This window comes from Zophobas morio, unplaced genomic scaffold (assembly GCF_036711695.1).
Source record: "Zophobas morio isolate AGI-343-1 ecotype UQ-CSIRO unplaced genomic scaffold, CSIRO_AGI_Zmor_V1 ptg000026l, whole genome shotgun sequence".
Taxonomy (NCBI): domain Eukaryota; kingdom Metazoa; phylum Arthropoda; class Insecta; order Coleoptera; family Tenebrionidae; genus Zophobas; species Zophobas morio.
In genome coordinates, this window is record NW_026972131.1 from 12,172,255 (window position 1) to 12,416,047 (window position 243,793).

The 243,793-nt window shown below is 34.7% G+C and overlaps 19 protein-coding genes across 34 annotated transcripts in view; 11 read left to right on the top strand and 8 right to left on the bottom strand.

The window, feature by feature from the left end:
• The window catches only part of LOC135136348 (dynein axonemal intermediate chain 4-like), a 10,346-nt gene extending 5,770 nt beyond the window's left edge, over window positions 1-4,576 (bottom strand). The window contains exon 1 of the mRNA XM_064065585.1: window positions 3,045-4,576. Coding sequence (XP_063921655.1) covers window positions 3,045-4,528 — 1,484 coding nt within the window. The 5' untranslated portion in view covers window positions 4,529-4,576. The remainder of the gene's footprint in view (window positions 1-3,044) is intronic.
• Window positions 4,577-12,509: 7,933 nt separating this feature from the next.
• Window positions 12,510-14,255, bottom strand: LOC135136071 (dynein axonemal intermediate chain 4-like). Its single transcript, XM_064065198.1, has one exon. The coding sequence runs from the start codon at window positions 14,253-14,255 to the stop codon at window positions 12,510-12,512; it is 1,746 nt and encodes a 581-aa protein (XP_063921268.1).
• A 15,502-nt stretch (window positions 14,256-29,757) lies between these two features.
• LOC135136203 (GATOR complex protein Iml1) lies at window positions 29,758-47,918 on the top strand. 10 transcript variants are annotated; one of them, XM_064065378.1, is made up of 22 exons: window positions 29,758-30,063; window positions 30,115-30,312; window positions 30,367-31,134; window positions 31,182-31,378; window positions 31,439-31,719; window positions 31,772-31,971; window positions 32,025-32,177; window positions 38,762-38,917; window positions 38,964-39,095; window positions 39,522-39,542; window positions 40,306-40,729; window positions 40,774-41,152; window positions 41,258-41,329; window positions 45,687-45,757; window positions 46,036-46,134; window positions 46,183-46,381; window positions 46,436-46,538; window positions 46,585-46,788; window positions 46,837-46,997; window positions 47,045-47,210; window positions 47,261-47,592; window positions 47,640-47,918. In XM_064065378.1, exons 1-22 carry the CDS (start codon window positions 30,021-30,023, stop codon window positions 47,844-47,846), a joined length of 4,566 nt encoding a protein of 1,521 aa, XP_063921448.1. In that variant the 5' UTR covers window positions 29,758-30,020; the 3' UTR covers window positions 47,847-47,918. The 10 variants fall into 10 exon arrangements, with proteins under 10 accessions (XP_063921448.1, XP_063921453.1, XP_063921450.1 ...); XM_064065383.1 differs by lacking the exon at window positions 45,687-45,757 and adding an exon at window positions 45,896-45,942; XM_064065380.1 differs by having other exon boundaries at window positions 40,318-40,729.
• Window positions 47,919-47,928: 10 nt separating this feature from the next.
• LOC135136206 (NADH dehydrogenase [ubiquinone] 1 alpha subcomplex subunit 5) lies at window positions 47,929-48,429 on the top strand. Its single transcript, XM_064065389.1, has one exon. The coding sequence runs from the start codon at window positions 48,008-48,010 to the stop codon at window positions 48,377-48,379; it is 372 nt and encodes a 123-aa protein (XP_063921459.1). The 5' UTR covers window positions 47,929-48,007; the 3' UTR covers window positions 48,380-48,429.
• Window positions 48,430-48,535: 106 nt separating this feature from the next.
• LOC135136202 (uncharacterized) lies at window positions 48,536-90,589 on the top strand. 2 transcript variants are annotated; one of them, XM_064065376.1, is made up of 20 exons: window positions 48,536-48,788; window positions 50,761-50,901; window positions 50,954-51,504; window positions 58,470-59,215; window positions 59,364-59,563; window positions 59,620-59,854; window positions 59,903-60,189; window positions 60,239-60,399; window positions 66,686-67,383; window positions 72,927-73,336; window positions 73,381-73,588; window positions 80,620-80,795; window positions 80,847-81,058; window positions 81,112-81,379; window positions 81,431-81,552; window positions 81,606-81,953; window positions 82,003-82,201; window positions 88,968-89,081; window positions 89,129-89,518; window positions 89,572-90,589. In XM_064065376.1, exons 2-20 carry the CDS (start codon window positions 50,886-50,888, stop codon window positions 89,658-89,660), a joined length of 5,430 nt encoding a protein of 1,809 aa, XP_063921446.1. In that variant the 5' UTR covers window positions 48,536-48,788; window positions 50,761-50,885; the 3' UTR covers window positions 89,661-90,589. The 2 variants fall into 2 exon arrangements, with proteins under 2 accessions (XP_063921446.1, XP_063921447.1); XM_064065377.1 differs by having other exon boundaries at window positions 59,364-59,557.
• A 406-nt stretch (window positions 90,590-90,995) lies between these two features.
• Window positions 90,996-91,841, bottom strand: LOC135136204 (mitochondrial import receptor subunit TOM22 homolog). The gene is made up of 3 exons (XM_064065388.1): window positions 91,562-91,841; window positions 91,223-91,459; window positions 90,996-91,169 (listed from the first exon to the last, which is right to left on the bottom strand). Exons 1-3 carry the CDS (start codon window positions 91,691-91,693, stop codon window positions 91,101-91,103), a joined length of 438 nt encoding a protein of 145 aa, XP_063921458.1. The 5' UTR covers window positions 91,694-91,841; the 3' UTR covers window positions 90,996-91,100.
• Window positions 91,842-100,729: 8,888 nt separating this feature from the next.
• LOC135136159 (protein phosphatase 1 regulatory subunit 14B) lies at window positions 100,730-162,042 on the bottom strand. Of its 2 annotated transcripts, none has more exons than XM_064065305.1 (5): window positions 161,922-162,042; window positions 122,241-122,507; window positions 102,318-102,413; window positions 101,532-101,573; window positions 100,730-101,476 (listed from the first exon to the last, which is right to left on the bottom strand). In XM_064065305.1, the coding sequence occupies exons 1-5, from the start codon at window positions 162,000-162,002 to the stop codon at window positions 101,435-101,437; spliced, it is 528 nt and encodes a 175-aa protein (XP_063921375.1). In that variant the 5' UTR covers window positions 162,003-162,042; the 3' UTR covers window positions 100,730-101,434. The 2 variants fall into 2 exon arrangements, with proteins under 2 accessions (XP_063921375.1, XP_063921376.1); XM_064065306.1 differs by lacking the exon at window positions 161,922-162,042 and adding an exon at window positions 145,473-145,647.
• On the top strand, window positions 145,738-170,572 carry LOC135136156 (uncharacterized). Of its 2 annotated transcripts, none has more exons than XM_064065300.1 (8): window positions 145,738-146,397; window positions 146,446-146,615; window positions 154,340-154,470; window positions 162,949-163,154; window positions 164,675-164,954; window positions 169,282-169,411; window positions 169,793-169,953; window positions 170,000-170,572. In XM_064065300.1, the coding sequence occupies exons 1-8, from the start codon at window positions 146,071-146,073 to the stop codon at window positions 170,392-170,394; spliced, it is 1,800 nt and encodes a 599-aa protein (XP_063921370.1). In that variant the 5' UTR covers window positions 145,738-146,070; the 3' UTR covers window positions 170,395-170,572. The 2 variants fall into 2 exon arrangements, with proteins under 2 accessions (XP_063921370.1, XP_063921371.1); XM_064065301.1 differs by having other exon boundaries at window positions 169,282-169,348.
• LOC135136157 (neuroglian-like) lies at window positions 163,165-164,605 on the bottom strand. 2 transcript variants are annotated; one of them, XM_064065304.1, is made up of 4 exons: window positions 164,507-164,605; window positions 164,159-164,455; window positions 163,801-164,074; window positions 163,165-163,750 (listed from the first exon to the last, which is right to left on the bottom strand). In XM_064065304.1, exons 1-4 carry the CDS (start codon window positions 164,571-164,573, stop codon window positions 163,240-163,242), a joined length of 1,149 nt encoding a protein of 382 aa, XP_063921374.1. In that variant the 5' UTR covers window positions 164,574-164,605; the 3' UTR covers window positions 163,165-163,239. The 2 variants fall into 2 exon arrangements, with proteins under 2 accessions (XP_063921374.1, XP_063921372.1); XM_064065302.1 differs by having other exon boundaries at window positions 164,159-164,461; window positions 164,507-164,588.
• Window positions 170,573-180,252: 9,680 nt separating the features above from the next.
• LOC135136548 (ninein-like protein) lies at window positions 180,253-204,976 on the bottom strand. Its single transcript, XM_064065887.1, has 5 exons — window positions 204,691-204,976; window positions 195,143-197,029; window positions 188,243-188,481; window positions 180,951-182,115; window positions 180,253-180,881 (listed from the first exon to the last, which is right to left on the bottom strand). The coding sequence occupies exons 2-5, from the start codon at window positions 197,007-197,009 to the stop codon at window positions 180,643-180,645; spliced, it is 3,510 nt and encodes a 1,169-aa protein (XP_063921957.1). The 5' UTR covers window positions 197,010-197,029; window positions 204,691-204,976; the 3' UTR covers window positions 180,253-180,642.
• An 85-nt stretch (window positions 204,977-205,061) lies between these two features.
• Window positions 205,062-212,552, top strand: LOC135136550 (TGF-beta-activated kinase 1 and MAP3K7-binding protein 1-like). The gene is made up of 2 exons (XM_064065889.1): window positions 205,062-205,210; window positions 211,057-212,552. The coding sequence occupies exon 2, from the start codon at window positions 211,082-211,084 to the stop codon at window positions 212,456-212,458; it is 1,377 nt and encodes a 458-aa protein (XP_063921959.1). The 5' UTR covers window positions 205,062-205,210; window positions 211,057-211,081; the 3' UTR covers window positions 212,459-212,552.
• LOC135136549 (4-hydroxybutyrate coenzyme A transferase) lies at window positions 212,476-216,193 on the bottom strand. The gene is made up of 6 exons (XM_064065888.1): window positions 215,843-216,193; window positions 213,787-214,088; window positions 213,629-213,719; window positions 213,142-213,579; window positions 212,862-213,095; window positions 212,476-212,814 (listed from the first exon to the last, which is right to left on the bottom strand). The coding sequence occupies exons 1-6, from the start codon at window positions 216,009-216,011 to the stop codon at window positions 212,630-212,632; spliced, it is 1,419 nt and encodes a 472-aa protein (XP_063921958.1). The 5' UTR covers window positions 216,012-216,193; the 3' UTR covers window positions 212,476-212,629.
• Window positions 216,194-216,632: 439 nt separating this feature from the next.
• LOC135136528 (uncharacterized) lies at window positions 216,633-218,310 on the bottom strand. Of its 2 annotated transcripts, XM_064065867.1 has the most exons (5): window positions 218,086-218,155; window positions 217,881-218,030; window positions 217,549-217,657; window positions 217,241-217,500; window positions 216,633-217,193 (listed from the first exon to the last, which is right to left on the bottom strand). In XM_064065867.1, the coding sequence occupies exons 2-5, from the start codon at window positions 217,900-217,902 to the stop codon at window positions 216,655-216,657; spliced, it is 930 nt and encodes a 309-aa protein (XP_063921937.1). In that variant the 5' UTR covers window positions 217,903-218,030; window positions 218,086-218,155; the 3' UTR covers window positions 216,633-216,654. The 2 variants fall into 2 exon arrangements, with proteins under 2 accessions (XP_063921937.1, XP_063921938.1); XM_064065868.1 differs by lacking the exons at window positions 217,881-218,030; window positions 218,086-218,155 and adding an exon at window positions 218,211-218,310.
• A 708-nt stretch (window positions 218,311-219,018) lies between these two features.
• Window positions 219,019-220,167, top strand: LOC135136527 (uncharacterized). The gene is made up of 3 exons (XM_064065865.1): window positions 219,019-219,550; window positions 219,601-219,732; window positions 219,782-220,167. The coding sequence occupies exons 1-3, from the start codon at window positions 219,106-219,108 to the stop codon at window positions 220,165-220,167; spliced, it is 963 nt and encodes a 320-aa protein (XP_063921935.1). The 5' UTR covers window positions 219,019-219,105.
• A 53-nt stretch (window positions 220,168-220,220) lies between these two features.
• On the top strand, window positions 220,221-221,561 carry LOC135136526 (uncharacterized). The gene is made up of 2 exons (XM_064065864.1): window positions 220,221-221,235; window positions 221,294-221,561. Exons 1-2 carry the CDS (start codon window positions 220,221-220,223, stop codon window positions 221,518-221,520), a joined length of 1,242 nt encoding a protein of 413 aa, XP_063921934.1. The 3' UTR covers window positions 221,521-221,561.
• Window positions 221,562-227,537: 5,976 nt separating this feature from the next.
• LOC135136268 (uncharacterized) lies at window positions 227,538-230,692 on the top strand. The gene is made up of 2 exons (XM_064065476.1): window positions 227,538-227,630; window positions 227,682-230,692. Exons 1-2 carry the CDS (start codon window positions 227,609-227,611, stop codon window positions 230,318-230,320), a joined length of 2,661 nt encoding a protein of 886 aa, XP_063921546.1. The 5' UTR covers window positions 227,538-227,608; the 3' UTR covers window positions 230,321-230,692.
• Window positions 230,693-230,749: 57 nt separating this feature from the next.
• LOC135136388 (DNA-directed RNA polymerase II subunit RPB1-like) lies at window positions 230,750-232,985 on the top strand. Of its 2 annotated transcripts, XM_064065639.1 has the most exons (3): window positions 230,750-230,934; window positions 230,984-231,106; window positions 231,176-232,985. In XM_064065639.1, exons 1-3 carry the CDS (start codon window positions 230,931-230,933, stop codon window positions 232,876-232,878), a joined length of 1,830 nt encoding a protein of 609 aa, XP_063921709.1. In that variant the 5' UTR covers window positions 230,750-230,930; the 3' UTR covers window positions 232,879-232,985. The 2 variants fall into 2 exon arrangements, with proteins under 2 accessions (XP_063921709.1, XP_063921708.1); XM_064065638.1 differs by having other exon boundaries at window positions 230,751-230,934; window positions 230,984-232,985.
• Window positions 232,986-233,061: 76 nt separating this feature from the next.
• LOC135136371 (uncharacterized) lies at window positions 233,062-234,200 on the top strand. The gene is made up of 2 exons (XM_064065606.1): window positions 233,062-233,153; window positions 233,206-234,200. The coding sequence occupies exons 1-2, from the start codon at window positions 233,150-233,152 to the stop codon at window positions 234,198-234,200; spliced, it is 999 nt and encodes a 332-aa protein (XP_063921676.1). The 5' UTR covers window positions 233,062-233,149.
• Window positions 234,201-234,260: 60 nt separating this feature from the next.
• LOC135136372 (uncharacterized) lies at window positions 234,261-243,318 on the top strand. Its single transcript, XM_064065607.1, has 12 exons — window positions 234,261-234,455; window positions 234,505-234,549; window positions 234,603-234,653; window positions 234,740-234,787; window positions 234,835-234,897; window positions 234,959-235,021; window positions 235,079-235,138; window positions 235,201-235,254; window positions 235,322-235,378; window positions 242,889-242,966; window positions 243,027-243,062; window positions 243,111-243,318. The coding sequence occupies exons 1-12, from the start codon at window positions 234,261-234,263 to the stop codon at window positions 243,270-243,272; spliced, it is 912 nt and encodes a 303-aa protein (XP_063921677.1). The 3' UTR covers window positions 243,273-243,318.
• The last annotated feature ends 475 nt before the right edge of the window (window positions 243,319-243,793 follow it).

The following is a 243,793-nucleotide window of genomic DNA, read 5'->3' on the forward strand; positions in this document are numbered from 1 at the left end:
AAAATCCGAGAAATTGAGAGAGAATTGGACAAATCAAAAAATTTGAGAATTCGAAGGAATGAATTTCGAAAAATCGAGAAGTTGAAAAATTGAGGAATCTAGAAATTGAGAAATCAAAAAATCAAAAAATTTGAAAATTCAAAATATTAAATTTCGAAAAATCGAAATTCGAAAAATCGAAATTCGAAAAATGAGAACATTTCAAATTGGAAAAATCGGAAATTGAGATTTAAAAAATCGAGAATTCGAAAAATCGGAACACCGAAAGAGCGAGAACTAAGAAAATATATTGGGAAATCGAGAAATTGAAAAATCGAAACATTTTTCCATGAAAACACAAATCGAAAATTGAGAATTGGAAAATCGAGAATTCGAAAAATTGGAACGAAAAAGCAAACACTGAGAATTCGAAAAATAGAAAAAACGAAAACTTGAAAATTCGAAAAATTGAAAAATGGACAAACTGGGAAATTGGAAAATCAAGATATCGTAGAACTGAGAAATCGAAACATTAAAAAAGAAAAAATTTTAAAATTCGCGAAATTGTGAAATCAAAAAAACTGAAAAATCGAAAAATTAAAAAAAGAAAAAAGTTCGAAAAATTGAAAATAAAACAATCGAAAAAAATGAGAAATAAAGAATCGAACAATCGAAAAAACGAAAAAGTGGGAATTCGAAAAAATAAATTGAGAATTCGAAGGAATAAATTTCGAAAAATCGAGAAGTTGAAAAATTGAGGAATCTAGAAATTGGGAAATTGAGAAATTGGAAAGTGAGAAATCAAAAAATCAGAAAGGGAAAAATAAAAAATGGAAAAATCGAGAAATCTAAAAATCAAGGACCAAAAAAATGGGTAAACTCAAAAATTGGGAAATTGCAAAATAAAAATTCTAAAAATCAAAATATTTCTAATTCGAAAAACTGAAAATTGAGAATCGAATTGAAAATCGAGAATTCAAAAAATCAGAACACCGAAAAAACTAAGAAATCGAAAAATTGAAATTTTAAAAATTGGAAAATGGAAGAATTCAAGAATTGAAAAATCGTTAAAAAATTAAGAAAAATTTTAAAATGAAAATATTAAAAATTCGAAAAATCGAGAAATTTAAGAACAGATAATTGAAAAAAATCGTAAACCCAAAAAACTAAAAAATCGAAAATTCGACAAATCAATTAATTCATTGAAAATTTGAAAAATCCGAGAAATTGAGAATTCGAAAAAAAATTGAGAATTCGAAGGAATAAATTTCGAAAAATCGAGAAGTTGAAAAATTGAGGAATCTAGAAATTGGGAAATTGAGAAGTTGGAAATTGAGAAATAAAAAATCAGAAAGGCAAAAATAAAAAATGAAAATATCGAGAAATCTAAAAATCATGGGCCAAAAAAATGGGGAAACTGAAAAATTGGGAAATCGAGACATTGATAATTCGAAAAATCGAAAAATTGTAAAATCAAAACGTTCAAAAATCGAAGAATGAAGATTTCATATTTGAGAAATCGAAAATTGGGAATTGGAAAATCAAGAATTCGAAAAATCGGAACCTGGAAAAAGCGTGACCTGAGAATTCGAAAAATCGAAAAAACGAAGACTTGAGAATTCGAAAAATCTAAAGAAGAATCAAATAGAAATTCGGAAAATTGAGAAATTGAAAATCTAATAATCAAAAATTGAAAAATTTAATCCAGAATTCGAAAAATCAAAAAATTTGAGAATTCGAAATATCGATCGAGATACAAAAAATTGAGAAGTTGAAAAATAGAGGAATCTAGAAATTGGGAAATAGAGAAATTGGAAATTGAAAAATCAAAAAATCAAGAGCCAAAAAAAGTTTTTAAATCAAAACATTAAAAAATCGAAAAATGAAAACATTTCAAATTGGAAAAATCGGAAATTGAGAATTAGAAAATCGAGAATTCGAAAAATCGGAACACAATGAAAGAGCGAAAACTGAAAATTCGAAAAATTGAAGAATTGAGAATTCGTGAAATCTAAGAATTGAAAAATTCATAAATTTAATCGAGAATTTGACAAATCAAACAATCAATGAATTGAAAATTCGGGAAGTCGAAAATTCGGAACATTGCATTTCGAAAAATCGGAACATCAAGAATTGAGAATTCGAAAAATCGAAATACAAAAAAAAAGATGAAAAATTGGGAAATCTAGAAATTGGGAAATCGAGACATTGGAAATTGAGAAATCCAAAAATCGAGAAACAAAAAATTAAAAAATTGAAAACTTGAAAATCCAGAAATCTAAAAATTGACAGCCAAAAACTGGGGAAATTGAGAAATCGAGACATTGAAAATTCGAAAAATTGAAAATTGAGAAATGGAAAATCGAGAATTCGACAAATCGAACAATCAATGAATTGAAATTTCGGGAAGTCGAGAATTCAAAACATTAAAAAATTTGACAATTCGGAACATTGCATTTCGAAAAATCGGAACATCGAGAATTGAGAATTCGAAAAATCGAAATACAAAAAAAAGATGAAAAATTGGCAAATCGAGATATTGGAAATTGAGAAATCCAAAAATCGAGAAAGAAAAAATTAAAAAATTGAAAACTTGAAAATCCAGAAATCTAAAAATTGAGAGCCAAAAAATGGAGAAATTAAGAAATCGAGACATTAAAAATTCGAAAAATCGAAAATTGAGAATTGGAAAATCGAGAATTTGAAAAATCGGAACAACGAAAAAGCAGGAACTGAGAATTCGAAAAAACGAAAATTTGAGAATTCGAAAAATTTAAAAGACAAAATATTGAAAATTCGAGAAATTGGGAAATTGAAAATCGAAAAACTGAAACATCGAAAAAATTAAAAATCGAAAAATGGAAAAATTAAAAAAAGAAAAATTCGAAAAATTGAAAATACGAACAATCGAAAAAATAAGAAACAAAGAATCGACCAATCGAAAAAACGAAAAATTCAAAATTCAAAAAACGAAAAAGTGAAAATTCTAAACGCAAAAAATTGAAAATTTGAAAAATGACACACCGAAAAACTGAAAATTCTAAAACAAAATAAAAAGCATATACCTACACACCCGCCCATCGCCGAAACTGGCCATCAGATCTTCCTCGTCGCCCTGTTTGAACCACAGAATATTCCATACGGGTTCAAAAAAAGTAGTATCTTCGCGAATAACGTTAATCTCCGGGCTGGAAATATCGAGGATTTTGAGATGCCCATTATAAAACCCAATCGCCAGCAAATTCGGATTGACATTCGAGAACGCAATCGACGTCACCGGGACCACAAAATCGTACTGTCGCTCCGGCTGACGCGGATTCTTGATATTCCAAATCATCACCATCCCCACACACTGCCGATCATTATAAAAATACTTCCCGTACGCCACTGCCACTATATCCTCGTTGAAAGAGTTCAAAGCCACCGCAGTCACGCATTTACCCTCCGTGTTGTCATTGGCGTACGTCCACAAAAGGCGCAACTTGTACTTGTACTCTATGTCTTCGCGAAACACATCTGGGTCGGACAAACCTTTGAACCTTTTCTGTTCTTCGTTGTAACAATTGTTGCCCAGGATTCTCTCGATGACTATTAAGGCGTCCCGAAACGCCCGACTCTTCACGATTTTGTTCAACTGCTTGTCCTCCGTCGACATCCTGTAGCTCTCCATCGACGATTCTTCGTTTAGCTTGTGGTCCTGCATGCCGAAATCCAGTTTTTCCTCTTCACTGAAGGACACGTCGCTTCTTTCTTCGTCCGAACTAGGCACCTCCACGGTCTGGAACGTGTCGTACATCTCCCATCCAGAAACATACGTCCCTGTGTTCCTGGACCTCTTCTTCGTGGTTTCGGTATCTCGCGCTTTCCTCAACACCTCCACCGTCTGCACCCCCACAGTCAAGACCTTCCGGTTGCGCCCTTTCCCCTTCGTCAAGTACTCGTAGTCCCTGTTGTCCTCCTCCACCGCCTCCGCCTGCTCGCTGTCCTTGGACACGCTACAACTCGGCAAATCCAGCAGAAAAAACGTGTCCGTCTCCTTCAGGACCAAGCTGATGTGGTCCGGAATCGCCGGTTCGTGGAAGGCTTCGGCCTCCTCCACGTCGACGCTCGTGTCGTCCGAGTACGACACGACGCTGCCGAAGGCCGGGATGACGATGTCGTCGCCGAAGTACGCCGAGGTGACGATGCTGCGGTGGGTGAAGGCGGCGGATTCCACTTCCTGTTTTTGGAGAAGGAGGTTGGTCTGGAATTTCTGGGAGTCCACGCGCCCGAGGGAGGAGTGGTGGGGTTGGAGCATGAAGCTTTGGTCTTTGGTGAGGTTGTCGAGGATGCTGATTTGGCGCTCGCGGCCGCCTTCGAACAGGTAGGGGTTGAGCGGCATGGGGGTGACGTCTTTTCCGTCGACGGTTATGATGACTTGTCTGGGGGGCGGGACGGATTTTTGTTTGGGGGCGTCTCTGGGGCGGAGGGACTTGCGGATGATTGGGGGGCCTTCGTAGGAAACGACGGATTTGGTCGCGGAGCGCTTGGAATGCTCGAGACTGGACATTTTGGGGCGGGGAAAAGGTTTTTGACAGGGAGTGTCGGGTTTGACAGGGTTGGTTGATCGGCAATTTTTTATTCAAAACCAACAAATAAGCGGCTAAAAAAATTCAGTAAAATAGTGGAAAAAAGAAAAAAAAAGGTGGAAAAAATCAAACCAAAAAATAAAATCCAAAAACTTTAAAATCAAAAATCGATAAATTCAGAAATCGAAACTCAAAAAATCGAGAAATAGACAAAACTGAAAAATCAAGATACACATTATAAATTCGAAAAAACGAAATCGAAAATTGATAATGGAAAAACCGAAAAATCGAAACATTAAAAATTCGAAAAATTGATAATAAAAAAAAGTGGGAAATCGAGAAATATAAAAATCAAAACATTGGAAATGCTAAAACTCGAAAATTGAGAATCGAATTGAACACCGAAAATCGAAAAATGGAGAACCAAGATATCGAAAAATTGAAAATTCGAAAAACCGAAAAACTAAAAAATTTTAGAATTCGAAAAATCAAAATTAAGAAAATCGAGAAGTTGAAAAATTGAGAAAGAAAAAATAAAAAAATTGAAAAATCGAAAAGTCGAAATTCAGAATTAGAAAAAACGACAATTGAGAAATCCAAAAAGCAAGAGCCAAAAGGGGCGAAATTGAGAAATTAGGAAAAATTTTAAAATCAAATCGTTAAAAATCGAAAATTGGGAATTGGAACATCAAGAATTCAAAAATCGGAACACCGAAAAAGCGAGAACTGAGAATTTGACAAATCTAAAAACGAATCGAAACATTTTTTAATCAAAACATTAAAAAAATTGAAAAATGAAAACGTTTTTCCATCCTCCACTCTGTCAATAATAAAAAATTTCAAATTGAAAAAAAAGGGGAAAATTCAAAAATTAAGAATTATAATTATAAAAATGACTATTAAAAATTGGAAAAATCGAAAAACCAAAAAATTTGATAATTCGAAAAATAGAACAATAAATAAATTGAAAATTCGAAAAATCAAAAAATTTGAGAATTCGAAACATTGAATTTCGAAAAATTGGAGCATCGAGAACTGAGAATTCGAAAAATCGAGAAGTTGAAAAATTGAGAAATCGAGAAAGAAAAACTAAATAAATTGAAAAATCGAAAAGTCGAAATTCAGAATTTGAAAAAAACAAAAATTTCGAAATCGAAAAATCAAGAGCCAAAACGGGGGAAATTGAGAAATCGAGACACTGAGAATTCGAAAAATCGAAACATTTTTAAATCAAAATATTAAAGTCGAAAAATGAAAACATTTTTCCATCCTCCACTCTGTGACTTTCATTTAAAAAATAAATAAAAAATTTCAAATTGGAAAAATCGAGAAACAGAAAAATTGAAAAATCGAGAAATCGGAAAATTCAAAAATTAAGAATTCGGACAATATAAATATGACAATATGTATTAAAAGTTGGAAAAATCGAAAAAGCAAAAAATTTGATAATTCAAAAAATAGAACAATAAATCAATTGAAAACGCAAAAAATCAAAAAATTTGAGAATTCGAAAATTTGAATTTCGAAAAATCGGAACATGGGGAACTAAAAATTCGAAAAATCGAGAATTTGAAAAATTGAGAAATCGAGAAAGAAAAACTAAACAAATTGAAAAACCGAAAAGTCGAAATTCAGAATTTGAAAAAAACAAAAATTCGGAAATCGAAAAATCAAGAGCCAAAACGGGAGAAATTGAGACAATGAGAATTCAAAAAATCTAAACATTTTTAAATCAAAATATTAAAAAAATCGAAATATGAAAACATTTTTCCATCCTCCACTCTGTGACTTTCATTTAAAAAATAAATAAAAAATTTCAAATTGGAAAAATCGAGAAATAGAAAAATTGAAAAATCGAGAAATCGGAAAATTCAAAAATTAAGAATTCGGACAATATAAATATGACAATATGTATGTATTAAAAGTTGGAAAAATCGAAAAACCAAACAATTTGATAATTCGAAAAATAGAACAATAAATAAATTGAAAATTCGAAAAATCAAAAAATTTGAGAATTCGAAACATTGAATTTAGAAAAATCGGAAAATCGAGAATTGAGAATTCGAAAAATCGAGAAGTTGAAAAATTGAGAAATCGATAAAGAAAAACTAAACAAACTGAAAATTCGAAAAGTCGAAATTCAGACTTCGGAAAAACCAAAAATTGGGAAATCGAAAAATCAAGAAACAAAAAGGGGGACATTGAGAAATCGAGACACTGAGAATTCGAAATATCGAAATATTTTTAAATCAAAACATTAAAAAAATCGAAATATGAAAACATTTTTCCATCCTCCACTCTGTGAATTTCATTTAAAAAATAAATAAAAAATTTCAAATTGGAAAAATCGAGAAATAGAAAAATTGAAAAATCGAGAAATCGGAAAATTCAAAAATTAAGAATTCGGACAATATGAATATGACAATATGTATTAAAAGTTGGAAAAATCGAAAAACCAAAAAATTTGATAATTCAAAAAATAGAACAATAAATAAATTGAAAATGCAAAAAATCAAAATATTTGAGAATTCGAAAATTTGAATTTCGAAAAATCGGATCATCGAGAACTGAAAATTCGAAAAATCTAGAATTTGAAAAATTGAGAAATCGAGAAAGAAAAACTAAACAAATTGAAAAACCAAAAATTCGAAATTCAGAATTTGAAAAAAACAAAAATTCAGAAATCGAAAAATCAAGAGCCAAAACGGGAGAAATTGAGACAATGAGAATTCAAAAAATCTAAACATTTTTAAATCAAAATATTAAAAAAATCGAAATATGAAAACATTTTTCCATCCTCCACTCTGTGACTTTCATTTAAAAAATAAATAAAAAATTTCAAATTGGAAAAATCGAGAAATAGAAAAATTGAAAAATCGAGAAATCGGAAAATTCAAAAATTAAGAATTCGGACAATATAAATATGACAATATGTATGTATTAAAAGTTGGAAAAATCGAAAAACCAAACAATTTGATAATTCGAAAAATAGAACAATAAATAAATTGAAAATTCGAAAAATCAAAAAATTTGAGAATTCGAAACATTGAATTTAGAAAAATCGGAAAATCGAGAATTGAGAATTCGAAAAATCGAGAAGTTGAAAAATTGAGAAATCGATAAAGAAAAACTAAACAAACTGAAAATTCGAAAAGTCGAAATTCAGACTTCGGAAAAACCAAAAATTGGGAAATCGAAAAATCAAGAAACAAAAAGGGGGACATTGAGAAATCGAGACACTGAGAATTCGAAATATCGAAATATTTTTAAATCAAAACATTAAAAAAATCGAAATATGAAAACATTTTTCCATCCTCCACTCTGTGAATTTCATTTAAAAAATAAATAAAAAATTTCAAATTGGAAAAATCGAGAAATAGAAAAATTGAAAAATCGAGAAATCGGAAAATTCAAAAATTAAGAATTCGGACAATATGAATATGACAATATGTATTAAAAGTTGGAAAAATCGAAAAACCAAAAAATTTGATAATTCAAAAAATAGAACAATAAATAAATTGAAAATGCAAAAAATCAAAATATTTGAGAATTCGAAAATTTGAATTTCGAAAAATCGGATCATCGAGAACTGAAAATTCGAAAAATCTAGAATTTGAAAAATTGAGAAATCGAGAAAGAAAAACTAAACAAATTGAAAAACCAAAAATTCGAAATTCAGAATTTGAAAAAAACAAAAATTCAGAAATCGAAAAATCAAGAGCCAAAACGGGAGAAATTGAGACAATGAGAATTCAAAAAATCTAAACATTTTTAAATCAAAATATTAAAAAAATCGAAATATGAAAACATTTTTCCATCCTCCACTCTGTGACTTTCATTTAAAAAATAAATAAAAAATTTCAAATTGGAAAAATCGAGAAATAGAAAAATTGAAAAATCGAGAAATCGGAAAATTCAAAAATTAAGAATTCGGACAATATAAATATGACAATATGTATGTATTAAAAGTTGGAAAAATCGAAAAACCAAACAATTTGATAATTCGAAAAATAGAACAATAAATAAATTGAAAATTCGAAAAATCAAAAAATTTGAGAATTCGAAACATTGAATTTAGAAAAATCGGAAAATCGAGAATTGAGAATTCGAAAAATCAAGAAGTTGAAAAATTGAGAAATCGATAAAGAAAAACTAAACAAACTGAAAATTCGAAAAGTCGAAATTCAGACTTCGGAAAAACCAAAAATTGGGAAATCGAAAAATCAAGAAACAAAAAGGGGGACATTGAGAAATCGAGACACTGAGAATTCGAAATATCGAAATATTTTTAAATCAAAACATTAAAAAAATCGAAATATGAAAACATTTTTCCATCCTCCACTCTGTAACTTTCATTTAAAAAAATAAATAAATAAAAAATTTCAAATTGGAAAAATCAAAAATTGAGAATTGGAAAATCGATAATACGAAAAAACGGAAAATTGAAAAATCGAAAACTTGAGAAATTGAAAAGTCGAAAAACCGACAAATTGAAAATTCGAATTTAAAAATATAAAAACTAAAAATTCGACAAGTCACTTAATTCAGGAACTGAAACTTGAAACAACGAAAAATCGAAACTCGAAAAACTGAAAAATTGAAAAATTGAAAAATCGAGAAATAGAAAAATAATATTTCAAATTTGAAAATCCGCCATCGACAAACCAAAAAATCGAGAAATCGAGAAATCAAAAAATTGAAAAATCGAGGAAGCGAAAAATTCAAAAGTCAAAAAATCGAGAAATCGTAGAATTGAAAGGTCGAGAAATTCAGAGATCGGAAAATCGAGAAATCAAAATTAAAAATGTCGGGAAATTGAAAAAACACAAAACTGAAATTTTGAAAACTTTGGGAAATCTAAAATCAAAAAAACGAGAAATCAAGAAATTGAAAAATTGAAAATCGAGTAATTCGAAAATCTAAAAATTGAAAAATTGAGAAATTTTCAAAAATTGGAAAACTGTTCAATCTAGAAGCAGAAAAATCAGGAAAATCAGAAATTCAAAAATAAGAATATTTCAAATTCTAAAAACGACCATCGAGAAATAAAAAAATCGAGAAATCGAAAAATCAAAAATTCGAGAAATCAAAAATAAAAAAATACATAGGGAAATTGAGAAATCGAGAAATCGAAAATTCGAAAAATCGGAAAGTGGAAAAATTAAAGAATTGAAAATTGAAAAATCGAGAATTCGAAAATTCGGAAATCCGAGAAATCGAAAACCAAAAAATGCAGAAATGAGATATTGGGAAATCGAGAAATTAAGAAAACGAGAATTCGAAAAATCCAAATTCGATAACTCGAACAATCAAAAAACGAAAAATCGAGAAGTTGAAAAATTGAGAAATCAAGAAATCTAGAAATTGGAGAAGTCGAAAAATTCAGAATTCGAAAAATCGAAAAAGTGAGAATTTTTATGGGTCGAAAATCAAAAAGTCGAAAAATAGAGAATCAAAAGATAGAGAAATTTAGAAATTGGAAAATCAAGAAATCGGAAATATAAAAATCAAAATCAGAAAAATCGAAAAATACAAAACTTGAAAAATCGAAAATCGAGGTATCCAAAAATCGAGAACCAAAAAATGGGGAAACTGGGAAATTGAGAAATAGAAAATTGAGAATTCGAAAAACTGAAAATCGAGAATCAAAATATGAGAAATCGGGAATATAATAGAATAGTTTATTTTTCATCCATATTGAAAAAGAAATGTGAAATCGAAAATTCTAAAAAAACAAAAATCTAGAAGCTGAAAATTCGAAGTCGTCAAATTCAGAAATCGAAACTCGAAACATCGAGAAATAGAAAATTTGAAAAGTCGAGGAATCGACAACTGAAAAATCTAAAAACTGGAAAATCGAAAAGTGAAATTTACAAACAGAAAAATCGGGAAAACCAAAAATCAAAAAATAAGAATATTTCAAATTCGAAAAACGACTATCGACAAATCAAAAAATCGAAAACCGAAAAACTGAAAAATCGGAAAAACTTAAAACCGGAAATTCGAAGTCACTAAATTCAGAAATTGAAACTCGAAATATTGAAAAATCTAGAAATAGAAAAATTGAAAAATCGAAAATATGAAATATTTTAAATTCGAAAATCGACCATCGACAAATCAAAAATCAAGAATTCGAAAGATCGAAAATCGAAAAATTGAAAAACTAAGAAACCGAAAAATTCAAAAGTCAAAAAATCGGGAAATCGAAAATAAAAAGATATGGGGAAGTTGAGAAACCGAGAAACTGAGAATTCGAAAAATCGGAAAATGGAAAACTCCAAGAATTGAAAAATCGATAAAAAACGAAAAATTGAGAATTCGAAAAATATAAAAATTAAAACATCAAAAATTCTGAAAACTGAAAATTCGAAAATCGGGAATCACAAAATGGAGAAATAATCGAAAATACAAAAATCAAAAACAGAAAAATCGAAACACTGAAAATACAAAATTAAGACCTTGAAAAATCGAAAATCGAGGTATCGAAAAATCGAAAATCAAAAAATGGGGAAACTGAGAATTCGACAAATCAAAGAATTGAGAAATCGACGAAAAAACCAAACATTGAGAATTCGAAAAATATAATAATCAAAACATCGAAAATTCCAAAGACCAAAAATCGAGTACCGAAAAATTGAGAAATGGAAAATCGAAAAATCGAAACACCGAAAAAATGAAAAATCAAGAATCCAAAAAATGAAAAATCAAGAATACGAAAAATCGAAAGACTGCAAAAACGAAATTCGAAAAATTCAAAAGTCAAAAAGTCGAGAAATCGAAGAAACGAAAGCTCGAGAAATTCAGAAATCAGGAAATCAAAAATGCAGAAATCGGAAAATCGAGAAATCAGAAATGAAAATGTAGAGAAATTGAAAAAACAGAAAACTGAAATTTCTAAAAATTTAGAGAAATTGAAAATCCGAAAGACGAGAAACCAAGAAATCGATAAATTCGAAAATCTAAAAATTGACAAATCGAGAATTCGTAAAACTGAAATTTCCAAAAATCGAGAAATCAAAAATTCGAAAAATTGAAAAATCGGATAATTGAAGAAAGCGAAAAATTTTAGAATTGAGAAATTTAAAAAACGAAAAATTATAAAATCGAAAAATTGACGAATCGATAAATTCAAAAATTGAAAATAAAAAGAGACAATCGAGAAAACGAAGAAAAAAGAATATTTCAAAATCGAGAAATCGAAAAATTGAAAAATCGAAAAGTCCAAAAATCAAAACAAGGAAAAATCGAAAAATTCAAAGCTCAAAAAATCGAAAAATTGAAAAATCGCAAGTTCGAGAAATTGAGAAATCGGAAAATCGACAAATTTAAAAATCGAAAACTCGAGAAAATGAAAAGTCAAAAGTCAAACAACCGACAAATCGAAAATTCGAATTCAAAAATCTAAAAACTGAAAATTCGAAAAGGTCGCTAAATTCAGAAAAATTGAAAAATTCCAAAATCTTAGAATCGAAAGCTCCAAAAATTCAGAATTCAGAAAATCTAAAAATTAAAAAATCGAGAAATTGAGAAATCACAAACCGAAAAGTCGAGAAACCGACAAATCGTGGGAGAAAATGGAAAAATCGAGGAATTCAGAAATCGAAAAGCCGAAAAATTAAAAAATCGAAAAATCCAATAATAATTGAAGGAACGAACAATTTTAAAATCGAAAAATTGAAAAAACAAAAATTGTAAAATTGAAAAAATTAAAATCGAGTAAAATATGAAAAAATTTTCAATGGACAAAACTGTAAAATTAAAAAATTGCAAAAATTGCGAATTGAAACACTGAAAAATTGAACCGAAAAAATGATAAAACATGACAAAAAGAAGACGAAAGAAAAAAGTCACCCAAAATACAAAAATACAATGTCCAAAAACAAAACACAAAGAATCGACAAAAAAAATGAAATAAGACACAAAAAACATCTAGGGTTCTATACAAAAAATCCCGCCCCTCCCTCAAATCCACTTCTGCGCCTCCAACTTCCCCAGCTTAACCATCATCTCCGTATTCGTCGCCAGAATACTCTTAACCGACTGCAGAAACAAATTCTTCTGAAAAAACGCCGCCATCGGCAACCCGCTAACCGCAAAAACGTGCACATTCCCATCGACATCCCCAATCAACAAACACCGCCCGCCCGCCGTAAACCTGCAAACCGTATTCCTCGAATTCGTGGGCGACTTCGTCTGACTCTGCGGCGAGTAAACCTTCCTCTGAAAATCCCACAAAAAAACATCCATCCCGCGAAGACTCACCAAAATCGTCGAGTGCGACGGACTCCACTCCACGTCCAGCACCGGCTCCATGCAGTACCGCGACGTAATCAGCGGCTCGTCGATGCCCTCGATCCACACGCATTCTTGGAAGTCGTCGCCGCAAGTAGCGAACAATTTGTCTATGAAAGGGGAGAACTTGATGGCGTGGATGGCACCCTCGTGGGCTTTGAACATCCCCTTGTGTTGCGTGCAGTAGTTGGGGGTGCATTTGTGGATGACTCCTTCGGTGGTGGCGACGAAGTAAAGCAAGGGGTCGCCGGCGTGGAGGCACAGTCGGACGACGGAAGCGTGTCTGGAGGAGGACACCTGGTTGCCTTCGAACAACCTCAACGCTTTCAACCCCTTTAGTTTGCCTTCGACTTTTTCGACTCTCATGATTTGCACGAACTCCATCTGCATGTCGTAGAAGTGGTATTTGCAAATGCGGCCGTCGCCGAAGCACGCTAGGAAGTACTCGTGGCCGTCTTGCTCGAACCATAACACGTCCCAAACGGGTTCGAATGACGTCACGCAGTCGTCTCCAAGGAGCACCAGGTCGCGCTTACTAACGTCAATAACTCGTAAGTTTCCGTTGTAGAAACCAACCGCTAGATAATTCGGGTTTTTGAGGGAGAACGCCAACGAGGTGACTGAGTGTTTAAAATAGTACTCGCGTTCAGGCTGTTTTGGATTTTTGATATTCCAAATCATGACAATGCCGGTGCTTTTGCGGTCAATGAAATAATATTTACCGTAACCCACGGCGATGATGTCCTCACTCAGACTGTTGAACGAAATTCCAGTGACGCATCTGCTTCTCGTGTCGTCGTTACAAAAAGTCCACAGGAGTTCTAGCTTGTAGTTATACTTAATAACCGGGTCCGAATCCCGCTCCAAAATTCCTTTAAAATGTTTCTGCTCTTCGTTGTAGCAATTATTGGCCAAAAGTCGCTCTATGACGAGGGCCGCGTTAAAAAAATTTTCGTTAACTGTGAGCGCTTCTAGCTCTTTTTCTTGCTGCGTTTTTCGTAGTTGTTCCAGCGAGACTTCCTCTTTTAACTGGTGGTCGTTTTCAACCACTTCTTCGTCTAGTGTTACGTCGGACTCATACGCGTATTCGTCTTGCGTTTCTTCAAATTCTTTTTGTTTGTAGGTGTCGTACATTTCCCAGTTTGAGGCGAACGTTGAATTGTCGCTGAATTCATAATGAATGGGTTGAGTGTGTCTGGTTTTTAGTAAAACGGGGATTGTTTGGACCCCGATGCTGCTTACTTTACGGTTGCGCCCTTTACCTGTGGTTAAGTAATCGTAGAGTTGGTTGTCCACCTGGGAGGCTTCGCCCTCCGGGGTGTCCCTCGGGACGATACAACTGGGTAAATCAAGCAGGAAAATTGTGTCGGTTTCATTTAGGATGAGGGTGATGTGCTTGGGGACTTTTCTAATCATTTTCGAACAACAATACAAAGTTTGATCAATATTAGTAGCTTACCTAGTGGGTTTTGACACCAACTGTACACGTTTTAAAGTACAACACTTACCAAATCGCGTTCATTTTCACTTTTTTATTCGAAATTCGGCAAATTTTGAATGTGTTTAGGTTATGTTTTTGGTATTTTTTGTGGCAATGTTGGTGTTATTGACGCATCGAGTGCTGACATAACCTTAAATTGCTTTGAAATAACAGTAAAATATGAAATTGGAAACGTACAAGGCTTACAAAATCACATTTTATAGCACTAGTTTGCATTTTTTGTTAAAAATTCGCTGAATTTCGAATCGCGTTTAGGTTATGTTTTTATAATTTTTTGTGGTAACGTTGGTGTTACTGAGAAATCGAAAAATTGAGAATTCGAAAAATATAAATGTCAAAACATCGAAAATTTGGACAATTGAAAATCGAAAGTCGCACATTTGAGAAATTGAAAATCGAATAATTGAAATACCGAAAAAATAAAAAATCGAAAAGCTGAAAAAATGAGAACTTAAAAAATGGATAAAAATCTAAAAATTGAGAATTCAAAAACTATAAAAATCAAAACTCGAAAATTCGGAAAATTGAAAATCAGGAATCGAAAAATTGAGAAATTGAAAAGCCAAAAATTGAAACACCGAAAAAATGAAAAATCGAGAATTCGAAAATTCGAAAATCATGAAATCAAGAATCAAAAGACGGATATATGAGAAATTGGGAAATCGAGAAATTAAGAAAACGAGAATTCGAAAAAGTGAACAATCAAAAAAAGGAAAATTGGGAATTCGAAAAATTGAGAAATCGAAACACCGAAAAATACAAAATTGAGAACTTGAAAAGTCGAAAATCAAAAAATGAAAAAATTGAGAAATCGAGAAATTGAGAGTTTAAAAACTCGAAGAATTGAAAAATCGATTGAAAACGAAAAAGTGAGAATTCGAAAAATATAAAAATCAAAACACCGAAAATTCGAAAAACCGAAAATCCAGAATTGAAAAAATGAGAAATTGACAATAGAAAAATTGAAAAACTGAAAATTCGAAAAATCGAGAAATCAAAAATTAAAAAAATGTGGGGAAATTGCGAAATTGAGAAATGGAAAATTCGAAAATCGAGAAATTGAGAATCAAAAAATGGAGAAATGAGAAAATTGGAAATCGAGAAATTGAGAAAACGAGAATTAGAAAAATCGAAGAATCAAAAAACGAAAAATTGAGAATTCGAAAAATCAAAAAAATTCAGAATTCGAAACATTGAATTTCGAAAAAATGGGAACATCGAGAACTGAGAATTCGAAAAATCGAAATTCAAAAAGTCGAGAAGTTAAGAATTTGAGAAATTGAGAACTTGGGAGATCTAGAAATTGGAAATTGAAAAGTCGAAAAATTCCGAATTCGAAAAATCGAAAAACTGAGAAGTCTAAAAGTCGAAAATCGAGAATCAAAAGATGGAGAAATTAGGAAGTTGGAAAATCGAGAAATCGAAAATACAGAATTCGAAAAATCGAAAAATTGAGAAATCGAAAATACAAAAATCAAAAACCGACAAATCGAAACACCGAAAAATACAAAATTGAGAACTTGAAAAATCGGAAATCGAGAAATCGAAAAGACGAAAATCGAGAATTCGAGAAATCGAACAATAAAAAAATTGAAAAATTGAAAACACAAAAATTAAAAACAGACAGATCGAAATACGGAAAAATACAAAAATGAGAACTTGAAAAATCGAAAATCAAAAATCAAAAAATGAGGAAATTGAGAAATCGAGAATTCGAAAAATCGAAGAATTGAAAAATCGACAAAAAAACAAAAATTGAGAAATCTAAAAAGCGAGAATCAAAAGATGGAGAAATTAAAAAGTTGGAAAAACAAAAAATCGAGAAATCGAAAATCGAGACATTCAGAAAACAAGAATACGAAAAATCGAACAATCAAAAAAGCGAAAAATTGAGAAATTGAAAATAATGAAATTGAAACACCGGAAAAGTGAAAAACCGAGAATTCAAAATTCGAAAACTGAAAATACAAAAATCGGGAAATCGAGAAACAGAAAATGGAGAATTGTCAAATTGGGAAATCGAGAAATTGAGAATTCGGAAAATCTAAATTCTAAAAGTCGAAATTCGAAACATCGGAAAATCAAAAAATGGAGAAAAATGAAAAAACGGGAATCTGAGAAAATGAGAAAACGGGAATTCGAAAAATTGAACAATCAAAAAGGCCAAAAATTAAGAATTCGAAAGATCGAGAAATTGAGAAGTTCAGAATTCGAAAAATCGAGAAATCGAAAATCCTAGAAATTCAAAAATCTAAAAACTCCAAACACTGGAAAATCGAGAAATCGAAAAATATTAACATTTCAAATTCGAAAATCGACCATCAACAAATCAAAAAATCGAAAAGTCGAGAAATCGAAAATTAAAAAATTGAAAAACGAAATTGAGAATTCGAAAAATCGGAAAATGAAGAATCTAGAAAGAGAAAAATTGGGAAAATCAGAAATCGAAAAACCGTAAACCTGAAATTTCGCAAATCGAAATATTGAAAAATCGAGTACCTGAAAACACGAAAAATTAAAAAATCGAAAAATTAACGAATCGATAAATTCAAAACTGGTGAACGAAATTCCAGTGACTCATCTGCTTCTCGTGTCGTCGTTACAAAAAGTCCACAGGAGTTCCAGCTTGTAGTTATACTTAATAACCGGGTCGGAATCCCGCTCCAAAATTCCTTTAAAATGTTTCTGCTCTTCGTTGTAGCAATTATTGGCCAAAAGTCTCTCTATGACGAGGGCCGCGTTAAAAAAATTTTCGTTAACTGTGAGCGCTTCTAGCTCTTTTTTTTGCTGCGTTTTTCGTAGTTGTTCCAGCGAGACTTCGTCTTTTAACTGGTGGTCGTTTTCAACCACTTCTTCGTCTAGTGTTACGTCCGACTCGTACGCGTATTCGTCTTGCGTTTCTTCCAGTTCTTTTTGTTTGTAGGTGTCGTACATTTCCCAGTTTGAGGCGAACGTCGAATTGTCGCTGAATTCATAGTGGATGGGTTGGGTGTGTCTGGTTTTTAGTAAAACGGGGATTGTTTGGACTCCAATGCTGCTTACTTTACGGTTGCGCCCCTTACCTGTGGTCAAGTAATCGTACAATTGGTTGTCTGCTTGGGAGGCTTCGCCCTCAGGGGTGTCCCTCGGGACAATGCAACTGGGTAAATCAAGCAGGAAAATTGTGTCGGTTTCATTTAGGATGAGGGTGATGTGCTTGGGGACTTTTCTAATCATTTTCGAACAACGATACAAAGTTTGATCAATATTAGTAACAAGTGCTTACCTGGTGGGTTTTGACACTAATTGTAAACATTTAAAAGTATAACACTCACGAAATTACGTTCATTTGCACTTTTTTGTTCGAAATTCGGCAAATTTTGAATGTGTTTAGGTTATGTTTTTGGTATTTTTTGTGGCAATGTTGGTGTTATTGACGGATCGAGTGGTGACATAACCTTAAATTGCAGTGAAATAGTAGAGGTCCGTGAATAATAGTGAAATATGAAATTGGAAACGCACAAGGCTTACAAAATCACATTTTATAACACTAGTTTGCATTTTTTGTTAAAAATTCGCTGAATTTCGAATCGCGTTTAGGTTATGTTTTTGTAATTTTTTGTACCAACGTTGGTATTACCGAGAAATCTCATATTAAAAAATCCAGAATTCGAAAATTGAGAATCACAAACGGAGAGATCGAAGAATCGAAAGCTCGAGAAACCAAGAAATCGACAAATTGAAAATCGGGAAATGCGATAATCTAAAAACTGAAAATTTCAAAAGTCGCTAAATATAGAAATTGAAACTCGAAACATTGAAAAATCGAGAAATAAGAATATTTCAAATTCGAAAATCGACCATTGACAAACCAAAAAAAGTTTTGAAATCCAAAAATCACCGAAACACCGAAAAATACAAAATTGAGAACTTGAAAAATCGAAAGTCGAAAAATGGGGAAATTGAGAAATCGAGAAATTGAGACTTCGAAAAATCGTTTGAAAACGAAAAAGTGAGAATTCGAAAAATATCACAATTAAAACAATGAAAATTCGGGAAACCAAAAATCGAGAATCAAAAAATCGAGAAATTGACAAATGAAAAATCGAAACAAGGAAAAAATGAAAAATCGAGAATACGAAAAATCGAAAAAGTGAAAATTTGAAAAATCTAGAAACAAAAATTCGAAAAATCGAAAAAGTGAAAATTTGAAAAATCGAGAAACAAAAATTCGAGAAATCGAAAATAAAAAATATGGGGAAATTGAGAAATTGATAATTCGAAAAATCGGAAAACGGAAAATTCGATAAAAAATGAAAAATTGAGAATTCGAAAAATATTAAAATAAAAAAATCAAAAATTCGGAATTTTGAAAATCGATAATCGAAAAATTGAGAAATTGAAAATCGAAAAATTAAAATCGAGAATTCGAAAATTCAGAAGTCGAGAAACAAAAAAATGGAGAAATGAGAAAATGGGAAATCGCGAAATTGAGAAAAGGAGAATTAGAAAAATCAAAGTTCGAAAAATCGAAAACCAAAAAACGAACAATAGAGAATTCGAAAAATCAAAAAATTTCAGGATTTGAAATATTGAATTTCTAAAAATCGGAACATCGAGAATTGAGAATTCGAAAAATCGAAATTCAAAAAATCGAGAAGTTAAAAATTTGAGAAAATGAGAACTTCGGAAATCTAGAAATTGGAAATTGAAAAGTCGAAAAATCGAAAAACTGAATTCTAAACGTCGAAAATTGAGAAATCGAAAATCGAGAATTTGAGAAATCGAAAATCGAGAATTGGGGAAATCGAAAATTTAGAATTCGAAAAATCGAACAATCGAGAAATTGAGAAATCGAAAATACAAAAATCGAAAATCGAGATATCGAAAAATCGAGAATTAAAAAATGGGGAAATTGAGAATTCGAAAAATCGAAGAATTGAAAAATCGATAAACCAAAAATTGAGAAATCGAAAAATCGAGAATCAAAAGATGGAGAAATTAAGAAGTTGGAAAATCAAAAAATCGAAAAAGTGAAAACTTGAAAAATCGAGAAACAAAAAATCGACAAATCGAAAATAAAAAATATGGGGAAATTGAGAAATTGATAATCGAAAAATCGGATAACGAAAAAATCGATAAAAAATGAAAAATTGACAATTCAAAAATATTAAAATAAAAAAATCGAAAATTCGGAAAATTGAAAATCGATAATCAAAAAATTGAGAAATTGAAAATCGAAAAAATAAAAAATCGAGAATTCGAAAATTCAGAAGTCGAGAATCAAAAAAATGGAGAAATGAGAAAATGGGAAATCGCGAAATTGAGAAAAGGAGAATTAGAAAAATGAAAGTTCGAAAAATCGAACAACCAAAAAACGAACAATAGAGAATTCGAAAAATCAAAATGTTTCAGGATTTGAAACATTGAATTTCGAAAAATCAGAACATCGAGAAGTGAGAATTCGAAAAATCGAAATTCAAAAAATCGAGAAGTTAAAAATTTGAGAAAATGAGAACTTTGGAAATCTAGAAATTGGAAATTGAAAAGTCGAAAAATCGAAAAACTGTGAATTCTAAAAGTCGAAAATTGAGATATCGAAAAATCGAGAATCAAAAGATGGAGAAATTAAAACGTTGGAAAATCGAGAAATCGAAAATTGAGAATTTGAGAAAGCGAAAATCGAGAATTCGGGAAATCGAAAATTTAGAATTCGAAAAATCGAACAATCGAAAATACAAAAATCGAAAATCGAGATATCGAAAAATCGAGAATCAAAAAATGGGGAAATTGAGAATTCGAAAAATCGAAGAATTGAAAAATCGATAGAAAACCAAAAATTGAGAAATCGAAAAATCGAGAATCAAAAGATGGAGAAATTAAGAAATTGGAAAATCAAAAAATCGAAAATCGGGAATTCGAAAAATGGAACAATCGAAAAATGGAGAAATCGAAAATACAAAAATTAAAAACAGACAGATCGAAACACCGAAAAATACAAAATTGGGAACTTGAAAAATCGAAAATCGAGATACCAAAAAATCGACAATCAAAAAATGGGAAATTGAAAAATCGAAAAATTGAGAATTCAAAATATGATAAATAATCAAAACATCGAAAATTCGAAAAATCAAAAATCGAGTATCGAAAAATTAAGAAATAGAAAATCGAAAAACCGAAAAAATGAAAAATCGACAACACGAAAATTCGAAAAATCGAGAATCAAAAAATGAATAAATTCGAAAAACAGATAAATCGAAAATTCTACAAATTCAAAAATCTGAAAACTGAAAATTCGAAAAGTCGCTAAATTCAGAAACCGAAACTCAAAACACTGAAAAATCGAGAAATAGAAAAATTGAAAAATCGAGAAATCGAAACACTGAAAAACCGAGAAATCGAAAAATTCAAAAGTCAAAAAATCGAGAAGTCGAAGCGTTGAAAGCTCAACAAATTCAAAAATCGGAAAATCCAAAAGTTGCAAAATTCAGAAATCTGAAAATCGAGAAATCAGCAATAAAAATGTTGAGAAATTGAAAAAACACAAAACTAAAATTTCGAAAATTTGAGAAATCGAAAAATTGAAAGTCGAGAAATTCCAAAATCTAAAAATTAAAAAATAGTGAAATCGCAAATAGGAAAAAAGGGGAAATTGAAAAATCGAGAAATTGAGAATTCGAAAAATCGGACAATGGAAAAATCGAAGAACTGAAAAACTGATAAAAAAACAAAAAATTGAGAAGTCGAAAAATATAAAAATCAAAAAATCGAAAATTTGGGAAATTGAAAATCAAAAAAGTTTTGAAATTCTCAATTTTTGAATTTTCGATTTTTGATTTTTATAGTTCTATAAAAATCAAAAATCTAAAATTCAAAAATCGAGAATCAAAAAATGGAGATATGTATAATAATAATAATAATAATAATAAAATCATAAATTTATTACCCGACAGAAATTTAGAACAGATATGAGAAATTGGGAAATCTAGAAATTGAGAAACCGGGAATTCGAAAAAGCGAACAACCAAAAAAAGGAAAATTGAGAAATCGAAACACCGAAAAATACAAAATTAAGAACTTGAAAAATCGAAAGTCAAAAAATGGGGAAATTGAGAAATCGAGAAATTGGGACTTCGAAAAATCGATTGAAAACGAAAAAGTGAGAATTCGAAAAATATAACAATTAAAACAATGAAAATTCGGGAAACCAAAAATCGAGAAATTGACAAATGAAAAATCGAAACAAGGAAAAAATGAAAAATCGAGAATACGAAAAATCGAAAATGTGAACATTCGAAAAATCGAGAAACAAAAAATCGAGAAATCGAAAATAAAAAATATGGGGAAATTGAGAATTCGAAAAATCGGAAAACGGAAAAATCGATAAAAAATGAAAAATTGAGAATTCGAAAAATATAAAAATAAAAAAATCAAAGATTCGGAAAATTGAAAATCGATAATCGAAAAATTGAGAAATTGAAAAAATTTCAAAGCCTAGAAATTGGAAACTGAAAAGTCGGAAAATTCAGAATTCGAAAAATCGAAAAACTAAGAATTCTAAAAGTCGAAAATCGACAAATCCAAAAAGCGGGAATCAAAAATGGAAAAATTAAGAAGTTGGAAAATCGAGAATTTGAGAAATCGTAAATCGAGAATTCGAGAAAATCCAGATTTCGTAAAATCGAACAATAGAAAAATTGGGAAATGGAAAATACAAAAATCAAAAACAGATAAATCACTTGAAAAATCGAAAATCGAGAATCAAAAAATGGAGAAATTGAGAAATCGGGAAATTGAAAATTCAAAAAATCTAAGAATTGAAAAATCCATGGAAAACCAAAAATCGAGAAATCAAAAATAAAAAAAATATAGGGAAATTGAGAAATCGAGAATTCGAAGATCGGAAAATGGAAAAATCAAAGAATTGAAAAATCGATACGAAACGAAAAAATAAAACATCTAAAATTCGGAAAATTGAAAATCGAAAAATCGAGAATCAAAAAATGAATGAATTCGAAAAACAGATAAATCGAAAATTCTACAAATTCAAAAATCTAAAAACTGAAAATTCGAAGAATCTCGAAACTCAAAAAACACTGAAAAGTCGAAAAATAGAAAAACTGAAAAATCAAGAAATCAAAAAATTGAAAAACCGAGAAATGGAAAAATTAAAGTCAAAAAATCGAGAAATCGAAGCATAGAAAGCTCAACAAATTCAAAAATCGGAAAATCGAAAGGTTGAAAAATTCAGAAATCGGAAAATCGAGAAATTAGAAATGAAAATGTTGAGAAATTGAAGAAACACAAAACTGAAATTTCAAACAATTGAAAATCGAGAAATTACAAAATCTAAAAATTGAAAAATCGAGAAATCGTAAATAAAAAAAATGGGATAATTGACAAATCGAGAAATTGAGAATTCGAAAAATATAAAAATTAAAACATCGAAAATTCGAAAAATTGAAAATCGAGAATTGAAAAATTGAAAACCGAGAATCGAAAAATTGATAAACTGAAAATCGAAAATCAGAAAATGGAGAAATTAGAAGTTGGGAAATCGACATTCAGAAAATAAGAATTCGAAAAATCGAAATTCGAAGACTCGGACAATTAAAAATGTGAAATTTGAGAATTTAAAAAATCGAGAAATTGAGAAATCTAAAATTCAAAAAATCGAGAAATCGAAGCACCGAAAAATCGAAAATACAAAAATCAAAAACAGAAAAATCGAAACACCGAAAAATACATAACTGAGAACTTAAAAATTAAGGATCAAAAAATGGGGAAATTCAGAAATCGAGAAATTCAAAATTTGAAAAATCGATAAAAAACGAAAAATTGAGAAATTGAAAATAAAAAATACCGACAAAATGAAAAACCGAGAATTAATTCGAAAAATCCAAAATTGAAAATACAAAAATCGGGAAATCGAGAAACAGAAAATGGAGAATTGTCAAATTGGGAAATCGAGAAATTGAGAATTCGGAAAATCTAAATTCTAAAAGTCGAAATTCGAAACATCGGAAAATCAAAAAATGGAGAAAAATGAAAAAATGGGAATCTGAGAAAATGAGAAAACGGGAATTCGAAAAATCGAACAATCAAAAAAGCCAAAAATTAAGAATTCGAAAGATCGAGAAATTGAGAAGTCCAGAATTCGAAAAATCGAGAAATCGAAAATTCTAGAAATTCAAAAATCTTAAAAACTCCAAACACTGTAAAATCGAGAAATCCAAAAATAAGGACATTTCAAATTCGAAAATCGACCATCAACAAATCAAAAAATCGAAAAGTCGAGAAATCGAAAATTAAAAAATTGAAAAACGAAATTGAGAATTCGAAAAATCGGAAAATGAAGAATCTACAAAGAGAAAAATTGGGAAAATCAGAAATCGAAAAACCGTAAACCTGAAATTTCGCAAATCGAAATATTGAAAAATCGAGTACTACCTGAAAACACGAAAAATTAAAAAATCGAAAAATTAACGAATCGATAAATTCAAAACTGGTGAACGAAATTCCAGTGACGCATCTGCTTCTCGTGTCGTCGTTACAAAAAGTCCACAGGAGTTCTAGTTTGTAGTTATACTTAATAACCGGGTCGGAATCCCGCTCCAAAATACCTTTAAAATGTTTCTGCTCTTCGTTGTAGCAATTATTAGCCAAAAGTCGCTCTATGACGAGGGCCGCGTTAAAAAAATTTTCGTTAACTGTGAGCGCTTCTAGCTCTTTTTCTTGACGCGTTTTTCGTAGTTGTTCCAGCGTGACTTCCTCTTTTAACTGGTGGTCGTTTTCAACCACTTCTTCGTCTAGTGTTACGTCGGACTCGTATGCGTATTCGTCTTGCGTTTCTTCCAGTTCTTTTTGTTTGTACGTGTCGTACATTTCCCAGTTTGAGGCGAAGGTTGAATTGTCGCTGAATTCATAATGGATGGGTTGGGTGTGTCTGGTTTTTAGTAAAACGGGGATTGTTTGGACCCCGATGCTGCTTACTTTACGGTTGCGCCCTTTACCTGTGGTCAAGTAATCGTACAATTGGTTGTCTACCTGGGAGGCTTCGCCCTCAGGGGTGTCCCTCGGTACGATACAACTGGGTAAATCAAGCAGGAAAATTGTGTCGGTTTCATTTAGGATGAGGGTGATGTGCTTGGGGACTTTTCTAATCATTTTCGAACAACGATACAAAGTTTGATCAATATTAGTAACAAGTGCTTACCTGGTGGGTTTTGACACTAATTGTAAACATTTAAAAGTACAACACTCACGAAATTACGTTCATTTGCACTTTTTTGTTCGAAATTCGGCAAATTTTGAATGTGTTTATATAGGTTATGTTTTTGGTATTTTTTGTGGCAATGTTGGTGTTATTGACGCATCGAGCCGTGACATAACCTTAAATTGCAGTGAAATAATAGTGAAATTTGAAATTGGAAACGTACAAGGCATGGAGGAAGGAATATATTCCTTCCTCCATGGTACAAGGCTTACAAAATCACATTTTATAGCACTAGTTTGCATTTTTTGTTAAAAATTCGCTGAATTTCGAATCTCGTTTAGGTTATGTTTTTGTAATTTTTTGTGCTAACGTTGGTGTCACTGAGAAATCGAAAATCGAAAAAATGGAAAATCCAGAATTCGAAAATTGAGAATCAAAAAATGGAGACATCCAAGAATCGAAAGCTCGAGAAACCAAGAAATCGACAAATTGAAAATCGGGAAATTCGAAAATCTAAAAACTGAAAATTTGAAAAGTCGCTAAATATAGAAATTGAAAATCGATAAATTGAAAAACCGAGAAATCGAAAAATTGAGAGTTCGAAAAAATCGAAAAATGGAAAAATCGAATAATGGAAAAATTGAAGAATTAAGAAGTCGATAAAAATCGAAAAACTGAGAATTTAAAAACTATAAAAATCAAAAATTGAAAATTCAGAAAATTGAAAACCGGGAATCGGAAAACTGAGAAATTGAAAAGCGAATAATTGAAACACCGGAAAAACGAAAAATCGAGAACCATAAAATGTAGATATGAGAAGTTGGGAAATCGAGAATTTGGGAAAACCAGAATTCGGAAAAGCGAACAAAAAAAGGAAAATTGAGAATTGGAAAAATTGGGAAATCGAAACAAAAACGAAAAATGCAAAATTTAGAACTTGAAAAATCGAAAATCAAAAAATGGTGATACATATTTAAAAATCGAGAAATTGAAAATTCGAAAAACCAAAAATCGAGAATGGAAAAATTGAGAAGTTGGAAAATCGAGAATTTGGAAAAGCGAACAATCAAAAAAAGGAAAATTGAGAATTCGAAAATTAGGAAATCGAAACACCGAAAAATACAAAATTTAGAACTTGAAAAATCGAAAATCAAATAATGGGGACATTCAAAAATCGAGAAATTGAGAAAAGGAGAATTAGAAAAATGAAAGTTCGAAAAATCGAAACACCGAAAAAAAAAGAAAAATTGAGAATTCGAAAAATCAAAAAATTTCAGGATTCGAAACATTAAATTTCGAAAAATCGGAACATCGAGAACTGAGAATTCGAAAAATCGAAATTCAAAAATCTAGAAGTTAAAAATTTGAGAAATTGAGAACTTCGGAAATCTAGAAATTGGAAATTGAAAAGTCGAAAAATTCCAAATTCGAAAAATCGAAAAATAGAGAATTCTAAAAGTCGAAAATTGAGAAATCGAAAAATTGAGAATTCCAGAAATCGAAAATCCAGAATTCGAAAAATCGAAAAATTGAGAAATCGAAAATACAAAAATCGAAAATAGGAAAATTGAAAAATCGAGAAATCGAAGCATCGAAAGCTCAACAAATTCGAAAATCGGAAAATCGAAAGGTTGTAAAATTCAGAAATCAGAAAATCGAGAAATCAGAAATTAAAATGTTGAGAAATTGAAAAAACACAAAACTGAAATTAAGAAAAATTGAAAATAGAGAAAACGAAAATCAAAAAATGGGGAAATGTCAAAAATTCGGAAAATTGAAAATCGAGAATCGAAAAACTGACAAATTGAAAAGCGAAAAATTAAAACATCGAAAAAATGAAAAATCGAGAACCATAAAATGTAGATATGAGAAGTTGGGAAGTCGAGAATTTGGGAAAACCAGAATTCGAAAAAGCGAAGAATCAAAAAAAGGAAAATTGAGAATTCGAAAATTGGGAAATCGAAACACCGAAAAATACAAAATTTAGTACTTGAAAAATCGAAAATCAAAAAATGGGGATATTCAAAAATCGAGAAATTGGAAATTCGAAAAACCCAAAATCGAGAATGGAAAAATTGAGAAATTGACAATCGAAAAATCGAAACACCGAAAAAAAGAAAAATTGAGAATTCGAAAAATCAAAATATTTCAAGATTCGAAACATTGAATTTCGAAAAATCGGAACATCGAAAACTGAGAATTCGAAAAATCGAAGTTCAAAAAATCGATAAGTTAAAAATTTGAGAAATTGAGAACTGAGAAATCTAGAAATTGGAAATTGGAAAGTCGAAAAATTCCAAATTCGAAAAATCGAAAATCTGAGAAGTCTAAAAGTCGAAAATCGCTAAATCGGAAAATCGAAAATCAAAAGATGGAGAAATTAAGAACTTGGAAAATCGAGAAATTGAAAATTGAGAATTTGAGAAGTCGAAAATACAGAATTCTAAAAATCGAACAATAGAAAAATTGAGAAATCGAAAATATAAAAATCAAAAACAGACAAATCGAAACACCGAAAAATATAAAATTGAGAACTTGAAAAATCGAAAATCGAGATATCGAAAAATCGAGAATCAAAAAATGAGGAAATTGAAAAATCGAGAAATTGAGAATTCGAAAAATCGTAGAATTCAAAAATAGAAAACCAAAAATTGAGAAATCGAAAAATTGAGAATCAAAAGATGGAGAAATTAAGAAGTTGGAAATTCGAGAAACCGAAAATCGAGAATTCGAAAAATCGAACAATAAAAAAATTGAAAAATCGAAAACACAAAAATTAAAAACAGACTGATCGAAATACGGAAAAATACAAAAGTGAGAACTTGAAAAATCGAAAATCGAGATATCGAAAAATCAAGAATCAAAAAATGAGGAAATTGAGAATTCGAAAAATCGAAGAATTGAAAAATCGATAGAAAACTAAAAATTGAGAAATCTAAAAATCGAGAATCAAAAGATGGAGAAATTAAGAAGTTCGAAAAACAAGAAAACTGGAAATCGAAAATCGGGAATTCGAAAAATCGAACAATCGAAAAATTGAGAATCAAAAAATGAATGAATTCGAAAAACAGATAAATCGAAAATTCTACAAATTCAAAAATCTGAAAACTGAAAATTCGAAAAGTCGCTAAATTCAGAAATCGAAACTCAAAACACTGAAAAATCGAGAAATAGAAAAATTGAAAAATCGAGAAATAGACAAATTGAAAAATTAAAATACATATTTTAAATTCGAAAAAACGAAATCGAAAATTGAACAATTGAAAATCAGAAAACTCCGAAAAAGGAAAAAAATCTAAAAATCTAAAAATTGATAACGGAAAAACCGAAAATTGAGAATCAAAAAAAGGCGAAATCGAGAAATTGAGAAATATAAAACTCAAAAGATTAAAAAATCGAAAATTTGAGAAATCGAAAAGTCGAAAAACCGACAAATTGAAAGTTCGAATTTAAAAATGTAAAAACTGAAAATTCGAAAAATCGCTTAATTCACAAATCGAAACTCAAAACATTGAAAAATTTAGAGTTAAAATCGAAAATTCGAAAAACCGAGAAATCGAAAATTCATTCATTGCGAATTGGAAAAACCGAAAAAAAAATTGAGAATTCAATAAATGGAACAATAATAAATCAACTAAAAATTCGAAAAATCAAAAAATTTGAGAATTCGAAACATTGAATTTCGAAAAATCGGAATATCGAGAACTGAGAAATTCAAAAAATCGAGAAGTTGAAAAAACACAAAATCGAAATTTAGTAAAATTGAAAATCGAGAAATTACAAAATCTAAAAATTGAAAAATCGAGAAATCGCAAATGAAAAAAACATGGGAAAATTGAGAAATCCGGAAATTCAGAATTCGAAAAATCGGAAAATGAAAAAATGAAAAATTGAGAATTCGAAAAATATAAAGATCACAACATGGAAAATTCGGAAAATTGAAAGTCGAGAATTGAAAAATTGAAAATCAAGAATCGAAAAATTGAGAAATTGAAAATCGAAAATCAAAAAAATGGAGAAATTAGAAGTTGGGAAATCTAGACATTCAGAAAACAAGAATTCGAAAAATCAAAATTCTAAAACTCGAACAATTGAAAAATCGAAAATTTGAGAATTAAAAAAAATCGAGAAATTGAGAAATCTAGGATTCGAAAAATCGAAACACCGACAAATACATAATTGAGAACTTGAAAAACCAAAAATCGAGGTATCGAAAAATCGAGAATCACAAAATGTGGAAATTGAGAAATCGAGAAATTCAGAATTTGAAAAACCGGAGAATTGAAAATATAAAAAATCGAGGAATCGAGAATCAAAAAATGGAACACTGTCAAATTGGGAAATCGAGAAATTGAGAATTTGGAAAATCTGAATTCCAAAAATCGAAATTCGAAACATCGAGAAGTCAAAAAATGGAGAAAAATGAATAATTGAGAAAACAAAAATTCGAAAGATCGAGAAATTGAGAAATCCAAAATTCGAAAATTCGAAAAACCGAGAAATCGAAAGTTCTAGAAATTCAAAAATCCAAAAACTCGAAACACTGAAAAATCCAGAAATCGAAAAATAAGAATATTTTAAATTCGAAAATCCACCATCAACAAATCAAAAAATCGAAAGTCGAGAAATCGAAATTCCACAAAAATCAAAATATCGAAAATTCGGAAAATTGAAAATCGAGAATCGAAAAATGAATGAAATCGAAGAGGCGAAAAACCTATAAATCGAAAATTCGAAAAACCAACAAATCAAGAAATCGAAAAACTGAAAAACCGAGAAATTGAAAAATTCAAAAGTCAAAAAATCGAGAAATCGAAAAAACAGAAAATTGAAATTTCAAAAAATTTGGAAAATATCGAAAATCGAAAAGACGAGAAATTAAAAAAGCGAAAAATTGACGAATCAATAAATTCAAAAATCGAAAGTAAAAAGGCAAAATCCAAAACACGAAAGAACATTTCAAATCGAAAAACTGAAAAATCGCAAAGTCCAAGAATGGAAACGACGGAATGTCGAAAATCGAAAAATTACAAAGTTTGATCAATATTAGTAACAAGTGCTTACCTAGTGGCTTTTGACACCAATTCTAAACATTTAAAAGTACAACACTCACAAAATCTCGTTCATTTTCACTTTTTGTTCGAAATTCGCCAAATTTTAAACGTATTGAGGTTATATTTTTTGGTAATTTTTTGTGTCAACGTTGGTATTCCTGACGCATCAAGTGTAACATAACCTCAAATCGCAGTGAAATGTGAAATCCCGAACAAAAGATTTATTAATTCTGTTTTTTTATTGCGTTATTTATTGTTGCTATCACCAGAATGTTATCTCAACCTTCATAATTTCCACTCGTCTCATTAATGGAAGCTACAACAGTGTTATTCTTGTTGACAACATAATTGTTTACGTACACAGCCGTAATGCGAAGTCCAAACAAATAGATGCTTGTTTTTAAAAACAAAGTGCTTTAGAGGACGTAACCATGAAGTCCTTCCGGCTAATCGTCCACCAGAAGAATTTCAGTGGTATGTCTTAACACCTTTTTGGCTCCAGTGGCTCTTGAGTTTCACTTTCAGCTGAAGACTTGATTATAAACTCGAAGGATTATCCGGGGGCTAGCTTGGGGGACGTGGTCGAAATATACCACCCCCCGCCTGAAGATGATAATCCGCGCTCGAAGAAAAAAAGCGAGCCGGAGGAAGAATATCCGCGATTGTTGTTACAAGTGAAAGCATTTCCTGATGATTCAACGCAACAAATTGCGCTTCAAAAAGGTAAACCTAGTGCAGTTTAATGTACAATTAAAACTAAATTGTTGAAATTGTCAGATACAATCAGTGTAGAGCAAAGCATCGCACAAACCTTTGGCTTGCAGCCCTACAAGAACGTGATAATCCGCATCGTGGACCCCCCTGACGTGGCTCTCGACTCAATCGAGCTTACCTTTAAAGACCAGTACATGGGGAGGTCTGAGATGTGGCGGCTCAAAAATAGTCTCATCAATACTTGTGTGTACATAAAAAAGAACATCGAGTTTTGTGGGGGCGCCGTTCGGTGTCAAGTGTACGAAATGTGGTCGCTAGGTGATAGAGTGGCTTGCGGGGTCATCACGGAAGACACTAAAGTAGTTTTTCGCTCGTCAACATCCATGGTCTATTTATTCCTGCAAATGTCGTCAGAAATGTGGGATTTCGACATCTACGGGGATCTTTATTTCGAAAAGGCTGTCAATGGGTTCTTAGCGGACTTATTCATGAAGTGGAAAAAAAATGGGAGTAATCATGAAGTAACAATTGTGTTGTTTTCGCGCACGTTCTATGAAGCGAGTAGTTTAGAGGTGTTTCCATTGCACATGCGCGAGTGTCTCCAGAAGGACTACAGAGGGCGCTATTACGAAGATTTTTACAGGGTGGCGGTGCAAAACGAGCGCTATGACGACTGGAGCGGGATTTTGGTACAGTTAAGACGGATTTTCTCCGAATATTTGAAAATCGTGTTGGAGTATCACAAAAGGCCTGGGATTGATATCCCGGCGGCTACTAATAGTACGGCAGCACAGGGGAATTTTTTGGAAGTTTTAAACATGTCGCTGAACGGTACACGACTAAGTACAAAATTTCATTCATAATTCGCGTTTTTGTAGTTTTCGAAAAACACTATTTGGACCGGAGTTTCGACCGAACGGGACAACTTAGCGTGGTTGTGACTCCAGGGGTGGGGGTTTTCGAGGTCGATAGAGAGTTGACGAATATAACGAAACAACGAATTATCGACAATGGGGTCGGTAGCGATTTGGTTTGTGTGGGGGAGCAACCACTTCACGCAGTTCCACTATTAAAAGTATGTTTTTTTTTAATGGTCGTGGTGGTGTGGTTTTTACAACACACGGTATTGTTTTAGTTTCATAATAAAGACACCCACTTGAACGTGCCCGACGACTACTCCATGCCCCATTGGATTAATTTGTCGTTTTATTCAACCAATAAAAAAATCGCTTATTCGAACTTTATTCCACGCATCAAACTCCCACCGCATTTGCCTTCAGACGACGAAAAAAAGGAGTCGCCGAAGAACAAACTGGTGCCACAAGACGACTACATCCATAATTCTTTTTTCGATTACGACGCCTACGACGCGCAGATTTTTCAGCTACCGCATGCACACACAGTGCACGAAAATAGGTACTCTTTAACGTAATTTTAACTGGGTTAAATGTTGGTTTTAAATTTTTAGTTCCGTAAATCACCACCGCGTTCTTCCACGATACAAACGCACCTCTGGGAGTTTGCTCGATTCGCACGAGCTCATCAAGGGGCAGAGACGGAAAATGTCGGATCCGGATGTTCCCCACAGGATTGACTCCAACGCGCGGTCTGAACCCATCGCGATCCCGCCGGCTGCCGTCAGCCCCATTATTTCGCCCCACGCAGACGGTTTGTATCACGTGATAAAATATATACAATAAGTATTAAATTTGTTGATGCAGAAAAAGAATTATCGCCTCCGGTTCGCATGGTCGTAGGTTCTGAGGGCTCGCCGCCGCTGGAGTCCCGGGCTCTGATCAACCCGTTTGACCCTTCGCACGTCACGATCAAGCTGACGTCCAATAGGAGGAGGTGGACACATATTTTTCCTAAAGGTACGCCGCTGACCATGTGTGGTTGGTAGAGAAGTATGTTTACTAACTATATGCCGAGTTAATTTTAGGTTTTCTCGACGTTTTATAATCCTTAGAATATGAAAAAGTAGGTATTTTTTTCTGGACTGGTTGTTGTGGTATCGGATCTGACGACGTTATCTGTTTAAATTTTGTGTCTTTATTGTTGTTTTGTTGTTTTTTATTTTTGATTTTTGTCCTCTTCTTTATTTTTTCATTGAATTTTTGTCACTCGCATTAGTTAATCGCCCTTTATTTCACAGGATTTTTTCTTTTTGGTCGCATTTTTGGTCCTTTCTTTATCGCTTTTTTGGGTATTTTGATCACTTTTTTTTGTCATTATTCATTGCCTTTTTGGTGGTCATTTTTTCGTTACTCAACTATGTGATATAAATAAGCAGCAAAAAATTTTTAAATTTGATAGTGATAAATGGACGCAATTTTACATTTACTTGGAAAAAAATCTGAAGATTTCTAGTAAAAATCTGAATATGTAATTCCTGTAAATACTGAATCTATTGACAAAATAAATCTCAAAATTTTTCCTCGAAAAATGGACGAAATCTTTTTCAGTTAACATAAAGAATTAAAAGTTAAACGAAATAGTTTAACAGGATTCTGAAGAAAAATCTTCAGTACAATGGAAAAGAATCTAGTTCTTGAAAACATAATTTAAAAGTTCATCAAATTTTTTTAATATACATTTTGTTCTCAAGTAAAATAATTTCTGAATTTTTTTAAATTCCAGGAAATCACAGATTTCTTGAAAACTTTCGTATCTTCTGTATATTTTGCAACCATTGGCCTTCTGGATTTCCTTGAATTTTGACATTTTTGGAATTTTTGAGATTCTTGGAACTGTTGGATTTTTTGAATTCTCGACATTTTTGGATTTCACGGATTTTTTGTAATTCTTAAATTTCTTGAGTTTCTTGAATTTTTGGATGTTCTGGATTTCTTTGAACCTTGGAATTTTGGAATTCTTTGATTTTTTGATTTTCTTGGGTTTCTTGGAATTTATTTTTGGGATTCTTGGATTTCTTGGATATTTGGTTGTTTGAAATTCTTAAATTTCTGAAGTGTTGCGATTTTTGAATTTCTTGAGTTTTTTGAATTTATCGTTTTTTTTAATCTTAGGATTTTTGGGATTTTTAGAATTCTTGGGATTCTTAGAATTCTTGACATTCTTGAATTTCTTGGATATCTTGGTTGTTAAGTATTTTTAAATGTCTTTGGTGTTTGATTTTTTAATTTCTTGGAATTCTTGGAATTTCTGGTTTTCTTGGTTTTTTGAATTTCTCGGATTTTTTTTTAATTTTGGGAATCTTGGAATTTTTATGGTTCTTAGAATTTTGTTGGGTTTCTTGGCGTTTTTGGAACTATTGACATTCTTGAATTTCTTGGAATTTTTGGAATTCTTTGATTTTAGGAATTCTTGGAATTCTGGACATTTTTTATTCTCTTCGGATTTCTAGGATTTTTTGGATTTTTTGGAATTCTTAAATTTCTTGGGATTTTTGAATTTCTTGGATTTCTTTGAATCGCAGGATTTTTAGAATACTTGGAGTTGTTGGGTTTTCTGGGATTATTGGAATTCTAGGCATTCTTGAGTTTCTTGAATTTCTTGGAATTCATTTTTGGGATTCTTAGATTTCTTGGATTCTTGGTTTTCTTGGCTATTTGGTTGTTTGAAATTCTTAAATTTCTGAAGTGTTGCGATTCTTGAATTTCTTGGATTTGTTGAATTTATCGTATTTTTTGAATCTTAGGATTTTTGGAATTTTTAGAATTCTTGGGATTCTTAGAATTCTTGACATTCTTGAATTTCTTGGATATCTTGGTTGTTAAGTATTTTTAAATGTCTTAGGTGTTTGATTTTTTAATTTTTTGGAATTCTTTAAATTTCTGGTTTTCTTGGTTTTTTTAACGTCTCGGATTTTTTTTAATTTTGGGAATCTTGGAATTTTTATGGTTCTTAGAATTTTGTTGGGTTTCTTGGCGTTTTTGGAACTCTTTGACATTCTTGAATTTCTTGGAATTTTTGGAATTCTTTGATTTTAGGATTTCTTGCTGTCTGGGAATTCTTGGAATTCTGGACATTTTTTATTGTCTTCGGATTTCTAGGATTTCTTCGATTTTTTGGAATTCTTAAATTTCTTGGGATTTTTGAATTTCTTGGATTTCTTTGAATCCTAGGATTTTTGGAATACTTGGAGTTGTCAGGTTTTCTGGGATTATTGGAATTCGAGACATTCTTGAGTTTCTTGAATTTCTTGGAATTCATTTTTGGGATTCTTAGATTTCTTGGATTCTTGGATTTCTTGGATATGTGGTTGTTTGAAATTCTTAAATTTCTGAAGTGTTGCGATTTTTGAATTTCTTGCATTTTTTAAATTTATCGTATTTTTTGAATCTTAGGATTTTTGGAATTTTTTGGATTTTTAGAATTCTTGGGATTCTTAGAATTCTTGACATTCTTGAATTTCTTGGATATCTTAGTTGTTAAGTATTTTTAAATTTCTTAGGTGTTTGATTTTTTAATTTCTTGAAATTCTTGGAATTTCTGGTTTTCTTGGTTTTTTGAATTTCTCGGATTTTTTTGAATTTTGGGAATGTTGGAATTTTTATGGTTCTTAGGATTTTGTTGGGTTTTTTGGAGTTTTTGGAACTCTTGACATTCTTGAATTTCTTAGAATTTTTGGAATTCTTTGATTTTAGGATTTCTTGGCTGTCTGGGAATTCTTGGAATTCTCCACATTTTTTATTGTCATTGGATTTCTAGGATTTCTTGGATTTTTTGGAATTCTTAAATTTCTTGGGGTCTTTGAATTTCTTGGATTTCTTTGAATCATAGGATTTTTAGGATTCTTGGAGTTGTTGGGTTTCCTGGGATTATTGGAATTCTAGACATTCTTTAGTTTCTTGGATTTCTTGGAATTGATTTTTGGGATTCCTAGATTTCTTGAATTTTAGGATTTCTTGCTTTTTTCGATTTTTCCCATTTTTTTTTTCATTTTATTCCCTTTTTTCGTCACGTTTTAATTATTTATTTATGCCCTTTTATCGCTTTTTTACTGTCTTTTTGTTGTATTTTCCGGGGTTTCTTCTTATTTTTCATCGTTGTATTTTTCCCCTTTTTTGTTTTTTTTTTAAATTGCATTTTTTGTCACTCATTTTGGCCCTTTTTTTTATCCCCTTGTTTTGGAAATTTTTTCTCTTGTCAGGTTTTTAAAATTTATTTTTGACCTTTTATCTCTTTTTTTCACACTTTTTGTTGCATTTTTTGGGGGTATTTTAACCCATTTTTTTTCATCGTTGTTGTTGTATTTTTCTCCTTTTTTGTTTTTTTTTTGTTATTGCATTTTTAGTCACCCTTTTTGCTCCCTTTTAAATCCCTTTGTTTTGAAGATTTTCTTGTCTTTTTATCGTATTATTTAATTGCTCTTTTTTCATAGCATTTTTTAGACCTTTTTTTCTCGTTGCCCTTTTTTTTTGGTGGCGTTTTTGGTCCCTTTTTATTTCAGATTTTTGGTCCTTTTTTTGTTTTTTTTTCGTGTTTTTTTATGCATTTTTTTCTTTGTTTTTTTTTTGTGTTTTTCGTTTTTTTTTTGCTGCCTTTTTTTTATCATGTTTATGGTCTTTTCTTATCACTTTTTGTCCCCCCCCCCACTTTGTCGTTGTTTTGTGGCACAATTTTTTAATCGCCCGTTTTCGTTGTCCATTTTTGTAACCTTTTTGTCGTCCTTTTATCGTTTTTTGTCTTCTTTGTTTTTCTTTAATTGTATTTTTTTTGGTCGCATTTTTGGTCCCTTTTTTGGCTTTTTTGCGGTATTTTTTTTGGCTCTTTCTTCTTAGCTTTGGTCCTTTTTTATCTCGAATTTTTCGCCCTTTTTTTTGTTTTTTTTTGTCGTGTTTTTTATCCATTTTTTTTCATTGATTTTTTTGCGTTTTTCGTGTTTTTGCTGCCTTTTTTATCACGTTTATGGCCTTTTTTTTGTTTCCCTTTTTTTCCGTTACCTTTTTTTGCTCCTTTTTATAGCATTTTTTATCGATTTTTTTTTCCGCCTTTTTTTTGTTTTTTTTTTCGCGAGATTTTGATTCCTTTTTTCATAATTTTTTTTTTCTAAAAGTGTTTTTGATCACTTTTTTTGCGCTGCTTTTGATCTTTTTTTGTTGTTTTGTTTTCGTAATTTTTTTCCTTGTTTTGGTTGCATTGTTTGTTATTTTTTTCGACACATTTTTGCTCTCCTTTTTGTGTTCTTAACCCTTTTTTTTATCTCCTTTTGCCCATTTTGTTGCCTATTGCCTTTTTTAAGCCTTTTTATCGTCATTTTATCGCATTTTCCCTCTTTATTGTTTTTTTTTAATCGTATTTTTTGCCCTCTCCTTTGTTTTTTCATTGTATTTTTTGTCCCTTTGTTATTGCGTAATTTTGAAGATTTTTTTGTTCCCTCTACTCGCATTATTTAATCGCCGTTTATTTCGTAGCATTTTTTTAAACCTTTCTTCTCATCGCCCTTTTTTTGTCTTTATTCGTTGCTTTTTTGGTCGTCATTTTTTCATTTTTTGCTGCCTTTTTACTACGTTTTTGGTTTCTTTTTTATCGCTTTTTTGTTTCGCTTTTTTTCCGTTACCTTTTTTTGCTTTTTTTCGTTACATTTTTGCTCTCCTTATCGTATTTGTACTTTTGCCCGTTTTTAGGGCCTTTTCTAAGCCTTTTTGTCGTCCTTTTATCGGTTTTTCTCCTCTTATTGTTTTGTTGTTTTTTAATCTGGCTTTTTGTCCTCTTCTTTGTTTTTTCATTGCATTTTTGTCACTTTTTTGGTCCCGTTTTTATTGCCTTATTTTGAAGATTTTTTCTTTCCTCATCTCGCATTATTTAATCGCCCTGTATTTCATATTTTTTAAACCTTTTTTCTCATCGCCTTTTTTGTTCGTCATTATTTCGTTTTTTGCTGCCTTTTTATTACGCTTTTGGTTACTTTTCATGGCTTTTTTGGCTTTTTCCTTCCCCTTGTAGCCTTTTTTTTGTCTCTCCCTCCCTTTTCTTTATCGCCGTCATTTTTATTCGCCTTTTTTTCGTTATCTTTTCCCCCTTTTTTCCTCGTTTTTTGCTATTTTTGAATCTTTTTAAATCGTTTTTTTATCGCCTTTTTTTGCTGTTTTTCGAGGGATTTCCGTTTTTTGCCTTTTTTTGTTACGTTTTTTTATTTATTTCTTTTTGTCCTTTTATAGCTTTTTTTTGTTTTATTTTTTGGGGGTATGTTAACCCATTTTTGTTTTTTTTTAATTGCATTTTTTGTCACTCTTTTCGTTGCATTATTTGTTTATTTGCGGCTATGTTTCCCACATTTTTGCTTTCCTTATCGTGTTTTTAACCTTTTTTTATCTCGTTTTGTCCCTTTTTATTGTCCTTTTATCGCTTTTTTCCCTTATTATTGTTTTGTTGTTTTTTAATAGTGCTTTTTGTTCTCTTTGTTTTTTCATTGCATTTTCTGTCACTTTTTTATCCGTTTTTTATCCCCTTGTTTTGAAGATTTTTTCATTTTTTATCGTATTATTTAATTGGTCTCTTTCGTAGCATTTTTTATACATTTTTTTTTCTCGTTGCCCTTTTTTTGGTCACGTTTTTGATCCCTTTTTTATCGCGGATTTTTTGCCAAAAAGGCCCCTTTTTTCTTTTTTTTGTAGTGTTTTTTTCTTTGTTTTTTTGTCTTTTTCGTTTTTTTCTTTGCTGCTTTTTTTTATCACGTCTATGATCTCTTTTTATTGCTTTTTTGTTCCTCACCCCGTGCCTTTGTGGTCTTCTTTACCCTTACCCTTGCTTTATGGCCGTTTTTTAGTCACAATTTTTTAATCGCCCTTTTTCGTCGTCTTTCTCCTCTTCTTTGTCCCTTTTTATTGCCATTTTTGTAACCTTTTTTATCCCCTTTTTGTTGCCTTTTTTTGGCGAGATTTTGATCGCCATTTTATACATTTTTTTAAATTGGTTTTCAATCGTGTTTTTTAGGCCCCCCCCCCCCCCGTTTTTTTGTTTTTTTTGGGTCCCTTTTTTATCGCTTTGCTCTGAAGATTTTTTTCGTCGCCTTTTTGTCGTTTTTTTACTCCCTTTTGTTGTCACAGATTTTTGTCCATTTTTTGTCGCAAGTTTTTAATCCTCTTTTCCATTGTGTTTGGAACAAATTTTTGTTCCGTTTTTCTGTTTTTTTTTATGTTGTTGCTTTTTTGTCTTTTCTTTTTCATTCTTTGGTGCCTTTTTTGTCACGTTTTTTTGGTCCCTTTTTGATGCCTTTTTTCCTCTTTTAGTAGTCGGACTTTTTTATTATTTTTTGTCGCAACCAATGGGCCTTTTTTTGGGTTTTTTTCCATTTTATTTTTTTAACAGTTTTTTTTTGTCTTTTAGGTACCTTTTTTGTCTTTTTTGTTATGCTTGTACAAAATTTCATTATGAAAAACTCACTTAAAACATACGCGTTACCTGCAGTTTAATGTATACGTTATCGTAAAAAATAAAATTAGCAAACTCAAATCTAAACAACTGTAAACCAATTTTTTTTCTTGCCTAGGACCTACCGGGGTTTTGATCCAGCAGCACCACTACCAGGCAATTCCCGCCCAATCCGACCTGCCCGCCACCGAAGACGGCAGCAATCCGAAGCTAGACCGCATGATCTCCTCCGGTAGTAACCACTCCTTCAGCGCCACGTCAGCTTTGCACGACTGTAAGTGAAACCCCTAACCTGCGTCCAACTCACTCTGATCTTCCAGATTGCAAAAAGCGTCCAAACTCTCAAACAAATAACCACAGCGTCCCCACCGCTCCCAAAAACCCCTCAAAGAGCCTGACTTTCCTGTGGGGCGCTACCGGCGAGCAGGAGTGGACCCCCGCCTTGACCACAGGTATTCAGAGCCCCGTCGTCCCTACTAATGAAGATGTCAGAAAATTAATGTTTGGTTGTTTTTCGTAATATTTTAACGATAACAAGTAATTGGCAGTCATGAGTCGTGCTTTGCGAAAATTTTCCATTTGGTTTGACCTAATCACTAAATTTTGAGCCCGAATTAACAGTTCATTTCGTTTACCTCAGCCATCTTTGCATTGTCGGTAGCTGGTAGTGAACGAAATTAATTGAATCGTAAGAAATTTAAACTCATGTCCATTAGGCTTCAAGTGTCACGATCATAATGCGTTGATTTTTTTGTGTCGGGAGCCTTCCAGCTTCCCAATCCTTGTTCCCGTAGCCCTTTAGTCTAGGATTTGGCCGCCGATTCGTGAATTTACTCCGTTTCTGTTCCATGGTCGTCCCTGGGATGCGCCGGAATAAGCAGTCAATGATGTCCTCATAGGTTTGAATAATATATTATATAAGTAACTTATCAACTAGATTTGTTTTCGGAGAATTTTTAATTCAGTTCTTTGGTAGGCTGTTCATTGAATTTGCTTTTTGGGTATTTTTCGCCGTGTCTATGTGTAGTTTGTGTTTACACTTTCGATTTTCAGTCGACGCGACTTCACAGAATCAAAACCAAAGCTATTAAACGCAATGAATTTTTATAGCGTGCATCTTACCAAAGAAAACTTAATTCAGCAAAATCGTAGATGTTTAATTGATTAACAGAATAATTTTTTTGTTCATCGACTATAAAAATCCATTGTTTGACCCTTTTCATCAGCACATTCATTCTAATTATTGATTTTGTAGAGTAGAAGGTTTGGAGTGTGATTAGTGAAACTTTACACGTTTGCCAACGTAGTCGCTTGTTACTAACACGCGAATGTTTGCTTTTGCACTTGTCGTTTAACATGGGGTTTATACGTGTGACGTCAGAGGCGTCGCGAGTGTCTACAAGTGATGGTTTGCCGCCTCGTCGAAATTATAATCACCGTGACGTAACGCTAACCAATCACCGCGCTTCGTTGTAATCGACATTTGACAACTGTCAGACTGACGTTTCACGCTAACCAATCAAATCGCTTGAGTGTAGTAAGCGTCGGGTGAGCGGCAAATTCATTTCGGCACTAAAAGTAGAAACAATCAAATTAGTTTTGTGTCAGCCATCACGTATAAAGCTTATGTTTTCGTAACTACTGCGGTGGTAATTGTAACAGTTGCTTTGATAGGAGTGGACTGGAAGTCCCTGACGATCCCGGCTTGTCTACCAATCACGACGGACTATTTCCCGGAGAAGAGAGCTCTGCAGATAGACTACGTGGTGTCTTTGTATAGTCTTCTCCCTGATAGTGTGAACGCGGATTTTGCGCAGCTGCGCTCCACGTCTAAACGACCCCTAACTACGGTCGAAGTTTTCAAAGAACTGATTTCTCAGCGTTTAGCTCAAGGTTTCCAGTTGATTCTCATGGCGAACAACGCCGATAAAATCGGGATTAATGTCTTAAACCCGAAAATGAGAGCATCGGTGGTGCGCACGAGCGTAACTGAAAGCGACGAATCCTACTATTTGTCGATTGGGAGACTCTTCCATAAAATCTCGCTCTCCGGGAACACGATTTCCGTTACTAGATACCGACCGAGGTAACTTTTTGTCCGAGTCGTTCCAATCTCATGATGTTTTCCAGGCACCCGTACCCCGGTTTCAACTATCAATACAGATACAGGTTCCACGCCCCCCACCACGACACCTACGAAGAGTCCTACGCTTCGTTCACCACCGAAAAACTCGAACACTTCAACTGGAATTACCTGGATCACTACGTCTGCACCGGCGGTGATACAGAGTTTGTTTTAGTTGATGCGTTGAAGTACTGGCGGTTTCGGGTCTATTTGCTTCCGTTGAACAACACGGCTAATAAAAAAATCATCGACGGGGCGGAGCACTGCGATATTTATACCGCGGCGACCCCGACTGACCACCAGCAGATGGTCGATGGGTTGTTGAAGTTCATCGAAACCGCCGTTAATAAAATAAAGAGGACGCTGCCGTCGAAAAAAACAAGGGTTTGTGTTACTGTCGTGTTCGTCCTTGCTTTCTACACACTAATTTTTTTATTTATTTTAGTTACTTACTTGCATGTTAAAGCTTGTTTTATTTGCATGTTGTAGAAGTCACTGAGTGTTATAAACAACGCGCCTTTGGTTCAACCCAGACGTAACAGTATGAGCAATTTTTCACAGGTATAATTGTAAGGAAGTGTTGGCACAACATTTTTATTTAAATAATGTTGGGTTAACTTAATTGATTATGCGAATTGTGAATTGAAGGTGTGATTTTTGAGTATTTCGTACCAGTAGATATGGAGTCGCAGCAGTGTCGGATTGTCGCCCGTTTCCGTCTGTCTGTCTGTCCACCGTCTGTCCGGATTTTTATTAAACAGATAATCTCGGAAACTACTCAACCAGTTGTTAAATTTTACACTAGTAAATATTATTTAAATTTTATAAAATAAGCTTATCTTTCGCCTTTTTTTTCTTAATATATATAGCCATCTTTTCGCAAGAAACTTAAAACATGTTTGCAATAGTAAATTTGTATAGGAAAATATTGATTTTCCAGTTACTCTCCGCCCCTCGGGTCTGACAACGAATGAAAAATTCGTCACGATTGAGACCGGGCGGGTGGGCGGGGCTTATATTTTACCTTTTTTTTCTTAACATAGATAGCCATCTTTTCACAACAAGAAACTTAAAACATGCCAGTGGTACAAGGAAATGTGGATTTTGCAATTATAGGGCGGAGCCTAATTGCAAAATTGATATTTCCTTATAGAAATTTTCCATTTTAAACAGATTTTTAAGTTTCATGTTGTGAAAATAAGTCTACAAATGTTGTTAAAACAAAAAGACAAGATGTATGCCCGCCCACCCGCCCGCTCTCGATTGTGATGATTTTTTTTATTCGCCGTGAACCAAGAGGGCGGAGCTTAACTGCAAAATACTTATTACGTTACACAAGAAATTAAAACCTGTTTTTGAGTATCGTATTGTTCAAAGAATACAATGTATATTAAGAAAAAAAGGCTAAATGTCAACCCCGCCCAAAGTATCGATTTTGCAATTAGGCTCCGCCCCTCGGTGTGACAACGAATGAAAAATTCATCACGATTGAGACCGGGTGGGTGGGCGGGGCTTATATTTTACCTTTTTTTTTCTTTACATAGATAGCCATATTTTCACAACAAGAAACTTAAAACATTGCCAGTGGTACATTTTTGCAAGTAAATGTGGATTGTGCAATTATGGGGCGGAGTCTAATACAAAGTCGATATTTCCGTATACAAATTTTCCATTTTAAACATATTTGAAGTTTCATGTTGTAAAAATAAGTCTACAAATGTTGTTAAAACAAAAAGACAAAATGTATGCCCGCCCACCCGCCCGCTCTCGATTGTGATGATTTTTTTTATTCGCCGTGAACCAAGAGGGCGGAGCTTAACTGCAAAATACTTATTTCGTTACACAAGGAATTAAAACCTGTTTTTGAGTATCGTATTGTTCAAAGAATACAATGTATATTAAGAAAAAAAGGCTAAATATCAACCCCGCCCAAAGTATCGATTTTGCAATTAGGCTCCGCCCCTCGGTGTGACAACGAATGAATAATTCATCACGATTGAGACCGGGCGGGTGGGCGGGGCTTATATTTTACCATTTTTTTTTTAACATAGCCATCCCTTCACAACAAGAAACTTAAAACATGTTTGAAATAGTAAATTTGTATAGGAAAATATTGATTTTGCAATTAGTTTACGCCCCTCGGTCTGACAACGAATGAAAAATTCATCACGATTGAGACCGGGTGGGTGGGTGGGTGGGGCTTAAATTTTGCCATTTTTTTTAAATATAGGTAGCCATCTTTTCACAACAAGAAACTTAAAACATGGCCAATGGTACTTTTTTGCAAGGAAATGTGGATTTTGCAATTATGGGGGGGAGTCTAATGCAAAATCGATATTTCCTTATAGAAATTTTCCCTTTTAAACAGATTTTTAAGTTTCATGTTGTGAAAATAAGTCTACAAATGTTGTTAAAACAAAAAGACAAAATGTATGCCCGCCCACCCGCCCGCTCTCGATTGTGATGATTTTTTTTTATTCGCCGTGAACCAAGAGGGCGGAGCTTAACTGCAAAATACTTATTACGTTACACAAGGAATTAAAACCTGTTTTGAGTATCGTATTGTTCAAAGAATATAATGTATATTAAGAAAAAAAGGCTAAATGTCAACCCCGCCCACCCACCCCGTTTCAATTGTGATTTTTTTTTTTTATTCTTAGAACTTAAAATACGTTTCAAACGGTAAATTTTTGTAAGGAAATGTGGATTATGACGATTAAAAACATCATCACAATTGAGATAGGGCGGGTGGGCGGGGCTACATTTTTCCGTTTTTTTTTATATGTGTAGAGTTATTTCGAGAAAAAGAAACTTAGAACATGTTTAATTGCGACTAATTTTTCATTCGTAATCAAAACAAGGGGAGGACCATAATTGTAAAATAGATGTTTCCCGACAAAAATTTACATCATTAAACATGTTGTCGTGAAAAGAAGATTACGTATAGTCAGAAAAAAGGTAAAATTTAAGCCCCGTCTATTAATAATTTAAAACTCTGAAAAAAAAAGATTTAATTAACTTAAATTTTCTAGGTAACTAATCAAAATTTAAATCTAATCCGCTGAATATTTAAAACAAAATAAGTAATAAGATTTTCGAGTCATGAAGTTGAAATTTTTAATTTCTAAATCCAAATTCCATGTTAATTAATTAATAATCGTAATTTTGCAATGATTAAATTGAAACTATTACGTAATCAACTTTAAGCTTCAAGAAAACTAGCTAGTTTTAAATGAATACGATAAAATTTTGGGAGAATTTAATTATTAATTAATTTCAAATTGTCAAATTGTAGTCATTTGACTTAAATTAACTTAAAATTTCAAGATATCTAATCGATTTGACGTTAATATAGAAAATTTAAACCAGAATAAGTGATGGGATTTTTGAAATTTTAAATTCCTAAATCAAAAGTACTAATTAATTAAGTCGATTTTGGAATTCAAACTATGACTTAATTAACTTTAAATTGCAAGAAAATTAGATTGTTTTAAATGCATAAAATAAAATGTTGATAGAAAAAATTCTAATTTTCGATTAGTAATTTGGCTTAATTAACTCAACTTCAGGATTTTCAAGTAACTAATTTGAAATTTAAACTGACTTAATTAATCTTAAACTTCGTGAAAATTAGCCAAGTTTAACATGAATACGATAAAATTTTGAAAGAAATCATCCTAGTTTCGGATTAGTTAGTATTAATTAACTTAAAATTGTAAGATAAGTAAACAAAATTTCAATTAATGCTTTCAAAATTTAAACCAATAAGGCGAAATTTCCAGATAACCTGTTGAAATTTAGACGTTCAAACTCAAAATTTCAAGATAATTTATTCCCAATTTTCCAAGGAGGAGTTAAATTTTCAAACAAATTTTCTTTAAAATATCTTTAAATTTCAAAATTATTTTATCTATATTCTAGTTAATTGGTTGAAATTTTTAATGATCTACTCAAAATAGATAAATAAAATAAGTAGAAATTCATAAGGGAAAGTGTACCATTTTAACCATGTCTTAACTTTCATGTGAAAAAATAGCCACGTATGTTAAGAAAAAAAGGCAAAATATAAGCCCCGCCCACCCACCCGGTCTCAATTCTGATGATTTTTTTATTCGTCTTAAGCCGAAGGGCGGAGCTTGACTGCAAAATCCTTATTTTTCTACGAGAAATTACCATGTGAAATATGTTTTAACTAATCGTGTTATACAAAGAAAACTAAATATATTAATTAAAAAAGAAAACCAAAAGAGAAGTCCCACCCATCCGTCTCGATCTCAGTCGTGACGAATTTTTCATTCGTTGCTAGACCGAGGGGCGGAGTTATCACAAAACGAAAATCGCAAAATCTATTTTTATAATTTTTTAAATAAGCGAAATTCATCGGACCATTGTCGAAAGCGAGGAAAGTTCTGTCTAAATAAGCACGATTTTTTTTCTAGTTTTGTTCTTGGTAGCGTCATCAAAATTCCAAAAACAACATAATTTTTCCTAATGTCGTTGGCGAAACTGAAAATAATAATAGTAATAATAACACCCACGTCCTCAATCCGACACTGATTCGTAGTTTAGAAAAATCATAACGTCGGCTTTTTATTTTTATTTAGAGTGTGTTATGATCGTTTTTGTTTTTTTGCTCTGTACACACCATTCAGACCAAGTATTAGTAGTAGTTCGACTTAATTTTTCGTAGTAGCTGTCGATTTAAGCTTACTTAACTTTCTTACATTAACAACGCGTGAGTAAGGATACTTTGCATTATCGCCAATAACAGGATTCTTATAAGAGTAAAGTCTGTCCAGTTTCGTCTTTTCTACATTGTGGTTGATTATTGTACTTGACTAAATTGACATTCAGGGGCAATAATCAAGTTATCGATACCATTGCCAAGCACTGTTATATTTCTCCCGACTGTTCGCAGAACGTCAACTGCAGCTCCCCGTTCCGAGAGCGCCTTGGAAGCAACCGCCTCTCCGACCGCCCTCGGCCTAGGTTCGCTAACACTCATTTTACAGCTTGGTTTGCGGAAATGGAGCATGTGTAGTTCTCAGTTCCCATTTTATAACTCACGTCCCTCCTTTTGTATGTTCTGTTGTTTTGTAGGAGGTTATAGGTTTGCTTGCTTTTCAGAACACTACCGCACGCTCGAACGAGCGATATAATGCACCCACATTTAGGTTTGTAATTTTAAAACAATTTTAATTGCTTTGACTTTCAAATAACACCGACGCGAGTGTCGGGCCAAATTCTGACCACTAGTTTCGGAACAGGTCCGGCTCCAAGGTCATGGAAAGGAACAGGACGTCGCAGAGCTCCGAGTCGCAGTCGAGTTCGGAATCGCAGTCCCACGATTCCTACCCAGACGAAAAGTAGGTCAAAACGCACTGTTAAGCGAGTAAATGATTGTTTTTTTAAAGCACGATCCAATCGGGGCCGTGCTTGAAAAACGCAGCCACGAATCCTGAGATCGTGGAAGCGATGAAGAACCCGTTGAGCGGTCTCATGTTTATCTGCGCACAGCAGAATCTTCCATGTTCGACGTTTATAGCTGCGGATGCGATTAATTGGTTGATGTTGAGGATGGAAGGGGTAACGACTGTGGAGAAAGCAGTCCAGGTATACTTAAGTCAGTGGGGTGTGGTAGGTTGTTTCTAATATATTGTTCTATAGATTATGCAAAGTTTGCACTCGGAAAATTTAATCCGACACGCTTCAGGTGACCCCAATAAACCGTTTCTGTTTGGATTTTTTTTGTTCTACATTATTGATAAAGGTTGAGTTGTTTTTGAAATAAATAAACACTAATGAGTGTGTTTTAGATGATAAAGACAGTTTTCAGCCTTGTGGCGATTTTCAAATTTTTGAAAACGAGTGGCTTGAGGTTGAGGTGAAGTCGGCCCTCAATTGGGGGTTGTCGGTCGTTTCAACGGGGTTAGATGTACCTAATACTTACTGTGATAGGAAGTACGGAGTTCCGCACTTTTTGTGTGAAGATATTAACGTGGAGTATGCAGAGATAGACAGTGCGTTGTAAAATTTGGAGAAATTTTAGGCTACAAATAATTTTCTAGGTGTTATTTATAAACGGATGCGTCTGGAGACTGATGTAGCTAGTAAAAGCGACAGGGTGGAATGGGGGCACGTGCGCTACCAAACCACTTTCATGCCAGACCAAGCCTATGAACTAATCGTGGAATGGCTAACATCCTCTGGCTCTATTGTAGCAGAACTTGTAAAAACTTAACTCTGTGTGACTTAAAGTAACTTGTGACTTTTTAGCTGTCAAGTTGGCACCGTAAAGCACAAACGTGCGGCCTACAAATGATCCCCATCCCGCACGACCCTCTAGCCCTCCCCTACTCCAACAAAAGCGACCCCTTAAGAGGCCCCATTTTCGTCCCGCTTAACATCAAGTGTCTCGAGGAAAGAGACAGAATTTTTAAAGGCAATTTTGCCAACAGTAGCACGACAATAGTAACCAAAAATGTCTTGTAGAATTCAAAGACAACACCTATTTGGAACGACTGTTCCTGCTACAAGAAGCCATAGTTCAGCGCTTTGGTTTCATCAATTGCATGCTGGAGCCCCCTAATAACCCCGACGCGACGTCCCGCGAACACCAGTATGTTCATTGCACAGGGACTGTCTTTGTGTTGATTTCTCGCCCGGCTGTCAAACCCAGAAGTCGCGTCCCGTCAGTCGGGAGCAAAAATCGCTCCACGGGGAGGTTTTCCGTGCACGCGGACGTCGTCCCCAGCCCCCACGAAGCGTACATAACGCGACACGTAAGCGGCAAAAACAAGGACGACTATGACAATTCTAGAAAAGTAAAACTGGCTTGAGTGGTTTCAGTTTGTTAACTGTGTGTTTGTAGATGGGTTTCTTGTGGTCGTGGAACCACATGGTTAGTAGACGCTGGCGTACCAACCAAGGGGTCGATAACAACTTCCAGACGAAGCTTTTGAAAGATTTTAGAGAGTTCTGTGGGAATGTTAATGATAGGTTGAGAGTGTTCTGGGAGGAGAGTTGGGTTACCAAAGAGAATGCTTCCACGAGCACGGATAACTACTTGAGGAAGTAATTTTATTATTTTTATTGTCGAGCGTTGTATATTTTGTACAATTAAAAATAAAAATGTTTTTATTTGTTCAAATTTGAAGGGAGTTTTCGTGTGGTGGTAGCACTGTGGCGACATAACCTCAATTTTGTTAGCAGAATTCAGAATTACGTAAAAACAATACCATGGCGGGTGCTATTAAGAAAACAACTGGGTTGACGGGGCTTGCGGTAGCGAAGCACCCGCACCACACCCTGGGTGTTTTGTATGGTAAAATTCTCAGGACGTTGCAAAAAATGCCTGAAGAGGCAGCCTATCGAAAATACACTGAAGAGATAATTTGTGAGAGAGCTGAAGTCCTGAAACGTAATTCCAGCGTTGAAGGGGTCGAGAAACAGATTAAGTGTGGTCAAGTTGAGGAGTTGATAGTGCAAGCTGAAAACGAGTTGATTTTGGCTAGAAAGATGTTGACTTGGAAGCCGTGGGAGCCCCTACTTAAAGAAGCGCCGGCGAACCAGTGGGTCTGGCCTCCCGCTAAGCCCCCAAAGACCGGCTAAAGTTAAATCTGTGAAAATAGAGTGATTAGAAATAAATCCAGTTGTTTATTTGAATGTGTGTTATTGGGGATTTCGTGTTTGGCGCCGCGTCAGTTGGCAGCGCGCGCGCCGGAAAGCGGATGTGGGTCCGAGATTATCGAGTAGGTTTCGTAGCTATATTTCCTTTGTTTTGCATTGAATATGGCTGCCATATTTAGTTTAGATGTCTGTTTTCAAAAGCGTATCAGAATTTGTGATAAATTCTACATAAAATTATAGCAAATTAAGGTTGTGTTCGTCTAATAAGACAGCGGGATGTGTTAAAATTCCAATGGACGTTTTAAAAATTGCTGCCGTGTTGTTTTTAAGTTAAAATGCTTGTGTTTACATCGACTATCTTGGAGTTGTGTGCAATTTCTAACAGTTTAAGGTAATTTTAGACGATTTTTGCTGCTGCTTCTGGTAGATTAGTGTCCCGGGGAGGCTGTGTTTCGTTTCGATGCAAAACCGTGCTTTTTTTCGCCGCTTTCGATTCATTATGTCGCGGAAACGTCGCCTTACGTTTCTGGCATCTTCGTCGGAGTTCCGTGGTGGCTGCGTTGACGGGCTTTAATCCGGGAAAGCGTCGAATTTTCGGAAAACGTGCGTCGAGGAGCACGTTTGGATATTTTTCCCCAATTCCGTGTGCCATATATGTCATTCGTAACTAAAAATACGACATAATCCGTCGACGGCAGTTTCGTGCGTTAAATAAAAAAAAGAATCAGGTGCGAGACACTCTGATGTGATTGTTTTCTGACCGCTATTTTGCCGAACATTACCGTCATTTGAATTGATTATTGCAGTAATTGCGATTTGCCCGACATATTCAGGACGGCTCGTAGCGGCTTCCTATTTATCTGATTAAATAAATAAACGTTTTATTACGTGAATTTTTATTCTAGTCGGATTGCGGCGTCCCATTTTCGAGTTTGTGGGGCTCACGTAGGCCGATTCACGTATTTGGGTCGCAGGAAATGCACTTTTCGGGAAAATGCGTTCGTTACGTAATATGCGACGCAGTCGTCGATGTCAATCAAATACTTCCCGGATCGCCGAAAATCCTCGCCTAAGAAATCCTCTTCGAAATAATCGTTGCGAAGAAGCTCACGCCCACATGGAATCGATTACGACTTTTAGACTACGAAAGGATTTCCGAGATGCGTTGCAATGCGGTTCTTTTGCTCCTTTCAGGGGCCCCTCGACTCAACGCTCATGCGCGACCTCGTCATATTCACGCCGCCGTCGAAGAACAAATGTTTTTAGTGCTATTTGAACGTTTTGAAACGTATTCGATGCATTCATATTCAAACAAGTAACGTCGAGGATTCGTCTTCTTTCAGACGCTCCCGTTTTTTTCTACTATTTATTAGTCGATGCAAAATGGTTGACACGATTTAGGGACTTTTGCTCCGCTCGGAAAAAATCGACACTTGTAAACATAACCTACTTTGGTTTTTTGTTGTTGTGGTTGTGTTTTTAGCAGTTTTTACACGGATTTAGAGCTATTTTTGGGTAAATTAAACAAATACGGAACTGGGGAGTGGCGGCGAAGTTAAGATGCGGATAAATGCGACGAGTGAAGATACGAATCGTTTTTTTGTGGTTAGTTTGTTTTATTTGTAAACAAAGTTGTTTATGGACGAGTTTAGCTTGCCGCCAAAAGATACACAGTGATTCAAAAAGTTTGACCACCAGCTGTACGAAAGCTAAAATTTTTGTCAGTCCGAAATTCATGGCAGTCTTTCAGTATCAGGAATTTTGTTATTTCGTCAGAGAATTTATAACTTTCGTAATTTTTCATGCACTTATGAGTTATGTTTCTTCCATAAAAAGCAGCTTAATTGTGATAACAAAAAAATGTGTTTATATATAAAATAAAAATAAAAAAATGCACATCAGAATCTTAATCCCTGATAAAACCTTTTTCTAGTAGATATCTTAGGATCTGTGATAATTATTGAATTGATACAGTTATGATTTAAGTCGTACAATGTTTCTCCGATTTTCAAAAATATATTCGTGGAGATTCGACTTAAATGATTTGTACTTTCATAACAATAAATTTAAATTTTTCAGTTGTATATAGAAACTTAAATAAATTAATTTAAAAATTAATATTGCTTCAATATTAATATTCGATATTTTCAAGTAGGTAGAACTTTCACAGAAAATAAAATTGTACTATGAAGCGTCTACAACGTGATATTTTTAAAAACGTAGCTAGAAAGTAATTAACTTAACCTGAATTTTCTTACCTTCATCTGACGTAAACAGTTTATTTATCGTCCGTCGTCACTAAAGTAGAAGATAAATAAATGAGCATAAACAACTCTAGAAAATAATTTTTGTGTTTTTCGCAGTGGATTTCTTGCCTCGTTCTGCTGATCTGGAGGCGGAGGTAGTTTTAGAGGGTGGTGGCGGGGACATCACCGTTGTACCAGTGCCCACCCACGATGGACTTACTCGTGATTCCCAGGAAGAAACCATGAGTGTATGTTTAGGTACGTTGAATTCCCTTCCACTTGGTCGTTTTCTCAACTCGCCCCTTTCCAGAAACCAGCTCCGTGCTCGCCAACCAGGTGAGCACATCGACGGCCACTCCGATCAGCGATGACGCCTCCATCGCCCCGACTTCCACCGACCAACCAGAAGCTCCGCAGCCCGCGCCCTCAGTGAGAACCATAGCGAAGCTTCCTTCCAGCGCGAACGCCGCCCTGTCGAAAGCCTCCTTAATTACCGTGTTGAACACCCCCTTGGGGAACGTGAAGACATTATGCGTGACGCCGGCGGTCTCCTCGAACGCCACCGGCCAGTTTACCGTCGTGAATTCGGCGACTCCTCTCAACGTGGCCAACTCCACGGTCAAACCGCAAACCATCACGCTGATCAATACCCCAGTGACGGTGGTCAAGACCATCTCGCCGAGCGTCGAGAAGAGCGCCGCCGACGTCGTGCCGAACAGCGCGGCGGCGGCGGTGCCGGCGCTCATCGAGAACAGGGGACACAACGTGTTCGTTAAAAATACGGCGTGCTCGGAGGGCGCGAGCCAGGACGTGCCCCAGGGGCACAAGCTGCTCACGGCCAACAATTTTCCCACGAATAACGTAAGTTGGGGCGGCAGGAACGAGATTTTCACTTTTGGATATATATTTTTTTTCAAACATGATATGTTAAAATTGTTGATTGGTTACAAAGAGAAAATTAATTCTGGTGTCACTGGTGTGATTTGGAAAAATTGAGTGAGAATTTTTACCATTTTTGCGAACATTAAAAACATCAGATTTTTTTTTGACAATAAAATGAAATTATATCACGAAATGAAAGATTTTGTTAATATTTACTCCCCTATAATTTATACTTGAAGCTGTTACGTGTACTATATTAAAATCCATGTATTAAATTAAATCTTGAGTGTATTTATAAAATAATTTAAAATCTTTTCTACCATGTTCTATGAAAAATAGAAATTAATAAAGTTAAGTGACAAAATTTAAGATAAAGTTAAGTGACACAAATTAAGACTATACCGAGTGTCTGGAAAATGACGGATTAGCTTTTTTCGTAATATTTAGCTATTCAGCACTAAACTTTGACAAGCTCTGGCTTTTCCTACTTTTTCGAATAAATCATGAATTATTTCTTTTATTTAAATAAAATCGACACTCATGTTACAGAAAATAATTTAAAAATTGTAAATAACAAAAAACTGTGCTAAAGGCAATAAATTATTGCCTGATGCTTTGAAAGCAAAATACCTAACCCAAAAAAGAAAGGGTGATTTAATTAGTTTTTTAAGCAAAAGAAGAGAACTTGATTAAATTAATATTTAAAATAATTGTAGAATATTCTTATTTTACAGAGTTTAATGTCTATTTTGTTATTTTTTTAAATACATTTTTAATAATTAAAATTGCACGAAAAGTCCTAGCTTTTCTTTACCTTTTTAGCGCAAATAAATAGCTATTTTGGCTACTTTTGATATTCACAACTGCTCTGAATCTTGTAGTAACGATTTTTTGTGCATTATTATTAATAAAACAATTTTTGATTAATAAATAAACCAAAAAAACATTTAATAAGGCATTTATAAATTATAAATAAAAACAACCAACAAAAGCATATAAGTAAGCTCGTAAAATTTTAAGATTTTCTAAAATTTTTTTTTAATTTTTGTTTCTTTTTTTAATTTGCGCAATTTTCAAAATTTCCAGATTAGCCCGAATTTTAAGGTTTTCAAGAATACATAACATGCCCAGAACTTCCAGATTTTACAAAATTTCTAAAATTATAAGGCTTCAATTGTGCCAGAATTTTGAAATTTAACCTTTTCCAAATTTTTCAAGATTTCTAAACATACCACATTTTTCCCGCTTTAAGATTTATAAGATAATAATTAGCGTTTTCAAGACCTCTAGTACTTTGAGGATCTATAGAAATTAAAGAAAACATTCTTCAGATCTTTACTACATATTTTCAGAATTAGGATTTAGGATTTATGCTTTTTTATATACAGTTTTTAGAATATTTGAAATCTTTGGCATTTTCAGAGTTAATATTTAAGTTCTCAGTCTTAATTTTCATTTTCCCGATTTTTTTAAATTACATTTTGTGGATTTTATATCACAATTTTTCGTTTTTCTTATTTTATTTATTTTCCAAAGTGTCTTTCAATTTTATCATTTGTGGTTTATTCGATTGTTCAAATTTTAAATCTTTGTTTTTCAATTCCTCGATTTTCCAGTTTTTAATTTTCCAATTTGCAATTTTCGTTTTCGCAGTTTAGATTTTTCAATCTTACAATTCTGCAATTTTTCCATATTTTTTTCATTCGAACATTTGAAAAACCGAAAAATTAAAAAATTGGAAAAAATTCAAAAATCGAAAATTGCACAATCGAAAAAGAGGAAAATAAAAAAATACAAATTGAAGAACTGAAAAAACGAAAAATCGAGACTGAAAAACCAAAAATCTCAATAATTGTAAAATTGAAAATCTATAGAATGGTCGCAAACTTGTAACACTGAAAGATCGAAAACTGAAAAATTATTAAATATAGAAAAATTGAAAAATCCAAAAATTGAAAATTTCCACATGAAAAAGAGGACAATTAGAAAATTGGAACATCAAAAAAAAAATGAAAAAATAAAAAAATGAAGATAAAAAAGCGAAACGAAAAATTGCAAATCGAAACATTGAAGAAATAACAAATTGGACAATTTAAAAATCGAACATCCAAAAGTTGGAAAATCGGAAAACTGAAAAATTTAATAATGAAAAATCGAAAAGATGCTCATCGTAAACGTAAAATTAACGAAATAAAAAAATATGAAAAATTGCAAATAAAATATTGATGAAACGAAAAATGGAAAAATCGAGGAACTAAAAAATCTCAAACTGAAAAAACCAAAAATTAAAATTCAAAAGTTGAAAAATGTCACTTTAAAAAAAGGAAAAATAGAAAATCAGAACATTGGAAAAAAGAAATAACTAAAAACCCTAAAGAAGGAAATGAAAAACTAAAAAATTTTTAATCAAAACTGAAAATCCTGCAAAAATGTTGCATTTTCAGAGTTTTTACAAGTTTTAGAATTCTTAGATTTTTGGAGTTTCTCTGAAATCTTTAGAATTTTTGAAACATTTAAAACAGTTTTAAATTATCTTTTAATATTTGACTTCAGAATTTTTAAAATTTTTAGACTGTTCAGAGGGTTTAAAATTTTTAGAATGTTAGAGTCTAGGGTATTTAGAGTTTTTCGTCTTTATACTCTTTAGAATCCAGAGTCTTTAGAGTCTTTCCATTTTTTGGGAATCTTGGACACTCAGAATTACTATAGGATTTTTATAAAGTTTAGAATTTTTACAATTTCATTAGTAAAAAAATTTCTGTTGTATGGAATTTTTAACTTCTTTAGAAAGTCTCGAATCTTTACGATGTTTGAAAGCTTTTAAACCTTTTGAATCTTTCAAAAGCATTGGAAATTTTGGTAACTTGCTAAGATAAAACTGATTTTGGCAAATGACATATCCTCTAAAAGACAGATTTGAAAGCTTTAAAATGACATTAAAGTTTCGAAATTTTAAGCTTCAACACGAATAATTACACAGCTTTAAGAATCAAGGTTTAGTACTCTAAAAAATGAAAGCTTCGAATTTTTATAATCCAACTTTGAAATTTATGTTGAAAATTCGAGAATTAGAAAGACGTAATTGAGTACTCGAGCTTCAGGCCTGAAATTGGAGCTTTGAAATTATTATAAAAATTTCAAAATTTGAGGCGTTCGAGATTAGTTCTGAAGATTTAGAAAGTAGATAAAAACTTTTAAGAAATAAATCGTATTAGAGCTCATTTTTGAAACCAATTACGAGATTGAAAAGCTCTACAATGGCATTAATATTTCGAAATTTTAAACTTCGAGACGAATAATCACGCAGCTTTTAGTATCAAGGCTTCCAAGTTCTAGGAAAGCTTCGAAAATTACAATAGGAGTTTGATAAAGTTTAGAGTTTATAATTTCTTTAGTATTTACAATTAGAAATTTCTGTTGTATGGAATTTTTAACTTCTTTAGAAAGTCTCGAATCTTTACGATGTTTGAAAGCTTTTAAACCTTTTGAATCTTTGAAAACCACTGGAAATTTTGGAATCTTTAGAATCTCTAGAATCTTAAGAATCACTAGAATTTCTATTATCTTTAGAACTTTCAGGTTTTCGTCATTTCATTTTTTGTAGAAGTTAATCATTAGTTTAGTACTTACTAAGATAAAACTGATTTTGGCAGATGACATATCTTCTAAGAAAAGAGAGGGTGGGTGGGTGGGGCTAGTGCCTGCTAAGATAAAACTGATTTTGGCAAATGACATATCCTCTAAAAGAGAGTTTCGAAAGCTTTTAAAATTACATTAAAGTTTTGAAATTTTAAGCTTGAGACGAATAATTACACAGCTTTAAGAACCAAGGTTTATTACTTTAAAAAATGAAAGCTTCGAATTTTTATAATCCAACTTTGAAATTAATGTTGAAAATTCGAGAATTAGAAAGACGTAATTGAGTACTCGAGCTTCAGGCCTGAAATTGGAGCTTTGAAATTATTATAAAAATTTCAAAATTTGAGGCGTTCGAGATTAGTTCTGAAGATTTAGAAAGTAGATAAAAACTTTTAATTAATAAATCGTATTAGAGCTCATTTTTGAAACCAATTACGAGATTTAAAAGCTCTACAATGGCATTAATATTTCGAAATTTTAAACTTCGAGACGAATAATTACGCAGCTTTTAGTATCAAGGCTTCCAAGTTCTAGAAAAGCTTCGAAAATTACAATAGGAGTTTTATGAAGTCTAGAGTTTATAATTTCTTTAGTATTTACAATTAGAAATTTCTGTTGTATGGAATTTTTAACTTCTTTAGAAAGTCTCGAATCTTTACGATGTTTGAAAGCTGTTAAACCTTTTGAATCTGAAAACCACTGGAAATTTTGGAATCTTTAGAATCTCTAGAATCTTAAGAATCACTAGAATTTCTATTATCTTTAGAACTTTCAGATTTTCGTCATTTCATTTTTTGTAGAAGTTAATCATCAGTTTAGTACTTACTAAGATAAAACTGTTTTTGGCAGATGACATATCTTCTAAGAAAAGAGAGGGTGGGTGGGTGGGGCTAGTACCTGCCAAGATAAAACTGATTTTGGCAAATGACATATCCTCTAAAAGAGAGATTCGAAAGCTTTTAAAATGACATTAAAGTTTCGAAATTTTAAGCTAATTAAGTGTTTTATTACTTTAAAAATTGAAAGCTTCGGATTTTTATAATCCAACTTTGAAATTAATGTTGAAAATTCGAGAATTAGAAAGACGCAATTGAGTACTCGAGCTTCAGGCCTGAAATTGGAGCTTTGAAATTATTACAAAAATTTCAAAATTTGAGGCGTTCGAGATTAGTTCTGAAGATTTAGAAAGTAGATAAAAACTTTTAATTAATAAATCGTATTAGAGCTCATTTTTGAAACCAATTACGAGATTTAAAAGCTCTACAATGGCATTAATATTTCGAAATTTTAAACTTCGAGACGAATAATTACGCAGCTTTTAGTATCAAGGCTTCCAAGTTCTAGGAAAGCTTCGAAAATTACAATAGGAGTTTTATAAAGTTTAGAGTTTATAATTTCTTTAGTATTTACAATTAGAAATTTCTGTTGTATGGAATTTTTAATTTCTATTATCTTTAGAACTTTCAGATTTTCGTCATTTCATTTTTTGTAGAAGTTAATCATCAGTTTAGTACTTACCAAGATAAAACTGATTTTGGCAAATGACATATCCTCTAAAAGAGAGATTTGAAAGCTTTTAAAATGACATTAAAGTTTCGAAATTTTAAGCTTGAGACGAATAATTACACAGCTTTAAGAACCAAGGTTGATTACTCTAAAAAATGAAAGCTTCGGATTTTTAAAACCCAACCAACTTTGAAATTATTATAAAAATTTGCAAATTTAAGGCGTTCGAGATTAGTTCTGAAGATTTAGGAAGTAGATAAAAACTTCCAATTAATAAATCGTATTAGAGCTCATTTTTGAAACTAATTACGAGATATAAAAGCCCTAAGTGGCATTAATGTTTCGACATTTTAAACTTCGAGACGAATAATTACGCAGCTTTTAGAATCAAGGCTTCGAAGAAAGCTTCGAATATTTAAAATCTAGCTTTGAAATTAATGTTGAAAGTTCGGTAGTTACAAAGACGTAGATTACTATTGAAATTAATACTGAAATTTCAAGATTCAGGGAACAGAAACAAAATTTTCGGTTTATAAATCTTATAAAACTACCACACATTAAAGCTCATTTTTCTAGACGAATAATTACTTTGATTTCAAAAGCAAGCTTTCTAACTTGAAAAATCGAAGCTTCGAATTTTTAAAGCGCAACTTTGAAATTAATATTGAAAATTCAAGACTGAGAAAGACGTAAATTAGTACTTCAAATTTGGAGCTTTGATATTAATACTGAAGTTCCAAAATTTAAGCGATTCGAGATTAATTTTGAAGATTCAGGACAAAAAGCAAAATTTGCGATTTATAAATCGTGGTTCCGACGTATTAAAATCGAGCTTTGAAGTAAATTGAAGATTCGATGATTAAAAATCAAAGCTATAAAATATCGAAAAATTGAAAAAACCAAAACTTGAAAATCGAGAACTACAAAAATCGAAAGTTTTTAAAAATCAAAAAACCGAAATTTCAAAAAAGGTTTCATCGCGTGAAATTGAAAAATCAGTAAACTGAAATTAAATACAAAATTTTAAAAATCGAAAAATTGAAATATAGAATTGTCGAGGAGTTGAAAAATCAAATAATCGCAAAATTGACAAATAAAAAAATCTAAAAATTGCAAAATTGAAGAAAAATTGAGAAATCCCAAAACTGAAACATCGAAAATTTTGAAAATAGAGAAATTGAAAAGTCGAAAAATCGAAACCAAGAAGCTGAGGAATCGAATAATCGAAAATTTAGAAAGGTCAAAAATGAAAAAATCGAAGTCAAAAAACCAAAAACTAAAAAAATCGAAAAATTGAAAAATCAATAACCCGAAAAATTGAATAATTGAAAAACTGAACACCCATTAAAGCTCATTTTGGAAGTAAATTTATAATGACATTAAAGTTTAAACTTGAGACGAATTCTTTCCAAGCAGGAATACCTAGAACCTGAAGATTGTTTTAAATTTAAAAAACAAAAAAAAAAAAAAAACGGGGTGCCAAAATTGACTCAAAAACAGATCAGGTCAGAATTTTCCAAAAATAAAACACCAAAGTCTCCCAAAATAATACACCATTAATTAATTAATTGCGAACATTTTAAAATTGTCAAATGGAATTTTATCAAGAACCAATTTTAAAATTAAAAAAAAAATACAATTTTTCCCAGACACACCAGTTGATTGTTAAGAGCTTGCCACCTGGTATACCACCGTATGGTAAAAGTGAAAACACTTTTTTTTTGCGATTTCGCGTTTTCTGTTGCAATCGAATCAAAAATTGTGCATTCGTCGCGTTTGACTTGGCGTTTTTTCTCCAGGTACTGACGACAGCAATTAACGTGAACGACGTGAGTGCGCAAAAAACAGTCAACGGCCAGCGAAACAAAGTAAAGATTTTGAACAACGTTTTAATGCCGGGTACTTCGGCCGGGGGCGGCAATATTTTGTTGAATAAACCTTCCAACGTCCCCCAGCGTTACGTATCCCGGCAAAAAATCCTCGGAGCAAATAATGGCGCTACAACAAAATATTTAAACAAACCCCCTAATAATGTAGTGAATAAGCAGCCGGTTAACATGATAAACAAACAGCAGCCCTCACAAAGAGTCCTCTATCCGACTCACAAAAGTCAAATAAAGACCCTTCCGCCTGTTAATAATTATTTGCACGGGAAAGCACCAGGCATTAAAACTTTACCTCCACATCCGAAGGGGATACCGGGTCAAGTTCAAAGAACTGGCTCCGGGTTGCGGACGATTCCTCCACAGAGGCCGCAGAAAATTCCAAACAAGCCGAATTACATAGGGAAGCATGCCGTACAAGCCCAGAAGTTGAAACAGCCCCATAAGTTGAAGAGCATGAAACCGAATCAGATGTACAACAGCTACCACAGCGCTCCCGTTCAGGAGAAGCAGATGACTTTCAACCAAGCTCTGACCGCTGAAATTATAGAAACTCTGAGCAACAAAAGCAACATGACCAGCTCGTTTTCGAGCAAGAGCTTCGAAAGCTTACCCCCGAGATACGAAAACGCGTACTATCCGCCTGAAATGAAACCCACTTTGTAAGTAATTCACTTGATTACATTACATACATAAGTAATTGTTATTGATTGCTCCTTGTTTATATTAATTATTGACCAGTCGCTATGACATACCGTAGTTATTAAAATAAGTCGTCCGGTAAAAATATTGTCATCGATTTTTGATTAGTTCCAGCGAGCAAGCAAAGCCGATGGAAGAACGCAACAAATCCGGCCTCGATCTCATCTACCAAGCGGTCCTCCTCGATCACAACTACAATGCCACTCTTCCGCCTGAATCTCCGACTCGATCAATCCCGACGCCGAACACTCCGTCTCAGCTAAATGGCGTCTCGGGCAGCTCCATGTACTCCCCCGGTAGTGGTAAAAGTGCGTCCCGCCGCCTCCGGACGGTATTTCACCACTGTCGTTCGTACGTTTTTCAGGGCGATCGCTTTCAACTTCCAATCCGATTTCTTCGTCGACGAGTTTATCGACGCTGTCGGCGGTGGCGAGCAACAGCAACTCGATCGGGCTGCAAGACGACGACGCCGCCTCCGACATCAGCGACGGCTCCGACCGCAAACAGGACACCGAGGGCGAGGAGACGGACACGGCGCCGGAGGCGGAGGCCGTCAATAACGAAGACCAGTTCGGCGATTACGTCACACGGTGCATTTGGTACGTAGCGAGCAACCACACAAAATCGTTCTAACCCTCGATTTTCAGCGGTTTTATTCACGACGACGGTTATATGATAGAGTGCGATCGCTGCAAGGTATGGCAGCATGTACAGTGTGTTGTTAAGAATAAGCAAGTTCCTGAAGAATACTTGTGCGAGGTTTGTGATCCACATAAACATATTGACCGGCAAAAGGCTAGGCATATGCAACAGCAATGGCTAAGAGAAAGACAGTTTGCAGATCCCAAGTTGAGGAAAGACACGAAGTTGAAGGAGGTGTTTAAGCATAAGGAGACCTTGAGCGATACCGATACGTCGGACGGGGAGCATCAAGGTTTGTTCGTCGCCGGTCGAAAGATACACCACTCAAGCTAATTTTCTAGGTCATAATAACAATATCGTGAGTAAGAGGCCGAATATCGTCAACAGGAGGAAAAGCGACAATCATCCAAAGGGCAGTGCGCGACAGCGACGGGATTCGGCTAAGGAGGTGGCGCAGAGGAGGCAAATTAAAAAGAGGGAAAGGAAGGTCGTCAAAAGAAAAGTAAGTATTTTAGCGGATTTTTTTCGTTTATTGAGGTGACCTTCAAAAATGACAATACGTAATGTTATGCGATTTCTTTGTTGCTTACAAAGTGGTTTAGGTAATTAGGTGATGAATTTGCATTTAATGGAGTCGTGAAAATTTAATGAACTGGTTATAAATAGACGGAATCTAATTATAATCTCGTAGGAGTGTAGTTTCTTATCAGTTACGTTGGCATCACGAACGATGAAATTGTTTAGATTAATGGCGTGATAAAAACGTCGTGGCTTCTTGAAGTCGGTCCAAGACTCGGTACATGTGGTGGAGATATTTTTGTGCTACTTTTTTTCGTAATAAAAAGTTTCTTTAATTAGAATTTGTTAAAAAATTTGATTCGTCTGTTGCGGCAATTTTTTAGGCATGTTTTCTGTTTTTAGTAAATATTTTTGTATCCTTTTTTCCTGGACCCATTTTTTGTGAAAAATATTTATTGTTCTATTTATTTATTGATTGATTGATTTTTTTTTCGGGGAATTTTTTACGTTCTGAGCGTAAGCTGAAGACGTATTGTAATCGAGTCCGTTGGACGACTGGCTACTTTTATGTTTTGTCGACGTTTCATAACCCCCATAAAAAATAGATCTTCCGTTTATCTCCTAATTTCGATTTAATACATTAAAATTTCCATTTTAATTAATTAACTTGAAATTCGACTTAACAATTTGTCTCGAAATCTCTAGTGAATTAGTTGAAAACTCAATTTGTTAGTGACTAAAAAGTCTGCTTTTACGGACTTATTATTGCGTATTTTCTACTTATTTTGTTTGAGAAATTTACAGATATTTTAAAGAAAAAAGATTACGGAATTTGACCTAATTATGTACGACAAAACCTCGATTCAATTATCTCCAAATATCCATTTAATAGATTACGATTTCGAAACTTTCTCTTAAAATTTCGATCTACTTGATCGAAATTTTAAGTTAATTAGTTTGAAAATTTGGAATTGTCATGAAATTTTGAATTTTCGTGTCTAAATTTCAATAACTCATATGGAAATTCGCCTTACTGGTTTAAATTTTCAACGTATTAACTTCACATTTTCATTAGTTGGCTAAAAAATTTTGACTTAATTAAGAGAAATTATTAATCCAAAATTAGGATTTTTTCACAAATTATATCTTATTCGTTTAAAACTGACCAATTTTGCTGAAGTCTGAAGTTAATTAAGAGTTTCAATTTAATTATTCTAAAATTTTAACTCTTGATTGTTTAATTAACTTTGAATTATATTTTAGGAATCGAAAATTTCAATTTTGTTAATTGAAAATCCCATTACTTATTCTGGTTTAAATTTTGAAAGGATTAGCTTCAAATTTTGATTAGTTATCTAGAAATTATAAGTTAATTAAATCAAATTATTATTATTAATCCGAAATTAGAATTTTTTTATCTCAAAATTTTATCTTGTTCATTTAATAGAACTCTGTCTAATTTTGCTGAAGTTTAAAGTTAATTAAGTCATAGTTTCAATTTATTCATACCAAAAGCGACTATTAATTAATTAATTTATTAACTTGGAATTTTGTTTTAAGAATTATAAAATTTTAACTTAGTAACTCGAAAATCCTATTACTTATTCTGGTTTAAAATTTTTATTAGTTAACTGAAAATTTTAAGCTAATTAAATCAAATTGTTAATCCGAAATTAGAATTTTTTTCTCTCAAAATTTTATCTTATTCATTTAAAACTGGCTAATTTTCTTGGAGTTTGAAGTTATCATAGTTTAAAATTAATTGTACTAAAATTTTGACTCATAATTATTTAATTAATTAATTAACTTGGAATTTTGTTTTAGGATTGAAAATATCGACTTAGTTACTCGTAAATGCCACTACTTATTCTGGTTTAAATTTCGAAAGTATTAGCTTCAAATTTTGATTAGTTATCTAGAAATTATAAGCTAATTAAATCAAATTATTATTATTAATCCGAAATTAGAATTTTTTTTATCTCAAAATTTTATCTTATTCATTTAATAAAACTCTGTCTAATTTTCCTGAAGTTTAAAGTTAATTAATTCATAGTTTCAATTTATTCATACCAAAAACGACTATTAATTCATTAATTTATTTTAACTTGGAATTTTGTTTTAAAAATTGTAAAATTTTAACTTAGTAACTCGAAAATCCTATTACTTATTCTGGTTTAAAATTTTTTAGTTAACTAAAAATTTTAAGCTAATTAAGTCAAATTAATAATCCGAATTGAGAATTTTTTTTCTCTCAAAATTTTATCTTATTCGTTTAAAACTGGCAAATTTTCTTGAAATTTGAAATTATCATAGTTTAAATTTAATTGTGCCAAAATTTTGACTCGTAATTATTTCATTAATTAATTAACTCGGAATTCTTTTTTAGGAATTGAAAATTTCAACTTGGTTACTCGAAATTCGCACAACTTATTCTGGTTTAAATTTTGAAATATTAGCTTCAAATTTTGATTAGTTATCTAGAAATTATAAGTTAATTAAATCAAATTATTATTATTAATGGGAAATTAGAATTTTTTATCTCAAAATTTTATCTTATTCAGTTAATGAAACTCTGTCAAATTTTCCTGAAGTTTAGAGTTAATTAAGTCATATTTTCAATTTATTCATACCAAAAGCGATTATTAATTAATTTATTTATTAACTTGGAATTTTGTTTTAAGAATTATAAAATTTTAACTTAATAACTCGAAAATCCTATTCTGGTTTAAAAATTTTATTAGTTAACTTAAAATTTTAAGCTAATTAAGTCAAATTAATAATCCGAAAATGGTTTTTTTTTCTCAAATTTTTATCATATTCATTTAAAATCGGCCAATTTTCTTGAAGTTTGATGTTAATGAAATCATAATCTAAAGGAATTTTATTTTAGGAATTGAAAATTTCAGTTTCGTTACTCGTAAATCCTGTTACTTATTCCCGCTTAAATTTTCAAGATATTAATTTCAAAAATTGTATTAATTAAGTGAGATTACTAATCCGAAATCGGGATTTTTTTTCTCTCAAAATTTTATCTTATTCATTTAGAACTGGTTCATTTTCCTTAAGTTTGAAGTTAATGAAATAATAGTTTAAATTTAATTGTACCAAAATTTTGAGTCGTAATTAATTAATTAACTTGGAATTTTGTTATAGGAATTGAAAATTTCAACTTTGTTACTCGAAAATCCCATTACTTATTCCCGCTTAAATTTTCAACATATTAACTTCAAAAATTGAATTAATGAAGTCAAATAATTACTAATCCGAAATTGGGATTTTTTTTTCTCAAAATTTTATCTTATTCATTTAAAATTGGCCAATTTTCTTGAAGTTTGATGTTAATGAAATCATAATCTAAAGGAATTTTGTTTTAGGAATTGAAAATTTCAGTTTCGTTACTCGTAAATCCTGTCACTTATTCCCGCTTAAATTTTCAAGATATTAATTTAAAAAATTGTATTAATTAAGTGAGATTACTAATCCGAAATCGGGATTTTTTTTCTCTCAAAATTTGATTTTATTCATTTAGAACTGGTTCATTTTCCAGAAGTTTGAAGTTAATGAAATCATAGTTTAAATTTAATTGTACCAAAATTTTGAGTCGTAATTAATTAATTAACTTGGAATTTTGTTACAGCAATTGAAAATTTCAACTTTGTTACTCGAAAATCCCATTACTTATTCCCGCTTAAATTTTCAACATATTAACTTCAAAAATTGAATTAATGAAGTCAAATAATTACTAATCCGAAATTGGGATTTTTTTTCTCAAAATTTTATCTTATTAATTTAAAATTGGCCAATTTTCTTGAAGTTTGATGTTAATGAAATCATAATCTGAAGGAATTTTGTTTTAGGAATTGAAAATTTCAGTTTCGTTACTCGTAAATCCTGTTACTTATTCCCGCTTAAATTTTCAAGATATTAATTTCAAAAATTGTATTAATTAAGTGAGATTACTAATCCGAAATCGGGATTTTTTTCTCTCAAAATTTTATCTTATTTATTTAGAACTGGTTAATTTTCCAGATGTTTGAAGTTAATGAAATCATAGTTTAAATTTAATTGTACCAAAATTTTGAGTCGTAATTAATTAATTAACTTGGAATTTTGTTTTAGGAATTGAAAATTTCAATTTCGTTCCTCGAAAATCGTGTTACTTATTCCCGCTTAAATTTTGAACATTCAATTGAGTTAATTAAGTCAAATTTGTTATAGGAATTGAAAATTTCATCTTGGTTACTCGAAAATCCCATTACTTATTCCCGCTTAAATTTTCAACATATTAACTTCAAAAATTGAATTAATTAAGTCAAGTTACTCATCCAAAATTGTTTTTTTTTTTTCTCTCTCAAAATTTTGTCTTATTTATTTAAAACTGGCTAATTTTCTTGAAGTTTGAAGTTAATGAAATCAGAGTTTAAATTTAATTGTATAATTAATTAATTAACTGGGAATTTTGTTTTAGGAATTGAAAACTTCAATTTCGTTCCTCGAAAATCGTGTTACTTATTCCCGCTTAAATTTTGAGCATTCAATTGAGTTAATTAAGTCAAATTATTAATCTGAAATTGGGATTTTTTTTCTCTCAAATTTTATTTTATTAAAGTTTAAATCATAGTTACAATTTATTCATTCCAAAATCGAATATTAAATAATTAATTAATTAATTGACTTATAATATTGATTTGATTTATTTTAGGAATTGAAACTGTCAACATAGTGTTTCGAAAATCCTATTGCTTACTCTGTTTTAAATTTTCATCGCATATTAACTTCAAATCTAGAAACTTTACATTAATTAAGGCATAATTTCAATTTAATGTTATTTTAATTTATGAGTGTTTACACTAAAAACATCAATTTTTTGTGACAAAACTGCTTAGTTAATTAATAACACAGGTCAACAAAATTCAATTTTTTCTCTCTAACTTTGACATAATTGTAATGTTTTCGTTTAATTTGTCTCGGTGTTTGTAACAAAGGGCATAAACCTTACAACTTAGCTCAATTAAAAATAAAAATGCATATTTAATGTTAAAAACAAAAAAGCAGGTAAAACAATTTAATTTTTGTATCTTTAACGGCAAAAAGTGATGTATTAACAAAAGAACAGCCATAATTAAGAAAAAAACAACGATTGTAGTTTAAAAAACGAAAAAAACAAAAGAAACAGCTAAGACCGACGTTTTTTCGGTTGCCTCCTATGGATTTCATTGGAGATCTCTCGCTTGATGGTCCCGCAGTATTCTGCGAGCATTTAGGTGTTCCATCGATCTTGGTAACGTTTTTGTATCCACAAAATGCCCAGATGGAAGCGTTCTGTATGTCCGTCACTCACGTCGTCATAATTTTTGGGGAAAAAATCAAGATGCGAATACATAAAATGCACTTTTAAGAATATGTTAATTTTAAATTTTTTATATGATGATAACATGTTTTCTACTTACTAAACGTAGTTTTCTTATTGTTTCCCAAGAAGTTTGTAACAATTTGATAACAAAAAAATACACCATATAGAAAGTTTCCTATTACTCAATAGTACGATTTTTGCATTTTTCAAAGGATAATATTGAAGATTACTTTTAAATGAGAGCTAAGTTTGGGTTTAGCCGTTTATAATATCATTTAAAATTGTTAATTAAATAATAATTGGCTGCTATAATAAAAGTTAGAGCTTAGCTGTTGACCAGTGTAATCAGTCCTGTCCTCTGCGTTGGGTAGCCAAAATCAATCAAATCTTCTTTTCTTTTAACCGCCAATATTTGTAATCTGAACGTGCTAATAGTTGAATTCGAATTATAAACATAAACCATCGGGGTTAAGCATGTACTGAGAAACTGAGAATATCTATTTTTAAGCGGGATTTTTGCTCATTAAAACTGTTGAAACATTTTTACCTCTAGAATGTGTTGGTAAATTCTCGGTACTCCATCATGGTACACCCTGCGTATTGGCGAATTGAGAATAATTCTTATAGTGGTATAGAATTTCAAAAAGCAAAAACAATGAGAATATCTAGGACACCAACATATGGCAACCATATGGTTAGCTATTATTAACTTGATGTAGCAATCACATTAATGGCAACAAAGTCCTTAACTAAAATTATTTCTTATTTAATATTCACTTATGACAGCTTGGAAGCATTTTTTTTTTTTGCACTGCACGTGATTATGTGAAGATTTTTTTTAATGCGACCTCCCACCGAATCGTTCGAAACTGCAGCCGAAACATCTTTTAATAGTTACATTCTCGCTTCGTTCCAGACAAAAGCCCAGCTAAAGAACCACAGCGACGACGAGTCCCACGACCCCCCGTCCTCCACCCACCTGCCCCAGCTCCGGCAGTGGATCGAGAACTACGAGGAGGCCGTCACCAACCACTACTCCCCGGAGCTGCGCGCTCGAATAAGCAACATCCGCGTGAACGGCGCCCACACCGACTTCTCGGTCCAGTTCGAGCCGTCGGTGCACAAGTGCCGCGTCCACACGCAGCCCCTCACCGAACTCAAGTACCTCGTGAGCACCGTTCACCTGCCGCCGAACTCGCCGGTGATCGAATTGCGCGGCAAGTACATGCTGTCTGCGCAGCACCGCAACTCGGGCAGCGCGTTCAACACGCGGCAGCACGCGCAGCGGCCCGGGCCGTTCCTCTTCTTCTACAGGTTGCACAAGGACAACACGGAGGTGTGCGTCGACACGCGGACCTACGGCAACAGCGCGCGGTTTATTCGGCGCTCGTGCAAGCCGAACGCCGAACTGAGACACTCGATCGTCAAGGGGGTGCTGCATCTGTACATCGTCACGATCACGAACGTCGAGAAGAACGTGGAGCTGACGATCAAGCACGAGTCGCACGATCTGGCCGCGATAGGGACGACGCACATCGCGTGCGCGTGCGGGAACGTGGACGAGTGCACGGTGAATAGGACGACGGTGAAGAAGAATGGAGATACGACGGAGATGTGAGTAGGGGGTGTAAGATAAGGAAGTGTTGTAAGCGAAGTCATGGGACGATTGGCTGCTTTTATGTTTTCTCGATGTTTCATGACTCCTACAAGTAGAGTACGAAAAAATAGGTTCCCCGTTTTTGTCTGACTGTCTGCTGTATGTCCGAATTTTTATTAGACAGATATTCTTCCAAAATTTACATTATTACAAAGATGATCGTCTACATGTGGCTTATGAATCCGTGTTTAGTTAAATAATTAATGCAAAAACTCAATTGAAACAAATCGTAGCATGCTTCTTTACATTTTAAAATAAAATTCGCAGAAATAATTAATTTTCGATTTTTCAATTTTTCGTTTCTTCAGTCTTTCAAGTTATTGATTTTTATTTTTCATTTTCCCGGTTTTTTGATTTTCATTTTCCCGATTTTATATAAAATTTTCGTTTTTTCGGTTTTTTTACAAAAATCTCGATCATTTTTTTTTATTTCACACTTTTTCTTTTTCTTTATTTTTCCAATTTTTGCATGTTCATAATTTTTCATTTCAACTTTAATTGTTTCAATTTCTCGACTTCCAAATTTTTTAATTTTTTGATTCTTCAATTTTTCAATTTGCAATTTTTTCATATTACAATTTTTAATTTTCGATTTTTCAATTTTTCGTTTCTTCAGTTTTTCATGTTATTGATTTTTATTTTGATTTTCCCGGTTTTTTGGTTTTCATCTTCTCGATTTTATATAAAATTTTTCTTTTTTTTGATTTCACAATTTTTAACTTTCGATTTTTCAATTTTTCGTTTCTTCGGTCTTTCAAGTTATTGATTTTTATTTTTCATTTTCCCGGTTTTTTGATTTTCATTTTCCCGATTTTATAAAAAATTTTCGTTTTTTCGGTTTTTTTCCAAAAATCTTGATCATTTTTTTTATTTCACAATTTTTCTTTTTCTTTATTTTTCGAATTTTTGCATGTTCATAATTTTTCATTTCAACTTTAATTGTTTCAATTTCTCGACTTCCAAATTTTTTAATTTTTTTGATTCTTCAATTTTTCAATTTGCAATTTTTTCATATTACAATTTTTAATTTTCGATTTTTCAATTTTTCGTTTCTTCAGTTTTTCAAGTTATTGATTTTTGTTTTTTCCCGGTTTTTTGGTTTTCATTTTCTTGATTTTATATAAAATTATTCGTTTTTTGGTTTCACAATTTTTAATTTTCGATTTTTCAATTTTTCCATTTTTCAATGTTTTGGTTTTCATAATTTTTCATTCTTTCAATTTTAATTTTCTCAGTTTCTCGACCTCCAAATTTTTCAATTTTTAGTTTATTTCGATTTTTCAATTTCCAATTTTTTCATTCACATGATTTTCAAGTTTCTCAATTTTTAGTTTTCGTTTTTTTAGTTTTCGCTTTTTTCAAATTCCGATTTTTCGTTTCTTCAGTTTTTCAAGATATTAATTTTTATTTTTCATTTTTTTTTTTTTTTTGGATTTTCATATTTCCGATTTTATATAAAATTTTTCCTTTTTTCAGTTTTTCAAGTTACTGATTTTTATTTTTCATTTTCCCGGTTTTTTGGTTTTCATTTTCCCGATTTTATATAAAATTTTTCGTTTCTCAGTTTCCTTAATTTTTTGATAATTGTTTTTTTTTTTCCGAAAAATCTGGATTTATTTATCTTCGACCAATTTTTTGATTTCACAATTTTTCTTTTTTCTTGGATTGTACAATTTTTTGTTTAATTTTTTTTTTTTCAATTTTTCAATGTTTCGGTTTTTATAATTTTTCATTCGACCTCCAAAGTCTCCAATTTTCAGTTTCTCCAATTTCTCAATTTGCTTTTTTTTTTTGTATTACAATTTTTCATTTTTTTATTTTTCAGTTCCCAATTTTTAATTTTCGATTTCATTGAATTTTTTTTCATTTTCCCGATTTTATATAAAATTTTTCATTTTTTCATTTCCCTTGTTTTTTGATTTTACAATTTTTCGTTTTTCTTTATTTTTGGATTGTTTAATTTTTTGATATCACAATTTTTCTATTTTTCAATGTTTCGGTTTCATAATATTCTTTCAACTTTAATTTTTTCAATTTCTCGACTTCCAAATTTTTTAATTGTTGTTTCTTCAAATTTTCAAATTGCAATTTTTTAGTTATACCTTTTTTTTTTTTTCGAAAAATGGGTTTTATTTATCTTCAACCTTCAACCAATGTTTTGATTGCACAATTTTTCGTTTTCTTTATTTTTTTCAACTTTTCCATATTTTTAATTTTTCGGTTTCATAATTTTCCATTCTTTGTACTTTAATTTTTTCAATTTCTCGACTTCCAAATTTTTCGATTTTTGAAATTTTAGTTTCTTCCGTTTTTCATGTTATTGATTTTTATTTGTCAATTTCCCGGTTTTATATAAAAATTGATAATAACATTTTTCGTTTTTTCCTTTTCTTTGATACTTTTTTTCCGAAAAATGTGGGTTTATTTATCTTAGACCAATTTTTTGTTTTCACAATTTTTCGTTTTTCTTTTTTCTTGTATTGTACAATTTTTTGATATCACAATTTTTAAATTTTTTTGTTTTTTCATTTCCTTTATTTTTTGATATTACAATTTTTTCCGAAAAATCTGGATTTATTTATTTTTGACCAATTTTTTGATTTCACAATTTTTTTTTTTCTTTAGTTTTCCAATTTTTCCATTTTTCGATTTTTCAATTCTTCGTTTCTTCAGTTTTTCAAGTTTTTTTACATTTTCCCGATTTTTTGATTTTCATTTTCCCGCTTTTATATAAAATTTTTCGTTTTCTTTATTTTTTTCTATTTTTCTGTTTCAATGTTTCGGTTTCATAATTTTTCGTTCTTTCAATTTTAATTTTTTCAATTTCTCGACTTACAAATTTTTATATTTTTTGTTTCTTCAATTTTTCAAATTGCGATTTTTTGGTATTACTTTTTTTTTCGAAAAATCTGGGTTTTATTTATCTTCGACTAATTTTTTGATTTCACAATTTTTCTTTTTTTTTCCTTGGTTTCTTCAATTTTTTGATATCACAATTTTTAGTTTTCTTTATTTTTCAGTTTTTTCATTTTTTTAATGTTTCGGTTTCATAATTTTTCATTCTTTGATCTTTAATTTTTTCAATTTCTCGAGTTCCAAATTTTTCAATTTTTTTGATTTTCCAATTTCCCAATTTTTAATTTTCCATTTTTCGTTTCTTCAGTTTTTCATATTATTGATTTTTATTTTGATTTTCCCGGTTTTTTGATTTTCATTTTCCTGATTTTATATAAAATTTTTCGTTTTCATTTTCTTAATTTTTTAATACATTTTTTTTTTTTTTTTCGAAAAATCTGGATTTATTTATCGATCAATTTTTGATTTCACAATATTTCGTTTTCCTTGTTTTTTCATTTTTTTGATTTCTAAATGTTTCGTTTTCATAATTTTTCGTTTTTCAACTTTTCATTTTTTCATTTTCCCGACTTGTAAATTTTTAAATTTTTAGTTTCTTGAATTTTTCAATTTGCAATTTTTTTATATTACAATTTTTAATTTTTTGATTTTTCACTTTCTCAATTTTTAAATTTCGATTTTTCAATTCTACTTTTCTTCAGTTTTTAAAGTTATTGATTTTTTTTATTCTTCATTTTCCTGATTTTATATAAAAATTTTCGTTTCTTATTTCCTTTATTTTTGGATATTACATCTTAATTATCCGATTGTCTGATTTCTTTAATTTCCTATCTTTAGACTTCACAATATTTCGTTTTTTCGAATTTGCACCTTTTGGATTTTTTATTTTTCGTTTTTCAATTTTCAAGTTCTTGATTCTGATTTTTATATTTTTCAAAGTTCTCATTTTTTTAATTCGAAAAGTTGAAAAATCGAAAAATTGCAAATCCAAGAAGCGAAAAATCGAACCTTGAACAACTAAAAATCGAAAAGCTTTTAAAATTAAAAAAAAAATTGAATCGAAAAATTGGAAACCCAAAAATTGTACAATCGAAAAATTAAAAAATAGAATAAACGAAAAAATTTGAAATTCCAATAATTGAAAAATGGAAAAATGAAAACTAGGAATATAGCAAATCAAAAATTCAAAAATCGAAAAACTGAAAAATCCAAAATTGAAAAAACGAAAAATTGGAAAATTTCACGTTGTGAAAATAAAAAAAAATCAGGACATTGAAAAACTGAAAAATTTTAAAATGAAAATGAACAAATGAACATTCGAGGAAATTGAAGAAACACAAAATTATAAATCGAAAAATTGGAAAAATAAAGAAAATAAAAAGCCGAGACGAAAACTTGCAAATCGAAAATTTAGAGAAATGAAAAATTAAATAATCGAAAAACTGAAAAATTTTAAATTGAAAACTCGACAAATTATAAATCGTAAATCATAAAAAACAAAAAGAAAAAGAAAAATTGGAAAAATCGATGCTGGTTTTAACTTTTTAGAGGTTTTCAATTTCTCGAATTTTCCAATTTGATGTTTTCTTTAATTTTCAAAATTTCGATTTTACAATATTTCGTTTTGATTTTGGACCTTATCGATTTTTAAGTTTCTCAATTTTTAATTCTTCGATTTTTGAATTTTTCGTTTTTTAATTTTCAGATTGTTGATTCTAATTTTTTTCAAAGTTTAAATTTTTCTGATTACAAAAGTTGAAAAATCGAAAAATTGCAAAATCAAAAAAGTAAAACATGGAAAAATTACAAATCGAAGAACCGAAGAAGCGAAAAATTGAAACATTGAAAAACTATAAATCGAGAAGCTTAAAAATAAAAAAAAAAATTAATCGAAAAACTAGAAAGAAGAAAAAACGAATTGAAACCCAAAAATTGTAAAATTGAAAAATTATAGAATCATCAAAATTGAAAAATAGAATAAACGAAAAAATTAGAAACTGCAATAATTGAAAAACCGAAAAATTAAAAAAAAAACAAAAATTGAAAACCGGAAAATTGCAAATAGAAAAATTTAAAAATTGGGAAATCGAAAAACTGAAAATTTTAAAAATAAACACTAGTTACTTATCGTAAAATTGAAGAAAAAAATTAAAAAACTGCAAATCGAAAAATTGAAACAACTGAAATAGTTTTTTTCAAAAACACGGGATTTGTTGGGTTGGACCTCAGGGGCAAGGGAAGTTCTGTGGAAAAAACCTCATTTCTCACTAGTTCGATTATTTTGAATGTTGCCGCCGCGACCAAAACAACGCAATTTTAGTAAATAACAACCAAACATCGAATCCCTTATCCATTTCCAACACCGATAAGCCCGATAAAGCCGATAAAACATCCTAATAAAAATAGCAGATTTATCATCAAGTAGTAGTTTTCCTAATTTCAATAAATACGTAAACATTCTTATCGTCGGCGCTCGTTTTTTTAAAGCAGCCAATCACGCTCCGATTGGATACGCCATTACATAAAATATAATGACACTTCTCAAGTTTTACGAACAGATTATAACCGAAATATAATTTACTTATCGGTGTTGAAGTAATATCACTCGTACGCTAATTTTGATTGGGTATCGTTGACATTGAAGGCACAAGAAGAGGCGTGGTCGGAGAACAACATCCTTATCGCTATCATCTGAGCCGGAACTTCCGCCAAGTAAGCCGCCGAAGAAAGAGCCCGTGGTTCAACCTCCGGCGTCTCCGTCGACGCCCGTCAAGCAGGAGGTGGAACTCGAAGAAGACGAAATCAAAACGGAGCCCGAGGAAATCGTCAAACCGGAGCCGGAGGAGATCAAGCCCGAGGTGAAGGAGGAGGTCGTCGAGCCCGTCGTCGAAGAGGCGCCTCCGCCGGAGGTGAAGGACGTGAAAGTGAAAGAGGAGGATGTGAAGCCGGCGCCGCAAACGCCACCAACGCCGCCGATCGCGACGCGGCGATCGTCGTCGCACCATAAAGTAGAGAAGGAGGAGGGCAAGGAGTCGCCACAGGAGGCGAAAGAAGGTAGGTTTGGGTGATGGAGCCACTGCATCCCAATTTTAATTTAGAATCGTCACCTCCAGTAGAGAAGAACAAGAACAAGAAGCTGAGTAGGGAGGAGAGGAAGCTGGAGGCGATCCTGAGGGCGATCGCGCAGATGGAAAAGGCGGATCAGAGGAAGCAGGAGCACCAGGCGAAGCAAGCGCACAGGAGGGAGTCAGAGCCGGGGCCGGGGAAGGAGGAGGATAAGCTGGAGCCGAAGTTGAAACGCAAAAGGTACGATATGGTCCTATACGTGTAGTTTATGAATCCGCTAGATTAAAATTTCCTTTTTAACAACTTTTAACTTGTTTATTGCGTAATTTCTACTTATTTTATTTATCTATTTTGAGTAGATCATTAAAAATTTCAACCAATTAACTAGAATATCGATAAAATAATTTTGAAATTTAAAGATATTTTAAAGAAAATTTTAATTGACTGATTGCAAAATTGGACCTACTTACGACAAAATCTTGATTAAATTATCTCTAAATTCCCATTTAATACATTACAATTTCGAAATTTTTTCTTAAAATTTCGATCTATTATATCGAAATTTTCAGTTAATTTGTTTGAAAATTTAACTCCTCTTTGGAAAATTGGGAATAAATTATCTTGAAATTTTGAGTTTGAACGTCCAAATTTCAACAGGTTATCTGTAAATTTCGCCGTGCTTGTTTAACTTCTGAAAGTATTAATTGAAATTTTGTTACTTATCTTCAAATTTTAAGTTAATTAATTACTAATCCGAAACTAAGATGTTTTCTTTCAAAATTTTATCGTATTCATGTTAAACTTGCTAATTTTCACGAAGTTTAAGGTTAATTAAGTCAGTTTAAATTTCAACTTAGTTACTTGAAAATTCTGAAGTTGAGTTAATTAAGCCAAATTACTAATCCAAAATTAGAATTTTTTCTATCAACATTTTATTTTATGCATTTAAAACAATCTAATTTTCTTGCAATTTAAAGTTAATTGAGTTATAGTTTGAATTCCAAAATCGACTTAATTAATTAGTACTTTTGATTTAGGAATTTAAAATTTCAAAAATCCCATTGCTTATTCTGGTTTAAATTTTCAACTATATTAACGTCAAATCGATTAGATATCTAGAATTTTTAAGTGAATTTAAGTCAAATGACTACAATTTGAACAATTTGAAATTAATTAATAATTAAATTCTCTCAAAATTTCAACGTATTCATTTAAAACTAGCTAGTTTTCTTGAAGTTTAAAGTTGATTAAGCGATAGTTTCAATTTAATCATTCCAAAATTACGATTATTAATTAATTAACATGGAATTTTGATTTAGAAATTGAAAATTTCAACTTCATGACTCGAAAATCTTATTACTTATTTTGTTTTAAATATTCAGCGGATTAGATTTAAATTTTGATTAGTTACCTAGAAAATTTAAGTTAATTAAATCAAATTATTAATAATTTAAAACTCTGGCTCCCTCCCCCGCCTTTTTTTAATACGTACCATACTTAAAAACGCGGTTCGGATGCTAATTTCTGATAGAGGAGGGAGGATTTTGAAAATAAACTCCACCCCCCGGCTCAGGACGAATTAAAAAAATTGAAATGGCGGCAAGTGGGCGGGGCTTAAATTTTACCTTTTTCTGACTATACGTAATCTTCTTTTCGCGACAAGATATTTAAAACATGTTTCATGATGTAAATCTTTGTCGGGAAACATCTATTTTACAATTTTGCTCTTCCCCTTGTTTTGATAACGAATGAAAAATTCGTCGCAATTTTAGACATGTTTTAAGTTTCTTGTTCTCGAAATAACTCTACACATATTAAGAAAAAAAAGGAAAAATGGAGCCCCGCCCTATCTCAATTGTGATGATTTTTTTAATCGTTGAGAGCCAGAGGAGCGGAATTTAATAGCAAATTCATTCGTTGGCAGACCTAGGGGCGGAGCCTAATTTCAAAATCCATATTTCCTTACAAAAATTTACCGTTTGAAACGTATTTTAAGTTTCTAAGAAAAAAAAAAATCACAATTGAGACGGGGTGGGTGGGCGGGGTTGATATTTATTCTGTTTTTCTTAATATACATTGTATATTGCTCAAAATACGATACTCAAAAACATGTTTTTAATTTCGTGTAAAGAAATAAGTATTTTGCAGTTAAGCTTCGGCCCCTTGGTTCACGGTGAATAAAAAAAATCATCACAATTGAGACCGGGTGGGTGGGCGGGGCTTATATTTTGTCTTTTGTTTTTCTTAATACACATAGCCATCTTTTCGCAACAAGAAACTTAAAACAGTGCCAGTGGTACATTTAATAGATTAAAATTTCTTTTTTAACAACTTGAACTTTTAACTTGTTTACCTGCTTCTGTCTTAATAATGTCTGCTTTCACGTACTTATTATTGCGTAATTTCTACTTATTTTATACATATATCTATTTTAAGTAGATCATTAAAAATTTCAACCAATTAACTAGAACATCGATAAAATAATTTTGAAATTTAAAGATATTTTAAAGAAAATTTGTTTGAAAATTTAACTCCTCCTTGGAAAATTGGGAAAAAATTATCTTGAAATTTTGAGTTTGAACGTCTAAATTTTAACAGGTTATCTGTAAATTTCGCCGTACTTGTTTAACTTTTGAAAGCATTAATTGAAATTTTGTTTACTTGTCTTCAAATTTTAAGTTAATTAATTACTGATCCGAAACTAGGATATTTTCTTTAAAAATTTTATCGTATTCATGTTAAACTTGCTAATTTTCACGAAGTTTAAGGTTAATTAAGTCAGTTTAAATTTCAACTTAGTTACTTGAAAATCCTGAAGTTGAGTTAATTAAGCCAAATTACTAGTCCAAAATTTGAATTTTTTCTATCAACATTTTATTTTATGCATTTAAAACAATCGAATTTTCTTGCAATGTAATGTTAATTAAGTCATAGCTTGAATTCCAAAATCGACTTAATTAATTAGTACTTTTGATTTAGGAATTTAAAATTTCAAAAATCCCATCACTTATTCTGGTTTAAATTTTCTATGTTAACGTCAAGTCAATTAGATGTCTAGAAATTTTAAGTTATTTAAGTCAAATGACTACAATTTGACAATTTGAAATTCATAATTAAATTCTCCCAAAATTTTATCGTATTCATTTAAAACTAGCTAGTTTTCTTGAAGTTTAAAGTTGATTAAGTAATAGTTTCAATTTAATCATTCCAAAATTACGATTATTAATGAATTAACATGGAATTTTGATTTAGAAATTGAAAATTTCAACTTCATGACTCGAAAATCTTATTACTTATTTTGTTTTAAATATTCAGCGGATTAGATTTAAATTTTGATTAGTTACCTAGAAAATTTAAGTTAATTAAATCAAATTATTAATAATTTAAAACTCTGGCTCCCTCCCCCGCCTTTTTTTAATACGTACCATACTTAAAAACACGGTTCGGATGCTAATTTCTAATAGAAAATGGAGGATTTTGAAAATAAACTCCGCCCCCCGGCTCACGACGAATAAAAAAAATTGAAATGGCGGCGAGTGGGCGGGGCTTAAATTTTACCTTTTTCTGACTATACGTAATCTTCTTTTCGCGACAAGATATTTAAAACATGTTTCATGATGTAAACTTTTGTCGGGAAACATCTATTTTACAGTTATGCTCCTCCCCTTGTTTTGATAACGAATGAAAAATTCGTCGCAATTTTAGACATGTTTTAAGTTTCTTGTTCTCGAAATAACTCTACACATATTAAGAAAAAAAAGGAAAAATGGAGCTCCGCCCTATCTCAATTGTGATGATTTTTTTAATCGTTGAGAGCCAGAGGAGCGGAATTTAATAGCCAATTCAGCAGACCTAGGGGCGGAGCTTAATTTCAAAATCCATATTTCCTTACAAAATTTACCGTTTGAAACGTATTTTAACTTTCTAAGAAAAAAAATCACAATTGAGACATGGTGGGTGGGCGGGGTTGATATTTATCCTTTTTTTCTTAATATACATTGTATATTGCTTAAAATACGATACTCAAAAACATGTTTTTAATTTCGTGCAAAGAAATAAGTATTTTGCAGTTAAGCTTCGGCCCCTTGGTTCACGGTGAATAAAAAAAATCATCACAATTGAGACCGGGTGGGTGGGCGGGGCTTATATTTTGTCTTTTGTTTTTATTAATATACATAGCCATCTTTTCGCAACAAGAAACTTAAAACAGTGCCAGTGGTACATTTAATAGATTAAAATTTCCTTTTTAACAACTTGAAGTTTTAACTTGTTTACTTGCTTCTGTCTTAATAATGTCTGCTTTCACGTACTTATTATTGCGTAATTTCTACTTATTTTATACATATATCTATTTTAAGTAATCATTAAAAATTTCAACCAATTAACTAGAACATCGATAAAATAATTTTGATATTTAAAGATATTTTAAAGAAAATTTGTTTGAAAATTTAACTCCTCCTTGGAAAATTGTGAATACATTATCTAGAAATTTTGAGTTTGAACGTCTAAATTTCAGCAGGTTATCTGGAAATTTCGCCTGCCTTGCTGGTTTAAATTTTGAAAACATTAATTGAAATTTTGTTTACTTATCTTCCAATTTTAAGTTAATTAGTTACTAATTAATCCGAAACTAGGATGTTTTCTTTCAAAATTTTATCGTATTCATGTTAAACTTTCTAATTTTACGAAGTTTAAGGTTAATTAAGTCAGTTTAAATTTCAACTTAGTTACTTGAAAATCCTGAAGTTGAGTTAATTAAGCCAAGTTACTAGTCCAAAATTAGAATTATTTCTATCAACATTTTATTTTATGCATTTAAAACAATCGAATTTTCTTGCAATTCAAAGTTAATTAAGTCATAGCTTGAATTCCAAAATCGACTTAATTAATTAGTACTTTTGATTTAGTAATTTAAAATTTCAAAAATTCCATCACTTATTCTGGTTTAAATTTTCTATATTAACGTCAAATCGATTAGATATCTAGAAATTTTAAGTTAATTTAAGTCAAATGACTACAATTTGAACATTTGAAATTAATTAATAATTAAATTCTCTCAAAATTTTATCGTATTCATTTAAATTAGCTAGTTTTCTTGAAGTTTAAAGTTCATTAAGCAATGGTTTCAATTTAATCATTCCAAAATTACGATTATTAATTAATTAACATGGAATTTTGATTTAGAAATTGAGAATTTCAACTTCATGACTCGAAAATCTTATTACTTTTAAATATTCAGCGGATTCTATTTAAATTTTGATTAGTTACCTAGAAAATTTAAGTTAATTAAATCAAATTATTAATAATTTAAAACTCTGGCTCCCTCCCCCGCTTTTTTCATATATCTACCATGCTTAAAAACACGGTTCGGATGCTAATTTCTAATAGAGAAGGGAGGATTTTGAAAATAAACTCCGCTCCCCGACTCAGGACGAATAAAAAAAATCATTACAACTGAAATGGGGCGGGTGGGCGGGGCCTAAATTTTACCTTTTTTCTGACTATACGTAATCTTCTTTTCACGACAAGATATTTAAAACATGTTTAAAGATGTAAATTTTTGTCGGGAAACATCTATTTTACAATTATGCTCCTCCCCTTGTTTTGATAACGAATGAAAAATTCGTCGCAATTTTAGACATGTTTTAAGTTTCTTGTTCTCGAAATAACTCTACACATATTAAGAAAAAAAAAGGAAAATGTAGCCCCGCCCACCCGCCCTATCTCAATTGTGATGATTTTTTTAATCGTCGAGAGCCAGAGGAGCGGAATTTAATAGCAAATTCATTCGTTGGCAGACCTAGGGGCGGAACCTAATTTCAAAATCCATATTTACTTACAAAAAATTATCATTTGAAACGTATTTTAAGTTTCTCAGACGGGGTGGGTGGGCGGGGTTGATATTTAGCCTTTTTTTCTTAATATACATTGTATTCTTTGAACAATACGATACTCAAAAACAGGTTTTTAATTCCTTGTGTAACGTAATAAGTATTTTGCAGTTAAGCTCCGCCCTCTTGGTTTACGGCCAATAAAAAAAATTATCACAATCGAGAGCGGGCGGGTGGGCGGGCATACATTTTGTCTTTTTGTTTTAACATTTGTAGACTTATTTTCACAACATAAAACTTAAAATATGTTTAAAATGAAAAAATTGTATAAGGAAATATCAATTTTGGAATTAGGCTCCGCCTCATAATTGCAAAATCCACATTTCCTTGCAAAAATGTGCCATTGGCCATGTTTTAAGTTTCTTGTTGTGAAAAGATGGCTACATATATTTAAAAAAATGGCAAAATTTAAGCCCCGCCCACCCGCCCGGTCTCAATCGTGATGAATTTTTCATTCGTTGTCACACCGAGGGGCGGAGCCTAATTGCAAAATCGATACTTTCCTACACAAATTTACCATTTTAAATATGTTTTACCTTCCTTCTTTTGAAAAGATTACACTACACAGATTAAGGGCAAAATGTAAGCCCTTATCGATTTAAACGTTAAGAACAGGTGTTTAAATGGCTTAATATTAGTGGACCTCGTTATCGCTATAAAAATTTGATTTTCGTGGAATTAGTGCTATCTTCCAGAAAAATGTCCCTCCTACTTCAGGGGATATTGCAATTAGACTCCGCCCCTCGGCTCACAACGAATAAAAAAGTCAACACAATTGAGATGCGGGCAGGTGGGCGGGGTTTGTATTTTGCCATTTTTCATTAATTGTAGTTTTTTTCATGACAAGAAACTGAAAACATGTTTAAAATGAAAAATTTGTAGACAAATGTGGGAATGACGTCATCTTAAAATTTTTCCAAATGTGCAAAATATGATGGGTCTGCAAATGTGATTTATGTTTGCATTCATATTTTCTAAAATTGCTTATACAGGGTGACTAAAAAAAAATGAATGAGTGAGTTTAACTTGTAGACCTCATAAAAAAATACATAAAATAAATTTTTTATTTGTGTTTTTACTTCGCGAACGTAAACTTGACGTTTCTGTTTCCTAGAGAATCAAAAAGTGGGTCTTCCGTTTTCGTTTATCTGACGTCAGTTTGCTACTTTATTAGACGCGTAATTTTTAAAATTACTACAAAATGAAATGATAAAATTGTCCTGTTTTTTTAATGTTTAAACAAAATGATCAAAAAGAAATTAATCGAGCAATTCTTTTATTTCATTAAATTTTATTGATTAAATCAAAAACGAGTTATCCATATAATTTTTATATTATTTCAAAGACGACTTGTTTAATTTTGCTGAAATGTGTTTATAGGAGAAAAGGTAGAGCCCGAACTGCAAGTACAAACACACCAGCCAATAGGAGAAATCGTCTCAATTCAACCGATTCATATCTAACGTCAGGGGATGAAACGCTTCTTTCTCCGCATGATAACCCTCCGGTAACTCGTCCTTCCATGAAGGACACCGATTGCAAGGAAAATACTCAAGGTGCGTTTCATTATATTTTCGAAAAACCAAAAACCCCATCGTCGTCTTTAGGTAACCAACAAAACTGCTCCGAAAAGGACGTCGGTCTCCTTTTGGCTCTTTCGAATGGAGAAAAAGCGAATAAATCACCGCCCCGCGAAACCGACTCAAACTCAAATTCAGCTCAGTCATCGCCCGAAACCCATCTATCATCCGCCTGCCTGCTAGTCCAGGCGGCCGTCGAACCCATGGAACAAGGTTTCAAGTTCCCAAAAACCAAAAAGGTAGCCGAAATCGTCGCCCGTCTCTGGACTTTTTGATAACCGTGCCATTCCAGGTTTTAATGAACGAGTGGTTGAACAAAGTGCCAGAACCTGTCCACTCCGCCAGTTCAATATCGCCGTCTTCACTCACACCACATATCAACACCGGCTCTGAATATGACTCGAATGTGGGCTTTTACAACCCGGGTAAAAGCCTCGCTGCGCTCGCTCAAGTAGCTAGTTTTTGTGATACGAACGTGCAACCGCGAGGGAACGCTAAGAAAAGGTGGCTGCGGCAAGCCATCAGCGAAGACCAATGTGATAGTCCTTCCGGGCGTCCTGGTAAAAAAAAAGTGTGAAAGTAGAGTTCGTTTTTTAATTTGTTCGTTGTAGAATCTCCTCCAATCAGCGACACGATAGCACCTCCAAAAAAGCGCCGCTTGCCCCGGGAGTCGCTGTCGAACGACATCACTCCGCCGTCGACACCAACGAGCGTGGCTCCTCCAACCCCCATCGTAAGAACTAACTCGTTGAAATGACGTCAGATATTATATTGTTTTGTTTGTAGAGCGAACGGCCGCCAGTGCAGGAAGGCTGCGTGGAGATCGTCTACAGCGGCGCGGACGAAGACAGCCCCACTCAAGCCATCGAGTCGGACGCCGTTCTCGAGGAGCGCGTCGCCGAGATGAAGGAAGAGTTCAGTAACTGCGTAATCCCTCCACTCCAGGAGGCGCCTCCGCCGAGCTCCCGGCCGGAGATGCCTCCGGTCGGTTGCCTTATGGACCCGCGCTTGTCCAGAGACCACCATCACATGTTCTCGAATAGCGATCACCTGGTGGGCACCGTCGAGAAGACGCTGAGTATTTTCGGGTTCGAGGAGAGAAAACCGGAGCCCATCACTCCTGCAAAGAGAAAGGTAAACTATTTGAGTTTTTTCGTACAATTGTGGTGATTTCTGGGGGTAGCTTTCGATTACAGAGTACAGGCAGAGGAAGAAGCTTAACAATAACGATAAGACGTCGATGGAGGAGCCGGTCAGCACGGAGGAGAATAATTCGTCGGAGAGTTTCAAGCCGCTGCGTCCGAGGTCGGATAGCACGAGTAGCTGCACGTCGATCACGTCGTCGGACGACGAAGCGCCGCCGCTCGAGTTGACGGGAAAAGGTAAGTGGGGGGGTTGTGGTTTGTACGTTTATGACAGTAAAGATGTGTTAAGAGTGGTTTTTGTTTTTTCTTCCGTTTTAGCGACGAGCGAAAGTTGATTAAGTGCCATTGCGGCGAATGGAGGTGGCAAAAGTTCGATTTTGATTTTTTTTGTCGAAAGTTTGTCAAAAATTTGCTCTCCATTTACCTTCCCACCTTCCTATTTATAAGCGGCGTTTAAAAAAGATTGAAGGAAGATCGATTTTATAAATTGAAGATTCGCTTCGTTCGAAAATAGTAAAAATAAGTTTGAAAAAGGTAGGCTCATCACCAGTCCAATTTCTGTTATTGCATGTTAGTCATAAAAGTAGGTCCCTCGGCACTGGTGTACTCAAATATACTGAATGCTTCTCTTAAAAGACAAATGGATTTTTTTTTAAATCTGGCTTTTGTACATTGGAGAATTGTTAGTTATTTGTGGAAATATTTTTGTTTCGTTTCTTTATTAGACTGAAAAGATTTTCTAGAAAATGACAATCGTTTGCCAGTTTAATAAAGAAAATGAAAAATATTTCTATAGCCTACCCTACTTTGAAAATTTTTGTTCACCCGTTATTTAGCACCAAAATAAATAACTTTTCTTGTATTTTTAGTGTCTTTCGTGTTGTTTTTGTCTGTGTGAGGTCAAAGTCAAAACTTCATAAATACCAATGACGTGACCTGACGTTGCAATAGTGCAACAAAAAAATTACATAAGTAAGTTTTAAGGAAAAGTTTACTACTGAGAACTTTACCCTGTTTCGTCTGTTTTCGGTTGAAAATGAAAGTTGTTACATTTCCGTCATTTTTTTATCCTACACCAGAAAATTAAAAATTTGAACAAAAAACGGAAGAGTTGTAGGTTTATTTAAAACAGTTATAAACCCCGCCCACCCGCCCCCATTTCAAATGTGGGGATTTATTCTTATTCGTCGTGAGCCGGGGGCGGAGCTTAATAGCAAAATCTTTACTTGTGATTTTTTTTACAAAAAATTACCAACATGTTCTTAAGTAAATCGTGTTGAATCGTGTTGTTCAAAGAAAACTATGCATTAAGTATAAACGAGAGCCAAAGATTAAGCCCCGCCCACCCACCCTGATTTCAGTTGTGATAAATTTTTCATTCGTTGTTAGACTGAGGGGCGGAGCATAATTGCAAAATTCATACTTGCGTAAAAAAATAAATGTGGAACAGTTTCTTTTTGAGAAAAGAAAACTACGTATATTGAGACAAAAAGAAAGATATAAGACCCGCCCACCCGCCCCCATCTCAATTGTGATGACTTTTTATTCGCCGTGAGCCGAGGGGCCGGACTTAATGCAGATTCCAAGTACCATGTTGTCGTAAGTGGGGGAAGTTACATAAGTCTCTTTTTTCTTGAAATGATATGATAATATGCATTTAAAACATGTTTTGATAATTTCTTGTACAGAAATACGAACTTCGCATTTAAGCTCCGCCCCTCGGCTTGACAACGAATGAAAAATTCGTTACAACCGAGATTAGGGCGGGTGGGTGGGGCTTATTTTTGTTCCTTCGTTTTTTTTCAAAGATGTGCCAAGGGGTATTTTTTTATAGAGGGATAAAGATTTTGCCATTAAGCTCGCCCTCCAGGAAAAAATGTCATCACAGTTGAGGTGACGACGGGTGGGCGGGGCTAAATTTTTGTAAAGAAACATTGATTTTACAATTAAGCTCCACCCCTTGGTCTGACAACAAATTAAACATTATAACTCATTATCTGCCTCCGCCTTTTCCGCCTAGGTTTGGGCAAGCTCCAAAGCACCGCCGGAGAGGTATCTGATGGAAAATTTCATTTTTGAAAAAGTTGTTTAAAAAATTCAAGGATATTATTTCAATGCTTAGCTTCACCGCTAAGTGAAAATTATAGACCAAAAAAAAAAACGCAAGATAACCATTTGAAAAAACTATACAGCAAAGTGCAATTAAAAGTAAACATAAAAACCATAATTACAAGTAGTAACACAACTATTTACCGTTATAATTGAGATATTAAGTTAGAAGTTCTTTTTGCATGAAAACTTTAGTTTTCAAGGTTATGACGTCATCGCTACTCGTGCTGGACTCATTTATACCGAGAGAATAAAAAACGCCATCAAACGCAGCCATGAATCTTTGGGAGTTTGTCTTTGATCGTTGCATTTTCAACTCAGACAAGACATAAATTCTATAAAAGACAAATCTTTAAGAATGACGCAGTAATTGAATTAAAACAATTACTAACTAAAATTTGATCAATCATCTCTGCCAACAATTTGCTGACGTCATCTCAAAAGTTTCTCTATTAAAATTATTTAAACGTTGTACAGTAATAATATGAATTCGCGAAGTTTTGGATGTCTAGGGAAAATTTCTTGTTTTTGTTCTACAAAGACATGTACGTATATTAAGAAAAAAGGCAAAAAATAAGCCCCGCCCACCCACCCTATCTCAATTGTAATGATCTTTTTTAATCGTCGAGACCCAAAGGAGCGGAATTTAATTGCAAAATCGTCATTCAAAGAATACTAAAGATTAAGCCCCATCCATAGCTGCCCTGATCTAAATAGCAATGAAGTTTTCATTCGTTGACAGACCGAGGGGCGGAGCCTAACTGCAAAATCCATATTTCCTAACAAAAATTTACCATTTTAAACATGTTTTAAAGTTTCTAAGAATAAAAAAATCATCACAATTGAGACGGGGTGGGTGGGCGGGGTTTATATTTACGATTTTTTTTCTTAATATACATAGAATTCTTTTAACAACACGATACTCAAAAACATGTTTTTAATTTCTTATGAAGAAGTATTTTGCAGTTAAGCTCCGCCCCCTTGGTTCAAGGCGAATGAAAAAATCATCACAATTGGGATAGGGCGGGTGGGCGGGCTTACATTTTTCCTTTTTGTTTTATTAATATGTGTAGACTTTTTTTCACAACATGAAACTTAAAACATATTTAAAATGGGCAATTTGATTAATCATCCCATCATCACCGCCAACAAGTTGATGAGGTCATCTCGAAAGTTTTTCTATTCAAATTATTTAAACGTTATACAGTAATAATCTCCTACACTTGTGTATGACTCCGCTGGGAGTTTTGGATGTCTTGGGAAAATTTTTGACAAAAAATCCGGATTTTATGATCACCCAGGAGATTTTTCCCGAATCATAAACACGAAATATGGCAATTTTTGGAACTTTAAAAAATGTTGCTTTTCGAATTGAATTTTTCAAAAATCTTTCTCCGAGACCGGCTACATTTTTCGTTTTAGAACGCCTAATCTATAACCCAGAATTTTTTGCCGATTTTGAGACAACTTTCCAAAAATCAATTTTTGCGTTCTGAAATTTTCAATCTTTTTTCGACGATTTTCGAAAATTAGAGGAAGAGATTTTTTTTCACTCCGTTGCTAAGTTGCCGTTGATAGTAATTTTGATCTTCAACTTTTGCCGTATTTAAAGGGGTTGTACATAGAAGAAAAGTGGAGAATTTAAATTGATTATTACAAAAATTTACCATTTTAAACATGTTTTAAGCTTCTTGTTGTCGAAATAAGTCTACACATATTAAGAACAAAAGGAAAAACGTAGCCCCACCCACCCGCCCTATCTCAATTGTGATGATTTTTTTATTCGTCCTGAGCCAAGAGGGCGGAGCTTATCTGCAAAATCCTTATTTCTTCACGAGAAATTCAAAACATGTTTTTGAGTATCGTGTTATTCAAAGAATAGTATTTATATTAAGAAAAAATTAAAGCCAAAGATTAAGCCCCACTCATACCTGCCCTGATCTAAATAGTAATGAAGTTTTCATTCGTTGGCAGACCTAGGGGCGGAGCCTAATTGCAAAATCCATATTTCCTTACAAAAATTTACCATTTTAAACGTGTTGTAAAGTTTCTAAGAATAAAAAAAAATCATCACAATTGAGGTGGGGTGGGTAGGCGGGTTTAAATATTTTGATTTTTTTTTTTCTTAATATAAAATATATGGTATTGTTTGAACAACACGATACTCAAAAACATGTTTTTGATTTCTTGTAAAGAAATAAATATTTTGCAGTTAAGCTTCGTCCCCTTGGTTCACGACGAATAAAAAAATATCACAATTGAGATGGGGTGGGTGGGCGGGGTTAATATTTTGCCGTTGTTTCTTAATATATATATAGTATTCTTTGTACAACACGATACTCAAAAACATGTTTTTAATTTCTTGTAAGGAAATATTTTGCAGGTAAACTCCATCCACTTGATTCACGACGAATAAAAAAAATCATCCCAATTGAGATAGGGCGGGTGGGCGGGCTTACATTTTGCCTTTTTATTTTAATATGTGTAGACTGCTTTTTACAACATGAAACTTAAAACATGTTTAAAATGGAAATCCAGTTTCAATGATCACCGAGAAGATTTTTTTCGACTACTTTTTCAAAATTTGTTACCATTTTTGCAGAATCATAAACACGAAATATGGCAATTTTTGGAACTTTAAAAAATGTTGCTTTTCGAATTGAATTTTTCAAAAATCTTTCTCCAAGACCGGCTACATTTTTCGTTTTAGAACGCCTAATCTATATCACAGAATTTTTTGCCGATTTTGAGGCAACTTTCCAAAAGTCAATTTTTGCGTTCTGAAATTTTCGATCTGTTTTCGACGATTTTCGAAAATTAGAGATTTTTTTTTTCACTCCGTTGCCAAGTTGCCGTTGATAGTAATTTTGATGTTCAACTTTTGCCGTATTTAAAGTGGTTGTACATAGAAGAAAAGTGGAGGATTTAAGTTGATTACTACAAAAATTTACCATTTTAGACATGTTTTAAGCTTCTTGTTGTCGAAATAAGTCTACACATATTAAGAACAAAAGGAAAAACGTAGCCCCACCCACCCGCCCTATCTCAATTGTGATGATTTTTTTATTCGTCGTGAGCCAAGAGGGCGGAGCTTACCTGCAAAATCCTTATTTCTTCACGAGAAATTCAAAACATGTTTTTGAGTATCGTGTTATTCAAAGAATACTATTTATATTAAGAAAAAATTAAAGCCAAAGATTAAGCCCCACCCATACCTGCCCTGATCTAAATACTAATGAAGTTTTCATTCGTTGGCAGACCGAGGGGCGGAGCCTAACTGCAAAATCCATATTTCCTTACAAAAATACATACATTTTGCCTTTTTATTTTAATATGTGTAGACTGCTTTTTACAACATGAAACTTAAAACATGTTTAAAATGGAAATCCAGATTCAATGATCACCGAGAAGATTTTTTTCGAGTACTTGTTCAAAATTTGTTACCATTTTTGCAGAATCATAAACACGAAATATGGCAATTTTTGGAACTTTAAAAAATGTTGCTTTTCAAATTGGTTTTTTCAAAAATCTTTCTCTGAGCCCGGCTACATTTTTCGTTTTAGAACGCCTAATCTGTATCCCAGAATTTTTTCGTGGATTATGAGGGATTTCATTTAGTCATTCATTATCTAAAATTTTGATTAGAATGCCTTATTTTTTTCAAAATTTGAGAAAAGTGAAATGTTGCGTTTGCTTATATTAATAATAATTATTGATATCGTAGCTTAATAATTTTAATAGTAAAATCATTCAAATCTCTTTGTCATAACAACTGCAAGGGAAGTTGTGTCCGGATAACTTTTGATTTGACCAATGTTTTCTAAAGGTTGTTAGATTCCATTCATTTTCGATGCACTGTATATAAGAAAATGCGGGAAAAATTTAAAACAAATAGATAGTCAATAAACGTAACTAAAAAACCCATGTGCGTGAGAGAGATAGAACTATACACTGATTCTTAAATATAAAAAAAAAACAAATATAAGATATCGTTCTAAACAATGACCTCACCTGAATTACTCACAAAATGATTATTATCATTGATATTGACTTAAACACTAGCGACTTCTGGATTTCGTAAGAAAAGACAAAAATTACTCGTGTACCAAAAGCACTAAGTTTTGCTTCCATGATGTACAACATGTGTTAATTCAAGCCAAGTACACACCTTATTAAAAACAATGAACATGCAAAAAAATATGGCGGGGATGGTGTGTGATAACTGATAAAACAGTAAAATTTCGTTTTAAATATCAAAAACGATTAAATAAAAAAATATTTAACAACGAACTAATAGTCATTTTCAACAATTGAACGTTACCTGCACTATAAAGGTTATGTATTGTTCGGCGAAATGATTAGATAGAGTAAAAAATTGGTTAATAAAATTAGCCCATTCGTGTTGCGCAATTATCAAGTGTAATTATATGTAATTATAAAAATAAATAAATTAATAAAACAATATCTCGCTTACCCTTTCGGTGTCCACGCATATAGTTTTTGTTTACCACATCGTAACAACCACAACGCGACGAGGTGAATCACAGCAAACCCAAACAAGAACTGAGCTATTGCTATGCGTAGTCGGCGTGTCATTTTAAGATAGGCAGAAATTTAAGCCCCGGATTAACCTAATGGCTTTTTAAATAACAAGAGATTGATTTCAAATATTCTGTTTTCATTGTTCGCCGCAGTTATTTCCAGAAACTTCTTTATTCACCGGATTAACTTTAACAAAAATCTACCCTTAACCGTCAGAGTACGAAACTTTCTAAAGCAGGTAGACGTTACAAAATCCTTTCGCTCGATGACTCATCCACACTTAGTACCACTATCGTGTTTATTAGTTATGTTTACCATGCGAGCGATCTTCACTTTCGTGCTTTGTTGACAGCTCCATCGGCCTTCAACTCGGAACCGACCGAGCTCGAGCGCCAGCGAGAAATGACCACGTTAAGGCTAAAGAAAGTTCTAGGCATAGCCGTGGACGAAGAGGCCAGAAAACCAGGTAAGTTCCCGACCTTGTTAGTTTACAAAAAGTAAGTTCTAGTTTAGCTTTAGACGTTGACGCAATTTTGAATTGCGAACTTCCCCCGGTGATCAAGACAATCCCTCCGAGTCCGAATTTTCCCATTCCGGGTAGCTGCGACGTGAACATCGCGTCGAAGTCGCCCGTGGTGGAAGCCGCACCTTCTAATCCAGCGCGGAGTCCTGTCAACTACCCCCCGGCCTTAGAGCAGGAACAAGCGGAGGTGGAGGAGGAGAACGAGGAAAAGGGGAAGGATGGTGGCGTTAAGTCCACCATGTTTTACACGCCGGACGAGGAGGAGCGAGGAGCAGCTGCGAATCCACAAAGTGGGTTTGAGGAGATTGAAACAGTCGACTATGTGCCACCTTTTAACAATCCCGTTTATCCCAACGACACGTCGTATGCGTCGGTTTTGGGTGGGTTGAGGTTGGTGGGTGAAGTACTAGGGAGTAATTCGGGTTTTTTGTAGATGAGGAGGGTAGATACGAGGGCCGCAACCCTTCGCCGCCGCCCGATTTGGGAACGGGCGAGTCGCAGTACCCTGGCCAGCAGACGTGAACTGAAGGAGCTTTAATTAGTTTAAGAGGGTGTGCAATTTCAATTCATAAATATTTATTTAATTCAAGTATTAATATTAAGCACAGTGTGTAAATAGTTGTTTTTATTTTTGGAGATTTATTTTTTAAAAAAATAATATATGTTAATAGCGATCTGTAGGACCAGTGATTAAGAGAGTTTTTTTAAGAGGTTCATTCTTATTTGCGCTTTGAGTTAGCTGTTTGGTTCACTTTGTCGTTTTTCATTGCTAATATAGTTTTTTATATATTTTTGTAGATGATGATGATGGAAGTATGTACACTTTGTAAATAATATATATAATTGAATTTCTATCGCTAAGCTGGAATTAGAAAATTGTTATTTCTTTTTTTTGCGTTCGCGTGCAGCGTCAATCACTCTAATCAACACTCTCGAAAATCTCATTTGTAAATATTATAAATTAATTTGTAATACTCGCGAGTTTGTGACCAGTGATTGGACGTTGGCACCGTTGTACATGTAATAAAAGTACAAAATTATTTAAGAGGTGATCTCGTGTTTTTAAAAAGTAGAACTTCTCTTTTTTAATTAAAACTAGTTTTCCTAGTGTAAAAACCATTGTTACTACATACATGTTGGGTTACATAGGTGAATTTGCAAATAACCATAGATGACAGTTTAGATTTTCATCTGCTTCGATGACAACTTTTGTAATAAGTTTCTCATGTTGATTCGGTTGCGGGCGGCTTCTACGAAATGACTCGAGTTACAAACTTCACTGATCAAAGGCCAACATGGTTGTTACGGAAGCCGCCCTGTACATATTACATTTATCATAATCTATGTGTAAATAAGTATATTTATATATGAATTTGTAAATTTCGTACTACAATCCCAGTGTAAGTTTCTGTTATCATGCATTAAAGTTTTGTTCCGTTTGTTTAACTGTATTTCAGCCATTTCTTGCAATTGATTGTGATCGATTGCAACAAAGACTGTCGAACGTTTGTGGTGTCCTTTGCGGCTGCTATTTATTTCAGCTACTGGAAATTGTACAAAATTTCGTAATAAAATTCGTTAAAAAGATAAAAAATAAATTTCTTACAATCAGTATTAATTCTATAAGCGTACTGAAGTAAATACCAGCGCAAAGCTTCAAAATTGTCAATGAGATGTCAACGACTTTATTATTACATAAATTAACTATTTTAATATATAAATTAAATAACATGGCTGTATATATAACTCGATGTTGGTACGAAAATCGTACAATTATTAAATAAATTCATTAAAATTTACGACTGGTGACTCCACCAACCACCACCCTCTACTCCAAGCATTAAAAATGCAACAACGCGCAACTGACTGTAATTATATTAAACAGGAATTTTACAATCATTGCTTGTATACATAACACGTTACAAAAAAACCCTAAAACTCTCCAATTTAAATTACACCGCATTATCGCTGCATCGGAGGCATCAGCGGCATCCCGCCACCGGAAACTGCCGAATTCGGCCCCAACAGCATCTGCAACGTTACAAATTAATCATAGCCAACTCAAACCCCAAACGTTTTCCAACTTGTTTCTGTTGGTTCCGCTGCATCTCCTCCATCTGCGCCCTCTCCACCTCGAATATCACGGGGGCGAACAAAATAATCGACGTACTAAAAACTATCCACAGAGCGCTCCGTGAAAACTGGTAGAAACTTTTGACGCCGGAGTGCGTGCTCACGGCGGCCGTGTGTGAGGCGTTGCGCACCGACTCCGGGAACATCTCCGTCAGCCCCCACAGTCGCTCCGCTAGCGTCTCGTCGGGCTAAAAACAAAACCTGCGTGTTTAGAAGTGAGGTTATGTACAGCTATGTGGGGTTTCGTAACACGAATGCCTCTGGCTCGTGGCGATGTTAGGCGGGTTTACCTCTTCGTCGTAGTCCATTTCGAGTTCGAGCTGCTTCTTTTCGGGGGAGTAGTCCTTGCTGGTGGGACCGTCCTGAGCTTGTGACCCTTCCTGTGATTCCATGCCGCTGTCGTTATCTTCAACTGGTGCCATAAGGCAGAGATGTGATTAATGGAATTGTGGGTTTATTCGGGCGATTGGCGGGTTGTGGGGTGAGATTTCGGGGGGATTTTTATATTCGCGTTGAGAGAATGACAGGGTGATGGGGTGCACGATTGTGACTGTGCGCATGCGCGAGGAGTGAAGTGAGGAAAGGCGCGAGGTTTGAATTTGGGGGTACTTACAAGACTACGATGAAAGTGAAATTCGATTTATCTATTGTTATTAACCGTATTTGATGAAATTTGAATTGTCATGCTGAACTTCAAAATGAGATGTGTTGCGATAATTTCAAAGGAGGTGTCAAGGTGATTTTGCGACGTAAATTATTTAAAATGGTATGGATTTCTTACTAATTAAAACAAAAATAGGTGAGCGAGTCTTTTACAAACGACTACACTTTCTTTGTTCTTCGTATTTGCACTAATTTCTTTTTAGTTTATTTTTTAAGATCCCATTTTAAGAGTGATGGTTAGATAACCCGCATTACACATGCGTAGCACGTGTTGCCTACCCACATTTTTACATTTAAACGTCAAATAAGAGATATTATTTTAGATTCTGATAATTTTATATTTACAAGAATTAAAGCCAGGAAATTGAATAGTAAAAGAGAATTTTGGTTTGTTTACACTTTGATTTTATTTATTGCTTGGAAATATGTATAACGTTTTAATTTCCCTCCAAAAACTGATGACGTCACCTCAAAATTTTGCTTGATCTATCTCTTGGACAGTTGCACCATAATGTTGCAGACGTTGTTTAACATTCTACCCATTTTCAACTATCAGTACGGGATATCTTAAGAAAATAAAGTGTTTCATATTTTATACTAAGAACTCAAATACTGCGGATCCTAATATTGGTTTAGTGATTGCAAAGCATTAAACAAATTTTATTTGTTTATGTCCCCCAGGAAATCGATGATGTTATCTCAGAAAATTATTAAATAAATGTTTATTAAAGGCACGTCTTATAATGAGACCTTTCCGGCGATTTTGTGATGTTTTTTCACCATTTGCACAGGATGTTTTAAAAAATGAATAATGATTCCATTTGTTATTGATAGTTTTCTCAGAAATCGTTTAGTGAAAACAAAAACAAGATAAGGAACCCTCGAGATTCACACCGAAACTCATTCAAACTACTTCAAAAATAAAAAAACACAATGGATTCCCGAGATTCTTTCAACCTACTTTTAAAAAACATATAAAAGGGGTCCCCAAGATTCTTTTAAATTATTTCAAGAACAAAACAAGGCGTACCCGAGATTTTTCAAACTTCTTCAAAAACCAAACACAAGGGATCCCTGAGATTCTTTCAAACCTCTTCAAAAACCAAACACTAGGAGTCCCCGAGATTGTTTAAAACCTCTTCGCAAACTAAACACAAGTGCTGCCCGAGATTCTTTCAGATCTCTTCAAAAACCAAACACTAGGGGTCCCCGCGATTCTTTCAAAACCTCTTTAAAAACCAAACACTAGGGGTCCCCGAGATTCTTTTAAAACTTCTTCAAAAACCAAACAAGGAATCCCGAGATTCTTTCCAACCTCTTCAAAAATCAAACACTAAGAGTCTCCGAGATTCTTTCAAAGCCTCTTCAAAAATCAAACACTAGGAGTCCCCGACATTCTTTCAAAACCTCTTCAAAAACTAAACACTAGGAGTCCCCGAGATTCTTTCAAACTTCTTCAAAAGCACAAGGGATTCCCGAGATTCTTTCGAAACTTCTTAAAATACCAAACACTAGGAGTCCTCAAGATTCTTTCAAAACCTCTTCAAAAACCAAACACTAGGGGTTCCCGAGAATCTTTCAAAACTTCTTCAAAAACCAAACAAAGGATCCCGAGATTCTTTCCAACCTCTTCAAAAATCAAACACTAAGAGTCCCCGAGATTCTTTCAAAAGCCTCTTCAAAAACCAAACACTAAGAATCCCCGAGATTCTTTCAAAACCTCTTCAAAAACCAAACACTAGGGGTCCCCGAGATTCTTTCAAACTTCTTCTAAAACACAAGGGCTCCCCGAGATTCTTTCAAAACCTCTTCAAAAACCAAACACTTGGGATCTCCGAGATTCTTTTAAACCTCTTCACAAACCAAACACTAGGGCTCCTCGAGATTCTTACAAAACTTCTTCAAAAACCGAACACAAGGGATCTCTGAGATTCTTTAAAAACCTCTTCAAAAACCAAACAACAGGAGTCCCCGAGATTCTTTCAAAACCTCTTCAAAAACCAAACACTAGGAGTACCCGAGATTCTTTCAAACTTCTTCAAAAACACAAGGGATTCCCGAGATTCTTTCAAAGCCTCTTCAAAAACCAAACACTAAGAATCCCCGAGATTCTTTCAAAATCTCTTCAAAAACCAAACACTAGGAATCCCCGATATTCTTTCAAAGTTCTTCTAAAACACAAGGGATCCCCGAGATTCTTTCAAAACCTCTTCAAAAACCAAACACAAGGGATCCCTGAGATTCTTTCAAAACTTCTTCAAAAACCGAACACAAGGGATCCCTGAGATTCTTTAAAAACATCTTCAAAAACCAAACAACAAGAGTCCCCGAGATTCTTTCAAAACCTTTTCAAAAACCAAACACTAGGAGTCCTCGAGATTCTTTCAAACTTCTTCAAAAGCACAAGGGGTTCCCGAGATTCTTTCGAAACCTCTTAAAATACCAAACACTAGGAGTCCTCAAGATTCTTTCAAAACCTCTTCAAAAACCAAACACTAGGGGTTCCCGAGAATCTTTCAAAACTTCTTCAAAAACCAAACAAGGGATCCCGAGATTCTTTCCAACCTCTTCAAAAATCAAACACTTGGAGTCTCCGAGATTCTTTGAAACTTCTTCAAAAACACAAGGGATTCTCGAGATTCTTTCAAAACCTCTTCAAAAACCAAACAATAGGAGTCCCCGAGATTCTGTCAAACTTCTTCAAAAACAAAAGACAGAGGTCCCTGAGATTCTTTCAAAACTTCCTCTGCAAAAACCAAACACAAGAGATCCCCGAGATTCTGTCAAACTTCTTCAAAAACAAAAGACAGAGGTCCCCGATATTCTTTCAAAACTTCTTCAAAATCCAAACACTAGGGGTCCCCCAGATTCTTTCAAAACTTGTTCAAAAACCAATTTCTTCCACTTTTTGTAGATTCGTCTAGATTCCCTGAGATTCTTTCCTATTCTTTTTGATTCTTAGTTTCATATTCCCTCAGATTTTCTTGGATTCCTTCAGATTCTTCCAGATTCTTTCAGGTGTTTTCAAGTTCTTTCCTTTTTTGAAAGATTCTTCCTTGGATTCTTTCGGATGCTTTTGGATGTTTCACGTTGTTTCGAATTTTTTCCACTTGTATTCAAATCGTTTTAGAACCTAACCGTTCTTCCAGATTTTTCTAGATTCCCTCACATTTCCACAGGTGAACTCAGATTCCTTGAAATACTTTCCGAATCTCCCAAATTCTTCCCGATCTCGGAATTTCTCTAGGATTCCCACAAATTCCCCCGGATTCCTTCAAATGCTTTCAGATTTATTCATTTTCTTTTTGATTCTCTTTTTCAGATTTTTTCGATTTTTTTTATTCGTTTCAAACCCCTTCAGATCCCTGCAGATTCTTCTAGTTTTTTTTAGATTCTTCTAGATTTTTCGAGATTCCCTCAGATTCGTTCAGAGAATGTGAGAAAATCTGGAAGAGTCTGCAGAAATCTGAAAGGATTTGTAACTATCTAAAAAAATCTGAACAGAACTCAAAAATTTCTGGATGGAGGATTGCTGATAGTGTCTTTGAAAGAATCTGAAAAGCTCAAAAATCCGAAAGAGAAAATCAGAAAGAATCCAAAGAATTTGACAAAATCTTAAATTCTCTCAAATTCTTTGACATTTTTTTGATACTCTCAGATCCTGTCAGAATTTTTCACCTTTCATATCGTTTCAGATTCTTTTTGTTTTTTCTAGATTCTTCTGAATTTTTCGAAACAGCTAATATCCATGTACCAAGATAAGAATAACAATAATTTTGCACGGTTATTTTTAAACTATTAGAAAAAAAAAAGTTGCCGAAAAAAGTATCGGTTCGAAATAATAAAAATAATAATTTGACCCCTGTTTCAAACCTCTTCATAAACCGTACAGTAGAAGTCCCCGAGATTCTTTCAAACCTTTTCACAAACCAAACACTAGGACTCTCGGAGATTCTTTCAAACTTCTTCAAAAACAAAAGCCAGGGGTCCCTGAGATTCTTTCAAAACTTCTTCAAAAACCAAACAAGGGATTCCGAGATTCTTTCAAACCTCTTCAGAAACCAAACACTAGGAATCCCCAAGATTCTTTCAAAACTTCTTCAAAAACCAAACAGAGGATCCCGAGATTCTTTCAAACCTCTTCACAATGGATCCCCGAGATTCTTTCAAAACCTCTACAAAAACCAAACACTAGGAATCCCCGAGATTCTTTCAACTTCTTCAAAAACCAAAGACTAGGGCTCCCCGAGATTTTTTAAAACTTCTTCAAAAACAAAAGCCAGGGGTCCCTGAGATTCTTTCAAAACTTCTTCAAAAACCAAACAAGGGATTCCGAGATTCTTTCAAACCTCTTCAAAAACCAAACACTAGGAATCCCCAAGATTCTTTCAAAACTTCTTCAAAAACCAAACAAGGGGTCCCGAGATTCTTTCAAACCTCTTCAAAAATTTAACACTAGGAGTCCCCGAGATTCTTTCAAACCTTTTCACAAACCAAACACAAGGGATCCCCGGGATTCTTTCAAAACTTCTTCAAAAACCAAACAGAAGGCATCCCCGAGATTCTTTCAAACCTCTTCAAAAACCAAACACTAGGAATCCCCGAGATTCTTTCAAACTTCTTCAAAAACAAAAGACAGGGGTGCCCGTGATTCTTTCAAAACTTCTTCAAAAACCAAACAGGAGAGATCCCCGAGATTCTTTCAAACTTCTTCAAAAACTAAACACTTGGAATCCCCAAGATTCTTTCAAAACTTCTTCAAAAACCAAACAAGGGGTCCCGAGATTCTTTCAAACCTCTTCACAATGGATCCCCGAGATTCTTTCAGAACCTCTTCAAAAACCAAACACTAGGAGTCCCCGAGATTCTTTCAACTTCTTCAAAAACCAAACACTAGGACTCTCAGAGATTCTTTCAAACTTCTTCAAAAACAAAAGCCAGGGGTCTCTGAGATTGTTTCAAAATTTCTTCAAAAACCAAACAAGGGATCCCCGAGATTCCTTTAAACTTCTTCAAAAACAAAAGACAGGCGTGTCCGTGATTCTTTCAAAACTTCTTCAAAAACCAAACAGGAGAGATCCCCGAGATTCTTTTAAACTTCTTCAAAAACCAAACAAGGGGTCCCGAGATTCTTTCAAACCTCTTCACAATGGATCCCCGAGATTCTTTCAAAACCTCTTCAAAAACCAAACACTAGGAGTTCCCGAGATTCTTTCAACTTCTTCAAAAACCAAACACTAGGACTCTCAGAGATTCTTTCAAACTTCTTCAAAAACAAAAGCTAGGGGTCTCTAAGATTCTTTCAAAATTTCTTCAAAAACCAAACAAGGGATCCCCGAGATTCTTTCAAAACCTCTTCAAATACCAACCACTCGGGGTCCCCGAGATTCCTTCAAAACTTTTTCAAAAACAAAAGACAGGGGTGCCCGTGATTCTTTCAAAACTTCTTCAAAAACCAAACAGGAGAGATCCCCGAGATTCTTTCAAACTTCTTCAAAAACCAAACACTTGGAATCCCCAAAATGATTTCAAAACTTCTTCAAAAACCAAACAAGGGGTCCCGAGATTCTTTCAAACCTCTTCACAATGGATCCCCGAGATTCTTTCAGAAACTCTTCAAAAACCAAACACTAGGAGTCCCCGAGATTCTTTCAACTTCTTCAAAAACCAAACACTAGGACTCTCAGAGATTCTTTCAAACTTCTTCAAAAACAAAAGCCAGGGGTCTCTGAGATTCTTTCAAAATTTCTTCAAAAACCAAACAAGGGATCCCCGAGATTCCTTTAAACTTCTTCAAAAACAAAAGACAGGGGTGTCCGTGATTCTTTCAAAACTTCTTCAAAAACCAAACAGGAGAGATCCCCGAGATTCTTTTAAACTTCTTCAAAAACCAAACAAGGGGTCCCGAGATTCTTTCAAACCTCTTCACAATGGATCCCCGAGATTCTTTCAGAACCTCTTCAAAAACCAAACACTAGGAGTTCCCGAGATTCTTTCAACTTCTTCAAAAACCAAACACTAGGACTCTCAGAGATTCTTTCAAACTTCTTCAAAAACAAAAGCCAGGGGTCTCTGAGATTCTTTCAAAACTTCTTCAAAAACCAAACAAGGGATCCCCGAGATTCTTTCAAAACCTCTTCAAATACCAACCACTCGGGATCCCCGAGATTCTTTCAAACTTCTTCAAAAACAAAAGACAGGGGTGCCCGTGATTCTTTCAAAACTTCTTTAAAAACCAAACAGGAGAGATTCCCGAGATTCTTTCAAACTTCTTCAAAAACCAAACACTTGGAATCCCCAAAATGATTTCAAAACTTCTTCAAAAACCAAACAAGGGGTCCCGAGATTCTTTCAAACCTCTTCACAATGGATCCCCGAGATTCTTTCAGAAACTCTTCAAAAACCAAACACTAGGAGTCCCCGAGATTCTTTCAACTTCTTCAAAAACCAAACACTAGGACTCTCAGAGATTCTTTCAAACTTCTTCAAAAACAAAAGCCAGGGGTCTCTGAGATTCTTTCAAAACTTCTTCAAAAACCAAACAAGGGATCCCCGAGATTCTTTCAAAACCTCTTCAAATACCAACCACTCGGGATCCCCGAGATTCTTTCAAACTTCTTCAAAAACAAAAGACAGGGGTGCCCGTGATTCTTTCAAAACTTCTTCAAAAACCAAACAGGAGAGATCCCCGAGATTCTTTCAAACTTCTTCAAAAACCAAACACTTGGAATCCCCAAGATTCTTTCAAAACTTCTTCAAAAACCAAACAAGGGGTCCCGAGATTCTTTCAAACCTCTTCACAATGGATCCCCGAGATTCTTTCAGAACCTCTTCAAAAACCAAACACTAGGAGTCCCCGAGATTCTTTCAACTTCTTCAAAAACCAAACACTAGGACTCTCAGAGATTCTTTCAAACTTCTTCAGAAACAAAAGCCAGGGGTCTCTGAGATTCTTTCAAAACTTCTTCAAAAACCAAACAAGGGATCCCCGAGATTCTTTCAAAACCTCTTCAAATACCAACCACTCGGGGTCCCCGAGATTCTTTCAAAACTTCTTCAAAAAACAAACAAGGGATCCCGAGATTCTTTCAAACCTCTTCATAAAAACCAAAGAATAGGGGTCCCCCAGATTCTTTCAAAACTTGTTCGAAAACCAATTTCTTCCACTTTTTGTAGATTTTACTAGATTCTCTCTAATTCTTCCAGGTTTACCTAGATTCGTCTAGATTCCCTGAGATTCTTTCCTATTCCCTCTGATTCTTTCTAATTCTTTCTGATTCTTAGTTTCATATTCCCTCAGATTTTCTTGGATTCCTTCAGATTCTTCCAGATTCTTTCAGGTGTGTGTTTTCACGTTCTTTCCTTTTTTGAAAAATTTTTTCTTTTGGATCTCTCACATTCTTTCGAATTTTTTCCACTTGTATTCAAATGGTTCTCTCTTCAAAAATCAAACGCTAGGGGTCCCCGAGATGCTTTCAAAACTTCTTCAAAAACCAAACACTAGAGGTCCCCGAGATTCTTTCCAACCTCTTCAAAAATCAAACACAAGGTGTTCGAGATTTTTTCAAACATCTTCAAAAACCAAACACCAGGGATCCCCGAGATTCTTTGAAAATGATTCAAAAACATTACGCAGAAAGATCCCTGAAATTCTTTCAAATTACTTTAATGGCGAGACATCACGTACACTGGCTGATTCGGCCATCTTTAAATAGGGAATTTTATATATTTTTAAATGAAGTAGAATATATTTAAAAATTAATGGGGGTGTTTAAAAAAATGATACGAAAAAACTTGAACTGTTTATTCTGTTTTACTTTTTATTCTGTTCTTGCGTTTAATATTTCCTATCAACATAAAAAAAATGGATCTCCTGGTCAACTGTATATTCCTCCAAGAAATTGACGACGTCATGCGTTCTCTACGTATAGAAATAAAAAAAAAATGGTCGAAAGTTGTGTCGACAGAACTTCCCTCGCTCCAGAAGTACAATTTGGACGCCTCAAACTTTCTTTCACAATTGAGATGGGGCGGGTGGGTGGGGGCTTATCTTTTGATTTTCTGAGTGCATATATACATAGACTTCTTTCAACAATAAAAAAATACTTAAAATATTAAATGGTGAATTTGAGGCTAGAATTATGTTTTAAATATTGTGTTGTTGAAAATAGGTATACATTAAGAAAAAAAAGCCCCACCCACCCGCCCCTGACTCAATTGTGATGAATATTTTATTCGTTGTCAGATAGAGAGGCGGAGTTTAACTGCAAAATCCATATAGGTAACTGATAGAAATCAGGCTGTAAAAAAAGTGCCAATCGTAACTTTGTTGTTGTACTATTTGTTATAAGATTTATTTCTTATATCGGAAGAAAAACAATGAGAAAACGGGTGGGAGGGCGGGGCTAAGTTTAACTTATTCTTAGAGAGTCTTTTATAGGTAACCAGTAGGACCGCCCACCCACCGCCTTTTCATTCTGGTGACTACTGTTAACACTGTTAATTGTTGACAGTATTATTGTCACATATACAAGTCTTCTTTCAATTGATTAGACAAATTTTTTGATAACAATCGGCTCAGTACCTTCGGAGATTATCTGTCTAATAAAAATCCGTTATTTTTACCAAACCTTCCTTGTCTCTGAAGCACACTAAATGCAGATTTTTCGTTTTGTTTGCTGTCTTACTTACCTGATTCAGCTTCTGTTGTACTTTTGTTCAATTTCTATCATTATTTAAGGACAATTAGCTATTAAGCACAATTGTATTAAGGGTATAAAATAAATATAAAGATGTCGAATCGAAACTATTTATTTCATAAAATGTCTTACAACTACTAAACTTCCTACATACATCCTATGATACACATGTCAGATTTGAGAGGGCTGAGATCACAAAGATCAACTGCAGTTTACAGATAAATATCCTATAAGTACACCAAACGATCATTATTCTAAATAATTCCAACGAAACGAAGTGAGGCCAATAAGACGATAGGTTGAATAATTTCGAGGAAGCTCACATTCATCATCACATGTTACAAAAATTTTGAGCACTGTCGATATGAAACCCAACGATAAGGAGCTAGAAAAGCCACGATATTAATAATCCCATAACGGAGGCAGTCTGATATGATCTAAACAACACGTCGTACTCTACGTCAGGACTAGCTACACGCGCTTTACACAGTGTTTCATTACAATAAAATTAGCGCTAAAAATATAAAAAATTAGAAAAAGATTTAGAGTTTTTCTCAATATTATTTTTCAATTAACAACTGGCAAAACTGGCCACGGCTAACGACAAGACTGTGTGTCTATTACAACGTAACGAAATCGGTCCAAACTGTCTCGAAACGCCGACCTTCCTGATAGATAGGATGGAATACAGTTTCGAACGATCAACATCGATGATGCAATAATTATAATCACTAAAACTTGTGCAAACAGGGCGCCATAGGGCCGAAGTCTTCACTGAACCTACTTGGCACTTCACTTTATTTAAAGAGTCTTTGCTTTATCTAACAGATCATTGATGAATTTCTGCAACAATTAGTAAATTTTAGTTAGACGTAAAAACGCACTGGGAGATACTCACTTTTACATCACTTTGGGACCCTTTGGCATTTATCAGGAGATTCTGGAACAGAAGGATATATCTGGATTACAAAACGCAAAAAGACAATGTGTTTTTAAGCCGCCATTACGGTCCCAGGATTAGGTCGTGAAGGTTGAAATAAACAAATATTAGTTTTGCTAACAATGTTGACATTTACAACAATCAAAACGCGATAGTCCTCTTTATCGCGTCTACTGATTAATTTTTCGTACCGGGAATGTCTATGACTCTATTTCGTTGCGGCAATTAATGTTCCCGATAAGTTTGTTTTTGTTTTTATTTATTTGTTGTTGTTGCAGTGTATGAAACACCGACTTCGTGGAAAATGATTATTTTTATCTTATTTGTGGCTCTTTTGGTGTTAAAAAAACCCGACAAACTTTTCCACTCATTGGAGTCTCGTAGCACACCTAAACCCCTTAACTAAAACCCCCAAAGAAAAAAGAAAGCGAAAATAGTATTTTCTTTACGACGCGTCCCAGCGTACAATAATAACGAGAGAAGCAATAAGAGGTCGACGCCCAGCGGGAACCAAGTGTACATTCTAGCTTCTGGCAGGATATTTAATACCTCCTCCGACTCGGACCCCATGAGGACTCCACAATAAATAATGCAGTGTGGCCATGCGGGATTTGTTTATGAGTGGAACCCGATCAATTGTAAATTGATTGATTAAACGTACGAAACACGCATCCTTGACATTTCCAATATCGAAATAGCTTATAATAGTAGAGGTGGCGAACTGAAAAAATGGTATCGTCTTACCTGTAAATGCCTCCTTCTCTCGTCATCGTTGTCCATATCTAGAAGTTCGTCTATGTCCACTTCTACCTCGTCGTTATTTACATCGTCTACTTGTTTCTGAAACAAAGAGTGGCTTTTAGCGCCCGTGCTTATGAATTAATCATTAGGTGCGAAATGTTGGGAGTGGATTTTTTTGGTGGGTACACACCCACGGACGGGCGGTGGGCGGAATGGAGTGCGCTTTGGTGCATTGGGTGCTACGACAAACCGATTGTTTAACAAAAATAATAACAAATTGGCTTCATTCTCCGCAATTGTTATTTTGACAAGTTTTAATAAGTATTTATAGAAGAATCTTAGTTACAGGAGAGATCTGGTAGCGATTTCTGGATTCATTTAAAAAAAAAAATATCTGATTTTCCCAGACATTTGATTGTATCGAGTGTCCACTAATGTTTGCGAAGTTTTTGTCAGGTTGGCAACATCTTCAAAATTTATGATGGCATCCTGATTATCAAAGTGACAAGTCAGTAGCTGCCACCGTTTCGATCAACAAGTTTACTAGGAGTGCAATGTGAAAATTGACAACTGTGGACTGACATATTAGCATGGCTGGCAATAATTCAGATCTACCAACACAAAAATTTGCTTCAATTATAATAGTTACCCGGTATAAATCTTTCACTTTCACTTAAAAGAAGTCCTTTGGGTTCTAGTATTTTTATTGTACTTGCGATACAAACACGGAATGTAAACTAACTAATTTTTAATATGATGATTTAAAAAATAAATATATATACCGGGTGTCTGGAAAATGACGGATTAACTCTTCGGGATAGAGCTGTTATTTTTCATTAATAAATAAACCAAAAAAAAAAAAACATTTAATAAGACATTTACAAATCATAAACAAAAACAAAACCAACAAAAGAAAAGATGTTCAGATAAAACTGATTTTGGCATATAACATATCCTCTAAGAAAAGAGAGGGTGGGTGGGCGGGGCTAATACCTGATAAAATAAGACTGATTTTGACAATTAGTTGTTAAACTTAGCAAAAAAAAACAATTTTAAAATTATTGTAACTCCACCAAAATGTGAGAAGGAATTTTTTTACTATTTTTCCCAGACTCACCAGTTGATTGTTAAAAGCGTAGCGGAGATTTAATCCGCCATTTTCTTGACATCCGGTATAGTGTATATACATATACAATTTTGAATATTTAGCATTGGAATTAGAACTATGAAACTGACCTACGACATCTTAGATATTAACTTAAAATCTACTGAATTTAACCAAATTTCCAGTTCTATAGGTAGAGGAAGAATTAAAATAATCTTGAGAGGGCCCTAATGTTTTATATTTGAAAGTATTTTAAAGAATCTTGGAGGGGCCTAGTGTTTGATTTTTAGAAATCTTTTCAAAAATCTCTTGAACTCAGTGTTTCATTTTTGAAAATAAAAAAAAACAATTATGGTTTTGATGTAGTTTTAAAGAATCCTGAGGCCTCCTGGTGTTTGTTTTTTTTTTTTTTTTGGAGAAGTGTTAAAGAATCTCGGGGGCCCTGGTGTTATGGTTTTCAAAAGGTTTTCAAGAAACTAGACGGTTCCAAATGTTTCATTTTTGAATCTTGAGGACTTCTGGAGTTTTCTGGAGAAGTTTCAAAAAATTTTGGGGGCACCTGGTGTTATGGTTTCGAAATGGTTTTCAAGAATCTTGGGGGTTCCTAGTGGTTTGATTTTGGAGAAGTTAAAAAATCTTGAGGACACCTGGTGTTACGTTTTTGATGTAGTTTAAAAAAGTCTGGAGGCTTCCTAGTGTTTAATTTTTGGAGAAGTTTTAAAGAATCCTGAGGGCTCTTGGTGTTTTTTTTTGGAGAAGTTTTAAATAATCTCGGGGGCCCTGGTGTTATGGTTTTGAAATGGTTTACACGAATCTTGAGGGTTCCTAATGTTTCATTTTTGGAGAAGTTTTGAAGAATCTCGGGGGTTCCGGTGTTATGGTCTTGAAATAGTTTTCATGAATCTTGAGGACTTCTGTTTTTTTTTGGAGAAGTTTCAAAGAATTTCAGGGGCTCTGGTGTTATGGTTTTGAAATGGTTTTCAAGAAACTTGGGGGTTCCTAGTGTTTAATTTTTGGAGAAGTTTTAAAGAATCCTTAGGCTCTTGGTGTTTTTTTGGAGAAGTTTTAAGGAATCTCGGGGGCTCTGCTGTTATGGTTTTGAAATGGTTTACACGAATCTTGAGGATTCCTAATGTTTCATTTTTGGAGAAGTTTTGAAGAATCTTGAGGGCTCCTGGTGTTTTTTTCTTTTGGAGAAATTTTGAAGAATCTCGGGGGTTCTGGTGTTATGGTCTTGAAATGGTTTTCATGAATCTTGAGGACTTCTTTTTTTTTGGAGAAGTTTCAAAGAATTTCAGGGGCTCTGGTGTTATGGTTTTGAAATGGTTTTCAAGAAACTTGGGGGTTCCTAGTGTTTCATTTTTGGAGAAGTTTTAAAGAATCCTTAGGCTCTTGGTGTTTTTTTGGAGAAGTTTTAAGGAATCTCGGGAGGCTTAGTGTTATGGTTTTGAAATGGTTTACACGAATCTTGAGGGTTCCTAATGTTTCATTTTTGGAGAAGTTTTGAAGAATCTTTAGGGCTCCTGGTGTTTTTTTCTTTTGGAGAAGTTTTGAAGAATCTCGGGGGTTCTGGTGTTATGGTCTTGAAATGGTTTTCATGAATCTTGGGGACTTTTTTTGGAGAAGTTTCAAAGAATTTCGGGGGCTCTGGTGTTATGGTCTTGAAATGGTTTTCATGAATCTTGAGGACTTCTGTTTTTTTTTTGAGAAGTTTCAAAGAATTTCAGGGGCTCTGGTATTATGGTTTTGAAATGGTTTTCAAGAATCTTGGGGGTTCCTAGTGTTTCATTTTTGGAGAAGTTTTAAAGAATCCTTAGGCTCTTGGTGTTTTTTTGGAGAAGTTTTAAGGAATCTCGGGCGACCTGGTGTTATGGTTTTGAAATGGTTTACACGAATCTTGAGGATTCCTAATGTTTCATTTTTGGAGAAGTTTTGAAGAATCTGAGGGCTCCTGGTGTTTTTTTCTTTTGGAGAAGTTTTGAAGAATCTCGGGGGTTCTGGTGTTATGGTCTTGAAATGGTTTTCATGAATCTTGAGGACTTTTGTTTTTTTTTTGGAGAAGTTTGAAGAATCTCGGGGCTCTGGTGTTATGGTTTTGAAATGGTTTTCAAGAATTTTGAAGGTTCCTAATGTTTCATTTTTGGAGAAGTTTTGAAGAATCTTGAGGGCTCCTTGTGTGTTTTTTTGGAGAAGTTTGAAGAATCTCGGGGGCTCTGGTGTTATGGTCTTGAAATGGTTTTCAAGAATTTTGAAGGTTCCTAATGTTTCATTTTTGGAGAAGTTTTGAAGAATCTTGAGGGCTCCTTGTGTGTTTTTTTTTGGAGAAGTTTTGAAGAATCTCGGGGGCTCTGGTGTTAAAGTCTTGAAATGGTTTCCCTGAATCTTGAAGACTTCTGGTATTTTTTTTTGGAGAACTTCCAAAGAATTTCAGGGACTCTGGTGTTATGGTTTTGAAATGGTTTTCAAGAATCTTTGGGGATTCCTAGTGTTTTGCTTTTGCAGAAGCATTAAAAAATCTTGAGGACCCCTGGTGTTACGTTTTTGATATAGGTACTTTTAGAGAATCTTGAGGGCTCCTTACGTTTTGTTTATGAATAAGGTTTAAAGAGTTGTGTTATGTTTTTGATATAGTTTTAAAGAATCTTGGGGGTCTCTGGTGTTTTATTTTTGGAGAAGTTTTAAAGAATCTTGGGGGCACCTGGTGTTATGTTTTTGATATAGTTTTGCAGAATCTTGAAGGCTCCTGGTGTTGTGTTTTTGAAGAAGTTCTAAAGAATCTCGGGGGCACCTGGTGTTATGTTTTTGATATAGTTTTGCAGAATCTTGAAGGCTCCTGGTGTTGTGTATTTGAAGAAGTTTTAAAGAATCTCGGGGGCACCTGGTGTTATGTTTTTGAAGAAGTTTTAAAAAAGCTGGGCAGCAACTGGTGTTACGTTTTAGATATATAGTTTTAAAGAATCTTGGGGGCTCCTGGTGTTTTATTTTTGAAGAAATTTCAAAGAATCTTAAGAGTTCCTGGTGTTTTCTTTTTGAAGAAGTTTTAAAGAATCTTGGGAGTACCTGGTGTTTTGTATTTGAAGTTTTGAAGAATCTCGGAGGCTCTGGTGTTAAAGTCTTGAAATGGTTTCCATGAATCTTGAAGACTTCTGGTATTTTTTTTTTGGAGAAGTTTCAAAGAATTTCAGGGACTCTGGTGTTATGGTTTTGAAATGGTTTTCAAGAATCTTTGGGGATTCCTAGTGTTTTGCTTTTGCAGAAGCATTAAAAAATCTTGAGGACCCCTGGTGTTACGTTTTTGATATAGGTACTTTTAGAGAATCTTGAGGGCTCCTTACGTTTCGTTTATGAATAAGGTTTAAAGAGTTGTGTTATGTTTTTGATATAGTTTTAAAGAATCTTGGGGGTCTCTGGTGTTTTATTTTTGGAGAAGTTTTAAAGAATCTTGGGGGCACCTGGTGTTATGTTTTTGATATAGTTTTGCAGAATCTTGAAGGCTCCTGGTGTTGTGTTTTTGAAGAAGTTCTAAAGAATCTCGGGGGCACCTGGTGTTATGTTTTTGATATAGTTTTGCAGAATCTTGAAGGCTCCTGGTGTTGTGTATTTGAAGAAGTTTTAAAGAATCTCGGGGGCACCTAGTGTTATACTTTTGAAGAAGTTTTAAAGAAACTCGGGATTACCTGGTGTTTTATTTTTGGAGATATTTTAAACAATCTCGGGGGCACCTAGTGTTATATTTTTGAAGAACTTTTAAAAAATCTCTGGGGCACCTGATGTTATGTTTTTGAAGAAGTTTTAAAGAATCTCGGGGGCACCTAGTGTTATATTTTTGAAGAAGTTTTGAAGAATCTCTGAGGCACATGGTGTGATGTTTCTGATATAGTTTTAAAGAATCTTGGGGGCCCCTGGTGTGTTATTTTTGGGGAAGTTTTAAAGAATCTTGAGGGCTGCTATGCTTTTGATATAGTTTGTAGAATCTTGAAGGCTCCTGGTGTTTTGTATTTGAAGAAGTTTTAAAGAATCTCGGGGGCACCTGGTGTTTTATTTTTGGAGATATTTTAAACAATCTCGGGGGCACCTAGTGTTATATTTTTGAAGAAGTTTTAAAGAAACTCTGGGGCACCTGATGTTATGTTTTTGAAGAAGTTTTAAAGAATGTCGGGGACACCTAGTGTTATACTTTTGAAGAAGTTTTTAAAGAATCTCGGGAGTAGCTAGTGTTTTATTTTTGAAGAAATTTTAAAGAATCCTGGGGGGCACCTAGTGTTATATTTTTGAAGAAGTTTTGAAGAATCTCTGGGGCACTTGGTGTGATGTTTCTGATATAGTTTTAAAGAATCTTGGGGGCCCCTGGGGTGTTATTTTTAGGGAAGTTTCAAAGAATCTCGAGGGCAGTTATGTTTTTGATATAGTTTGTAGAATCTTGAAGGATCCTGGTGTTTTGTATTTGAAGAAGTTTTAAAGAATCTCGGGGGCACCTGGTGTTATATTTTTGAAGAAGTTTTAAAGAATCTCGGGGGCACCTAGTGTTATACTTTTGAAGAAGTTTTAAAGAAACTCGGGAGTACCTGGTGTTTTATTTTTGGAGATATTTTAAACAATCTCGGGGGCACCTAGTGTTATATTTTTGAAGAAGTTTTAAAGAAACTCTGGGGCACCTGATGTTATGTTTTTGAAGAAGTTTTAAAGAATGTCGAGGGCACCTAGTGTTATACTTTTGAAGAAGTTTTTAAAGAATCTCGGGAGTACCTAGTGTTTTATTTTTGAAGAAATTTTAAAGAGTCTCGGGGGCACTTAGTGTTATATTTTTGAAGAAGTTTTGAAGAATCTCTGGGGCACCTAGTGTGATGTTTCTGATATAATTTTAAAGAATCTTGGGGGCCCATGGTGTGTTATTTTTGGGGAAGTTTTAACGAATCTCGAGGGCTGTTATGTTTTTGACATAGTTTGTAGAATCTTGAAGGCTCCTAGTGTTTTGTATTTAAAGAAGTTTTAAAGAATCTCGGGGGCACCTGGTGTTATGCTTTTGAAGAAGTTTTAAAGAATCTCGGGGGCACCTAGTGTTATACTTTTGAAGAAGTTTGAAAGAATCTTGGGAGTACCTGGTGTTTTATATTTGGAGAAATTTTAAACAATCTAGGGGGCACCTAATGTTATATTTTTGAAGAAGTTTTAAAGAATCTCGGGAGTACCTGGTGTTTTATTTTTGGAGAAATTTTAAACAATCTCGGGGGCACCTAGTGTTATATTTTTGAAGAAGTTTTAAGGGATCTCTGGGGCACCTGGTGTTATGTTTCTGATATAGTTTTAAAGAATCTCGGGGGCACCTCGTGTTATAATTTTGACACAGTTTAAAGAATCTTGAGGGCACCTGGTGTTTTGCTTTTGGAGAAATTTTAAAGAATTTCAGGGGCACCTGGCGTTATGTTTTTAAAGAAGTTTTAAAAAATCTTGGGGATACCTGGTGTTATGATTTTGATGTAGTGTTTTATTTTCAAAAAAAAAAAAAAAAAATTAAAAAATCTCGTAGGTGTCTGAATCTTTTGCTTTTGTTACATTTTTAAAACTTTAGTGTGTTTTATTTTTTGAAGACTCTTAAAGATCCTCTGGACCAGACAACAGAGCATAGAATTTTTGTAGATAAAAATGAGTTGTCTTTGTAGTACGAAAACAAGGTCCCGAGACTATGTCTGGTTGCTTACCGGATCTACAGAATTATTGCAATTAAAGTGCATGGCATGTTTATCAATTTTTTTAATACTTCACTGATAACAATATATTGATTTTGATAATCCCGCAAGAATTTCGATTTGTTTACTAAGACCGGTTTCGTTGTGCAACTGCTAACCTTTTAGGCTACGATTTTCTGTATTTTTTGATGATTTATCTCCATAATACATCCGGTTCTTATCTGGTTGCTGGTTCTAAATCGTAAATTTTTCATATCGGCCGTCAGACCACTCCGATAATCTTCTGTCAAGGTTCTGACTAGTAAATGCACTTACTTCACCTTTGTTTCATTTTTATAACAACAGTCCAAAAACGAAAAAGGAAGTAGCGAACTAATAAATAAGCGACTGCTAAACAGAAATATTATTTAAAGCTTATTGTGTACGTACTCGAGTTAAATTTGAGTGAATCATGGTTTTCTAAAGTGTTTATTGCGGTCAAATATTTAGACTCTAATTTAAGCCAAAGGTATAAACTATATATACATGATGAGCTGCGCAAAGACGTAGCAGATGCAAGCACAGTTCACGTAAATAAAGCTTTTGAAGTGAAAGCTCACAATAAACGCGTACCTGGAGAATTCCGGGGGTCGAAATAACAAAAAAAAAAAACCAGCTGCGGAACCAAAACTCCACCCATCTGCAAGCTCGAAAATGTCATCGCAAACCTTAATCTGCAGTGACCTTCAGCCGGAACTAACTATGACAATAAAACCTCAAACATTCAGAAGATAATAAATCCATTATGCGGAAACGCACATTAAATTAGCGTGCTCCTTTCCGTCCATTGTTCCAAAGGTCTGTAAACTGTTTCTAAGGTCACACTTGCCGCCCATCGAAAGTACCTAACGGTACCACCTGACGAATTTGGTAAATCTGGAAAGAAAGCTGTGACTCAGCCTCCAGTGAAAACAAAGGGAATTCTGTCCAACAGGTGTTTGCAACCGCGACGGCATAATGAGCCGAAGGTCATGGTGAGTTGTTGGTGGTTGATGGTTGTTGACCCTCTTGTTCATACTATTACACATGGTTGTTAGTCATCGTAATTGGTCGTTCTCAGACATTTCTAAACGATGATAAGACCAATATTATGCATCGCTTCTTTGTTGCACGCCCGGAGGCTCGCGGTACCACGTAGGTACTCACCCATCGAACAAAAGAAGGAAAAGATAGCGAGTCCGGAGTGAGTAAGCGGAGTGACTTCATCGTTGGGAATGGTAGCGAAGACGATTTGCGTCACGCGGATATCGGATATGTCAAGGTACTTCCAGTACTCGGTTTTCGGGGGTATTTGTTTGAAAACGTACGAGTTTATTACCTTTATTTACGAGCGACTAAAAATAAGAGTGCAGGCAGCTTGCCAAAGCAACAAAGTCCTAATAATGACATCGTTAAAAGCTAAGGAATGGTAAATAGGGAAAAGCAAACAAATAGTACGAAAACACAATACGTGTGTTCATGATCGGCGGTGCAACATATGGTGCAAACAATTTATTATGTTTGTGTTTTAGTAAAGTACAGGTGTAAATAATAGATAAATGGGATGACGTAGGATGTGCGTATTAGTATTCCTAATACGGTTTTTTGGAGTTATCAAAATATTACGTGTGTGCGATAACGAATTCATATCCTAATTACTTATAAATCGTCGGATTAATTGTCGAGTAGTTAATTCGATTTGTTTAAGCTTTTAATTGGAGGTGTTGTTTGCGGGATTATTAACCGGATTTGGGTTAATTAAGTTAATTAGGTTACGAAAAAATTGGGTCGAAATGATATGATATACGTGATAGTTAATTGTATGAATTGTTTGGGTTTTTTGTCAATTTTTCGAGTTTTCAGATTTAAATTTTTCAGTTTTTCACTAACTTTTGAATTTTTCTAAATTTAGATTTTGCAAATGTTTCCATTTGCAATTTCCGCTTTGGTTTTTAATTCCCGTTATTTTTTTCGATTTTTCATTGTTTTGATCATATAATTTCTTGTTTTTTCAGTTTTAAAAATTAAAATTTCTTGATCTTTCATTTTTGTCAATTATTTCATTATTTTGTTCTTCATTTCTTCAAATTTTCGTTTCGGTTTTTTATTCTTTATTTTGACAAGTTTCGATTTTTCAATGTGAAATTTTTAAATTTTTTGGCTTTCGATTTTCCAGCTTTTGGATGTTTTAATGTTTAGATTTTGCAATTTTGTGATCTGCAATTTCACGAATTTTTAATTTTTCTTTTGTTTTTTTTATTTTCTAAGTTATGGATTTATAACTTCCCCTTTTTTCAATGTGAAATTTTCCAATTTTCTAATTTTTCAATTTTTCGATTTACCATTTTTCAATTTTCATTTTAATGTGCAATAATAATCATAATTTTTAAAATTTGTCACTTTTTCACTTTTACGGTTGTATAATTTTTCCACTTTTCAATTATTGGATTGTAAAACTTTCTTATTTTTTCATTTTGAATTTTTGGATTTTATGAATTGAAATTTTTAGTTTCTTCAATTTTACAACAACTTTTGCAACTCTTCCAGTTTTCATTTTAAAATTTTTTGGCTTTTCGCTTTTGGATGTTTCAATTTTTAGATTTTGCAATTTTTTGACCTGCAATTTCACGAGTTTTTAATTTTTATTGTTTTTTATTTTTTTTATTTTTTTAATTTTCGGCTTTTCAATGTTCTGAAGTTATAATCTTCCGTTTTTTCAATGTGAATTTTTTCAGTTTTTCGATTTGCGAGTTTTCAATTTTCATTTAAATATGGAACAATAATCACAATTTTTAAAATTTGTGACTTTTCAGTTTTATGGTTTTATAACTTTTCCACTTTTTAATTATGTATTGCATGTTAGCAGTTTTTATTTTTAAAATTTTTAATTTTTGGATTTTATAACTTTTGAAATTTTTAGTTTCTTCAATTTTTCGATTTGCAATTTTTCAATTTTTCATTTTTTTCTGTTTCTTCAATTTTACGACATGCAACTCTTCCAGTTTCCATTTTTAAATTTTTTGGTTTTTCGATTTTCCAGCTATTGGATGTTTCAATTTTTAGATTTTGCAATTTTTTGACTTGCAATTTCAGGAGTTTTTAGTTATTAATTTATTTTTTGTTTTTTATTTTCTTCATTTTTTGAAATGCTTTTCAAAGTTCTGAATTTATAACTTTCCTTTTTCTTAATGTGAAATTTTTCCGTTTTCGAATTTTTCAATTTTTCGATTGGCAATTTTTCAATTTTCAGTTTTAATATGGAATAATAATCATAATATTTAAAATTTGTCGTTTCTTCAGTTTTACGGTTTTATAACTTTTCCACTTTTCAGTTATTGGATGTTAAGACTTTTTGTCATTTTTTCAACTTGTAATTTTTGGATTTTATAATTTTTTGAATTTTTAGTTTTCCCAATTTTTCGATTTGCAGTTTTTCAATTTTTCATTTTTTTTTTGTTTCTTGAATTTTACGACATGCAATTCTTCCAGTTTTCATTTTTAAATTTTTTGACTTCTCGATTTTATAGCTTTTGGGTGTTTCAAATTTTACATTTTGGAATTTTTTGGAAATTTCACGAGTTTTTGATTTTTAATTTTTCTTTTATTTTCTTTATTTTTCAAAATTTCGGATTTTCACCATTCTGATTTACAATTTTCTGTTTTTCAATTTCTGAATTTTTCAATTTTTCGATTTGCAATTTTTCAATTTTCATTTTAAATAAGGAATTATGATTCTATGCAGTTTTCAAAATTTTTCCACTTTTCAATTGTTGGGTTGTAAAACTTCATTTTTCAATTTTTAATTTTTGAACTCCATAATTAAAAAAAAAAATTTTTCTTCAATTTTACGACATGCAACTCTTCGAGTTTTCATTTTTAAATTTTGCAATTTCACGAATTTTTATTTTTTCAGTTATTCGATTTTTCAATTGTTCGTTTCTTCGGTTTTACGATTGGCGTTTTTTCAATTTTTCATTTTTTTTTGTTTCTTTGATCCATATTTAGATTTTGCAATTTTTCAATTTAAATTTTCTCGAGTTTTAATTTTTTAATTTTCAATTTTCCGATCTTTTATTCTTTTATTTCTTCGAATTTTTGGTTTCCAATTTTTCGTTTCAGTTTTTTTATATACAATTTTTCGATTTTTTAATAATCCGGTTTTATAATTTTTGCAATTTTTCGTTTCTTCTATTTAATGACATGCAACTTTTCGAGTTTTCATTTTTAAATATTTCACTTTTCTATTTCCCAACTTTTGGATGTTTCAATTTTTAAATTTTGCAGTTTCACGAATTTTCAATTTTTCGATTTGCAGTTTTTCGTTTCGGTTTTTTATTCCCTTTATTTTTTCAATTATTTCAATTTTAATTGACGATTTTTTAATTGTTCATTTTTTGTTTCTTCGACATTTAGATTTTGCAATTTTTCGATTTTCAGTTTTTCGTTTCAGTTTTCTTTTATATAGGATTTTTAGATTTTTCAATGTTCCAATTTTATAATTTTTGCAATTTTTCGTTTCTTCAATTTTATGACATCCAAATTTTCCAATGTTAGAGTTTTTCAACTTTACAATTTGGCGATTCTATAAATTTTCGATTTTCCATTTTTTGCATTTTCCAACTTTTTCAAACATACATAAAACAAACAGAAAAACGGAAAATTGTGATAAAAAATCGTGAAAATTAAAATTATAAAATCGGGAAAAATGAAAAAAACAAGAACTTGAGGAAACGAAGAAACGAAAAATTGAAAAATCGAAAGATTAAAACAGAAACTTCCTAAAAATCGAAAAAATGCAAACTCGAAAAAAGGAAACATTATAAAATCCAAATATTGAAAATTGAAGAAATCGGAAAAATCGGATATCTGAGAAATCCACAAACTCCAAAACTGAAACATTGAATAAACGAAAAAATGTGATATAAAATCCAGAAAATGAAGATTAAAAAACCGGGAAAATAAAAATAAAAATCAAGAACCTAAAAAATTGATTGCACACCGAAGAACTGAAGAAATGAAAAATCGAAACATCTGGAAGTCGAAAAATTGAAAAAATTAAAGATGAAAAAACGAGGAATTATGAAACCGAAACATTGGGAAACGGAAAAATTAAAGAAAATACGAAAATTGTGATATCAAAAAATTGGGCGAAAGTAAATAAAAAATTGTAAAAACGAAAAAAATATTGAAAAAATAAAACAAACGGAAAAACGGAAAATTGTGATAAAAAATCGTGAAAATGAAAATTATAAAATCGGGAAAAATGAAAAAAACAAGAACTTGAGGAATCGAAGAAACGAAAAATTGAAAAAATCGAAAGATTGAAACAGAAACTTCCTAAAAATCGAAAAAAAGGAAACATTATAAAATCGAAATATTGAAAATTGAAGAAATCGGAAAAATCGGATATCTGAGAAATCCACAAATTCCAAAACTGAAACATTGAATAAACGAAAAAATGTGATATAAAATCCAGAAAATGAAGATTAAAATACCGGGAAAATAAAAATAAAAATCAAGAACCTAAAAAATTGATTGCAAACCGAAGAACTGAAGAAATGAAAAATCGAAACATCTGGAAGTCGAAAAATTGAAAAGATTAAAGATGAAAAAAACGAGGAATTATGAAACCGAAACACTGGAAAACGGAAAAATTATAGAAAATACGAAAATTGTAATATCAAAAAATTGGGCGAAAGTAAATAAAAAATTGTAAAAACGAAAAAAATATTGATAAAATAAAACAAACGAAAAAACGGAAAATTGGGATAAAAAATCGTGAAAATGAAAATTATAAAATCGGGAAAAATGAAAAAAACAATCGAGAACTTGAAAAACTGAAGACAACGAAAACTGAAAAATTTGGAAGTCGAGAAATTAAAAACTGAAAAAATCAAAGTTGGAAAAACGAAAAATTGTGATGTCAAAAAATTAATCGAAGCTAAATAAATCCAGAATTTTCGAAAAATTAGAAAATTTGAATGTAAGAGTTTTATTGTTTTTTTATGTATTAATTTTTTTAACCACGATTACAGTCATAATATTCTCCATATTTCAGAGGGGATTTATTCGGCAAAATTTCAGAGCATTCATTACAAAATGCTATACAGTTTACAGTTGTAAAAACTGAACACCGATTCATAGACCACATGTAACAATGTAAGTTTTAGAGATGACGTCATCTTGTTGTTGGTGGGGACGTTTATCCAAATTTCAGTGAGCTTTTTGAAGTTTCGTTTTTAAAACTTGGCTACCGGAGACAGATCGTAAATTACAACATTACAATTACTGACACATACAACATTCAAACCAATTACGACGCCTCAGCCAAAAATTGCCGACCCAACCCTATATTTAGCTAATTTTTCGTCAACAACTGCGTAGTTACTCCTCGCCACACCTTCCTCGCTCTAAAACCGTCCACGAACCAGCCCGTTATCCGGATTCGACATCCGATCTTCCCAGATGAGTCAACCATCGATAATTACCATCCATACCATGTAGGACGACATCTAGTTCCAGCCAAAATCCTCCTTCACACTCTTTTATCGAGTCGTTCACCTCGGCGATGTTTTCGTGTACGTAATTACCTATCCCAATTAATTGTTTTTCTCCTATCGTTTAATTTCATCGAAATATTTATGCAAAGCGCGGCCTTGAACCGTTAAAATTTCTTGTTTTTGGTTCAATCCGTAACACCTGGATCACAACGCGACCGTGAAAGGAACCATAAACGATTATTGGAGCAATCGGTGCTTAATGAAAAGTGGAGCGACTCGACTCAAGTCGGGTTTCAGGGTGACAATCGATACTTCTAATCGTATTTTAAAATAGCCATCGCTACAAAATACTCGGTCGTGGAAAAGAAATTTTCGAAACACGCAACGTGAGTGGCGCAATGCGTCATTGTTTTTTTCACTTTTCGGTTTTATTCGAGTACTGTCTATAGTAGAGTTCATTCAAGTATTACTTATGCAAATACTCACGGCGAATAATAAAGCACCGGATCTGACCTCTTTAAAGGGGTAAATATTTGAGCCGGGTTAGATTTTCGTCGGGCTGATTTATATTAAGACTGTCGTAGCAACGATACTCATAAAGCGATAATTGCTTCCTTGTTAGTTAGCTTCCATTCTTCTGTCTTTTAGTGTCAAGTTCATCGGGCTTGTTAGCGTAATTTACACACATATCTGTAATTTCATGCGATGACGTCGACAAGATAAACAACGCTTATCTAACTTCTAGTTTTTCGGAAAAATTGAAGGTTAAAATGTGACTGGATCCCGCTTGATAGGAAAATGAAGCAATAGAGACAATAATTGTTTTAATAATTTTTCCCATCGACTGAAAGTTGGTGGAGTGAAATTATCCGAAGTGGTTTCACTGTGATACACTTCCCACACCGTGTATCATGAATAATCCGAATTTTCCCATTGCTAATACTTAATTATAATTAGAGTGCACTCTCTCTTTTGCGGAGACGAATTTACGAGCCACTTTATGGTTTTATTCATTTGCTCTAAAAGCATAACTAACGAACCATCTCTGGCAATTTTTGTTTGTTAGTATTATTATTATAAAGACAAAACAGTGATTTTCTTGAAAGCTTCCGCATAGTTGAAATTTCAATTTGGAAGATTTGTTTTCAAACCGAATATTAAAAAAAAAAAAATTGCTCCTGAACAAGCCATGTTTTTTTAATAAACACGTCGATATTTATAGCCCGGAATTCTTCTGTGGATTTGGCCAACTTTTTCAAAGCTCAGTTGTTCGATATTCGACCCTCATGTAAATTTCGACTTTTTAAATTGGATTTCGAATTAAATATTTTTTAACTTTTGCACCTGGAGCATAATCATGTTTTATTTTTCCAATGAGCACGTCGATATTTATTTCTGCGAATTTTTGGATTTTTGGACACTTTTTTTGAAAAGCTCGAATTTTCGATGCGAAATTTTGACTTTTTTCGACCACCTTCGAAAATGACATAAAATATTTCCTTACAAATTTCGAACTCCAAAAGTTATTTTCGGCTTCATTTCCTCGATTATTTCTACAATTTTTCCAGATTGGACAACATAAAATATGGCATTTTTTCATTACGAAAATTTCGACCTCTGGTCCACTACTTTCGAAAATTACCTAAATATTTTTGTAGATTTAGCCCCCAGAGAATTTTTGGCTTCATTTTTTCGGAAACCTTTACCATTTTTTCAGAAGGGCATAATAAAAACAATCAATTTTGAGGATTTAAAAAAAAAATTGTTAGAAATTTTGAACTCCAGAAGTTATTTTCGGCTTCATTTCCTGGAAAATTTCTACCGTTTTTCCAGAATCACCAACATAAAGTATGGTGGGTTTTTTCGATTGTATAAATAAATTCTTTTCAAACTGAATGTTTTTCGAATAAAAATAAATAATAACTTTATGGATTTTTAGGCAACTTTTTCAAAAGTTGAGTTTTCGTAATGAAAATTTCGACCTCTTTTCCAGTACTATCGAAAATTACCTAAATTCTCTTGTAGATTTAGCCCCCAGAGGATTTTTGGCCTCATTTCTTCGAAAACTCCTACCATCTTTTCAATTTTGAGGATTTTTAAAAAAAGAGTTTCAAATCGAATATTTTTAAAATCTTGTCCCGGGAAAAAGAACATGCTTAATTTCTCGAATTAGCACGTCGACATTTATATCTTAGAATTTTTTGTGGATTTTTGGACAACTTTTCAAAAAATCGATTTTTCGATAGGAAATTTCGATTTTTCCAACTACCTTTCGAAAATTACTAAAAAAGATTTTGTTACAAATTTCTCATTTTTCCAGAATCGCCAACATAAAATATGTCAGTTTTTACGATTTTAAAAATAAATATTTTCAAACTGAATATTTGTCGAATTGCCGAATAAATAACAATTTTGTGGATTTTTAGGCAACTTTTTCAACAGCTGAGTATTCATTATGAAAATTTCGACCTATTTTTCACTATGTACCTTAAAAAAGTACCTAAATTTTCTTGTCGATTTAGCCCCCAGAGGATTTTTGGCCTGATTACTCCGGAAACTCCTACCATATTTTCAGACGGCCCAATGACATAAATCAATTTTGAGGATTTTTAAAAAAGGGTTTCAAATCAAATGTTCCTAAAATCTTGCCACAGGAAAAACAACAATTTTTGGATAACATTTTGGAAAGCTCGATTTTTCGATGCGAAATTTCGACCTTTTTTCGACCACCTCCAAAAATTACTAAAAAAGATCTCGTTACAAATGTCGACCTCCGGAAGTTCATTTCCCCGAAAATTCTAACTATTTTTCCAGAAACGCCCGTTTGGAACATGTTAGTTTTTGGAATTAATAAAAAAATCTTCAAAACTAACATTTAAAAAATCTTATTTCGATACCATAAACACGCTATGTTTTTCGAATAAATACGTCGAGATTTGAATTTGAATTTTTTTTTAATTTTCGGCAAATTTTCCAAAAGGCCCATTTTTCAATACTGTCCCCTCATGAAATTTGAGAGAATCTCGGAGGCTCCATGTCTTTTGTTTTTCAAGTAGTTTGTAACAATCTCAAGGACTTCTTGGTTTTTTCGAAGTAAATTAAAAAAATCTCGGGAACCATTTGTGGTTTATTTTTGAGGTAGTTTGAAATAATCTCGGGAACCCCCTGTGGGTCTTGGTTTTGAAGAAGTTTGATAGAATCTCGGGGGCCACTTTTGTTTGATTTTTGAAGAAGTTGAAAAGAATTTCGGGGACTGCTTTTCTTGGATTTTTGAAGAAGTTTGAAAGAATCTCGGGGACCGCTTTTCTTGGATTTTTGAAGATGTTTGAAAGAATCTCGGGAACTATTTTTGCTTGATTTTTGAAGATGTTTGAAAGAGTCTCGGGGATCGTTTTTGTTCGATTTTTGAAGAAGTTTAAAAGAATCTCGGGTCCGCTTTTGTTTGATTTTTGAAGAAGTTTAAAAGAATCTCGGGGTTCGCTTTTGTTTGATTTTTGAAGAAGTTTGAAAGAATCTCGGGGACCGCTTTTCTAGGATTTTTGAAGATGTTTAAAAGAATCTCGGGGACCGCTTTTGCTTGATTTTTGAAGAAGTTTAAAAGAATCTCGGGGACTGCTTTTGTTTGATTTTTGAAGAAGATTGAAAGAATCTCGGGGACCGCTTTTCTTGGATTTTTGAAGATAAATAAATAAATAATAAATAAATAAATTTTCATTGACTAACAGAACAATGTTTGAAAGAATCTCGGGGACTGCTTTTGTTTGATTTTTGAAGATGTTTGAAAGAGTCTCGGGAATCGTTTTTGTTTGATTTTTGAAGAAGTTTAAAAGAATCTCGGGGACCGCTTTTGTTTGATTTTTGAAGAAGTTTAAAAAAATCTCGGGGTCCGCTTTTGTTTGATTTTTGAAGAGGATTGAAAGAATCTCGGGGATCGCTTTTCTTGGATTTTTGAAGATGTTTGAAAGAATCTCGGGGACTGCTTTTGCTTGATTTTTGAAGATGTTTGAAGATGTTTGAAAGAGTATCGGGGATCGTTTTTGTTCGATTTTTGAAGTCTGAAAGAATCTCAGGGACCGCTTTTGTTTGCTTTTGAAGAAGTTTGAAAGAATCTCGGGGACCGTTTTTCTAGGATTTTTGACGATGTTTCAAAGAATCTCGGGGACTGCTTTTGCTTGATTTTTGAAGATGTTTGAAAGTCTCGGGTATCGTTTTTGTTTGATTTTTGAAGAAGTTTAAAAGAATCTCAGGGACCGCTTTTGTTTGCTTTTGAAGAAGTTTGAAAGAATCTCGGGGACCGTTTTTCTAGGATTTTTGACGATGTTTCAAAGAATCTCGACGAGTGCTTTTGCTTGATTTTTGAAGATGTTTGAAAGAGTCTCGGGGATCGTTTTTGTTTGATTTTTGAAGAAGTTTAAAAGAATCTCGGGGACCGCTTTTCTAGGATTTTTGAAGATGTTTAAAAGAATCTCGGGGACCGCTTTTGCTTGATTTTTGAAGAAGTTTGAAAGAATCTCGGGGACCGCTTTTGTTTGATTTTTGAAGAAGTTTAAAAAAATCTCGGGGTCCGATAAAAGAATCTAGGGGTCCGCTTTTGTTTGATTTTTGAAGAAGTTTAAAAGAATCTCGGGGAGTGCTTTCCTTGGATTTTTGAAGAAGTTTAAAAGAATCTTGGGGTCCCCTGTCTTTCGTTTTTGAAGAAGTTTGAAAGAATCTCGGGGACCGCTTTTGTTTGATTTTTGAAGAAGTTTGAAAGAATCTCGGGGACCGCTTTTCTTGGATTTTTGAAGATGTTTGAAAGAATCTCGGGGATTGCTTTTGCTTGATTTTTGAAGCAGTTTAAAAGAATCTCAGGCCCCTCCGTCTTTTGTTTTTGAATAAGTTTGAAAGAATCTCGGGGACCCCTTGTGTTGGTTTTTGAAGAAGTTTAAAAGAATTTCGGGGTCCCCTGTCTTTTGTTTTTGAAGAAGTTTGAAAAAATCTCGGGGACCGCTTTTGTTTGATTTTTGAAGAAATTTAAAAGAATCTCGGGGACCTCTTGTGCTCGGTTTTTGAGGAGGTTTGAAAGAATCTCGCCTCTGAAAAATTCCTAATTTTATAAATAAATAAATAAATAATAAATAAATAGATAAATAAAAAATAATTAAATAAATAAATAAATAAATAAAATTTTATATAATATAACTGCCAAAGAAACTCCAGTTTCCACTGCTGCCACTTTTGCCGCCTCGTCAAACCAGCGCACAATCCACCTGTCAAACTGCCGTGACGTCGCAACCAATCCGCGCGCTCCACTAAACGTCACCATCCAGCTAAGCGCCAACAAACTTCCCCAAATTGTTACAAATTTCTCACCCAAAATAACCCAAATGCGCCAACCACAAACACGTGTCCCTCATAAGCCCAAAAATTAATCAGCGCTCTCCCAGAATAACCCGACAAATTATGATCCATCCTCTCGGTGTCAAAATTTCGGCTCGGACTAATTTAGACATCATTGTTTCCGCCTAAACCTAAGCTCTGACGCACTTAGCGTATCGACTTTCTCATTTTCCCGGATTGCGTTTATTGTTGACCTCGGTGACCCGCCTAGACGTGTGATTTTTAACCCCACACGCGTCAAGTGACGGGGGCTCGACAGATTTCCCCGAGGAGCACTCCGCTGCCAACATCCATTAAAATTATAAAGTCATCGACCTCAGAAGCTCGAAAGATGCGACGAGGAAATTAATTAAAGCCCGTTTTTTTTTTAATTTCATTAAAGTGAGCAGATCTCGCTGATTTTACAAGGGTTGAGAGTGAGTATATTTAGATAGCGAGGTGGGTAAATTTCGCGTTGGAAGAATGCGGCTGACATCAGTTACAGAACGAAGCAACACATGGTGGCTTTTTTAATTCAACATTAACTGCACAGATTGGAAGACGCTAACACATGGGAAAATTCTTTAGGAGGTCATTTTTGTCGCATTAAAAACAGATCAAATTATGTCATTAGTGTTGGGTAATTTTAGCAAGTGGGGCGGTTGTGGGATTATTCATCTCTGCTGTGGTCGCACTTTCAGCGACGACGCTAAACGAGCATTTAATAATGGAAAGAAGCGACACTTTTTACGGTTGTACAGGTTAAGTGCACCTGAGAACACATCGCGCTATTTTATTTCACACTGTACTCGTACTTATATAATTAAAGCAGGAATATTACCGATGTCTGCGGGCACGATAAACAAATATTTACACCCGTTCGTTCCTAAAACGCACACGTTAAATCCTTGATAACTTGATAAGAGAAGGTCATGTGCTGCGAACCGCATCACAATTTCCAAAGAATAAACGGCTCACAACACCAATTTCTCCCATTTATGCAGCAGTTCCGACTGTTATGCTCTTTCATGAAAAATTCATAACTCGAAAGCCGCTCACACAGCCATTGTTCCCCAAATTTAAATCTAATTAAACGAAAGAAATCACGAGTGAACTTTTAATAACACACCTCGAGCGTCTGCGGGTCGATCGATGCCTAAAACGCGCGTTTCAAATCATTCCGAATTTATGAAGTCTAGACAAAAGATTGACTACACGCACCGGGAGTTTATAATAACTTTCCATTATCAGCACTCACCGAAGTTTCGTAGAGCTTTTTGAGCTCTTCGTAAAGCCACATTTCCACAGCCAGTCGTTTTCGAATCAGACTCATTTGATGATGTCCGTATTTGGCAGTGAGGAACTTCTCCCTGCGCTCCTTAATCTCGCCCTTGTCCTTGAAATTGACGTGCAGCCCGGTTTTGGAAGGCGAGCGCTGCGAGCGGACGTCGGCCAGGATTCCCGCAGGAGTGGTCCCGTTCGTGTAACCCCCCGTTACTCCACACTCCATCTTTAAAGGGGGTTTCTGAAAAAAAAAAACTAAGTAAAGTACCATGTAGCCCAACACCCATGCATTATTTTGGAATTCTGTCCCGCAACTGATTGCAGTAACCCACTTTTGTTCGTCGAGTTTTATCAAACATAAAATTGATTCGATTTAAACTTCCCGTAGGTGAAATCAGAGTGAAATATTCGAGTTGGTGAAATGTATTTTGCTGAACTAGCCAGACATTCTGTCTGCATCCTGCACACTCTATCGATTTTATGTTCATAGGTCCACTTCAGTTTTCAGCAGGTAATTTAGTGAAACCACTTCGCCGGATTTGAACGCAAATATGCAGGAACGTGTAGTTATTTTAATTTGAGATTAAATTTTCGCACGATTTCGGCCGGCTTAACGCACTACGTTTCGCTTAATTAAAAGTTATAAGATAAGTCTTGGAGAATCATTATGGCGTCGCAGGAATTTCATTAGTCTGGGAGATTTTTTTTAGCGAGCGAAGCGAGCTATATTACTCTTAGAATTGTCTCCGCATTCTTTAATCGATGGGTGTGCGATGTTATTTTTAAAATGAGCCAACACGCAATCTAGGGATGATTCGCGAGCTATATTTACAAATATATTAGTAACAACAACCACGCCTGACTCGTTGCTGAATTCGAACTAAAACAATCTTTAACATTATTTCAAAACTATAAAACAAGGGGAACTCAAGATTCCCTAAAACCAGTTCAAAAACATAACATTAGGTGCCTCCGAGATTCTTTAAAACTTCTCCAAAATCGCGACACTATGAGCCCTCATGATTATTTAAAATAATTTCAAAAACCTAACACAGGTGCCCCCGAGATTCTTAAAAACGTCTCCAAGATCCCAACATTATGAGCCCTCAAGCTTTTTTAAAATAATTTCAAAAACTTAAGACCAGGTGCCCCCAAGATTCTTTAAAACCTCTCCAAAATCTCAATGTTAGGAGCCCTCAAGATTATTTAAAACAGTTTCAAAAACCTAACACTAGGTGCCCCCGAGATTCTTAAAAACTTCTTCAAAATCCCAACACTATGAGCCCTCAAGATTATTTAAAATAAATTCAAAAACCTAACACAGGTGCCCCCGAGATTCTTAAAAACTTCTCCAAGATCCTAACACTATGACCTCTCAAGCTTTTTTAAAATAATTTCAAAAACTTAAGACCAGGTGCCTCCGAGATTCTTTAAAACCTCTCCAAAATCTCAATGTTACGAGCCCTCAAGATTATTTAAAACAATTTCAAAAACCTAACACAGGTACCCCCGAGATTCTTAAAAACTTCTCCAAGATCCCAACACTATTGAGCCCTCAAGCTTTTTTAAAATAATTTCAAAACTTAAGACCAGCTGCCTCCGAGATTCTTTAAAACCTCTCCAAAATCTCAATGTTATGAGCCCTCAAGCTTTTTTAAAATAATTTCAAAAACTTAAGACCAGGTGCCCCCGAGATTCTTTAAAACCTCTCCAAAATCTCAATGTTAGGAGCCCTCAAGATTTTTTAAAATAACCTAAGACCAGGTGCCCCCGAGATTCTTTAAAACCTCTCAAAAATCCCAACAATATGAGCCCTCAAGATTATTTAAAATAATTTCAAAAACCTAACACAGGTGCCCCCGAGATTCTTAAAAACTTCTCCAAGATCCCAACACTATTGACCCCTCAAGCTTTTTTAAAATAATTTCAAAAACTTAAGACCAGGTGCCTCCGAGATTCTTTAAAACCTCTCCAAAATCTCAGTGTTACGAGCCCTCAAGATTATTTAAAACAATTTCAAAAACCTAACACAGGTGCCCCTGAGATTCTTAAAAACTTCTTCAAAATCCCAACACTTTGAGCCCTCAAGATTTTTTAAAATAACCCAAGACCAGGTGCCCCCGAGATTCTTTAAAACCTCTCAAAAATCCCAACAATATGAGCCCTCAAGATTATTTAAAATAATTTCAAAAACCTAACACAGGTGCCCCCGAGATTCTTAAAAACTTCTCCAAGACCCCAACACTATTGAGCCCTCAAGATTATTTAAAACAATTTCAAAAACGTAACACTAGGTGCCCCCGAGATTCTTAAAAACTTCTTCAAAATCCCAAAACTTTGAGCCCTCAAGATTATTTAAAACAATTTCAAAAACCTAGCACTAGGTGCCCCCGAGATTCTTAAAAACTTCTTCAAAATCCCAAAACTTTGAGCCCTCAAGATTTTTTAAAATAACCTAAGACCAGGTGCCCCCGAGATTCTTTAAAACCTCTCAAAAATCCCAACACTATGAGCCCTCAAGATTATTTAAAATAATTTCAAAAACCTAACACAGGTGCCCCCGAGATTCTTAAAAACTTCTCCAAGATCCTAACACTATGACCCCTCAAGATTTTTTTAAAATAATTTCAAAAACCTAAGACTAGGTGCCCCCGAGATTCTTTAAAAACTCTCCAAAATCTCAATGTTATGACCCCTCAAGACTGTTTAAAACAATTTCAAAAACCTAACACCTGGTGCCCCCGAGATTCTTAAAAACTTCTCCAAGATCCTAACACTATGACCCCTCAAGCTTTTTTAAAATAATTTCAAAAACTTAAGACCAGGTGCCTCCGAGATTCTTTAAAACCTCTCCAAAATCTCAATGTTACGAGCCCTCAAGATTATTTAAAACAATTTCAAAAACCTAACACAGGTGCCCCCGAGATTCTTAAAAACTTCTCCAAGATCCCAACACTATTGACCCCTCAAGATTATTTAAAACAATTTCAAAAACCTAACACTAGGTGCCCCCGAGATTCTTAAAAACTTCTTCAAAATCCCAAAACTTTGAGCCCTCAAGATTATTTAAAACAATTTCAAAAACCTAACACTAGGTGCCCCCGAGATTCTTAAAAACTTCTTCAAAATCCCAAAACTTTGAGCCCTCCAGATTTTTTAAAATAACCTAAGACCAGGTGCCCCCGAGATTCTTTAAAACCTCTCAAAAATCCCAACACTATGAGCCCTCAAGATTATTTAAAATAATTTCAAAAACCTAACACAGGTGCCCCCGAGATTCTTAAAAACTTCTCCAAGATCCTAACACTATGACCCCTCAAGATTTTTTTAAAATAATTTCAAAAACCTAAGACTAGGTGCCCCCGAGATTCTTTAAAAAGTCTCCAAAGTCTCAATGTTATGAGCCCTCAAGACTGTTTAAAACAATTTCAAAAACCTAACACCTGGTGCCCCCGAGATTCTTAAAAACTTCTTCAAAATCACTATGAGCCCTCAAGATTATTTAAAACAATTTCAAAAACCTAACCCCAGCTGCCCCCGGGCTTCTTCAAAACCTCTCCAAAATCCTAACACTAAGAGCCCTCAAGACTGTTTAAAACAAGATTGTTTCAAATTCTTTTATATAAAGAACACCATGATCTCATGACTTTCTTTAAAACTCTTTTTCAAAAGCAAAGTACTGAGTTCCCCTGAGATTCTTAAAATAAAAATGTGTACACAAGAGTAAAATGCGAGATTATTTAAATTTTTTCATAAAAAACGTCAAGACCGTCTGGGGTTCTTTACAACTTTTTAAAAGTAAAAACAGAGATTCTTCTCTAAAAATCCTCCATCAAAAACATCAAAGTTAACGTTTTTTAAAACTCTTTCAAAGTAAAATATCAGGTGCCCCTGTGAATTTTAAAAAATTTCAAAAGGATTCGGTGTTTTTTTTTTTTGAAGAAAAAGAAAAAATTCAGGGATGTAGATGTCGACACGCTGATTCCAAAAATATAGCTTGTTGATGGTCACTAAGCAACATTTTCGAAAAAAATCGCTAAGAAATGCGAATTTTTAAAAATTTCAAAAATTTCGATATTTTTACGGTCGATTCTGGAAAACCGGTTGCAATTATCAAAGAACCGAAGCCGGCATGAAGTTCTACAGTTCGAAATCTACAAGAAAATGTGTTTAGTTAAGTTTCGAAAATGTGAACATTTTTCCGAAATTTGAACAAGGGGTGACCATTACAAAATTTCAATCTTAAAAAAGTTCTCTAAAAATTATGAAAAAATTCAGTGACGTAGATCTCGACACGCTGATTGCAAAAATATAGCATGTTGATGGTCACTAAGCAACATTTTCGAAAAAATCGCTACGAAATGCGAATTTTTGAAAATTTTAAAAATTTCCATATTTCAACGGTCGATTCTGGAAAAACGGTTGCAGTTATCAAAGAACCGAAGCCGGAATGAACCTCTAGACCTTGAAATCTACAAGAAAATGCATTTAGTTAAGTTTCGAAAAAGTCAAAATTTTTCCAAAATTTGAAGAAATTAAAAAATTTCAATTTTAAAAAAGTTGGCAAAAAATTATGAAAAAATTCGGTGACGTAGATCTCGACACGCTGATTGCAAAAATATAGCATGTTGGTGGTCACTAAGCAACATTTTCGAAAAAATCGCTACGAAATGCGGATTTTTGAAATTTTCAAAAATTTCGATATTTCAGCGGTTGATTCTGGAAAAACGGTTGCAGTTATCAAAAAACCGAAGCAGGAATGAAGTTCTACAGTTTGAAATCTACAAGAAAGTGCATTTAGTTAAGTTTCGAAAATGTCAAAATTTTTCCGAAATTTGAAGAAGAGTAGACCATTAAAAAATTTCAATTTTAAAAAAGTTGTCTAAAAATTATGAAAAAATTCAGTGACGTAGATCTCGACACGTTGATTGCAAAAATATAGCATGTTGATGGTCACTAAGCAACATTTTCGAAAAAATCGCTACGAAATGGGAATTTTTGAAAATTTCAAAAATTTCGATATTTCAACGGTCGATTCTGGAAAAACGGTTACAGGTATCAAAAAACCGGAAGCCGGATTTGAGTTCTAGAGCTCGAAATCAACAAGAAAATGCATCTAGTTAAGTTTCGAAAATGTCCATAAAAAAATTTTAATTTTAAAAAAGTCGCCAAAATTTTTTTTTGAAGAAGTTTCAAAGAATCAGGGGACCTTTGTGTTTTTTTGTTTTGATTTAATTATAAAGAACCTTAAAGGCTCCTGGTGTTTTGATTTAAAGAATTTCAGGGGCTCCTGACATAAATACATTTTAAATAATTTGCTTTAAAGCGTTGTAAAAAATCTTAGAAGTCCTGGTATTTTGAAAGAACTTAAAGGAACCGCGGACGTCTCTGGTGTGTTTTTCACGAAAAAACTTTAAAGAATCTCAGAGGAAGCCGGTGTTTTGTTTTTGAAAGAATTTTGAAGACAATTTTAGCCTGACCTCGAAATTTCTGCAAGTAACAAACTGCATTTATTAAAAACCCAAAAAATCTGTTTCTATATTCTTAGCACTCATTTTGTATAAAATCCGATTAATAAAATAAAATGAATAATGAAAATGCGTCATTTTGTGGTAGTTTTACGTCAATACCACCGCATAAAGATGGCTATTGTGCTGAAAACATTACTTTCGTCTGGGACACCTACGTCCCGTTCTAATTTAACATGTGGACTCTTCATTTACAGAATTTGTATGCATGCGGACATTTGTATTCTTCCACCATTTAATAAAGTTTTTAATGAAAATTTTGCGCAAAATTTCCACGAAAAGGCAATCACTTAAAAATAAAGCAGTACCGAAAAACATCTAAATCGGACACTCGAACCTCGCCAAAATACGCGTCGTCCGTCTAAAAATAAGCAAAATAAATTGCAAGAATTTTATTAGATTTTTCGCAAACAATTTTCCGTTCAAGTGAAAGTTCTGATTGTTTCTGTGAATCCAGAAACAACGAAAAGTTTTCTCATTAGTACTTATACACATCCTCCAAATCTGGCCCGCTCCTAAAAAAAGAAAAAAATTACATCGTCCGACTGCAAAAATTCTTCCCACGCGAACATAAATTCGACTTTCATTACGTCCAGCGATCCTTTACCTGAAATAAATTTTTATTTCTCCGAGATGAAAAATCGAAAGTGACTCTTCCTGATGAAAATACATGCTCGACATTTTTCTCGGCGAGCCATTAACCTCCAGGATCCCTCAGCGACATTGTAAAAATAGAAAGAAAACCAGCGACCAATACACTAATAACAGCAACAAAGTGAATGACTGTTTAACAGAATCACGCCTCCGTCCAAAACAAACGCGGATGTAATTATCTCGAGTCCGAATACCGTCATTAGAAAACGGTATTCGGACGACGTTTATCTCGGGAAATGGGTGGAGCGATAAAACATCAAACATCACGAAAAAATAATCTTGATAGATGTTGAATCACGGCTTGATAATGATTAATGACGTGACAATGTCGATGGCCGATATCTCGATACGCCGTTTCTATTTCGGACGAACGTGACCCGATTTGACACGATTTTTCATTTAGGAAGACCTTTCTTTGTGCGCAAAAAACATTTTCCGCGCTGGGTCGTGGGGAAATTGATTCAAGACCCGGGAGGAACTGTGTTAATTGACAGACTCGTCTCGGTTTTAAATGTTTACTGATTATCAAATCATAACTCCGGAGGAAGCGGGGGCCAGTGTATTCTAAATTGTTTCCGATTTATAATAAATTCTTATTTAGTTGATTACGTCGCGTCCAACTTAATTAATTTATTTTGTTCTTGGGTAGGCACATAATAAATTATTTTGGAAATCAATAAGACATCCCCCGTGGCAGGATGATTTATTAATCAGCGGACGAAAATATCTTCACTTCATACACGAAAGGAAATTGATCATGAAGGAAATATTTGTCGACGTTCTATAGAAATATTTACCAGTTTTATGAGTTGCCAAACGCCTGTAAGCTGTCACGATAAATCTAGTTTGTAGTTTGAGATAAATACGTAGAAAATGCCAATACTGTTTACACTTTCGGGCAAATAAACAACCAGGAGGAGAGTAATCGCAGTGGATTTGATAACTGATTGACTTCGACATTTATTTGGATCTTGGTACAGCAATGAGTGTATATTTTAGGATTGAAAACAATATACAACAAAATTAAATTAGCAGAATCAAATTTTTGTAAAAAAAATTGAACTTGTTTAATTGCTTGTGCGTCAGGGGAAAAGAAAGTTCTCTCTAAACAACTTGAGACTTTTTTTAAGAATATGAAGATTAAAAAATCGTAGGAACCCATGATGTTTTATTTTTCAAAAAGTCTGAAAGAATTTTAGGAGCCTCTGATTTTATTTTTTTTCCTAAAGAATTTTTTAGAATCTTGATGGCACCATGTATTTGATTTGAAATGTTTTAAGGAATCCCAGGAACCCTTGGTGTTTTTTTTATGAAAGAATTTTATATAATCTCAGAGGAATCCAGTTTTTTTTTAAACAGTTTTAAAGAATCTCAACTTTGGTGTTTTTTTATAGAAGATTTTTTTAAGAATCTTTATCTTCACTTTGAAAGAATTTTGAAGAACCCAGGCTCTCTTGGAGTTTTTTCATTAAATAATAATCTTAAAAAATCTTGACGGGTTTCTGATATTTTATTTTTCTGAACAAATTTTCAAAAATCTTAAAGCCACCCAGAATTTTTCTTTGGAAAGGGTGTTAAAGAAGCTCAGGGAATTTTGATGTTTTATTTACTAAAGAATTTGAAATAATCTCGGGGAACACTTTTTTTAAGAGTTTTAAAGAATCTCAACTTTGGAATTTTTTTAAAGAGAGGTTTTTAGGAAACTTTATCTTCACTGTCAAAGAATTTTAAAGAACCCCAGGGTTTTTTGGCGTTTTTTCAATGAGAGAATTTTAAAACATCTTCAGAGATTTCTGATATTCCATTTTTGTGAAAAATTTTTTAAAAATCTCAAGGGGACCCAGAATTTTTTTTGGAAAGGGTTTTAAAGAAGCTCAGGGAATTTTGGGGTTTTATTTACTAAAGAATTTTAAATAATCTCAGGAGAATCCAGTTTTTTTTTGAAGAGTTTTAAAGAATGTCAACTTTGGTGTTTTTTTAGACAGAATTTTTTAAGAATCTTTCTCTTCTGTTTCAAAGAATTTTGAAAAACTCCAGGGTTTGGAGGTTTTTCATGAAAGAATCTTAAAAAATCTTGAGAGGTTTCTGATATTTTATTTTCTGAACAAATTTTTGTAGATTTCAAGATCACCCAGAATTTTTCTTTTAAAAGAGGTTTAAAGAACCTCAGGCGATTTTGGTGTTTTCTTTATTAAAAATTTTTAAATAATCTCCCAGGAACCCAGTTCTTTAATTTTAATAAAAAAAACCGTGCTCCCGAAATTCATTAAAATTTTTTAAAAAATTGAAATTCTTTAAAATTCTTGCATAAAAAATCACTAGGCCCCCAGAGATTCTACAAATGTTTTTCAAAAATAAAACACCCAGGGGTCCTCAGAATTCTTTTAAACTATTCAAAAAAAAAACACTGGGTGCTTCTGAAATTCATTAAAATTTTTTCAAAACATTTTTAAAGTCGATCAAAATTAAAATACCGGGTGATTTCGGAGATTCTTTAAAAATCTCACATAAGAAAAACATCAGGGGTTCCTAAGCTTCTTTAAAATTCTCTCAAGACTCTCAAGAGCTTCCAAGATTCCTTAAAACACTTTCGAAAACAGAACACTGTGTGTTCCCGAGACTCTTTAAAATTCTTTCGTAAAAAACACCTGGTGCCCTTAAGATTCTTTAAAATTAGTTCGTAACAAACACGACCAAGATATTTTCAAAAAGAAAATACTGAATATTCTCTTTAAAAAAAAAAAAAAACACCGGGTCTTGAGGTTCTTTAAAAGTCTTTCAAAACGAAAACACTTGAGTCCCCAAGATTTTTTAAGATTCTTAAAAAAAAACACCGAGGTCTCCTGAAATTCTTTAAAATTCCTTAATAAAAAAACACTAGGTGCCCCTGAGATTCTTCAAAATTCTTTCAAAAATAAAATACCCAGGGGTCCTCAGAATTATTTGAAACTGTTCAAAAAAACACCGGGCGCTTTTGAAATTCATTAAAATTTTTTCAAAAATTGTTTACACTCTTTCAAAATTAAAATACTGAGTGATTTCGGAGATTCTTTAAAAATCTTACATAAAAAAAACACCAGGGGCTCCTGAGGGTCTTTAAAATTCTCTCAAAACTCTCAGGAGCCCCCAAGATTCTTTAAAACACTTTCAAAAACAAAACACCGAGTGCCCCTGAGACTCTTTAAAATTCTTTAGTAAAAAAACACCTAGTGCCCGTGAGATTCTTTAAAATTATTTAGTAAAAAAGACGCTAGAAACAGGAGATTTTTTAAAAAGAAAATACTGGATATTTTTTCTTGAAAGAAAACATGGGGTCTTAAGTTTCTTGAAAAGTCTTTTTAAGATTCTTTAAAAAAAACACCTAGGTCTCCTGAAATTATTTAGAATTCTTTCATAAAAAAACACTAAGTGCTCCCTGAGATTCCCCAAACTTTTTTCAAAAATAAAACACTATAGTTTATTAAAATTTTTCTAAATTTTTTTAAACTCTCAAAATTAAAATACTGGGTGATTTCGAAGATTCTTTCAAAATCTTATATAAGAAAAATATCAGGAACTCCTGGGCTTTTTTATAACTCTCTCAAGACTCTCAGGAACCCCCAAAATTCCTAAAACACTTTCAAAAACAGGACATGGGGTGCTCCTGAGACTCTTTAAAATTCTTTCGTAAAGAAACACCTGGTGCCCCTGAGATTCTTTAAAATTATTTCGTAGAAAAACACTACCAAGATTTTTTCAAAAAGAAAATACTGGATAATATATTTCTTTAAAAAAAAACAACGTATCTTGAGGTTCTTTAAAAAGCTTTCAAAACCAAAACACTTGGAGTCCCCAAGATTTTTTAAGAATCTTTCAAAAAAAAAACGAGGTCTCCTGAAATTCTTTAAAATTCTTTCAAAAAAAAAACACAAATTAAAATACTGGGTGATTTTGAAGATTCTTTCAAAATCTTATATAAGAAAAATACCAGGGACTCCTGGGCTTTTTTAAAACTCTCTCAAGACTCTCAGGAGCCCCCAAGCTTCCTTAAAACACTTTCAAAAACAGGACATTGGGTGCTCCTGAGACTCTAAAATTGTTTCGTGAAAAAAACACCTGGTGCCCCTGAGATACTTAAAAATTATTTCGTAGAAAAACACTATCAAGACTTTTTCAAAAAGAAAATACTGAATAATATATCTCTTTAAAAAAAAACACCGGATCTTGAGGTTCTTTAAAAAGCTTTTAAAACCAAAACACTTGGAGTCTTTCAAAAAAAAACGCTGAGGTCTCCTGAAATTCTTTAAAATTCTTTAATAAAAAAACACTAGGTGCCCCTGAGATTCTTCAAAATTCTTTCAAAACTAAAACACCCAGGGGTTTTCAGAGTTCTTTTAAAATCTTCAAAAAAACACCGGGTGCTTCTGAAATTGATTAAAATGGGGATTTCGAAGATTCTTTCAAAATCTTATACAAGAAAAATATCAGGGACTTCCGAGATTTTTTAAAATTCTCTTAAAACTCTCAGGAACCCCCAAGATTCCTTAAAACACTTTCAAAAATAGAACACTGGGTGCCCATGAGATTCCTTAAAATTATTTCGTAAAAAACACTATCAAGATTTTTTCAAAAAGAAAATACTGGACATTCTCTCTTTAAAAAAAAACACCAGGTTTTGAGGTTTTTTTAAAAGTCTTTCCAAACGAAATCACTTGGAGTCCCCACGATTTTTTAAAATTCTTTCAAAAAAAACACCGAGCTCTCCCGAAATTCTTTAAAATTCTTTAATAAAAAAACACTAGGTGCCCCTGAGATTCTTCAAAATTCTTTCAAAACTAAAACACCCAGGGGTTTTCAGAGTTCTTTTAAAATCGTCAAAAAAACACCGGGTGCTTCTGAAATTTATTAAAATGGGAATTTCGAAGATTCTTTCAAAATCTTATACAAGAAAAATATCAGGGACTTCTGAGATTTTTTAAAATTCTCTTAAAACTCTCAGGAACCCCCCCAGATTCCTTAAAACACTTTCAAAAATAGAACATTGGGTGCCCATGAGATTCCTTAAAATTATTTCGTAAAAAACACTATCAAGATTTTTTCGAAAAGAAAATACTGGACATTCTCTCTTTAAAAAAAAACACCAGGTTTTGAGGTTTTTTTAAAAGTCTTTCCAAACGAAAACACTTGGAGTCCCCAAGATTTTTTAAAATTCTTTCAAAAAAGAAAACACCGAGCTCTCCCGAAATTCTTTAAAATTCTTTAATAAAAAAACACTAGGTGCCCCTGAGATTCTTCAAAATTCTTTCAAAACTAAAACACCCAGGGGTTTTCAGAGTGCTTTTAAAATCTTCAAAAAAACACCGGGTGCTTCTGAAATTTATTAAAATGGGGATTTCGAAGATTCTTTCAAAATCTTATACAAGAAAAATATCAGGGACTTCTGAGCTTTTTTAAAATTCTCTCAAAACTCTCAGGAACCCCCAAGATTCCTTTAACACTGTCAAAAACAGAACACTAGGTGCTCCTGAGACTCTTCAAAATTCTTTCGTAAAAAAACACCTAGTGCATTGGAGTCTCCAAGATTGTTTAAGATTCTTGAAAAAAAAAAATACCGAGTACTCTTAAAATTCTTTAAAATTCTTTCATAAAAAAACACTAGGTACCCCTGAGATTCTTTCAAAACTAAAACACTCAGGGGTCTTCAGAGTTCTTTTAAACTCTTTCAAAACCACAACACTGGCTGCCCTAAGATACTTTAATATCTTTTCATAAAAAAAGCACCAGCGACTGGCCAGTTTTTTCAACTTTTTTCAAAATCAAAACACTGAAGTGCCAGTAAATTCTTTAAAGTCCTTTCATCAAACAAAAGTCCAGAATTCTTTCGGGTGTTCTTTCAAAAGTTGCTCCAATTACATCTCGTGATATCAAAATGAGAACCAATCGCAAAATTTTACGGTCGACAACCTAGAAAAACATTTAATGCATGTTTAGGCACAGATCCAAGCCTCTAAACAATCGCAACAACCCAGCTTCGTTTAAACCCTTCGCTCATAAACCCCGCAAAATCGAACTCTCCCCTAAAACAGCGTTTAATTGAGCATTTAATTTTAACCCCACGGCGTGTTTGTTCGGACGCGGACTTGACATTGACGAACCTATAAACGACCGCTCCGAAAATAACGATTTATTCAAAAGCACATTCGCTAAATTCATTTAAGTGCGACGTATCACGTAACAAGATTTGCGCGAAATCATTGCTATTAATACGAGTCTAGCTGCAAGTTTAACGATTTTGGGAGACGCAGACGGGCCTTAATGAAAGCCTCAGACGCTCAGCGTAAACAGATGGGTCGTTATACTCCGACTCGACTCCACCAAGATCATGGACTCGTACAAGATGGATGTTGTTACCGCCACATCTATCAACAAGTTTCCATTTATGCAGTCGGATTACATGTTAATCGGTAGTTTTAGTCAGAGCGGGATTCTGCGGGCGAACAGGAAGCGAGGGTTCGGCCCACGGGAGTGGGTTTCGGATAATTGCTGGTATAACTGGAGTTGGAAAGTAGGGTTGTAAAGATGAATGATACCTGAGAGAAGTAATTAATTAAGGGAAGCGGGAAGCTGCACGGCTATTCACCATTTAGGAGCAGACTTCTACCTGAACCGGCTAAAATTTTGAAAACCGAAAGAAACAATCTCCAGCCCCGTAGCTAGAAAACTTATTCAGGGGGGGCAAGTTTGTCGACAGAGGGGGCTTCATGTAAATATTTATATTTTAATAATACACTTAGATAACTACTTTATTTTTTCTGAGTTTTTATATTTGAAAGAACATTAAAATAATTGGAAACGTCGATTTTTTACGCTAAATTTTCGTAAAAACCTGTCGAAGTCCAAAAAATTATTACGGTACTTGGTTAAAATGCTGGTTAAAACAGAGAATGTAGATTCACAAACAGCTGTACTGCATCCAAAAATTTGTGTAGTGGCCATATAGGTAACATCCAATTTGTTTGAGTTTATTTTTTTGCATGTTTAGTACATATTTTAAAAATCCGACTTCGAAACCAAATATTTCGAAAATTTTGGTACGGAACCATGAACTCGTCATGTTTTTTTAAACTCGTCGAGATGTGTATTTCAGAATTTTTTGTCAACTTTAACAAAAGCTCAATTTTTGGAAACCCATATAAAATTTTTGACTTTTCCCAAGCATTTTCGAAAATGACCAAAAGAATTCCTTTGTTCATCTCGATTTCTTCCAAAAATCGTTTTGGATTCAATTTTTTTGAAAATTCTTACATTTTTTGCAGAATCGACGGAAGAAAAATGGCAATTTTTGAGAACCTGTATCAAATTTTTGACTTTTTTCAAGCACGTTCGAAATTACCAAAAGGGATTCCTTTATTGCTTTCGATCTCCAGATGTAGTTTTGGTTGTTTTTTCGAAAATTCGTACAATTTTTCCATAATCGTCAAAAGAAATATGGTAATTTTTGAGAAATTTTGAAAATTCGAGCTCGAAACCGAGTATTTCGAAAATTTTGATCCGGAACCATGAACCTGTCATGTTTTTTTAAGCTCGTCGAAATCTATATTTCAGAATTTTTTGTCAACTTTTACGAAAGTTCAATTTTTGAAAACCCATATAAAATTTTTGGCTTTTCCCAAGCATTTTCGAAAATTATCAAAGGAGACTCCTTTGTTCATCTCGATTTCCAAAAATCGTTTTGGATTCAATTTTTTTGAAAATTCTTACAATTTTTCCAGAATCGACGGAAGAAATATGGCAATTTTTGAGAACCTGTATAAAATTTTTGACTTTTTTCAAGCACGTTCGAGATTACCAAAAGGGATTCCTTTATTGATTTCGATCTCCAGATGTGTTTTTGGTTTTATTTGGTTGAAAAGTCGTAAAATTTTTCAGCAATCGCCAAACGAAATGTAATTTTTGAACTTTGAAACCGAATGTTTCGAAAATCTTGATCTGGGACCATCTAGACCTTGTGTTTTTTGATTGAGCTCGTCGAGATCAACATTTCAGATTTTTTTGTGGATTTTTAGTCAACTTCAACAAAAGCTAAATTTTTGAAAATCTATAAAATGTTTTTGACTTTTCCCAACCGTTTTCGAAAATTAGCAAAAGGGATCTCTTTATCGATTTCGATCTCCAAATGTTGTTTTTGGTTTTATTTTCTCGAAAATTTGTACAATTTTTCCAAAGCCGCCAAAAGAAATGTAATTTTTGAGAAATTTTGAAATGTCGACTTTCAAACCGAATTTTTCGAAAATCTTGGTCTGGGACCATCAAGACCTTATGTTTTTGGATTAAGCTCATCGAGATCTACATCTCGGAATTTTTTGTTGATTGTTTTGTTAATTTCAACAAAAGATCAATTTTTGAAAATCCATATACATTTTTTGACTTTTCCCAAGCATCTTCGAAAATTAGCAAAAGGGATCTCTTTATTGATTTCGATCTACAGTCTACAGATGTTATTTTTGGTTTTATTTTTTTGATATTTCGTCGAATTTTTCCACAATCGCATAAAGAAATAACTTTTTTTTAAGTGACTTTTGAGATTTTTTAGAAATTTTAGGTAGAAACCCAATATTTCGTAAATTTTGCTCCGGGAGCATGAACATGTTTTTCGATTAAGCTCATCGAGATCTATATTTCAGAATTTTTTGTCAACTCTAACAAAAGCTCAATTTTTGAAAACTAAATAAATTTTGACTTTTCTTAAGCATTTCCAAAAATTACCAAAAGTCATTCTTTTATTTATTTCAATCTTCAGATGTTGTTTTTGGTTTTATTTGTTCGAAAATTTTTAAAATTTTTCTAGAATCGTCAAAAGAAATAGGAGTATCATTTTTGAGAAATTTTAAAAAGTCGACTTGGAAACCGAATAGCAGCAAGACCTTATGTTTTTTGACTAAACTCGTCGAGATCTACATCTCAGAATTTTTTGTAGATTTTCAGCCAATTTCAACAAAAGCTCAATTTTTGAAAATCTATAAAAAAAATTTGACTTTTCCCACGCATTTTCGAAAACTAGCAGAAGGGATCTTTTTATTGATTTCGATCTCCAAATGTTTTTTTTTTGGTTTTATTTTTTCGAAAATTCGTACAATTTTTCCAGAGCCGCCAAAAGAAATGTAATTTTTGAGAAATTTTGAAATGTCGACTTTGGAACCGAATTTTTTAAAAATCTTGGTCTGGGACCATCAAGATCTTATGTTTTTTGATTAAGCTCATCGAGATCTACATCTCAGAATTTTTTGTCGATTTTTTGTCCATTTCAATAAAAGCTCAATTTTTAGAAAATCCAGTACATAGTAGGCTATGGAATAAAATGTGACATGTTCATTTTTTTATACGGTCAACATCAACGGTAGTGTGATATTGCCAAATAATATACCCTGTAAGAAAATACAGGTGGGGCGGGTGGGGCCAGTTAATATGCTTCGGCAATCGGCATTATATTGAAATTTTATTACTAATTTGAAATTTATAATGTATAAGTCTTCTAGGGGGGGCAACCACAACTGCTAGGGGGGGGCTCAGCCCCCTGTTGCCCCCCCGTAGCTACGGGGCTGACAATCTCACGACCCATGCACCCATTTCCCATCCGCTCATCGGAAATTCGGAACCCAGGCAAAAACGTTTCGGCCTTCAGGGCCGCGACCTCGCACTTCACTCGCCGGATATTACTCACTACGAATGAGAAATTTTACATTAAAAATACATCTCCAGAAAAAGCGTTAAGTGTTAGCGGCAATTTCAAAAACGTAAAAGCTTGAAGATCACTCCTGTGAAGGACAGCGAACAACAAAGAAAAAAAATGGAGCGAAGGGTACAAATGGGTGAACGACAACTAAAAAAAGCTTTCAGACAAGCGATAAATCAACAGTGAAAAAAGTTGTAATAATCACCCTCATACGGGCACAGCGATGGTTCTTTACAGGTGTAAGTCGATTAATGACCACACTGTTCATCGTTATAATTAGACCTCGATTATGTACCTTCGGGGTAAGATTACATCCCTAAGTTTGCTCGTCCCTTCAACCTCTCTAATATAACCATTCCCTTGTTTGTTCGCGAAGAAAACAAAGGTCCGCTGACCTTTCTGTCCTAAGGTCAAGCGGAATGACCACAATCAGCGCTTGACATGTTAAAATATCAAATTTTATTTAACAGTCAATTGCCTTTTAATCAATTTCAACTCGGACGGTTTTATTTAATATCAATCTCGGCAAATTGATAAAATATTAATTGACACTTCGTCCGGGCTATCAAATAAATTGCTGCAAGAGCCGAATTTACGAGGCACATAATCAATATCAAACGATTCACACAAAAATTATGTTTTTGGAGATTAAACGAGGCCGAAGCGGGATTGCACAATTCCGAAGTGTAAGGAACATCTGTGTTATCTGTTCACTTTTGTGCAACTATTGTTTTATTAATCGCCGCTAATAAAGTGCATCCACTACAGGACAATTCAATCAGGTTATTATTTTATTTTATCTGCGGGTTAGATCAAGTCGGGTTAATTTTGTGATCTTAATTGATTTTTAATCACTGATTTTAGTTGTGTAAGAAACAAAAGGTTTGAATTTTGCGTCACTGTAGTTAGTGAGGTATTTTTGGGCATTTGTGGCTTGTTTTCGTTCAGCGTAATTTTATATGACTTTTCCACCGATAAAAATAGAGCACACAACCTAATACCTAAGCATAAAATGGAATTTATAATTAGGCTCATGGTGTTTCGTTTTTGGAGAAGTTTTAAATACTCTAGAGTCACCTAGTGTTAAGTTCTTTATATTAAAAAAAATTCAAGGAATTTTAAAGAATCTCAGGGGCACCTAGTGTAATGTTTTTGAAATAATTTTAAACAATCTTGAAGGTTCCTGGTGTTTTGTTTTTTGATAGAATTCGAAAAATCTCGGAGACATCTAGTGTTTTGTTTTTGAAATAGTTTGAAACAAGATTGAAGCTCTTGGTGTTATATTTTTGAAATTGTTTTAAACAATCTTGGGGGCCCATAATGTTGCGATTTTGGTGAAGTTTTAAAGAATCTCGGGGGGTCTAGTGTTAGGTTTTTGATATTGATTTAAACAATCTTGAGGGCTCATAATGTTGCGATTTTTGAGATGTTTTAAAGAATCTCGGGGGAACCTGGTGTAAGGTTTTTGAAATTGTTTTTAACAATCTTGGGGGTTCAAAATGTTGTGATTTTGGTGAAGTTTTAAAGAATCTCAGAGGCATCTGGTGTTAGGTTTTTGAAATTGTTTTAAACAATCTTGGGGGCCCAAAATGTTGCGATTTTGGTGAAGTTTTAAAAAATCTCATGGGCACCTGGTGTTAGGTTTTTGAAATTGTTTTAACGATCATGGGGCTCCTAATGTTGCGATTTTCGTGAAGTTTTAATGAATCTCGGGGGCACCTCGTGTTAGGTTTTTGAAATTGTTTTTAACAATCTTGGGGCTCATAATGTTGCGATTTTAGTAAAGTTTTAAAGAATCTCGGGGGCATCTGGTGTTAGGTTTTTGAAATTGTTTTAAACAATCTTGAGGGCTCATAGTCTTAAGATTTTGGAGATGTTTTAAGGAATCTCTTGAGCACCTCGTGTTAGGTTTTTGAAATTGTTTTTAACAATCTTGGGGGTTCAAAATGTTGTGATTTTGGTGAAGTTTTAAAGAATCTCAGGGGCATCTGGTGTTAGGTTTTTGAAATTGTTTTAAACAATCTTGGGGGCCCAAAATGTTGCGATTTTGGTGAAGTTTTAAAAAATCTCATGGGCACCTGGTGTTAGGTTTTTGAAATTGTTTTAACGATCATGGGGCTCCTAATGTTGCGATTTTGGTAAAGTTTTAATGAATCTCGGGGGCACCTCATGTTAGGATTTTGAAATTGTTTTTAACAATCTTGGGGCTCATAATATTTGAAAGAATCTCGGGGGCACCTGGTGTTAGGTTTTTTGAAATTGTTTTTAACGATCATGGGGCTCATAGTGTTGCGATTTTGGTAAAGTTTGAAAGAATCTCGGGGGCATCTGCTGCAAGAGCCGAATTTACGAGGCACATACATAATCAATATCAAACGATTCACACAAAAATATTGTTTTTTGGAGATTAAACGAGGCCGAAGCGGGATTGCACAATTCCAAATTGTAAGGAACATCTGTGTTATCTGCACACTTTTGTGCAACTATTGTTTTATTAATCGCCGCTAATAAAGTGCATCCACTACAGGACAATTCAATCAGATGGTTATTATTTTATTTTATCTGCGAGTTAGATCAAGTCGGGTTAATTTTGTGATCTTCATTGATTTTTAATCACTGATTTTAGTTGTGTAAAAAGCAGTAAAGTTTGCATTCTGTGGCACTGTAGTTAGTGAGGTATTTTTGGGCATTTGTGGCTTGTTTTCGTACAGCGTAATTTTATATGATTTTTCCAGCGATAAAAATAGAGAACGCAACCTAATATCCGAGCATAAAATGGAATTTATAATTAGCCCCATGGCGTTTCGTTTTTAGAGGAGGTTTAAATAATCTGGAGTTACCTAGTGTTAAGTTCTTGATATTAAAAATAAAAAAATAAGGCTCCTGGTATTTTGTTCCTTCAAGGAATTTTAAAGAATCTCAGGGGAACCAAGTGTTATGTTTTTGAAATAGTTTTAGACAATCTTGAAGGTTCCTGGTGTTTTGTTTTTTGACAGAATTCGAAAAAATCTGGGGTTATCCAGTGTTATGTTTTTGATATAAAAAAATAGGGCTCCTGGTGCTTCGTTTCCTGATGGAATTTTAAAGAATCTCGGGGGCACCTAGTGTTATGTTTTTGAAATGGTTTTTAAAAAATCCTGAAGGTTTCTGGTGTTTTGTTTTTTGACAGAATTCGAAAAAATCTGGGGTTACCTAGTTCTGTTTTTGATATTAATAAAAAATAGGGCTCCTGTTGCTTTGTTTCTTGAAGGAATTTTAAAGAATCTTAGGGGCACTTGGTGTTATGTTTTTGAAATAGTCTTAAACAATCTTGAAGCTTCCTGGTGTTTTGTTTTCGACCGAATTCGAAAAAATCTCGGGTTATCTAGTGTTATGTTTTTCATATAAAAAATAAGGCTTCTGGTGCTGTTTCTTGAAGGAATTTTAAAGAATCTCAGGGGCACCAAGTGTTATAAGTTTTTGAAATAGTTTTAGACAACCTTGAAGATGCCTGGTGTTTTGTTTTTTGACCGATTTCGAAAAAATCTCGGGTTATCAAGTGTTATGTTTTTGATATATAAAAAAAAAATTAGGGCTCCTGGTGCTTTGTTCCTTGAAGGACTTTTAAAGAATCTCAGGGGCACCTAGTGTTATATTTTTGAAATAATTTTAAAAAATCTTGAACGTTCCTGGTGTTTTGTTTTTTGACAGAATTCGAAAAATCTCGGAGACATCTAGTGTTTTGTTTTTGAAACAGTTTGAAAGGATCTAGGGGATACGTGGTGTTATGTTTTTGAAATTGGTTTAAAAAATCTACAGAATTCCCGGTGTTTTGTTTCTTGTAGGAATTTTATAGAATCTTGAGAGAATTCCTAGTGTTATGTTTTTGAAATTGTTTGAAACAATATTGAAGCTCTTGATGTTATATTTTTTGAGGGAATTTCAAAGAATCTTGGGGGTCATAATTTTCAGTTTTGAAATAGTTTCAAAGAACCTTGTGGGCTCCTGGTGTTAGGTTTTCGAAATTGTTTTTAACAATCTTGGGGGCACCTCGTGTTAGGTTTTTTTAAATTGTTTTAAACAATCTTGGGGCTCCCAATGTTGCGATTTTGGTGAAGTTTTAAAGAATCTCGGGGGCACCTCGTGTTAGGTTTTTGAAATTGTTTTAACAATCTTGGGATTCATAATGTTGCGATTTTGGTGAAGTTTTAAAGAATTTTGGGGGCACCTTGTGTTAGGTTTTTGAAATTGTTTTAAACAACTTTGAGGACTCATAATGTCGCGATTTTTGAGATGTTTTTTAAGAATCTCGGGGGCACCTGGTGTTAGGTTTTTGAAATTGTTTTAACAATCATGGGGCTCCCAATGTTGCGATTTTGGTGAAGTTTTAAAGAATTTCGGGGGCATCTCGTGTTAGGTTTTTGAAATTGTTTTTAACAATCTTGAGGGCTCATAATGTTGCAAGTTTTGAGATGTTTTAAAGAATCTTGGGGGCACCTGGTGTTAGGTTTTTGAAATTGTTTTTAACAATCTTGGGGCTCATAATGTTGCGATTTTGGTGAAGTTTTAAAGAATCTCGGGGGCACCTCGTGTTAGGTTTTTTTAATTGTTTTAAACAATCTTGGGAGCTCAAAATGTTGCGATTTTGGTGAAGTTTTAAGGAATCTCGGGGGCACCTCGCGTTAGGTTTTGGAAATTGTTTTTAACAATCTTGGGGCTCATAATGTTATAATTTTAGTGAACTTTTAAAGAATCTCGGGGGCATCTGGTGTTAGGTTTTTGAAATTGTTTTAAACAATCTTGAGGGCTCATAGTGTTTGGATTTTGGAGATGTTTTAAGGGATCTCTTGAGCACCTGGTGTTAGGTTTTTGAAATTGTTTTAAACAATCTTGAGGGCTCATAATGCAGCGATTTTTGGGATGTTTTAAAGAATCTCGGGGGCATCTGGTGTTAGGTTTTTGAAACTGTTTTAAACAATCTTGAGGGCTCAAAGTGTTGCGATTTTGGAGATGTTTGAAAGAATCTCGGGGGCACTTGGTGTTAGGTTTTTGACATTGCTTTTAACAATCTTGGGGCCCATAATGTAACGATTTTGGTGAAGTTTTAAAGAATCTCAGGGCCACCTGGCGTTAGGTTTTTGAAATTGTTCTAAAGAATCTTGAGGGCTCATAATGTTTCGATTTTTGAGATGTTTTAAAGAATCTCGGGGGCACCTGGTGTTACGATTTTGAAATTGTTTTAAGCAATCTTGAGAGCTCATAATGTTGCGATTTTTGAGATGTTTTTTAAGAATCGCGGAGGCACCTGCTGTTAGGTTTTTGAAATTGTTTTTAACAGTCATGGGACTCCTAATGTTGCGATTTTGGTGAAGTTTTAAAGAATCTCGGGGGCACCTCGTGTTAGGTTTTTGAAATTGTTTTAAACATTCTTGGAGTTCATAATGTAGCGATTTTGGTGAAGTTTTAAAGAATCTTGGGGGCACCTTGTGTTCGGTTTTTGTAATTGTTTTAAACAACCTTGGAGGCTCAAAATGTTGCGATTTTTTTTGAAATTTTAAAGAATCTCGGAGGCATCTCATGTTAGGTTTTTTTAATTGTTTTAAACAATCTTGGGGGCTCAAAATGTTGCGATTTTGGTGAAGTTTTAAAAAATCTCGGGGGCATTTGGTGTTAGGTTTTTGAAATTGTTTTTAACAATCTTGGGGTTCATAATGTAGCGATTTTGGTGAAGTTTTAAAGAATCTTGGGTTGGGGTTCATAATGTAGCGATTTTGGTGAAGTTTCAAAGAATCTTGGGGGCACCTTGTGTTAGGTTATTTAATTGTTTTAAACAACCTTGGGGCTCAAAATGTTGTGATTTTGGTGAAGTTTTAAACAATCTTGAGGGCTCATAGTATTGCGATTTTGGAGATGTTTGAAAGAATCTCGGGGGCACCTGGTGTTAGGTTTTTGAAATTGTTTTTAACAATCATGGGGCTCAGAATGTTGCGATTTTAAAGAATCTCGGGGGCACCTCGTGTTAGGTTTTTTTAATTGTTTTAAACAATCTTGGGGCTCAAAATGTTGCGATTTTGGTGAAGTTTTAAAGAATCTCGGGGACATCTGGTGTTAGGTTTTTGAAATTGTTTTAAACGATCTTGAGGGCTCATAATATTGTTTCGATTTTTGAGGTGTTTTAGAGAATCTCGGGGGCACCTAGTGTTAGGTTTTTGAAATTTCTTTTAACAATCTTGGGACTCATTATGTTTCGATTTTTGAAATATTTTAAAGAATCTTCAGGGCCCTTGGTGTTCCGGTTTTTGAACGAATTTGAAAGAATCTGGTGACTGATATTCTATGCCGTGTAAACATGAAAAGTTTTCATTCTGCGGCCGGTGTAGTCAGTGAAGTACTTTTGCGCATTTGTGGCTCGTTTTCGTACAGCGTAATTTTATATAACTTATCCACCGATAAAAATAGAGTAAAAACTTCGGCGTCGCAGCAGAGCAGCCGCAACCTAATAAGCATAAAATGGAATTTATAATTAACCCGATGGTGTTTTCACCTTTTTAATTACCTTTCGCAAGATTTTATTAGCGTTATCATAAAAATCCCGAGGTTCCAAACGAAGCCGAATTCCGACCAAATATGAACCGATAATTGGCGAAAAATTGAAACGAATCGTGAATAGTGTGTTATTTTACGACCGCAAAATTGTACACGAGACTCACAAGAGCCAAAAATGAAACGTCTTTAGTGTGACCTTTAAAACAATAACAATAACTCATGGTAATTACAGCTTCAGCCATCCAAAAAGAACTGGTGGTCAAACGATGTTGGGGTCTATTATTCTAAATCATAATTACGGGGAGTGGGCGTTCCACCCAGTATAAAACGATACATCAAAGCCGAAAGTGGAGACAAGTGCGAAATAGGAAAACAGACGACATTCATAAATGGGCAATTTTAAATGCCACAAACCGCGGCGGTTAAGGTGAACGTTGTGCCAAAAATCGATTCTCCGGAAATTTATAAATAATTCCAAGCGCGTTCTTTCCGGGTATTAATTACCTTAAAAAATGCACACCAGCAAAATTAAAAACGCACCTCTTCAATTAAAACCCCGATAATTGGGTTTCACCGAAGAACTCTAATTGGTCCGTAACCGAACCACAAAACAAAAAGTAAAAGTAATTACTTTTTTCAAACGAACAACAAACAACAATAAATTATTCACAGATTAGTCGGATTTGCAATCGTAAAGCGACTTTTGTTTTTCGAATTGGCTGCCCACGAGTTCGCCTATCAATGAAATTCTCGAAAAACGCGCCCGGTTTTGCTGAATGGGACTTACATTTTTTCCCGTTCCGGACGAATGGGCGCGTAATGGTAATCCTGAAAGGACAAAGGCACCGCCCGACCTGCACACCCCTGCTCGAAATCACTCACACTAACACATAAAATGTTCAATAGACACGGACCACCGAAATTCTAAGCGAACACCACGAACGCCTGCGTTCAAATGCGATGATGCGGTTAGGCGAGACGAAGGTATTCGTCGAGCTTCGGTCCGACTCGGCCGCTGTTCCTGCTGGGTTCCTGCTGCAGGAATTTTCCCGCGGTGCAGGATCATTGTCTGAAAAATCCCATCGATTGGACGTGCAACAACCGGTTCGCTTGGGAAAAACGAGAATTGGATTGCGAAAAATTGGCATCGGGGGGTTCACGTTTCCGCGCGTTTGTCCATTATGGCTTGTTCATCCCCTGCGCGAACCGGTGACGTCATCTGAAAATTCGCATACACACGTGGGTTAAACTAAGTAACCATTTACCACAAGTTATTGCCTTATCATTTTCACTATCTATTAAATTGCGATGTTCTGTGATTGCGCAGCCGCCACCCCCGACATCGATCCACCAACTTCCACAGCTGATCCCGGTAGCTTTCCACCATGTTAGCAATCACAAAATTTTATACACATGTCTGCACGTTCCCGTCTACTACAATGGTTTCAAAAGTGTCCACGCTCTTGCTGCTGATTTTAGTAAGCTGCTTAGTTAGTTGTAGTGAACAGTTTTTGCGATTTAAACGCGCCGATATTGACCTACAAACGTGCATAGCCAATTTTGACATACATAGAGACAAAATTATCAGGACTCAGGACTCCCAAAAAATGGGAGCGAAGTACTTGACGGAGTTCGACCTAGGGACTAGGGAAGAATGTCTGAGGCTGTGCTGTGAAACCGACAATTGTGATGTTTTCGTGTTCGAGGAAAAGGTAAGGGGTTTTGGTGGTGGTTTGTTAAAGCATATGGATTTTTTCTAGAATTCGGGAGGTTGTTATTTGTTCCATTGTGGGCCACCGGAGAACTTTAAGTGTAAATTTACGCATCACGCCAATTATTCGAGTGCGGTGTTAGCGATTAATCGACATCTGCCGGATTTAGAAAGTCAGATTAAACTTACTAAACACGAACAAGATTTAAGCAAGTTGAGGTAAGGAACCGTTTTATGTAGCATTGTTCTTGTTTTTGATTCTGATAATTCTGTATGGTTTCTGGAAATTTCAGAAATGCGGTTTTTGTGACGTTCGTTTGTGCTCAAATTACTTGTCTTCGTTCTCGATAATATAATTATCCTTTATTTCTTTTGTGACAGAATTCGATAACACCTTTCTGGACTTGAAGTTAATTCGATGACTATTTTTTTGTAAAAAAATAATCAGATTAAATAGCAACGTCTTCAAACGACATTCTTAATAACATTATCATAATGGTCAGGTATTTCAGCAGTTTTTACGACCTCTACATTTGTCTATAACAGAAAAGTCTTCTTCATAGGGGAGGAACTTAAGAATTTGCCATTACGTGGTTTTTGTTCTGACCAGAGATGTAAATTTAACATTCTTCTGGAAAACTGTCTTTCAGTGCTCGATTATATTTTTGAAGAGTTTGAACGACTTCAATTTTTTGTAAAATAGTCACAGTTTTACAAAAAATTATCGGATTTTCCCAGACAGTAATAGTTGTATAAATTATGGTTTACAACATCTACGCTCTAATTATCAAAATGTTTACAGGCAAAATCTATCGAATTTAGTCAAGTTTATCATTTTATTAGTACGGATTCTGGTGAGTTTTATTACGATAAATAATAATTTAAAATAATCTTGAGGGCTACTGTCGTCTCATTTTTTTTTTTTTTAGAATTTAAATAATCCCAGGGGCCCGCTGCGCTTTATTTTCGAAAGAACGAACCTTGCGGGCTCCTGCTATTTCGTTTTTGAAAGAAATTTAAAGCATTTCGGAATCACCTCATGTTTTTGAAATGCATGATTTTAAAAAATCTGGTGTTTTGATTTTGAAGGAATTTTAAAAACTTTAAATACACCTGAGATTATGTTTTTTGAAATGGTTTTAAAGAACGTCGTAGGCATCAGGTGTTTTGGTTTTTTACAAAAGAATCTCGGGGGCATTTAGTGTTATTTTTTTGAAATGGTTTTAAAGATTTTCGAGGGCTCCTGGTGTTTTTTTGGCAGGAATTTAAAAGAATCTCGGGAGCATTTGTGTTATATTTTTAAAATGGTTTCAAAGAATCTCGGGGGCACCAGCTGTTATTTTTTTGGAATGATTTTAAAGATTCTCGAGGGCTCCTGGTGGTTTTTTTTTTTTGCAGGAGTTTAAAAGAATCTCCTGGTCTTATGTTTCTGAAATGATTTTAACGAATCTTGAGAGTTCCTTCTGGTGATTGGTTTTTTAAGAAGCCTTAAAGAATCTCGGGGGAAATTTCTGTTATGTTTTTGAAATGGTTTTAAAGATTCTCGAGGGCTCCTGGTGTTTTTTTGTGAGGAGTTTAAAAGAATCTCGGGAGCATTTGGTGTTATATTTTTGAAATGATTTTAAAGAATGTCGGAGGCATCAGGTGTTTTGGTTTTTTGCAAAAGAATCTCGGGGGCATTTGGTGTTATTTTTTTGGAATGATTTTAAAGATTCTCGAGGGCTCCTGGTGTTTTTTTTTTTGCAGGAGTTTAAAAGAATCTCGGGGGCATTTGGTGTTATATTTTTGAAATGGTTTTAAAGAATGCCTGGGACACCAGGTGTTTTGTTTTTGCAAAAGAATCTCGGGGGCATTTGGTGTTATTTTTTTGAAATGGTTTTAAAGAATCTTGGGAGGCAGCAAGTATTTGTTTTTGCAAAATAATCTCGGGGGCACCTGGTTTTATTTTTTTGAAATTATTTCAAAGATTCTCGATGGTTCCAGGTGTTTTTTTTTGACAGGAGTTTAAAAGAATCTCGGAAGAATTTGGTGTTATATTTTTGAAATGGTTTTAAAGAATATAAGGGGCATCAGGTGTTTTGTTTTTGCAAAAGGATCTCGGGGGCACCTGGTGATATTTTTTTGAAATGGTTTTAAATATTCTCGAGGGCTTCTGGTATTTTTTTATTGCCAGGATTTTAAAAGAATCTCGGGAACATTTGATGTTATATTTTTGAAATAGTTTTAAAGAATCTTGGGGGGCAACAGGTGTTTGTTTTTGCAAAAGAATCTCGAGGACACCTGGTGTTATCTTTTTGAAATAGTTTTAAAGATTCTCGGGGGCACCAGGTGTTATTTTTCTTGGAATGATTTTAAAGATTCTCGAGGGCTCCTGGTGTTTTTTTTTGGGAGGAGTTTAAAAGAATCTCGGGAGCATTTGGTCTTACATTTTTGAAATGGTTTTAAAGAATGTCGGAGGCATCAGGTGTTTTGGTTTTTTGCAAAAGAATCTCGGGGGCATTTGGTGTTATTTTTTTGAAATGGTTTTAAAGATTTTCGAGGGCTCCTGGTGTTTTTTTGGCAAGAACTGAAAAGAATCTCGGGAGCTTTTGTGTTATATTTTTGAAATGGTTTTAAAGAATCTCGGGGGCAGCAGCTGTTATTTTTTTGGAATGATTTTAAAGATTCTCGAGGGCTCCTGGTGTTCTTTTTTGCAGGAGTTTAAAAGAATCTCGGAAGCATTTGGTGTTATATTTTTGAAATGGTTTTAAAGAATGCCTGGGACACCAGGTGTTTTGTTTTTGCAAAAAAATCTCGGGGGCATTTGGTGTTATTTTTTTGAAATGGTTTTAAAGAATCTTGGGAGGCAGCAAGTATTTATTTTTGCAAAATAATCTCGGGGCACCTGGTTCTATTTTTTTGAAATGATTTTAAAGATTCTCGGGGGCACCAGGTGTTACATTTTTTAAATGGTTTTAAAGAATCTAAGGGGCAACAGGTGTTTTGTTTTTGCAAAAGAATCTCGGGGGCACTTGGTGATATTTTTTTGAAATGGTTTTAAAGATTCTCGAGGGTTCCTGGTGTTTTATTTTTGCAAAAGTTTAGAAGAGTCTAGGCGGCACCTAGTGTTATATTTTTGAAATGGTTTTAAAGAATCTTGAGGGTTCCTGGTGTTTGGTTTTTGGAGAAGTTTTAAAGAATCTCGGAGGCTCCTTTTATTATGTTTTTGAAATGGTTTTAAAAAGTCTCGAGGGCTCCTGGTGTTTGGATTTTGGAGAAGACTTAAAGAATTTCGGGGCACCCCTTTTATGTTTTTGAAATGGTTTTAAAGAATCTCGAGGGCTCCTGGTGTTATGTTTTTGCAGTGGTTTTAACGAATCTTGAGAGTTCCTTCTGGTGTTTGGTTTTTTAAGAAGCCTTAAAGAATCTGGGGAGAATTTTCTGTTATGTTTTTGAAATGGTTTTAAAAAATCTCGAGGGCTCCTGGTGTTTTTTTTTTTTTGGCAGGAGTTTCATAAAAGAATCTCGGGAGCATTTGGTGTTATATTTTTGAAGTGGTTTTAAAGAATCTCGGGGGCACCTGGTGTTTTGTTTTGTTTTTGCAAAAGAATCTCGGGTGGACTTGGTGTTATTTTTTTAAATGGTTTTAATGATTCTCGACGGTTCCTGGTAGTTTTTTTTTTGGCAGGATATTAAAAGAATCTCGGGAGCATTTGGTGTTATATTTTTGAAATGGTTTTAAAGAATCTCAGGGGCACCTGGTGTTTTTTTTTTGAAATGGTTTTAAAGATTCTCGAGGGATCCTGGTGTTTTTTTTTTTGGCAGGAGTTTCATAAAAGAATCTCGGGAGCATTTGGTGTTATATTTTTGAAGTGGTTTTAAAGAATCTCGGGGGCACCTGGTGTTTTTTTTTGAATTGGTTTTAAAGATTCTCGAGGGCTCCTGGTGTTTTATTTTCGCAAGAATTTAGAAGAGTCTCGGCGGCACCTGGTGTTATATTTTTGAAATGGTTTTAAAAAATCTCGAGGACTGCTGGTGTTTTATATTTGCAAGAGTTTAAAAGAATCTCGGCGGTGCTTGGTGTTATATTTTTGAAATGGTTTTAAAGAATGTTGAAGGCTCGTAGTGTTTGGTTTTTGGAGAAGTTTTAAAGAACCTCGGGGGTACTTCGTATTATGTTTTCGAAATGGTTTAAAAGAATCTCGGGAGCACCTGGTGTGATGTTTTTGAGATGGTTTTAACGAATCATGAAACCTCGTGGTGTTTGGTTTTTGGAGAAGTTTTAAAAAATCTCGAGGGCTCCTGGTGTTTTGTTTTTTCAAGAGTTTAAAAGAATCTCGGGGGCACCTAGTGTTATAATTTTGAAATGGTTTTAAAGAATCTCGTGGGCTCCTGGTGTTTCGTTTTTGGAACAGCTTTAAAAGAATCTCGGGGGCACCTCCAGTTATATTTTTTAAATGGTTTTAAAGAATGTCGAAGGCTGCTGGTGTTTTATATTTGCAAGAGTTTAAAAGAATCTCGGCGGCACTTGGTGTTATGTTTTTGAAATGGTTTTCAAGAATCTCGAGGGCTCCTGGTGTTTTGTTTATGCAGGAGTTTAAAAGAATCTCGGGAGCACCTGTTTTTATGTTTTTGAAATGGTTTTAGCGAATCTGGAGAGTTCCTTTTGGTGTTTGGTTTTTTGAGAACCCTTAAAGAATGTTGGGGTCACTTGCTGTTGTTTTTGAAATCTCGAGGACTCCTGTTGTTTTTTTTAGCAGGAGTTTAAAAGAATCTTGGGGGCACCAGGTATTATGATTTTAAAATCGTTTTAAAGAATCTCCTGGGCGCCTAGTGTTATGGTTTTGAAGTGGTTTTAACGAATCTTGAGGGCTATTGGTGTTTTGTTTTTCCAGGAGTTTAAAAGAATCTCGGGGGCACCTGGTGTTATGATTTTGAAATGGTTTTAAAGAATCTTGAAGGCTTTTGATGTTTGGTTTTTGGAGAAGCTTTAAGGAATGTCGAGGGCATCTCCTGTTGTGTTTTTGAAACGGTTTTAAAGAATCGTCCTTTGAAAAGTACAAATCTATGCAAAATACGACCAATTTTCAACAAAATTTTCGAAATTTCACTAAATACATTTTCTTGTTGATTTCGGGCCGGAAAAGTCACTCCCGCTTTCATTTGTTCGATAACTCCAATCGTTTTTCCAGAATCGTGCTTTGAAAAGTACAAATCTATGCAAAATACGACCAATTTTCGACCAATTTTCAACAAAATTTTCGAAATTTCACTAAATACACTTTTTTGTAGATTTCAGGCCATAGAAGTCACTCCCGCTTTCATTTGTTCGATAACTCCAATCGTTTTTCCAGAATCGTCCTTTGAAAAGTACAAATCTATGCAAAATACGACCAATTTTCAACAAAATTTTCGAAACTTCACTAAATACATTTTATTGTATATTTCGGGCCGGAAAAGTCACTCCCGCTTTCATTTGTTCGATAACTCCAATCGTTTTTCCAGAATCGTGCTTTGAAAAGTACAAATCTATGCAAAATACGACCAATTTTCAACAAAATTTTCGAAACTTCACTAAATACATTTTCTTGTATATTTCGGGTCGGAAAAGTCATTCCCGCTTTCATTTCTTCGATAACTCCAATCGTTTTTCCAGAATCGTGCTTTGTAAAGTACAAATCTATGCAAAATACGAGCAATTTTCGACCAATTTTCAACAAAATTTTCGAAATTTCACTAAATACATTTTCTTGTTGATTTCGGGCCGGAAAAGTCACTCCCGCTTTCATTTGTTCGATAACTCCAATCGTTTTTCCAGAATCGTCCTTTGAAAAGTACAAATCTATGCAAAATACGACCAATTTTCAACAAAATTTTCGAAACTTCACTAAATACATTTTATTGTATATTTCGGGCCGGAAAAGTCACTCCCGCTTTCATTTGTTCGATAACTCCAATCGTTTTTCCAGAATCGTCCTTTGAAAAGTACAAATCTATGCAAAATACGACCAATTTTCAACAAAATTTTCGAAACTTCACTAAATACATTTTATTGTATATTTCGGGCCGGAAAAGTCACTCCCGCTTTCATTTGTTCGATAACTCCAATCGTTTTTCCAGAATCGTGCTTTGAAAAGTACAAATCTATGCAAAATACGACCAATTTTCGACCAATTTTCAACAAAATTTTCGAAATTCCACTAAATACACTTTCTTGTAGATTTCAGGCCACTGAAGTCACTCCCGCTTTCATTTCTTCGATAACTCCAATCGTTTTTCCAGAATCGTGCTTTGAAAAGTACAAAACTATGCAAAATACGACCAATTTTCGACCAATTTTCAACAAAATTTTCGAAATTTCACTAAATACACTTTCTTGTAGATTTCAGGCCACTGAAGTCACTCCCGCTTTCATTTGTTCGATAACTCCAATCGTTTTTCCAGAATCGTGCTTTGAAAAGTACAAATCTATGCAAAATACGACCAATTTTCAACAAAATTTTCGAAACTTCACTAAATACATTTTTTTGTATATTTCGGGTCGGAAAAGTCATTCCCGCTTTCATTTCTTCGATAACTCCAATCGTTTTTCCAGAATCGTGCTTTGAAAAGTACAAATCTATGCAAAATACGACCAATTTTCGACCAATTTTCAACAAAATTTTCGAAATTTCACTAAATACATTTTTTTGTAGATTTCGGGCTGTAGAAGTCACTCCCGCTTTCATTTCTTCGAAAACTCTAATGATTTTTCGAGAATCGTCCTTTGAAAAGTACAAATCATTATTATTATTATAAAAAATCTATGCAAAATACGACCAATTTTCGACCAATTTTCTACAAAATTTTCGAAATTTTACTAAATACATTTTCTTGTAGATTTTGGGTCGTAGAAGTCACTCCCGCTTTCATTTCTTCGAAAATTCCAATGGTTTTTCCAGAATCGGCTTTGAAAAGAACAAATCTATGCAAAATATGACCAATTTTCGACCAATTTTCAACAAAATTTTCGAAATTTCACTAAATACATTTTCTTGTAGATTTCGGGCCGTAGAAATCACTCCCGCTTTCATTTCTTCGAAAACTCCAATCGTTTTTCCAGAATCGTCCTTTGAAAAGTACAAATCTATGCAAATCGGGGGCACCATGTGTTATGTTTTTGAAATGGTTTTATTCTTGAGGGCTCCTGACGATTTTGAAAAAAATTTTAAAAATCTCGGGGGTGCTTAGTATTATCAGTGACTATATATAGTCACTGGTATTATGTATTTGAAATAGATTTAAAGAATCTTGAAGGTTCCTGGTGTTATGTTTTTGAAATAGTTTTAAAAATCTTAGGGACTCTTGGTGTCTTCTTCTTGGAATAGTTTTAACGAATCTTGAGGGTTCCTTCCGTGTGCTTTGTTTTGAAGGAATTTTTAAGAATGTCAGGGGCACCTGGTGCTAAGTTTTGGAAACCATTTCATATAATCTTAAGGGCTCTCGGAAAAAAGAAAATCTCTAGAATTTCGTGTTGTGTGTCTAAAAATAATTCCAAACAATCTTGTTTTAGTTTTAAAGGAGTTTTAAAAGCCTCAGGGGCATTCAACAATTTATTATTTGCACTTTCTATCTTTACCGGAGTATTCCACTTCTCTGAAACCACATATCCATAAATTTTCTTTTTTTATAAGTCACGAATGCTGTGAAAACTCGTACTGAGCGACGAAACACGAACTAAAATAATCCGCAAAACCCCGTTATACTAAGAAATAAATTGTCACTGACCACTCCATTCCAACCACATCTATACAATTCCGATATAAACCTCCGACACCTGCTTTGTCCCATTCATTCCATGAAACAAACTCTCCCTCAAATCCTATCTCGTCTCCACATACTCCGAACAACAACAAAACACCCCATTGTCCCACAAATCTTGTAACTCAAACTCTCCAAAGACAACCCGACACAATGCTTTCCAGGAAGCCCGAGAGCGAGCCCGAGGTGGTCCCCCAAGCCGCCGAGACCGTAGCCATGACGTCCACCACCCCTCCAACCACCACCAAGTCGCAAGAAGTCATCTCCACCGAAGTGAAAACCAAACCCGAAGAGGGTGAGTAATCGCGCAAGCATTACTGTGACTGTTTTGGGCCGCTAACTTTAGTGTTCTATCAGAATTTCACGCTCACCTCACCGACTTCCGTGAAAATTTAAATGTTGCGCATATTTTAGTCACGGATGGAGCGACAGAGTTATATCGACCAGATTCACAAAAAACAATGCTACGTACACCTGTAATCTTATCGGGCTGCATCTGCAGAGCGGCGTTGTAGAACCGATGCCCGAATTGTTTGCGGAATAAATTAAAATTGCACGTTGCGGATCAGCGAAGAGCTTGATGGTCGTGGGTTACGTAAGTTTGGAGCGATTTCGGATAACGATTGCGGTGAGGTTTGAGGAAAAAGTGCGGGTTTCGGTGAGTAATTGGGTGGCCTTGTTGGAAGGTTCGCTTTTAGGTCTTCTTTAATTTTACGAACTCTCTTTATTCAATTTCCTATTTCTTGTTATTTAATTTGGAACGAGGCGAAGTCGAGATTACAAGGCGAGTGGATTTTTTTCGGTGTCAACTAAGCTCATAAATTATATCTTCTGAAGATGATTGCATCGCTACCTCTTTACACCTGGTAATTATTAACAATACCATTCCGACTAATCTGAAAGCCAACCTCCAAAACTTGCATCCACTAAAGAATTAGTTTTAATTTAAAATTCCGTAACGGTTTGAGACTGTTCCTGAGTGATTAATGGTAGCGATATTGTTACAACTTCAGATTTACACAAAGTGTTGGACAAGTTTCTTCACGCAGGGTTCGTTAATTCCCAAATTTATTACGACGTGATAGAATAATCTTAATGAGTTCGACGTTACGAAGAAAAACGTACACAGATTTCCTTTAGAAACGGCTTACAAAACAAAGGCGTATGTGAAACTTTTTCACAAATCCGACATTGATACTTCTATTATTTTCTTACGTATTTATATATCGCAACGGAAACAATCCCTCATTGTGATTTGTGAAAACACGAAAGTGAAATTTCTTTCGGTTCTCGTATTGAGAAATACGACGGAATTGTTACAGTTAATTAAAGCGTCGCTGCTTTGCAACAGTAGTTTGTAAACAGACTTTTTCATTTATCTGACAAGGCTTGAGTAACCTCCAAACGTTGGGAACACAGTCGCAATTAATCACGGTTGTCTTCACTATTTGTTGGCAAGTTTTTCGAATCTAAATATTTGAGTGTTGAGGCCGCCTCCGAATTTTTTGCAAAATTAAAGTGGCAAACTGAAATTATTAAAGCTGAAAATTTGGGACGCAATGTTTCGCCTTTAAGAATCTACCTACTATCATATTTGTCATTATTTTTGGTCACAAGCATAATTAAAAATTAAATTACAAAATAATTTGTTCATGTTTACTTATTTTTTTTTATTTTAATAGAATTTTATTGTGTCCTTGTGACAAGCATGTAACATCAAAATCACCCAATTTTACAGATAAGTAAAATTGTCATAATAAAAAATTGATCTAAAGAATTTCTGCAGTACTTCCCTCACATTCAGAACGGTGATCTGATGGCTAGTCAGGTCAGATTCGGTCAGGTCGGATTTTTTTTTTGTGATAATTTTTATCAATTTCCTTGAGAAACTAAATTATTAATAATAATTTTTTATTGTCTAAATATTTAAATTCTAAAAATGTTTGCGATTATTTGTTAAAGTTCGTATTCTAAGGAATTCAAACTACGTCGTTAATTAGACTTTATCCTGCATACTACTATGAGATTAAAGCCGAAAAAAAAATTTTTAAATGCGAGCGCAGCGAGCACGTTCAGGTCTAATTTAAAAGATTATTCACTGAGAAGCTAAAAAAGGCACTTGAGTATCTTTAGAATTATTAAAAAAAGACAGTAGGGGCCTTCGAGATCCGTTAGAATTCCTACAGATTCTTAAAAAAATTAGACATTAGGAACCTTCGAGATCCTTTGGAAGTATTAAAAAAATTACAATAGAAGCCTAGGGTATCATTTCAAATTAAAAAAAAAGGACCAGGGACCCCCGAAAATGAGTCACATTCTTTAAAAAATACACAGGGGGGCCTCTAGATCCTTTAGAATTATTATTAGAAAATACACTAATGGCGCTTGAGATTCTTTAGAAATATAAAAAATGACACTAGGGACCCACTGGTGGTTTTAGAATTATTAAAAAAATGCACCAACGGCCTCCAAGAATCTTTGGCATTCTTAAAAAGACCTCAGAGGCTCCGAGATAGTGTCATTTTCCTTAAAAAAAGACACTAGGGGCCTTCTAAGTTCCTTACAATTATCACTAAAAAAAGACACTAATGGTCTTTAAGACTCTTTAGAAATATAAAAAAAGACATTAGAGGCCCTTGGGTATCGTTGGAATTATTAAAACAAAAACACTACAGGCCCTCGAGTCTCTTTCGCATTCTTAAAAAGACACTAGGGGCCACCAAGATTGTTTCAGATTCCTTAAAAAGGGACACTGAGGTCCTGGAATATCTTTAGAATCGTAAAAAAAGACACTAGGGGCCTTCGAGATCCGTTAGAATTCCTACAGATTCTTAAAAAAATTAGGCATTAGGGACCTTCGAGATCCTTTGGAATTATTCAAAAAATTACAATAGAGGCCTCGGATATCCTTTCAAATTCTTAAAAAAGGACCAGGGACCCCCGAAAATGAGTCACATTCTTTAAAAAATACACAGGGGGGCCTCTTGATCCTTTAGAATTATTATTAGAAAATACACTAATGGCCCTTGAGATTCTTTAGAAATATAAAAAATGACACTACGGACCCACTGGTGGTTTTAGAATTATTAAAAAAATACACCAACGGTCCCCAAGAATCTTTGGCATTTTTAAAAAGACCTCAGGGGCTCCGAAATAGTGTCAGATTCCTTAAAAAAAGACACTAGGCGCCTCCAAGATTGTTTCAGATTCCTTAAAAAGGGACACTGAGGTCCTGGAATATCTTTAGAATCGTTAAAAAAAGACACTAGAGACCTTCGAGATCCGTTAGAATTCCTACAAATCCTTAAAAAATAAGACATTAGGAACCTTCGAGATCCTTTGGAATTATTAAAAAAATTACAAAAGAGGCCCCCGAGATCCTTTCAAATTCTTTAAAAAAGGACCAAGAAACCCCGAAAATGAGTCACATTTAAAAAAAAAAGACACAGAAGGACCTCTGGATCCTTTAGAATTATCGTTAGAAAAGACACTAATGGCCCTTGAGATTCTTTAGAAATATAAAAAAAAAACATTTGGGATCCTTAGCTATCCTCAGAATAATATAAAAAAAGAAACTAGAGGCCCTCCAGACTCTTTCACATTCTTAAAACGACACCAGGGGCCTCCGAGATTGTTTCACGTTCCTTAAAAAGAGACACTAGAGGTCCTGGAATATCTTTAGATTCGTTAAAAAAAGACACTAGGGGCCTTCGAGATCCCTTAGAAATCCTACACATTCTAAAAAAATAAAACTTTAGGAACCTTCGAGATCCTTTGGAATTATTAAAAAATTACAATAGAGGCCCCCGAGATCCTTTCAAATTTTTAAAAAAGGACCAGGAACCCCCGAAAATGGATCACATTCTTAAAAAAAAAGACACAGGGGGGCCTCTAGATCCTTTAGAATTATTATTAGAAAAGGCCCTTGAAACTCTTTAGTAATATAAAAAAAGACATCTGGGGCCCTTAATGTACCGTTAGAATTATAAAAAAAAGACACTAGAGGCCCTCGAGACTCTTTCGCATTCTTAAAAAGACACCAGGGGCCTCCGAGATTGTGTCACGTTCCTTAAAAAGAGACACTAAAGGTCCTGGAATATCTTCAGATTCGTTAAAAAAAGACACTAGGGGCCTTCGGGATCCCTTAGAAATCCTACAAATTGTAAAAACATAAAGACTTTAGGAACCTTCGAGAACCTTTGAAATTATTAAAAAAATATAATAGAGGTCCCCGAGATCCTTTCAAATTCTAAAAAAAGGACCAGGAACCCCCGAAAATGGGTCACATTCTTAAAAAAAGACACAGGGGAGTCTCTAGATCCTTTAGAATTATTGGGGTCCCTTAGGTATCGTTAGAATTATTAAAAAAAAAGACACTAGGGGTCCCTGAGATTCTTCCGCATTCTTAAAAAGACACCAGGGGCCTCCGGGATTGTTTCACATTCCTTAAAAAGAGACACTAAAGGTCCTGGAATATCTTTAGATTGGTTAAAAAAAATACACTAGGGGCCTTCGAGATTCCTTAGAAATCCTACAAATTCTAAAAAAATAAAACTTTAGAAACCTTCGAGAACCTTTGAAATTATTAAAAAATTAAAATAGAGGCCCCCGAGATCCTTTCAAATTCTAAAAAAAGGACCAGGAACCCCGGAAAATGGGTCACATTCTTAAAAAAAAGACACAGGGGGGTCTCTAGATCCTTTAGAATTATTAGGGGCCCTTAAGTATCGTTAGAATTATTTAAACAAAAGACACTAGGGGTCCCTGAGGTTCTTTCGCATTTTTAACAAGACACCAGGGGCCTCCGGGATTGTTTCACATTCCTTAAAAAGATACACTAAAGGTGCTGGAATATCTTTAGATTGGTTAAAAAAAATACACTAGGGGCCTTCGAGATTCCTTAGAAATCCTACAAATTCTAAAAAAATAAAACTTTAGAAACCTTCGAGAACCTTTGAAATTATTAAAAAATTAAAATTGAGGCCTCCGAGATCCTTTCAGATTCTTAAAAAAAGAACCAGGAAAAATTCAAATGATTCTCGTGGCTGTTTAAAGTTAAAAACCATTAGGGTCCTTTACGATTCTTTCAAACTTTTTTTAAAAAAAGGAACCGCTAAGATCTTTTGAATTTGTTTCAAGCATTCTTTCAAAATAGACACTAGATGTCCTTGAGGTTTCCCTCAAACTCTTTCATAAGACGAAACACCAGGAGCCCTAAAGATATTTTCAAATTAATTTTGATTGTTTCACTGAAAAAAAGCACTAGGGAATCTTTCCAACTCTATCAAAAGCAAAACACAAGAAGTTCTCAAGATCTTTTCAAATACTTTCAAAAACAAAGCATCAGGGATCCCTGAGATTATTTCAAGTTCTATAAAAAATAAAATCAAGAACCTTCAAGGATTCTTTCACACTTTTTCAGGAACTCTCAAGATCATTTTTCAATTTTTTTCAAAAATAAAGTAAGGATTCCCGAAGACTGTTTCACATAAAAAAACACTACAGGATCCCAAGATACCTTCAAACTCTTTCAAAACCAAAACATCAGAAGCTTCACGATCTTTCCAAACTCTTTCAAAAATAGAACCATCAAGAACATCGACGGATCTTTGACGTAAAAAACACCATGTGCCACATTCTTAAATAAGACTCTTTTGTAAACAAAACACCTGAAGTCCTAAAAAAACATTGAGACATCTCAAGATTCCTTCAAATTCGTCCAAAAAGAATTAAACACCAAGAGCTCACAAGACTTTCAAATTCTTACAAAAATAGAACACTCCCAATCCCCAAGATTCTTTCACATTATAAAAGAAAAATGAAGCGAAAGAAGCCTCTAAGATCTTTTCATATTAAAAAAAAATATAGGGGATCCCAAAATTCTTTCAAACTCTTTCAAAAGTAAAAGATCTAGCGGCCTCAAGATCTTTTCAAATAATTAAAAAAAAAAAAAAAACACTCGAGACTCCCGACATTATTTCTAGTTCTTTCAAAAATAAAACATCAATGATCCCCAAGATTTCTTCATTTTCTTTTAAAAATAAAACCATCAAGACGTTCAACAAACTTTGAACAAAACACAAGTACTTGTGTAGTTGTAGTTACTAAGATACGATTGATTTTGGCAAATGATATATTCTTTAAAAAAATAGAGGGCGGGTGGGCGGGGCTAGTACTTGTTAAGATAAGACTGATTTTGGCAAATGATATATCCTTTAAGAAAATAGAGGGCGGGTGGGCGGGGCTAGTACTTGCTAAGATCGAAGATTGTTTGACATTAATAAACCACTAGGGAACCCAATATTATTTCAAATCCTTAAAAAAAGACCCAAAACCCTCGAAAATCAATCACATTCTTTAAAAATACACTAGGGGACCCTAACATTTTTTTTTCAAAAATACCAGGGCTTCCAGGATTTTTTAAATTTTTTGAAAAATGAACCACCAGAATGATAGTAGTCACCATATCACCTTCTTAGCAAGGACACAAAAGGAGGTGAGACAATCTTTTTAATCAGGATCACCCTGTTCTAAAAATACTCAGGCACTGCTAAACCTAACTTAATATTTAATGTAGGATTTGTCTAGGCAAATTGTGAGATTACGTTATCGGATTTACCATGCTTTTCAAAATCTGGAGCCGAAGGTAAAAAATCAAGGCAGATTCATAAACCACAAGTATAATAGGAGAACGTAATTTTATAAAATGTCAAAAAAATAAAAACTCAGCACGGATTCATAAACCACAAGTGCAAGAAAATTTAAACAGCGTTTACAATAGTAAATCTTGGAAATGAGGTTTCAAAGATTATCTGCCTAATAAAAATCGACATAAACGTACTCTAAAGGTTATGAAACGTTGAGAAAACATGAAAGTGGCCATTCGTCTGCTCGGGAAGTTAAAATATAAATTGACCAAAAATTTGGAGCAAAATGTTCAAATTTTTCTGTTGAAAAATTTAGAAAACAGAATTCACAAACAATTGGACAAAAAATAAAAATGTATAACTTGCTATAATTAAGTTACATATTAAGGAGTTACAAATTTTGTAACAGTAGGTGCTTTATTTTGTTCACTGAATATCCCAACCGTAGTTTAATTATATGTATATAAATAACGAAATTATATTTCACACAATTATTACTGAATTTGAAATTAAAAAAAAAATGTTATTCAAGATTTATAATTATTTTCATTGAATTTTTATTATTGCACGACCAGTTAACATCGTCTTTGTTTCGTAATATAAAATATAGTGGAGCAGCTACGCATTCTCACATAGTTGCGAGGCGAAGCCGAGAATTGCAAAACGTGCACCAAAAAATTAGTAATGACAATTTTAAACATTTTCTAATTTTTTCTGAAAAAAATGGGAAAACAAAATTTCGCTGGTGGTTATGTAGCACGAATTTTGTAACAACTGTGTTTTATTTTGTTCACTGAATATCACGAGCATTTTTTAATTTCGCTAATGAAATCATGTTTCACATAATTGTTACCGAATTTGAAATTAAAAAAATGTTATTTAAGATTTATTATTAATCAGTTTCATTAAATCTTCAATTGTTAAATCACCGCCTTTTTTTCGTAATATACAGATGGCTGCGAGGCGAAGCCGAGCGTTGCAAACTTGCAGTAAAAAATGCAGACTTTGTAACAGAACACTAATTGCTATTTTATTTTTTCTAAGAGAACGACAATTTTAAAGTTTTATTTAGAAGTAAAAGATACAAAAAAGTATTTACCCCTGCGACCTCATGAGGGAAACTCTGCACGCAAACACTCCCATCATACGGGTACAACGGCGCCCGCCTCAATTTCGACATCTTACGAAGAACACGCACTCAAACCGCAAGACTGCCGAAGAACAACTGCGACGTTGTCCCGACACACAAAACCCGCTGGAGAGAGCAAAACAAGAAATGCGGCGATCGAGCCTCCATAAGCTTCAAATTCTGGAAAAAACTAGTAAGAGTGGCACTTAATTTCTTCGCAGCTATTCGCAATTAAATCAGCAATTAGTGCAGCAACTGCACGGAGAAATGAATGCCGTAATAGTGAAAAGGAATGCACTCGATCTCAAGATTTTCAATGAAGGACTTAGTTCAATTTTTTGTCGTGATTTGCATTCTAAGCCTCGATCGTGATGGTGCGAATTAGTCGAGCGTAGAACTTGAACCCGGTGACTGGTGAGAAACATCGGAAAGCCTTCGGGCTGTAGGTCGCTCTTAAGTAAGCTTACATAAACACCTGAACTTGAACCGTTAAGAAACGATTACGCTATTATTCCAACACTACTTTCTTCGAAATCGTAGCTAAACGGCGCTACGTAGGTTGTGGCCAATTTAGATTGTTGATTCTGTTTTTGTTAATAAATTGGGTGTAATTTTCGACTATTACTGTTTTTCTTATTTGCTGAAATTGCAGGAAGCGTTCAATTTAAATTTAAAAATATCCTCCGCCTACGTAATTTTATTAAATTTGACGTGCGGTAGCGAGATGTGATAGGAAGCGGAATTTTAGGTCAAGATTCTGTTGATGGGTGGAACAATAACAGGAACCGCGTTTTGGGTCCGAGGACTAGAAAACTACAAAGTGTTGCGTAATGCGCAAATTACAAGTCATCGGGTTTTATTATAGCGACTTTCATTGTTCTCTTAAATCGTATACAATTTAAATAACGGTGTTGTCATCAAGGGGAACCTGAGAATTTTTTAACAGTGCGAAATGAATCACTTTCCGCACGCATATATAGCGCAATTTTGCTTTCAGCGGTGCGAAAATGCAGCCGTTACCAGTTCGAGTGTCGATCTACCAGCGAGTGCATAGCAATATACAACGCCTGCGATGGTGTGCCTCAGTGTGCCGATGGTAGCGACGAAGCCCCAGAACTAAGCTGTCCCGACGCCTTAGCAACGTCCCAGACGGTCCCAGTACCCATCAGCAATCCCATCCAGCCGGCCAGATACGACACAAATGTAAGCATACTTAAAAATTTTATTTTTTATTAGTTTAATAAATAAAATAAACTTTTCCAAATTACATAACATCATTAAAATAAAGTTAGAACACTTTGGTAGGGGTGAGCAATATCCCGCTTTCCGTGCTATGTTCCCCATCCACCGCAGTCAAAATAATCTCGTAGTTCTTGCAGGCGTCAAAATTTTGCAAAATTATGTAATCTTCGCTCATTTCTGGATCGGTAACTCGGTATTCCTTCTCGCCTTTTATTTTATACTTGACGTAAAAGTGCTCTCCTGGGTTATTTTTAACATCAGGGACCCACAATACCATGCAGTTAACAATACAGCGTTTGTTGTATTCGGTTTGAGGGACGGTGGTGGTTTTAGACGCTTCGGTAGTCTTCGGCTTCTTGTCGCTAGCAATCAAATAATCATAATAATCGAACTCTTCTTCATCTTTGTCTTTTTCTTCTTCCACGGGAATTGGAGTCGTTGTCGACTTGTAGCAAACTTCGTCTCGATTCGGGGTTGTATAATTAATTTTGTAGATAAATCGTGGAACGAAAGGTGGCGCAGACGTGTGTGATTCCATGGTAACTTCAGCTTCTGCTCTGAAAACACACAAAGTACTCTTTGATTACCAAGCAGTGAGTAGTTGTACACATTGCTTTCCCCGGCACAGTTAACGGCTGAAATCCCTATCCGATACGTCATTCCTTCGTCAAGTCCGGTTAGTTTGGCTTGAAGTTTATCCGAGTCGTTCACCAGGTGTACAACTTCTTTCATTTTGGCGTAAGGTACAGATTCGTTAATCTCTTTCGTGTAAATCTTATAACCTAAGAGAATCCCGTTCGGTTCAGTCGGTTTACTCCACTGAATAAACACTGAAGCCGAACTTAGAGTGAAAACATTGACAGTGAAAGGGTGGTTAGGTGCTGAAACAAATTTTACACACAACGTTTATTCCAAATAACTGAGTTCCACATAGATGTCATCTTCAAACGAAGAGGTGTTTATACCTATTTGAGGTGCATCGAAGCTTATAGCTTCGCTTGGAGGTCCCACGTACTTTTCGTTACGGGCTGAAACCGTAATGAAATTTTTCGAAAACGGGAAGAACTCGACGTTGGCTCTGGTTACTTCGGGTGGGAAAGCGTATACTTGGCTGCCAGCATCGTTCCACGTTCGTACTAAATACCCTTTGAATTTGCCTCTGAGGGACTCGGGGTCCACCGGGTCCCACTCGATCAGAACTTGGCGGCTTCTAATTTCCAAAAGTGTCAAGTTTGAGGGGGCATCTTGAGGAATTAACTCTCCTGAAACTAACTAGTGATTTTTTTGTACAAATAAGTAACAGAAACACTTACTGTTGTCTCCACAAGTGTTGTGGAGGAGCCCGCAAAGGACGATTATCTTCGAGTACACAGCCAACATGACTGACACCAGGAAAGTACTGGTTTAAAATCGCGGAGGTTCGTACTTGAGGCTTAATTTCCTAATTTAGAGGAATTTGCTAATTCTGGGTTTTGTTCTAGATTCCGCAACAACCGCTCCATCCTTTGGCGCCGGCCTTGCCGCAATCAGAGCTGTATCGGCCTCAGATGGCGCAGGACACTCTGGGGCCGCCGCAGATGCCGCAGCTTCCTCACCAAGACGCCGATTTTATAAGGCCGTTGCCGAACTCGCGCAGCAACTCGAGGGCGCCTTTCGACAACCAGCAAATGATTCAGTACGCCCCTGTGCCCGTGCAAATGCCGGGGGGCAGCTGGGGAGCGCACCAGTCCCAAATGGGGCCCCCGATCCCACAGTACGCAGGTACTTTACAGGTTATGATTTTTCGGAACATGGACCCAGGTTTCTGACTACCAGTTTTTTGGTTTAAGTGCGATTTATAAACTTGCTCTTGACGTTGAAGTTCCCGCTGACGTTGCTTTTACAGTTGAAAGCAAATTGTAGCCCCGCCCACCCACCCTGTCTCAATTCTGATGATTTTTTTTATTCGTCGTGAGCCAATGGGGCGGAGCTTAACTGCAAAATCGTTATTTCTCTGCCAGAAATTAAAGACAATTTTTTTGAGTATCGTGTTGTTCAAATAAAACATTGTCGGTATATTAAGAAAAAAATAAAGCCAAAGATTAGACTCCACCCACACCCGCCCCGATCTCAATTTCAATTGTGATGAATTTTTCATCCGTTGTCATGTCGAGGGGCGGGGCTTAATTGCAAAATCCATATTTCCTCACAAATATTTACTATTTTAAACGTGTTTTAAGTTTTTAATAAAAAAAATCATTACAATTGAGATGGGGTGGGTGGGCGGGCTGACATATTGCCTTTTTATTTTAAGATGTGTAGACTTCTTTTCACAACATAAAACTTAAAACATATTTAAAATGGAAAATTTGTAAAGCGAAATATCGATTTTCAATTAGGCTTCGCCCCAGAATTGCAAAATTCATATTTTCTTCCAAAAATGTACCATTTTAACCCTGTTCTAAGTTTTTTGTTGTGAAAAAATGGTTGTGTTTAAGAAAAAAAAAAAAGGCAAGATATAAGCCCCACCCACCCACCCTGTCTTAATTCTGATGATTTTTTTTATTTGTCGTAAGCCGAGGGGCGGAGCGGAATTGTAAAATCCTTATTTTTCTAAAAGAAATTAAAAACATATTTTTGAGTATCGTGTTATTCAAAGAATATTATGTATATTAAGAAAAAATAAAATAAGGGGTTAGGCCCCACCCATACCCGCCCCGATCTCAATTCTCTATTCTGAAGAACTTTTCATTCATTGTCAGGTCGAGGGGCGGGGCTTAATTGCAAGATCGATATTTGTCTACAAGAATTTACCATTTGAAACATGTTTTAAGATTCTTGTTCTAAAAAGACGACTACGTACCTATATTAAGCAAAAGGAGAAAATCTAAGCCCTCCCAATCGCCCTATCTCAATTGTGATGATTTTTTTAACCGTTATTATTTCTCTACAAGAAGTTACCATGTGAGACATATTTTTTTCAATATTTTCTCTTTTTTTCTTAATATACATAGTATTCTTCGAACAACACGATACTCAACAACATGTTTTTAATTTCTTGTAAAGAAATAAGTAATTTGCAGTTAAGCTCCGCCCCTTTGGTTCACGGCTATTAAAAAAAAAAATCATTACAATTGAGATAGGGCGGGTGGGCAGGCTATGATGCAGATATTTTTTCACAACATGAAACTTAAAGTTAAAACATGTCTAAAATGGAAATGGATGGCTATGTATATTAAGAAAAAAAAAAGGCAAAATATATGCCCCGCCCACTATGCTATGTATATTTAGAAAAAATTAAAGCCAAAGATGAAGCCCCACTCATACCTGCCTCGATCTAAATAGCAATGAAGTTTTCATTCGTTGGCAGACTTAGGGGTGGAGCCTATTGCAAAATCCATATTGTCTTACAAAAATTTACCATTTTAATAAAGAATAAAAAAAAATCATCAGAATTGAGATGGGGTGGGTGGGTGGGGTTTATTTTTTGTTTTTTTTCTTAATATACACAGTATTTTTTGCACAACCCGACACTCAAAAATATGTTTTTAATTTTTTGGAAAGAAATAAGTATTTTGCAGTTAAGCTCCGCCCCTCTTGATTCACGGTGAATATAAAAAATTATAACAATTGAGATAGGGTGGGTGGGCGGGGCATATATTTTGCCTTTTTGTTTTAAAATGTGTAGACTTGTTTCCACAACATGAAACTTAAAGTTAAAACACGTCTAAAGTGGGAATGGATGGCTATGTATATTAAGAAAAAAAAAGGCAAAATATATGCCCCGCCCACCCACCCTGTCTCCATTCTGATGATTTTTTTTATTCGTCGTGAGTCAAGGGGGCGGAACTTAACTGCAAAGTCCTCACTTCTCTAGAAGAAATCAAAAACATATTTTTGAATATCGTGTTATTCAAAGAATATTATGTATATTAAGAGAAAAATAAAACAAGGGATTAGGCCCCACCCATACCCGCCCCGATCTCAATTCTCAACCGTGAAGAATTTTTCATTCATTGTCAGGTCGAGGGGCGGGGCTTAATTGCAAGATCGATATTTGTCTACCAGAATTTACCGCTTTTAACATGTTTTAAGATTCTTGTTCTATAAAGACGCCTACGTATATTAAGAAAAAAGGAAAAATATATGCCCCGCCCACCCGCCCTATCTCAATTGTGATGATTTTTTTAATCATTATTTCTCTACAAGAAATTACCATGTGGGACATGTTTTTGAGTACTATGTTATTCAAAGAATACTATGTATATTAAGAAAAAATTAAAGCCCAAAATTAAGCCCCGACCTAAATAGTAATGAAGTTTTCATTCGTTGGTAGACCTATGGGCGGAGCCTAATTGCAAAATCCATGTTTCCTTACAAAAATTTATCATTTTAAACGTGTTTTGAGTTTCTACGAATAAAAAGAATGATCACAATTGAGATAGGGTGGGTGGGCGGGCTTACATTTTGTCTTTTTGTCTTTTAATATGATGTAGACTTCTTTTCACAACATGAAACTTAAAACATGTCTAAAATGGAAATGGATGGCTATGTATATTAAGGGAAAAAAAAAGGCAAAATATATGCCCCACCCTCCCGCCCTATCTCAATTGTGATGATTTTTTTATTCGTCGTGAGCCAAGGGGGCGGAATTTAACTGCAAAATCCTCATTTCTCTACGAGAAATAAGTAACGTGTTATTCAAAGAATATTATGTATATTAAAGAAAAAATAAAGCCAAAGATTAGGCTACACCCATCCCGCCCTAATCTTAATTCTCAATTGTGATGAATTTTTTATTCGTTGTCAGGTCGAGGGGCGGAGCTTAATTGCAAGACCCACATTTTTCAACAATAATTTACCATGTTTTAAGATTCTTGTGCTAAAAAGACGACTACTTATATTAAGTAAAAAGGGAAAATATAAGGCCCGCCCACCCCCCACCCCCTATCTCAATGGTGATGAATTTTTTTTAAACGTCTAGATCCAAAGGAGCGGAATTTAATTGCAAAATCGTTATTATTTCTCTACAAGAAATTACCATGTAAGACGTGTTTTTGAGTATTGTGTTATTCAAAGAATACTACATATATTAAGAAAAAATTTAAACCAAAGATGAAGCCCCACCCATACCTGCCCCGATCTAAATATAAATGAAGTTTTTATTCGTTGACAGACTTAGGGGCGGAGCCAATTGCAAAATCCATATTTCCTTGCAAGAATTTACTATTTCAAACGTGTTTTAGTTTTCTAAGAATAAAAAAAATCATCAGAATTGAGATGGGGTGGGTGGGCGGGGTTATTTCTCGTTTTTTCTCTTAATATACACAGTATTCTTTGTACAACCCGATATTCAAAAACATGTTATTAATTTCTTGTAAAGAAATAACAATTTTGCAGTTAAGCTCCGCCCCTCTTGATTCACAGTGAATATAAAAAATCATAACAATTGAGACAGGGTGGGTGGGCGGGGCATATATTTTGCCTTTTTGTTTTAAAATGTGTAGACTTCTTTTCACAACATGAAACTTAAAACATGTTTAAAATATGGAAATATCGATTTTGCAATTACGTTCCGCTTCATGTGACACATGTTCTTAAGTAATCGTGTTATACAAAGAAAACTAAATGTGTTAACCAAAAAAGAAAACCAGAAGAGAAGCCCCACCCATCCGTTTCGATCTCAGTCGTGATGAGTTTTTCATTCGTCGTTAGACCGAGAGGTGGAGCCTAATTGCAAAATTGATACTTTCCTACAAACAGCAACGTCAGCGACAAGTTTATACATCAACCTTTAGTTTTCGAGCGTTTCCTAACCCCTAGTGTTTGAGAAAGTAGGTCTTCCTTCTTAGTCTGTCTGTCGTCTCATTGAAGTGAAATTTTAGATGTATTTTAGGGATATCGTGTACATGGGACAAAGTTAATCAAAATTCGTCTGACCATCCCCGCCAACAATTTGATGATAAAAATTTTGCAAAGCAAATACGATTTAAATTTTATTAGAAAACACTATATGTGTGGTTGATGAATCCGCCTCGTCGGACAGAGTTCGACTTACTTTGTGTACTGATTGACTGTGGCTTTATTACAGCGTGACTTTGCTTTTCAGACAAAAATAGTCATATTTTCAACCACAAGGAGCACGGCCTGCAAGTGCCTGATGGGCAAGAGATCAGGTATAATAAATATAAGGGAGCGATGCAGTATTTGCATCGCGCTCTGGGATACTCGAGCGCAGGGTGAGACGGCTATCCAAACGGTAGAATAGCACAGCACCATGCACGTCAAACGAACATGCAATAGATACTTACTTGTGGCTTTCTATACCTTCTATACTCACCGACTTCATTCGCTTAACTAAGAAACGGCAAACCCTGGGAGCGCTTCCCACGCCCATTCTTAATTGAGCGAACCCGCTTTAGTCAAATGCACATAGAAATTAGCTTTGAAAACAATGCAACAGTTAGATGCCTTGTCCATCTATCTACTACAACAGTGTAAATATTTTAACTATGATACTTGGATAGCTTTCTTCCTCACTAAAACAACGAACACTTTAGCGCGTTTTTAGACACTCGGAGACTAAATCGAGGAGTAATGGTGCTAAATTCCAATTTCAGTCAGATGCAATACGGCGATCAGTACAATCCCAAAGTGAACTATTACGAGAATTATAGGCAGCCGCTGCAACAAGAAAACTGGCCTGACGATTTCCCGTTCAACGGGTACCCGCCGGAGAGCGGCAACAGTAAAGACTGGCACCCAGAAAGCGCGCCTATCGGTAAACCACAACCCGAAACCAACCCCAAACTGATTTTGCTTTCCAGAGGGAGCCAAAGCGACAACCACGGATCATATCCAGAAAACCAGTAAAGAAAACCCGATCCACGTCCAGGAAAAAATGGCCCACGAGTTGAAGCACTCCACCCAGACCACGACCCAGAAAGAGCCCGAGCACGAGCCGAAAATAAAAATCGAGAAACATAAAAGCGAGCATTACCCGGACGTGGTGGCTTACAAGATGGACGGTCCTCCGGACGTGGAGGACGGTGTTTCGGAAACGGCTAGTGGAGCCGTGTTGTCACTTACCTTAGGACTCATTATTACTTGTATAATGGCGCTTTTGATTGGTTGTCGTCTGAGGGTGCGGCGACGAATGAGAAAAGGGGGTAAAAGCTACGCCCACGATGCAGACTATTTAGTCAACGGGATGTACTTGTAGGGGTATTGAGCATATTGTTCAAAAGATAGTGTATATAATAGGATGATCATAGTTTGTTTTTTCGGATTTTATGCATTTATATTTTATCGTGACTGTTGGATGTTTTTACAGTAAGAAATCATTCAGTATATTTTTAGTATTTACACATCTTTTGTAATGGTTTTGTATATTGATAGGTTAGAACAAATATATTTTCGTTAAGTGTGGTTGTTTTTTTAAATGGGGGGTGGGTAGTTTTCAGGTCTTTATTGATAATATGACACTTTTAAAAATTAGTATTAACCAGTATGATTAACAGCAATAAACTAGATACTGATTATTTTTAAAAATTCTTTGGATAAATTAAAATAAGTGATATGTAACAAAAGTACATTGTAAAAAAAAAATAAACAACCCATAACATGCTCGTAGTTCTTGACTTATTACAAGTGTCGCCTACTCAGGTTCAACTATGTTCATAACCTCACTTTGTAACGACTTAACTTATACAATAATATACAAAATCTCACATAGATAGATTTAAGTGTAATTTTTGCGTTGGTAGTTCTGAATTATTGGCAGCTGTTGTCAACTTTGACAGGAGCCCTGGGGCCTTAAATTTCATTCCGACAGTCAGGTATGCGACTTTAAAATTTTAGATATGTTGCCAACCTGACAAATAAATCACAAATAACAAATACATAACAATAAAAAAAAAATAATTACAATTGCGATTGGGTGGGTGGGCGGGATCTGTATTTTCGCTTTTTTTTTAATATACATTGTATTCTTTGCACAACCCGATACTCAAAAACATGTTTTTAGTTTCTTGTAAAAAAATAAGTATTTTGCAGTTTGCCCATTTGGTTCACGGCGAATAAAAAAGTCATCACAATTGAGACAGGGTGGGTGGGTGGGCTTACATTTTGCCTTTTTGTCTTTTTACTCTGAATACTTTTAACAACATGAAACTTAAAACATGTTTAAAATGAAAAATTTGTATAAGGAAATATCGATTTTGCCCCATGATTGATGTTTTAAGTTTTTTTTTTGTGAAAAGGTGGCTATTAAGAAAAAGAAAAACAAAATATAAGTAAAAGTAATAAAAAAATGTAGTCAATTCTGGCGAAACTCAATGTTTCAATGATGTTCTGAAATACTGGCTGACTATTAACGATTAAACCAAATTTTTGATCTCAATTCTGAATTGTGATGAATTTTTTATTCGTTGTCCGATGGAGGGGCGGAGCTTAATTGCAGGATACATATTTACAAGAATTTATGATTTTAAACACGATTTAAGTTTCTTGTTGTGAAAAACGACTATGTATACTAAGAAAAAAGGAAAATATAAGCCCCGCCCACCCACCCTATCTCAATTGTGATGATTTTTTTTAACGTCTAGAGCCAAAGGAGCGGAATTTAATTGCAAAGTCGTTATTATTTCTCTACAAGAAATTACCATGTAAGACATGTTTTTGAGTATCGTATTATTCAAAGAATGCTATGTATATTAAGAAAAAATTAAAGGCAAATATGAAGCCCCACTCATACCTGCCCCGATTTAAATAGTAATGAAGTTTTTATTCGTTGACATACTTGTATAATGGCGCTTTTGATTGGTTGTCGTCTGAGAGTGAGGCGACGAATGAGAAAGGGGGGTAAGAGCAACGCCCACGATGCAGACTATTTAGTCAACGGGATGTACTTGTAGGGGTATTGAGCATATTGTTCAAAAGATAGTGTATATAATAGGATGATCATATTTTGTTTTTTCGGATTTTATGCATTTATATTTTATCGTGACTGTTGGATGTTTTTACAGTAAGAAATCATTCGGTATATTTTTAGTATTTACACATCTTTTGTAATGGTTTTGTATATTGATAGGTTAGAACAAATATATTTTCGTTAAGTGTGGTTGTTTTTTTAAATGGGGGGTGGGTATTTTTCAGGTCTTTATTGATAATATGACACTTTTAAAAATTAGTATTAACCAGTATGATTAACAGCAATAAACTAGATACTGATTATTTTTAAAAATTCTTTGGATAAAGTAAAATAAGTGATATGTAACAAAAGTACATTGTAAAAAAAAAAAAAATAAACAACCCATAACATGCTCGTAGTTCTTGACTTATTACAAGTGTCGCCTACTCAGGTTCAACTATGTTCATAACCTCACTTTGTAACGACTTAACTTATACAATAGTATACAAAATCTCACATAGATAGATTTAAGTGTAATTTTTGCGTTGGTAGTTCTGAATTATTGGCAGCTGTTGTCAACTTTGACAGGAGCCCTGGTGCCTTAAATTTCATTCCGACAGTCAGGTATGCGACTTCAAAATTTTAGATATGTTGCCAACCTGACAAATAAATCACAAATAACAAATACATAACAATAAAAAAAAAATTAATTACAATTGCGATTGGGTGGGTGGGCGGGGTCTATATTTTCGCTTTTTTTTTAATATACATTGTATTCTTTGCACAACCCGATACTCAAAAACATGTTTTTAGTTTCTTGTAAAAAAATAAGTATTTTGCAGTTTGCCCATTTGGTTCACGGCGAATAAAAAAGTCATCACAATTGAGACAGGGTGGGTGGGTGGGCTTACATTTTGTCTTTTTGTCTTTTTACTCTGAATACTTTTGACAACATGAAACTTAAAACATGTTTAAAATGAAAAATTTGTATAAGGAAATATCGATTTTGCCCCATGATTGATGTTTTAAGTTTTTTACTTCCCGAGCGTAAGCAAAGGAAGTATTGTAATCGAGTCCGTCGGCCGACTCGCTACTTTTACGTTTTCTCGATCTTTCATGACCCATAGAAGACGAAGAAATAGGTCTCCCATTTCCGTCTGTCCGTCTGTCTGTCCGTCTGTCCGTCTGTCCGTCCGTCTGTCCGTCTGATGTCCCGGATTTTTATTACACAGATAATCTCCGAAAGTACTCGACCGATTGTTGTGAAATTTTGTACTTATATTAAGAATATCATGTAGATGGTAAAACGCTAACCAAAATTTGTCTAATCATCCCCACCACTAATGCGATGACGTCACTTCAAAATTGTACATAGTAAATGGGTTTTCAATTGTATAAAATAACATAGTCCTACACATGTAGTTTACAACTCTGAATCGACTTTTCACACGAAACGTCCAGATTTTTGGAAAAAAAATCAAAATTATAAAACAACATTTTGAAATTTAATTTTTAATCTGCTAACCAGAATGCTTTGAAATCTTGCAGATGTTTTAAGGTTATAAAGAGCATCATAAATCTTTAGTCAAAAAATATTTGCTTATCCCCTCCAAAAAATTGATGACGTCAGCTCGAAAGTTTGCCGAATAAATCCTATCTAAACTGTAAAAATATGATGAGTCTGTACTTGTCATTTATCACTCCATTCATATTTTTTGGATTTGCATATACAGAGTGACTCAAAAAAATTAATGAATGCGTAAATATATTTTATTGATTTAATCAGGAACTACAAAACGGAATGCTCTGAAATCTTGCAGATGTTTTAAGGTCATAAAGAGCATAATAAATGTTTAGTCAAAATATATTTGCTTATCCCCTCCAAAAACTTGATGACGTCAGCTCTAAAATTTGCCGAATAAATCATATCTAAAATGTACAAAATATGATCAGTCTGTACTTGTGATCTATCACTCCATTCATATTTTTTGGATTTGCATATACAGGGTGATTCAAAAAAATAAATGAAAGCGTAAATTTATTTTACTGATTTACTCAGGAACTACAAAACCGAATGCTTCGAAATCTTGAAGATATTTTAAAATTATCATAAGCATCGTAAATTTTTGATCAAAATGTATTTGGTCGTCCCCCCTAAAAAAATTATGACGTCACCACAAAATTTTGCTGAATACATCCCTATCTAAAATGTACAAAATATGATGAGTCTCTTCTTGTGATTTATCATTCCATTCAAATTTTTTCGATTTGCATATACAGTGTGACTCAAAAAAATTAATGAATGCGTAAATTTATTTTATTGATTTAATCAGGAACTACAAAACCGAATGCTTTGAAATCTTGCAGATGTTTTAAGGTTATAAAGAGCAGAATAAATTTTTAGTCAAAATATATTTGGTTATCTTCTACAAAAAACTGATGACGTCAGCTCAAAAGTTTGCCGAATAAATTGTATCTAAAATGTACAAAATATGATGAGTCTGTACTTGTGATTTATCATTCCATTCATATTTTTTGGATTTGCATATGCAGGGTGACTCAAAAAAATTAATGAAGGCGTGAATTTATTTTATCGATTTATTCAGGAATTACAAAACCGAATGCTTTGAAATCTTGGGAATATTTTAAAGTTATTATAAGCATGGTAAACTTTTGTTCAAAATGTATGTGCTCATCCCTCCTAAAAAAATTGATGACGTCACCCTTAAATTTTGCTTAATAAATCCTATCTAAAATGCAAAAAATATGATGAGTTTGTACTTGTGATTTATCATTCCATTCATATTTTTTAGATTTTCTTAAGAGGTGGTTCAAAAAAATTAATGAAGTCAATTTATTTTATTGATTAAATTAAAGGCAACACTTATTATTAGTATTACACCCCAACCAACCCAATTTGGTAGACACAAAATTTGTTAAAGGAAAAACTCGGTTGAAACATAAGGGTAGCACGCTTATTTACATCGACTTTAACATTACAGACCTGCATTTGTTTTATGCGCTCACTTGGTTCCGCGAATGTGAAATAGACATGTTTATAATCAACCAATTGTGAATTTCACCGTCAAGAATTAAAATAAAACCCAATGTTTTATATAATAAGTGGAAGTCGAAGCAATAAAACCGATGGTCGTTTTGTTTACAGTTTCTCTGTTTGACTCTCACGTATGCTGTTACGCTTGTCATCTTAAATTAAGAATGTTTATACATAAACGATTTTCAGTTGCCTTTCATATTACTAGACAGCGGATTTTTGTCGGGCTACGTCACGATTATAGGTGGGGACGCGCTGGATCGCCGGGACTCAGTAGCGGGTGATAGATAATCACTGAATTTAATCAGTACTAATTCCATAAATATAATTAACGATTTATTAATCAAACGGCTAAGTAAATGAGAACGGGAATTAACAGCAGAGTGCAACGAAACAGCGTTATTCTAATCTCAAATAAACGAAGTGCAGTCCGCAACCGCAATGAATTCGCATCCCGTACGAGCCGTACCGAGTTTGGCCTTGCCTAGCCCGACAGAAATCCGCTCTCTAGATATTCCACACCGGCGCCGTATACCTGAGTAAATTGTTTCGTTATTTGATTGATTATAAGAAATCAATATTCAAAACGACCCAATTCATTTTCCCGAAAATTTGGGAATACAATAATTTTATTCTTAGTATTACACTACATCTATCCCAACTGATATACGTGTCCTTGCAAAAACGTTGATGACGTCATCACAATTTTTTTTTAAATTCCCACTACAAAAATGTAATGAGAAAAAAAAACACAATAGGCATGCAGTCGTCAAGTTTCCGACAGCGAGGGAAGTAAACTCTTTAGACCAATTTTTTTTTTGTGAAAAGGTGGCTATTAAGAAAAAGAAAAACAAAATATAAGTAAAAGTAATAAAAAAATGTAGTCAATTCTGGCGAAACTCAATGTTTCAATGATGTTCTGAAATACTGGCTGACTATTAACGATTAAACCAAATTTTTGATCTCAATTCTGAATTGTGATGAATTTTTTATTCGTTGTCAGATCGAGGGGCGGAGCTTAATTGCAGGATACATATTTACAAGAATTTATGATTTTAAACACGATTTAAGTTTCTTGTTGTGAAAAACGACTACGTATACTAAGAAAAAAAGGAAAATATAAGCCCCGCCCACCCACCCTATCTCAATTGTGATGATTTTTTTTAACGTCTAGAGCCAAAGGAGCGGAATTTAATTGCAAAATCGTTATTATTTCTCTACAAGAAATTACCATGTAAGACATGTTTTTGAGTATCGTATTATTCAAAGAATGCTATGTATATTAAGAAAAAATTAAAGGCAAAGATGAAGCCCCACTCATACCTGCCCCGATTTAAATAGTAATGAAGTTTTTATTCGTTGACATACTTGTATAATGGCGCTTTTGATTGGTTGTCGTCTGAGAGTGAGGCGACGAATGAGAAAGGGGGGTAAGAGTTACGCCCACGATGCAGACTATTTAGTCAGCGGGATGTACTTGTAGGGGTATTGAGCATATTGTTCAAAAGATAGTGTATATAATAGGATGATCATAGTTTGTTTTTTCGGATTTTATGCATTTATATTTTATCGTGACTGTTGGATGTTTTTACAGTAAGAAATCATTCGGTATATTTTTAGTATTTACACATCTTTTGTAATGGTTTTGTATATTGATAGGTTAGAACAAATATATTTTCGTTAAGTTTGGTTGTTTTTTTAAATGGGGGGGGTGGGTATTTTTCAGGTCTTTATTGATAATATGACACTTTTAAAAATTAGTATTAACCAGTATGATTAACAGCAATAAACTAGATACTGATTATTTTTAAAAATTCTTTGGATAGAGTAAAATAAGTGATATGTAACAAAAGTACATTGTAAAAAAAAATAAAAATAAACAACCCATAACATGCTCGTAGTTCTTGACTTATTACAAGTGTCGCCTACTCAGGTTCAACTATGTTCATAACCTCACTTTGTAACGACTTAACTTATACAATAATATACAAAATCTCACATAGATAGATTGAAGTGTAATTTTTGCGTTGGTAGTTCTGAATTATTGGCAGCTGTTGTCAACTTTGACAGGAGCCCTGGTGCCTTAAATTTCATTCCGACAGTCAGGTATGCGACTTTAAAATTTTAGATATGTTGCCAACCTGACAAATAAATCACAAATAACAAATACATAACAATAAAAAAAAATTAATTACAATTGCGATCGGGTGGGTGGGCAGGGTCTATATTTTCGCTTTTTTTTTTAATATACATTGTATTCTTTGCACAACCCGATACTCAAAAACATGTTTTTAGTTTCTTGTAAAAAAATAAGTATTTTGCAGTTTGCCCATTTGGTTCACGGCGAATAAAAAAGTCATCACAATTGAGACAGGGTGGGTGGGTGGGCTTACATTTTGTCTTTTTGTCTTTTTACTCTGAATACTTTTGATAACATGAAACTTAAAACATGTTTAAAATGAAAAATTTGTATAAGGAAATATCGATTTTGCCCCATGATTGATGTTTTAAGTTTTTTTTTTTTGTGAAGAGGTGGCTATTAAGAAAAAGAAAAACAAAATATAAGTAAAAGTAATAAAAAAATGTAGTCAATTCTGGCGAAACTCAATGTTTCAATGATGTTCTGAAATACTGGCTGACTATTAACGATTAAACCAAATTTTTGATCTCAATTCTGAATTGTGATGAATTTTTTATTCGTTGTCAGATCGAGGGGCGGAGCTTAATTGCAGGATACATATTTACAAGACTTTATGATTTTAAACACGATTTAAGTTTCTTGTTGTGAAAAACGACTATGTATACTAAGAAAAAAGGAAAATATAAGCCCCGCCCACCCACCCTATCTCAATTGTGATGATTTTTTTTAACGTCTAGAGCCAAAGGAACGGAATTTAATTGCAAAATCGTTATTATTTCTCTACAAGAAATTACCATGTAAGACATGTTTTTGAGTATCGTATTATTCAAAGAATGCTATGTATATTAAGAAAAAATTAAAGGCAAAGATGAAGCCCCACTCATACCTGCCCCGATTTAAATAGTAATGAAGTTTTTATTCGTTGACATACTTGTATAATGGCGCTTTTGATTGGTTGTCGTCTGAGAGTGAGGCGACGAATGAGAAAGGGGGGTAAGAGCTACGCCCACGATGCAGACTATTTAGTCAACGGGATGTACTTGTAGGGGTATTGAGCATATTGTTCAAATGATAGTGTATATAATAGGATGATCATTGTTTGTTTTTTCGGATTTTATGCATTTATATTTTATCGTGACTGTTGGATGTTTTTACAGTAAGAAATCATTCGGTATATTTTTAGTATTTACACATCTTTTGTAATGGTTTTGTATATTGATAGGTTAGAACAAATATATTTTCGTTAAGTGTGGTTGTTTTTTTAAATGGGGGGTGGGTAATTTTCAGGTCTTTATTGATAATATGACACTTTTAAAAATTAGTATTAACCAGTATGATTAACAGCAATAAACTAGATACTGATTATTTTAAAAAATTCTTTGGATAAAGTAAAATAAGTGATATGTAACAAAAGTACATTGTAAAAAAAAAATAAACAACCCATAACATGCTCGTAGTTCTTGACTTATTACAAGTGTCGCCTACTCAGATTCAACTATGTTCATAACCTCACTTTGTAACGACTTAACTTATACAATAATATACAAAATCTCACATAGATAGATTTAAGTGTAATTTTTGCGTTGGTAGTTCTGAATTATTGGCAGCTGTTGTCAACTTTGACAGGAGCCCTGGTGCCTTAAATTTCATTCCGACAGTCAGGTATGCGACTTTAAAATTTTAGATATGTTGCCAACCTGACAAATAAATCACAAATAACAAATACATAACAATAAAAAAAAAATAATTACAATTGCGATTGGGTGGGTGGGCGGGTTCTATATTTTCGCTTTTTTTTTAACATACATTGTATTCTTTGCACAACCCGATACTCAAAAACATGTTTTTAGTTTCTTGTAAAAAAATAAGTATTTTGCAGTTTGCCCATTTGGTTCACGGCGAATAAAAAAGTCATCACAATTGAGACAGGGTGGGTGGGTGGGCTTACATTTTGTCTTTTTGTCTTTTTACTCTGAATACTTTTGACAACATGAAACTTAAAACATGTTTAAAATGAAAAATTTGTATAAGGAAATATCGATTTTGCCCCATGATTGATGTTTTAAGTTTTTTTTTTTTGTGAAAAGGTGGCTATTAAGAAAAAGAAAAACAAAATATAAGTAAAAGTAATAAAAAAATGTAGTCAATTCTGGCGAAACTCAATGTTTCAATGATGTTCTGAAATACTGGCTGACTATTAACGATTAAACCAAATTTTTGATCTCAATTCTGAATTGTGATGAATTTTTTATTCGTTGTCAGATCGAGGGGCGGAGCTTAATTGCAGGATACATATTTACAAGAATTTATGATTTTAAACACGATTTAAGTTTCTTGTTGTGAAAAACGACTATGTATATACTAAGAAAAAAGGAAAATATAAGCCCCGCCCACCCACCCTATCTCAATTGTGATGATTTTTTTTAACGTCTAGAGCCAAAGGAGCGGAATTTAATTGCAAAATCGTTATTATTTCTCTACAAGAAATTACCATGTAAGACATGTTTTTGAGTATCGTATTATTCAAAGAATGCTATGTATATTAAGAAAAAATTAAAGGCAAAGATGAAGCCCCACTCATACCTGCCCCGATTTAAATAGTAATGAAGTTTTTATTCGTTGACATACTTGTATAATGGCGCTTTTGATTGGTTGTCGTCTGAGAGTAAGGCGACGAATGAGAAAGGGGGGTAAGAGCTACGCCCACGATGCAGACTATTTAGTCAACGGGATGTACTTGTAGGGGTATTGAGCATATTGTTCAAAAGATAGTGTATATAATAGGATGATCATAGTTTGTTTTTTCGGATTTTATGCATTTATATTTTATCGTGACTGTTGGATGTTTTTACAGTAAGAAATCATTCGGTATATTTTTAGTATTTACACATCTTTTGTAATGGTTTTGTATATTGATAGGTTAGAACAAATATATTTTCGTTAAGTGTGGTTGTTTTTTTAAATGGGGGGTGGGTATTTTTCAGGTCTTTATTGATAATATGACACTTTTAAAAATTAGTATTAACCAGTATGATTAACAGCAATAAACTAGATACTGATTATTTTAAAAAATTCTTTGGATAAATTAAAATAAGTGATATGTAACAAAAGTACATTGTAAAAAAAAAAATAAACAACCCATAACATGCTCGTAGTTCTTGACTTATTACAAGTGTCGCCTACTCAGGTTCAACTATGTTCATAACCTCACTTTGTAACGACTTAACTTATACAATAATATACAAAATCTCACATAGATAGATTTAAGTGTAATTTTTAGTCTTTCGAAAATAGAGTCAACTATACCACTTTAGTAAAAGAATTAAATTCTTTAATAGGCATTTACTCGTGTAATAGGCCACGACTACACCGAACTACTATTTGAGTTACACTGCGCCAAAATATGACACTGTTGTTCGAGTCTTTGTACTTTAGCAATTAAATACGAATTTTCCACGTAGAGGTCCTTCACCAGCATATCGGCCCGCGCCAACCTCTCCAACTGATCATTACAAATCCTGACTTGCTGATCTAACTTCTCTTGGTGACCTCTTACGATACATTGCAGCTCCGCCTTTTCCCCTCTGTGGTGCTGCCTGCACTCTATAAAACAAAACAAACAAACCCAAATCAAACCAATCAAAACCGACCACACACACAGTGCACACTTACGCTGTAGGGTCTGCTCAGTGTAGAAGTGCTGCTGTTTGAGCACCATCTGCAGCTGCCTACACCTCTGTTCCAAATGGTGCAGCCGCCCATTCAACCCATGTATCGTACTTACAGGTAACGTAACCATCTGCTCCTCCCTCCGCACAAACCCATCTTCGCCCTTCTTCACCTCCTGGCTATTCTTCCTGTACAAACAATTATTCCTTTCGTGCTTTCTCGTCCTCTTCGGTCTACACGGAGTCGCGTTTTTCTCCAAAGTCGACGAGTTCGACGTCGACGGTTGCCCGTTCTGCCACGACAACGACGTCCCCGTGGAGTTCCCGTCGCTCTTCGCCTCCTTGTTCCACACGAAGTTCGGGTCACACTCCTCCGACTTCTTCGACGACTCCGGTGACCACGCCACCGGCATAGCATCCGCCGAGAACAAATTCGTCGACTCTACCATACACAGCGACAGGTTGCTCATCTTGTTGCTGATCCGCGTGTTCTCGTCCAACTCGTTCACTTGCACCCCGACTTCGCTCCCGTCGCTTTTGACAGCCAGTTCTGTCAATTTTTGCTTCAAAATGGAGATTTCTTCGTCGCGTTTGAACAATTCGTTCTCGCTCTGGATCTTATAATCTTCGAATTCTTGCTCCAAGTCCGTGAACTGCTTCTCTAGGTTATACGTTTCCTCGATTGGTGGAAGCCGATTGTCCACTGTGTCTTGATTGGCGAACTGCTCCTCGTACTCCGCCATTTTGTTGATCAAGTCGGCGAGTTTCTCGCTGCTTTGGCTCTGTTCTTGCTCGAAGATCTGGCGCTCTTCTTCGAGCTTGCACTGCCAGTAGTCTTCGCACTTCTCGTACTCGTTGCGGAGGAGTTCGACGCAGTTCTCGAGCTCCGAGCACTTGGACTGGAGGGTTTTGTTTTCTTCTTCGTATTGCTTGATGGCTTCTTCGAACGATGGAGCGGGGTCGGTTTCGGTGCAAGTGTCGGTGTACATTTTGTCTTGGTTAAGGCCGGTTAAAAGCAAGTGGAGTTTGTCGCCTACGCTCTTTAAGTTATCACAAGTTAGGCCATTTTTGTTTATCATTTTACTGACTTCGGATAAGTTGGTGAAGAGTTTTTCCAGTTCTTGTACCCTGGTTTTCAGATCGTTTAGTGTTTCAAGTGGGGCGTTTTCCTAACGACAGAGTAAAACACGCTTGGTCAGAGAAGTGGGACAAAGGACGCGACTTAAAAATATCCATGCAGGGGTTTCCTGGACTTAGTGGCAAAATATTTAGGGTTTAGTTTACCTTTCAAAAATTAAATCTCAAACTTTTCCACCAAGAGACTACATTTTGACGCAACTGACTGATGTTTTTGGGTTTACGTTTTTTGCCGTTTTGACACCTTACATTGACATTTTAGACATTTTGGGGATCTTAAAATTTTACTTTCATTAGAGTGAGGATTTCACTAGAAGAATAGAACAGTTATCGAGTGACTGAAGCAAATTTTTACGTAGGTAGTTCTGAATTATTGGCAGCTGTTGTCAACTTTGACAGGAGCCCTGGTGCCTTAAATTTCATTTCGACAGTTAAGTATGCGACTATAAAATTTTAGATATGTTGCCAACCTGACAAATAAATCACAAATAACAAATACATAACAATAGAAAAAAATAATTACAATTGCGATGGGGTGGGTGGGCGGGGTCTATATTTTCGATGTTTTTCTTAATATACATAGTATTCTTGAACCAACCCGATACTCAAGAATATGTTTTTCATTTCTTGTAAGGAAACATGTTTTAAGTTTCTTGTTGTGAAAAGACGACAATGTATATTAAGAAAAAAGGGAAAATATAAGCCCCGCCCACCCGCCCTGTCTCAATTGTGATGATTGCTTTTATTCGTCGTGAGCTAAGGGGGCGGAGCTTACTTCTCTACGAGAAATTAAAAACATGATTTTCAGTATCGTGTTATTCAAAAAGTCATATTTATATTAAGAAAAAATTAGTCAAACATTAAGCCCCACCCATACCTAACCCGATCCAAATAGTCATGAAATTTTCATTCCTTAAACAAATTTACCTTTTGAAACGTGTTTTAAGTTTCTAAGAATAAAAAAATCATCATAATTGAGGTGGGGTGGGTGGGCGGGGTTAATATTTTCGTTATTTTTTATATAGACAGCATTCTTTGAACAATCCGATACCGAAAAACATGTTTTTAATTTCTTGTAAAGAAATAACTATTTTGCAGTTAAGCTCCGCCTCCTTGGTTCACGGTGAATAAAAAAGTCATCACAATTGAGACAGGGTGGGTGGGCGGGTTTACATTTTGCCTTTTTGTCTTTTAATATGATGTAGACTTCTTTTCACACCATCAAACTTAAAACATTTAAAATGGAAAATTTGTATCAACAAATATCGATTTTGCAATTAGACTCCGGCCAATGATTGCAAAATTTATATTTCTTTGCAAAAATGTACCATTTTAAGTTTCTTGTTGTGAAAAGGTGGTTTGGATATTAAGAAAAAAAAAGACAAAATATAAGCCCCGCCCGCCCACCCTTTCTCAATCTTAATGATTTTTTTTGTATTCGTCGTAAGCCAAGGGACGGAGCTTAATTCTAAAATACTTATTTTTCTACGAGAAATTACCATAAAAAAAAATGTCTTCAATTCTGGCAAAACTCAGTGCCCCAATGATGTTCTGAAATACCGGCTGACTATTAATTATTAAACCAAATTTTTGATCTCAATTCTCAATTGTGATAAAATTTTCATTCGTTGTCAGATCGAGGGGTGGAGCTTAATAGCAAGATCCAAATTTGTCTACAAGAATTTACCATTTTAAACATGTTTTAAGTTTCTTATTGTGAAAAGACGGCTATGTATATTAAGAAAGAAAGGAAAATATAAGCCCCGCCCACCCACCCTCCCTCAATTGTGACGATTTTTTTTATTCGTCGTGAGTCAAAGGGGTGGAATTTAATTGCAAAATCGTTATTTTCTCTCTCCAAGAAATTACCATGTAAGAATGTTTTTGAGTATCGTGTTATTAAAAAAAAAATATGTATATTAAAAAAAATTAAAGCCAAAGATTAAGCTCAAAATCTAAACGGAAATGAAGTTTTTATTTCTTACAAAAAATTACTACTTTAAACGTGTTTTTAAGTGTCTCAGAATAAAAAAATCATCACAATTCAGATCGGGTGGGTGGGCGGGGTCAATATTTTGCCTTTTTTCTTAATGTACACAGTATTTTTTTAACAACCCGATACTCAACAACATGTTTTTAATTTCATGTAAAGATATAACTATTTTGCAGTTAAGCTCCGCCCCCTTGGTTCACGGCGAATAGAAAATAATCAACACAAACGAGATGGGGCGGGTGGGCGGGCTTACATTTTGTCTTTTTATTTTAATATCTGTAGACTTTTCACAAGATGAAACTTAAAACATGTTTAAAATGGAAAATTTGTATAAGGAAATATCAATTTTGCAATTATGCTCCGCCCCAGGATTGCAAAATTCATATTTCCTTGCAAAAATGTACCATTTTAACCATGTTTTAAGTTTCTTGTTGTGAAAAGGTGGCTATGTATATTAACAAAAAAAAAGCACAAAATATAAGCCCCGCCCACCCGCCCTATCTCAATTCTGATACTTTTTTGTATTCGTCGTAAGCTGAGAGACGGAGCTTAATTATAAAATACTTATTTTTCTACAATAAATTACCACGGGAAATAAAAAAAATATCTTCAATTCTGGCGAAACTTAATGTCCCAATGATGTTCTGAAACACCGGCTGATTATTAATGATTAAACCAAATTTTTGATATCAATTCTCAATTGTGATGAAATTTTCATTCGTTGTCAGATCGAGGGGCGGAACTTAATGGCAAGATCCATATTTGTCTACAAGAATTTACCATTTTAAACATGTTTTAAGTTCCTTGTTCTGAAAAAACAATGTATCTTAAGAGAAAGGGGAAAATATAAACCCCGCCCACCCGCCCTATCGCAATTGTAATGATTTTTCTTATTCGTCGTGAGCCAAGAGGGCGGAGCTTAACTGCAAAATCCTTATTTCTCTACGAGAAATTAAAAACATGATTTTAAGTATCGTGTTATTCAAAAAATGCAATGCATATTAAGAAAAAATTAAAGCCAAAGATTAAACCCCACCCATACCTGCCCCCCTAAATAGTAATGAAGTTTTCATTCCTTAGAAGAATTTACAATTTTAAACCGGTTTTAAGTTTCTAAGAATAAAAAAAATCATCACAATCGAGATGGGGTGGGTGGGCGGGGTTTATATTTTCGTACTTTTTTCTTAATATAGTAGTATTCTTTGAACAACCCGATACTGAAAAACATGTTTTTAATTTCTTGTAAAGAAATAACAATTTTGCAGTTAAGCCCCGCCTTCTTGGTTCACGGCGAATAAAAAATATCATCACAATTGAGACAGGGTGGGTGGGCGGGCTTACATTTTGCCTTTTTGTTTTAACATGTCTACACTGTGATGATTTTTTTTATTCGTCGTGAGCCAAGAGGGCGGAGCTAAACTGCAAAATTGTTATTTCTCTACGAGAAATTAAAGACATGATTTTGAGTAGCGTGTTATTCAAAAAATGCTATGTATATTAAGAAAAAATTAAAGTCAAAGATTAAACCCCACCTATACCGGCCCCGATCTAAATAGGCATGAAATTTTCATTCCTTACAAAAAATTACCATTTGAAACGTGTTTTAAATTTCTATGAATAAAAAAAATCATCAGAATCGGGATGGGGTGGGTGGGCGGGGTTTCTATTTTCGTTCTTTTTTCTTAGTATAGTAGTATTCTTTGAACAATACGATACTGAAAAACATGTTTTTAATTTCCTGTAAAGAAATAACAATTTTGCAGTTAAGCTCCACCTTCTTTGCTCACGGCAAATAAAAAAATTCATCACAATTGAGACAGGGTGGGTGGGCGGGCTTACATTTTGCCCTTTTGGTTTAATATGTCTACACTTCTTTTCATAACATGAAATTTAAAACATGTTCAAAATGGAAAATTATGAAAAGGTGACTGTGTATATTAAGAAAAAAAAAAAAGACAAAATATAAGCCCCGCCCACCCGCCCTATCTCAATTGATGTTCTGAAATACCTGCTGACTAATAAATAATGATTAAACCAAATTATTGATTTCAATTCTCAATTGTGATGAGTTTTTCATTCGTTGTTAGATCGAGGGGCGGAGCTTAATGGCAAGATCCATATTTGTCTACAAGAATTTACCATTTTAAGCATGTTTTAAGTTCCTTGTTCTGAAAAAACAACAATGTATCTTAAGAGAAAGGGGAAAATATAAACCCCGCCCACCCGCCCTATCGCAATTGTAATGATTTTTCTTATTCGTCGTGAGCCAAGAGGGCGGAGCTTAACTGCAAAATCCTTATTTCTCTACGAGAAATTAAAAACATGATTTTAAGTATCGGGTTATTCAAAAAATGCTATGGATATTAAGAAAAAATTAAAGCCAAAGATTAAACCCCACCCATACTTGCCCCCCTAAATAGTAATGAAGTTTTCATTCCTTAGAAAAATTTACAATTTTAGACGTGTTTTAAGTTTGTAAGAATAAAAAAAATCATCACAATCGAGATGGGGTGGGTGGGCGGGGTTTATATTTTCGTTCCTTTTTATTAATATAGTAATATTCTTTGAACAACCCGATACTGAAAAACATGTTTTTAATTTCTTGTAAAGAAATAACAACTTTGCAGTTAAGCTCCGCCTTCTTGGTTCACGGCGAATAAAAAAAATCATCACAATTGAGACAGGGTGGGTGGGCGGGCTTACATTTTGCCTTTTTGTTTTAACATGTCTACACTTCTTTTCATAACATGAAATTTAAAACATGTTTAAAATGGAAAATTGTGAAAAGCTAGCTGTGTAAACTAAAAAAAAAAGACAAAATATAAGCCCCGCCTACCCACCCTGTCTCAATTCTGATGATTTTTTTTTTATTCGTCGTAAGCCGAAGGACGGAGCTTAATTGTAAAATACGAATTTTTCTACGAAAAATTACCAAGTGAAATAAAATAAGTAAAAAAAATATGTGTTCAATTCTGGCGAAACTCAACGTCTTAATGATGTTTTGAAACACCGGGTGACTCTTAATGCTTAAAGCAAATTTTTTGGGTTGGTAGTTCTGAATTATTCGCAGCCATGTTAATATGTCACTTCACAATTGTCAACTTTGACAGGACCCTGGTGCCTTAAATTTCATTTTCAGTCAGGTATGCCATCACAAAATTTTAAATATGTTGTCAACTGGACAAAAAAAATTAAACACTTACGAGACTCGGTATTTCCAAGTTATGTTTTTGATTTATTTATTAGTTTTAAAGATTTTTTGGTCAACTTTTTGACAACTTGGTGAAATACTTGATATTGTTCCAGAAATACACTCTTTAACTTGACCGACTTTTTATAGATCTTAGAATAGGAAAAGTATGTCTCTCGTTTCTTCTCTGCAAAACTACTGGACTGATTGTTGTGAAAACACGTTCTGCACATTTTGGCGGGAAAATTTGAATTGCCGCGCATGCTCGGCTCACTTCGGTCAATCGACTCGAACTTGCCACACATGCGCAATTCATTCAAATTTTCCCGCCCAAATGTGATGCGAACCCACTTCAAACTCCTTCACAAGAATTTCATCTGACTTTATTCCTAGAAAAGATTATTAATTTCATCAAAAATCCAAAATTGGCTTTATTTGTTTTAAACAGCAAAAATTCAGTGGTTTTTCGGCGAAAAATATCAGCGGTTAGCCACACGTTTAGTAATACGATAGTAATCTAATAATGAATGACTCCGTTTTTTAATCATCTGGTGAGGTGACGCAAAACCAATTTCGCAACGATTGAAAAACATTGCAGGATCACAAAAACAACGGAACCTCAGTACCACACTCCATTCCACTCACACAACACAAAAGGAAGCTTCTCCATAAATAAATAAAACAAACAAAAGCTAAAAAGCGCATTTATTTTTTAAAATCATACAAAAATAAATAGACTGCACCGTTATGGAGAAGCTTCGAAATGATAGCACCAGAGCCAGCAACCAACACTAGAAACAATCACCACTTAAAAATCACAAAACTGATAAAAAATTCCCAAGCTTCTCCATAGAACATGAAAATAAATAAAGCTCATAGTGCGACCATTCCACAAAAACAACCATTAACAAAAATAAAATCTGAACCTTATCGCAATCAAGCAGCACTTTCAAAGCACTGCTAGTGTTCGACTTACCGGCGCGTTGTCGCTCGGAACCGGTATCGAGTGCTGAGCCAAAACCTGTTCGAGAAAGGCGACTTTGGCCTGCAACCTGGTGACTTCTTCCTGGTCGTTCGTGGAGGACAGCGACGTGTCGAAAGCATCGATCTCGGCCTCGAAGCCGCTCTCGTTCGACACGAACGGCACCACCTCCAGGTGGTCGGGCCGGTCCTTGTGGAATTTGCGCACTTTCCCCAGGCGAGGACTTCCGTCCGCTGGAACCAAGACGACTGCTTAGTGTGAAGGTCTCGCTTGTGCTAATTGTATTTGGTTAATAAATCGAATATGCACCGAAATAGTTGTGACAACATGCTAACTAAACGGCAGGCGATGAGGATCGTCACGAACGCTAAAGCGCGCTTTGCGAACTGACGAGCACCTGACTTCCAACGTAAACGCATCTTTGTGTAAGTTATCGTCGTAGATAAGTATTTGCTGTGTTGCAACAACTAATAAACGTGGTTTATGAGTGGTTATTTTTTTTTTATTACTTTATCGAAAAATTTAAATAGGTTTGCGGCTAATTCGAAACTGGATATTGCAATCAAGATTTATAGGGTTTTGTTTGGAAGTGGGGCATCAGATAATCCTGATAAATAAACAAAAATTCAACAAAAAAAAATCCTTATAAAGGGGGTTTACATCCTGTTGTCGAGTGTAAAGTTCGCTTTATTTTTTAAACCCTTGACGACACCCTAGAAACCTATTTTTGTTAAGTCAGGTCGGAATTTACTTTTAGAAATACCAGAATGAAAAAAAAATTGAGTTGGAGAACAGTTTCATTCATGATCTGGTAACTGATATGAGGAAAATACGACCAGAATTTATTTATAGCTAGATTACGTCAAGGAAAGTTAGTGATGTAGTGATAATTACTGTGACATCAAGGATGAATCGAAATTTTAAATTTTGCTTCCTGGAGGAAGTGTCCACCTAAAACATGTCATTTTTTATATATTGGAATCTGTATGTGGATGTTCTTGGAAGTATTGGGCCCCTACGACATTCCATCTTCTACTACGAATAAAAATATAGAAAAATCACTAATACGAAATTGTATCTAAATCCTGAAAAAGCTACGAAAATAGAGAAAACGAACAATAAAGAGTTTTATTTAAACCCAGAATAATTTCAAAATTTTAAGAAACTGTGAAAGTTATATAATGGGGGTTATGGTTCATTTTTTGGCGGGAAAATTTGAATTCGCGCGCATGCTCGGCCACGATCGTTTCACTTCGACCAGGGTCACCTCACTTCGAATATGGTCGATCTTGACCGAATTTAAATTTTCGCGCCAAAATCTGATCCATCTGATGAAGGTTTTTTAACATTTTTTCGTTTTTGTTCCTCTTCTGTTAGTGATTTGTGAGACAATCTCCGAAACTACCAAACCGAATTCTCTGAAAGTTTCATGGTATATTGATTATCGGGATGGTAAAACGCCAAATTTTTTTGTTTTTAAGAATTGAAACTTTGAAAAATGCAGAACGTGTGAAATCGGATCGGATTTCTGAAAAAATAAAAAATTGTAAAATCGGATAAATGAACAATCAAAAAATTAAAAAATTGGAAAATCGAAAAGTTGAGACATAGAAAGATCGAGAAATTGAAAAACTGTCGAGAATTAAAAAAAAATAATCGAAAAACCCAAAATAGAAAAATCGAAACATTGAATAATTTAAAAAATCGGGAAATCCAAAAATCTGCAAAATAAAAAATTGAAAAAATCAGAAATCGAGAAATCGAGAAAACAAAGTCCAAAAATCGAGAAATCGAAAAGTCTAAAAGACGAATCGAGAAATAGAAAAACTCAAAAGTTGGAAAATCGAGATATTGAGAAAACGAAAAGCTCAAAAGTCGAAAAATTGAAGAATCAAAAAATTGAAAAGCCGAGAAATCGATAATCGAAAAATTGAGACAATCAAAAATCAAATCATTGAAAAATCGAAACGTCGAAAACTTCAGAAAACGGGAAATCAAAAAATCGAGAAATTGAAAAAATCGAAACATTCAAAAGTTGAAAAATTGAAAAATAGAGATATTCCAAACTCCAAAAACTGAAATATCGAAAAGTCGAGAAATTGATAAATCGAAAATCTGAAAATTCGAAACACTGAAAAATCGACACATCGAAAAATTCGAAAAACAAAGATATCAAAATATTGAGGAAATAAAAAAAACTCGAAAAATTCAGAAATCGAAAAGTTGAAAAATTGAAAAAAGATATCAAGATATCGAAAATTTGAGAAATATAAAAATATCGAGAAACTGAAGAGTTTGAAAAATTCAAAAATTGAAAATCGAAGTCGAAAAATAGGAAATATTGAGAAATCGAAAAGTCTAAAAATTCAGACCTCGGGAAAAATCTCGCGAAATATCGAAAATCTAGAAATCGAAAAACTCAAAAGTTGAAAAATCGAGATATTCAAAACTCCAAAATCTGAAAAATCGATAAGTCGAAAAATTCACATCTCGAAAAACCGAAAAAACAAGATATCGAAAAATTGAGAAATCGAAAAATTGAAGTTTGAAATTTTCAAAATTCGAAAAACTCAAAAGTTGAAAAATCGACAAATCGAAAATTCGAAAAACCAAGATATCAAAAAATTGAGGAAATAAAAAAAACTCGAAAACTTCAGAAATCGGGAAATCGAAATATCGTGAATTAAAGAAAAACCGAAAAAACAAGATATCGAAAAATTGAAGTTTGAAATTTTCAGAAATCGAAAAACTCAAAAGTTGAAAAATCGACAAATCGAAAATTCGAAAAACCAAGATATCAAAAAATTGAGGAAATAAAAAAAACTCGAAAGCTTCAGAAATCGGGAAATCGAAATATCGTGAATTAAAGAGTATGAAAATTTCATAAATTGAAAAATAGGAAAAGTTGAGAAATTGAAAAATAGGGAAATCAAAAAAATGCAGATCTTTAAAAGTCGAAAAATTAAAAAATCGAAAAATTGAAGAATAAAAAAAACTCGAAAACTCCAGAAATCGAGAAATTGGAAAAATTGAGAAATCCAAAAATTGAGAAATTGAAAAATCGAAGTCGAAAAATCGAAAATCTAGAAATCGAAAAATTGAAAAATTACAAATTGAAAAGTCAAACAAGATATCGAAAAATTCTAGATTTTCGAAGACCAGAAATTGAGAACTCGAAAAACTCAAAAGTTGAAAAATTGAAAAATCGACAAATCGAAAAATCAAGATATCAAAATATTAAGGAAATAAAAAAACTCGAAAACTTCAGAAATCGGGAAATCGAAATATCGAGAAATTAAAGAGTTTGAAAATTTCAGAAATTGAAAAATAGGAAATATTGAGAAATCGGAAAATCGAGAAATCAAAAAAATGCAGATAATTAAAAGACCAAAAATTAAAAAATCGAAAAGTCAAAAATCTATAAATCAAAGTCGAGAAATTGAGAAATCGAAAAATTAAAATATCGAAAAACTGAAGAATAAAAAAAACTCGAAAACTTCAGAAATCGAGAAATTGGAAAAATTCAGAAATCCAAAAACGCAGAAATTGAAAAATCGAAGTCGAAAAATCGAAAAACCAAGGTATTGGAAAATCGAGACATTACAGAGTTTGAAAAATGCAGAAATCGAAAAATCGAAGTTGAAAAATAGGAAAATTAAAAAATCGAAAAATGGAGAAATTGAAAAACCGACAAATCGAAAAATTGAGAAAATCAAAAAAACTTGAAAACTTCAGAAATAGGGCAATCAAAAAATCGAGAAATTGAAGGGTTTAAAAAATTGAAAAATCGAAGTCGAAAAATAGGAAAATTGAGAAATCGAGAAATGGAGAAATTTAAAAATTGGAAAAGTCGAAAATCTAGTAATCGTAGTCGAAAAATAGGGATTACTGAGAAATCGAAAAATTCAAAAATAAAAAAAAAGGAAAATTGAGAATTCGTGAAATGGAGAAATTGAAAAATCAGAAAAGTCGAAAAACCGAGAAATCGAAAAATGGAAATATCCAAAACTTCAAAAACTGAATAATCGAAAAATTCAGATGTCGAGAAACCGAAAAATCGAAAATCTAGAAATCGAAGTCAAGAAATTGAGAAATCTAAAAATTCAAAAACCAAAAATCTGAAAAACCGACATATCGAAAATTCGAAAAATCAAAATATCGAAAAATTGAGAAAATCAAAAAAACCCGAAAACTTCAGAAATCGGGAAATTGAAGAATGAAAAATTCAGAAATCGAAAAATGGAGAAATTGAAAAATCGAAGTCGAAAAATCGAAAATCTAGAAATCGAAAAATTGAGAAAATCAAAAATGAAATCACTGAAAAACCGAAACGTCGAAAACTTTAGAAATCGGGAAATTGAAAAATTGAAAATCGAAAAATCAAAACATTCAAAAATCAAAAAAATTGCAACATCGAGGAATTGAAGAGTTCGAGAAATTGAGAAATCTAAAAGTCGAGAAATCGAAAAATCGAAAAACCGAGAAATCGAAAAATCAAAAAATTTAAACATCGAAAAGTTCAAAATATCGAAAAATTGAGAAAATCAAAAAATTTTAAAATTTCAGAAATCGTGGAATCGAAAAATTGAAAATCGAGAAATTGAGAAATCGAAACATTCAAAAAGAAAAATTGTAATGTCAAAAAACTGAAAAATCGAAAAATTGAAGAGTTTGAAAATTTCAGAAATCGAAAAACTTAAAAGTTGAAAAATCGAGAAATTGAGAAATCGAAAACTCAAATGTCGAAAAATCGAAAAATCAAGATTTTGAAAAATTGAGGAAATAAATAAAAAAAAACTCGAAAACTTCAGAAATCGAAAAATGGAGAAATTGAAAAATCGAAAAACTCAAAAGTCGAAAAATTGGAAAATCGAAAAATTGAAAAGCCGAGAAATCGATATTCGAAAATTGAAAAATCGACAAATTGAAAAGTCAAAGAAACAAGATATCGAAAAATTGAGAAAATCAAAAATCAAATCATTGAAAAATCGAAACGTCGAAAAAACGAGAAATTGAAGAGTTCGAAAAAATGAGAAATCGAAAAGTCGAGAAATCGAAAAATGGAGAAATTGAAAAATTGAAAAGTCGAAAAACCGAGAAATCGAATAATTGAAAAATCAAAAAAATTTAAAATCGAAAAATCAAGATATCGAAAAACTGAGAAAATCAAAAAAACCTAAAACTTCAGAAATCGGGAAATCGAAAAATTGAAAATCGAGAAATTGAGAAATCGAAAAATTGAAGAGTTTGAAAATTTCAAAACCGAATCGTCGAAAAATCGAAAATCTAGAAATCGAAGTCCAGAAATTGAGAAATCCAAAAACTCAAAAGTTGAAAAATGGAGAAAACGAAAATTTAAAAACCAAGATATCGGAAAATCGAGAAATTAAAGAGTTTGAAAAATTGAGAAATCGAAAAATCGAAAATCTAGAAATCAAAGTCGAGAAATTGAGAAAATAAAAAAAACTTGAAAACTTCAGAAATAGGGAAATCGAAAAATCGAGAAATTGAAGGGTTTGAAAAATTTAGAAATCGAAAACTCGAAATTGAATAGAAAAATTGAGAAATCGAGAAATGCAGAAATTGAAAAATCGGAGAAGTCGAAAAATTCAGATCTCGAGAAACCGAAAAAATTGAAAAGTCGAAAAATCGAAAATCTAGTAAACAAAGTCGAGAAATTGAGAAAGCGAAAAACTCAAAAATTGAAAAATCGAGAAACTGAGAAATCGAAAAACTCAAAAGTCGAAAAATTGAAAAATCGAAAAATTAAAGGGTGAAAAATTCAGCAATTGAAGTCGAAAAATAGGAAATATTGAGAAATTGAAAAGTCGACAAATCAAATTCAGATATTCAAAAGTCCAAAAATTAAGAAGTCGAAAAGTCGAAAATCTAGAAATCGAAGTCCAGAAATTGAGAAATCCAAAAACTCAAAAGTTGAAAAATAGACAAAACGAAAATTTAAAAACCAAGATATCGAAAAATCGGGAAAGAGTTTGAAAAATTCAGAAATTGATAAGTCGAAAAATAGAAAATCTAGAAATCAAAGTCGAGAAATTGAGAAAACTCAAAAGTTGAAAAATTGAGAAAATCAAAAAAACTTGGAAACTTCAGAAATAGGGAAATCGAAAAATCGAGAAACTGAAGGGTTTGAAAAATTTAGAAATCGAAAACGCGAAGTCGAATAGAAAAATTGAGGGAAATTGAAAAATCGGAGAAGTCGAAAAATTCAGATCTCGAGAAACCGAAAAATCGAAAAGTCCCAATTAGCAACTTTAACATAAAAACAACAAACCTGCCAATTAAAATTTTAAAATCCCAGCCAACTCTAATTTATTATTTGTGTGCCACTTTTGAGTAGTGTGTCGTTTTTGCAAAACAAACTTGCCTTTCAACTCACACATATTCCACAAGCAATAAAATAAAATCACCAATTACCGACAACATTAAAACCGTAAAAAAACGAAGCGAATTTTTGTGATTATCATTACCTCGAAATAACTCCAGAGGAATCTGGATCCTGATTTATCGATACAAAGGTTAAGATCGGCGAAAGTACACATCTTGACATATTCAATTAATCCGATACGACTCCCCGGCAACCCACAATACGCACGAGACGCACATTTTTTTATGATTGGTAATAACAATAAAAGCAATTTAATAGAGGCAAGCGACGCCCGACGCTATTTTCAGAAAATTTAACATTCACCGCGAGACTCGTCCAACAAAATTTCATATACCTGACCTGAATTGAAGTCTAGTCTGGAATTTCGAATCTTTATATGAATATTTTAATGCAATAAATTATTCGACAAAAAAAAATGTAGCAATTACAACAAATACTCACTCCAGTTAAAACCACAACTAGCACCAACTGACACAAAAATCTCTTACCTATGCCAAACAGGACCCCGTCCTTGGTCGGCGAATAATCACTCCTACGTTTCGCTCCCAAACCGACTCCTTCGCAAATAACAGAAATGTTTTCGTCCATACTCTGATCAAGGGTGTTGTACGTAGGAGTACTAGAAACTTTCGCTCTCAAACCAGACACCTGACAACTCAAGCTTTCGATTTCCGCTACCATTTCGTCATTGCGGTCCCTCAGCTGTGCGTTCTCGAGCTGCAAACTCGACAACTTCGACAACAAAGGCTCTATCTGCTCTTGCTCCATCTCCACGTACTTCTGCTTCTCGCACTCCAACGTGTTAATCTGATCCGTAAGGAGCGATTTAACTTGTTGTAGCTCCGAGATTTGCGTGGATAGAGTGTGGTTTTCTTTCTCGATACTGTTGGAGTACTTTTGGGCGACGATTAGGTCGTTTTTTAGCTTGTTGACTTCTTGTTCCAGGGAGCAGATTTTGTCTTCGAGGGTTTGATTAAGGGCCGACAGGTGTTCTTTGTCGTTGGCGTACTGCTGAGTGATCTCTTTGAGGATGTCGGAGTGTCTTTGTTCCATTAGTTTGACTTGGTTTTGGGTGTTGCGCTCCATTTTGAGGTGGTTGTCGTCGACTTCTTGGGCTAGAAGTTTCGCTCGATTGTTAGCTTCGACAACGTCGCATTTTAATTTCTCTCTTTCTGCGTGCATTTGTTCGAGGATGTTCTTCAAACACTTGATTTCTGACTGGTAGAGGGTTAAATTAGCGTTTAACAAAGCTATGTGGGGGTTTTGGATTTCCGAACGACTCGAATCGTGGATGCCTTTAATCTCTTTTTCTAACACTGTTGCCAAATCGACGATGTTAATATCGCGATCGTTGAATCCCAACTCATGAACTAGTTCTTTGGGTGAACTAATCCCCACTTGCTCCCACATTTCAATCAACGTTTCGGCATTAATAACCCCGTTACCATCAGGCCCTAACGCAACATACTGGAATGTTCTCGAATCCGGGAAAATCTCGTTCGACATAGTCAAAGTAAGATCGTTACTAACAGGCGGTGAATTCAACACCTCTGACCACGTTTCATCAACTTGTAGCGCTTCCAACAACTCCTGGAAGCTAATTTTGCGGTCATAATCCACACTCAACTTATTCGACAGATGTCTGATCACCCCTTTCGCTAAATTCTGCAACCCTATAGCATCACACACCAAAACCAACTCCGTCTGGTTCAAATACCCATCTTTCCCAACCCCCAATTTCTTCCAAGCCTCCCTCAACATCTCCTCCGTGTACACCACCTCCGCCTCATTATTCAAACTGCTCGTAACAAAATTATTCTCGATCCTTTGGTTCCCGGGAAGCGACGTGCACCTCTTCAGCTTGTAGTTCGTTTTTCGCTTCTTCGAGTTCGAGACTTCGGTTTGCGAATTCGAGCGCTGGACCGACACGTTGCTGGATTTATTCAGGTAGTTCAAGTCGTTTTGTTCGTCTACCATATTCGAGATTTCGTCGCTTCGGGGCCGGGATCTTCGGCCGTACTTTTTCGAGCCGTAGATAAATTTCGGGGAGACTTCTCTGTCGGGGGAGCCGTTCTCTGCCTTCTTTGACGACTCGTCGGAGTGTTTGGTTTTGTTGAGTTGCATGTTGCCGAGGAGGGTCAAAAGGGCTTCCTTGAATTCGGTGAAAGTGGCTCTGGAATGTTTGGGGTCGTTCAAGAGGGACTGGATGAGGTCGGTGCATTGTTCTTCGAGGTGGAGGGCTTGGCAGAGCTGGGTTAGACCGTCGTGGTCGAGGCTGCCGACGTTTTCGTGGTCGCAGCTGTCGAAGACGGTGAGGAGTTGTTGTTCGTAGGGGTCCAGGGTTAGGGTGTCCATGGTGTGGAGGCTTGATTACCCTGGGGAAAATAAAACACGGGATTAGGTTATTTTTGTTACTTCGATTTTTTTGCGGTATTTTTAGACCGCGGAAGCGTTAAATAACTGCACTTATACGCATTCCAGGCAGTTGATGGATTGGAATTAAACCAGACGTCAATCATGGTGTGCTAAATTCTATTAAAATCTAAAATTAGATGTTAGTTTGCTTACAAGAGCGGAAAAAATAGCAAAGAAAAATTGTATAATTACAAATTTTTATTATTTCTGCTTCATTACTATAACTATAGGGTTTTCATTTTTTTATGACCTCCTATATAATCATGCGAAACCGCAGCCAATATTCCACAAGAATCAAAAAGACCTTTTGTTGTTATTTAAATTATTTCGTTTAACATCAATATTAATAAAACGACTGAAAAATTTTGGAAAATTACTTCAAAAATCAGGCACGAGATTGTTTAAAACCACTTCAAAACTAAAACAAAAGGGGTCTTGAGATTCTTTAAAGCAATTTCAAAACCAATTTAAACGGGGTATTTGAGATTCTTTCAAACTACTTCAAAAACCAGACCAACCGAGAGTCCCCGACATTCTTTTAAGCTACTTAAGGTCCCCGACATTTTTTAAAACCATTCCAAAAAGGGGTCCTCGAGATTCTTTAAAACCTCTTCAAAGACAAAAAAAGGGGTCCCCGAGATTCTTTAAATCCATTTCAAAACCAAAAAAAGGGGTCCCCGAGATTCTTTCAAACTGTTTCAAAACCAAAAGAAAAGGGGTCCTTGAGATTCTTTAAAACCACTTCAAAAACAGAACAAAAAGGGGTCCCCGAGATTCTTTCAAACTTCTTCAAAAACAAAAGACAGGGGACCACGAGATTCTTTTAAACTTCGTCAAAAATCAAACAAAAGCGGTCCCCGAGATTCTTTAAAACCATTTCAAAACCAAAAAAAGGGATTCCCGAGATTCTTTAAAACCATTTCAAAACCAAAAAAAGGAATCCCCGAGATTCTTTCAAACTATTTCAAAATCAAAACAAAAGAGGCCCTTGAGATTCTTTCAAATTACTTCAAAAACCAGACCAACAGGGGGTCCCTGAGATTCTTTCCAAATACATCAAAAACAAATCAGAAAGGGTTCCCGAGATTCTTTAAAACCTCTTCAAAGTCAAAACAAAAGGGGTCCCCGAGATTCTTTAAAACTATTTCAAAACCAAAAAAACGGATCCCCGAGGTTCTTTAAAACCATTTCAAAACCAAAAAAAGGGATCACCGAGATTCTTTCAAACTATTTCAAAATCAAAACAAAAGGGGTCCTTGAGATTCTGTCAAACTACATACTTCAAAAACCAGACCATCAGGGGATCCCTGAGATTCTTTCTAACTACATCAAAAACAAATCAGAAAGGGTGACCGAGATTCTTTAAAACCTCTTCAAAAACAAAACAAAAGGGGTCCCCGAGATTCTTTAAAACCATTTCAAAACCAAAAAAAGAGATCCCCGAGATTCTTTAAAACCATTTCAAAATCAAAAAAAGGGATGCCGGAGATTCTTTCAAACTATTCCAAAATCAAAATAAAAGGGGTCCTTGAGATTCTTTCAAACTATTTCAAAATCAAAACAAAAGGGATCCTTGAGATAATTTAAAACCACTTCAAAAACAGAACAAAAAGAGGTCCCCGAGATTCTTTAAAACCAAAACCAAAAAAAGATCCCCGAGATTCTTTAAAACCATTTCAAAATCAAAAAAAGGGATCCCAGAGATTCTTTAAAACCATTTCAAAACCAAAAAAAGGATCCCTGAGATTCTTTCAAACTATTCCAAAATCAAAATAAAAGGGGTCCTTGAGATAATTTAAAACCACTTCAAAGACAAAACAAAAGGGGTCCCTGAGATTCTTTAAAACCATTTCAAAACCAAAAAAAGGATCCCAGAGATTCTTTCAAATTATTCCAAAATCAAAATAAAAGGGGTCCTTGAGATAATTTAAAACCACTTCAAACACAGAACAAAAAGGGGTCCCCGAGATTCTTTAAAACCATTTCAAAATCAAAAAAAGGGATCCCAGAAATTCTTTAAAACCATTTCAAAACCAAAAAAAAGGATCCCAGAGATTCTTTCAAACTATTTCAAAATCAAAATAAAAGGGGTCCTTGAGATAATTTAAAACTACTTCAAAGACAAAACAAAAGGGGTCCCTGAGATTCTTTAAAACCATTTCAAAACCAAAAAAAGGATCCCAGAGATTCTTTCAAATTATTCCAAAATGAAAATAAAAGGGGTCCTTGAGATAATTTAAAACCACTTCAAAGACAGAACAAAAAGGGGTCCCCGAGATTCTTTAAAACCATTTCAAAATCAAAAAAAGGGATCCCAGAAATTCTTTAAAACCATTTCAAAACCAAAAAAAAGGATCCCAGAGATTCTTTCAAACTATTCCAAAATCAAAATAAAAGGGGTCCCCGAGATTGTTTAAAACCATTTCAAAACCAAAAAAAAGGATCCCAGAGATTCTTTCAAATTATTCCAAAATCAAAATAAAAGGGGTCCTTGAGATAATTTAAAACCACTTCAAAGACAGAACAACAAGGGGTCTCCGAGATTCTTTCAAACTTCTTAAAAAATGAAACAAAAGCGTGCCCCGAGATTCTTTAAAACCATTTCAAAACCAAAAAAAAGGATCCCTGAGATTCTTTCAAACTATTCCAAAATCAAAATAAAAGGGGTCCTTGAGATAATTTAAAACCACTTCAAAAACAGAACAAAAAGGGGTCCCCGAGATTCTTTCAAACCTCTTCAAAGACAAAACAAAAGGGATCCTTGAGATTCTTTCAAACTACTTTAAAAACAAATCAGAAAGGCTGCCCGAGATTCTTTAAAACCACTTCAAAACCAAAACAAAAGGGGTCCTTGAGATTCCTTCAAACTACTTCAAAAACCAGATCAGCAGGGTCCCCGACATAATTTAAAACCTCTTCAGAGACAAAACAAAAGGGGTCCCCGAGATTCTTTAAAACTATTTCAAAACCAAAAAAGGGATCCCGAGATTCTTTAAAACCATTTCAAAACCATATCAAAAGGGATCTCTGAGATTCTTTCAAAATACTTCAAAAACTAGGCCAACCGAGTCCCCAAGATTCTTTTAAGCTACTTCAAAAACAAAACAAAAGTGGTCCTTGAGATTCTTTCAATTTAGTTTAAAAACCATGCCAACACCTGGGGTCTCCAAGATTCATTCAAACTACTTCAAGAAACCAGGTCATTTTTTCTTAACATACGAAGTCTTCTTTTCAGAACAAGAAACTAAAAACATGTTTAACTATCCTGTTGTCAAAAGAAAACTTTACATATTAAAAAAAAACAACAAAAATTAAGCACCACCCACCCGCCCCAACTTCAATTATGATGAATTTCATATGGTAATTTCTTGTAGAGAAATAAGGATTTGCAACTAAACTCCGCCCTTGAACTCACGATGAATAAAATATTCACCACAATTGAGAAGGGGTGGGTGGGCGGGGCATACATTTTGTCCATTTTTTCTTAATAATGAAGTCTTTTTTTCAGAACAAGAAACTAAAAATATGTTTAACTATCCTGTTGTTGAAAGAAAACTTTACTTATTAAAAAACAAAACAAAAATTAAGCCCCACCCACCCGCCCCAACTTCAATTGTGATGAATTTCATATGGGAATTTCTTGTAAAGAAATAAGGATTTGCAACTAAACTCCGCCCTTGAACTCACGATGAATAAAATATTAATCACACTTGAGAAGGGGTGGGTGGGCGGGCGGGGCTTATATTTTGTCCATTTTTTCTTAATAATGAAGTCTTTTTTTCAGAACAAGAAACTAAAAACAGGTTTAACTATCCTGTTGTTGAAAGAAGACTTTACTTATTAAAAAACAAAATAAAAAGTAAGCCCCACCCACCCGCCCCAACTTCAATTGTGATAAATTTCAATTGGTAATTTATTGTAGAGAAAGGAGGATTTGCAACTAAACTCCGCCCTTCAGCTCACGATGAATAAAATATTCATCACACTTGAGAAGGGGTGGGTGGGCGGGGCTTATATTTTGTCCAGTTTTTCCTTAATATACGAAGTCTTCTTTTCCCAACAAGAAACTAAAAACATGTTTAACTATCCTGTTATTGAAAGAAGACTTTACTTATTAAAAAACAAAACAAAAATTAAGCCCCGCCCACCCGCCCCAACTTCAATTGTGATGAATTTCATATGGGAATTTCTTGGAGAAAAATGAGGATTTGCAATTAAACTCCGCCCTTCCACTAACGATGAATAAAATATTCATCACAATTGAGAAGTGGTGGGTGGGCGGGGCTTATATTTTGTCCATTTTTTCTTAAAATAATGAAGTCTTTTTTCAGAACAAGAAACTAAAAACAAGTTTAACTATCCTGTTGTTGAACGAAGACTTTACTTATTAAAAAACAAAACAAAAATTAAGCCCCACCCACCCGCCCCAACTTCAATTGTGGTGAATTTCATATGGGAATTTCTTGAACACAAATGAGGATTTGCAACTAAACTCCGCCCTTCAGCTCACGATGAATAAAATGTTCATCACAATTGAGAAAGGGTGGGTGGGCGGGGCTTATGTTTTATCCATTTTTTCTTAATATGCGAAGTTTTCTTTTCCCAACAAGAAACTAAAAACATCTTTAACTATCCTGTTGTTGAAAGAAGACTTTACTTATTAAAAAACAAACAAAAATTAAGCCCCACCCGCCCACCCCAACTTCAATTGTGATGAATTTCATATGTGAATTTCTTGTAAACAAATGAGGATTTGCAACTAAACTCCGCCCTTCAGCTCACGATGAATAAAATGTTCATTAAAATTGAGAACGGGTGGGTGGGCGGGGCTTATATTTTGTCCATTTTTTCTTAATATGCGAAATCTTCTTTTCCCAACAAGAAACTAAGAACATGTTTAACTATCCTGTTGTTGAAAGAAAACTTTACATCTTAAAAAAAAAAAAACATAAATTAAGTCCCACCCACCCGTCTCGAGATTCTTTTAAGCTACTTCAAAAACAAAACAAAAAGGGTCCACGAGATTCTTTCAAACTACGTACTTCAAAAATCAGACAAGGAGACCCCCAGATTCTTTCAAACTACTTCAAAAACCAAACAAAAATAACCCGAGATTCTTTCAAACTACTTCAAAACCAAGACCAAACGGGGTCTCGAAATTATTTCAAACTATGTGCTTCAAAAATCAAACAAGGGGACACCGAAATTATTTCAAGCTACTTCAAAAACCAGTCACAAGAGGTCTCGAGATCGTGAACTCCAATATCTGCTCTAACTCTATTAATCACCTACAAAAATAAAATATAAAATAACTAAATAAATAAAATAACAAAATTTAGGATGTTCGCAATCTTAAATTTCTATGCAATCATACAATACTTACGTCCAACGTTGGAAAAAATAAAAAATTAATGATTTTTTTAAATCACGATTTTTTTGCTTTTTTTTAATGCAAATAACTCTGATAATAATATTTTGACCATTTTAAGTATTTTATTGTCAAAAGAGGAGTGATACATTACGAAAAGAAAGTCAAAGGATAAGCCCCACCCACCCGCCCTCATCTCAATTGTGACTAATTTTTTATTCGTCGTCAGACGAGAGGCGGCGCTTAATTGAAAAGTTTATATTTCTCTATAAGAAATTACCATTATTTAAGTATCGTGTCGTGGAAAAAAAAAACTACATATATTCAGAAAGAGCAGCCGAAAAATATGAACCCTCCCACCCACCCGCATCCCAATTGTAATAAATTTTGTATTCGTTGTGAGACCAGAGGGCGGAACTTAAATGCAAATTTTACTTTTGAAATAATAATTCGCTACTTTTTCGCAAAATAGTCCATTTTTAACAATACCATAATACCCCAAACAGGCTTTTCTTGGTAATTTCTTGTATACAGAAATATAGACTTTGCAATTAAGCTCCCTTCATCACAATTGAGATCGGGGTAGGTGGGCGGGGCATTTTGTTATGGTTGAATTTGAATTTAAATTGTGCATTTCAAGTTAAAGTTACACGAAATCGAGACCTGACGAAGCGTTGGACTAAAATTTTTCCTAATTCACCTACTTCCAAGGTTCCACGTAGTTAACCAACAAATTTAATTATTCACCCATCAAAAAAGCAACTTTTGTAATAAAAAAATTCCACAGAATTTATTATTCGCGTCAAAGAAATTGTTTTGTAAGACTTGGAATTAGTCTCATTCGACGTAAGTTCTCTTACGAGTAATCTAATTCCTCTTGACACATTGTTAATTCAACTAATATTATATTTAGCCATGTGTGAATTTTCAATCCAACGTCCATTTTTTTTTTAATAATTTCGAAAAAAAATAACTGGAATATATTTTGTATATCAATGAGCAGAAGAAAACAATAGACACTCTTGTGATCATAGTGGCCAACGTTGATGGAATATTGGTTGCGGTATTGATTGAATTTATAGGAGGTCGTAATAAAAACTGAAAAGGTGAGGTCGTAGTTATGAATAAATAATTAATTGTAATTACCAATATTTTATTTTATAATTGCAATTTTAAATCGTATGTTGTAACAAAGCTCATCATCTTGGTTGTACATGATGGGGCACCCTATATATGACCCAAAATTGGATTGTGTGATTAGCAAAAATGCGTTGTTATAATATTTGCATTTATTTTTATACTTATCTATACTTCTCGTAATCGTACATTGCACGTGATAAAAACTTCGACAAACAAAGGTAAATCCGTGGAATTACCGTTAATACTTCAGTTATTGCGTTTTTAAAAATAATTTGGGTAACACTACTATTTGGAAAGAAGAAAATAAAAAGTTGGCCGACACACGCTAGGAAAAATCGTGTTTGTATTAGAAATACCACGAAATAAATTTTGGTTTATGCAAATGAGTGAGAGGCAAATGGCTCGAAGCTGTAAAATTCTTTCACAAGTTCAAACTTCTGTGTTATACGACGTATGCACAAAGTAGGTGTTTACATAGTTTCCTTCGCAATAAATTACAAATGTACTACATCAAACACGTCTTAAAACGAAAGTTGTAAATAGCAAGCACTACTTAAACGGAAAAAAGTTTGAAGCAAGCTGGAACGCAAAAACAACAATAAAAATCAAAACAGATAACAGTAATTAGTGGTGTGAAATTAAAAAGTTGTTAGATTTTAATTAATTAACTTATAATGAAGGAAGCATTGTGTTAGAATAACGTGAATGCCTAATAGCCATGACCGCAAAACAATTACAAAGCCGCGAATAAATTCAGCACCGAAAAGGCGGATTCGGGGCACCCAAAACCGTACGTACTTGGGCACTCAGGGGCTCCTTCGACCTCCAACTCTAACTGCGTCCACAAAGTAGTTCATTGTCTCGCACATGAATAATAAACCCGCAGTGAAACTATCCTCTACTGTTTGCACACGCGTTTATTATTACCGTTCTCAATTTATAAATAAGTGCACAAGAATGTCCGGATTGTGGTACTCCCGGTTATAAAAAGCCCTCTAGGTTAACAACCAGCGTTACCTCACCCGAATTATTTCAAGCCAGCCCTCCACCAACACCATAACCGGACCATTTTCGCATCCCCTCGCGCGATTCCCAAACCTCCCCAAAACTCACCTGCCATCGCAATTCCGACGACGATTTCAGGAATTCAGGACTGCTCTTCTAAACACACCACATCGTAAACATAACGGGACCTTCGCTGCAATTTCTACCACGGGAACGTCACAAATGTCACAATAACAATCACAACAAAAAGTGGGTCGGGTCTGGGGGAAAACAGCGCGTCGCCAAATTCACTAGATGATGCAACCCGACTCGATTTTCGAGCTTGGAGTCGGATTTAATTTTCTCATTAATATTGCATTCGGATGAAAAGTGAAAAAAGTACGGTTACGGAGCACTCGAATCACACGGGTTTTCTGCCTCGCCGAAATCGCGATTTATTGCGGCGTGACGAGGGGTCACGTGACCGGCGCGGTGGCGCACTGGCTGTCATGTGGCTGTCATCTACGGCTGTCAATCGGAACGGGCGGCGAGGTTAGGTTTTGTGTTGATTTTCGAGAGGGCTGTGTGGTTTTAGAGCTATATTAAGCCACTAGTGGCGCAAATTAGTGGGTGGTGGTGACCGTGCTAAGTAAGTAGATGCGTTGTTCTTAAGTGGGATTTATAAACTTGCTGTTGATATTGAAGTCCCCGTTGCCAAGTTGCCGTTGATTATTAACTTTGATGTTAAATTTTGACGTATTTAAAAAGGTTGTAGACTGGTTGTAGAAGAAAAGTGGAGGATTAAAGTTGATTACTATAAAAATTTACCATTTTAGACATGTTTTAAGTTTCTTGTTGTCGAAATAAGTCTACACCTATTAAGAAATAAAGGTAAAATGGAGGCCCGCCCACCCACCCTATCTCTATTGTGATGATTTATTTTATTCGTCGTGAGCCAAAGGGGCGGAGCTTAACTGCAAAATCCTTATTTCTCTACAAGAATTAAATTAATTAATATTTTTGAGTATCGTGTTATTCAAAGAATACTATGTATATTCAGGAAAAAGTAAAACCAAAGATTAGGCCCCACCCATCATCGCCCCAATCTCAATTCTCAATTGTGATGAATTTTTCATTCGTTGTCATCTCGAGAGGCGGGGCTTAATTGTAAGATCCATATTTGTCTAGAAGAATTTACCATTTAAAACATGTTTTAAGATTCTTGTTGCGAAAGGATGGCTATGTATATTAAGAAAAAAAAAGGTAAAATATAAGCCCCGCCCACCCGCCCCATCTCTATTCTGGTGATATTTTTTTATTCGTCGTGGGCCAAGGGGACGGAGCTTGACTGCAAAATTCTTATTTCTCTACGAGAAATGAAAAAAATGTTTTCGAGTGTCGTGTTATTCATTATCTATGTATATTAAGAGAAAATTAAGCCCCACCCATACCTGCTCTGATCTAAAAAGTAATGAAGTTTTCATTCGTTCGTAGACCTAGGGGCGGGCGTAATTGCAAAATCCATATTTCTTAAAAAAATAATACCATTTTAAACGTGTTTTAGGTTTCAAGAAAAAAAAAATCATCACAATCGAGATAGGATGGGAGGGCGGGGTTTACATATTTGCCTTTTTTTTTAATGTACATAGCATTCTTCGAACAATGCGATACTCAGAAACAGGTTTTTAATTTCTTGTGAAACGAAATAAATAATTTGCAGTTAAGCTCCGCCCCTCTGGCTCACAGCGAATAAAAAAATCATCACAATCGAGATAGGGCGGGTGGGCGGGCTTAGATTTTGTCTTTTTGTTTTAATATGTGTAGACTTCTTTTCACAACATGAAACTTAAACTATGTTTAAAATGGAAGATTTGTATAAGGAAATATCTATTTTGCAATTAGGCTCCGCCCCATAATTGCAAAATCCATATTTCCTTGGGAATTTTAACCATGTTTTAAGTTTCTTGTTGTGAAAAGATGGCTATGTATATTAAGAAAAAAAAGGCAAAATATTAGCCCCGCCCACCCACCCCATCTCAATTCTGATGATTTTTTTTCGTCGTGAGTCAAGGGGGGCGGAGCTTAACTGCAAAATCCTTATTTCTCTACCAGAAATTAAAAACATGTTTTGAATGTCGTGTTCAAAGAATACTAGGTATATTAAGAAAAAAATTAAAGCCAAAGATTAAGCCCCACCCATACCTGCCCTGATCTACATAGTAATGAAGTTTTCATTCGTTCGTAGACCTAGGGGCGGGTCTAATTGCAAAATCCATATTTAAAAAAAAAAAAATACCAATTTAAACGTGTTTTAGGTTTCAAGAATTAAAAAAAATCATCACAAGTGACATGGGGTAGGTGGGTGGGATTTATATATTTGCCTTTTTTTTCTTAATATACATAGCATTCTTTGAACAATACGATACTCAAATACAAGTTTTTAATTTCTTGTGTGAAACAAAATAAATATTTTGCAGTTAAGCTCCGCCCCTCTGGCTCACAGCGAATAAAAAAATCATCACAATCGAGACAGGGCGGGTGGGCGGGCTTAAATTTTGTCTTTTTGTTTTAACATGTGTAGACTTTTTTTCACAACATGAAACTTAAAATATGTACGTTTAAAATGTAAAATTTGTATATGGAAATATCGATTTTGCAATTAGGCTCCAGCCCATCATTGCAAAATCCATATTTCCTTGGAAATTTTAACCATTTTTTAAGTTTCTTCTTGTTAAAAGATGGCATGTATATTAAAAAAAAAAAAATGCAAAATATAGGCCCCGCCCACCCGCCCCATTTCAATTCTGATGATTTTTTTTATTCGTCGTGAGCCAAGGGGGCGAAGCCTAACTGCAAAATCCTTATTTTTCTGAGACATTAAAAAATGTGTTGTTCAAAGAATGTTACGTATATTAAGAAAAAATTAAACCAAAGATTAAGCCCCACCCATGCCTGCCATGATCTAAATAGTAATGAAGTTTTCATTCGTTCGAAGACCTAGGGGCGGGCCTACTTGCAAAATCCATATTTCTTAAAAAAAAATAATACCATTTTAAACGTGTTTTAGGTTTCTAAGAATAAAAAAAATCATCACAATTGAGATGGGAGGGGGGGGTTTATATATTTGCCTTTTTTTTCTTAATATACAGAGCATTCTTTGAACAATACGATACTCAAAAACAGGTTTTTAATTTCTTGTGTGAAACGAAATAAATAATTTGCAGTTAAGCTCCGCCCCTCGGGCTCACAGCGAATAAAAAAATCATCACAATCGAGATAGGGCGGGTGGGCGGGCTTAGATTTTGTCTTTTTGTTTTAATATGTGTAGACTTCTTTTCACAACATGAAACGTAAAATATGTTTAAAATGGAAAATTTGTATAAGGAAATATCTATTTTGCAATTAGGCTCCGCCCCATAATTGCAAAATCCATATTTCCTTGGAAATTTTAACCATGTTAAGTTTCTTGTTGTGAAAAAATGGCTATGTATATTAAGAAAAAAAAAAGCCAAAATACAAGCCCCGCCCACCCGCCCCATCTCAATTCTGATGATTTTTTTTATTCGTCGTGAGCCAAGGGGACGAAGCCTAACTGCAAAATCCGTATTTCTCTATGGGACACTAAAAAATATGTTGTTCAAAGAATGTTATGTATATTAAGAAAAAATTAAAGCAAAGAATAAGCCCCACCCATACCTGCCAAGATCTAAATACTAATGAAGTTTTCATTCGTTCGTAGACCTAGGGGCGGGCCTAATTGTAAAATCCATATTTCTTAAAAAAAAATAATACCATTTTAAACGTGTTTTAGGTTTCTAAGAATAAAAAAAAGTATCACAATTGAGATGGAATGGGTGGGTGGGGTTTATATATTTGCCTTTTTTTTTTAATATACATAGGATTCTTTGAACAATAAGATACTCAAAAACAGGTTTTTAATTTCTTGTGTGAAACGAAATAAATATTTTGCATTTAAGCTCCGCCCCTCTGGCTCACAGCGAATAAAAAAATCATCACAATCGAGATAGGGCTGGTGGGCGGGCTTAGATTTTGTCTTTTTGTTTTAATATGTGTAGACTTCTTTTCACAACATGAAACTTAAACTATGTTTAAAATGGAAGATTTTTATAAGGAAATATCCATTTTGCAATTAGGCTCCGCCCCATAATTGCAAAATCCATATTTGCTTGGAAATTTTAACCATGTTTTAAGTTTCTTGTTGTGAAAAGATGGATATGTATATTAAGAAAAAACAAAGGCAAAATATGAGCCCCACCCACCCGCTCCATCTCAATTCTGATGATTTTTTTTATTCGTCGTGAGCCAATGGGGCGAAGCCCAACTGCAAAATTCTTATTTCTCTATGAGACATTAAAAAATGTGTTGTTCAAAGAATGTTATGTATATTAAGAAAAAATTAAAGCAAAGATTAAGCCCCACCCATACCTGCCATGATCTCAATAGTAATGAAGTTTTCATTCGTTCGTCGAACTAGGGGCGGGTCTAATTGCAAAATCCATATTTCTTAAAAAAATAATACCATTTTAAACGTGCTTTAGGTTTCAAGAATTAAAAAAAATCATCACAATCGAGGTAGGGTGGGTGGGCGGGGTTTACATATTTGCCTTTTTTTAATATTCATAGCATTCTTCGAACAATGCGATACTCAGAAACAGGTTTTTAATTTCTTGTGAAACGACATAAATCTTTTGCAGTTAAGCTCCGCCCCTCTGGCTCACAGCGAATAAAAAAATCATCACAATCGAGATAGGGCGGGTGGGCGGGCTTAGATTTTGTCTGTTTGTTTTAATATGTGTAGACTTTTTCACAACATAAAACTTAAAATATGTTTAAAATGGAAGATTTGTATAAGAAAATATCAATTTTGCAATTAGGCTCCGTCCCATAATTGCAAAGTCCATATTTCTTTGGAAATTTTAACCATTTTTTAAGTTTCTTCTTGTTAAAAGATGGCATGTATATTAAGAAAAAAAAAAATGCAAAATATAGGCGACGCCCACCCGCCCCATTTCAATTCTGATGATTTTTTTTATTCGTCGTGAGCCAAGGGGGCGAAGCCTAACTGCAAAATCCTTATTTTTCTGAGACATTAAAAAGTGTGTTGTTCAAAGAATGTTACGTATATTAAGAAAAAATTAAAGCAAAGATTAAGCCCCACCCATGCCTGCCATGATCTAAATAGTAATGAAGTTTTCATTCGTTCGTAGACCTAGGGGCGGGCCTAATTGCAAAATCCATATTTCTTAAAAAAAAATAATACCATTTTAAACGTGTTTAATACCATTTTAAACGTGTTTTAGGTTTCTAAGAATAAAAAAAAATCATCACAATTGAGATGGGAGGGGGGTTTATATATTTGCCTTTTTTTCTTAATATACAGAGCATTCTTTGAACAATACGATACTCAAAAACAGGTTTTTAATTTCTTGTGTGAAACGAAATAAATAATTTGCAGTTAAGCTCCGCCCCTCTGGCTCACAGCGAATAAAAAAATCATCACAATCGAGATAGGGCGGGTGGGCGGGCTTAGATTTTGTCTTTTTGTTTTAACATGTGTAGACTTCTTTTCACAACATGAAACTTATTCTATGTTTAAAATGGAAGACTTGTATAAGGAAATATCGATTTTGCAATTAGGCTCCGCCCCATAATTGCAAAATGCATATTTCCTTGGAAATTTTAATCATGTTTTAAGTTTCTTGTTGTGAAAAAATGACAATGTATATTAAGAAAAAAAAACAAAATATAAGCCCCGCCCACCCGCCCCATCTCAATTCTGATGATTTTTTTTATTCGTCGTGAGCCAAGGGGGCAAAGCCTAACTGCAAAATCCTTATTTCTCTATGAGACATTAAAAAATACGTTGTTCAAAGAATGTTATGTATATTAAGAAAAAATTAAAGCAAAGATTAAGCCCCACCCATGCCTGCCATGATCTAAATAGTAATGAAGTTTTGATTCGTTCGTAGACCTGGGGAGGGGGGGGGGGCTAATTGCAAAATCCATATTTCTTAAAAAAATAATACCATTTTAAACGTGTTTTAGGTTTCAAGATTAAAAAGAAATCGTCACAATCGAGATGGGGTGGGTGGGTGGGGTTAATATATTTGCCTTTTTTTCTTAATGTACATGGCATTCCTTGAATGATACGATACTCAAAAACAGGTTTTAAACTCCTTGTAACGAAATAAGTATTTTGCAGTTAAGCTTCGCCCTCTTGGTTCACAGCGAATAAAAAAATCATCACAATCGAGATAGGGTGGGCGGGCGGGCATACATTTTGTCTTTTTGTTTTAATATGTTTTACCTCTCTTGTGTCAAGACCTCGAACGTCAAAGGCGTGCCAACTTTCAACGGAAGATATAAACGACGCATAACTTCGCTACGTATTTATCTTACAACGTCAACGTCCGCGGCAAGTTTATAAATCCACCTTTATACATAGCACATTGTACTGATAATTCCTTTCCTCAGTGTATCTGTAGTTCAGTGCGAATAAATGAAGCCCCTCAAGCCCTCCGAAACCATCTACAAGAGCCAGGGGACGTGGACGGACGCCCTCACCGTGTGCAAAAACACGGGAATCGGCTACTCCACGAACCAGATTTACCGCGAGGATGGAAATCCCCAGGAAGACCACTCGTACGAGGACTGCAGTTGCCACTATGAGTTTAACAAAGGGACCTGCTGGTACGCCGTCTTCGACGGCCACGAGGGCAAGCAGGCTTTGCATTTTTCGTCGCAGTTGACGGCCGAGATTTACTTCTCGCAGTTGACGGAAAAGAAAACCGATGATGAAGTGCGCGAGATCATCAGACAGGCGTTCATTTCCGTCGAAACTGGGTATATGCAGTCCATTGGGGATTTACTGGCGGAAAGATTGCAGTATGACCTTCCAGAGGGGTTGAGCGCCTATGAAGCCTACCAGAAAGCCCCCCATGCTGTGGAAAGTTTGAAACGAATTAACTCGCAGTTGTCGTCAGGGGCGGCTGCAGCGGTCGCCCTCATCCACAACAACAAGTTATACGTGGCCAATGTGGGTAATTGTAGGGTTCTTCTGTGTAAAACTGACGCTAATTCTGTGTTGAAAGTGGTGCAACTGAGTCTGGATCATGACTTGAAGAACGAAGATGAGTTGTTGAGGTTGGCGCAAATCGGGATTAATCGGGAATATTTGAGGAATAGTACGTATTTGGGGAACCAAGAGAATACTAGATGCTTGGGCAACTATTTGGTTAAAGGGGGCTACAAAGAGTTCGAGGATCTTAGTACGGCTACTCAAGAACCGGTATCCGCGGAACCGGATATCCACGGAGGGATCATCCTCGACGACTCTTGTAGGTTTTTACTGTTAATGACTGCCGAGTTGTATAAAACTATTGAGGAGGCGACGGGCACTGATCAAGTCAATAAGTATATAGCACAGTGTGTGGTGGAGCAGTTTCGGGAACAAGCGACTTTGACGGGGGTTGCGCAAGCTGTGGTGGATAAGGCTGTTCGTTTGCACCACGACTGGTACATGTCCAATTCCAACTCGGACAAGTCTTGTAGCGCCAAAAGAGAAGACATTACTTTGGTTTTGAGGAACTTCAACTACCCACTGCCTCATGCTATCAAAACACCAACTACACCGTCGTCGAACTCTTCCTTGACCCTAAATTCGCATCAGTCACAGAATACTTTAATAGACACCAGTAACACAAACAGTACGATTCGGTCGGACAATTCCACCGCGACATCCACGAACAGAACAATCAAAATCAAAGAAATAGGGTCTGATAACAAAGTTAAACCCTATGTGGATTTTTCGGTGTTTTATAATAACGCCGAAATCGCGCGACGGGAGGGCCGCTTACCCGATTGGTGGAACTCTTAAGCCACTAAAAAAAAAACTGTGTTGCAATTTTTATTAACTTTTAACAGTGTACAAATATTTGCCGACTTTTAATAAAAACTTATTAAAAACGTTAGACTTATAGCTTTCACAACTTATTAAATTTGCGTAGATTTAGGTACAAAACAATGCGTGGAATTGAAAATAGCATGTTCAAGGACTTGGCATTACTTTTAGGCGCTCGAACGCAGCCTTCTCTAAGGCTTCTCGGTGGTTCGGGTGGGCGATGCAAATCAGCTCGTGCGCTCTCTGACGCAAGGACTTTCCGAACAAGTAGGCTATTCCATACTCGGTGACGACGTAGTGCACATGCGCCCTCGATGTGACGACCCCAGCGCCTACAAACCAGTTATTACTCACCCAAAACCCTACTCAATCCACGTACCTTGTTTAATTAACGGCACTATTTTACTCTCCCCTTTGTTAGTCGAGGACGGTAAGGCAATAATCGGCTTTCCTAACCCATCCAGCCCCTCCGCCGCCCCCCTGATAAAATCAACCTGCCCCCCGAACCCAGAGTACATCCTCGTCCCGATCGAATCCGACACCACTTGTCCCGTCAAATCGACCTCAATGCACGAGTTGATAGCGGTCATCTTCGGCTGCTGCGCCACGATCTCTGCAAACAAAGTTGCTGAACCGCCCAATCACAAACCGCCACGTACTTGTATTGTTGACGTAATCGATGACGAGCATCTCGATGAAGGGGTTGTTGTCCACGAAGTCGTACAACTTCTGGGTGCCGATTAGGAACGACCCCACGATGCGTCCCTTATGCATCGTTTTACGGTTATTAGTGACGCAGCCCTTCTCCACCAGGTCCACCACCCCCCCGGCGAACATCTCCGAGTGGATACCGAGGTCCTTGTGGTTGGTTAGAGCAGCCAAAACTGCGTCGGGAATGTTTCCGATGCCCATCTGCAAAGTCGCGCCGTCTTCCACCAGGTTCTCGGCGATGAGCTGGCCGATCTTGGATTCGACGTCGGTAGGGGGACGGCCGCCGTGCTGAGGTAGAGGGGTGTTGACTTTGACGGCCACGTCGATGTGGCTCACGTGGATGATGGCGTCGCCGAAGGTTCGAGGCATGCAGGGGTTGACCTGAGCTGCAGCACAATTTCTATCTTAACGCTCGAGGAAAGAAAAATGTCTTACCGATTATCGATTTGGAGTTGGTCATTGCGGCCCGGACGCAGTCGACACTAGTCCCCAAGCTGCAGTAGCCGTGTTCGTCTGGCGGCGACACCTACATCGTAAAGTCCAAATTTAAATTAATATTTCCCGCGTCATATCGTTACGACATCCGCACTCACGTGAATGACTGCGAAATCGGGCTGGAAGATCTTCTTATAAAACAACAGCGGGATTTCCGAGAGGAAAATGGGCAAACAGTCGCCTCTACCTTCAGCCACGGCTTTCCTTACGTTCCCGCCCATGAAAAACGAGAACGACCTGAAAATCCCATCGCACGAAGGGTCGCAGTACGACGCGGGCCCTTCAGTGTGCATGTGGCAAACCGTAATATCTTTGAGGTTGTTGGCTTTCCCGTGGGCCGTCATTGCGTTGACCAGGTCCACGGGAGTGGCGGCGGCTCCTTGCACGAACACGGTTTGACCTGCAATAAAAAATTGATACGGTCCTGGAGCCTCTCATGGGTCAATACGATTCTGCGGCACGCAAACACGTTGAGGAGTGGGTTTGAATGAAATGGGTGCCAAAAGTACGTCAATTGAAGCCGGGATAAATGGTATTGGTTATTTTTGGGTACTATAGGGAATCTCTTGACGTCAGTAGTGATTCCTTCGGGCGCCGGATATTAATATGTTTGTACTTTAAACCGACTGAAATAAGTTTGAAAACAACGGCTAAAAATATCAGGTTGTTTGTCATTTTTTTGTGTGGATGGATGTGTGTTTATTTGTTAAAGACAGGAACACGCAACAATCAATACGAAGTGTGTAATCCCTGCTTAGGGTGCGCGTTTTTTGATTCACTAATACTCAAACCGTGTTATACCGATCTAACATTTCCATTATCTGTTAATGGTTATCAAGATTAATTTAATTTAGACAAAAATAATACAGTTAGGTAATGAGTGCTTTCGTTTTTATTGTTTTTGAACAAACATTAATAACAGTTATCGTCGAGATAACGGCGTAATAAAGTTTTTAAACAAAAAGCTACAACAAGCGGGATTGTGGCTCAGATGTTGTTGTCAACATCCATTAGATAATTGTCTCATTATATCCAATTACTTTGATTCGGTTGGATGGATATAACCTGAAATCGTGCGTACGAAGGTCTTGTTTGTGATAAAAAATGTACTAAAGCAGCCAAAAATAAATGCGATAATTCGCTCCTAAAATTGATAAAATGTTACGAATATTTTGTTTTTCACTGCTACTTGCGACCTCATATTTATTAATTAATCGTCAATGACAGATAAAAATTCCAGTTATATATAATCAGATATGACATCTGCGATCCAGTAAAACAGGTTACATAACACATAAACAAACATTCTGAAGCATTCAAAACAGAAAAAGTGGCTTTCAACTACAAAACATCAAGTGTTTTTTTTTATTGTATTATCCACTTTAAACATGACTTAAGTCGATACGAGACGTTACGTAATCGAATGTTTGTGGTATTGTTTCTCGTTATCTAGCTCTGTAAATTTTTTATGAATAAATCCCTCGTGTGCAAAAATAATTTTCCAAAGCTAGGTAAATCCTGCGTACGTTTTGGACATCTTATGCATACCACATGTTACTGATGGATTTCAACCACAAACTGGTTTTAGATTCGGACGCAGACGCCTTTATTAACGATTTAAAAATAACCCAGAACAACTTTCAGAAACCGAGCAATACTGAATAAACTGGTTGATTGAAAATTCAAATACGGCGACTACACTTTTAGTGAATAATTCAACAGTAAAACGTTTATGTTGCTTTTAACTGCACGTAATTGTTTAATATTCTTGTACCATTGTGTGGCGAGAGAAAATGATCAGGATTGACATGGCAGTTTTTGCGCAGCTAATTAAGAAATATGATAAACAGTGACTATATTCGGCGAACGCCACAACAAATAAACTTTTATCAATTTAACCTTTGTATTATGACTAGTTGAACAATGGACTTCTTGAACATATCTTGAACTAGAATTTCGTTTATGGTAAACATACAAGGAAGATTTGATAAAATAAATAAAAATGAATGGCGACACCGACTCACCACTTTCTATTTTCGAAAATAATAAATATTAATACAAATTATGTCAACGTTCGTCCCTTTTGGCGCCACGCCACAGACCCTGGTCAAAGTTCACGAACAACCTATTAAAAAAATCTCGGTGTATATTCACCCGACTTTAGGTCTTCGAAGGCCGACTCTAGGGTGGTCCATCTGGGCTCTTTTCCCTGGATGGGTTGTGCGGGCTCATTGGTGTACGTGTAGTAGGTCCTGGGGGCTAGCCTTTTCAAACTCGACAAAATCGAAAACCTACTGGTGGCACTTTTAACCGCCGCAGCCATCACTCCCGATTTTCCTTAAGTTAAATTGCACTTAAATTCAGGCCCTTCCCTTTCAAAGCGAATTCGGGAGAAGGATAAGCGTGTGAATGAAAAATAAATCCTGTTATTTTTATGCGTTTGCCAATGTTTGACAACTACTGTGTCGGTCTTTGTCGGCACCACGTTGGTAGTTATGTCGTTTCAGTCACGGTTTTGACAGATGAAAGTGAAATGGGCGGAAAGAGACGAGGTCGGACGAAGCGGAACTGGGGAGGCAGAGGCGCCGACTATGTAAGGAAAAAAGCGCGTTTTTGTACTTTGTTGTGGCAATTGACGGAAAAGCGATTCGGTCATATATTGATACAACTTTGGAAACGTGGTTATAAAATGACTTCATTGTCATGCATCTATAGACATTTTGTTAGCACAACAAAATGTGTGTAAATCGCCGCCTATGTTCCCGACTATATTTTTATATTGTGGATTTTTGTAGATTTCTTTTATCAGTAATATTTAGCTGATAACATTCAATGCAATTTAATCGTTTTGTTGTTTATTCTGTCGAAGCAGTTTTCGTTTTCAAAGAAATTAAATCGGTGTATTGTTGGTTGCATATATTTCTAGCTTGAAATAAAACGTCGCTTTTACTCGGTACTTATTTTTATTAGTTCTTTTTAAATACCGTTTTAAACTGCGATTCGTCGGTGTACCCTTCGAAGTTCTGCGAATCCGAGTTCTTCATCATATCCTCGACCACGTACAACATTTTCAGTTCGTCTTGAATCTTCTCGATCTGTTCTCTCTTCCATTCGTTCAAAATATACATGACCTGGTCCTTGGACACGACCTTCGTCAGATCTATCGAATCTATGCCGACCACCTTTTTCACGTTCTCCAGCTCGTCGAGTAGTTGTTTATCCAACATTGTAGATTCTTTGTCCTCTAGACCAGTCGTGCGCGGACATTTCTTCATCATTTGCGAATAATTTACAGAAAAAGGGGCACATTTTCCCTTGTCGCCTTCAACGAAATCTCCGAATTTCGACGATCCGAAGACTACCGCTTCCCCAGACATTTCTGCATACTTGTTGATGAGGTAGTCTTGGATGGCGTCGATGCACAGTTGGACGTCTTTTGGGTGAACGCCGGCGTCGTTGTAGATCGATTGTAAGAAATGGAGAGCCCATTGGAGTTGGACGATTCCTGGAAAAGTCGTTAGTGTGACTGGACAGCTTGGTGCGATTTTGTACCCAGGTCTTTCTTGTTGGAGTCCTTGCTAAAGAGCATCCAAATGACGGCAATCGCGTGGTCAAACTGCAAATAAAACGGTGGAGGTTTGGTCGTTATGTGTTTGAGTTTGGTCGCTTTTCCTCTGGTTTTTACTCGAAAAGTGTACAAAATCGGGGTGTAAGGAATTTCGCTTTCGGGAACTACGGGCAAGGCGGTGAGGTAATGCGCTTTGTTGACGGTTTCGTCCACTGATGCGTGAGGATCGACTTGGACTCTTGTTCTGAAACCAGTCGTCAAAAAATTGCTACGAGTTTAAACCTGTTGATACTTTTTTGATTTTGAGGGGGTAGTAGGTTCTGGTTCAGGTGCTCGTGTTTCAGGTTCCTCTGGTGGCGTCTCGTCTTCTCCTTCAGCTAGATGTTCTTCGTTGACATTACCTACAAGGATAACATTATATCTACCTATACGTACATTTCTATAAAGAGTTTCATACAACTTGAAAGAACTTAACTTCACTTAAGTGGAATGACACACGTTTCAAGTTCTATGATTTACATATGTATGTTTAATTCTTAAGTTGTTAATGTTTGTTGTGATCAACCACGTTCACTGGTGAAAATGGTTGATCATTGGTGTTAAAATATCTAAAGATTTAAAGACCCCTAGGCATTAAATACGCCATTTTAGGTACAGGGAACGGCGTCTCTTCTTGAAAAGCTTCTTCATCCGACCCGCGTTTAAAGCTAACACTTATGACTGTTTCTCCTTTCGGTTTATCAATTTTGAGAACCGATAAAATAGGTTGTACATCTGTGAAATGCTCAAGATGAGTGATTAGTGCAAATCTAGATAGATACATAATTACCACTTTCGTCGGATGACAAATCTCCTGAAGTAATGCGTAAAAAATAAATCTAATAATACAGGCGAGGTTTTATCAATCGCGTGTTTGATGAGACCTCGCCCCACATTTAAAACTAAAACTATTACCAGCTTCGTCTGCCATAGCGAAATTTGTCACTAGAATTTGCACAATGTTTTATTAGTGATGACAGCACTACGACAAGAAAACAAAATGACGTTTAAGTTACATTTTTTATTTGTTTTAACGCCAACGACGACTTATTCTTCGTCTTCGTTCCCCATTTTTACTTTCGTTGTTGTTCTTATGGTTTGATCTTCTTCGTCCGTGGTCTCTCCTCCAGTCGTTTCGCCTCCTGTCGTATCCCCTCCCTCCTTGGCTCCGCCCGTTTCACCTGCGCCGCCGTCCCCGCCCGATTTATCTAGAAACCTGATATGATTGAGAATCCCTTGTACGTTGGGTGGGTGGTTGCCGAAATCGTCTCTGATGCACTCCAAGCACTGCTTAGTCCACACCATGTAGTTCTTGGGGATGTCGGGCTGCTTGGACGCCATCATCATCAGCGTACTGATCGTGACGCCGAACATGTACATCGCATCTTTCAAAGGGTTAGGAAGGGTCGCATCTTCCGAATCTATGGAGACGTCGTCTTCGTCTAGTGCCGTCTGCACGCGAAACTCCTTGGAGATTTTCTCGTCTAACTTGCTTTCGAAGTCTTGAGCGAAGTCTTCTTCTTCGATCCTCGTAGAAGTGACGATGTCATCGTCGAAGGGTAGAATGCCTCCCCGTCTCGGTCGTATACTAAAAATATCGGGGTTGGCGCTTTTGATAAATGAAATGGTTTGGGAGGTTTTCCGTCTGGAACTTCCCGGTGGACAACTCATTTTGTGAAATGTGCAAAAATGACTGGAATTTTGTTGACAGGTTGGACTTGTATCAAGTGGCCTGCCGTTGGCATTAAGAAAATTCGCAGAAGCAGTCAAAATTTTTGGTTTATTTACAAGATAGATAAATTACCGTAGTATGTGTTCACCTCAGAAAGTGGTCATACCGAAAGGTCTAGTGAACCCTCGGGAGACTACTATCATCGAGATTCCTAGGAATTTGCAGAATGTTGGAACAGTGGTGGCACGACCTAGACCGGTCTGCTACAGTCCGAGCATGGACCAACCGGCCACCCCGAAGATGACCAAGAAAAGGACGTACACTAGAAAAACGTACCCGCCGAGGAGGGCGCCCGGATACGGCGGTCTAGACGATGCGGGTCTGACCTTCGCTGGAATTCCCAACGACGAGAGTTACCAAGCTTCACCGGTCTTCAAGCCTTGGTACCCTATATCCCCGCGGGATCGATATGGCGAAATTTCCAAGGGGGATGTCTCGTACGCTGTGTGCCAACCCGGCAAAGCTGGTTTCGACCCTCCGTTAACCTCGTCGACATTCCGAGAGATAGACGACCCTAGGGAAAGTAATATATTCCAAATCGTTCCTACATACCTCGTTAACTCAAATTCGTAGCCTCTTTGTACAGAGACTTCAGACCCGGTGGAAGGTCGTCGCGCCCTACTTCCCCAGCCAGGACTCCCGATTCCCTGAAGCACTGGCATTCCAGTTTGGGCACCGTCAGCCCGGACCCACAATCCGCCTACTGTAATTTTAAACCCTCGGTCACCTACCCCATCACACTAACTCCTTTCAGATGAGAGCTTCTCCATGGACGAGTCGCCGTGCGAAGACAGAGCGGAGACCAGTCAAGAGCAATCTTACTACGACAGCTCCGGCGACGCCAACGTGGAGTACGGCAGCGGCTGCGAGGAAGGCGACAGCTCCGGCGGTGCCTACAGAAAATTCGATTCTTCGGGAGAGCTTTCGCCCGGTGGGTGTGCCGAGAGCTGTCCAGCGTCCCCCAAGAACATTTCTCAGCGCGATGTCATGAACTCGCTGGGAAATCTCGAAGCCAACGAGCTCAGCCAGATCATGACCGACCTCAACCAGTTCCAGAGCGCCAGAAGGCGGCTAGTTTTCGACGCCTCTAGCTTAGCAAGTGCGGCCGATGTTTCGTCCAACTTGTTAAACTCGAGTTAAAGTCGCCTTTGTACGTCAGTCTGACAATTTCCTTCAAAATTCTCTGTGTGAAAATGGGCTTATGCGCGAATGATACGAAAAGGAGACGACCATTCAAGACCATCATCATACCTAGAGGGATAATCAACCCGTATGAGCACAACGTTATAGAAATCCCGCTGAATTTGGATACCGCTAGCAACTTGATAGTCAAGGCACCGACCGATGCCAATTCTTGCTTCTCGGTGGAGCCCTATCGGGGGAACGTGGCGACGCCGCCGCCGCAGCCGATGGTCCAGCCCTATCCTGGCGAGGTCAATTTACCGGTGGTAGGACCGACACCCCAGGTGATTTCAACGGATAGTGGGGCTAGAGTTTGCCCTCAGGATGGAATTACTTGTATAAAAACAACGTATTCGAACGATAGACCAAGGAAGGTAGATTTCTGCGGCCAAACTCCAAACCCGTATTTACCTACCAAGAAATGGTCCACTTGTGATCAGTTAATCCAGTCGTCCTTTAACCTACCCGAGCGACGACCGCTGCCGGTTCCAGAGGCTCATTCCCCATTGTGTCCAATTTGTGCTAGAGCTTCATGCAAATATTTATCTAATTCTGGAATAAACCGTCCTTACAGTAGTAGATTTAGTCACTTTTCTCCCACTTTAGGTCAGCGAGATCCCCCAAACCCTAGTAATATTCATTTTGCGATCCCTACGACTCCCTATCGCGATCCCTACCGGTCGCCGTATTTACCAACCGAACGAACCGAGTCTATCAGACCAAGAGAAAAAGTCGACAACGAAGCCTTAAGTCGAATGGTGGACGAAAAAATTGAAAAAATCTTGAAACCCGTGCTGTTTTCACTAGGGAAGCTGTCTCCAGAGGACGACGATCGGGAAAAATATCTAGCATCGACTGGTCCATCAAAATTCAGCTATTCCTCAATCCGACCCAAACAATCAAGAGAACAGTGCAACCCCCGGAAGTACGAAGACGACTATAGAGTGAGGAACCCTTCGCCGTACGAGGCGCCTGATTATGAAGATTTGAGGCGCGAAACGAGAAGGAGGGACAGCGATTATTTGGGTAACACCAACGTTCAGGGAAAAGTTACCACTTTAATTGTCGGTTGTTGGTATTGCAGGTGGTACCACGAGATCGTCCTTTCGTAGCACCGACTTCGATCCGGACGAGTCGAGAAGACGACCTGCCTGTGGTGATCGTGATCCGTGCCCACCCAATGCCTCCTGTCAAAAACGTGTCGGCGTTAGCTTTGACGATACAGGAAATAAAAGTATTAGTTCAAAGTTAAACGAAAGATTGGATCTGAATGCCCCGTCGAATGAGTCTCTCCTCAATAAGAGAATTTAAGTCGCACAAGTCTAGAACGGTTGTCTTAAATAAAAATTGCTAAACCAATAAAATTGTCATTATTTTAGCTACGGGATTTAGGAATTTTTGCCTTTTCTCCTAACCTAACCAACTTCAGTTACACACGTCAGTGACAAATTAACGTTAAGCTTCAAAATTTTCACCGAGTTCAATCCACTTAAAGTCCGCTCCAATCGATCAAAATTAATCGTTTTGACAAGGTAACCCGAAATGGCGACGATGTACCCGATGACAACGCAACTGATGTGTGTTCCCGCGCCGGTACAGCAACTTCTACCCCAACCCAACGTTCCCATGGGTTACCAACTTCCTTACATGTGTATGCCTTATCCAAATTGTCAACCCATAGTTATCACGTTGCCACCACCTCCTGATGTAGCAAGTCCACCAGTGTGCAAACAAGCCCAAAACCCAGACCAAGTTAACCCAGACGACGTTTCTCTTCAGGTTGTGATAACCCCTTCAACTTGCATAAAAGACCAAGAACACCAAATCTGTCCCAAAGCTTCGTCAAGTCGAAACATTAGCAAATCCCCGTCGTGTTTGTCGCACAGCAGGTTTGATCCCCGTTTGCACAGCACAAGGAGCGATGACGCTCCTGGTGTTGAGTGTGAACCTCACCGGAAGTCACCGTGCGAAAGCATGGTGGTGGAGCCAGAAAACGAGACTCCGATGTCCGATTGTTTGGATACATTTTTAAGAACTTCGTTCGTAGCGTGGGTGCAAGCCGGGGACGAGGAGTCAGAAGTGATAGACATGAGAGGGCTTAGCGAAGAATCGATTCTTGTGTTAAATCGTTTGAATAATATGTTGCGACAAAAGAAGATGGCTTGGCGGGAACTTGTCGCAGCGAACGCGGCGAAACAACGGTTGGACTGTGGCAGAAATGAAGATAAAGAGCAGTTGTATCTTAGTTACTGCCAACACAAAAGAAACGCCTTGTTGCACCTAAGAGACTACAAAAAGCAACAATGTGAGTACAAGGGTCTTTTGGCGCTTGCCATTCGAAATAACCAAGGTATAAAGGAGGCAGGAAACGGATCGGAGGAGTTGGAGTTGCTCAATTCTCAATTGACATCGTACATGGATCCTGAAAGTGTGAAGAAGAGTCTGGGAGAAAGTCACCGAGGACAAGAAAATCTCGGCAAAAGCGTTCTTCCACACGTTTCGTTCATAGAAGTCCTTGAAAATGATACATTCAGCTTTGACGGGTTAGACATAGAGCCGCTCACACCTTATGACGAGTTCATGCAGATATTAAGGATGCAGATGTTAGCACACAAACAAATCATTATTAAAAATCTTCGCGATGCAAAGGACATCAAAGAGAAGCTCGAAAGCGGTGAGCCCTTGCCAGACAGAGAATTTTTAATGTCTCAGTATCGGGAGAAAAAACGGGCAGCTTCCGAACAAATCGTGGAATACTTCGTGCAGCAACAACAGCTCTTGTCTAAAATTAAAGACTTGAAATGCGATCTAGATAATGAGCCCCCGATGAATGTACAAATATCTCGTAATAAAAACGAGGCGCCGGAAAATTACGAACTGATTTCTTTCGCCAAGGTGTCCGACAGCAGAAGATCGGAGCTTGACGATGATGTACCACAACAATGTAGTTTGACACAAGAGAGAGACGAAGAAGAGAAAAGTAGAGTGGCGAAAAGCATGCAGAACTACTTTCAACAACGAAGAAACGCAGTACAGAATCAATTGATGTCGCAAACACTGTAACGCAAGCAAAAACCATCCATCTTTATTTTATGTGACATAATTGTTGCTCTAAGTTTTATCTACCACTGTGTGACTAAAATAAAAAAATTGGTCTAAAGAGTTCAGACAGTACTTCCCTCGCTGTCGGAAACTTGACGACTGCATGCCTATTGTGTTTTTTTTCTCATTACATTTTTGTAGTGGGAATTTAAAAAAAAATTGCGATGACGTCATCAATATTTTTGCAAGGACACGTATATCAGTTGGGATAGATGTAGTGTAATACTAAGAATAAAATTATTATATTCTCAAATTTTCGGGAAAATGAATTGGGTCGTTTGAATATTGATTTGTAATAATCAATAAAATAACGAAACAATTTACTCACGTATACCTACGTATCAGAGGCAACTGAAAATCGTGTATGTATAAACATTCTTAATTTAAGATGACAGGCGTAACAGCATACGTGAGAGCCAAACAGAGAAACTGTAAACAAAACGACCGTCGGTTTTATTGCTTCGACTTCCGCTTATTATATAAAACATTGGGTTTTATTTTAATTCTTGACGGTGAAATTCACAATTGGTTGATTATAAACATGTCTATTTCACATTCGCGGAATCAAGTGGACGCATAAAACAAATGCAGGTCTGTAATGTTAAAGTCGATGTAAATAAGCGTGCTACCCTTATGTTTCAACCGAGTTTTTCCTTTAACAAATTTTGTGTCTACCAAATTGGGTTGGTTGGGGTGTAATACTAATAATAAGTGTTGCCTTTAATTTAATCAATAAAATAAATTGACTTCATTAATTTTTTTGAACCACCTCTTAAGAAAATCTAAAAAATATGAATGGAATGATAAATCACAAGTACAAACTCATCATATTTTTTGCATTTTAGATAGGATTTATTCAGCAAAATTTAAGGGTGACGTCATAAATTTTTTTAGGAGGGATGAACAAATACATTTTGAACAAAAGTTTACCATGCTTATAATAACTTTAAAATATTCCCAAGATTTCAAAGCATTCGGTTTTGTAATTCCTGATTAAATCGATAAAATAAATTCACGCATTCATTAATTTTTTTGAGTCACCCTGCATATGCAAATCCAAAAATATGAATGGAATGATAAATCACAAGTACAGACTCATCATATTTTGTACATTTTAGATACGATTTATTCGGCAAACTTTTGAGCTGACGTCATCAGTTTTTTGTAGAAGATAACCAAATATATTTTGACTAAAAATTTATTATGCTCTTTATAACCTTAAAACATCTGCAAGATTTCAAAGCATTCGGTTTTGTAGTTCCTGATTAAATCAATAAAATAAATTTACGCATTCATTAATTTTTTTGAGTCACCCTGTATATGCAAATCGAAAAAATTTGAATGGAATGATAAATCACAAGAAGAGACTCACCATATTTTGTACATTTTAGATAGGATTTTTTCAGCAAAATTTTGTGGTGACATCATAAATTTTTTAGGGGGGACGACCAAATACGTTTTGATCAAAAATTTACCATGCTTATGATAATTTTAAAATGTCTTCAAGATTTCGAAGCATTCGGTTTTGTAGTTCCTGAGTAAATCAGTAAAATAAATTTACGCTTTCATTTATTTTCTTGAATCACCCTGTATATGCAAATCCAAAAAATATGAATGGAGTGATAGATCACAAGTACAGACTGATCATATTTTGTACATTTTAGATATGATTTATTCGGCAAATTTTCGAGCTGACGTCATCAAGTTTTTGGAGGGGATAAGCAAATATATTTTGACTAAACATTTATTATGCCCTTTATAACCTTAAAACATCTGCAAGATGTCAGAGCATTCCGTTTTGTAGTTCCTGATTAAATCAATAAAATATATTTACGCATTCATTAATTTTTTTGAGTCACTCTGTATATGCAAATCCAAAAAATATGAATGGAGTGATAAATGACAAGTACAGGCTCATCATATTTTGTACATTTTAGATATGATTTATTCGGCAAACTTTCGAGCTGACGTCATCAAGTTTTTGGAGGGGATAAGCAAATATATTTTGACTAAACATTTATTATGCTCTTTATGACCTTAAAACATCTGCAAGATTTCAGAGCATTCGGTTTTGTAGTTCCTGATTAAATCAATAAAATATATTTACGCATTCATTAATTTTTTTGAGTCACCCTGTATATGCAAATCCAAAAAATATGAATGGAGTGATAGATCACAAGTACAGGCTCATCATATTTTGTACATTTTAGATATGATTTATTACACAAACTTTTGAGCTGACGTCATCAAGTTTTTGGAGGGGATAAGCAAATATTTTTTGACTAAAGATTTATGATGCTCTTTATAGCCTTAAAACATCTGCAACATTTCAAAGCATTCTGGTTAGCAGATTAAAAATTAAATTTCAAAATGATGTTTTATAATTTTGATTTTTTTTCCAAAAATCTGAACGTTTCGGGTGAAAAGTCGATTCAGAGTTGTAAACTACATGTGTAGGACTATGTTATTTTATACAATTGAAAACCCATTTACTATGTACAATTTTGAAGTGACGTCATCGCTTTAGTGGTGGGGATGATTCGACAAATTTTGGTTAGCGTTTTACCATCTACATGATATTCTTAATATAAGTACAAAATTTCACAACAATCGGTCGAGTACTTTCGGAGATTATCTGTCTAATAAAAATCCGGGACAACAGACGGACAGACAGACGGAAATGGGAGACCTATTTCTTCGTCTTCTAGGGGTCATGAAAGATCGAGAAAACGTAAAAGTAGAGAGTCGGCCGACGGACTCGATTACAATACTTCCTTTGCTTACGCTCGGGAAGTAAAAAGTCAAATTAAGTCCTTGATTTTGACAAAAAATCTTCCTTGATGGTTAAAATACGCCAACTTTGAGTTTCTAACAAATGTCAGAATTAAATTTTTTAACGTCAACTTGCTGCTAAATTATGATTTCGCCAAAAATTTTTAGTACATGTTGTTCCAGACAGTATTGGTCAGTTAATTACAAAAAAAACACAAACAGCCGACTCTACATTGGTTCTTTGTTCGACGACGAAACGAAAGACATTTTTAACTCGGACGAAGAACGTAGAAAATTTCGGCTACGAGGGGGTGGAATTCTTAATGGGTTATCAATACCAAGTATACAACCCATACCGATGGGTTACCAACCACCGACACCTTTTATTTATTATGGTAGCCAGCAAGCACAGTACGCTCCTAATATGTCGTACCCCTGTCAACCCCTCATGATCTGCAGTGTTCCCGGTCCTTGTAATGTTCCCCCAGGGTTCGTTACGTTGGCACAAACCCCAGGAATAAGTGGTGTTTCTAGCCCAGGCATACCAATAGTGCCACAACCCGTGCCACAAGAACAACCCACAGTGGACAAGCTTTCGTCAAAAACTTGTGCTATGTTGGAAACTATGCCAAAACAGGTTCAGAAATTTACTTTACCAGCTGTAAAATCCGGAGAACCTACCACAAGCGGAGCTTTACATAAATCTTCTGAGTGTTTGCGTACCTCGTTTGAGGACGAGACGTCGGGTGAGCTAAGTGAAAATGCTTTGACGAATCAACAAAAACTGGCAGTTGATATATTATCCAGTTTTGTACAACGCAAAAAGAATATTGTTTTACATTTACTAACAGCTAATGCACTGAAAAAAAAGTTGCAAGGGGAGCACCCGGTGGAAACTATGGAGGAACTAACGCGGAGCTACTACAAGCATAAGGCTCATGCTCTAAAACATATCCGACAGTGTGCCGTTGAGAAAAACCAGATCTTAAACGTTGTTGGTACAATAAAAAATAAAAATTTCTTGAAAAATCAAATCTGTCCTGAGGAGGATGTCGTCATTCAGATACAGATGGCATCTCAGGATGGTTGTCAGTCTGTGGGTTTAAATAGTGTGACTCAAAAGTCTCTGGTTTTTCCGTCTGTGAGTCAACTTCTTTCTCAGAGGAGTGGTTCGAAGTGTCCTAGTCGTTACACACGTGCTCAGTCTGTGGATGATACAACTTTGTCTGAAGAACTAACAAGACGGAAAGATGAAGAAGAAAAGAAGCAAATTCTATGCATGCTTCACAGTTTTTTTCAACACCGGAGGAAGAAACTAGACAACTTGTTGAAGTTGAAACGAACGAATATTACTGTGTAGTCGCATATATTGTGGTATAGTCTTGTTCTTAATAAAGTTGAATACATTTTGGTCTAAGCAACTCATTCGATCGTTGACTTTTCGATAATGTCATTTGTCAAACGTCAGCACAAGATCTAAATTCCAGTTATATGAATACAATTTTGGGAGAGCGATTTCTCCCAAATGTGTAACAAATCAACCTCTCGTTAGTCCGAATGGTCGTAATTATAAAACGTTAACTATCAATCCATTGTAGGTGCAAATGACTTCAAAAATGTGTGTCGTTCGCTGGTCACCGCCAAAAATGGCCAGAAAAACCAAAATGCCTTAACTCCGCAAGGTGAAAAAATTCGTTTGCGTGGAGGAACTGTCCCAAGTGCATTTTTCGTTCAAAGTGTACCCATGGGGTGCCAAAATCCCACTCAGTATCCGAACTATAACATGTTCCCGTATAACCCGTATAACCCTTGTCCACCATGTTGTATCCCTCCTATAATCATTGTCAACATGCCACAAACCTCTAAAGTTTCTCTACCGTCTACAAAATCCGTAGACCAACAAACTGTATGCAAACAACCATGTCCTAAACGCAGCTCAACTCCGATTAAGGTTTGTTCTCCACCCCCAGCAGAAGCCGTTGACGACGTCTCCATGCAAGTGGAAATCGTCCCTCGTGCATCCTCTTCAAAACGATCTGCGTCCTCTAGTCGGCCACAAATTTCATCTCAACTGATAAATTCGTCGTTTGTGGCCAAATTGAAACAAAGCTTTAAACTCGACGGAATAATCGTTGAACCCCTCACTGACCGTCACGGATTGATAGTGGCGGTGGCGGAAAGATTGGCAGCCCGAAAGCGACTTATGCTTGAAGATGTTGTGGCAGCAAACGCGATCAGAGAGCAGTTGGTCAGCGGTCAAGAAATGTCGGGCAGAGACGACCTTCAATCTAGCTACTACCAACACAAAAGGAACATACAGGAGCAAGTAAAGAAATATTTAGAGGAAGAAGCGCTGTTGGTGCGTTTGTTGAAAGGTAACCAACAAAAAATTTCTCCGTGTGAACTTCCCGCAAACGATAAAGCGTTGAAAGTGCGCTTTGTGTCTCCACAACAAGTGTGTCAACCAGGGACGGACACAAGCCATGAGAGTACACTTTTGCCATCGTTGGATAAATTCCAAAAACAAGCTGCTGCATCTCAGAGGCAGAGTCCATGTCAAAGGGCAGCCAGTCAGCGAAGTCATTTGTCTGGTAGTAGATCTAGTTCAGGGAGAGACCCGTGCCACCAGAGCATAATTTTGCCATCGGTGGCTGAAATCCAGCAACAGGCTGCTGCTTCTCCGAGGCAGAGTCCATGTCAAGAGGCACCCAGTCAGCGAAGTCATTTGTCTGGTAGTAGATCTAGTTCAGGGAGAGACCCGTGCCACCAGAGCATAATTTTGCCACCGGTGGCTGAAATCCAACAACAGGCGGCTGCATCTCAGAGACAGAGTCCATGTCCGGGGGCACCCAGTCAGCGAAGTCATTTGTCTGGTAGTAGATCTAGTTCAGGGAGAGACCCGTGCCACCAGAGCATAATTTTGCCATCGGTGGCTGAAATCCAGCAACAGGCTGCTGCATCTCAGAGACAGAGTCCTTGCCCAGGAAGTCATTCGTCTAGCACTAGATCGGGATCAAGCAGAATTCTTAGCCCTTATTACAAGTCATCGTTAATACAAGAGGCAAACGAGGAGCCGTTTGGTTTCGCAAGACCCGAAAACTTGAGCTCACGAACCGAAAACTTGTACGAGATATTAGACTACTACTTGCTGCTAAGAAAATGCCTTATGTATCACGTCAGCGAAGCGAAGAATCTCAAACCGAGACTTGCTTGTGGCGCAGAACCAGAAACAAGACGTCAGTTAATGTGTCAGTACAAAGAACATAAAAAGAAAGCTTTAAAATGTTTAAAAGAATCGGTCCCGGCAAAAGAAGAATATGACCTCGCGATGAACATACTCATACGTTCTTTGCACCCCCAAGTTCCTCCAGAGGAAGACGCTGCGATTGAAGTGGAGGCCGTTCCTGCCGAGGCTTCGCACCGCTCTCGGTCGGCAAGTACACCTATACCACAGCATCCGCAAGACACAGAGAGGAGTCAGTTTCTGCGTTCATCGTTTATCCAAGACTTGCAGAAATCATCCTTTAGGGACCTTCCACCAATAAAAGGCGAGTTATCAAACATGCAGCAGTACATGTATGACCTACTCGAAAACATGATAGTACGTAAGAAAAACATCGTGAGGAATCTTCTTGCGGCCAAAGAAATCAGAAACTACTTGGGGTGCAACCCACAGGCACCAAATCGAGCACAATTGATGCAAAGCTACGAACAATACAAACAAGAAGCTGTGAACGAAATTGTGAAGTGTGGGGAGGAGAAGGAAGAATTGGATTCTATGACAAACATGGTGATCAATGAAGTGAATGACCAGCCAGCAAAAGACGACTTTTTCATCAGGTTGGGGATAGTGCCTGGACAACAGAAACAAGAAGAATTTGTTAGTCTTCAGGCTGAATCTCAGTCCGAGTGTTCGCAAGAAGCGAGTTCGAAAAACGACCAAATGCAGTCGTTTGTTTTGCACAATTTGAGCCACTATTTTCCGGAAATGCGGGATTATGATGCGGCTAGTGCCAGCCAGAGGGAAAGGCTGGATCGAGGGAGAAATGCTTACGACGAATTTCAACGCAGCATTTTGAGTGCTAATACTATGAAGCGGAAAATAGAGGCCGATAAGTTGTTGACGCAGAACGACGAAGCGGAACAGAGGAACATGCAAAAAATGATGGATAGTTATTTCCGGCATAGGCAAAACGCGCTCGGACACTTGACTCAAATGGAACAGTGTCAAAAATGAGGGTTACTACTTGGTGAATGAGCAATACACTTTGATTGAATACCGGAATCAAGTGTCCATTCGTAGGATGTCAGTGTTTGTCATTGTTTGATTTATTTACTTCTAAATTTCGAAAGATCAGTGCAAATTTTAAGTGGATGATTGAAGCTTCAAGATGGACGACAATTCGGCGCAGAAAATTATTATTCCAAAGGGTCTCATTAACCCCAGCGAAACGACGATCATCGAAATACCGCAGCACTTGAAGAGAATTCCGGTGATCATTGCCCAGAAGCAAACCCGCTGGTCCCAGGAGCCCCAGTACGTCGGCGAGCGCTACCCCAAAAACAAATATTTGTCAACTAGAAAATAAAATAAACAATATGAACCCTTGGTGCAACGTTTCTTACTAAATTTTTTCAGGCTAGCACGAACAGGGAAAGCAGGGGAGAACTAATTTCCTCGATCATCTATCGTCATAATGTTTAGTGCATCCTCAATCTGAGAGTCTAAAAAAAATGTACCTTTGGTCTAAGCAAAAATCGCAGTGGCAGTTTTCACGTAGCTTTCATTGTCAAAATGTTTATTTAATCATCCATCCAAATTCGTTGTGTAACACAAGACTCTCACGATGGGTACGTCCCCCTTATTTCCATCTTCAAAGCTCCAACCGTGGTTTTTCAGCTTCCCAACGGTGCCCTAGTCCACGTGGTCCTCGACGCACCTGGGGTGCCAGACACTCACAACCGGCCCCTAGTCCACTTCCCAGTTGGTGCGCCACTCCCGACCCCGTCGTACCTTTTTCACCTCCTCGTAGAGAACCTGGTGCACTTCCCAGTTGGTGCGCCACTGCTGACCCCGTCGTACCTTTCTTACCTCCTCGTAGAGAACCTGGTGCACTTCCCAGTTGGTGCCGCAACCCCCCTCCCTTTGAACCCTTCTCTCCTCCTCCCTTCCGACCCCCCCAACGCCATGGTTCATCTCCCGATTTGTGCGAGAGCCCCGACGAATACCATTCCTCCTCCCCTTCTTCCAGCGGATCCCCCCATTCCTCGTTGTCACCTCACAGTCCGTGCGCCAGCCCCGATAGCTATCAATCCTCTCCTTCTCCCCGCCAGTCCCCTGATTGGTCACCCCAAGTGGCTCACTCCGCTACTTGGTCACCCCAAGCGGCTCACTGCTCTGATTGGTCACCCCAAGTGGTTCACTCCCCTGATTGTTCACCCCAAGCGTCTCACTCCTCTGATTGGTCACCCCAAGTGATTCACTCCCCTGATTGTTCACCCCAAGCGTCTCACTCCCCTGATTGGTCACCCCAAATGGCTCACCCCTCTCATTGGTCACCCGAAGAGCCTTGCTCCCCTGAAGACTCGGACGAGTCATGGGTTTCACATCCCAGTTGGTGCGCCAGCAGTGACGAGCTCGAATCCTTCGCCCCTTTGGCCAAGGGCGAAGTTCGTAAGCGCGGAAAAAGAGACACTCACATACCCTACAGGGACATCGACGGCCACGCCACCGTGGCAGATTTTCGCCACCTAGGGCACCTCCCCGAAAGCTTCAGCCCGAAGGGCCCAAGTCTTCGCAACACCTTACCCTTCACAGCGGCCCAGGCACGACGCCAATGGTTGCCTGAACACTTGGGGAACTTGGCCCTTCCTGCGTCGCCGTGTTCAGGCTCGGAGAGCCCTGGCTCGACGCCGCAGAAACTTCCCGCATATTCGCTGAGCTCTTCCGACTATTCCGGGAGCCCTTGCTCGCCGGCGGGGAGCCCTGCCGCATATTCGCGGAGCCCTTCCGCATATTCCGGCAGCCCTTCCGCATATTCCGGCAGCCCTTCCGCATATTCCGGCAGCCCTTCCGCATATTCCGGCAGCCCTTCCTCATATTCCGGGAGTCCTTGCTCGCCGTCGGGGAGCCCTTCTCCACATTCGAGGAGCCTTTCCCCATATTCAAGGAGCCCTTCCCCACATTCGAGGAGCTCTTCCCCACGTTCGAGGAGCCCTTCCCCACGTTCGAGGAGCCCTTCCCCATATTCGAGGAGCCCTTCCCCACATTCGAGGAGCTCTTCCGCACCTTCAGGGAGCCCTGGCTCATTGACGTCCCCCAGGAGCAGGATCACGTTGAGTATCACGCCTGGGTATCCCGAGACCACGGTGAACATCTCGTCGGACGACTCCTACCAGTCGGCGGACGAACATTGGGAGTCACCTAGTTTCGCCGTCCAGCGGGCGGCGCACTCGACGCCTGCTGCCTGGTGCCGGGCTAGTCCGATCAGCGAATCTTCGATGTATGACAGCGCGAGAAGCGATACGCAGCACTCTTCGTATTTTTCGGGAATCGAGTCCGAAGATGAACGTCTTGTGGACTACGAGGACGCCAGGTGCTCGGTGGCTCCGGACCGGTCGCAGGAGGCTTCGTTTCGGCTGAACAGGCCGTCGAGGTTCCACACGCCACCTCCTAATCTGGGAAGCTCATCGATGCAAACGTCGCAGGTTCTGACGACGGCGAAGGCGCCATCGAAGAGTGCGTGTGGGCGGAGTGTGAAGTTGGCAGTGCATGCGGGGAACAAGTCTAGATGAAAGTTTGACTCATGGTTATGAGGGGATGCGTGGTGGTTGGAGAGACCATCGTCGACAACACTGAATTATAGCTGAATTTTATATGAAATAAAGAACCGAGTTTTGTAGTTTTTAGTACCTAATTGTTATTTAGGAAGCCTAATTAAAATGATAAAAAATAAATAAATAGCAGGCTGCAGTCAAGACAGTCACCTCACCGCGAACAAACCGTCGCTCTAAATTTCAGTGTATAACCCCTTCCCCGTAGTTTTCTAACCCTTCTGACGCTACAATGTGTACTTTAACCCCCTTCCTGTGTAACGTACTTCTCTAACCCTTGGATTTCAGCTACCAAAAACCTGGCAAACCGCGACGGCTTAGCCGTCCTGATGGCCCTCAACGACTCCGACAACTTCGGCGACGACTCCACCCCCTGGAGCCTCGACGCTTCGGGTGCTCGGAACGCCGTCAGCATGGGCGACCCGCGCCCACCTAGCGAACTCCCCCCAAGTCCCTGTCACTCCCCCGAGCAAAACCGAACCTTCCCCATGACCTCCGCCGCTCGCAGAAACGAGGAACTCTTCGGGGGTGGTTTCGACCCACGCGAATACAAAGCAAATCTTCGGCAAGAAAGACGAGACTTGTTGGCCGAAAAGAGGAGGATGTTGGAACAGTCGTCCGGGAGGGAGTACTCAATCGACTATAAGTCCCCGGAGGATTGTGGCTTGTTCCCTGAAGGAGCCAGTCCGCCGCCGTCCCCCAGCAGGATAACCTTCAATCTTTCTCCGGCGGCTGCCCTCAACACCACTGTCAATATCGGGCACGAAAGGATTTTCGGTCCTCCGAGTTTCAGTATGGCGGCGGCGGCCCAGTCGACGCCGATCAAGGGGGCGGGGACGCCGCCCCGGATGGATCGCTACTGGCCGAGCGGGATTTCGTCGATGTACGATACGGCGAGCTGTGGGGCCAGCCCGGGGACTCCGTCGTTCCACACGGCGAGGAGTCACCTGGCGGACGTTTCGATTCTGACGCAGGGGGGCGGCAAGTGTCCGATATCGCCGATTCAGGCTATGGAGTCGCCACCACCGTGTGCGGTGAACGCGACGATGAATTACGGGCCGCCGGCCTCGAATGCTTCGCATTGCTCGGGGTCTCCGGGTATGCAGAGTGCGAGGAGTCACTCTCCTGGAAACGCTTCCATGTCGTCACCGACGAAGTGCCAGATCAGGCAAACGGTGCTGAATCTGACGGATAGTATGGCGGAGAATGAGAATCAAGCGATGAGGGAAAGACTACGCTGTTTTCAGAATGCGAGGAGACAACGTCTTTCCCAATCTAGTTAGTGTGTGTCTCTTTGACAGCGCGTAAAGATGTCTTTGGGAGTTAGGTGAAAAATTCCAGTGATGAATAGAAGGAAACAAATCCAGAAACAACAAGTTGTTATACCGAAAGGGTTTATTCTCCCGGGGGAGGCAGCGGTCATCGAGATCCCTAGAAGGTTCGAGAAGTCGCCGGTGGTTGTGGTGAAGCGACGAGACAATGAATTCGCGCATGCTCGTGCCTCTAGTTATTTTATTAGAGCACCTGAAGACGTCCAGGTTGTCACTTAGTTGTTTAACGTTTAAAGTTACACTTTCCTCATTTTAGGATCCTTATGCGGCACAAACAGTGCCAAAGGTTGCATTTTCTCCGGTACGATATCCAAGAGTTGTGTTTTCTTTTTTTTAATAAAATAATTGTTGCAGAAGCAACCACACACGCGACAAGAAATTTTAAACCACTTGGACAGAACTCAGGTAAAGTATTTCTAGAAATATTGCGAAGTTTCCAAATATTTCTAGAAATAGTATACCATAGCAGATAACTTAACGTATTTTAATAGGGAGGACCTGAAGCTCCGCCTGGACCCATGTATTATGGGCCACCTCCGGTACTCATCGTGAATTGACTGACTATTAGCTAATTTTATGTTTGCAGGTGGTACCGCAGCCTAATTATGGACGTCCTCAATCAGGATTGAACTTGCCACCTCAGCCACAAGTAAGATCAGTATTCTGGTTAAAGTCACAAAGATTGACTTTTAATTTTTTTGGGGTTGCAGTATATGCCGCAACCCGGTTTTGCAGCCCCTCCAGGAGGAATGAATTTGCCTGCTCAGTCCCCAGTAAGGGACTAAAGTTTTAGTTCGTTTGTATATTTTTGAATATTTTTCGGTTTGCAGATGCCCCAATCTCCCTTTGTACCTACTCAATCCCCAGTTAATGTACCTCCTCAACAACAGGTAAAATTAATGCTGCGCTGTTTTTAAAAATTATCTGAGTGAAACACTTTGTATATTTGTAGGTAACTACGCAGCCTATGTATGGAGCTACTCCTCAAGTTCCCTTTCAGCCACAGGTACAAAGAACTATTATTTTTTTATTGTTTGAATCATTTTTTCATTTTTATTATTTACCACTTGCAGATACTTCCTGAACCTAGCTATGGAGTTATGCAAGCAGGAAGCGTTCCTCAACAGCAGGTAAAACGACTATATACTGAGTGTTGCGTTTAATGCGGCCTTTTTTGTTTTGTTTTGGGAAATCCAAATCGAAATTTTTCGAAAAAAATCAGAATATTGTTATACAATTCTGACGTTTTTTCCAAAAATCTCGATTTGGATTTCTCAATTTTTCTCGATTTTTTAACTTTCGATTTCTCTATTTTTCTATTTTTCCGTGTTTTTACTTCAATTTTTCGATTTTTGGTCTTTAATTTTTGGATTTTTCGGTTTCCCGATTTCTCAAAATGTCAATTTCTCAATTTTTAATTTTTCGACTAGTTAATTTTCCAATATTTCGGTTTTCTGAATTTGCTTTTTAAACTTTTAGATTTTTCAGTTTTTCAATTTCTGATGTTTAAAAATTTTCGTTCGATTTCTCGATTAATTGATTTTTCGATTTTTCGATTTCTCGATACTTCAACTTCTCGATCTTTCTGTTTTTCAATTCAATATCTCAATGTTTTAATTTCACGGTGTAGATTTCTCAATTTTTCTGTTTCAATTTGGAAATTTAAAATTTTTCGATTTTTTGATGTTTCCATTACTCGATCTCTCTGTTTTTCAGTTCAATTTCTCGATTTTTCAAATTTTCCATAATTTTTCTGTGTCTCAAGTTTTGTACATTTTAGTTTTACTATTTTTCAATTCTTCAATTTTTTCATTTTTAAATTTTTCGATTTTCAATTTTTGGCGTTCCTAAACTTTTGATTTTCGATTTTTCTAATTTCCGATTTTTCAGTTTTTTCAATTCACGATTTCATGAATTTTTGAAGTTTCGATTTCTCAAATAAAGTATCCATATTTCAATTTTTCAGTTTTAGACGTTTTTCCACTTTTCGATGTCTTGATTTTTCAATTTTTCTGTTTCAGTTTCATGTTTTTCATTTTTTTTATTTTACAATTTTAGGATGTTTGGATTCCCGGATACAAAAATTTTTTAATACACTTTTTCGAATTCTATTTCTAGAATTTTGAAATTTTTGGCATCTCGGTTTTTCGATTTCTCGATTTTTTAAGTTTTCGGTGTATCAATTTTTCAAATTTCAATTTTGGGAATTTTTCAATTTTTTGTGTTTCCGTTGTTTGATCTTGTGGGTTTTTCGGCTTTTCGTATTTCAATTTTTCGATTTCTCAGTTTTCCTGTTTCAGTTTGAGGTTTTTAATTTTTGTTCGATTTTCCTACAGATCTATCAATTTTTCGATATTTCAGTTTTGGAATTCTTCAATATCTTGATTCTTCAATTTTTCTATTTTGCAATTTTTTAAGTTGTTTTCTAATTTTTTCGGTTTTAAAATTTTTCAATTTTTCAGTTTTTGGCGTTTCTAAACTTTCAATTTTTCGATTTCTCGATGCTTGGATTTTTCTATTTTTCAATTCAGTTTCTCGATTTTTCAAATTTTCCAATTTTCGATTTTGTAATTTTTGGCGTTCCCAAATTTTTGATTTTTCGATTTTTCCACTTTCCGATTATTTAAATTTTTCAATTCGTTATTTCTTGAACTTTTAATGTTTCGATTTCTCGAATTAAGGATTTTTTAGTTTTTGACGTATTTCCACTTTTTTATTTGTTGGTTTTTCAATTTTTCGATTGCTTCTTTTCCGGATTTAAAGATTTTTTAATATACTTTTTCGAATTCGATTTCTCCAATTTTGAATTTCTCAACATCTCGGTTTGATCGATCTTTCAGTTTTAGACTTTCCGTATTTCAATTTTTCGAATTCTCAATTTTTCTGTTTCAGTTTGGGATTTTTAATTTTAGTCTCAATTTTTCTAAATTTCAGTTTTACGATTTTTCAATTTTTCGAATCTTCAAGTTTTCCATTTTAAAATTTTTCGATTTTTTAATTTTTGATTTTTCGTTTTTTCGACTTCCTAATTTTTCAGTATTTTTCAATCCACGATTTTTTGAAATTTTGATGATTCTTTACATTTCTCGACTTATCGATTTTTCAATTTTTGGACGTATTTCTACTTTTAGATTTCTTGATTTTTCATTTTGCAGTTTTCTGATGTTTCGATCTACGGATTTTAAAATTTTTTAATTCACTTTTTCAAATTCGAATTCTCGAATTTTGAATTTCTCGACATTCCGGTGTGCTTGATCTTTATAAAATTTTAAAATTTTTCAGCTTCTCAATTTTTCCATTTCTCGATTTTTTAAGTTTTCGATATATTAATTTTTCTACATTTCAATTTGGGGAATTTTTTAAATTTTTCGATTTTTTCATGTTTCCATTGCTCAATCTGTCAGTTTTTTGACTTTTCATATTTCAGTTTTTCGATTTCTCAATTTTTCTGTTTCAAATTGCGATTTTTATTTTTTTTTTTCGATTTTTCGATTTACCAACCGATTTATTAATTTTTCGATATTTCAGTTTTGGAATTCTTCAATATCTTGACTCTTCAATTTTTTTATTTTTCAGTTTTTTAGGTTATTGTTTTCTAATTTATTTCGATTTTAAAATTTTTCAAATTTTCAATTTTTGGCGTTCGTAAATTTTTTATTTTTCGATTTCCGATTTTTCAGTTTTTCAGTTTTTCGATTTCTTAATTTTTTTGTTTCAGTTTCGAGATTTTTAATTTTTTTTCATTTTACAGGTTTTTGATGTTTCAATTTCCGTATTTTAAAATTTTCTAATTCACTTTTTTGAATTCGATTTTTCGAATTTTGAATTTTACAACCAGGTTTTTAAAAATTTTTCAGCTGCTTGAATTTTCTATTTCTCGATTTACAATTTCTCGATTTTTTAAGTTTTTGATTTTCCAATTTTTCAACGTTCAATTTTGTGAATTTTTGGCGTTCATAAATTTTTGATTTTTCGAATCCTTGACTTTCCGATTTTTCAGTTTTTTTATTTCACGATTTCTTGTATTTTTGATGTTTCGATTTGTCGAATTAAGATAGATTTTGCAATTTTTCAATTTTTGACGTGTTTCCACTTTTCGATTTCTTGATTTTCCGATTTTAAAATTTTTCGAATTCTTACTTTTTCTGTTTCAGTTTCTGGATTTTTCATCTTTTTTTCATTTTACAATTTTTAAATTTTTTAATTCATTTTTTCGAATTCGGTTTCTCGAATTTTGAATTTCTCGATATCTCGGTTTTTCAAATTTAACAATTTTTCAGCTTTTCGATTTTTCATGTTTCCACTGTTCTTTCAGTTTTTCGAATTTCCGTATTTCAATTTTTCGATTTCTCAATTTTTCTGTTTCAGTTTGGGATTTTTTTTTCGATTTTCCAATTTTTATATTTTTCGTTTTATCAATTTTTCAGTTGATATTTTTTTTCAGTTTTTCAATTCGATTTCTACATTTTTCAGGTTGTTTCAGTTTCGGGATTTTTCATTTTACGATTTTTTGATATTTCGATTTTCAGATTTAATTTTAATTAATTCAGTCATTCGAGTTCGGTTTTTCGAATCTTCAATTCTCGACATTCCGATTTTTGGATTTAAAAAATTTTCGGGATTTTCGATTTCTCCATTTTTTAACATTTCAAAATTGGTAACTTTTCAATTTTTCGATTTTTTCATGTTTCCATTCCTCAATTTTTCAGTTTTTCGACTTTTCATTTTTCAGTTTTTCGATTTCTTAATGTTTCTTTTTCATTTTGTGGTTTTTAATTTTTTTTTCAATTTTTCGATTTACCAACCGATTTATTAATTTTTCGGTATTTCAGTTCTGGAATTCTTCAATGTCTCAATTTTTCAATTTTCTATTTTTCAGTTTTTTAGGTTGTTGTTTTCTATTTTTTTTTTATTTTAAAATTTTTCAGTTTTTTGTGTTTCTAAATTTTTGATTTTTATATTTTTCTCGATTCTTCGATTCTGCAATTTTTCCATTTTTAAATTTTTCAAATTTTCAATTGTTGACGTTCGTTTCTGGAATTATCGATTTTTAGTTTTTGACGTTTTTCCACTTTACGATTTCTTGATTTTTCAGTTTTCCAGTTTTTCGATTTCTTAATTTTTTTGTTTCAGTTTCGAGATTTTTATTTTTTTTTTTTCATTTTAGAATTTTTTGATGTTTCGATTTTAAAATTTTTTAATTCACTTTTTTGAATTCGATTTCTCGAATTTTGAATTTTTCTCGATTTTTTAAGTTTTAGATTCCCAATTTTTCAACGTTCAGTTTTGGGAATTTTTGGCGTTCCTAAATGTTTGATTTTTCAATTCCTTGACTTTCCGATTTTTCAGTTTTTTTTATTTCACGATTTCTTGTATTTCTGATGTTTCGATTTCTCGAATTAAGATAGATTTTTCAATTTTTCAATTCTTGACGTGTTTCCACCTTTCGATTTCTAGATTTTCCAATTTTTAAATTTTTCGAATTCTTAATTTTTCTGTTTCAGCTTCTGAATTTTTCATTTTTTTGTCATTTTACAATTTTTTACTGTTTCTATTTCCGGATTTTTAATTTTTTTAATTCATTTTGTCGAATTCGATTTCTCGAACTTTAAATTTCTAAATATCTTGGTTTTTCAATTTTTAAAATTTTTCGGCTCCTCGATTTTTTAAGTTTTCGATTTCTTAAATTTTCAACATTTCAATTTTGGGAATTTTTCAACTTCTCAATTTTTTCATGTTGCCATTGCTCTTTCAGTTTTTTAAATTTTCGTATTTCAATTTTTCGATTTCTCAATTTTTCTGTTTCAGTTGGTATTTTTTTTCAGTTTTTCAATTCAATTTCTAGATTTTTCAGGTTGTTTCAGTTTCGGGATTTTTCATTTTACGATTTTTTGATATTTCGATTTTCAGATTTAATTTTATTTAATTCAGTCATTCGAGTTCGATTTTTCGAATCTTCAATTCTCGACATTCCGATTTTTGGATTTAAAAAATTTTCGGGATTTTCGATTTTTCGATTTCTCCATTTTTGAACATTTCAAAATTGGTAACTTTTTCCATTTTTCGATTTTTTTCATGTTTCCATTGCACAAATTTTCAGTTTTTCGACTTTTCATTTATTTAGTTTTTCGATTTCTTAATGTTTCTTTTTCATTTTGTGATTTTAATTTTTTTTTCAATTTTTCGATTTACCAACCGATTTATTAATTTTTCGATATTTCAGTTTTGGAATTCTTCAATGTCACAATTTTTCTATTTTTCTATTTTTCAGTTTTTTAGGTCAATGTCTTCTAATTATTTTCGATTTTAAAATTTTTCAGTTTTTGGTGTTTCTAAATTTTTGATTTTTTTATTTTTCTCGATTCTTCGAGTTTGCAATTATTCCATTTTTAAATTTTTCAAATTTTCAATTTTTGGCGTTCGTAAATTTTTTATTTTTTGATTTCCGATTTTTCAGTTTCTTCAATTCACGATTTCTTGGATTTTTGATGTTTCAATTTCTGAAATTATCGATTTTTGAGTTTTTGACGTTTTTCCACTTTTTGATTTCTTATTTTTTTGTTTCAGTTTCGAGATTTTTAATTTTTTTTCATTTTACAGTTTTTTGATGTTTCGATTTACGTATTTTGAAATTTTTTAATTCACTTTTTTGAATTCAATTTCTCGAATTTTGAATTTTACATCCGGGTTTTTAAAAATTTTTCGGCTTCTTGAATTTTCTATTTCTCGATTTTTTAAGTTTTAGATTTCCCAATTTTTCAACGTTCAATTTTGTGAATTTTTGGCGTTCCTAAATTTTTGATTTTTCGATTTTCGTTGACTTTCCGATTTTTCAATTTTTTTCATTTCACGATTTCTTGTATTTTTGATGTTTCGATTTCTCGAATTAAGTATAGATTTTTAAATTTTTCAATTTTTGACGTGTTTCCACTTTTCGAATTCTTGATTTTCCAATTCTAAATTTTTCGATTTCTTAATTTTTCTGTTTTAGTTTCTGGATTTGTCATCTTTTTTTTTTCATTTTACAATTCTTTGATGTTTCCATTTCCGGATTTTTAAATTTTTTAATTCATTTTGTCGAATTCGATTTCTCGAATTTTGAATTTCTCCATATCTTGGTTTTTCAATTTGTAAAATTTTTCGGCTTCTCGATTTTTTAAGTTTTCGATTTATTAATTTTTCCACATTTCAATTTGGGGAATTTTTCAATTTTTCGATTTTTTCATGTTTTCATTGCTCAATCTTTCAGTTTTTCGACTTTTCATATTTCAGTTTTTCGATTTCTCAATTTTTTTCCGATTTTTCGATTTACCAACCGATTTATTAATTTTTTGATATTTCAGTTTTTGAATTCTTCAATATCTCCATTCTTCAATTTTTCTATTTTTCAGTTTTTTAGGTTGTTGTTTTCCAATTTTGTTCGATTTTAAAATTTTTAAATTTTCAATTTTCGGCATTCGTAAATTTTTTATTTTTTGATTTCCGATTTCTTGAATTTTTGATGTTTCAATTTCTGGAATTATCGATTTTGCAGTTTTTGACGTTTTTCCACTTTTCGATTTCTTGATTTTTCAATTTTTCAGTTTTCCGATGTCTTAATTTCTTTGTTTCAGTTTCGAGATTTTTAGTTTTTTTCATTTTACAGTTTTTTGATGTTTCGATTTCCGTATTTTAATTTTTAATTCACTTTTTTGAATTCCATTTCTCGAATTTTGAATTTTACATCCGTGTTTTTAAATTTTCGGCTTCTTGAATTTTCTATTTCTCGATTTACAATTTCTCGATTTTTTAAGTTTTAGATTTCCCAATTTTTCAAAATTCAATTTTGTGAATTTTTGGCGTTCCTAAATTTTTGATTTTTCGATTTTCGTTGACTTTCCGATTTTTCAATTTTTTTCATTTCACGATTTCTTGTATTTTTGATGTTTCGATTTCTCGAATTAAGTATCGATTTTTCAGTTGCTGGATTTTTCATCTTTTTTTTCATTTTACTATTTTTTGATGTTTCCATTTCCGGATTTTTAAATTTTTTAATCAATTTTTTCGAATTCGATTTCTCGAATTTTGAATTTCTCGATATCTCGGTTTTTCAATTTTTAAAATTTTTCGGCTTCTGGATTTTTTAAGTTATCGATTTCTTAATTTTTCAACATTTCAGTTTTGGGAATTTTTCAATTTTTTGGGATTTTTATTTCGATTTTCCAATTTTTCAATTTTTCGATTTATCAATTTTTCAGTTGCTATTTTTGTTCAGTTTTTGAATTCAATTTCTCGATTTATCAGGTTGTTTCAGTTTCCGGATTTTTCATTTTTTTTTTCATTTGTGATATTTCGATTGTCAGATTTAATTTTTTTTAATTCAGTCTGTCGAGTTCGATTTTTCGAATCTTCAATTCTTGACATTTCGATTTTTCGATTTTAAAAATCTTTCGGATTTTCGATTTTTCGAATTCTCAATTTTTGAACATTTCAGAATTGGTAACTTTTCAATTTTTTGGTGGTTTCGTATTACGATTTTTCGGTTTTTTAAAATTTTTGAATTTTCGATTTTTCAATTCAACAAAATCATTCTTAGTAAAAAACCACCAAATTTAATTGCAAAGCTTTAGACATCAAAATTTTATCGACGTCTGTTTTTAGCTGCCACAGGTGCCATCGTCCTATCTTCAGTACAACGTATGTCCAGGACGCCAGACTGAGACACTTTTTATGCAACCGGTAAAAAAAATCTATATACATACTTGATATATCTTTAACGTGAATTTGTACCGTTTTTAGCCTACGTTCTACACACCTCAAATGTACCAACCAGAGGTAAGACAAAGCTACAAATCAGCGAAAAAATAAAACATTTGTTCACAGTGTTCAGTAAATCTCGCGTCCCAAGAAAAAATGGAAAAAAGCGCATTTACGAAAAGCCTAGAAGAATACCAAAGAGCGCGCCGAAATTTTCTGGCAAACACGAAATCTCTGACGACGAAAGCATCGAAAACATCTACCTCGAGTTGTGATAGTTGTTACTAATAGCTTTATTGTACGAAAACTCAACTACAAAAAAAGTTTATAAGAATTCGGCTAGCTTATTTCTGCTACATAATTATCCAAAAACTTTCTTGAATCAACTTAGTTATTGCTATAAATGTAGGTCGAGCTTTAACGACGAAACTTGAAACTTTCCCGTCTGATACACGAAACGTCGCCTATTTTTAGCAAAACACTCTCAGGTTTTCGTCTCAAATAAAGAATTTATAACCACTTTCCCCATTAAATTTGAGATATTCGGTCTCTACGCGAAAATCGATGTCGTCCTCCATAGTACGTACGTAAGAAAGGATCAATTAAGCTACTGCGACAACAATAGCGGTTGTAGTGTAGCCGGGCGCTAAATAATAAAATTATCTGCGACAATCGAGCCTGGGGAACGTTTCCAAATACATTTTAATTTGTATAAAACGGATTAATTACGAGATTAAATACCACTTTCGCCGAATTTACGAATTCGAAAGGGATCGTCGCAGCGACAGCTAGGATCAAGGCGAGTTTTG

What these genes read in the sequence shown, in the direction of transcription:
- LOC135136071 (XM_064065198.1), bottom strand. Translation starts at nt 14,255, where the DNA reads ATGATTAGAAAAGTCCCCAAGCACATCACCCTCATCCTAAATGAAACC.
- LOC135136203 (XM_064065378.1), top strand. Translation starts at nt 30,021, where the DNA reads ATGAAGTCCTTCCGGCTAATCGTCCACCAGAAGAATTTCAGTG. An exon ending in CTGTGGAGAAAGCAGTCCAG is followed by an intron (nt 46,382 to 46,435) that starts GTATACTTAAGT and finishes ATTGTTCTATAG; the next exon opens with ATTATGCAAAGTTTGCACTC. An exon ending in GTTCTACATTATTGATAAAG is followed by an intron (nt 46,539 to 46,584) that starts GTTGAGTTGTTT and finishes AGTGTGTTTTAG; the next exon opens with ATGATAAAGACAGTTTTCAG.
- LOC135136206 (XM_064065389.1), top strand. Translation starts at nt 48,008, where the DNA reads ATGGCGGGTGCTATTAAGAAAACAACTGGGTTGACGGGGCTTGCGGTA.
- LOC135136202 (XM_064065376.1), top strand. An exon ending in CTCCCCCGGTAGTGGTAAAA is followed by an intron (nt 59,564 to 59,619) that starts GTGCGTCCCGCC and finishes TACGTTTTTCAG; the next exon opens with GGCGATCGCTTTCAACTTCC. An exon ending in GGAAGGTCGTCAAAAGAAAA is followed by an intron (nt 60,400 to 66,685) that starts GTAAGTATTTTA and finishes GCTTCGTTCCAG; the next exon opens with ACAAAAGCCCAGCTAAAGAA.
- LOC135136204 (XM_064065388.1), bottom strand. Translation starts at nt 91,693, where the DNA reads ATGGCACCAGTTGAAGATAACGACAGCGGCATGGAATCACAGGAAGGG. An exon ending in AAATGGACTACGACGAAGAG is followed by an intron (nt 91,460 to 91,561) that starts GTAAACCCGCCT and finishes TTTTGTTTTTAG; the next exon opens with CCCGACGAGACGCTAGCGGA. An exon ending in AGCGGAACCAACAGAAACAA is followed by an intron (nt 91,170 to 91,222) that starts GTTGGAAAACGT and finishes GTAACGTTGCAG; the next exon opens with ATGCTGTTGGGGCCGAATTC.
- LOC135136156 (XM_064065300.1), top strand. Translation starts at nt 146,071, where the DNA reads ATGTTAGCAATCACAAAATTTTATACACATGTCTGCACGTTCCCGTCT. An exon ending in CAAGATTTAAGCAAGTTGAG is followed by an intron (nt 146,616 to 154,339) that starts GTAAGGAACCGT and finishes AATGCTTTCCAG; the next exon opens with GAAGCCCGAGAGCGAGCCCG. An exon ending in CTGGGATACTCGAGCGCAGG is followed by an intron (nt 169,412 to 169,792) that starts GTGAGACGGCTA and finishes TTCCAATTTCAG; the next exon opens with TCAGATGCAATACGGCGATC.
- LOC135136159 (XM_064065305.1), bottom strand. Translation starts at nt 162,002, where the DNA reads ATGTCGAAATTGAGGCGGGCGCCGTTGTACCCGTATGATGGGAGTGTT. An exon ending in AGAGAAGGAGGCATTTACAG is followed by an intron (nt 101,574 to 102,317) that starts GTAAGACGATAC and finishes CTTCTGTTCCAG; the next exon opens with AATCTCCTGATAAATGCCAA. An exon ending in GGTCCCAAAGTGATGTAAAA is followed by an intron (nt 101,477 to 101,531) that starts GTGAGTATCTCC and finishes TAATTGTTGCAG; the next exon opens with AAATTCATCAATGATCTGTT.
- LOC135136157 (XM_064065302.1), bottom strand. Translation starts at nt 164,573, where the DNA reads ATGTTGGCTGTGTACTCGAAGATAATCGTCCTTTGCGGGCTCCTCCAC. An exon ending in CTTCGATGCACCTCAAATAG is followed by an intron (nt 164,075 to 164,158) that starts GTATAAACACCT and finishes AATTTGTTTCAG; the next exon opens with CACCTAACCACCCTTTCACT. An exon ending in TGTGCCGGGGAAAGCAATGT is followed by an intron (nt 163,751 to 163,800) that starts GTACAACTACTC and finishes GTGTGTTTTCAG; the next exon opens with AGCAGAAGCTGAAGTTACCA.
- LOC135136548 (XM_064065887.1), bottom strand. Translation starts at nt 197,009, where the DNA reads ATGGACACCCTAACCCTGGACCCCTACGAACAACAACTCCTCACCGTC. An exon ending in CGGGGTCCTGTTTGGCATAG is followed by an intron (nt 188,482 to 195,142) that starts GTAAGAGATTTT and finishes TCTTGGTTCCAG; the next exon opens with CGGACGGAAGTCCTCGCCTG. An exon ending in CACTGAGCAGACCCTACAGC is followed by an intron (nt 180,882 to 180,950) that starts GTAAGTGTGCAC and finishes TTTGTTTTATAG; the next exon opens with AGTGCAGGCAGCACCACAGA.
- LOC135136550 (XM_064065889.1), top strand. Translation starts at nt 211,082, where the DNA reads ATGAAGCCCCTCAAGCCCTCCGAAACCATCTACAAGAGCCAGGGGACG.
- LOC135136549 (XM_064065888.1), bottom strand. Translation starts at nt 216,011, where the DNA reads ATGGCTGCGGCGGTTAAAAGTGCCACCAGTAGGTTTTCGATTTTGTCG. An exon ending in CGATTACGTCAACAATACAA is followed by an intron (nt 213,096 to 213,141) that starts GTACGTGGCGGT and finishes CTTTGTTTGCAG; the next exon opens with AGATCGTGGCGCAGCAGCCG. An exon ending in AGTGCCGTTAATTAAACAAG is followed by an intron (nt 212,815 to 212,861) that starts GTACGTGGATTG and finishes ACTGGTTTGTAG; the next exon opens with GCGCTGGGGTCGTCACATCG.
- LOC135136528 (XM_064065867.1), bottom strand. Translation starts at nt 217,902, where the DNA reads ATGGCGTATTTAATGCCTAGGG. An exon ending in GGCGTATTTAATGCCTAGGG is followed by an intron (nt 217,658 to 217,880) that starts GTCTTTAAATCT and finishes TTATCCTTGTAG; the next exon opens with GTAATGTCAACGAAGAACAT. An exon ending in CTCCAACAAGAAAGACCTGG is followed by an intron (nt 217,194 to 217,240) that starts GTACAAAATCGC and finishes CGACTTTTCCAG; the next exon opens with GAATCGTCCAACTCCAATGG.
- LOC135136527 (XM_064065865.1), top strand. Translation starts at nt 219,106, where the DNA reads ATGTGTTCACCTCAGAAAGTGGTCATACCGAAAGGTCTAGTGAACCCT. An exon ending in GATAGACGACCCTAGGGAAA is followed by an intron (nt 219,551 to 219,600) that starts GTAATATATTCC and finishes TCAAATTCGTAG; the next exon opens with CCTCTTTGTACAGAGACTTC. An exon ending in GGACCCACAATCCGCCTACT is followed by an intron (nt 219,733 to 219,781) that starts GTAATTTTAAAC and finishes AACTCCTTTCAG; the next exon opens with ATGAGAGCTTCTCCATGGAC.
- LOC135136526 (XM_064065864.1), top strand. Translation starts at nt 220,221, where the DNA reads ATGGGCTTATGCGCGAATGATACGAAAAGGAGACGACCATTCAAGACC. An exon ending in GAGGGACAGCGATTATTTGG is followed by an intron (nt 221,236 to 221,293) that starts GTAACACCAACG and finishes TTGGTATTGCAG; the next exon opens with GTGGTACCACGAGATCGTCC.
- LOC135136268 (XM_064065476.1), top strand. Translation starts at nt 227,609, where the DNA reads ATGTGTAACAAATCAACCTCTC. An exon ending in GTGTAACAAATCAACCTCTC is followed by an intron (nt 227,631 to 227,681) that starts GTTAGTCCGAAT and finishes AATCCATTGTAG; the next exon opens with GTGCAAATGACTTCAAAAAT.
- LOC135136372 (XM_064065607.1), top strand. Translation starts at nt 234,261, where the DNA reads ATGAATAGAAGGAAACAAATCCAGAAACAACAAGTTGTTATACCGAAA. An exon ending in ATGTACCTCCTCAACAACAG is followed by an intron (nt 235,139 to 235,200) that starts GTAAAATTAATG and finishes GTATATTTGTAG; the next exon opens with GTAACTACGCAGCCTATGTA. An exon ending in AAGTTCCCTTTCAGCCACAG is followed by an intron (nt 235,255 to 235,321) that starts GTACAAAGAACT and finishes TACCACTTGCAG; the next exon opens with ATACTTCCTGAACCTAGCTA.